The sequence below is a fragment of the Glossina fuscipes genome, unplaced genomic scaffold (genome assembly GCF_014805625.2).
Source record: "Glossina fuscipes isolate IAEA_lab_2018 unplaced genomic scaffold, Yale_Gfus_2 27, whole genome shotgun sequence".
Classification (NCBI taxonomy): Eukaryota; Metazoa; Arthropoda; class Insecta; order Diptera; family Glossinidae; genus Glossina; species Glossina fuscipes.
This window is the reverse complement of record NW_023998422.1, coordinates 2,846,319-3,075,908: the sequence shown is the minus strand read 5'-3', so window position 1 is coordinate 3,075,908 and position 229,590 is coordinate 2,846,319. Positions and strand designations below refer to the sequence as shown.

General features: G+C 34.6%; 3 protein-coding genes across 5 annotated transcripts; 1 reads left to right on the top strand and 2 right to left on the bottom strand.

Moving 5' to 3' along the window:
• The first annotated feature begins 22,426 nt into the window (after nucleotides 1-22,426).
• LOC119636060 (protein prickle) lies at nucleotides 22,427-200,952 on the top strand. 3 transcript variants are annotated; one of them, XM_038031149.1, is made up of 6 exons: nucleotides 22,427-22,799; nucleotides 181,799-182,570; nucleotides 190,645-190,758; nucleotides 195,119-195,247; nucleotides 197,373-197,576; nucleotides 197,917-200,952. In XM_038031149.1, the coding sequence occupies exons 1-6, from the start codon at nucleotides 22,744-22,746 to the stop codon at nucleotides 199,756-199,758; spliced, it is 3,117 nt and encodes a 1,038-aa protein (XP_037887077.1). In that variant the 5' UTR covers nucleotides 22,427-22,743; the 3' UTR covers nucleotides 199,759-200,952. The 3 variants fall into 3 exon arrangements, with proteins under 3 accessions (XP_037887077.1, XP_037887076.1, XP_037887075.1); XM_038031148.1 differs by lacking the exon at nucleotides 22,427-22,799 and adding an exon at nucleotides 90,052-90,631; XM_038031147.1 differs by lacking the exon at nucleotides 22,427-22,799 and adding an exon at nucleotides 137,463-138,931.
• Nucleotides 28,745-30,531, bottom strand: LOC119636062 (serine protease inhibitor 42Dd-like). The gene is made up of 4 exons (XM_038031151.1): nucleotides 30,372-30,531; nucleotides 29,391-30,295; nucleotides 29,134-29,278; nucleotides 28,745-29,059 (listed from the first exon to the last, which is right to left on the bottom strand). Exons 1-4 carry the CDS (start codon nucleotides 30,385-30,387, stop codon nucleotides 28,938-28,940), a joined length of 1,188 nt encoding a protein of 395 aa, XP_037887079.1. The 5' UTR covers nucleotides 30,388-30,531; the 3' UTR covers nucleotides 28,745-28,937.
• Nucleotides 35,827-37,466, bottom strand: LOC119636061 (serine protease inhibitor 42Dd-like). The gene is made up of 3 exons (XM_038031150.1): nucleotides 37,384-37,466; nucleotides 36,100-37,305; nucleotides 35,827-36,030 (listed from the first exon to the last, which is right to left on the bottom strand). The coding sequence occupies exons 1-3, from the start codon at nucleotides 37,397-37,399 to the stop codon at nucleotides 35,906-35,908; spliced, it is 1,347 nt and encodes a 448-aa protein (XP_037887078.1). The 5' UTR covers nucleotides 37,400-37,466; the 3' UTR covers nucleotides 35,827-35,905.
• Nucleotides 200,953-229,590: the final 28,638 nt, after the last annotated feature.

The following is a 229,590-nucleotide window of genomic DNA, read 5'->3' as shown; positions in this document are numbered from 1 at the left end:
GTTGAGTGAATTGACTCCATACTTGTACCCATACCATCTGTGATAGAAAAGTATGTTAAACTTTGGGCAGCATCTTAATGGACTGGAGAGCAGCCCAACTTTTATTTTGTCGATCATTTCTGAATTATTTTTTGATTTGAGTTAAGCATGTCCGTCTTGTTTCCTTCTGTTTAACATACAGTTGACAATTTTGAAGATATTTGAATGAAAGTTGGCGTGTACGACGGATTTGGGGCCAAGGACAAACGCTATTGCCGATACTTTCGATCGGACCACTTTTTCGACCACCTCGCGTATAACGTCTTAGTTTGAAAAGCCTTTACATGAATAACTGCAAAGTGGTGTAAGGTATCTTATAGTGAGCCGTGGCCCATTATAGAGTTTTTACTTGTTTCAAGTTGAAAATAAAAAGTTGCGTTGAACTATTCTTGATATATTTTCATTTGCGGATATGAACAAAAACATTAAAGCCGCCTACTTATACTTTTTTAATATCAAAGTTAAGACGATTTTGCAAAGTCCGCGAGGTTAAGTTCGACAGACAAATTGACACGTCTTCAGTGAATCACAAACAAAAAATCTCGTTAAATATGTTCTTAATTACCCAAAGTATCAGAGTCGATTTAATCACGTACTACATAGGATATGACCCTTTTTGTTTCATCATGTCCACGAAAGAGCCTCAGATGACTGGAAATACTGAAATAGGAGACTTAACACAGTTCTAGTTCTTAGCTGGATATCATAGAGAAACCTCACTTGATAGACGTCAAAGACACATTCAAAGACTTACATAACGTCCTTGTATTGTATTCGCCGACGTAGACAGTCTAGTATTAATTTAAAGAAATCAAAACCAGAATCGGGCACAACTTAAACACAGCAGTAATTGCAATAACATAAGCAGCTTGAAAAAATTTGAGAAAAAAATATAAAATAATAAAACGCTACCGTCAGTATGTAATGCGAAATTGCAAGACAATGAAGAATGTAATCATATGAGCTGACGGAACATTATTTTTTAATTGAAAAGTATTGATGTTTTATTGTTTTTGGAAGCTGTAAAGTTTGTGCGGCCGAGCGATTTCAGACAGGCCCACTTGTTATTATAACCATCAATTCAGGGAGTGAATCACGCTTCTTTGGATTTTAATGTGTACTGTAAACAGTACATGCTGGCAAGGAAAGCATTAAGAGAGCAGTATTAGATCATTTATAGACCTCTGATGATTAGGATAGCAAATATCTCTGCTGATTAAAGTCGAAACTAACACCATTTCGTTGGTCAACAAATGTAAGGTAGCAAAGTTAAACACTCCCCGTAGTATAATTTCAGTACATGAAATAAGACGCGAGCATAATTTGAAAAACAGATTAAAATACACAAAAAATTGTAGACTTACTTGATAAATAAAACATGATGAAATCGCTTTGTGTTGGAATGATTTTATTTGAAATTATGTAAATAAGCAAAATCACTTAAATCTGAGTCGATGTAAATGAACTTCAGCACCCTATTATGTCATTTATGATCATAAAAACATGTAAAAGCACAATGCATTATCGATCGATCAGTATAAATTTAAACAGTAACCATATAAACTGATGCGCAAGTATATATTACGTAGGTAACCAAATAGAGAGAAGCTTTTTGCAGCTGCAAATCTCCACAAATGTGTCGTCAACAATGCATTTCTTTTCTAATCACCGGATTGGGGTTTGTTTCTGTTTCTTCTTCCACTTCTCCTTCTTCTTCTTTTTTCTTATTTTGCCATACGATACAACATCACAAGTTGTAAGTAAATTTACCGACTAGACGTAACAGATAAATAGTACGTATACCAGCGTATATACATATACGCATGCATACTTCAATATGCTTGTATATATATATATATATATATATATATATGCACACGCACGCACAAAGGATACCGAACATAGTAGCTTACGATAAAAAGTAGAAACACGTTCAGCCTAGACCTTTAGCCATATAAGGACAACGAATGCCAAGAGTACTCGCCGAAGCATTTATTCTTCTTAACAAGCCAAAGAAATAAAGTAAAATAAGAAAAAAAAAAAAAAAAATCCATATATAATTTTAATTTTCTTTTTATTTCTCTTTATTTTTATTATAATTTTTTTTTTTTTTTTTTTTTTTTTATTTATATTATTTTATTTGATTTCTCAACTAATTAACTCGAAAATGATGTGCGTCTTGTGTTTATTGTACACATTACAGCTTCTATAACGTGAAAAATGAAAAGAGCATAAAAGAAAAGTGTGTGCGCATGTGGGCAGTCAAGTTTTAGCGTGCATTTATCATGCATCATTTAAGAATGCAAACACGTAATTACTTGCTCATGCACGCGGATCGACGTACGCATACGCAGGTTGCTTGACGAGAAATTCGCAAAAATTATTATTGACATTTAATTCTTTCTAGAATTTTCTTTTTCCCTTCAATAATAATTTCAAGAAGCGAGATTACAACCGTTCACAATGCTAATCTTTTTTTGTTTGTAACTCTGTCGACTAAGGATCATTGTTTCCACAAGCTCTTACATCTTATTTTTAAATATGTGCCAATACTGATCGTAGTCTTCTTGCAATGCATTGCTTTAAGATGCTGGTGAAGCCAATTATCCTAACGAATTCTTCTAATAAACCATAACTTGCTGACCAACTTTTCGCTCAGCTCTTTAAACTTATGCCAACATTAGCCAGTCTCTTGTTGAAATGTATTCATTTAAGATGCTGAAAAAGCCATCTATCCTTATGAATTCCTCCCAAAATTTCGTGACCAACATCTCCCTGAGGTGTTTCAACACATGCCAACATTGGCTACACTCTCTTGAAGGCTGTCCTTACGAATTCTTTCAATAGACAAGAATTCTCTCTCCAGCTTCTCCCGTCAGCTACATCTACGGATGTGTGAAAAGTTTCCTAAATTGGTTGACTACTTTCTCTTCGGGAGCTACCATATAAAGGCTTGGGAACTGTTCATACAAACGTTTTTTAATCCGTGAAATATCTACAGCTTTCTTCCTAATAAAAAGGGAATCGTTTCATAAATTACAGCATAATGTAGCATAAGAATGCTTAGCTTTTTCTGTGTTATGATCGAAAAGAAATGCTTATCCTATTTATCTCTAATAAGTCTTAGAAAGTCATCAAAGTGGTGAGGTCTAATAGCTTCCAGAGAGTTATAATCATACTTGAAGCGACAAATGCTGGGTAGTGATGGAATTCAACACCTCTTAGGGAGTAGTAATACAAACTGATTGTCTCGGAATATGAAACTAATATTCCTCCTCCTGCTATTGAGTTCTATTTCTCTTTCAGCATTTTCGGTCGTATTTACAAAATCGGTTTGGTCCGTTGCTTCCCTACTTATTACTCAATAGAGTCACTAAACTAGCTACCAGGCAATCAGAATTTCATTCATGGGTATATGTGTGTGGGTGTATATTTTTTCGGTTTACAGCTTTTTTCAAAAGGATGATTTTTCAAAAATATCTTTGCAACCCGGGTAATAGTTTTGAAGTTCGCAATCATTAATGCAACAACTTTCGGGTACTTTTTCTTCTGCATAATCTTTGTTGCTGTGCCAACCGCAGCATTTGAGCTAGAAAATCAAAAAATCAAAGAACAAAATTAGATAAATATTTTCTTAAGCTCTTAACAAACGTAACGAAGAAATGTTAATCTGAAACACATATTCATCTAAAACGTTGTCCCGAGTGTAATAGGATCCGTCAGTCTAAAGTTACGCATTTTAATAGTATTTAAATTTTCCACTCATGTATTCTGCGAACACTGTTTGAGAAAGCAAAATTATTGAAATTTATTGAAAAAAATGGCTACGAACAAAAAACCTCCTTATAATCTATAAACGTATACATGGGAGCATATTAGAACTCCAAACGAGAATCCATTTTCTCCAAACTTTTATTCCCTTGAGTAAGAAAGTTGAACGTAAGCACGAAGTTCTTATGAGAGATATCGGAGAAATTTCGATTCTATTATCGAACTGTAACAAATGCATGTATGCGAAGCATATTTAAGAAAAAAACACTTTGATGTATAAGCAAAATAAATACATAGTAGTATGTGTAATAATTGTTATACAAGTCGTAGGTCAAAGTTTATCTCTGAAGGAGAAGAGAGACAAAAATACGTGCCAGCAGCCGATTTAACGACGCGTCGCAGTTGCTATCGCCTACTGGTGGCTTTTCTTTTAAAATGAGGCTTCGTATGCGAAAAGGGTTTTAGTTTTAATGTTTTCTAGTGAAAATTTCTCCTTTTTAAATCAACCATAGGGAATTTGAAACACGTATATATATCTTTTAGATCGCACCACACTTAAGGGCTCTCATAAAAGCAAACCCACGTATGGCCCCCAATTTGTGGCTGGCTGCGATCAAAGCAACTGAATTTTTGACAAATAAATTAAGTTTACTAAATATGGACCACGTTAGTTGATCTTTTGAGTATGGCTGAAAATTGTTCTCTTATATAAAAAATAATGTATAATTTTTGTACAAGTTGTGTGTGATTAAGCAAAGTGGAAGGATATTTAATCGACGGCCTTGCCCAACTATAGCATTACTACTTGTTTTTGAGAGGAAAAAATAAATCTATTTTCATATGAAAAAATGGAATTCATATTGAAAGTTTGGATTTGACCATAATATCTAAACTTCTTATTCATACGTTTTATGACAACATGAACGAGTAAAATCTATTAAGTCCGTCAAATAAATTGTCAAGAATGCCATCATTGATGCAGCCTCGTTACTCACAAAGTCTCACCACACCCTCCGCCTATAGTGGTTTCGTTTTTCCCGAACTACATATATGAAGTCATATTTACAATTCAAAGCTAAAATCCATTTGGAGCAAAACTTTATTCTCGTATTTAATTTAATGATCGATATGTAATGTTTGTGCGTAATTTCATGGAGAAATAATGAGAATGTAATTTCCAATGCAAAGGAGTTGGGAAAAAATTGTGAGCAATTTTAAGATTGTGCGGAGGTATGTAATACCAAAAAGAACATTAGATAGACCCGCCTTTTACAATACCGATCGATTCATAACAACTTTCTGGGCCATTATAAGCTTGTCTGTCCGTCTGCCCGCCTTTTTTTCTTATGTTGAAGGCCGAATACTTCCCTTATAAGGACCAATTTTGAAACGTCGGCAACGGTGTAGAGCATTGAATGGTTGGCCACTTACCACTACATTGTTGTCACTCTTTTTTAAATAAAAACTTCCCAACAATGCTATTCATATCAATTTGTCGCAAAAATTAAAAGTATGTGGTTTTTTTCCAACACTTCAATTATTTTGCCCGAATCAAACTCATTCTGTGTTTGTTTTTTCTTTAACTCTGATTTTTATAATAACACGAACACTACTTGAGGTTTTTCGTTGTATTGTTCACTAAAATTAAGTCAGGTTTTTGTTGAACATTAATCGTTTCATTTACAATAATTTAGCTAAACAAAATCTGGTCGCTTACCTGCTTTTGCAGATAATCTATAATACCAATTGCTAATGGATTTTCCGCATTATTTACGGCGAGCCACAGTACATTCTTTAAACTATCTTTACACACACTGTCTTGGGGGCCCATATAACGGACAATGAACAGGAGAAAGAACTGTAAATAAACGACTTTGTTGAATATCTTTCTTTCTACAATGTATATAAGATTCATATAAGATTTACCAAAAATAATATGATTTTCCTGAGTCGAGCAGTAGCAAAAAGCAAAAGAATGAGAGTCGCAGCTACAATTATCTAAAATAAATATTTTGAAACATATTTACTGAGAGATAAATCGAATAACTAATGTATGGAAATTTCAAAAATCGACTTTACTTGCCACCAGCTTATTGCAATTTGCTCGTTATCGTGATCCATGCTAGAAACTATATTATAGAAGTGATATCACTTAAACTTTCAGGCTACTGTCCAGTTTTTACATGCAGCGCTTCAATATATAGGCACGAAACTGATAGTATTTTTCTAGATAGCATTTTTAGCTTTACACGCTTTGTGCTTGGGCATCTTTAGTTTGTCGCTATGCTTGCAACCGTATATCATCACACACAATAAAATTATTCATATGTAATAATACTCTCTCTCTGCTTCTCAGTGACGTACATATGTATGTAAACACATGACATATACATGTGTACGCATGGTATAATATAATTCCAGCCAAAATTACAGAATCTAATGCGAGAGCTTCTATATGAGTTTTAGGCAATCATAAATCAACTAAAGATATTATAAATATATATATATATATATATATATATGACATATATATATATATGATATCATATGTGTGCGAGTGTGCTTATGTCTCAGTGGCATGTAGTGACCCATAATGCACAAGACAGCAATAATTCCTTTCAAAATAAGCATATATTGGTTTTTTTGAGTTCAGAGAGGACTGAATGAAGAGATCGCCCAACATTTATTTCAAAATTCAAGCTACAAGATTATTGCGGTCTTTTCGCTTTTCTTCTATCAAACGTTTGTAAACTAGAAGCGTTTACAATTCTGTGTTCTTAAGTGAATATACGCTATGATTTCTATATAAGTGCTTACGTAATGAAAAAGCAACACCAACTAGGTATTCAGGTAGCGAGCATAGTTTGTTTTTGTTTTACCATTCATTCCACTCTGAATAATTCTAAACTTAATTTGAATGACAATTTTCAAACCAAGAATTATGGACAATCTTGCTATTATTAAAAAAAAAAGTTCTACGAATAATGTATCGTTACCCAAGTTACTTGTTATTCATATATAATTGTTTGATGAATTTCTTTTCTTCATAGAATGTTTTCATTAAAATTTATTAAAGTATTTGGCGAAAATAAAATTTACAATTCTTTACTACGAAACACTCTTACATGCCACACCATAGCGCATATTCACTTAAGAACACAGAACTATGGGTGCTCCTACGTTGCAGATGATTGGGGAAATGCGACTACATATCAAGAAACTACTTGCAAAAGTTTTTTTCGTACAAATAATGAGAATAGAAGAGTAAGCAGTCAAATGGCTGCTAATTACGAGCATTACCACTTATTATTGATAACGGAAACACATTTAATCCGTAATAATCTCCTAGTTTGGATTTAAATATTGCATCATCTTGTCAATTAGTTGTCTCTGGTTTTAAACAATTCGATTCAAATCGAAAGCAGAATATCGCTCTTTGTGCTCTCGCTGCCTCCTTAGTTTTCTACTCTCTATTGCTGTAGAGTAATCAGATGGAATTAAATTTTTCATAAGTAATCACCCCCTGACTTTTTCAAGTATGAAACCGTTCAGATCTTTAGGTCTTTCATATATGTATTCTTGAAATGCATCCAAGGTAATTTAGAAAAACCGCATAACCCTTGCTAATCAACTTGGAGGATATGATTGCTGCAAGGTTAGATTTTGCAATGCAACAAACGCATAAACGTTCATTTATATATCAATCGATTGGATGCTATCATATATTGAGATAGTCAATGAAATATATTTTATGAGGTCTTTGAATAGAATCTAATGTGTATAGACTTCCATCTCAATCGACTTTCAATCTTTTAAATGAAAGCAAAGAGCCCTTTGCTCAATGTTTGGTCGTCATCCAAAATATAAAATTGATATAAAAGCGATAAAATGACACCAGTTTTTAGAACGGCATATGAAAATAAAGCGTAACGGCGTAGAGAAGATTGGGTTTAATGTATGTGTGATCTAGAGAACAAACACAGAGAGTTCCTATTGTCTTTGAAGTCGTCTGCAAAGCTTCTACATAGCTGGGGAAGTACCAAAGCGTTCTGCATACGGCAGCAGTATTTCGTTTATGACTTGTATTCAAACACATTGTGTTTTTGTTTATAGAAGGAATTTATAACTAAAGAGTTGATGTTATAAAACGATTATGTGAGTGCTTTTTGTTGCAGATTCATATTTAGAAATCGAAAATTAATTCCTTCTAGAATTTTTTTCGCTTCGATTGTTTATCTTATGCCTTTATGCTATTTATTTACTTACTTATACATGAAAGTAAGCCGAAGGGACTTAAAAATAAATCGTAAGCCGTGTAATCCCAAGGTAGGTGTAAACCTCCGAACTGACGTAAACAGGCGAACACTTGGCAACCGATAATAGTGATAACAGTGAGCATATTTAGTAGAAGACCCTTGTGTCAAAGAAAATTAGAACGGACGGAGCTCGATATTTGCACTAAATTATTATTATTTCTCTTTCTTTTTTTGTCACTTATCTCTAAGCCTAGCGCGTGAGTCAATTTCCAAAATTTTTTGATGAATATTTTTTTTTGTAATGGAGTGAGGAACATGCTAATGTACATTTCAAAAAATTTTAAAAAAATTTGGGGATACATAGATTGGAATCCAAAATTCTATTATGTCCTACTCTTTGTGTGGTATAAAGGTATATCAAGTTTGTGCGGATGTACGCAACACCCATGGGAAGTTGAGAGACACCCACCTTTTATTATAACGATAGCGAGAATCGTTTTCTGAATCGATCTAAGCTAGTCTGTCCGTCTGTCCATTGTTGTTTTCTTGTGTTTAATGCACTTGGAATATTTTGATGAAATTGGATACACTACCGAACGCCGTTCGAAATGAATCGAGTCAGACCTTCCTTGATATGGTGACATATAGATAACTATAGGGTTGTGTAGGATGTTCAATGATGGACTGTACCCCGCTATAGAGTTTTTACTTGTTTTTAATATTAGATGTGCTAGTAAGCCTATTAAGGCTATTGTGCATCAAATTACCGGTTGTTCGAAAAAACCTTCCCGGGGTTGAAAGTTATAAATCATGGAGTGCCTGACAAATTGCGGCTTCCTACGCTCATTTTTGCTACTGTTGCAATGCCACAAAAATCATGGATCCCAACGACCTATTTTCGCGTAAATAAGTGCACGTTCCAGAAATACTTTAAATAAGTTTTCTTCTGTCAATACGGACTCAAAATTATTTCCTAAAATGTATTAAGTGTTGCTGTCAGTCATTTTTGTTCAGCACAGAGATCAAAGCATTTTGATGAAGTTCGGCGCATTGCTTTAATTTGACCGAAAGATGAACGTTATTGACCATCTCTTCGATTTAGAATTAATTTATAGTAGGAACTGCTAATAAGTATTCTTTATTGTTTACGGCGAGCAACAGTACAGTACTTTATCGTTGTATTCACATAGAATTTGCCAAAGTAACTAAAAATTCCTTTATTCGAGCAGCAATAAAACTCCACGCAGTCTCAGCCTGAGAAAACATGAATTGGTTGATGGTCCTCGCCATCCCGATTTCCCACACAATATCAACAATTGTGGCAGCGGCACTCTATAAATACAATAAAGTCACACAGTCTTTACTGCTATGACGTATTCATTTCAAATTTACCCAAAAAACTATGACGTTCCTTGTAGAAGGAGGAGTTAAATGTAAGGCAATCCCAACCGCACCTATCACGATCTAAAAAGCGTAGACACATTTACTTGCAAAAAGCAATCGAGCAACGAAAGTGTTGAAATATTAAAAAATTATTTCACTTTTAACAAACCCACCCAGCAGTCCATAATAAAAAGCTTGTACATATACCGAGAGCGATTTGTACTTTAAATTTTCATTAGAATACTAAGCGACTTGTGGTGTTGCTCTTCAATATATAGGCGCGTAACTCATCGCTTTTTCCAACATCTTCAAACTTGTATCCATTTTTATGCAGACATGCTTAGTTTATCGTAATATTTGCAACGATACGTTATCACGTCCACGAAAAATGTTTATCTGTAACACCGCATTGCCTCAATGGCATACAGCGACACATGATAGTGACAGTGTTCCTTTAAAAATAGGTAAACGCTGGGAGTAATCACGCAAGAAAAATTTTTACCAAACGGATGAATACAACAGCGAGAGCTAACTTTCAGCTTGGTGATGAACCTTCTGAGTTTTAAACAATATGCAAACGCCGCGTAGATGGACTGATCCACATGAAGCATATATATGTTGCAAGTTATGTTTATGCAACACAACAAACGCGCGGGAATTTATTTTTGTATTGGTCGATTGGATGGTATCATCCATTGACATAATCATTAATTGATCAGGAATATATTTTATGAGCTCTTCGAGGATAATGTAAGCTAAGCAGCGGACTTCAGACGATGACACGCAATAAGTCAACAAATTAATTTAAATAATGCAGGCTTCCAAAGAACATCGATTGTTAATCGTCTAGGCAAAAGCCCTTCCTTAAGGCAAGCAAAGAACGCTTTGCAAAGATGCAATGGATGGAAGGAAGGGCGATAAAAAGTCAGTAGCTTTTAGAACATTGTACGAATACGAAGAGCATATGGTTTTCGGTTTAACTTTATAGAGAACCTATAGGCAATACAGACGTCTTTAGGGTATGCAAGTGAAGCAATGTATGGGCGTTTTAGAAAACAATACATTGTTAGAAAGAGATCTTATTTCGTTTGGATGGCGAAGTACCAAAGTATTCTGCGTACGGTTGCAGTATCTCGTTTACGATTGGTATTCAAACATATCGTCTTTCTATTTCTAACAAAAACTTATAAATAAAGATTTGGTGAACGCTTCATGTCAGCATGTAATTCTATTATAAACCGTTATTACTGATATGATTATAATAATTAATTTGAGCAGAGAAATATATTCAAAGACAAAAGTATTCAAGCACCACTATCTAGAGCTATCGGCTTTATTGAAAACTCTACCGCAGTTGAGATTTGAACCCACGATAATGGAGTTGTTAGTCGAAACACTGCAACACTGCAATTCCGTGGCGCGGGGTTGAGGCTTGCATTTGGCATTTTTCATAATTTCGGCTTTAAACAAATGGTTATGCAGCGTGTAGAGTTTCAATATTTTTTGGCAATAGTTGATCTTTACAGGAATAACCTATACGTAGTTACTAACATATACTTTTAGCAAACCAATTAATGAAGAAGGCGTGCTTCGGATGGAATCATTTCTTTGAACTCTCTTCTATATTAACTTTCTTACCGCCTGAGTGGCCGATTAAGCAAGAGTCTCGACTACCAACTCAATGGTCGTGGGTTCAAATCTCAAGTGCGGTAGAGTTTTTAATAAAGCCGAAAGCCTTATATGCTAGTGCTTTAAGACTTTAGTCCTAGAATTTATTCTCTGGCTAAGTTTATAATAATAATAATAATAATAATAATAACTTTCTTACAAAAGAGAGGACTTTATTTGACAACCAGATTTGGCTTTTTCAGTATTTGATAGAGAAAATTGATCGCAAATAGCTGGTTGACATTGACAAATTTGCTTTAGTATATTCAGATCACATATACTTCGCTTTTATATCTCTTTGCTTACAAAAGCTTACATAAAAGTAAAGGTGTGTACGATAAGATAATTAAAGCAAGGAAGGAACGATATTTGGCCTACATCGCTTCACCTTCTCGGCTCCCATCATAAAAGGTTCTCATGCAAAGTAAATTTGTAGATGCGCTTACGTTTTAGCCGAAGACGAATAAATATTTTTTAGTCTTTGATCCTTGTCAACTTAATTGGGTGGGCCGAGCAGGTAGCAGTCGGCGTTCGAATCTCAGTATGCTAGAATGTAAAATCTCCAAATGTCGGTATGCTAGACTGCGGTCGTCCCTCATGTCTTTCGCTTTTAACCACTTCTTTCTGGCACTGTCATTCAAAGGAGTGATTGGTATTATACCAAAAAAAAGCAAAATGTCGAAAGTTCAAATGATGTCTTCGTATCTTTCCGTGGCGTACTTTAACCAACTAAAAATGCTCGATTATCCCAGAGGTATTTCAGATATCAGTGAAATTTTTTAAAGACGTCCCGGGGACGTTTGTTACAGCAAATTTAAATATTGAACTGACTGAACGTCCAATATGTACGTTTCCTTGGGCATGGTCCGATTATAGTAGCCTCTACAAAATATTATGTACACAAAGGAGGTTTTCTAAGAACTCTGAAAATGATTTTCGATAATCGAAAAAAGGAGTGGCAAGAGATAGTTAAGTTTACCAAAAGGCAATGGTATTCACTATGTTGTATGAAAAAAAAATACGGCAAGAGAAAGATCTTTTCCGAAGGCGAAAAAGACATCGCCACCGTGGTCCCCATGACTACTAACTGTTTGCGCATTTTAAAAGATTGCTCCATGAAAAGTTATTCGGATGAAACGAAGACATACCTTAAGGATCTTGAGAAATCGTACGAGAAAGATTGAAAACTTCGCGTCACTTATTATTATTTTGATGAATAAATTCAAATATAACACAAAAGTCTTACTTTTGCTCATTTAGTCCCGGCAATTATTGATCTAAGTATTATTTATTAGCAAGAAAGTTTAACGCGGGCCTAATATTTCCGAGTCATGGTCTATAACTAAAGCATGAATTTTACACTTACATGCCTAGGTACGTATGCATGTTTATATATAATTACGTGTACATATGTACATATGTATAGTTGATTATGTATTTGTGTACATATATGGAAATGCCAAGAAAAAAAGCAGAAGAAGAAGAAGAAGAGGAAAAGATATAAAGAACGTAAAAAGTTGAAAATGTTTAGCGTTGACATTGTACAACATGATATGAAGGTAGCTGCTGTGTTATGCTTTTCGTGGTTTTTAATATATATTTTATATCGATATAAAAAGATAAGCACGGAGAACCTTCATGTCCAGTGCAACAGCATCACTTAAACGTGCGTGTTTTATATCGATTTATCGCTGCCAGCAAAGCTTCGCCAAAAGTTTAAAGCATTCCCGTTTTGTCATTCCATTTGTTAAAGCTAGAAGTGAGGCGATAAGAGACTTATAAATATATATTCACGCAAAGGTTCAGGATATGTCCATATGTCCATTTGTCTTATGTCATTCGCGTTCATATGGATGCAAAAATTTTAGATCTGCTGTATAGGGCTTTACGGTAGTTTAGAGTTGTGAACGGATTTTGAAAATTTGTGCGTTAGAGCCTTAAGAAAGCCTGCGCAATAACAAATTGATTTAAAAAAAAATTTAAAGAAAAATGAAAACATTGCAAAGAGATGCCTATACATTGCCGATAAAGTATACCAGGACTTTGAAAGCGCAGTAGAGTGCTTTAATTGTATCAATGTTACGCCCACAATTAGCCTTTATTAGCATTGAAATTACTGAAGCGGTTGCTATCGAGGATTCGCTCCAAGGCGTTAACAGTTGTTTCAGCTAAGTTAACTTTTTGATCATTCAATATAGTTTTTATAGGCACAAACACTTACGCATCAAAATTCGCTTAAGTACATGCTTCATGTAGGCTTCATTCTCCTCATAGAAACTATTTTTAAATGCTATGTTCGTGCGTATATTGATGCACACATAAATACATATATTAATTTGATGTGGTTTTAGAAGAGCTTATTGCCTGTTTATATGTATGTGTGTACAACTAACTATACGTGTGTTTACGAACTAGTGAGGTTTTTGTGGTTGTGCACTTGGCATACTATGTCGCTTCATATCTGGTTTTCCATCATCTTGTTCAAGTTGATCGGCGAAATCATTCAATCCAAGAAGAGAAGAAAATTCACTTACCGAACGAACAGACAGTCTGATGCAATCTCGTCAACACATAGATGTGTGCGCATGTATTAAGATGCTTCCTTAGGTACATTACACACATAAGGAAGAATTTTATTATTTATTTATAGCGCTACAAACAAATGGCTATATTAAATGCATCAACTATTTCGCTTTCGCTTCATAGATAAAAGTTTTAATTGAAAGTTAAAAGTTTGACTGGAACGTTTAACTGTAACGAATTTTGCTTTTACTAAAAATGATCTTAGTTTTAACGCTAAATTTGAAAATAAAAACATAGACTGTCTTATGTGATGCATGCTCATATGTCGCCTTAAAGTTAAGTTTACTTTTCTCTGTCACTTCTCTCCATGCACACGTAATACGTATAATGTATGTAAAAACAAAATAGTTGTAGTTGTTGTTGCCTGTTATTGCCTTTAATAATAACTTCAAGTTCTTGATAAAACGTTCAAAGTTTATCGACATTAAACTGAAAGTTTTAACTGTTTTTACTTTTCATACAACAGAAAGTTAAATTCTGTGAAGACTTGAAGATGAAAGAAAAGAAAAGAAAAAAACAAAATAAATAACAAACGGAGAACAAATAACTCTTCCTATTTAAGGGAAAGTTGAATAGATGGAAAAGTCTTAGAACAAGCTTCCACGCAGAATTCAGTCACAATTAATTAAAACCATAAAAAGTCGGAGTTTTATAAACGTTTCTCTAAACGTAGTTTTGTACATCATTTCTGCTCACTTTGTAATGTTTTCCTTATATACCAACCTGTTTGAACTAAAAATAAGGTCAGTTTTTTAAAACTTATATAAAACAAGTAAAAACATTATAAGTGGGCCATAGACCACCATTAAATACCTTACACCACGTTACACCATAAGACGTTACGTGAGATGTCAAAAAAGTGGTCCAATCTCAACCATTTTCAACAGCATTCGTCCTTGGGACAAATCACGTCACTGTAGAGCACAATAAATAAGACGGACAGGGAAGGCGCAGAAAGCGATTCTGAATTAATCGGTATAATAAAAGGCGGTCCCATCTCAAGTTCTTCTAGGTGTTGCATACATATACCCCCGTATCACAAGTGGTGTAGAGAATTAAAAAGTCAAAATGCTAAAATGTATTTCTTCTCCTTTTAGGATCGAACGATTGTTTCCGGGTTATTTTTTAGTTTCCTCTCTTGCGATACTTTACGTTTGCCTGCACTGCTGACTGTATTAAAAAAATTAATTGGCACCCATTACAGGCCTCACTGCAGAGAAAGATAAAGAAACATTTTGCAATAGAGTTGAAGAGAAAGATGTGGATTTAATTTTCACGATTACGAGCATGACGTAAAAAGCGCCCTTGAGGGCCTTTCAATCGAGCAAAAAAGATCGAACAAAATTAACGAAAAATCCTAAATGAAATCGAAATTGTGTTGAAATCCGATTTGCCACAACAGAAAAGTACAAGTTAGAGAGAATTAAAGTCAGTTGTACAGCATAAGTGTACGTTCACTTGTCTCTCTTTGCTTACAAGAAATCTAACTAACCATCGAAAACGTTCTAAGCAATAGTTATAGGAATAGAAAGAAACATCAGTTGCTTGCTCTTTAAATATTCCTTATTAACGTTATTTGTATGTAAGTCAACATCGAAATTATTTACCTAATGATTTAAAAATACAGTATATAGGCTAGAAAGTGTTAACTCCAACACTTCTGATTGAAGTGATGGCAACTTTGCAACCCAGTCGCATCATCCTGTCCTATGGTTCATTCTAGTTTTCGTAATCTTTAACTTTTGTTGGAGTGTTGGAGTATGAGTAAAGCAATTTGTGAAGAAAGCATAGCCTGGTATACTAAAGTACAGATGTACACAAAATAGAACTTTATCATATCTAACTATATCTGACACCGACCATCGTTTGACGAAATCGCCGCATAAGTTGTGTACGATTTAACACTAAAACTGACGCTATTGGAAAAGCTAGAAATAGACAATGAAACCTTCAAGTGCTTCTTCGTCGATAGGCGATAGAAGAATTTGATAACACGGAATAGTTTTAAAAAATCCCAAAAAAAGCTACAAATTGACTGAGTGAATAGTATTCCTACGAAGTTCTTACCTCCATTTCCTGCCTTTCTCTTTGACTTACTTTGCATCTTCGCTGCCTATACGGCAATAATTCAATTAAATTACTTTTCGATAATCCAGCTCAAATTTTTCTGTTCGATAGGGATTTGTTCTCTAAATAAAATCCAAAATAGATTCCGGTATGTATTTCCGAATTAATTTCATATGAGCTTAGCTGTCAGTAAAATTATTGAAAAAATGAAAATAATACGTGCATGGATTACAACCATATATTGAGCCTAGCGAGAATCCTTCCCAGGGCATTCGTTTTGCTCATCTTTTCATAAAATGCGTGGAGAGAACGTTGGGATTTTAGAGGTTTAAGCTGCTAACTTTCAATACAAGCCTCGTTTAATATACGAAAAATAAAAAACGAAAATAAGTTCATCATACAAGACGCATTTCAGTGAAAATTTTTACCGTTTAACACATTTCTCCTTGGCACTCTCTTCATGTTCAGAGATGAACTTATGATTTCCATAAGACATGTTCGATCTGTATGCGACTCTAGCGCATAAACATTAGACGCATTCTTGGTACAATAATTCCTTCTTCACGATAAATATATTAGTACACGGCCCTTAAAATAATCCGATAAGCAGGCAACATTTCCGAAACCTAACAGCTATCCGCAGGTTTTTAAGCAACGCGCATACTAGTATTTTTTACTAGCCTGTGGCGAATGCTTGTGTTTGCCTCTACCTGAATTTTGAGCCCGATACTAAATGCATTGCTCGAAAAAAAAATGTTGGAAATCAAAAGGTAATGAAAATATGCATATAAATCCATGTATATATATTTTTGTTTTGCTAATGTTGAGTGGATGGAGGCAATGATTTTCATTGTTTTTTTTAAATTAATAGTTGTTGTGCTTCACTTGAGAATGTTATGATGAAGTATCTGTTCAAATTTGAAATGAAAGGGTAGAAAAGTTTAACATGCCTAACGATGCGGTAGGGCCAAGGAGATGCTAAGAAGAAGAAATATTCTTTTGTTGCGAAATCTGATACGCCAACGTTTTCTTTCCTAATAAATATTAGAAAATTATTTATAAGACTGTTTTTGGTATTTTGATTAGTTGATTCGAAAAAATTAGCTATAACTTCGTGCTCACAGAATTGCACTTCTTATTAAGCTAATAAGGAAGAAAAAAAAATGAAAGCATAAGTACTCCTTCTTCGTTAACTGTAGAGTAGCTCTAATCCTGATTTCAGCAGACAGGCACATTTTGATTAACAGGCATGACATAATGGAGTTGTCTTCTAAATCTGATTAAGAATATTGAGTTTTATAGGGTTTTCGATGCATACTTTTATGCGCTATAAACATTTAAGAATATGACACATTCTCTATAGTGATAAATGTAAGAATATTATGATAATCGTCTATTTGATAGAAAAAATAGTGTGACAGATTAAAATTTTTCAACGAAACCTCCTAACGCTATCTTATAGACGGGATACACTAAGTGGCCTATCATCTAGAAACCGAATTTCTTATTTATCGCATATTTTTCTAATCATTTGTAACTTACATCTGCACAGATGATTTCTCTAAACTGCTTGCAGCGGAGCAAATCTGATTGTTACTCCATTTACACATCTCTTAGTAAGTGTACGTACTAAAGCTGCCATTTACGGGATATAACGTAGTTGGCACTACAAGATTAGATGGATTATAACTGGTCAGCGAATGTCTTTATTACCGTTTGAGATAATCACTATTAGAAATAATATAAGGAACAAAAATTAATTAATTTCTCAGTTAGAATTACATTTTTAACATATGGAAAATCTAGATAGTTGTGAATAGTTCCGTTGCTAGCCAGCGAATGGGCGTTAACCAGTAACACGAAGAGATTTAGTTCGATATTTTTGAAGTGATTTCAATATTAGTGTTACTTTAATTATTAAATATAAGATACATATCTTTAATCGTATGTCTCTGTATTTACATATGTGCTAAGCAATCACATACGCAATTGCCGTACAACATGAATACTTTGTTATAATTATTACTCTAATGACGAAAGATATCGTTAAAGAATAGTAGAAGAACAAAAAGAACAATGAAAGCAAATGCACATCAAAGGTTTTAGTAAACGCTTGACGCTGGGTGTGCTTTCTGCATAAAGAACCAGTATTTTAATTATCGAATATGAATGAGAATAAGAAATGGAAAGAGAAAAAAACACTGCAACCATACTTAAAGAGCGCATTTGATCGTAAATATGAGAAATGAATATGCGTATGATTATTGGCAACAAAAGCTGACGAAACATGTTGCATAAACTTTGTTCTACTACATACACACGCTACAATTCTACCTTTGGCATATAAAAGACATGTTTGGCTTTCTGAGAGAATCAAGTATTGCTTTAGCCTTTAGTTTTACTCTCAGAAAAGTCAAAAATATCTTTCATAAGAGTGTGCGGCAAAGTAAATTTTATTCTCAGAAATAGAATTTTACTCTTAGCAAAGAATTTATACGAATGTGGAAAATGTTTAGATTTTATATTTATATACATGAAATGTTTAGATCTATGTTTCGTTTGGCGATTGTCGCTTATTGCTCTCTCTCTCTCTCTCTCTCTTTGTAAGGCAAAACTTTACAATAACAATGTTAGCAATAGCACCATGCTTCCAAGTAAATTTGAAAAAAAAAAAATTACAACTATTTTGTTGTTTCTCGGCCGTCCTGAAGATAAAAAGTTCGGAAAGTAAACGCACGATCGCACGATAAAAAAATTCCTCTGGAAAGAAAACGGATTTGCAGCATTGCTTGCGAATGTTTTTGAATGAAATGTAATTTGTTTTATTGTTATTGTTATAATTTGACGAAAAATATTTTTGCTGTCTGTGCATAAAATTTAAATTGAATAATTGTATTTGTTGTCTTTGGCAAAGCTCTTGCATGGTTCTTTAAAAATGTAAGAAGAAAAGCATGCAATTCTTATGTGTTGCAGGCGTACCTATAACCGTAACATAGTCTTTAGTTCTCTTGTAAATAATTTTACATACAGCATTTAATAAACAGCCGCCAAATTTATTATTACGCTTGCTAAAAAAAATTAAAACAAATTAAAAAAAAAATAAATAAAATATATATATAAAAACCATCAACTGCTACTGAGTACCTTGGCTTAATACATTAAAAAATAAAAATCTCTGAAGTTTGTTTAATTCGAGTGTTTAGTGATTAATTTTTAATTTACTTACATCTGTTTTATGCAAGCTCGTGTGGAAAGGTTAAAGAAAAAAGCATAAAAATATGTTTTGAAAGAAAATTTTGAAAACTTATACACTGATCCTATTCGCGACAGTAATCGGTTAAATTACAATGCTCTCACCTTGCAATCTACAACAGATTTTACGTTATTGTATACGATCGGGCGATAGTAAACATATTTTTGCGGATTCCGATTAATAAAAAGTTATAAACTCCATATTTGTTGCTGTCAACCGTAAAAATTAACTGCTAAAATTAACTACAAGATCATATAACATATGGCGGATAATGGATAATAATTACTACGAAATAATCGTGTCGACGCTTCAAACAGTTTCCATAATTCTTTGAACTAAACTCTTGAGCATTATCTTCTATGAAGCATAGGTCAGTGATGAGTCTTTCACTTTCGAAATTTATATTTTTGGCAAATGGTACGCATTTCCACTATGCAAATAGCGACTACATTGAGTGCTTATTAAGTATGGAACTGATCTTAACATAAATATTACACTTCGAATGTCGATGTCATGCTCACATGTACACTTTGTTCGGCATGGGACCGATCTTAACATAAATGTGTTACTGCGTTCAGAAAATAAGGGAGGAAACTTTTATTTAAAAAGTTTTCATTAATCGCATTTAATAAACTTTTGTTTCGTCAAGTTTGTCGAACTCGCATTAATAACTGACAAAAGTTTCTTGTCTTGCGGTGTGTTTGTTTGTATATTAGAGTCACTTGTAATTTTTGGAAATTTTTGATGACAAAGAATGGACGGCTGACGAGTGAGTGAATACTTTTCTTGAACGAATAAACGCTTGCTCAAGTGAACAAATGACTTGCATTCGTATCTTTTGCGTTCGCATCTTATTACGAAACATCTGCGTCTTTTTTTTTTTTTTTTTTACCAACATGCTTTCATGCTTTGTATATGTGCTAATAAGCTGTAACGTATAACTTTCGATGATTACACATAGGAACAACTTAACAATCAAGCGAATATCGTTGCTAAAGGGCAACCAAGATTAAGAAAACTACACCAAAGCAGATCAAAGATTACAATCATGCTTGTTTCGACTAAAGTGGTATTGGTCTTAGGTGACCTATTTCAAAGAGCAACACATTGAGTATGGAGCATGCTTCTTCATCAATTGCCTTGAATTTGAATTACTACAGCGCACCCTCGCTTATTACTAATAATCGCTTCTCAATTGTTCAACGACAGTCGAACCGATGTCCCTTTATTAGTACCCCATTCGCCTGGAATAGCTAAAAGTGATTGTTTGTTTTCTCAAAGTCAAGAAAACCACTCGGTGTCAATGGTTTTGAAATAATAGAAGGCATTGACAAGGGTTCATAGATCATTATTTTCAATAATTGCAAAAAAAAAAAAAAGCCTTGATAAACTAAAAGACTTGAAACTTTCACAGCAAAGATCGGAATTTTCCGTATATTTTTGACACACTGCTAGGTGTCAACTACCAATCTAGCGAAAAGTCAATGGTTTATGGTGCGTTTTTCTACAATAAAATTTTCCATTTTAAATCGCTGTCCAATACTTTCTATATGATATTTAAGCGAGCATGAGGAGTGGACAGGTAGACGAACATTATTAAATAAATTCAGTCTTATATGCTAATGCGCCTTATGTAAAGATTATTATGACATATCATTGTAATTACAGCGTCCGCTTAACGATGGAGGCGTAGTGCATAAATTTGTCCTTCTCTTTGCAATTTATAACAATATTTATGGGACATATATGTACATTAATCAGCTTAAAAATTCGAATCAAATATCTATGTCAGTCACTCCGCCCATATATACACGTTGCCTATTGAGCAACGTGCAGTGTTGAAAAAAGTAAGAGGAACATTTAAAACCTGTTGTTATATGTTCTTAGCTCATACTCACAGATCAGGTTTGAAAATAGATTCGCCAATGATTTTTTTAAACTTCATATGCCATTATAAAACCATAGGCCAATGCACAAGGCGACATGAGTGCTAAGAAACACACGGAGAAAAAACTGAAGGGCTATTCAATTCAAGTAATCACCTTATTCTGCATAATACAAGAGTAATCCACGTCCACGTCAGCCAATTTTTTTTTCTAACATCTTTTCAGGAGTCATCAAAGTACGTCAAAGGCGACCCAGAAAACTGTAATCGCTCCATTAAAAATTTCGGCGATTGCAATGAAAAGTTATTGTAGAGATCTTTCATACCAGATAAGGTTTTAAAATTTCTTAGTGACATTTTAACAGAGCAATTCCAAAGTTTTAGTGCAGAGAGAGGAATCTAATTTATATCTTAGTCGATGATGAGTATAAAAATTGCACAATATTTCTTTAGTTGTAAAGATATTGTTATTCTTCCCTTCATCATGAAAGAAGAAAGAAGGATGCGTCTTCAATCTATTTATCCCCCGTTATTGTAACTCTCGAAGAGGCAAAAATTCATTGGGAAGTTTAGTCTTTAAAGAGACAGGGAGCGTGTGCCCAATCGGTAAGAGTTATGACTGTGACGGCTGACCACTCACTATAGCCACGAATAAATTCTATGTCGTAGATGAGTTTTCGAATAATACGAATAAAATTTTCTGATATCTCATTGCACGGAAAGAGAAACTTTCCGTTCTGCTTATAGCACCAAGAATACCCTTTAATAAATAGTGTCTTGGTCAGCCGAAGATTCTGAAACATTTTAACCTTGTCCATCTCATTGTCGTCTATGCTTGAAACAACTTTCTTACTGATGGTTTGTTTATTGAAAGAAAAAAAAAAACAGGGTTTTATTATTTGCGAGTTTTTTTTATTGTTTCTTTTTTGTCTTTATTCTCTTTCAAAATGATCTGTAGTGATCTTTGTACCAAACGAAGATAAAGTTGCCACAAGTGGTACAAAGATAAGCAGAAAATTCATTAACAAAAAAACAAAAAATGCTTCACGCAAACATGATATGACAGAATAGAAGGACGGACGCATAGACAAATTCATACGAAACGCAATTTAAATAAAGTTGTTACAGTGTACAGAGCGTCTAACAGTGTTTTGAATGTTATTATTATCAACAGAGCAAAACATTCAGGTCAGTGTTAAATGAAAGCAGATACAAATTTATGTCCAACTGCCTTCGACTAAACTAAATTTTATAAATTTTCATAATCTCGTGGTCACAACATATCACTTCGCATAACTTGTGGATTAAAAAAGATATGAAAACAAATAAATAAATAAATACTGAACCGAAATATTGATATATGCCGAGAATGTGTGAAGTATGGGCCTATAAATAAAATCAAAGAAAAAAAGAAAAAGTTCAATCACATAAGCAACACACAAAGCATTACAAAAATATATTAATTTTTTTTTTTTAATTATGAAGTAAAGATTCCGGCAGCGCTTTTGTTCCTTTTTTTTTTTTTTTTTTTATACAAAAAAAAAAAAAAAAAAAAAATGTAAACAAATCGATACTAGTTTATGTGTACTTGCTTGTGTTTGTGTGTCTCTAATTTACATAAACCATAAAAAAATAAAAAAAAAAGATGAAATAAAAAATAAGAAAAGTAAAAATTAATGATAAAATTGTTGTGTTGGTGTTTTAAGTAGTTAAGCGCTATTAAAGATATTTAATTTCATTGAAAGAATATAAAAAATTATGCAAATTTCTGCAGTTAACAGATGTGAGTGTTATTAAATAAATTTATAATAATTATCGCATGATATACATTTGTATTGATGCGAAAAACTATGATGGATAACATGCAGAACACAATTAAAGCCGAACTTGAAAGGTAAGTTTTTTCTTTCTTTCTGTCTTCTTCTCTTCTCTATGAAGTGATCTCTTGCAAGGGCTTCGCCTGGAATGAAACGAAAAACCGAAGTTGATTTGAGTTGATTTTGTTTACACTAAAATGCATTTTTGTATCCTACGTCCGTGTGTGATAAGGAAGTATTAAGTGTATGGTAAGGTTTACGAGAAGATGACGTCCAAAGACTTGGGATTGATATACTTTCTACTACACCAATCGATCCGAGATATTTCTTGAATCTGCCCGGATATTAAGTTCCTGCTCTGATCATATCTGTCCGTCTGTTTGCTTCTCCATTTGCCTTCTTTTTTGTATCAACTGTGGTGCAGGAATATATTAAGGCTTTGGCATCCACAAAAAATTGAAATGCACTCGATGAAGAAAGTAACTCAGAAGCGGTCTAAGCTTGTTTGGCTGTACATCTGTCCGTCTAACATTCTTGTATTCAACCTGCACATCTAAATTTTCGAGATATTTCAATGAAATTCGGTGCACTGACTTGTTTTTGTCCAAGGACGCTACGAAAGTGGATTCAGATCGGACAATTATAATAAGCTAAGTGGTATAGGGAACTTAATTGTGGCCCGTGGTCTACTATAATGTTTTGCCTTACTGATTATGATTATTATTACTATCGTAACTATCAAGACATAGGCCAATGTATATAATTGCAAGATATGTAAAAGGTAAAGACGTACTAATGCTTGTTCAATCATTCAGCCAAGAGGTAGAACTACGTAGTATTAATACAAAAGGGTAATATAATGCCTCTAGTGAAACGCTAGGCGATTAAAAGCAAATAGTCCTGTGAAGACTTAAATTGGGATCAATTTAAACTTCAGGTCCTCGAGGAAGGAGAGTTATAAAAAAGCATGAGCGAAGGAGGAAATGCGATCCTTGAGTTTGACATTGTAAACAAAGTGATTGAGAATACATTAAAGCCTATAGAGTGAGTGAAATGTGCCTGGAGACTGCAAACATTTGAGATATTTTGATAAAATTTTGTAGACTGACGTGTTTTTGGCCAACGATGAAAGCTATTGAAAATGGTTTGGATCGGACTACTTTTCCGAACACTTCCCACACAAAAACCATTTTTTAGGTTGTTACGGTTGTCTTTCCCTTTAATGTGCAAAATACAAAATATCTTCAACGCAGAGATTCCCTCATACGAAATATCAAAATTTTGTTTTGTTTGTTTGTCCTATACATAAGGCGAATAAGCCTTGAGAAGTAACACTCCATCTTCATGTTGGCCACGGTCTCAGCCTCTACTTTGCTCCCTCCATTACCTTTTTCTTCCTTCTGTTTTTTTTTTTTTTTATAGAAAAAGAACAGAAATAATAAAAAGGCATCGGAAGTGAAGCGATAGACTACATTTAGCCCCTTTGCAGAGTCTTACCTATCATAAAATTTCGCCTAAGCAAAGAGTGCATACATCAAGAGTTTCTCCCTTTGTAGGGTCTCCTTAATTCGATTACAACTAAACTCCTTGTTCTAGTTATAATATTAGACAACTTGATGGTTAAATCGTACTGCGAGCTTCTAACGAATGAAATCAATTTCCAACCGTAGGTTAATATCTATACGCATTTCAACTGCACAAGCGTTTCGTTCGCTTCCATTTAATTTCTTGCCTACGGCAGAAACTTTAAAATAGGAGATTAAATATTAATTCAGTCAAACCTTTCATTTTCCGTGTACATAATTAATAATCTTCTTTTTTTTCAGAAACTATATAATGATCTCAGAAATATTCGATAAACTGTTGCAAAGCAAAGCAATGATTGCCTTTCTTCGAATATATTCTTTGCCTAATAATAGTCATCTAGAATTTTTTCCCCCTTTAAACACTTTTACAAACAATTAATTTTTTTTAATATAAATTAATGATTGACTGAAGCTAATAACCTTCGTACGTCATGCTGTTGACTAGAAAAAATCTTAAATTTAAAATTTAAAACACTTAAGCCTACGTTCGGCTGCTTTTGATTTGCATATTTTCTAATATGATTCGTTAAACTTGTAATACGAAAAATATTTCCTGCTGTATAAGTGCCGGTTTACAAAATCCGGCCTTAATTATTAAATTTTTTTTAATTTTTTTTTTTTGGAAAACCTTTTAGTTAAGCATATATTTTTATTCCCATATATCAAGGATGATGGAGTTATTCATTTTATGAACAGGGTTTGCAACACCCACGAGGAATATTCATAAATCCATAAAATATATTTATTCTTGGTCAGCATCAAATACTAAATCAAGTTAAGCATGTTCGTCTGTCTGTCTGTCTGTCTGTCTGTGACAATCATTCTGCTGATCGTTAAAAAAAAGCTATCTGCTTCAAACTTGGCAGAAACATTGGAATTTATTGTGCACTGATTGGTGTCGAAATTGAGCGAAATCGCTTAAGGGATACGCCCACATAGCCCACATATGACATAGCTTGGCACCATCTCCGTTTTCAAAAATAAGAAAAATTTCGCCTTTTTGATCGTTGCTTATGAAGCACAACAAATAGAAAGATAAATATTTGTATTTAGCCTTTTTTAGGATAACGATGATGAGTACACAAGATTCGGTCGCAGCCGAATATAATTTTCTCGCTTGTTTTATTCTAAACTAAATATTTTAAGTCATATATATATTCATATATTTATGCTTATGAGCGTTGGATGATGTAAATGCATATAGGTTAAGCGAAGCAATGAAATAAATATTTTATGTAAAAGGCCAGGATATTTGTGTTTATATATTTTTATTATCATCCAGGTTGTAATCGCCTCTGAGCGAGTTAGTTATTACGCATTCAGTTTAATTATTATTTCTCATTTCATATTACGTTTACGCTTGCCTTACAACTTTGAATGTATTCGCGGCAAGGTATAAGCAGTCTAGTCTGTCAGGTAAACCTATTTTAATGCCCTTCAGCCGCTATCTTACATTTAGTTTTTTCGTTATTAAAACTTAGCGTCAATGCGGCGTTCGTCGTATTTATTAGAACATCATACCGATAAGTAGGAGCAGACATGAAAAGAGGCAATTAGTTTGTAGTCGTTTGTATTTCTTTTTTTTTTTTCTTATTTATATATTCATTTTAGTAGAACGAAGCCGTGTAGACCAAAATATAAACACACATTACATAGTAATAAAAATCCAGAGTTCCTAAATCTAGTTGGTACGTATAAAAACTAAAAATTATTAACTTACAAATCGCAACAAGCAAGAAAATTACATTCGGTCGCGACCGAATCATTTATACCCATCACAACGATCCTAAAAAGAGGAAAGCAACTACACCTTCATACTCTGTAAAACTGAGTAGGCGTGGCCGACTTATTTCATTTTTGTAGAGATAGTACAGTATCGCTCACAGAGTATACATTCAAATTTTTGTACATTGGTCTGCTGTAGTATTTACGAGTAATGGACAAAAAAACTAATCTTGTATCCCATTTGAACGACAGAAGTGTTCTCACTTAATGTAGAACCGTAGGCGTGTCCTTCGACCGATTTGGTCCATATCAAATTCTAGCCTGCAAGAACTTTCAATGTTGCTGGCAAACTTGAAGTCGGTAAATCGAATCAGAATTTGATGCTAATCACGAATACATATATTTTTTAGGGTCTCTGCAGTTTCTTTTTGGGCGTTTCAACGCTTTTGGTCAACATACCCCTCATCCTTCGGTGTTAGGTATAAAAACGACTTGGTATAAAATAGGAAGTAGAATACAAAAGAAATTAACTCCCCAGCAGTAGTAGTTCTAACACACGCTTACGTGCACACATTCACAAAGTAATCGTATGAAATTAGCAAAATAGTTCAAGAGTTTGAAGAGACGAAGAACATTGTTTATAATCTCTAGTAGCGATCCTAGATCGTTGCAATGCATTGCCCCGTATTGGTTAAATATTTATAATACATCAGAGTGAATAACATACTCATTTGTCCTTCTGCTTGCTGCATCTTCATATGTTGAAATCAGGATTGCGATTTCAAAATTAAAAACCCTCTGCTTCTCGATCGAAAATGTGGTCATTTTCTTAAGGTTAAATTATGACCGTGTGTTTATCTTCAAGTTATTCCATATTAAACCCTAGTGTCAAAGTAGATATTTACTAAGAAAATCATGTACTATAAGGGCAGAGTAAGTAAATATCAAACAACTTTGGTTGTGCTGTCAAGTTGTCAAATTATTCAAACGTATACGATATACGATGTGATACATGAAGCGAAAGTATTTTTCGTTTCTTCTAGCAATCAAACACGCTAGATCGCTCTCTAACAAAGGGTCATATAACACGAGGGAGAATTGTGCCAGGATGAGTCATAGAGTAATATAGGCTTCTACAATACAATAAAAGATTCAAACAGAAAATATATATGTAGATACATTTTTGCATATATATACACATATACATTTTACTCTCTATCTATCTTTTCCTTTCTTTAAAAAAAACAACGCCTTTATTCCGCAATGGTCATAAAAATTGTTGTTACGTATTGCCTTAAGATTGATTATTAAAGAAAATTACATTAAATATAAGGAAGAAATTTACAGGTTGTGAACGGCTTCTTTAATACACTAGGGTAGCCAACACTTCCTTCGTTGTGAAGCATTACTAAATATAGCAGATCGGTATAATAGAAGATGGGTTTATCTCAAAGCCTTCCGGGTGTTGCGTACACTTAATATACCTTTGTAGTACAAGTAGCGTAGCGTATGAAAAGCATTTGCTTTAAATCACTGGGAGAGAAAAGCCCTTAAAAATTAAATCCATATTCTAGCTTGCACAAGGGAACACGAGGTCGAGCAGCCTGTATTTTGAAACGCTGTAATCCTAACTAGAAATAAGAAGAGGAGTTTTTAGCACAATTTTTAGCGCCGCAAGATTGGTACTATATTGCCATTGTCATCCAACTGATAGAGAAATCAAGTCTCCATTCCTTTCTTTAAGTAGTTGCCGCATACATGGATAGACCAGCTGACTATAACGTGTTGAGAGTTTCTGCGGTCGACTATAATCACAGTATTAGTAAATATACCAAACAGTGGCAACTGAACTAATGGTTTAAAAAGAAAACATTCACAATATCTAAAAAGCTGTAATGAACTGATCTCTCATACATGGAAATGCCCGTAAGCAGGCTTTTAAACTAATAAGTTGCGATCGTGAACTCAGTAATTGACTTTCTCATTACCAAACTTTTCGTGTGATCTAGAGGTGATCGGTTCCTCAAATTGATCCGAATTGTCTTAACTCTTCGAATGAAAAAAAAAACACTATATATATAAAAAAAGTGGAAGGTTACCTATGGAAACTACAAATACCCATGTTATGAATTAAGTCTTCTGGTAAAACAGAAAAGCGTCAAGATTTCAGAGAACTTTAAAAGAAACTAACGTACTTTTCTACTCTGAAGACAAGAAGAGTGCAGAGCATTGTTTGCATCGTACTCTACCTCGTCGATCAACAACATTTCCATTGACGTTCAAGGTTTATTGAGTTTCGTTCGGAAAAATTTTTTATGAGATTTTGAATGACTGTAAGAACAATGCTTGTAAAAAGAGCACTGCGGCCAAATCATTGCATAAAAAATTTTTCCGAGCAAAACTTAACGCAAACCTAGTCTGCATCGGGATTAGCTACACTTTCGTAACGCGCCTTGATTCAATAGCATTATTTTTCGCGTTAAGCGAGAAAAATCACATAAGTTCATTATTAGGCACGAATTCATTTATCTGCAATAGTGAATATGCATATAACGGTTCTGTGTCTATGCATTCCATGCATGCTTTTCAAGTCTGATAATAAATGCCACAAATATCATTGTTGACGAAAGCCAATATCATGTCCTTTCTTAGAATAATCGGTAAAGACTTATTTATATACAATGTAATCGCATTAAGAATTATTGAGTTTATCGAACAAAAAAATGTATTTTGTTATTTATACGAATTTTTTTATTATTATTTTCATATTTATTTTTATAAATTATTGCTTTTCACCTTTACTTGCTAATCTGTCTCTAAGCTGTCCTTCGAATTCCTTTTTTTCAAAGGCCTTAAAGAATGTATGATAAGATAGAAAGAAGTCATTCGTATGACCAGTGTTGATTATACATAAACATTATTCGCGATATGTCCCATAAGTATAATGGAATCTTTATGTTTAATGGCAAAGACAAACGGATGATTGGCATCGAATTTTTTAGTGCCTGAGAAAATGTTTTTAAGTCCTGCAAGTAATAAATTTAAATATTAAACAAAGTCATATATGTTACGTTTTATTTAAAAATATGTTTGTACGCACCACCTGATTGCAGTGATTGCTCGGTGCCGTCCTCAGTGACCTCAACATAGGCTTTATGATTGGCACTGTTAATGTAGTGGCTGACGAACATGCGATACATGTTACCAAAGTCACCGTCGCGTGTAAACATCGTAGTGATGCCCAGCTGTGAAAAAATAAATATTGTGCGCACAAAGCAAAAACAAAAAACAACAAAAATTTTAATTTATTTTCAATTCGTACACAACAGCAGCACACATTAACGATTATTTATTTACCTTTCGAAAAGGTTCCTGCAGATTTATACCAAACGATACACTAAATTTCGGCAAATATATTTCAACCTTTTGCATAGTCATTCCGGCCTCCAACAACGTTACCAAATTCTTGCCAGACAAGCTTTGTATCAAGTTGCGCAAACCGTTTGAGCGATTTGGTAAAATAACAACCATGGAATAGTCAGCATTCTGGTAGGGCAACTCAACAGCTGTTGCATCCAAGTTACTAAATTCACCATACTTGTAATTGTTAAGCGACCACATGGTGTCGACTTTGAAAGTTTGTCGATTATTTCCATCGCTGAAATCACGTTTTGCGGTTTTATCAGCGCGAAAAGCTTTCTGCCAGGGCGCACTAAAGCTAAGGGCATTAACAATGACGCCCTCAGTGAGATCATCGAGTTGTTGCGATTTTAAGATATCAGTGATTTTTCCATTGGTTTTCGTTTCCACAACCTTACTTATACGTTCCGCAGTGCGTTTATTATATGGCGGATGAAAATCGGCCTTCTCAATATTGGAATCGAAGTTCCGTTGAGCGATGTCTCTAAATTTACCCTTAAATTCGAGATTTTCATTGATATAGACATGATTCGATAAACGTATGTAATTGTCACGCGTAAAACTTTGCTGGAATTCGCCAAAGCGTTGAGCCACATCTTCGGCATTATTGGAACCTAAACGTAAACCAGTTTCTATTTCGGTTGCTGTCTTCCCTTTGGCACCATAATAAGCTAAAGCCATTGAAGTCTGCACTGCGGCCGGGGCGACAACAACATTCTCAGTCCATTTGTCGCTTGCAACAGCGTTATAAAAATCGGCAGCAAATATATTGCGCGCAATACTTTGCACCGTATTGCTCAGCACCTTGCCTTGTGAAAATTCACTAAACACCGCGAAAACAACTAAAATTAAAAAAAAAAATATATTAAATCGTGTTCAACTTTTTACAAAAACAAAACAAAAAAAACTGCAACGAACGTAATAATGATTTCATGTTCGATCGATCCTTTGGAATTAATTGGTTAAATTTTGACTGCAAGTTCTTTAAGATCGTCGCTGCTTTTATATTCTTTGAAATTCAACTCAATACTGAAAGCAGTTCAAGAGTTTGGTTTGTATATTTTACGTCTCAATTTTCATATTCTTTAGGAAAAAAGAAAAAAAGGAAAAGAAAAGAGCGCACTGTGAGAAAAAATTTGACTTTTTAACTGAATTATTTTATTGTATGCAAATTAATGTCACGCTCTTAATTAAACAAGAAAAGAAAAAACAAAAAAAAAAAAAACAAAAAATACACTAAGCTTAAATCACTGAAAGCGAAAGTCAAGAAAATATTTAAATAATTTTTTAAAGTAAAATGCAAACAAAAATAAAAATAAAAATAAATAAATTCAATCCATAATATGAGAAGCAAGCCAGAGCTTTTGCCTTACGCGTTCTATTCGTCGTCACATCGATCGTAGAAGTTGCAGCAGATAAAGTACTCTTTTTTTCGCAGTGTATTTATTATATATTTAAATGCATTGACATCTTCTTGACCTCACTTGTTCTACATGTGTTCGCCTAACTAGTAGTAGATAAGATTTAGTTGAACAAAACAGTAAACATTTTATTAATTAATTTATTTATAATTTATTAGGAAAATGTTTAAATGAAACCAAGTTTTTAGTTTCTACTGAGAACTTCCATTACTCGGGAAAATGCGAAACACACATATAATTTTTTTTCTTTAAGTTCGTGGGAGAAGTGGAATCTACAAATCTAGAACTAACATCTTTTGACCTGTGCTTTCTACATAAAATATCAACAATTTGAAGATTACTAAACTTCTGACATTTCATTCTCAAATATTAACAGTGGCAAGTCACTTCATTCATGCATTCCTCGATTGCTTTGGCGGGACGTTTTATTAGATAGATGATTATCAGGAAGAGGTCGCACTTTATTCGCTCTTAATAGTCTTAGTTTGTGGTTTTACTACGTAAGAAAGCAGCGAGAAAGACATTTTTCTCCTTAAGCGGGGTCTCTCTCTGCAAGTGTAAAATGTACTGTAATAGCTCCGAGTGATTCTTTAACAATTTATTTGGAATGAGTAGGAAGGTAACAAAATAATAAGATTCGATAGAGTTTCAAGGACATACTGTACTGAGTACTAAGAAAAAATTTGAATTTCTGAAAAATTTGCAAGAGTTTCCTGCCTTCAACTTGCATAGATAAGCTTGTCCTCTTAACAGTTGTCTAATATAAAATCCAACTTCATTAAGCTATTTGGAGATTCATTATTTATCCCGTTTCTTTCAAATGCTTACCTCCATCTGCCGTGCGAACAGCGGCACCATTTCCGTTGGTATTCTAAAGTCTTGATTTGGTATCGTCACGTCTTCAGTGATTAGTTTCTTTTTCAATTAGAAGCTCTTCCGTCGCCCTTAGGTCAGGAGATCGAGAGGCAAGCCAGATTACTACGTCACAGCTTTACATAAAAGCTGAATGCACTCAATAATTATAGCTACATCATGTTGGATTAGGGCGTAGGATCAATACGTAACTAGGATTACCATGGCCGAGCAAAGTGCGCTAAAAGCATTTTGCCACAACGATGATTGCATTCACGAAAGGAGCAAGTAGCATTCTTGTCTTTTACCGAAGCATAGAATATATAATGTTATCCTTCTACACCAGTTTGACTTACTTTTTTACCTCTTATTTAAGTTGTGTGTGACGCGCAGTTTAACCATGAATACATGGTGTCCTACAAAATCTGTCAAGCAAACGCCAAGACACTCTACAAACGAGAATAGATAATTTTTCATATAATGATACGAACAACTTGCTCTTTATATTCGACTAGCTTTGTTCCGAGACGATGATGTCTAATGGCTAATGTCCGAGGAACCAGTAATATTGACTGTAAAGCGAAACCTCTTCGCTATCCATATAAACGCGGGTAGATGCGTGCGTTCTTCTAATGTAAGTAGTGCGTGGTTTTACTTTACAGTTTGGATAACCACTTTGAAAACTTATTGAACTTTCTTTATAAAAATTTTCTACTTCAAGTGCACAAATCAATCAAGTCGATGTTACTGTTTGCCTATTGTAATTCTTTTTACACGATTTTATACAATTCAACATGAGCAAAAAAATGCATTGATTTAAATTTGAAGGATGTTCGCATATATTAAACCGCAATGCAGAAATCAAATTCAAAGAATCGACAAATCAATCCACATTATCATGCAATATCTTTTTTTGCACGCTTCTTCTTGAAATATACAAACTCTGTATCCACCAAAGTGTGCCACCTTATGTAGGCATATCTATTTGCATTGAACAAGTGATTGAATTTGTAAACTAATTCCTGTCAATCTAAATTTCTGATAACAGCCACGCAATGCTATAAAATTAGACGTTTGAATACCTTTCTTGTGAAAATTTCAATATTTATTTTAAAAAGGCCTAGCAGTTTAATGCGTTTTAAATTAATGTAGACCTGTTCTCTAAGTAAAGATTGTTAATGCAGGCTCACTACTTATAGACATGAAGTGCACTTGACTTTACAGTTGAGTTGTTGTTCTTGCTTATCCGCAATATCAACAGCGCGCCATGGGAAGTTTTTCCTGTAACTGTCTGCTACAATCACGGTAGTTGAATATTGCTACAGGCACCTTCTATCTATATATATGTAAATATATATATATATATATATATATATATAAGAATTTGCACTGAAAGTAATAACTTTGCTAACAAATATATGATTGCTTCGTTCTTTTTTCTTTCTTAAAAAAAGATTTATTGCGATTTTTATTTATGACAAAAATCCTACATGTTCAACGATATCGCTTATGTAATACATTTATCTCTTAACCGGTTCTCATTTTAAATACTAATCCATTTTTTTAAAACAGGATTTCGATAAAATTGGGTCACGTCGAATGGTAGACACGAATTCCAATGTGTTCAAAATTAAAACGATTTGTTTAAATACTTACATCAACTTTTCCTTTTCCTTTTACCTCTTCAAAGGCAATTTTCATATATCTAATAACTCTTATGTCAGCTGTAGTGTGTCAACAGAGTTTACGTCATTTTTCTTCTTTGTTAGAGTTAAACAAATCGAAAAACCCATAAAGTTAACCACTGCGAAGCTTATAAGTTGTTTTTCAATTTAAATACTCAAGCCATAAACAACTTGTCCGCTAATTACTGTTTGTTGCAGTTTGATTTACAAATTCTTTATCATAATTAACGCAAAGAGTTTTTGGTTATATCAGAACTCTCATATAAGGTTGTAAGACATTTGCAGCTACGCTTTTATTACACAACATGCAGAGAGAGTATTAAAACAGAAACAATTATTCCTACAAGTAAAATAAACTTGGTGAGTATTTTACTTAGCAAGTGAGAAGAAGCCTAAGACCGAGTTTCTGAATTTTCTTTAAAAGGTATTGAAATTATTTTTAGATGTTTTTTTGTGGTGATAGCCATTAAATATAAGTAGAACTGGACTACGCTGCTCCTTATAACAAGTAAATGCACTATAGTGGGGCACGGCCCGCCACTAAATACCACATCACGCTACAGCTACACATAAAGCAACTGTTCAAAATAAGGCCTTATATGGGACGCGGTTAAAAGTCGCTTCGATTCAAATCATTTTAAAAAGCATTCGTCCACGAGCCAAAACACGTTAGAGTGCCAAATTTCGTTCAAATATCTCAAACATTGCGGCCTATAGGTTGAACGTGAGTATATAAGACGGGCGGACGGGCGGACGGACAGACAAACAGTATAATAAAACATGGATCTATCTCAAGTCCTTCTAAACGTTGCATACATCCGCACAAACTTAATATACCTATGCACCACAAGTAATGTAAGACTTTACATTCGAATAGGGATGATCAGGCTTAATCTATACCTCTGAGCAACCGATCAATTACAACAATTGCCATCGAATTTTCTTTTAAAAGTCAATCAGATCGATCCAGAGTTGTTAGCGAAAATATGATCATTTGTGTTTTTGCCAAATTATACACTCAAAATTGTAGTACTTTAAGTTTAACTTTAATTATTTCCTAGATAAGATTGGCTTGTCTATTTTAAAAAGCGGTTCCACGAAATTCTGAGTGAAACGATACTAGCATGCGAAATTCGAAGAAATGTAAAGTGATTTGTATTTGTAAACAAAAAATTCTAGCAAACCGCAACAAGTCTCACGTAATACATAATACATGCCGTATAATGTATCGATCAATAATTCCCGAGACCGCCACGTAGATATCGGCAAAACTACGTAAATTGAATTTCAAAGTGCTACCGTAGCCAGCCTATTGTCCAAATTTGGCCGTCAGAGAGTCTTATCTGTTTACTAGCGATTTTCAAAACGAGAAAAAAGTAAAAAAAATTTACATCAAAAGATGAGCTCATAGCGGAAAGTTAAGGTTACTTCGAAGGCTTTGACGGTGTGTTCCGTCAGAGTGTTCCGTAAGAAATTTTGGAGAAATCTTGAATTTTATCGTATCACACTTAAAGGAAAGTGCGTTAATGAACAAAGACCAAGCCTGTGTGTTTACTTAGTACCGGGACTTATTGACCGACGAAGTGTATATCAAATGTAATTAGAAAATACAAAAAACCTGTTTCTGTTAAATCATACTCTTGTAATTACACAAATAAGGTGATAAAGCACAACGACAGGCAGGATCAAATATCATTCAATTTGATCTAAGTAAGCAAGACTAGTCACAACCAGTGGTGTATGAAGAGCACAAATTTAAAACAAATTTTTTATTTGTACGATTTTGTTCTTTTTGGACAACATTGCTTAGCGCCATTACAAAGAAAGTATTTTACTATACAGAATAACTCTCCTTTCCTTTTTTCCAAGCTTTTCTTCAACCTTCTTCAAGTTGAAAATTTTGCATCCTTTCCATGTCCCTAGCTTTGGAATTTTTTATACAGCGACATTTGTTTTTCAAGTAAATTTTAAAGGAGAAGCAAGTTTTGTGCGTTTCTTTCTTTTTGATTTTTTCTGTGTAGTTCTAACGGCGCTGTGCGCTATTTAAGTGTCAATGGCTGTATATATGAAAATGCGCGGTAATGTTAGCCATTCATTTTAAATATGTGAATAAATTAACTGGACCTCACTCAACTTTTTTTTGTTTTTGCTTTCAACTTTTAAAGGAGTCCAATAAATATTCTTACGTAACAAATTTACAAGAATATCTTCTTCGGATCGTAGGTGAGTTACGAGACTTTGAAAGTTGTTCTGGGTTTTTGGACTCATGCAAGGGAATTATTACTCTTCTTTTCAATATTTTACATCTTTAGCAATTGTAGCGAGAAGTTCTTTCCTTAAAAAAAAAAAAAAAAAAAAAACATTTTTCACCTAACGCTGGGCAAGTAAATAAACCAGTACATATTTTTGTGTTACTTTTGATGCTTGTCGTGAAACCGAAACGAATTTATTTAAAAAATTTCCTCTAAGAGAGTTAGTTCAATTTGAAATGATTTTAAGGTTCCACAACATGTCCCATGAAGAAGATGACATTGCTATTAATTATTACAAACACAAATGGGTGATCGGCTGCAAAGTGAACCATGCGTACAGGTAGCGATAGTGGTGTAATTTTCAGAACTAAAAAAAAAATATTAAATAAAATAAACTTTAATTATAAACGAGAGGAAGAACGAATAATGCACTTACAAGAAGATGCCGCCGCTTCGGTGCCTGCTTCATTGACCCGAATAAATGCTTTATGCTGAATTTGATCGACAAATAAGGGCGTATTTTGATCCTTGAAAATTTTCATTTCTGAGTCTTCATTGAATAGCGATACTAAGCCCATTTGTTGCAGGGGTTTGATCATATTATGCGAGTACTCAATATTAAACTTGGGTAGTCGTACAGTGACTTCTTCTCGTTTAAGTTGTTCAGTTAGATTATGTAAATTGACTTGATGAAGTTTTTGCTCTAAATCACGGAGACCATTCCTTTGATCTGGCAGTAATATTAACATCGTAATATCGGAACCTTTATAGGGTAATTCCAAGACCGAGGCCTTGAGTTCATCGAAATGACCATAACGGAAAATATCCTCAGCGCACATCATATCAACTAGAATCTCTTGTTGATTAAGTTTATAGAACTTCTCTTTTTTCGTGTCATCTTCCGAAAATTCGATTTCCCATTCGCCCTTAAAGTAAATCGCATTAATGAGAACCGCTTTAGTTTCCGCATTGAATGAGCTGCCGGCGACAATGTTTTGAATAAGCCCCTCCGTTTTCTTTGCCACCCAAGAGTTTATGACATTAGCAGCCTGATAGTTCATAGAAAAATCCAAACGGTTCAAATCAAGCCCAAATGAACTGCGAGCTAAATCCTCTATCTCATCTGCTATTGGGCCATACTGTTTACCATAATACAAATTGTTGGCCATAACTAAACGAATCGCTTGGTTGTTTTCGAATGAATTTAATAAGTTTTCAAAATTCCAAGCCACACGTGTTGTATTAAGCGGAACATTCAGTATGGAACGCAACTCATCAGCCAATTTACCTTTCGATACTGTATAAACGAAAGACAAGAGAGCTTTCAGAGATATCGGTGAGAAAACTAAATTCTCTTGCAATGCCCACTGTGAGAGTATCTGAAATAATTTCGTACTAAACGGTACCCTATTTAGCTGTTTCGTAAGCGACGATTGTGATGAAGCTGGTGATGACGCTGATGAGGGTAATGGTAGTACGGATGCACCATTTGCTATCTCAAATGGTATTGGATTGTCGTTATCGGGATATGTATAGGAACTTGGTTGGAAGTTCGTGCGGTGGGGATTACGACTATTAATTGGTCTATTGACATCACATTGCCCTATTGTGCAACAAATGCTGTAAAACGTAAAAAGCAACACTGAAAACGAAAATAATAACAATTTTGGTAAATAATTTGCAACTTTTCTTGAGGTTACTCACATACAGTCATACTTACAAATTTTCCGTTGCATTATTTAATGATTATAATAAAAAAGTTTTTTTCTACGCCGTCAAGCTCGTCTAGTAAACTGATCGCTGTATTATAAAATTGCCTTTTAAATGCTTTTGTAATGCATAAGTATTTACCTCTCTTTAAGAACCGAAGTGAAGCTTCTCAAACACTGCATTATTTAATCTCTCTTTTTCTGACTCTCTCGTTTCGCAATCCCGCTCTTCCTCTACGCGTTAACTATTGCAATTTTTTGCATCGTTGAAATGTTGTTTAGAATATCTTTGCAAACAATAAGTGGGAAGTTTTGTTCTACTCTTCATAATGCTTCTATTAAGGAGGTGTCACGCAGCTAATCTTTATCATATGGCGGTATTAAGATTGGGTTCATTGTTTGCTATAAACTGTAAGTTCCAATATTTCGCCCATTCATATCAAGAGCTCGCCTAAGATTTCACTGCAGTATTACATGAAATTCGTAAATACAGTGATCGTATTTACATTATATATTAGAATGAGATCTGCTATTATCTATACGTCATACCAAGGCTGTAGGCAGATAGTATGAGCTGGCGTGTGATTGAATCGCCTTTATATTCCGAATTTAACCCAAGACCGTCAGCTTAGTGTAAGTCCAGCTTCAACTTTTTGTACTTTTTATAAGAACGGACGGCCAGACGAATATGGCTGCATTGGCTGAGAATATATTTCTTGAGATCTCTTCTGCTTATGCCCTGTTTCTATAAAGTGGAAAACAAATCTATTGGATCCCACTATTTGTGGTTCAGGTCCAACAGAAACTCTCAAAGTGAATGAGTGAATGTGGGGCAACGATCGGCTTTTTCAGTAGCAAACTTCTCGTACTAGGTCTGCTTCTAAAATATGAGATTTATTCTAAAGTCCCTGGCATACTGACTGGGCAGTCATTTGAAATCGGTAAACAGCAGAGTTTTTTTATAACTTCCACGTTCGTTCAAGTTCAACGAGTGCACCCAGTGTAGTACTGGTTGTAGGAAAACAGAGACAATAACATTGATTATCTTACTTCATGTAAAGCTCAGAGCAAGCGAAGATAAATCAAAAAAAAAAAAAAAAAAAAAAATAGTTATTATAATTTTATTTATTTAGGCGTTGCGAAAAGAACTTGGGAAAATCCTAAAGCTTTAAGAGTCAATGAGGCGGGCTGGGCTCTCTTTTAGTTTGCTCAACAAAGTATTACTTTAAGGTCAAACGGCTTTTGCTTAAAAGTTTACATTTTACTTAGGCAATGATTTCAATCAAGATGATCTCTTATTAACCTTAGACGTTCTCAGAACTTTAGACCAGCATATTGTATGTATTTGTAAACAATTATTTTTAGTTTGACTCATATATATATACGTAGCAACATCTAAGCAACGTGTGATAAAAATTTGACGTCAAAAAGCTTTGCTTGAACAGGGGTTTCCCTAATGACATGCACTAACGTTGTCAACTAAATGATTCACATGTTTTTTATTATTTTTTGAAGGAAATTCATATGAAAATCTATCGCAAAAATTTGCTATTTTATATTCTATTAGAGTAGAATAGTCAAAGTCTTTACGAGACCTCGCGGAAATTATTTTGAAAACGTGAAGTCGGAACTTTGATAGGATAAAGTGAGATAAAACATCAACGTCGAAGGTTTGATGAGATCAACCGGGAAGTAAATGTTTTTTTTTTTTTATTTCGTTTATTGTTGTAGCGAAATACATTTCAATGACGCTGTTGCTTTTAATAAGTTTATCGATAGCAGTACGACTATGTTATGATTGTTTCACTTTTAGTTTACATCTAGAAGCAACCGGCGAAAACTTTGAGTAAACGATAACAATCTACGTAAGTTACTGTTTATATTTTAAGTCTTGGCAACACAAAGTTGCACAGAGCATAGAGAAACATAGACGGATCAGTTCTGAATGGCACATGACTACTTGAACAAGAAAAAACCAATGGCGTCGAATTATACTTCGCCTTGACAAGGCCACTTATCTTCTAACGAACGACTATTTAAACGTTCAAAAAAAGGATTTGGTTGAGCATCCACCGTACTGTGCCACCTAATGAATTCTTTTCGTAACCGAACGAGCGTGGATAGCGATTTTCACAGCCGAGAGAAAACGCTGATGTGTTTCGGAAGTGCTGCCAGCAAAATTGAAGGAAGTTCGAATTCTTCGAATGTATGTAAAAACGCATAAATTTTCAAGATAAACTTTCCGCAGGATGAATGCATATTGATTTTGTCCAAATGCTTGCAACACACAGAAGGAATCTACTGCGAGCCCGCAAAGTATACATAGTTTTAATACGAATCAAATTTTAACTTGATTGTCTGAGGTCTGTAGTAAACATACTCCTTGGCTTCAAATTTGGCATAAAGGTTGGAAGTTCAAGCGCCCGGTTCGGTATTGAAGTAAGAAGAAATCGATTGAAGGGGGCAATACCAATACAATCCGAGACCAAATTTGTTTCCAAAAATAAAAATAATTTCATTTTTTTCTTGTTACTGATATATCACTACACATCCAACGATACAAATTTGCATTTATATTCTATGGGTGATCTCGTAGTCCAAAAAAGGGGAAAAGCCGGTCAAGCTTGCACAAGGTTATAAATATTAAAATATGTATTTTACACGTTCCTCACATGGAGAATGGAGAAAAATATACCATCAGTCTCAAAATGTGTTAATTCTAAAATAATTATAGTGGAGCCCACACCGTGGAGGATTTGCCTTTTCTTAGCAGTAGTTAGGTATCAAATGAGAGGAAGAAAAACACGGCAAGTTAAGTGCATTAATTCTAAATTAAGTATTGTCACAACGTGCAATCAAATATCGCGGACATCACGACGGTATACGGCTGATAGGGATGGTGGGTACAAAATATTCGATTGCGGTCGAATATAATTTCCTTTATTATTCCTTTATTAGGCTCAAAACATAAACGTAAACATCAGATTATTTTTTTTCCACACTCTCCTCACTTTTCGTACTTCTTACCTAAAGCAAGCAGAGCAAAACTTGATAAACATATGGCAGTGTAAATGTGAAAGAACTATACATCGGCGGTGAATCACGTGAGCAGCGCGATAATGAAACTGATTGAGTCATCTCTGTATGTCGTAATTGCAACGTTGAAGGTGTAACAAAGAAGCTGAAGTGTTCAAAATGCGCATACCTAAGAAGCTTCAAACACAGCCCATGTCCATCATCGTAATTGGACTAAATATCATCCTCTCGGGTCACGAAGCACTGAATTCCATACGTCTGCGGCTACGAAAACAAAGCATTTACGAGACATATTGTAGGTATGACTTCATTATAAATGGCCAATGGCCATCGTAGGTAGGAGACAGTACCAATGTACATTGATGACATTCTCTAGCCAGGAAAGTGAACAACTTGGCATTATTTGTTCCCATAAGCAGATGCATGATGTACCTGCTGGTGGAAGATGTTCTGCTCAAGGAATTTTCAATAAATTTATGACCTTTCCATATGACGAATACAATAAGCTATTCGTAGCTGAAGATTTGGTTACGTAATCGTAACGTATAGATGGATAGACATCTTTATATTCACAATAATTTTACTAAGCCTAAACCGATACTTAATAAGCATGTCGATGCGTATCACCTTGCGCTAAAAGCATTCGACAAATGCAATTTACCCCCTGTGGTGGGTATGAAATGATTGCATTTGCTGCACGTGCATATATGCTTAGGTATGTAGATGAACTTGTCAGTGCATAAACTGTACAACCAATATTTACGCATAATTAGTGCAACACTACTTGAAATCAGCAAAATGCAAGAGAACGCAACAATTTAAATTGCATTCGGGAAATTACAGAAAAAGCAAAAAGAAAAAAAAAAAAAAACATTTTTACACCGGTTTTGGTTGGAGGGTCATAAACAAGCACGCCAGAGCCGACGACGCTTGTACACACGTTCACAATACTCGACTCGAAACACATATAAACACTCGCTGCTACACTTAAGTACATAGAAGTGAACATGTTTGTTTGCTACTTACTTTAAAAAAGGCGTTGTTGACAGCGAAAATGCATTAAATTATATGTTTTTGTCTTTGTTGGCGTTTCTCTGAGTTTTGTTTCTTTATTTTTCTTTCGTTTTTATTATATATGTTTTCCTTCTTTTTTTTTTCTTTTTTTTTTTTGTTTTTCTTTCTTATTTGCATTAAAGTGTTTTTATTTAATTTGTTATTATGTATGTGCATATAATTGCGATAATAAATCATAAAATTGCTATAATTGTATCACAATATTTACACTTGTATGTTAAACGTTGTGTTCTTACTCTTTAGTTAAATTGAAATTAAATAAATTATCAAAAAGGGAATCAGCATAGCACCGAAAGGGTTAAATGGAAACATATAACGCAAATAAGCACACGTAACCACAAAATAAACAACTAAGGCAGTTATATTCGACGAAGGCCGACTTTGGCATATTTACCACTGTGTTGTTCGCTTTCTACTCTCCAAGCTCTTTTTTTTGGTAGCGCTACCGCTGATTATCGGATCTTATTAGGAAAAAACTAATCGCGGCGTTTACCATCTTCATTTGATGAGTGTATATGTAAATCGTTTTAGACATTCGATCTTGTATGGGTTTTGATAAATAAGCATAAATCCTCAAAAAATTGAGAAAAATAAAATTTAATCACTTGTAACTTTGTGTGGGTATGACAGATGTTCTCCAATTTTGCACGCAAGGAGTAGAGTGCTTCGTAAAGCAAATATGCAAAATTTCAGTTCTCTAATTTTTATAATTTTCGAGTAACAAAAAAGAATCGAAAAATTTTTGCTTAAAAAAACGGAGCATTGCTGCACGCTTCCGCTCCAAGCGATTTCGACCATTTTCACTACCAACCTGCGTGGAGAAACCTGCAATGTTTCTACTAAATTCAAAGTCCACATCTTCATTTTTGCGGCAAGAAGAGTGCACAACACGGTTGGACAGACGGACAGACGTGGCTAAATCAACTCGGAATTTCACGCTGATCAAGAATGTATGTACTTTATAGGGTGTCTGAAGTTTCCCTTTGGAAACCCACGACATTCCACGATGGTGGGTATAAAAACACAATATATATAACCATGCGCAGCCTCAAAACAAAATAATACAAATTATTATTAGTTCACCTCTTGTTTTAATTTTGATAAAATTCCTGTTTTTATTCTAATTTCCTTTACGTTAGCAAATGATGCTTATGGGTTAGTATGATCATTTTTAGCGCACTTCCGTTCGTCCTAAAACCAAATTGATACTTTCCCTTTAGAGCCGCGGAAACCATGGAAATTGCAGGCTTTCAGATTTACTCATTGCGGCAAACAATTTTAAGCTAACAAATAGCGCCAAATTTCTTTATCGCACGTAGATCTTTCATAAGAAGCATTTCCTGAGAGTCCCTTAAAATTGCGTAAATTTCAATTTTTTTATTTCTTTTATTTCTATGATTAATGACTCAGGGAATATCCCCCCTACACGTAACAATGCGATGGCCAGAAAGAGATGGCAGGAGACAAATAGAGACTCACACACTAAGCGTTATAGTTTTTTTTATGGCACTAATTACGCAGGGAATGTCGCTTATTCGCATAACATGGTTATGATCAGGAACAAGTGAGGAAAGAAAGGAAAGCCATGGTAGGTGCGTGCTAGTGGGTGTGTGCCCAGTTGGAATGATTTTATGAGTTTACCGACTTAGCATTCACTGTAGCTACGACGAAAGTAAATTTTACCGTACTGCGATTTGAACCCTACGAACACCGACTTGGTAGTTGCGATTCTTACCTACTCGGCTACTCATGCGGACGAGTAAAAATTAATGTTAAAGTATGGGTTAAGTATGAGTTAAAATATAGGTAGCCCAAGCAAGTGAATTTCGAGTCTATCACCTATCGGTTAAAGTGTTAAGCAGCAGTGATTATATTTACATTTAAAGGTCTGCCCTATGCTTGGTATTATAATGCAAAATGTCACTGGGAACTACCATCGAATTTGAAAGTGGGTGCATATATGCTCACTTACGCTTAAGCGGCCCTATAAGAGCCGCTTGGTGGTCTGTTAGTTTCGCTTAGTAATCTGTTAAAATAGCTCACCCCTTGCTTAACCGCGCTTCTCGCTCTCAGTTTCAGGTACGTCTTACAATTACAAAATTTCCCTTCACCTCAGCACGAGTTTCTCGAATTGATTATATTTTTATCTTAGTCAACAAAGTAGGGCGTCTTATGTTTTTTTCTTTCGTTCATAATTTATAGTCAAAGATCTCATCAACTATGTTGAGCTTGAGATCCTGAATTGAATTCAAGACCTACGGGACGTACCGAGTTTAGATATTTCCTTATGGCTTCAAAAAGTCGATAAAGGGAAACTTTGGTCGAACAAATTACCCGTAATTAGCAAAATACTTTGGAATTTTTATGCGCGCATCTGACACGACGTATGTCATAAATCGAAAATTATATAATTTCTAACGTGTTGACATTAAGACTGATTTATGAAAATTGTTTTTAAGAAAATTTTTCTGTGAGTTATATGCAAGTTGCACAACCTTGCGAATTGTTAAAGTGAATTAGGCAATCAATATGCAAATTTAAAAGCGTGCCGCTTCAATCGGATGCCCAAGGAGAAACGAAAGATTAATTTTATTACTTCGTTTGTAATATAAATTGTGACAATATTGCATAGAGTGCAAACATTGGTGGCAGCGGTTGGTGTCAGAAAAATCGCTTGGATCATGTCGTCTTTTACGTACATCCATCCCGTAGGGGATGTTGTAGAGCTTAAAATAGCTTCTGTGGCGTATTTCGCTGCTATGTTTGCATTCCTTAAGTCAAAACTTAAAACCTGGAGCCATTTCGGCTCTAATATGTACTATGAAATCATTCCTTAAAATCTTAAGTCTTAAAATCAAAAGTTTGTCGGCAGCTCGTATCGGGTTATTAGAAAAGCATCGTAGCAACATCGTTGACTCATCGATTCTTAGGAAATAAAAAAATGCTGTAAAATTTTTCTACCGTAGGGCTATCTTAAATTCGTGCATTGGCAAATGTAACTGTCATAATTGGATTTTTTATTTATCATCAAATCTTGAATGCATTAATAGCGCATATAAAATATGATTTTCTTTTTATTGATTCTCTTATCTTTACTTACTTATGCAGTCTAATATTTTTAATGCATTTTAAAATTCTTGCTACTGTTTTAATGCAATCGCTAGACATGCTTTTAGTATGCATCACATGAAGCCAGTATGCGTTGACACCGTTGTTCAACTCGTAACGGATACGACTCTACAACTCTACAGATCTTCGATTCTCCCAAAGCAGACTGTTAAGACATATGCATAAAATTCTGATCCAGGCTTAATTCTTTACAGAGCCATCACAGCTTAGCATAGTGACGGGTTTTATAAAAAGAGTTTAACATTGGATTAACTCATTACTCGTTAATTGCCGTTTTAAACCTTACCTTGCACTAAAGGGCGGGTTTGAACCACATTTATTCCTTCTGCTTGCAACAACGAGGAATATCAAAGTTTCGATGAATACCTGATTTAGATTTAGCTCTGTGCATTCCCTTCCGTGGCTAGTCTATCGTAGAGACTGGCAGCTAAAGTGGGATTCTCTTCCTGGGCTACCCTGTTATAGAAACGTTCAGCTAGCTGAGGGCCACAGATTGTAAAATACGTATTATATTCCTAAAATTAGAGCCTTGCAATGTATAAAGCGTTATGACCTACAATTCATGGTAGTTAGATCTGAGCTTTTATTTAATTGAAGAACACTTTTGAGGACTTCGACAACTTGGTAAAAATCTGGCATAGGGGAAGTTAAAAGGCCGCTCTAAAGGTGAAGACGATCGGTAAACAGACACACACAGTCTTAGTAAAATATCTTGCTTGTTCTAATCCATCAGTTGAGATGAAGGATACTAAATGATTCCTCTGAGAGTAGATTAGAGCCGACATTTCTTACTTACTAAACATTAGACGGTGGGTATCCGAAATTCGGTATGTGATGCGTTTCAACAGTTTTTATCAGTTCGTGCTTCTTCCTTTTTTTCTTTTTTTAAGCAGCGCTGCAAATGCAGTCGACATCTACAATGTATTAATTAATAAATACACAAATCATTTAACGATCATTATGTTACAAATGGATATGTGTATGGTTTTCGAATACAGTGATGTAAAAAAAATGTTTCGAGAGTTTCCTTAATGAAATAATGGACTAGTGTTAGGTATGGGAAAAACTTCACTTTGTTGTTGGAAATATGTAAGTGAACACAATGCCTTTTGAAAACTAGAGAACTTCGTAAGGAAATATGCAGAAGCAAGAGTGGTTAAGAGTTCCTAGTAAAGAAAACCGTTGTGAAAAAAAAGCTAATTAAAATTTTTAAAACTCTTTTCTAGCAAGCAGGACGAGGCATCGTTGCAATAAACATTTTCAGCTTAACTTTGCAAGTCTCTTAGCAGAGACCAGTTCTCCGTAATTTAAAATTTAGGAACAAATTAAAAGCGGTGTTCCGAGAGATGATATATATAAAGTGATGCCTAAGTCTAAATTTCTTTTCTATCACAAGTACATTTTTTCCACAACACAGTGTGGTTGGCTTAATACTAAAGTGGTTTCCAATAATTTTATTGCCGTTGAAAAACCAGTTAAAAAATACATTGAATTTCGTTTTATTTTTGCTTTTTTTATATTTATTTGCTTATGTGTATATATATATATGTCTGCCAGTTAGGGTATACTAGGTTTGTTTTTCTCTTTGTGGCACCAAACGGCTAACCAAGTTTATAGGTTGTCGCCTCAATGTTCCATTCGTAGGTGTTTCATCGGAAGACTTCAGAGAGCAAATTGAAAATGGACTCATGTAAAAGTTAATAAAAATACGAAGATCTTTCAACAGATGGTATCATAGAGCCATTACTTAAATCAATCCCATAATAGAACCATCCGCAAAGTGATCGTCTTCTTAAAAATAAACATCATCCGTATCCAAAGCTTCAATTTCAGGTCGATGAAAGTCAGTGAAGACCGTTCGGTAAAGTACTCCATTGAAAAAGTCACTGTGAAACAGTCTGGATAAACCATTCAGACAACAACAACAACAATTATTTTATATTTTTTTGGTATTGGGATGATTTAACTGGCCATTACGATCCACCACAAGAAGAATTCATTTTTCGTTTCCCTTTAAAACCCACTCTACTTGTGGTACGAGGGAGTATATTAAATTTGTCCGGAGGTCTGTTACACCCACTTGAGATGGACGCCCATTTTATCAGGCTAATCGATTTAAAATTACTTGCTGAATATATCGGTCTGTCCGCCTGTCCGCCTGTTATTTTGTATTGAATCTGCAGGTCGCAGTTTTTGAGATATTGGGTTGAAATTTGACACATCGACACATTATGACCCAAGCACGACCCCTGTTGGAAACGGTTAGGGTTGCACCACTCTTTCGACCTCTTCCCGTACAACATCTTGTTTTGAAAAATTCGTTTTATAAATAACTTTACTAAACGAGGTAGTATAGGGTACTCAAGGGTGGGCCTACAATGTTATTACATGTATTTTATTTTGAATCATTTTCTTATGTAAATTCAAAGGCTTATAATTTGTGGATGGCGTATACGATAACTAATTGCATTGAAAGAAAGTATGCCTCCCATCGGGTTTGTCATCAATGATAAGGCACTTCTTGTTTTACATAGTAAGCAACGGTTTAACCTATCGTCTTGTGGAAAGCCAATGGAACGCTCACCGTTATTTATCTGCGATTGTCAAAGTCATTAAATGATTTTAGAAATATTGATACTCTGGCAAATCAGTAAGTCTTGCATCTACACACGTTTATACCCGTGTGTACAAATAGTATACGTCCGTTCAAATATATAGCTGCATATACATACGTATAAATGTATATACATTTAAATGTACACCTGCAAAGACTTTTCAGAAAATTCCTGCACTTTTTTTCAAGCCATATGCAGAAAAAAAAGTTTATTGATTAAAATTCATGGAAACATATTGATGGTAGAAGAGAAGATAGCGAAAGTGAAGGAGGAGCTAAGAAAAGAAGCTATATATAAAGAGCCAGAAAAATCTAAACACTGAAGATAACATAGAGAGAGAGAGAGAGAGAGAGAGAAAGAACGAGAGGTAGATCGAGAGAAGATTTAGAAAAGCTGTCTTTTCGGTGCTTACGATAAAATATGCCGCACTATTGTGTTTGTCTGACGACATAGAAATAAAGCTTGCAAGAACTTCTCGGACGAAAGGAAATTATTAAATTTTCTAGGAATGAAATTACAAAAATGAAGTCCCGAGAAGTAAAAAAATTCTGGATAATATTTCCGTTTCTATTCATCAACCAAAAAAAGGGGGCGCGCAAGACGTATCGAAAACTGAGTTGCTTCGAGTACAAAGTTTTTAAAGGACCGTCTTGACTTCGAATTTGCGTAGTGTCAGCAGGAGCCACAAAAAAAATCTCCTATAAGAGAGGTTTGATAGACTTGGTCCAACAAATGTCGTGAAGGGGTCTATCACATACTGAGCTGTCTTCGCTTAACTTAAACATTTATATTAGGTTGGCCCACGAATAAACTCCGTTTAAGGTACAATTCATTAATTGAGAACTTTCTGACTTTACTTCTCACTTAATTTCTTCAGGCGACTGCAAACAGTTGGTTATGATATACACAGGTCTTCTGCTACATCTCTTGTCGATGGGTATAGATTTTCCTCCAATATTTTTAAAGGTTGTCATCAACCGGAAATCAAATTTTAACTGCGCTGTCGCTTTCCATCATATACACTATATATTTTTTTAGTTACTGCTTTCCAAAGAATTATATAATGAATATGCTCTCTTTGATTCCAATTTTAGATGTTACGTTTCTCAGTTCTGAGTAATTGAACGCTTATCTCTTTTAGTGAAAGTTAAAACCCGATGGCGGTGGTTTGTAGTAAGTGGACACTGGCAAATGTACTGCATCGGAAGTTACTTAGGACTCGACCTAATGTTTCTATTACGATGTGCAAGTCTCTCTTTGATGTGAGGATATGCTAGAAAAAGACTAGTCGTCCTTGTGTGCTATGTGTAATACATGTGCCCGCGCTTTTTATGCGATACCAGCATCCAAAGATTTTTCTGATAATTTTAGCGATTTCGGTTCCATTGAAACGAAAACTTAACACGAGTCGTTTGTTCGAAAGAAGACCAGCGCAACCTAAGCAATTGCTCTAGAAACAGTAAATCAGAGCCAAGGTTGCTATAGCGTTACCCTTAATCGCTCTGAAAAGTAGACAATCTCGGTCCTATAGCAAGATAAGGGAAGTTCAGTGTAAATGAGAAGGCATTGAAAGCAAGATTGCCATAGCTAAAAAGAAATTATTATTTCAAGTCCTAAAATTCCTCTAAAACAATAGCTCTGTTTAAAATAATAATAAATCTTTTGCATATTCGGTTAATAATGAATGTCTTTATATGTAACCGCATACATGAACACATTCATCAATATATACACACATCGTTACATATATACATGCATACAGATATGCATACACATCTATACATATTTACGTAGGCAATTGGAGATCGAAGTCTTTGACCGCAAATGATTTCAGTGGGCACGCGTTTTCCATGTACACAGCAATTGCATATACTACAACACCGCACATTTACAGTAGAAGTAGTAATAGCGCGCAGTCTATAGTTAAAGGAATAAAAGTAACCGCAAGTGCGGCCAAGAGTAGTAAAGAAAATTACAATGCAATCGCATTCACCGCAACCAGAAATTTAGATCAAAAAGCATAACGCTAACGTTGTATGCATATTTGTATGAATATATATACACATACATATACATATATTTATTTAGAGGTAAAATTGTGCAGTTGATGTCGAATACCATCAGTTTAGATTGAATATATCGTTGATGCACGTACGAAACCTTTTTGCATTTTAGATGACCAACCATTCACTTTTTCATGAACTGAACACCGGAATGGCTGAAAAGAAGAAAGTTGTTATTTTGCAATTGTAGCAACTAAGGCAGAAAGAGATTCGTTGCTTTAAAGCAATTTCTTTTAAATCCCAGCGACGCTAACCACTACTAGCTAACTCGCTCATATATCCGATATACTTGTGTTTCAAATCCATAAAAATATCTAAAGATAATTTGCTAATGCTACAATTGAAGCTTTAACTAAAAAAAGAAAAAAGGAAAAAAATCTCACAAATTTGACCTCGAAGTGTTCATTCGGTCTTGGCATGCAGACTACTAAACTAGCTATGTTGTATGCATGCTTACACACTCATGCATATATACATGATGTACATTTGCAACTAAGAAAACTGCTGGCTCGCGCTGTCAAATATCGAGAAACGTTTAACTTTTAATGGCGCCCAAATATTCATGAAAAAGCATTTTTATATGCGCGCTTTCTTCATTCTTCTGACTTGTTTACGCTCATACGTGCGTTCGCATATTCCCTACACTTACATAAATTTAATGATAATATCAAGGTAAAGGAATTTCATTTAACTACGAATTGCATTTCAAGCACTAGTGCTTCTCCATTATTTGTTTATTCTTCTTATCCTACTCAGAGAAATGCGTAGCAAAGACCGAAAATGCAATAAATATTCTTCAAAATTATGAGGTCCTGCCTAGATTCTGTCATGTCAGTCTCCTTCACCATCTGTCTTTCAACTTCTATGGTGAAAATATTAAAAATTACAAAGACAAACATGAAAGCTTGAAGCTTAGCTCTAGTTCTGCGAACAGAAAAATGAAAAGTTGTTGCCATGCATTCTTATATGGTGTCCATAAATTCTCTGAAATTTATAGATAACGAGTTGATATCTGCACTTCCAATGTAAGTAAAAAAGAAAGAAATTAATGCCCGAATGGAAGCGACTTTCGATTGTTCGCTTCAAATATTCTTTTTCATGCGAATCATTGCTGGTTGTATAATATTCTTTTCATTCCACTAAAACTTGAAGAATCTAGACGGCCTTAAGTTTAACGTCATCTTGTTATTCATTCTACGTAAAAAATTTTTCCGAGAGTTCAAGCTTATGTCTCTACCTCGCAAATAAAGCTTATAGCATAAGCTTTGAGTACAACTCGGCGGATTGGATCTTCAGGGTCGTTACATTCCTCTATAAATCGTCCTCATGGTTTTTGGACCATCTTCCGCTCTTATTGGACCAATTGGATATTTCTGGCATCCCCTGTTTGGCAATAATTTCTGGATCATTAACTGACCTTTTGAATTTAAAATAAATCCTACGAGTGCAAATTTGAAGAGTTCAAAATTTCCGAATTTGTGGATCTTGCGCATGGAGTGATGATACGTTTCTCGTTGCTGCTAGCTTAACCTTAAAGTCTTACGTTATAATGAGAAAGAAGATCTTACACCCACGTACATGCATGTCCTTAAACGCCGTATGCATGCCGCACTCCTAGATTATATCAGAAAAAGCTTTCGATTCTTCTTAAAATAATTCTCTAATAGCTTCAAAAGACAGAACCGATTTTTGAAAATTATTATCGCCAATGATGTCCAAATAGTAAGTCAAGTCGCTTCAAATTATAGACAGCGCAGTTCTTGTTTACTTTTTTTGGCCAAATTATGATCACTCGTCAATTAGTCATTTTGCTCATGTTAGATGTTTTAAGATCGTATAATGTAAGTTCGGGGTCACACTTTAGCTTTAACTAAGGTCCTTTAAACGTTAAGATGCGTTAGATTATTCGAAACCAACGTAGTCTTATTCCCTGGTATAATATCCCTTAAGTGGAATGGATTATTTCAATTCGCTTAAGCCATCTCTTCAGTGATTTGCTTTAAAACATAGCTACCGTAACCTGTTCATTACGCTAGAAACCTAGTGTTTATTGAAAGTGAAAAAAATGAAAGAAGTCGGACCAGTTGAATGGGGTAGCAGGTCCAAAATTTTAAAAAGTATCTCTTTCGTACCAAAACAGCTTTTCGAGCCCACGTACTGACTGGATAAGAACTGATTCCCATTCGTCACAGGATGTGCGTATACCAGAAACGCTTCGCTTTGTAGCGTTGCTTCTCTTTGATTACTGTGAAGCGATGAAGACTATCGCGCTGCTTGAGAGTAGAAAGCTGAAGCTCGACAATATTTGCTTGGTTCATTATCATAATCAAGTTTACAGCTCTAACTTATATTTCGTGGCGTATACAAGCTATGTAATCATTAGGCGTTTTTCTAAGTAACAAAGCGAGATTCCGCGAGAATATAATTTTAAAAGTTATTTTTCATCGAATCGCACTTTGTTCATCCAACCCTTATAGCCATTGGAGCCTACAGACTTGCCACAAATTTTCCTGTCATCATTTTAGCATATTTTAGGCTACCGATTAAAAAATCCCTCTGACGTGTTGCAATATTGAAATCAGACTGGCTGTCCTTCGACTATTTTGACATAATTGACTACTTCAGAACTGAGGAAAACTACTTAGCGTACAATGCGTCGAGTGGCCGCATTATCGAGTCATAGTAGTAAAGATAACCGTGCCTACATATCAATGCTCAAAGTTCTTTGAAAATTTTGAAAGATGTCTAGAGAAAATTTCATGCTTATGCACTTTAATCCATAAAAACCCCTACAGCAACTGTTTGTTTCTTAAACGACTCGCCTTTAACTGGGGTCTGTACAAACGCTACACCAAAGTCTGCCCTTCTTTTCTGTACGGACAACGTCCTCTCCATTACCGTACCTACCCAAAGAAAACTTTGCCGCACGCCGTAACCCATCTTCTCGACAGAGATTTTCTAATTTGGTGTATTTTCAACATTAACTCTACTATTTTTGCTAGAGACTACGAAATTTCTCAATGCCTGCCCTCTTAAGTTTTACCTAACATAGATAGGCATGTAAGAATAAATGCATTTTTTTCAGGCTTCGAAAAGTAATGATTTCATAGGGTCACTGACAATGTTCCTCTTCTCGGTTGTTACATGGGGAATACATGTGGGATAAGAAAACTTGTATAAAAAAATTGAAGAATGAAGATTAATTCCACTATAAAATAAAGTGGGTAAGAGCAAACCAGTCTTGGCTATCTAAAGATAAATCCAAAGCCAAACTTGATCTCTTCTTTTATTTTATCTCTGATTTTTGCTTTTATTTTTTAAAAATTCATCTGTAATTTGAAGAAATAATTGATCCGATTAATTAGATCTCGAAATTTACGAAAAGCTTTGTTTAACATGAAGTAAATGCTATTCGCACAGTTAACTATGTCTGCTGTTATATCCATATTCGATTCCATAATTGCAGAGAATGATGTATTTATTATTATATTATCAAGTTGTTCATAAAACTGAACTGAACAACATGAGTCTACTTGGCATAAATGTACGTGCGCAACTTGGCAAAAAAAAAAAAAAAACCGGCATAAAAATGATGTACAACGAACATATCAACGTCTACGACTGTTGCATCGCACATTAAAGACATTATGAAATTGGCAAAAAAGAGAAAAAAGACAAAAACAAAAGAAGAGAAGAAAAAAACGCAATGTCTCGAATGCAAGTCAGGTTCAAAGTCAGGGTGATGGTGATGAGTTAACAATGGAAGCAACGTCTTCAGCAATAAGTACGCTCAGTGCACTGCACTGTTGTGAATTAAGCGCGCCTATCTACAAGAAAATCTATTAAGTTAAGCCAACCAGTACATGGAGGCCAAAGATGACGGTCACATTATACCTATAAACAAAATGCAAACATGTAGACACGTATCTATGGAGACCTTCGTTTCTTTATGCTTATGTTTAATAGCAGGGAAGATGTAACTACGAAATTAACTTTTTTTTTTTGTGTTTTCATATTTTACACATACATTGTGAATGTAATATATACACTTAAGCTAAATATTTGTGTTAATAGTGGATGAATCCAAATATTTATAAATTTAGTGATAAAAAGTAAACACACAATAGCGGGCCGCAGCGCATCATTAAATATTAAATACCTTACAATTATTCATATAACGACTTTTCAAATTAAGGCGTTATATGGGGAGTGGTCTAAAAAGTGGTCCGATCTAAACTATTTTCAATAGCACTTGTTATTGGTCCAAAAGATGTTGGTGCACCAAATTTTATCACAATATAGTAACAATTGCTTCCTGTAGGTTGAACACACGAAACAGGACGGACAGACCATCAGACAAAATCAATTCAGGAAGTGCTACTTAAAGTGATTCTGAATCCATCGGTATAATAACAGCCAGCTATATTTCAAGTGATTCTAGGCATTGCACACATCCGCGCAAACCCAATACAACCCTGTATCGCAAGTGTTGTAGGGTATGAGAATTGTAATTATTATGGAAAAATTGCTTGTTGAAAAGAAAGAAAAAGACACTTTCAAAACACAAACGATTGAAAATCTTACTCTTATGTAATATACTTAATGAAGGAGCAGCGCACCGTTTGGATTTAGAGGTTTTTTTAGAGTGTAAAGTTTGAAATAGTCGTTAGTATATATAGATATATATATATATATATATATATTGTGGCACACTGTGTAATTTACATAAATCATTATTGTAACGGCTGAGTTTGTACATCAATACGAGTTTGCACACATACAAATTAGCTGTAACCATGTATTTGCCTTATAATCATACGTTTTCACACGATTCTGCTCAATTTGCTGCTGATGTTCGTCTAATTTAATTAATAAAAAACGAAAAACAAAAAATAAAACATATACACATAAACAAAGATTACCTATCTAACATTGTAAGATAAGAATGATTTAATATTTCATCGCGCAAAAGAAATAATGCATTAATGCATTTGCATTATGTCGGAGTTCATTTTTTGTTGCTGATTGTCTTGTATTCTCTAAGTTATGGAAAATTCAATTTCATTTAATGCTCTTGAGTCTATAAAGAAAATTGGTTACAATAGTCCAACAGGTTTGCAGTTTCGTTGTACAAAGTTAGTTCAAAAGTATAGAGAACGTTCTGGAAAGAACCACATTCTGGTGGCGCTATTTACTGATGTCTGCTTAAGTTGGATACATACTGAGTGAAGTTCATTGTGGAGTGTGCAAAGCACTCGGACACGCACTATCCTACACTTTGCAAAGAGGAAAAGGGAGGCTATATGCGTTGGAGGCATCAAAATGGATAAGACTTCACATCTTTTCCCAACTATTGAAACTGGCGTATAGAGGAAACTCTTTATTTCAATTGCGCACTTAAACCGCGCTAGTTGCCGACCGTAAAGAATGCTATCGATCTAGCCAAATTGAAGAACCTCGGTATAGGCGTCCGCTTCCTAGATAAGCATTTAAGTAGATTTTGTAATCGCACGTCACTGCCCCAACTAACTCACTTTCCTTGGCCCTTTATAAATCTCTTTAAAAACAGTCGCGATTTAGTTTCATCCCAGCAGCGATTCGCAGATGAAAATTCCGTCTACTTGTGGCTCAAAAGTGTTAAGTGGCCAATGTTTGATTCTGTAGTGGTCCTCTTCAATTTTTTGAGGAATTTTGTGCGACTTTATCATCGTTTGGTCGATCACAACATTTCGCATTTCAGAGCAGAATACTCCAGTGCTTGAATGAAAATGACGGAAATCTTTGCACGATGCCAACTTTGATGAACCGTCATAAGCATCATCGTAAACATGATTTTTTATATTGTAGTGAATTTTTGCGAAATTTTAATTCGCAATGCGCTTTAGTATCGCTTGATAGAGTTCCTTTTTCTAAAATGGCAGGGTTCTAAGTAACTCTCTTGTGAGGAAAAGGGGACAAAGTTTTTGCATTCACCTTCATATGAATCTTCTTTCGCGTGGTTATCAACGCGCGTGCATAACATGTTTCCACAATTCACGGAACTTAAAATCTTAAATACAAAAACTCTAGTTTGACATTGGGGCTTTAAGGTGTTTTGCTAATAATCAAGCAAACTTTCATTATCGTTATTCAAAATCCTTTCCTTTCAAATTAAGTTTAGGGTCATTTGGGTGCTTGCTTTGTATGTATATCTGAGATACAATTTAATTAACAAAATCGTAAAGCGTTCCAAACTATCCTATTAGTTGCAGGTCATAAATAATGTGTACTAAGAGTTCTTTATCTCATTTCTGTCACTATGGTTACAAAAATTGTGTAAAACATTTAAAAAGAGAGAACCGAATAAACTAAAGAATCTCGAACCTTCCTACCGCTGGAATGAAAACTAGTTTCAAGTTTTTTTTTTTTTTGTCTGTTTGTGTTTTTGCTTATTTTGTGCAAATGACTGTTACATCTGAAGCAAACCATTAAAAATTAAAGTGTTTACTGTGAATACCATCCTGGAATAGAAAAAATCAGATATTCAAGCAACTCATAAATTCAATTTACGGACAACATCACTGTCACACAATTTACAATCAGTGACACCAACCAGCAATTACGTTTTAATGATAAAATTGACGATATTTAAGTAAAAATATAACAAACAGTTTACCTCAGTTTGGTAATAGAAATAAGAAGTAGACTTTGCCATATAAAAGGGAACCAACCTATTGAGACCAATTCGGTTAATTGAATTAGTTCCTTTCTTCTCTTATTTATGGTTAAAAACATTAGTTTGGATGTCGTATGAAAGGAAATGTCATTGAAGAAGCAGTCCAACTCGTGTCCATCCAGGCGTTGGTCCAGGCTCTTTTTACTTATTTGAAAACTCGAAGGAGGATTAGAGAAAGACAAAATCCGCATGTTGCTATATGCCCAGAAAGATCTTCTCCACAAATGATTAAAGCATTCCCTTGATCAAATCATTTTACTTTCGTATCGTTTTTGAATATTCTCGGCACGTTGCGTGCAAAATTTTATTTCTTCACAGCAGTCACTGCTCGTATGCTTCATCTCACATACTGCGCCCAGCTGATCTCACGGAAAAAAGAGCATAAATTCCAGACAGACCAAAGTCGGTATATTGATGTGAAAGAAAACTTAATCTCTCTGAGTACTCAACAGTGTCCAAAAGAGTAAGTATATGGTAAGAACAGCAGATGTGGAGAAAGCAGGGATTTCTATGACGATACTGCGTCTTAAATAAATGTCCGAAATAAAAGTTATTCATATCGGAGAGAAAAGTGGGACAGGTCGCGGCTTCTATGTGTATCTTACCCAACATACATAACAGTTTCCCTCATATGTGGAATATTTGCCGTAAAGTTTGAATTTTTGGAAGATGGAAAGATAAAGTGTTTCACTTTACTCGAACTTTTTTCCTAGCAGCTCATATATAGGCTTGGGATAGATTAGGTTCTCTTATGCTTACTATTTATCTCCAGTATTAAAATGATTCTTTTTTTTTAATTATTTCAAGTATTTCTTTTATGTATCGCCTCCGATGGATCTTCTTCTCTTTAAAAAACAAAATATGCTGCAATTTACTGGCAGATCCCTGCATCAGCAGATCTTTTATAATAGATAATTATTCTTTTGTACTCTCATTCACTTCAAGTTGAATTTTAGTCCGCTTGAGTAGCCGCGTAGGTAAGAATCGCGGCTACTAAGTTCGTGCTCGCTGCGGTAGACTTGCTTAGGCCAAAGCGTTAGTGAATTTTCAGTCGGCGAAGGTACCAACAACACTAACCGATTGAACGCATACGAACTAGAATGTGGCCATCCACCTCATTTTTGTTTCTTGTTTCTCTCTTCTTTTTGACAGTCACCGTGTTACACGAGAAGACATCCCAAGAGTGCTTGGTCCTATTAAAAAAAAGGAAAAAAACAAATTGTTACACGAAGAGCAAACATTCCGTGAGTGATTACTCCTATTAAGAAGAAGAAAAAAAAAAAAACAAATTGGCTTCAAATACCCACCTTTAAGACGCTATTCTCTATATCTTGCATGATGGATCGCAAAGTCTTCCTAAGATTCAAATTTTTAAGAACTACGCTACAGTTTTCGGAAATACAATCAAAAATGTGTCACTTTATGAGGAAACCTATGTTGACAGCTGTTTTGTAAAATATATTTACAATGTGTCCCCTCGTTCTATGTAGATTTTACCAAAAACGGAACGCATTAACGGTTCGTCAATTTTTTTTTCTTTTTTCTATTAAATAGAGACCAATAGGTATTTATGCCAGAGAAGGCATGCATTACGCTTCACATGTAGAACGTTGAAAAGAGTAGACTCTCTTGGTCGTAATTAAATAAAGACATTTTTTTTTTTTTGTTTTTATTCACGGTTGTCGCCCATTTTGAGTCTCTAAAAGTTACAAAGAGTTTTTGGATCTGCAATTTAAATGTATCAGTCTATAGGTGTGCATGTAATATTTCATCATCATGGGGGTAATTTAGAGAATTTATGGCAGGCGGTTAGAGAGTATAAAACCCACTTGTACTGTTGCTAACACTTACCGCAAACCAAGACTTAAATCTGTTAAACTATTGTTAAGTGGAATGTAGATACTTGTGTATGTGCTTGTCTAGATTTATATATATATATATATAGGTATATTTGTTTGTATGAACATGAAAATCTATTTCAGGTTACTGGTGACTGACACTTCTCAAGCCATTAAACCAGTTTTATTGTTATTATTATTATTATATTTTTTTTACTTCGTTACATTTGAACGTTACATGCAGGCAGCATACTGCTAAGCTTGATTACTGCTAAAGCTAAACGTCGTTGCTCAAATGATCACAACTTTATAAAATATATCGTTACATCTATCCCTCTCTCTCTCTCTCTCTCTCTCTCTCTCTCTCTCTCTCTTTTAGAACCCCTCTTCTGTTCAGGCCTTTCTACAAAAATTTTTTATTTTCTTGTTATACGCCTTTGTTTTTTTTTTCTTTTTTAATTTAACATGGATTTAAACCCCACTTTAACTATAATTGTATGTAAGTGGTAGCATTTTAAAGGATCTGAGAGGCGTTTAGCTTTTCTTTTTTTTTTTTTTGGTATCATATGCAATAATATGCTGTTTTCTGTTGTTTCCAATTTCAAATTAATCTCAACAATTGCGGTAACAAATAATCAATGTCACATGTAAACACACAAACATATACATACATACATATATATATATAAAAAGAAAAACAAACTTTGAGTAACCGATAGACGTTGTATAAGTGTGCGCGCTCGCGATTTCTGAACTGAACTATGAAATAATTTATGTTTTTGAAAATTCGTTTTTTTTTTGCGCGCGCAAACCCTGGCTGTCTGCCATCGTGCCGTCTTTTTCTTGCTCTTTCGATATTGCGGTGCAATAAAGCTTCAACTAAATTGTCAAAATCGCTATGCTTTCGAAATCGCATCGATGAGGAGAAAACATGTTCGCTAACTATAAAAAAAAAAGAAAAGAAGTCCATTTGTTTGTGTCTTGGCCCAAAGGCTAGTTTTTATGTTTGTATATATATATTATATGAACGTGTTATACGTTCGGAGATTGTTAAGTTTTTGTTTTCTTCGTTTTTGCTGTTGTTTTATTTGTTGTGCCTGCCAAACGGGGAATATTTTTCAATAGATTCATTTCTTAGTTCGCCAACTCGGTTACCCGTATAGTCAAACAAAGAAGTAAACAAACAATACTTATGATCTATGAGTGGAGACCTACAGCTAGTTCGGGCCTGGCTGGCCAGTTGAGTCGGACAACACACAAGGCAGCTTTAATACATGCCTACATATATATACAAACGCACATAGACGCACACACACACACACGCACACACAGTAAAACATATAACTAACTAACTAAACTTAGATAGAAAACAATAAGAGGTGCGGTGTTTATTATTGCAATAGTACACCAACACATAAACCTATATATATATATATATATATATGTGTATGCTTGGCTTTGTGTGTAGATCTAATGTATGTTCTGTTAGCCATATTCATCAGCAAATAGTCTATATACATACATATACACACATTATTCTTGTATTACGTACAACATAGCGTTTGTAGTTTGAAATACCGGCTACGGTTGTCGTGAAACTTTGTCTAAAGATCTTATAAGAGTTATAAGAGTTAATACAGTTATTCTTTAATCCCCTCAGCGTTTAAAATATGTTTGGTTCTCTCTTTTGCTCGTTGTGTTGCAACTTAACCCAAAACCAAAAATGAAAAATATTGATTATTAGTCGTACATATATATATATATATATATACACACGCGCACAAGTTTCAATCTATACAAGTGAGTGTCTATGTTGTGAACAAGAAAAAGGTACAAGCTTTACGTAAATGTCAAAAGTAATTGCCAGCCGTCGTTTATGCTGCTGCACTCTAATCTGCAACAGTTCTACTCCAAACCTCCACTTTTGGGTGGATCGCTCATCAAACGATATCAGAGAACAAAAGTTGCAGTTGTTTTGTAAAGTTTTTGCTTCAATACCTATAAACAAACATATGCATATGTTTTTACATATTTACATAAATATGCTTACGTATAAGGCGGCAATATCATCGCAACTTTGTTGTAGTTACAGTGATTGCGCGATATTAATGTTGTTGTAATTTTTTCACATTTGTAGTGGCTGTTGGATTAAATGCAACTGTCAGAATGTTCAGAGGCGTTGTATTTAGACTTAATTGCCATCAAAATCTCTACCTGGGCAGCGTAAGTTATTCCGACAAGTTTCGCTTTGTAATTGCTGGAGATTTTGACAAATTAAAACTCGTATATATATATATATGTATATATATATACATGCAATATATGCAAGCGTAACAGATTATAGTCCGAACGTATTTCAAAAAGTTTTGCCAATCATCTTTCAACATCATTTCGTATATAAAATTCTCTTAATGTAATTAAAGATCCTAGTGTTTTACTATAGTGTTTGTTAACCATTTCACCAGCTTCTTGTGCGAAGATGTATAAAATCGGCTTTGCCGGAAATGAAGAAGTTATTTAGAGTTGCGTTGAACGATTTTAAAAATGCGGCGACAAAGCGGAATTCGGTTTTGACAAGGTATCTCGATTCCTCCATGGTAACGTGTAATCTGTAGACCCAAGCTGAAAATCCCTGTGCTAATGTGCCGTTTCCTTTTTCCAACTTTGAACGCTCTGACGAAAGAATAGGTGGACAGACCAACGAGTGGGTGGATCCACAGGCAAGCAGGCGGATGAAGAGAAAAATCACACACAGGCTAAGGGACTCGCAAAAGGAAAGACGCTGCCCCAGCTTTACGAATAAAAACAAACAAATATAAATAACAGCGGAAGGATGATGACGATAGTTTAGTCAATGAAAAATTTTACGGTCCAGTCAGATATAGATATTGTTACGAAAATCCCCAATTCAGTTAAGTGTTAGCTAAGTAATTTTCGTAAGAATAAATTCCCTAAAGAAGGGAAAACCAAAAGAGCATTCGCAGGCGCCTCATGCAGCTGCAGGCCAATGAAAACGATTAGTGGAAAAGCAAACAGGTAAAAGCTAAGCGCATATTCGCAGGCTCGTCATGCAGGTGCAGGCCGATGGAAACGATTAGAGGAAAAACCAGGCTGGGATTAGACCATAACCATAAATTTAGGTATAGTAACATTCTTGTAAAATTGTATATAAATCGAATATTTGTGAAAAGTAGAGTTAGTCTGGCAAGAACGTAGAAGTTGAGAGTACGGCCAAAATAAATTGTAAATAAATATTTCTACTGTTGTGAAAGACAAAGTAGTAAAACAGAAGAACTTTGAAGTGCATTTCTCTTGATCAAAATATCCACGATCTAGTGATACGGACTGTATCTTGTAAAAAGCGAATTTCATAACAATATTTTGGATTTGAGAAAAGATTTCAATTGGTTGATTTTCCTAAATTTTCTTCCTAAACTTCTCACTACTCCCTGTTGAGCAGAGCAATTTTTTCATTTCACCTTTCAACTAATATTTCACTTCATTTCCAATTGTTCCTCATTTTGAAGAGTAGACGATAAACTTTGGCCTTAAATATATAATAATACTTTAATTTGCAAAAAATTTCTGTTCTAACTTCACGCGTTTCCTCTTAATCAGCAATAATTTCTTCCCCTTTCTATTTCTATTAACTTCTCATTAACTTTCACCTCCAAAACTAGACAGTAAGCTTAATTATTTTATACCGCAATTTTCTTTTGTCTGTGATTTTCAGAATGTTTCGTTTCCAGCTAGTAAAGAAAGCTTATGATAAACTTAGCGCTTTTTATTCAATATGTAAATCAAGCAATTTTGAAGTTAAGGAGAAAAACTACGTCGGGACAGCCATAAAACTTTAAAGACAAAGAAAGTTTTAAAGATACTTGAAGATATTGCGTAAAATGTTTAATAAGAATAACAGAGAGAAGGAATTCTTGCCAATTGAGACAATATTCAGAGAATGATTTAAAAATGTAGGTTTTTGAGGTTAAGACAAAGGGATCGCAATTGAAAACAGTAGAAGAAGTCTGAAGAATTGCGTCAAAATGAAGCTGTCTGAGCAATTCGATGAGTAGAAAACTTCCACTAGTGTAACACTGTTGCTACACTTAAAACGCAAGATAGGGAAGTTAGATGAGATACATATTGAAGATGAAAGATAACGTTGTGTGGAAGACTTCTCTAGAGACGTCAAGCAACAACGAACTGCCTTATAATGCCCACGACTTTCCCACTCTGCCCCCCTATGTCATCTTCTTCCCTTTGGTCTATCTATTATATGATCCGGAATAGCCAGGATCACCGAAGAATGCTTCTTTCTAAGGATTTAGACTTGTCAGTTAGAACATTATTTCATTCCAATTGCTCAGTTCTTTAATAAGAAGATTGTATTTAAAATAACGATTGATGTAGTAATTACTACAGTGGCCTTTTAGTTTAATCAATTTAGCCTGGAATCTCTTTTTACACGTTTCTTATAACTGCACTAACTACGTACCTTGACGTATGGCTTGATAGATGCAAGAAAATAAATCAGAAAAAAATATTTATTGTTATCGAGATTGACGAGATAATGTGAATTGCGTATTGAAACCGAGAGGCATCCCATTTCTATAGTCGATTTGTGAAATGCATCGACAGGAAAGCCAAGCAGAAAGCTCTTTTCTTAAAGAATCACTAGTTCTGAGGCAAAGATTTAGAGGAAAGAATAACATTCCTTCCTTGGTGTCAATACTCTTTATGATATCGTCCGAAATATATGTGAAGTTTCTGAAATAACTTACAAGGGATATGGAAAGCAATGTGCGTACTTGAGGAGGAAGGTTAAAAAAAACCTATATGCAACCAAGTGAATGAAGTTGTCAACGAGCATGACCTTCCTACACTAGAGGTTTCTAGACTGATAATAATAATAATAAAGACACCATAATGGACTAGAACCCATCAATTAATACCTTCCAGCGCCCTATCAGTCATGCACGTTATGATTTTTTAAAGTAAGGCATCGCACAATTATTACAAACGATGCGTGCTTCAGACAAAACATGTCAGTGTGTCAAACGTTAGCAAAATATCTGAACAGTTGCTGCCTGTAGAAATCGGGACAGACAGACAAACAAGCTTACATCGATTAAAAAAGTGATTCTAAATCGATCGATGTAAGGAAAGTTTGACCTGAATCGATCCTTGTGGGCATTGCATACATCCGCACATGTGATGCAGTGTATAATAATTATAATAATAAATATAAACGTGAACTACTCCTTCCCATACGCTGTTTTCAACAAATATTACCCCTATCGACTGCTAATTACTTCACACTTCACACACTGTTACCACCTGACAATCTGACTCTTCAACACTTCAGCGTTTTCGGGCATAACGTGTCATATGCCGATTTCTGTATGTGTATCATCGTTTTAGTAATGAGGAATACACACCTTTATACGTATTCTCATTATGATTAACCATGACGATAGAAGAACGGGCGATCCACCTTAATGCAAACGTATTATAAATTATGCCCAGCCTCTTTGGATTCTTGAACAGTTAACTGGGCCTATTATATGAATCTGTCAATTAGTGATACGTATTTTATATTCTAACTACATTTGTCTCTTTCACCTTAAAATGAGGAAACGCATTGCGCTCACTGTATTCGCACTTGCCGCGAAACTGTTGCTTATAAGTGTTTTTAACTTTAATTGGAGGCATAATTGAAAGCCGAAAACTCCTTTGGGAATGTGCACGTAAAGCATCAGACAGTCACTCAGTCAGTTGGTTTGTCAAACTTCAATTGCTTTCTTGACTTTTACATGAGTTTAAGAAATCGTTAGAAAATAATTAAGTGTATCTAGTGGAATTTTTTTCCAACATTTATTGCGATTTCTTTGTAGTAGAACAATTGTTGTTGTTATTATTGCGCGGACAATCTTTGTTTTTTTGAAAATTTGCTTGTTTTTACTATAGCGATGAAATAAATGCCTTAAGCATATTACCGGCAAACGTATGTACTTATGTAGAAGTAAAGTGTTGAAGCATCTATAGACAGTCACACTCTTCTTGTCTTCAAAGCAATCACTTTAAAAGAATGACTGACAGTTAACTAAACGTCGCTATGATATAATTTTATCTTCGTTTGTTTGTCTAACAAAACCTGTTAAATTCGCCAACATATATATAAATATGTGTATGTGCTTGCATATAAATGCACAAACATATGAATTGTAGCGATATTTTATCATTTACGTTCGGATTTTCAATTCAATTCAAAATTTTCAATATAAGTACACTATACGTGCGCGTGTGCGTAATAGTATATGTCTCTGCGTGTGTGTATAAACGTCCACTTATTGCTTCTGAATTGATTAAAGAACGATAAAAAAAAAATGCAATTAATAATATTTGATTCACTGAAAGCAAACATTTCAAGTTTTGCAATTCGAATCGCCATCCATTGGAGTAAATATTGAATTTGCAGTAAAATTTGCATAAATTGATGGCAGAGAGCTACTTACCATTATCATCAACGTCGTCATCGTCGTCATCGTCGTCGTCGTCTATTGTGCTTCCGCGTATAACGGTTTCTCTTCAAATAGGTCACTCTTGATTAAGAAATATTGCACATGTAGGCACAAAGATGTGGACTTTCACATCGGCTGTCGAATACACGCAAACGTTGCATTGTGTAGTTTGATATTTTATGCAACATCAAAGTCCTTCGTATGTGGCCGTACTAATAGTTCTATATCTAGACCTAACAGCGTAAGGTTCGGGTTCATACGTAATTGAGTTAGACGATCTCGCTTTTTTTCTTAAACCGGAATATTTGTTCTAAAATGTATCAAAATTTCTCGCAACCGTAGAAATGTAGTTAGGAGACATCCACTTTACCATTGTGTTCAAAGTGGAATAAAAGCCTCTCTATTTAAGTGGCGCGAGGTTAACCCAACTGCGAGTCATTTTTCAAGTGTGTTGGTAGGACCTTAACTGGCATCGTTTCACTTTTTAAATTAATATCGTAAGTAATTAAGGAGATATGATCACTGGCTGTTCTGGCTTGGATACCTAAAAGGACTTTTTAAAGGTGTTATCGGCTAAATCAGATTAATAGATGGATGTATGTTGTATTGCCCGCGAAAAGGTTTCGAAAAAGCGACGCAATCGACGGTCCTGTCTAGCCAAATAGATAAGCGACTCGACGGTCAGGTTAGCATTCGCGTCTTCAAATCCCAGAGTTGTTTAATCAAACTTGATCGTGAATTCTTCGTCGTTAAGGGCAACACTTACTGAGTGAGCTACGGCTCCTCCATATCTTTTTCTCTTTTCATAATTGTTTGTGATAATTAACACGCAATACTCACAAAGACATCCCTTCGGTGATTTAAAAACAAAAAAAAAGAAATATACGCCTACTCTAAATGACTCGGGCGAAAAACTGTGTGCGCATACCATTTAAATATTTCCCTAGGGGAGAATTCTTAGTACGCCACAGAAGGCCAATCGAGGAACGGAATTTTGGTGTGTTTTGAATATAGCATTCTTGATTAGCGCACGTGAGGACCATTTGGTTGTCACTCGGACGCGAATACAAAGGTTGCACTAACTTCTCCCGCGGGCCCTATACACCAGCCGCAGTTTTGCCACTTCCTGTCCCATTTTCGTTCTTCCATTCAAGGCTCGAAATCTTCACCTTCCCAATCCGACCTCAGAAAAGGAAATTAATTCATGAATGTCGGGTTGGGAGCCCTCTATTTATTTAATTTTATGCAGCCGTAGCAGTAATAACATCGAATTAATCATGCAATCTCTGGACACATTAAAACCACAGGCTTTTTATAAATCGTACATTTTAGAAAATCGTCGCCAATTCATTCGCATTGTGAGAAAAAAAAAATTGCTATTTCAAATGAAAATATCCGCAAGGCACCAAGCAAATCTTTTTGATATAGTTTTTGGCAAAGATTTGTTGTGTGCTTCTTATCTACAGTGTCGAAAGACTGAATCACTCAACAATTGAAGATTTTGGATTACATGCAGTACCGCATGTTTTTTGATTGGATGTGTGGAAATAGAATTTAAAAATTCTCCGCGAATTTCCACGATTAGTTCTAATGACGACATCCACTTAGTACATTATAGCCAAAAAAAAAAAATTTGATGTCGATATATCTTATGCTTATTAGCAGTGGGATGTTTCTTGACTTTCGGCACTTCTCACCTCACTCGAACGATTTTTGCAAGACGTGAACAAGCGCTGTCACAATGTCGTCAAAGCTCGATTGTATAAATGGCACTACAAGAATCTGCATCGTATCTAGTAGGACTAATGCAATGCATTAAGCAGTCCGAACACATAGCTTCCCTTTCATTGTTGCAGTGAAATCATTTGATAAAAATTGATCATATGGTTAGTTTTCTTGCCGGTACATCTGAAATGCAAAACTTGAACTCGGACACCTTTTATTCGCCCAGCGAGTTCGCTTTTTACGACACCGCGCGACCCGGCAATGTCCTCCTTCGAATTACACAGAAAAGGTAATGCTCTCTCTCTATTTCCTCTTTCTGAAATCTTACGACTATTGATGGGGCTTGTCGTACTCCTTCGTGGCGCCGGACATCGCTTCCACTTGACATCTTTTGTCATCGGGCGCCGTGGGCCACCAAAGTAAAACCACACTAGCAGCAGGATAGGTATAGGAAAGAAATTCATTTTGGCATTCGCCCATCTACAATTCAATAAAAAGAAATTTGATTTCCACTAAGCGAGGGCCACTTTATTTCATCGGGCAGTTGCAAGCCGTTTGGAATGTACAAACAAACTCGACGTGTACTCAGACGTAAAGCATAAAGCTAGTAGTTTTGGAAGTAATTTGCAAATGATAGTATTACGCTCTCTCTGTAAAGTTCTGAAAAAATTAATTCAGGCCTCCTCCTCCTATTAAGACCCAGGGTTGTAATTTATTGACGTAAACATTTCACGTAAGCTACTGCTATATGAAAATTTAATGTAATTGGTACAAAATTCCATACGTACGAAAAGTGATGACGTTCACTGTAATCTTCTTCATGTTATTTTCAAATAAGAGAAAATTTCGTTAACGAAATTGTCTTTTTTTTTTTTTTTTGTTATATAGAGATCGATGCATCGTCATTAACAAATTGTTCGTTAAATATTCTAACTATGGGTATGCATGTATTTTGAAAAGGAACTCAGGAGAGAAGATGGACTGATGTTTAAATTGCTGTCAGTTCAATCAACAAAAACTTGTTGTGTGTTTGTGTGTGCCTGTGTGTACGTAGAATAATTTTTATCACGAATAATGAATTTTAAAACTTTTTATTGTCTTAAGATGTGGCTTTTTTTTCTCCTTGTTGCGTGTGAGAAAACTTTCAGGCAGTAAAAGAAAAAGGCTTTTCGAGTGCGCACTAACCTTCATATATTCTTTATAAATATTTTTTTATTGCTTACGGTAAACTACTATAATTTCAGACGAATGTTGTTAACGAATGTAATTTCAGTATAAAGAACAAAAGAGAAAAAAAAAATTCTTTAGCTATTATGATCAAAGCGAATTTTTGATATCCTCTACTATCGCATAAATATTTTAATACGCTTTGCTCAAAATACATAAAAGTTATGCAAAGCAAACCAAAAGCAAAAAATTTGCGCATTTAACGGAATATTTTTTTCCAGCTTCTTAGACAAATTTATTGACGAATTTAATCTTATGAGCTGTAGACATATACGCATGAGTCATTATTTACTTATTGGCGAAACTGTAATAAAAAATTTTATTTTATTTCTTTTGACGATGAGAAAGAACACTTGTAGACAAACATTGTTGAAGACTTTTGAGCAAACTAGTTCTTAAGGAAGGTTTCGGCTCACCTGAAAGAATGAATGGCGTACCCACAGTCGCATGTTAAGACTTCTTCGGCACTTTTTATTTAAACCAAACTTGTTTTTATTAGTATGCGTGTACAAGTGAATAAATATATAATTTTTTTCCTTGTTTTTTGTTTGTTAAAAAGTTCTCTATAACGTCAAACGCGACGACTTAACAAAAAGTTGCAAGCAATTCCGTTGTATTCCTACACAGGTAGGGGAATGCAAAGTTTTTTACAGTACCTGTAACTGAAGAATATATGTTGGTAACTTTGTTTTCAGCTTAGCATTGTTTCAAAGAAAAGCTAAAGAAAATTCATTGGAAGCTTTTCAGACAAAAAGGCAGAATCATGTTAAGGATGAGATCTAGTTTCAATGATGAATCATTGGAAACTATAATCCAAAATATGTCAGCTTCTAGTATATTAGATTTTGTGTTCGAGAAGGCGCCCCGTAGCTAAAAATGATTGCTTCAAACAAATCAATTTTTAGAACTACCGCCAACAATATTAAGCGCTGTGCTTTCGGAAGATTTCACCTGTATATCCGCAAAGGAAAGTTGATCGCATTCTGGTTCAAATGCGTGGGGTGAATTGCTTGGCACCTTTTAATCTGGTTAATCTCAGCACATTAGTACATGTTGCAGTGATGTAATGACACAATACACAATGTAAATTATTTTTAACTGGACGAGTAATAGAGAAGATACCATGAGCAGATCTGTGGAAGACATCTTACTGACACGTAACTACTGCAATGGTTAACTTTATCTTCAACATGGCCTTCCTGGCCTTTCCTAGCACTGCTGCCTTACACTACAGATTAAAAACACAACATTGAATCTTACGAATAAAGAAAATGTCGTTCTTCTTCCCTAGAGATCACAAAATGCAGGAATGGTATTCTAAAACCATTTTTCTTTGGGGAGATAAACTTCGATAAAGAAATTCGTTTCAAATTTCTTGATCAATTCATAAGGAATTATTGCGGGGTTTCGTTCTTTTTTTTTTTTAATATTTGGTTATGTGGTTCAGTAAATATAAGTCTGAGATTCCCCCGGCCAGCAAAGAAAGATCGACCTAATGACATCTCTTTACGTTGAACTAGTAACGAATTGCCTTTTACAACCTACTCTCACTATAGCACTTTCCTTACTAGCATGCATTGTTAAATGGAGTTCATTGTATCCACGTTGTGCTCGCGACAGTACCTTAAACCACTCTAAGCCAAGCGATTTAAAATTTGAATAGCGAATATTCACAACTATAGGATTGTCTTGAACGGCGCTGGACAATAGCCGTAGCAGATACTCTAATGCTATACAGGCCGTAATTGACTCTATTAAAATTTTATTTCTTGTTGTTGCGTCATGGTATAGTATGTCAGTGTGCAGCCACACATAATTCGCTAAGTGGGCATCGTAACGATTTAAAACGTACGCCTCTGTTCGCATACATAGCGTACTTTATAGTCATATCCCTCAAAAACCAACAAAAATAGGAGGATCACAGCTTCCCAAAAGGGGAAATGCCTGTGCGACCCATTTCTTTTGTCGACAGATTTAGTTCCCTACTTTTTATGTACCGCGCATAAAAAATTCGCTATGAGTCGTGTACGAGTTTTTCACTTTTCTTTCGCGTGCTCTTGTTTACATATAATAATGCAATTATTAAGTTATGTCTATGTGTACCGCGATCATATGTACTTGTAAAAGAAAACCTACACGATGTGTATCTCCTTCTCTTCTTCTTCTTCATTTGAATTTTTTTTTTTTTGCTCTGTTGCTTGAAAAAAGTGAAAAATTTGACCTCAAATGTCTTGAAATTTTATGTAATCAAGCGTTCAAACGTTAAAATGTTCAAGTGTTTTGTTTAATACATGTTGAGAATGAATTTCAAGTTTATTTTGCACATAAATTATGACTTTTGTTGTCAAAACATGGATAACTTGCAATTGAAAACTTCTGATGGCAACAAATTTTTTAGATTAAAATCACGATTAAAATGCTGATCATAATAAACTGGAATCGCTTATATCGTATCTGCAAGCTTTAATATGTACCTTGTCAACGATACCGTTAACAGACGGCGGCTCACCAACTAACTGCGCGATTAATAATTATTTAATAAAAATTTTTTGCTCGTTTAAGCATCGAAACGCTTCAGGTGGCCTTCGATATCTATTAGATATGTGAATATATTTTTGCATAAAATTTTATGAATCAGTTTTTAAGTTAGGATCGAATATTTATTACTGTTTCCACAATAATCCTTGGCCTTCGACATATATAAGATGGGCGTTTAAACCTATTTGTCTAGATTACATTCTCATACCCTACACTACTTATGGTATAAGAATATATTAACCTTATGCGGATGTATACAACATCCAGGAAGGCTTGAGGTAGAGTCGGCTTTTATTCAGAATCCCTTTATGAATTAGTATCGAGGTGTTGTTAGCGTGGGCGTGTCTAACAACCTGCATGCGAGGACGGAGTTCCGATATTTCTCCCAATTGCAAAGTTGAAAGCTTCATTTTTGCGGGCATACTTAAAACACGTGTTACATAGACGGACATGCTTAAATCAATTCAAAATTTGATGCTCACTAGGAATATATATATACTGTATGAGATCTCTGACCCTTCCTTCGGGTATGAAAAATGACTCATCTTATTCAAAGCGGTGTTCGTCACAAAGCGCTGCGTTTGTAATGCTCTTGGTAGAAAATAAATCGAAATGTCGAAAAGGCATGAGTAGCATGATAGGGAAGAATCACGACTATCAAGTCAATGTTCAAGGGCTTAAATCGCAGCACGTTAGAGTTGACTTTAATCGTAGCTACAGTAAATGCTTAGTCGGCAAAGGCGTAACACTTATAGGTTCGGCATCGTTCGTTTATTTTTAGACCTGGGTTTTAGCTCGTTTCGCCGAGCGCTATGAATGCCATAGGTAAAGTTAATACCACTCGAAATCACCTATATGGTACCAGAAAAATCACCATTGCTCATTTTCTCTAATTCGAATCCTTTTCTAAAAAGTTTTGTAAAAAAATAAAGTAAAAAAGACTATGCCTGAAACTAAATCTAATTTAAACCTTTTGCTTAATGAATATTAACTCCTTCGCCGTCATGACTTGATAATCGATTGTTCGGTTCTAATAATAGCGTACTCATTGTACAGAGTAGATCTTTACCTGTTACATTATAAATCGCTCGAATAGATTAGTCTGCTGTGCATTAAAATTCTGAGTTTCACACAATTGCGGTTTGAACTCGGAGTTGTTATGAAGTTTTCAAAGAAACACCTAAGTCGTATATTCCTTATATCTGAAGAGCACAATGGCTTTCTTTAAGGCAAACGAGGAGGACATTTAAAGAATTATATGGTTTTTCAATTTCAGTTTATTTTTATTCGTTTTTATTTTGAACAATTTTTTTTATTCATATTTTTTTATTTTTTTTTTATTTTTAATTCTTTTTTAGTTTTTTTTTTTATTTTTTGCGTTTTTATTTATTTATTTTTTTATGCAAATTTTTATTGCTTGTTAAATTCGAACAACCTTTATTGCGCGCGAAAGGCCGGAGTATGTGAATATATAGCTCTCTATAATCTGTTATATAGCTCTCGATAATTAGTACATTGCCGACTTCTTTTTTCCTCACTTCACTTGAACATAAGTCTGTACAAGCCCAGCGGAGTCTAGTTTTAGTTTACTTGCGGATAAATTGCAATAAATAGGACTAATCGACAGACCTTGTTAAATTTAGATTTTACCCCAATCAAGTACATCTGAGAACCATTCTATTAAGTGGTCGGTCGTTCTTATGAACACATTGGCCTCTATTACATATACACAAATACTTATGTATATTTTTAATTTAAAGTGAAATGCCTAAGCATCTGTTAAGACCACAGCATGAAGAAGAAGATTTTGAGTATAAGTAAATCTGATTTCAAAGTTTTTGGAAAGAACTTTCATTTTGAATTATTTTTTGCCTATTTTTTGCTTTAACAACCATATCGTGACTGCAGTTTTACGTAAAAAAAGGCGAAAAAAAAGAAGAAAAATCACAGTTTCTTGTTGCCACAAACGAAAATAAGAAACTGACACAAAAAAAGTTGAAAAAGAAAAAATGAGAAAAAAGAACAACACAACGATGCACACTTGGTGTGTATAAGGCGCAACACAGCAATCGTAAGACAACCCAGTAAATTGGCCAATAAAACCAATATATCCAAGTGTTGTCCGTTGTAATTGACAAAAATTGCGGCCAATTTAGTGAACATAACAGCAGACTATACAAAGTGAATGTTGCATTATGGTGTTACAGCCGTTGCTTGTTCTCTTTCAATATATTTCACTAGGAATTGCGATTTTTTGTTTTTTCGTTTTTTTTTTCATTTTAAACCGCAAACCACTAATCAATTGTCGTTTTTATAGTTGTGTTTCTTTTTTCATTTTTTTTTTTTTTTTTTCATTGTATTTTCTTTTTGCATTTGATTCGACTGTTATGCGTGTTTGTGTGCATGTGCATCTGGCAATAACATTTCTTTTGTGGTAATTGATATCCTATGTAGTTGACAGTTGTTATTACATTTTTTTATTTTTTATTTTTTTTTTATTTCTCTTGGATGGATTTTTAATACTCGGAGATTATACAATAAATTTGCCGTAGCAATCGCAAGTGTGATAATAGTGTACATATGTATGGATTTTCTCTTTTTTTTTTTTAGTGTTCTTGTGTGTGCATATACGTCAGCCCGGATATGTGGCTTTGTGATGTAATAGTATTGAACATTCAATATCATATCAAATGTTAATTGGCTTTAATTGACGTCTGCGGTACAATTTTCACATGACAGTATCGATTAATTTATTTTCTCTCTGACACCTTCCATACAAGTGCGTTCGTTGAGGAAGTCTTTCAAATGTTATTTACATTCTTGATCAAGTGTCTCCTTAGGAATACAAACGACACAGAAAGTAAAGTGTATTAGGTCGTACGATGGCATTGTTGTTGTGTTTACATTGTAAAGAAATTTCTCTACCGTATTAACTGCTCATGTGTTGGATTAAAGGAAATTATTGTAATCGATATGGAAAGCAGATAATAAGACATCTTCCATACGCAGCCGACCTTGTGGTAAATCAAAAGAAAATCATTTGCAGCAAAAAAATTTAATAAAAACTGCACAGAAGCAGAAAGACGTAGTGTACTACAAGGATTTGAATATTCCCAAGGCATTGATTGGTACAGGGGATGGATTATCTATTGATTTGTCATATGTCATTTGAATGAATATGAGCCGCATATACATGTCAATAGCAAACATTAAAACCTTTTATAGTGCGGCACACCAATCGTGACTGCGTCTGCATGCGTGCTCTCTCTCCGTCTCCCTCCGATGGCTTATCAAGTATTTGATAAAAACGTGGGGGTGGGGGGGCTTTCTGGATATCATCATAAAATCTGGTATGGGGACGAAATTTGTCGAACGCATGGGATTGCTTTATGAAAGACCTAATTTAAAATAAATCGTTATATGGGAAAAGTCTTTCATCCTGAATATTAATGAACATATTGTTAGGTCGAACTGCCTACTTTTTGAGAATAAGTTCTTACGACTGAATGGTGATTTTAAGGACAGCATTGGTCTTATTTACAACTCTTACGAAGACCTATTTACAATTTATTTAGAGGAACTTGTGTTAATAATGCTTCTTCTTATCTTCTTCGTTTGAATATTACGTCCCGGGTCGTCTGGCTTTGCCTACCGCAAATATTCTGCTTAAATACCCAGTACCTCATCGCCTTTACCGCGAAATGTTCGGTGAATTGTTGTTAATCATCTCGGCAATCGCCATCTGCATGAGGCAGATGAACCGTCATGAGTATGTATTTCCTAAGAATATTCTCATTAAATTTTTTTATTGCTCTTTTTATTCTGCTTTTCAATGTGTCTTTCTCTCCTTGTACTCTAATTCTCTATATAGTATATTATGAATGTTGTTTTAATTATATAAATTAATTTAAATAGCAAATCCTGGTAGCCATCTCTCTTATTGTACGAGTATCTGAGTACAGTAAGTTGCTGCATTATACAAATACAATTACAAGGGTACGTTAAGGTTGTGCAAATGAGTGCAACGCTTATTAGAAATTGAAATGGACCCACCTTTCATTATGCCGATCATTTTCTGAATCGATCTAAAATTGTCTGTCCGTGTGTCTGTCTCATTTTCTTGTGCTCAATCTACGCAAAATAAATTTCCTAGATCTACATGTTCCGGTCCAAGAACGAATGCTTGAAAACGATTCGGATGAGACCACTTCTTCGACCACTGCCCATATTAAGCCTTATTTTGAAAAGTCGTTATATAAAAAACTGTGGGCCGTGTCCCACTATACTGTTTTTGCTTATGCTAAATAGCAAATATATGAACACTGCGGGCTACGAAAGAAAAGAAAAACCTAAACGAAAATTGTTGGAAAGCAGTTCATGGCAGCCTTTACTTACCTACCTCTACATGATATTCTCTTTATATAGTTAATATATTGGTATCATTTGCACTTAGCATATTTATGAATTAAACGACAAGAAGCGATATTGTTGTCTATCATTCCCGAAAAGGATGCACTTCAACATAACTTGCCAATGCATGCCCTAATTTAGGTCATCGCTGCAAAATCGTTTGGTACTTGTGTATGCATTTTGGCATTTTACTTATTCATGCATCTTTATACACATACACACACGTGCAGGCACATTTTAGGTTGTCAGACCATTATCTACGTTTGCGCATAAGAAGCACATGGAACTAATAAAAGTTGGAAGCAATTTAAAGGCAAACGCATATTCATGTCTGTGTTAGTTTTCGAGTATAATCTCGTCATTCTCGTTAAAGCGCCTAAGCATAATTTTTGAATAACAAAAAAAAAAAAACTTCTTACGCACTTGATTCGATTCGATTTGTCAGAATCAGTACGAGTGTGCTAAACAAATGCGAACAAAAATTTGGATGGGGAGGTATCCCATTTGCTGAATAATTTCCCAGCCAAGTGGAAATCCACCTATCATTCATTTTAATTATTAAGATTAATTTTACTAAATGATTAAAACTTTTCTTCTGCTTTGATTAATTATTAAAGCCCTACTAAAGACCTACTAAGTGTACGATATTAAGATTTGTAAAGCAATACAAACAGATTATCGGACTACGTCGCGTCAAAGTGTAAGGCTGAGCAAACGTTATGAAATTTGCCGGATGCGCTTTCTTACTATTATGAAGGAATTGAAAATGTTGATATACTCTGCCTGGTGGGTTTTTAAAGTGCTTCGCACACGCTTACACAATATTTAGAGCAAGCATAGATCTAACAAAAAATTTACTTATCAATAAGTATACCCACGTATGCATGTAACTAAACATGTATGTGTATGCGTGTGTGTGTGTGTATTACATGAGCGTATTTAGACAGTTCCGCTACAATTTTCCTTTTCTTTATTGCAAGGAAACTGTTGGCTGATTGCTTTCACGTTTAAATGTTTATATTAACGTTGGTAGGTATAAATGAACAACAAGAAAAAAAACAAAAAAAACAAAAAAAAAAAAAAGAAAGAAAAAGGAGAAGAAATATAAATAAATAAATAAAACGACTCCAACAAGCATCTGGCGGTGCAATCAAGTGCACATAGCGTTTACCACAACGCAAGAAAAGAAAAACGATTTATTTATTTTTAGCTACCGATGAAATTCATGAACCAAACCAGCAGCAACAGCAGCCACAACAGCATCGTTGTGTCATTATACAAAACGCCTCCCCATGAAACTGCTGTTGCTCGTACACTTGAAGAAACAGATAAGGGCCTCCTTTTTTTTTATTTTTTTGTTCTTTCTCCATAGCATGCATTGATACATGTTCTTTTCTGTTTTTTTTTTTTTTTTTTTTTTTTTTTAACCAGTTCCAGTTTTGCTCACATATATAAACAAACAAAAACAGAAAAAACTAAGAAAAACGGAGCAAAAATGAATTCTTTTTCAAATAGATCTTTGTTTGGCATAACGAAATAAATAAAAGTAAACAAGTAAGGTAATAATATTCGGTCTTGACCGAATCTTTTACACCCATCACCATTATTCACCTAAAAATGGCAAAAAAAGTAAAAGAACTTAGTTTCCATGCACTATAAGATGGAAAGGACGCGGCCGATCTGCTCTATTTTCAAAATAAAGGTTTTCGACGCATGGGCGTGTGGGCGTTGGACGCGCATCGTTTGAAAAGTTCGGCTTACTTCATGACCGCTAACAGGAGATTGCCCATCGCAAATACTACGCTGTTCGACAGATCGACATGTTTAGATTGATTCCAAATTTAAAGCCAAGAATTTCCATACTTTGTGGGGTTTTTGGAACTTATTCCTACGCGGGATGAAGGTATTGGAAAAAAAGTTCAAGTTCTGATACACTATTATATTGGGTAGACGTGGTCAAGTGTTTCCATTTCTCTACAAGTGCTACAGCATCGTCCATAGCATATGTGTTCAAATTTTTGTTCATATAATTAGCTATAGATTACGAGTAATGAGCAAAAAGCCAAAAGCCAGCGGTGTTCTCAGTTTACGTGGCACCTTCGACCGACTTAGTCCATTTCCAATACCAACCTGCTTGCAAGAACTTTCAACGTTTATGCCAAATGTGAAGTTGATAGCTATGTTTGTCGCACAGAAAGTAGAATGTGTGCAACAGACATTGCATAAATGGACAGACGGACAGACGCACGTGCTTAAATCGATTTAGAATTTGAGATCTCGGAAGCTTCCTTCTGGGCGCTGCAAACGTTTTGATGAAACGAATATACGCTTCATCCTTCGATAATGGGTATAAAAACTAAGTATATAAAGAGAAAAAATAAATTCAAGGCAAGGCGAAGAAGAGCATAAAAATATCAGCGGCAACCATACAAATACATAAACATAAACATTTCGAGGACTATGAACTGTTTCAAATCAACAATGAATCGCCTTAAACGGGAACAATAAAAGTCGCACATGATGCGGATGTACGTTCACTCAATGCATCCGTGAGGGCACCGACAACACCGCGGCATTAACCCGGTAATGCTAATATATATATATATATGTATATATATGCATACATATATGCATAGGTAATTGTATGAAATACATATGCATCCATGCATCATATCTTAATGTTGTTGTCGTTGTTGCTGCTGCTGTTATTCTTACTTACTTACTGTTGTTTAGTGCACCAGCTGCAAAACGGTGGCAGGCAGTAACTCTATGCATGATGTATGTATATACATGTGTAGGTATGTGCATTTAGGAATGCACGTATGTATTTATACATACATATGTCTTTATGGACATTCCACTTGCTTATAAAACTTGGAATATGAAGGGAGAATGAAATACATAAGAAAGCCATGGACCGTAAAAAGAAATATTGTTTGTATCATTCTAACTGCGGAAATAAGTTGTAATAGATGCAATTCTGCTCTATTCGTTTGATTATGGTATGCCCTCAGGCATTTTAAATCGTTTAAAGATAAATTTTCAAATTTGATTCGTTTAAGCCGACTACCACATTATCCAGAGAATTCTATTTCTTTATTATATTCATTTATTTTTAATTTTTATGCTTTTATTCGTTTTTATATTTTTTTGTTTTTTTTTTCTTTTTCTTCTTCAGTTGAAGGCTTTTTTTAATTATTTTTATTAAAAGTTTTGTTTAATGTCTTTATAATTGTCGTGTGTTGTTACACGTTTTATTAACTTTTTATTTTATTTTTTTTTTCTTTCGTTTTATTTAAATTTTTTTTGAACGTAAAATTTTTATATTCTCCATTTTTAGTTTTAAATTTTTCGTTTTTTCCCTTCGTGTTTTGCTTTTAATAATTTTTTGCTTTGTTTTTCTCTATTTTTTTTTTTTTTTTTTTTTGTTTTAACTTTTTCAAACTTGTATTTTATTTAGTTTTTAATTTCCCGCCTTCTTTTATTTTTATATGTTTTTTACATACATATTTTGTTCGTTAGCAGTACAGGGATGCTATTAATGTTTTATGTAATTTTTTTGTTTAGCTTTATATTCTTGGCTTGTTAATTTTTAAAAAGTTTAAAACATGTATGTCTGGCTGTGAAGAGACGATAACACGATTACATGAATGACGAATTCATGTACATCTTATTATTATTATTAATTTCGCCAGAGAAATAAATTCTAAGACTGAACTCTTAAAGCATTAGCATCATCTAAGGCTATCGGCTTTTATTAAAATCTTTACCGTACTTGAGATTCGAACCCACCACCATTCAATTGCTAGTCGAGATTTCTCGCTTTCCGTCAGTCGGGCCGATGCATGCACATAATCTCAGGAAAATATTTTGGAAATTCTTTTATTTAATTTAAAACTTAATTTAACTTTGTACATTTATCATATGACAGGTTCTTGCTATGAAGCCTCGATCCGACACAGGAAAGCCTAAAACATTTCTTGCAGTTCTTTTATTTGTTGCAAAGGGACGAGATGACATAGATTTCTCTAAATGAGTTCAAATAGTATATAAATTCATTCACGCTCTGGGAAATAAAAGAATAAGACAAGAAATTGAACTCTTTCAAGGAAACTCTAACCGTACGGAGCATGCAATGCTGACGCTAGCCCGACAAAGTTAAAGCTTTTTATGAATGCTGTAGACCTTTATCCCTATCTAATAAAGTATTTTAATTGTCTGTATTATCGTGAGTTTATGATTAACATAATTGAAAGCGAAGAGTAGCCCACTCTAGGAGAAAAAAGGAAAAAGTACTGTAACGTTTCAGCTGGAAAAAGTACATGCAAAATATGATAGAAATTATTTTTCAATTGCCTCAAGCAATAAATTGAAAACAATTAATGAATATTTGCACAGGCAAGCATGTTTATGCTAAATACCTTTAGAGGGAAGCATATCTTAAAAAACATATTTACGTACATCAATACACATATATACAAACATGTATATACGTACATATATATATATCTATACAAATGCACATACTGATGTACATGCACATATATATATATTTATATATATTTATACATGTAGACGCATGCACATTTACAAGTATGCCTATGGATATCACTTAGGTATAAATAGTTATGCGTAAATTCCGGCCAATAACTCCCGGGGCTGACGTGAAGACGTCGTCTTCAACGAAAAGTTCAAATTATTTGAAAAAAGCGCCGGCCTTAAATAACGCCTCGCCCGATTGAACTTCCTTTCGACGATATGTTTATGGCTGGTTTGAATGACACTACTTTTGTTACTCTTGCTTGTGTTGAGTAAAATGGGGAAAAAAAAACTTGTTAAGTATTAGGTTGGGAATAGTTAATATCAAATACATTTTGAAAGTTAATCTTCAATCACAATGGATCTAACTTGCATAGATTGAACTGTTCGATTTACCGTTCCACAGTACTCTTTAGATCAGGCTCTCAATGACTAATAGCTACTTTCAAGTCTTGATATGATGCTCCAGAGGAAAAGATTTCCATCCGCGTATATCCATAATCTATTTGCATATATCAAAAAGAGATTCTACCAAGTGATCGTTGCGGAATCTGAAGCGGTATCTGCAGAGTCTTAACCACTCATTAACGAAGTCTTGGGGGATTAAAGTCAAATTTCAAGAAAAAACGAATTATGATAATCTAATCCCGGGACTTCTTCATCGATGTCGCACGCATAAGAAATTCCAATATCGTCAAACTGATTTAATATTCATTTGTATTTGTTTTATGATTATTTAACAAAAGATTTTGTAAATAGTCATCACATCAGACATCATTTTATAAAAGGGTTAACTTTTATAAGGTTTGTTACTCGACATTCATATTAACACTTATTACCTCCCCCGCTTATAGAATGGTCTACTAACACTACTAGTACTATGACTCCCTAGAGAGAGCATTGTGTTGTTATTGTGTTTCCTTGAAAACAAAATTCAAAATTTTAACTTACTTTTAACTCATAAATATGCAATGGGTTAATAGAATATATGTTCATTTGAATGAACGTACAGTTAAGTCAACCCTTGTGCATATTGAGAGAAGCTTAACATATACGTTCGCTTCGTGTATTAGAGTAGATTAGTATGAATGTAAAAATGTATTTTGCATACCGACAATCTTACCCGTTTTGTAATATTAAATTATTTTAAACCCAATTTGCGAGAAACCGGTCTTTTTTTTCCCTTTACGCTCTTGGCTTTTAAGGGGAATAAATATTTAAATTTTATTTAATATTTCCTCTGTTAATGCACAGTTCATTTGCTTTGATTTGATTGGATTTGAAGTAAGTCACGGTATTTTACATATTTATGCCAAAAGCATTATTACTTTTGATATCAATATGAAGAGATTTGCAAAGATATACAACTCTGGAGTTTGCTAACACTAACTATTTATTGCTAAACATTTTCTATTTAAATTCATCATATAGGGGATAGCTTGGTTAAGAAGCCATCAGAATCCACGAGTGGCAAAGACATTCTTTGAAAAAATTCATATGCTAGTACTATTGTAGAGCATAAGCGATTCTCAAATTTTAAACTAACAAAGCGAGAAACTTTGTCTCTGACAACTTTGGTGAACATTTTCATATTATCAATGGCAAGGCATTAATATTTCTTCTACAAAATTAAGTCGTTCAAAAATATTAAATGTTGACTATTTTTTCCATCTTGAATAGAAGGTAAACGAATAATATTTTGCGAGACTAGTAGTTACGAGAGCTAGAATAACTCTATTAAAAGCGCTTTAGTCCATCCGCCTATTCGCCCATCTTTTTAAGCATGAAAGCGTTCCAGTAGGGCTCGTCAACCTTAAGCAGAATAATTAAAAAGCATGACTGCATGAAAATGACTGCAGTTACCTAACAGAGGTCGCTTCATATCTGCTCGAAAATGACGAATTGTTAGTGAAATGTTCCCTCACACTGATTGCTAAGACTTGAATAGATCGATATACTAGGGAACGAGTGTGGAAAGAACACCCCGGGAAGCTCGAATCGAAGCTTAATTATAAACTTATAGATTTTGAGCCCCAACTCTTAATGTCTCTCCCTAGTCAGAAAGGAAGCTTGTGACGCATTTATGTCATCAATTCTTCGCAGAAAATGACGTGCATGTGCCCAACAATTACAAGCAAGGTATAAGAGAACAAGAACACTATCTTAAGAAAGAGAAATTTGAAATGTTCACTCGGTCATCCCATCCCGAAATTTTAGAAAAAATCGTAAAAGACCTTTTCCTTCTGAGATATAAACTTATCTAATAACTCCGCAAGTATCAGATATCACCAACTCCGACAATATTGAAGAGTTACCAGTATTGTAAAAAAGTCTTGACGGCCTACTACAGACAATGCAATACGAATTAACTTACGCCTTTCTATTCCTTAAACATACTGTATACCTGTTACTAGATACGATAGACTACAAAAGACGAAGAAGCCGTCTGACAATTTTTTATCGTATCCACTTATACGGTTGCTAAATACAAGGAAGGGATTTATAAAAGACACATCAAGTCGTTAAAATCGTCGTAACAGTTAGCAGCCGGAACAATCGAAGCTATAAAATTTATAGAAGGGAGGGGGTGAGGAGAAATCTTGCCTTAGTAACGCTTTGCGTACGCCTCTTGTCGGAGTTCTTGATGAAAGCAACTTTCTGCAACTACTCAGAAAAAAGGGAAGTTTTCTGCTACACAGGTTACACTTGGTTCCTGGTTCGACTTAAATTTATGGCAAATTATATGGAGGTTTGTGTACTTCCATACCTTTTTTCTTGATATAACCACTCAATCACTGGATGCCCCTCATGAAGACGATGGTGCTCAGGAAGAAATGTGTGCCTTTAGTGAGTGAGCATTCTCTATAGCTACAACAGAGGACTAATCGTAATTGCATTATATTCTACAGTATGGAGATTTGAACTCTGATATGCCCGCTTGATAGTTGGGCTTCTTATCGGCTAGGTAGCCCTTAGATAGAATTTACCCATATTTATATCTATAATGATCACGGACTCTTTTTCGACTTCATATTATAAGAGAAGGACAGTAAGGAGCAAATTTCAAGAACCCCTTCTTACCCCAAAGGAAGTAAAAGGGAATATATTGAAGGATCAGGGTTCATGAAGAGATTACAGCTCAGAAACAGATTAACGGCACAAGTCGTTAAGCGTTTAGTCACCAACGCTTTACGGTTTTGTCACAAAGTCTCGTTAATCCATAACTATATTATCCCCATCTCTTATTCTGCTAAGCATTAAAACTTCGCCCAAATATGAATGATATCTTTTCTCTTGTTTCAAATTAACTTTAACATGTTGTGCATCAAGCCAAAAAAAAAAAAAAAACGTAAAGTAAACGTGTTTCGCTATTAACCAAACAAATTAAGTAGAGAAAAAAAAAGACCCCACTTTCTACGCTCTTTGCGTATCGGGCACTGCACCCTCGTAATGCGTTAAATTTTACCCTTAAAATAAATTCGAGAGTTTGGCTTGTAAATAAAAATGGAATTAGGAAATCGTATCGTACAAATATAACAAATTCAACTAAAGCGTACAATTCAGAGAAGAAGATCCGTCTCTCTGTCTCTCTTTTTAAATTTCAATTTCTTAAGGGCGTTTCTCTAAATTATTTGCTTGTTTGGAAAGTGTGCGGTTTTTTGCATTTTCCGAACATTTGACATTTCTTTAAATAAATACAAACTTATCGACGAGGGTTAATATGTTGTTGAGGATGACGATGATAATGACGATGATGATGATCATGATGACGATGATGCTTTAGATATTGAGAACGATACAACGCAATAACAAGTATAACGTGTTTGTTTAATTATTTCTATACCACTTGTGATTAGATATAAATGGTCTTACATACAGCTAAAGTGTCTGTCTATCTTTGAAGGGATATTTCTTATTACGGCTTATAAGTGTACAGTGTCTAATGTCTTAGAGTCTAAAAGCAAGAAATGCGATAAAATGAAGTCAAAAGACCCTTGAAAGAAATAAGGAAGAAGATTTTTTGCATTTTAAGTCATATATTACTCATTATAAGGGAGAAGATGTCTATACCCACTAAATGTACAGTTTATTCGTTTCGAGAAATACAAGTTACGTCGTAGAGCTATTGATGTAGCATAAAATTTATGCATATTTACGTTATCCTTATATTTGAGTGCCGCTTTTCTCACTATAAGAAAAAAATTGCCTTCAATTACCACATGGAGTATATTCCATTTGGCAACTGGATTTGAGCAGCGGAAATGCCACAAAATGTATACACTTTTATATGATTTATATTATTTTTGCCTTTGAACTCACTTCTCCTTGCTGTGAAAAAAAAACAATGCATTTAGATTCATCACACCGAGTATATTCGATTTGGCAACTAAGACTTATAAATAGACTTGAGCAGGAGACATGCCATAAAATGTATACACTGTCATCCAAAATGTCATAATTCATACATCAATTTTTTATATTTAGAATTCGGGTAATATATAAATTGCTTATTAGAGCGGCTAATAGAACCATATTAGATGAAGCGGGACCATTTGAGGGAAAATGAGATTATCATACTCGTTAAGTCTAATTAACCAAAACGAAGAAGTAACGGAGTTACAAGAAGTGTACGATGTCATATGTAAAAATCAAGCCATTTCATATTAAAAGAGGTAAGAGAGCAGACAGTTTCTTGAAATTGCGGCAACCGAATTACATCTAACTCTTCGTCTGCGATGTCTGCCCATTTTTTGTTAAATGTCTCGAATTAAGTATTTTTCTCGTAATCTGCTACACTCACATATTTTGGCCTAAAGAGAAATTCTATAAGAAGTGGTTTCAGTTGGACAATTTCGACGACACTTCCACACGTAAGGCCTTATGTTGAAACAGGTGTGACAATATGGTTTAACATATTTACGGTCGATCTTCTTCAACTATGACGTCCAAATTTAGTTTCTTGTAACTAATCGGGCCTTCAACACCATTTGCTATCTATCGAAATGCGCTCAATATTTAAAACCGCTTGTGAAGTTTAAAGTGTATGAAAATATTTTTTGTCTTTTCTTTTTAAAGGCCTAGAACGCAATGATCGCCATTAGTAAAGTCTCAAAAATTTTTATATAAAATGTATATAAACCCCTTCCCGATTTTTCGCAAGCTCTTCCACATATGCCACATAAAAAGTATATAAACATTAAAAGTACACTCAAACCTTGCCTGACGGCTGCGAGTGGCAGGGCTATAGACATTTAATGGTTTGCAACACTTATATTGGCTACAGCTTGTCGGATGTCCTGTTAAATATTGTTTGATTATTTGTTCGTTGCGTTATTGTTGCGGTATAACTCTTTACAATTTTTTTTGTTATTGTGTGTTAGTGTTTCAGGCAAATGCTGGTTGTAATGTTTGTGCTCTCTTGTTTACTCCTAAGAACAATTTCATTACAGTTTAAAAACAACGACAAAATTGCGCAATTTTGCAGACCCCTTTGCAACAAATATGCTAACAACGTGTGTTGGTAAACAGAGTAACCCACGTGGTTTCCCGTTAAAAACAAACGTGTTTTTTATTTCATCCTAGCAGGCGGTATCAGTTAAATAAATTGAATTGAATACAGGTTACCACCGTCATCACATGTGGCGCCATTTAACTGGCAAACAAATTTCACTTTTGTTACACTAGCTTGCGGACACATTGTCAATGCCGTTGTTAAGCATTGCATACATTTTGGGGCTTAAGGGTTGTTTGCTTTATGGATTTTGTATGGGGTGTTGTATTGTTGTGTCCACTCTCTCTTTCTCTTCTTTCCTTTGCAGTAGAGTGCAGCGAGGGTGGAAGCGCATCATTCCTTGGTTTTGGGGTCATTTTTGACATCTTTGACTTACTTGCCAAAATTGAGGAAAGTTGGTTTCAAGAAAAGCTTTTCTTGTTTAACATTATATAATGATCCCTTGATATGAGAACCGAAGTCAATATCGCCAATTTATCATATAAATGATAATCACCGATTCGCCAGTTGCTCTCGTATTATGGTCATTTCATCATATAAAACATATTTGTAATATTAGTCGCCCTGCTATTCGGGGACGTTCACGTTTCCGGCATTATCGCCAACTTATCACATAAAATATATATGTCACATTTGTCGAGTTACTCTTCGCCGATGACGATGATTATCGGTAGTTTGTCTTACGAACGTTATTCATGACATTTCTCGATTATCGCCCAATTATCGTACGAAAGACATGGGTGGTGTGTTTCGAGCTGCTCTTCAACGGAACGATCGTGATTATACCTATTTTGTTGAAATGTTTCCATCATCTTTCCTTCTCATGAGTTTTTTAAGAAGATCTTAAGCTGCATGCACTTTTCATATCCCGGCAAGATTAGGAGATGTGCTATTTATAATTTAATTACCATAAAACGCATAAATGTTAAGCAATTAATTAAAAAAATTTTAAATTAGTATATTCTTGTCCTCTTTCGTTTATGTGCTTGGAAATCTAAAAATTGTACATATTCATATATTGTTATTACAACAAATGCGAGCAATAAGGCTGTTAAAGGCATAAAATTTTATATGAATATTAACAGACAGCAGCAGGCTGTTCCTGTACTTACTTATATGACCAACACAAACCTATAGAAAACATTTTCATTTTTAATTACAATTTGGAAATGGTTTTCAAGTGCTGGTTTTTGCCTTGCGTTGCGTTGCGTATCTTTACTAAAACACTCAACTCATATGTTCTTTTCTAGCGACCAGACATGTTAAATACCAATAAATATTCAGAAAAGAAACCCATAAAAATTTACGATCACTCCTTTAACACCCACAACATATAATGTGGCCGTATACACCTTTACTTGCTTACGTACGAGTATGTGAAACATTCCTTGAATTTGTTATTTACATGTTAACTTATACATATAGATACACACACACACACACACATACAAATATACATATATCTATATAAGCACGCTATGGTCTGCAAGAGAAGTGTCTCATCACAAAAATCCTTGCGTTTATGTTAGCCATCGAAACGATGATTTTATGACCGCTACTGTTGCGAATAGAAATCATACAAATGTTTTCCGACGAAAACCAAAAAAGCAAAAAAAAACAAAAAATGAAAAAAGAAAACGCAATCCATTAAAAACGCTTAATATACTTATATACATAAATGGAAGAGAAGTGTGCTTTCATTCATTCAGCCACGTATTTCCACACGCGCACACATATACATATATATATATATATATACATATATGTATATACATATATATATATATATATATACATTTAAGGTAAAGCACGTGAGTAAATTAATATGAAAACGCTTAGGGGTAAATTTTACCACAGATGATGGTGTGTTTTTAATGCGTCAGTAAAAGTGAATTAAAATTCGCGCTATCTTACCAATACATGAATAACTTTACATAAGTTGGGTTTCATGCTTAGATAGCATATATAGGTAATCGTGCATATGTGTGTACGTACAATACTTACATGTAAAGTATCGCCCAATTGTTTAGGTTATAGCGGTACTTGAATACCGTGCACAGTGGGCAATGTTGGAGAAATTGATCTCAAATTAATGCTTGAATGTAAATGACATGACATACTAACAACTATTGTTTCCATCGATGGTCATATTGATTGCTAGTGACGATATATCCTGTGTCCAATAATTAAGACCAATTTAACTTTTTCTCTTTAAATCAATTTCGACCTTTTTTTTGCAAATATCTTCAAGCTAACGACGCATAATACTCAAATAATGTTCCGCGTCAACAGTTTGGCCCGGCGAAAAGGATTCATAGTCCACAACACCACGACAACCGAAGAAAGCCATTAACGTCTTGAGTGATTTCGGCGCAGTTTTTCTAGTCTTGGCTCTCTCTCCGTCTGCCCAATATTCACTCGATTGATCGGTTATTTCTGGATCGTAGACATAGATTCAAGTTTCATATCCCGTTATAACACGTCTTCTGACGTCTTGATTATTCAGAAACTATCATTTCACAGACACAGTAAAAATTGGAGAAAATACTTTTTGCGTCGTACAAAGTAAGCGCAACTGAAACACTAATGACATTTGTTATGAAAAATTTGAGACAGGCACCTGTCGCAGTGCTACCAATTTAGAAAAAAGATATTTGTGTAACTTAATCTGAATATTGGATCTTACTTTTTGGGCATAACATTACACTCTTTCGACGATAATAACTATGTGCTATGAAATTTGAGTTTTGAATACCTAGACGTTTATTTCGAAAATCAGGATTTTCCCAGATTGCGTTATAAAGTTCACCTTACTCTTTCGAGGATCATCTAAATCGGTTTGAATCACTTTTGAAATAAAACTTTTTGAATTTTCAATCCTGAAGCGCTACACAGTTGTTATTAAAAAATAAAAGAAACCTACTCGCGTTGGTTAACTCGGATTAGAGCGACGTAGTTTCATCTCTGTCTTAACTAATCCAGAAAAAAGAATTTAGCTAAAGGGGATTTCTCATGATAAAAGATAAAAGGGCGCTTGTGCTACCCCGGCAAAATAACTTTTCACGTTGCGGTTTTATTTGGACTTTCTTCCTAACCTAGTGTCCCTTGCAAGCTTTGTTAATTGATTTGTTTTAGCAGTAAGCAGTGAGCGGTAGTTAACCATTGTGAAGTCCTTCTTGCATGAAAGAGCGAACGGAAAGGCATAGTTTGCTAATGATTAGATAATTACGTTCAAAGAAAGTCGTGTCAGACCGCCCGGAGTAGAGCACAAACAACTTTCTCGTTAGCGTGTGCATCAGAACAGCGATAAAATTTATGTCCCTCTTTGTGACTTAAATCCTAGCGGCTTATTCATAGATCTCTACAGCAGATTGTGTTGAAAGAAACTTATCCTTACGGGAGAGTCTGTCATTTACAAAGAGGGTGAGAGCGGAGTTTACTTTTCTGCGGTGTTTTCCTTAATTTGTTAGCTTTATAGGTGTATTTTGGCCTGTAGCCCAACCAATGTACTGAAAAAAACAATATCGGTTTCGATCAGCCAAACTTGCATGTCTACTTTTTTTTTGGGTGGGGTAGTTCTACCCCACAAGTGCTTGGACCCCCAGCATGATATTGTAATACTTAGAATATGCTACATTGAATAAGCATGGGGTCTTTTCACGCGTAACTAATTACTGATCACCCGATCGTATACGCCTAGTATGGGTATGGCTTTCCCCCTGCTGTAATAGGGTAAATTGAGATCCTTGGTGGCGTAAGAAATGAGTTTTGAGTCACTTTACGCGCGAACTAAAAAGCCAAATGAAAAAGGATAGCACCACAAAGGGGGAGAGGGTGTTTCGCCCTAAATAAGAGCGAGGCTTATTTAGCACTTTTGCTTTCACACTGTGCAAGCCTCTAGCTTCAGTGTACTCCATATGCGAGCTTGTTAGTGGAATTGTAGTGAATTGAACATAACCTAAAGTTACTACGAGTGTGCTTTGGAGGCCGCTCGCAAAGTCGGAGCATATACATATTATCCACAGAGACATCCCCTTCAATCTTCAAACGTCAGTGCGTTAGATTATACTTGGATGCAGCTATAGTAAGTTACCGACTGGGTGAACGGCAACATCGTCTATCTCTTTCTCTTTTCCCACTTCTGTCGAACAATCGTTCTATTACACGTAGAGAGAACATGATCTGAGTGATTGATCGTATTTAATGGAAAGAAACAAAAAGGCCGTAGGTATATAGGAGAATGTTTTACTTTGTTATTGTTTTATCACTTAAGGGGTTTTCGCATAAATAGTTTTGCTGTTAATTATGAAAATGCTGGCACGTCATCAGTGATTATTGTTCCAAAAATCCGAACAAAGGAAGATTATCGTTTCAGTATTTTGCTACAAATCACAAACACAAGCATTCTAATTGTTTTGAGTCGTTTGTTACATACATATAAGCACCAAATATTAAGTGCAGAACCAGGTCCGCCCTTAAGTACAATACATAAGCAACCCTTTTTTCGTTCAATGCTTTATGTCTGTGAAAAAAATATCTCGCGTCTTAACAAAAGCCCTGCATTCAATGCAAATAAATACAATTTGTGTAACTGTAGCTCAATGTATTGTCTGTATGGTTTACCATTGAAAAGATAGCGAACAGTGCAGATATAAAGAAAATTCGTACAATATGCAAACGGTACAAAAGAAAATCAAACACAAAAACATTAAATTATAACAAAAATGAACCCTTATTTTTTGTGCTTAGTAAAGAAAAAAAATAAATAAATAAAATAGAAATAAAAACCGATCTACTCTACTCCACTTCACATCTATCCTAACCTCTTTATATATATATATATGTATGTATATATAATGTATCTTATAAACTACAAACAAAACAACAGTGATGCCGATGTGTAAGTTTGCGTATACGTGCATAAACACCGAACATATACTTGGCTTAGGCAAGCAGCCGTAGTAGTAGCAGCAGCAGCAGCAGCAGCAGAAGCAATAGCAGCAGAAGCAATGCAAACCAAACAAAGAAAACGGTAAAGTAAAAACAGTAACGAAAAGCTAGAAGTAAAACTACGCATAAGAAGGTTTTTTCTTTTTTTTTTTTTTGATTTTGTAACGCTACGACCAGGGACAACAAAAACGACAAAAAGGGATGCAAAAGCACACAAAATAATGAAACGTGTGTATAAAATTTTACCCCCGTGTGTATTATTATTATGTAGCACTCTATAAAGTGAAGCCCAACAGCAACAGCAACAGAGTACCATAGCGAGAAAGCATAACTAACAACATACCAAACACTATATATCACACATACATTTAAATAATACTTAGATATATTTCGCGTTTGTTTATGTGTGTGTGTGTGTTGTGTGTGTGTGTTGTGTGTGTGTGTATGTATTAGTGCGTTTGCAGTATGTTTGACTGCCAAACTTTGAGCCAAAACAAACGCTGGAAAATTTTGCCGATTAGAACAAATTCGATTGCAACGTGAGCGGGTACGTTTGGAAATTTAATTTAACTCGAACTAACTCCTATACATATATACAATTGATAAACAAACAACAGCAAGAAACAAAAAAAAAAAAAAAAAAAAAAAAAGAAGAAAAGCAAAGAAAATCTTATAAAAGTCGACAACAAAAAGAATTGTGTAAATTTTAATATAAAAGTTGAAGAAAAAGTGCATTAATACACTATTAAAGGAGATAAGTTTAATGAAAATTTGAAGAATAAAAATCAGGAAAAATGAAAGTTTTATTATATAAGAAAAACAACGTATTCGCAAGTAATGTCATTGTCCCGGCATTAACGGTTTCTTTGTTTGATTTCTTTACATTATTATTGTATTGTTTGTCTCCATCCTGCCTTTTGCCGCTACATGCGTGCGCAGCATTACAATTCTTATGAAAATCTTCAAGAAGAAGAAACTTAAGAAATGTTTTCCGCTTTTATCTCTCTACCAATTCTTTTTCTACTATTACGCGTTACCATCACACCATTTTGCTAACATAGCTACAGTTGCAGCTACAGCTTTAGTGTACAGCTTTCTTATGTATGCGTGAATGCATGAATGCGTGGTGTTGTGACGATGTATGAAAAAATCTATGGTTGTGATTACCTAATGTAATAATTACTAGAAATGAATTCAGAGGATAATTTAAGTTTAGCGGGCAACAATGACGAAGACTCCGATCAGGAAGTTATCGAGAGTATGGAATTGCTTGAGGGTAACTATCAAATGATACGTCAATGGGTACCACCAGCACCAAACTACTGGGATGCACCGCCCAAAGCTGTTATAAAATCGGCTGAAGTAAGGTAATTGCAATTAGGTTAAGAGCAAACTGCTTTTTTTGCTGTCTTTCTCTTAAAAACTCTCAAGAGCTTTTGAGATGAAATGATTTTGTTTGAAATGCATTAACAGAAGCGTTGCTATGCAACCGCATGGAATGAAGTTTGCACATGCTTTGGCGCACTTATATATGAAACCTATCCTTAGGGCTACTTTAGTGATAACAAAGCAAAGTCAACTCAAGTTCGCTACTTTGATGGCGTCCGAATACTTTGAAAGTGTGATACTTCAAAAATGATGAGCCCAACTGGTGAAGTACTTCCGCTCTATTTGCTGCAAACTTGTCGATCTTGTGTGCAAATCGTAAGTCTATCGGCAAGCGAATCGCAGCCATTTTCGAGCCTAATCAGTGCAACTTGGTAAATAAAAGTAAATCAAGTGTCACACAGTTTTTTACACCCCCTGCGATTTCTCTTATTGCAATTGTATAAGAACTTTGTGCCGAAAAGTTTAGATATATACCGTAGACGAGTCCTGGGCAAGCAAAGAACTTGTGATCGTTCACGGAAGCAAAAAATTTGTGTTGAACACAAAGGTATTTGAATTCCAATAAGAAAAAAAGTAAGAAAGGTTTTAAAACAAGAAGGGGCCAAATTCCATTTGCTCCAGTGCACTGTTGGAAGAAGCACCTGTTCATCCAAACAACCGCCAGCCTTCATATGTCAGCAGGAATTTTCAAGAGTGAGTTACACATTGCGCGCGATAACTGGCTTTCCTGCTTGTCATTGGGCTGGCACAAGATGACGGGAAAAGTCGCAGTTCCAATGAGATCGTGACAGCATACTCTAAATGACTCGCATTTGATTTTGTAGCAATTTTCCCAAAATCATGTCAGATAATGTTAGACATTCTTCGCTCTGATCGCAGCGCTTCTCTGATGTGGCACATTAGCTCAATGTGCACTAACGTCACGTGGAAACATGTTTTATTCAGCTATACTGGACGACCCTTTATTTTTTGTGGATTCACAGCACACTAGGATCCTTTTGACGTTAGGAAGGAAAGAGAACAAAAACATATCTCCTAAGCAGAAAAAATCATTTATTGCCTTCATCGCACTTACATCAAATGCGTCTTATTATTCGCCTCTGCTACTTGATCGTGTCTGCGGCCATGAGTAAGAATCCGAAGCAAGTAATGTAAAAAGTAAAAGGTTTTTTTATGCAACACAAATACATTTTATTTATTTTCTCACACATTTGCAAAATATTTCCTATCTTACAGCCATTGGATGATTGATGGTTAAGAGCCCCTTCTCCATAATTTCGAACAATTTTAATCGAATCTCTTCTAACCTCTATTTATTCTCCTCCAAACGATGGCGCTCGACAGTGGACAAGGTACCTTTACCCGTACCGCTAAATGCGTATACTTTACCCTCAATTATCAATGCTGAGTGATCACACCGGCCGCCATTCGTAGGAGATAGTGTTTGCTATACCTTGAACCGTGCGCCAAAACGTTCACACACGCGTTCAAAGGAGCACCCTCCTGACCGATACAGCGGCGGTCCATAAGAGGTTAATTCAAAGGAATCGCAAACTTAGGTGATGTTATAAAAACTATACCATTGTCCCTCTCGCGGATTAAAGCGATTATTTCGTCCACCTGTCTAAAAATGTAATTTTTAAATACCGCTGCACGATTTTCAATATAATTTCGACTTGGAATGTTGTTAACTCATGTGCATTATCGAAGAAGAGAGCGCCGCGGTCAGAGCGAAGAACGTGGTAGCTGTCTTCACGAAGGTTTGCAGAAAACCACTACAAAATTAATTAAGGCAGTCATTTAGAATTTTCGTTCATGATTTCATCGAAGGTACTCGAAAGTGCAGTAATACAGGGAAGCTGGTAATATTTGCTTGAGCTATTATACCTATGCTGTAAGATTGTTCCGTTTTTTTAATTCGTTTCGTGCCACCTGGATCGCGGCTTTTACATGAGAGGCCATTTTTAAAGCCAAGTTAAAAGAATTTATTTGGAGAATGTGGCTTTAAAGATAAGGGAACTTAATTGCAGAAATTCGAAAATTAACAAAATATCGCAAGTCATACGTATTTTAAAAAATTTTTTAATTGTTTACCTTGTAACTATATAATCGTTTCCATTTTACAATTCACGATGATCACTGTCGAGGTGCACGTTGCCAATTTCTAAAATTATTTCTGTACTTATTCCGTAACGTTCCGTAAAGCACATAACTAACGCGGATTGCCTCAGCCTGTGGCTTAGTAGTGTATTTCTATTGATCATTTTCTGCAAATGCCATAATCTCAGCTATCGTTACATACCCTACACCACTTCATTCAATACAATTACTCATATAACGACTTTTAAAAATAGTGCGCTATAAGAGCAACGGTCGAAAAAGTGAAACGAACAGAATCATTTTCGAGAGAACGCATCAGCGGAGCAGAATTCATCAAAATATCTCACGACTTGCACGATGGGACTTGCATGTTGGACAAAAGAATACAACACGTGCCGACATACAGACGGACAAATGGACAAACAAAGTTAGGTCGATTCAGAGAATGCTTGTGACTCCATAAGTATAATAAAAAATTGCGTCTTTCTCAGGTCATTCTGAATGTTGCGTGCATTAGCAAAAACTTAATATATTCTTGCACTGCACTACAAGTAGAGTAAGGTGCAAAAAGTGTTATGTAAAAAAAGAAAAAATGATTTCAAAGGAATGCCTTAACTAACTAGAGCGTTAAAGAATAAAAAAAGAGTAGAAAAAAAAAAAAAGTGATCGTATAACAATAAATATTCCAAGTTTCCTTTCACGCTTCCGAAATGATTTTTTCTATTGTAATCAAAGTTAGAACGGAAGTCAAACCATCAATAATTAAAAACAAAAGATGTGAACATCTCAGTAGACAATTGTCATCAGAGAAAATTAAAACTCAACATGAAATGAAAACAATAACAAAATCAACCAAGCAAGCAACCAAACCAACGTATCAACCAACCAACCAAACTATACAGTACAGTAAAATATCTTGATTACAATGTAAAAGTAGAATAGTAGTGATGGTCTGACAGATACAGTCATTCATACACCGATAAAGAGACAAAGGCAACAGACATATAAACGGAAAAACAAAAGAGTCAAAGATGAAATTGACGTTTGGTTGATACTTATGTATATTCTTATTATTGTTGCTATTGTTGTTGTTTGCTGTTGATGGTATACTGGGGGTTATGTGGTTTTAAACTTCAATAAAATGACAAAACCAATGAAAAAGATATTATCATTATAAGAAAGAAAGAAAAAAAAAAAACAAAAAAAAAAAAGAAAGAAAAGAAATTTTCAAAAAAAGAGTTGAGTTCACAAATACTCAGTATGAACTCACTCGTCCTACCTGTTCGATATGAAAGTATTTTGTACAAAAAGATGTTTTGATTAGTGGCAAAAAAAAAGCAAAAAAAAAGAGTAAAACACCTAAGCTGACGTGAAGATGGTTTTTGCCGCCAAAAACCATTTAAGTAATACATAACAATTTATCAGTGATTCCCCAACTTAAATACATTGTAGTCCGTCGTGTGAACTAGAGCTAAACACACATATTTTCATACTAAATTAACTGTCAGAACTCCTCTATCAACTATATGTCGTTGTTGTATGTCTTCATCCAACTCCTACAAAGACCTAGAGTTGACAATTAAAGAAAATAAACTGAGATCCGTTTGTCTATCTGTCCGTCTATTGTAGCTTTAAAACTGGTATCCACTTCCAATTCTAGTACCGGTTTTAGATAATGTACCCGTAATTAGATAGGATTTTGGAAAATTCCTCTACGTAGCTAAAGAGCCTTTGGAACGCTTTGCTGTTTACTGTCTTCATTTAAGAGGATGTTATGTCTTTGTTGCAACAAAAACCTGCAAGTCATTTTCCTATTATATTTAGAGCGATATTTTTTTAGGTGTAACTTAGCTAAAAATAACTTAACATTACAACGGAATCTTAATGCATTTATTTAATAATAAATAAACTACTTTTGTAGTGCCAATGTTATAAGCAAAACTCAATTCGAATCAGTACTTATTACTTTATTCAAGCTTTCACAATTATCTTTCAAATTTTGCGCACTGATGCTTACACTGACCTAAATTAAATAATTTTGGTAACCCAAAGCTGTTCTGAGACTTTTAGAATATAAAACCTAGATATAATTTAACAAAGGAAGCGTAGTTCCAAGTGTGCTTCATCCTTATTCTAAACTTTTCTCTTATCCAGAAACGCCACGAAGCTCGCGAATCCATAAAGTACAATCCCAAAAATGGTTCACATTCAATAGTTTTACAATCCGCCTATTTATCTTGAGATTAAAACTTTACCCATCACAGGAGGCCCCAGAAAGTATATATATTCTTAATAGATTCAAGTATAATAAAAATTTTGGACATTTTTTATTTTAAAATTGGTTACGATATCCGAAATCTGATCGAACACATTTTCTACGCGTAGTGAGAACCGTGTACCCGGGTAGTTAACCGTCATATACAATGAGTGCAGTAGCATTCACGACCATGCAGACAAAGTTTTCCAACTGAGGTGACGTGAATGATATATAGCATTCATTCCACGAGTGCCCGAGAAAAGGGGGAATCAATGTATGATAAAAGGTTCCGGTCTTTTTCTAGTATGCAGAAATATACAAAATACATATCCGATAGTTTTCACGTCAAGTATTCAATGTGTTTCATGTCATTTTGCATCACAATGAAAATGAGCGCCATAGCATTGACATCCGCGAACGTGTTAATCCATTTTTTTTGATTATTTGGACAATTGGCAATAATAAGCTCTCATAACTCCAAGTCATATCACAACACGAAAACACTTTATATAGCAACGAAGAGATCGTAGTTTTCATCAAATAAAGATAACATTTTTCGTTTGCCCGGACGATGTAAAAGAAGCAAGAAGAAGAAGCGCTTGATTTCTCAGAAAAATATAAGAAAATGGCTCGATGACCGGTTTGACTCAAACGAAAACCAATTGTCTTGTCGTGTCATCCGGAAAAAAACTGCCATCTAAACCATTTTTTAAGTTTAGGTTCTCTACAAACGGTCGGAAAGACGGAAAATGAGACAAAAATCTTACTTTGATTGAGAGCGTATGTAGTCTTCGGTGAACACGGTTAAGTAAAACAAACCTTTATATAGTCACGTCTCTCCACTGAGTAAAAAAATGGACGCGATCAATGCAGTTTGTATCGCTTATAGGGGCTTTCTTATGTTCGCCTGCATAGGGTACTAAGGCTCTGTCAAAAATCTTTACACCTTTCTTATGTGTTATAGGTGGACAACTGGCAAAATGTTGGGAATGTCTGATTCAAGTGTGGAGATTATATTAGACAAGCAGAAATTGTTCAACATAACTTTTCAACATGTAGGTTGTCATATATGACAAGTAGTACTGTCACTCTCTTCAATGCTGTCATAGTCAGTGTTTTCTTGCTGTGCGAGTATTACTCGTATACAGTTGCACGTACATTTTGCACATGCATTTATACAGATATATACATATTTACATATGCAAGTCCGCGTGCGTTTGTTGGAAATTCTGCAAATATTTATTTAGTTTTTTTTTTCTTTCTTTTTTGTATTTCTTTTGTACGACTGTCGTTTTTGCGCTGCTTTTAATGGTGGATGTAAGACAAGTTTTCATATTGAAAGCCTTCGATAACGTAAAGGTTTATTAAGTTAGTGAAGATGTTTATCACTTCCAAGAGCGCTTAAATCTGTTATGCCTGTTGGCGGATATGTAAGCAATTTTTCCACAAACTTGAGATGGTGAACGAATCCGAAATGAAGTTTTCGGATTTCTTTAAAGCCAGTAAAAGGCTCTAGATGCCCTTGGAGCCATTATTCCTAAATCTATTCTGACTAACTGGAAAAGTTACGCCAGTTTGCAATGACACCAAAACTTCTTTTAGTTGGCTTATCGCTATTTAGTTGTGTGTATAGCCCTTCGGCGCATGGCCATATTAAAATTCCTTGACCTTTAGCTCTTATCCATTACCGTGTAGCATCTCGCACAGTCGGACAGAAACCAAACAATACACAGCAAGACTTGACAGTTTCTTTCGTTTTTTAGGGCAAACAAGTGACTGACACTGGACCGACTTTCAATTCCTATTTAATCTGCAGGGATTTCTTTCTTTATTCATTTTATTACATTCGTTTCGTTTTTCGGTTTCATGCAAGCCAGAAATAGCTGCGTATGCAATATTCTTGCGCTTACCACTTAATACCATAAATGTTATTTAAAATTCATTGCAGAACATAAGCGTACTGTGCACATATACATGCATAAAAATGAATTTCATTACAAGCGCATAACAAGCAAGGGAAATATTCTGTTCGCCTTTGCCATCGTCGTCCTAAAGGAATCAACAAAAAGTTCATTTTGTATCATTATAGAAAAATATAAAGGAAAAATTCAAAATCGACAAGAAATTATTTCGTTTTTTTTTTTTTTTTTTTTTTTTTTAGAGAAAACTCATCTTTTTTGCTCTGTACAATATGTTCGCTGTCAAATGCATTTACAAAGAAAAAAAATTCATAAAATTCAATTTGAAGTTAACAAACAAATATCATTACGAGAGTGCACCTGATTCGAAAATGACATAAGTGCAGATGTAATTTATACACATGTTTATATAAAAACATACTTACCTTGTCTCACATAAAAAAAAGCATAAAAATCATAAAAAAATTTCTTATGCAAATTCCGACACTTTAACAAACTGTCATAAACAAATTTCCAGTTGTTTATAGCTTGGAGATATTGTTACTACCATTAAAGCTCATAAGAGAAGTTATGTTCATTCCATGCCACCACTTGTGACAGAAGATGAAAGGTTTGTGTCTGACTACGCTCCACTTCACACATTTTCAATACCCAGATTTTGTAGGCATGCGGAAGTTTGAAAAGTTCACCTTACTTAGTACTTAGGATCACATGTCAGAAACGAACAGGAACTTACTTACTTACTGTGACCGCTGCTGGACGCGTGGAACTGTCAAATCCAGTGCAAACCCCGAAACCGGTTTTTCTTTACCGAAGTTATGTCTCTTTGCGTTAATATAAGGACCTGCACACTGAACGGCATTCACATCTGGACGAAGCTAGTGCCGTGTAGCAAGTGTCTCGCTACGGGAAGGAAGTTGAAAATGTTTTTAAATTGCATTTATGTCAACACGTTTTGAAGTTGTCACATAGCTGCCAAGAATTTAGTGACACAAATAGTATTGGAATACAGTGACCATATCGTTCCCGCAAATAACGCTACAGCGATTAAAAAACCGGCGGCATGATTGTGCATCGACGGTATGGAAGATCTAAAAAGATTTTGAATACCGAGTAAATGAACACGGCTTCTGCCTGCACTCTTTGCAGAGTGAACACAACGATTGTACCCACCAAACTTTGTTGAAGACATAGGAAGGTAGTAGAGGGTGTCGCCATATCTGCTGCGTGCAAGCCATTTCACGGATTGGCGAATGCATGGCTTGAGCATTGTCAGATAAATGGATATGGATTTTATACTCTTTCAAAAGTAGGTACCAACTAAAGTAAATTTTAAGCCCTTGAACGTGGTTGGCTAATTACTAATAGATCGAAGAAAGAAATCCAGGAGGCTAAGCATGTAGTGTTAGCTTGGATATTGGTGTTAGAATGGATATTTTCTTTCCTATTTTTTTCTTTTCTTATTATATGAGCAATAAGTCAGGGGATGTTCGCCATTCGTGTAATATCGCGAAACTCGGAAGGAAGTGAGGAAAGAGTAAGAGGTAGCGAAGCGGCGGCGGCTTAGTGGATATGTTCCCAATCAAAAAGTGTTATGCGTTTACCTACAGACTTGGTAGCTGCTGAGCGACTTATGGGTATGAATAGATATTAATTTTACATAGGCCTCGTAAAAGATTAACCTTGTGGTTCCTAATGATGTCGGAATGAATATTCAACCACTAAACTCCCACTCCTATAAAAGTGTTCAGTCGCTACTTACTACTACTACACTACTACAAGGACTCAACTGCACTCCAATTCCATACGCGAGTTCGTTACGACTAATTCAATGATTTGGAGTTAGTAACGCCACGAATTTCTTCTACGAGTCGTCACCGCCAATCAGGGCAAATATCGCCTTTGTATTAGCATTTTTGGCACTAGACACACAAGCTTACGAGCCTTTCTAACTCTAATGAGTTCATATATTTCTCATAACAAATCCGCTATTTCTTCCCTATAGGTCTCGTATATGTAAGTCTCGGGGGAGTCATCGTAAACTCTGGCCTAAGTTTTAAATTTTAATTTAATTTGATGTTGACGAAACCTATTTTTTTATACCTTGTATGACAACCGTAGCAACCGTAGACATTAGCTTATCGGAAAGAATAAAAGAGATATATTGCGTTTGTCAATCGATTAGTTCACCGCTAGTAAACATACATTCATAAGTGTTAAGTTGCGCAGCCATGTTGTTGCAGAAAGAGATAATAACATGCATTTTTTAATTAAAGTATTAAAAACGGTTATAAACACCAAAAACTAATTACGACCTAATAGCCTACGCACAGTTGGTCTGTTTTGTTGCAAATCGCCTCAAAACATCGCAGTCATAAAAAGACTTACTATTTATCGCTTAATCAGCGTTGTATGTACATATAAACTTAATGACAATATTGATACCATAGCAAACCGTTTAACATAAAACTTATCTAGCGTAAAAGGACGAATGAAACTATTGAGTGCAACGAAATTTGATGTTTTATCATATGAAAATTTCCGGCATATGTCATTAAGAGAATTTGTTAGAAATGTGCCCGAAATTGTAATTAATTACAACATTTATAACAAACTAACAACAACTACAACACATTAATAATATTCGAAAAATATGTTCTTTAGTGTTTTTTTTTATACCCATCACCAAAGGATGAGGGGTACATTCAATTTGTGGCAAGCGATCCCACAGAGTGTATTCTTGATCAACATCACATTGTGAATCGATTTAAGCGTGTCTGTCTGTCCATCTGTCCCTGTGTAATGTACGTTGTAAGCTTTCTTCTGGCCGCGAAGGTGAAGCTATCAACTTCAACTTTGGCAGAAACATGGGAAGTTCGTGCAGGTGGGTTGGTATTGAAAATGGGCCTAATCGGTTGAAAAACGCGCCCAAAATGGTAAAAATTTACCAAGCCAATTTACCTACCCAATGTTATAGTGTGTCTTAATTTCACTTTCTCGCAATCCCTCTATAACCCACAGGAGCAAGTTTCAAAAACCCCATAAAGCAAATAAATTCTTGGCCATTACCAATCTCGGACTACACCTAGCTTTGCCTTCTGTTCAACTGTCCGTCTGTCCATATGTGTAGTATCTGTGTGTGTGTGTGTGTCGTAAACTCTCCCCCGCTCGCGGAAATAAAGATATTGCGTTACTTGTGAGGTATTTAGGCCCGTGGGCGCCAAATCGCAAAAAAGAAAAACCATCTGACGATTTACTTTCATAAGGAACCTAAATAAAAATGGATACAATAAATAAATTTCTACTGCTTTTGCTTTACAAATATGAAAAAAACGTATCGTTCAATAAATTCCCGTTTCTTTTTTTTTTTTTTTTAACTTTTAAATGGAAAAAAATTATAAATTATTGCCTTGCAAGTAATGATCATGACAATTATTTTGAATTCTTTGGTCTCACTAACAAAACGATGGCCATCATGCGCAGATGATTTGGCACTTTTTGGTGAATATTGGTTTTATTTTTTTTGCTTTGTAAAAAATTAAATATTAATAACATTTTAATTTCACTTTAGTTGCGTTGTCATACACTTATGCTTAAAGTATAAGATACGACTTAGTGAAAGCAGAGCACACTTTTTTCATCTAAATCTTGGGTTAACACTGGAACTATCGACGCTTTGCCTGCATGCACTTGCGAATATAAAGATAGGTAACGGAAACTTGGCACAAGCAGTCCTTAACCGATTAAAAAACAAAAGTGAAAAAATGCTTGTGATATATGCTCTCATAATAGATTGGAAATTGAGACCATCTTGAAGAAACGGCGACATTTTTAGGTATTTATGTCTACAACTTCCTAGCATCTAGTGAAGATATTTTCGAAGGTCCGCTATCCTCGCTCCAAAAATGATTCTGATCGATTCAGTAACACGATACAATTTCAATTCCAACTCAACAATCGGACGAAGAACATACATCCCGGTCACAAGTTCTCGAAACTCTTTTAAGGGAATCAAAAATTATGTGAGGAAAATATGAGGACTCTGTTTATCTTTCTCCGAGTTTGTGGCAGGTCCGCCCGTTTTTTAACCTGATATTCTTCTCATTGCAGTATTTTTTTATTGTAGAGATTTCATAAAAGTTAAGACTTAAAATGACTAACATCGGTGGAAATAGGTGTGTGTCAAGAGCATCTCGAGAACTAGATCCCGTAAAAAAAAATTGATTTTGGCTTTTTAAATGAATTTTCAAATACATGAAGAGCTCTATATGCTTAATTATCATTTCTTTTAAGCTCAACATATCAAGGAGGTCATATTGGCCCACGCGGCCGTTCTAGTGTCAAGTGAACTGAATCAAACCCCTTTTGGAAGAAACACTGTGTGTGGGAATTAACTATTAAGCACCAAACTGAAATAACGAGGTGTACTCAAAAAGAAGGGGACTGATCAAGCGTCAAACGTGAGTCACGTACGTTCGACACAAGAAAACAAAATTAAAAGTGGATACTATAATAAAACGTTGGGGAGGCGCGGTCAATTTTCTTTATTTTTCTAACACTAACACAGCATCGACCATAGAACACGCCTTCGGCCCCATCCTTCGGTGATAGGTATAAAAACGAAAGTTCAGCGTATTCGTCGTTATTGCAAATGTCAGAAATCGATCTCAGCTTCGTACTAAAAGACATCGGAAGAAAATGAAAATTTCATTCTTAACTGGAGAGAGACAGAGCGGGTAGTTCTAGCTATAAATTGGTTGTTGATCGTCAAGGCCCTTCGTTGCGTAGTAAGTTTGTTTAATTGCTCAAAGTTCTTCGTTTCCATTTGAAATTGTTTTCTTCTGGTACTCAGGATGTTTTTTATCATTCCCTCACCGTATCCAGTTTATGTCATTTTAGCTGTAACAAGAACCAAAATTTATTATAAAAATGAACGAACAATTTCTCGTTGTTTATTCTTTCCATAAGAAAATTTGTAGGAAACGAAAGAGAAAAGTGCAAGATTGGGATCGAATAGAAAGAATATTCGACATCTCCTTAAGATAGACAACGAAAATATAAAAATATTAAATTTTAGTTAAATTGTTTGAACTAAAAATAAAGTTTTATGGCTTTGTTTGAAGTAAATTAATGTTATTTTTTGTAGCATACTTTTTGTTTTATCAAAAAATATTTCACTAAAAGATTTTATTGCTCATTATATAGCACGCGAGAGTAAACGCATTATCTAACGGACCAAATTATCTAACGGACCAAATTATCTAACAAAAATTAGCAAAAGCCGTCGGCGAAATAAAACCTCAGCATTTACGTCTATTGAGGACGAAAAATGATTTACTCAAAATACTATTTTATATGCAAACATGGTTTAGGATATGGTTTTTTTATTCATTATATAAAGTTTATCTTCAACAAATGTTCATTGTAGTAACAAAGTACAAAAAAAAAAAATGTAGCGACGATTATATAAATGCGGATTTTCAAAAGGGAGGTGCCTGTTACAATAATCTAAACGGAAACGCGTCGGAGGCCACTTTCATCATTGCACACTCAGGTTGGAGCAAGCGACTAACTAACAAAACCAAAACGTTGCCGATTTACGCACTAATTATTTTGTAATTGAAAAATGATAATCTTATATCATCATCATCATATACATAAATGAATATAGTAAAATGACATGTTTATTTGTTTACAATAAATGTTGACTGACTAGCATAGAGTAACAGAAATGTAATTCCGCTATTTCGAAGTGGGTTACAATATCTAGGTCAAATATTTAAAATTATAGAACATTTATAAGCAATTTGTGTCAGTGATGCATCGGGCATTTTAATAGACGTTATAGTAATGGTTATTGGTTGCAATATATTGCACACTACCTTATACACATTGTTTCTGTCTATATGTTTTATATAGTATATAAATTGATTCAATTATTCATTTAGGTACTCCTGCCGTCATATAGACGAACCTAACGAAGTTTGCAAAACAATTATCCAGAGATATGCTGTTACTCCTTGTAGCTTTTGGTTAATGTAAAAAAAAAAAAGTTAATGTTCGCTGCAATTTAACCCCTTTGCTACCAAAGTCTTATGGGAAAGATATCCATCGCAGTTCAAAATTTCTTCAATTGACACAAATATGTAACATATATGTGATGCCGGGCTGTGGTATGAAACGGCCACGTCACATACAAGTAACAACTTTCCAGCACTTGTTATTAGTTTTTATTAAGAATAGTCTGCATAAAACTATAACAATTCGTATGTACTCTATAATCTCCGTACACATAGATTTTTCTGTGTGAAAACATTATAGCAGCACACAACCCGCCTTTAAATACTCTATAGCCCATCGCTTAATACAGTTATTCACATAACCACTTTTCGAACCAAGGAGTTGTATGAGAAGTGGGCGAAAAATTGGCCCTGTTCGAAGCATATTCAATAGCTTTCATACTTGGGGCAAAACACATCGATGCATCAAGTTTCATCAAAATTCGTCAAAAATTGTAAACTTAATCCACAAAAGCAGAATAGACAGACGGACAAACTAGCTTAGATAGAATTAGGCTATGATTCTAAATCGATCGGTATAACGAAAAGCCCGTTTATGTCAAGTCCTTCCGCCTAAGGCATACAACCGCATAAATTTAATATACCCTTGTACCACAAGTGGTGTAGAGTACAATTACCAGCGCTTAATAGAAAGTTTTATTAGCTGAAAGTAATTTTTGCATATTGAAGCGTATTTTATATACATATATATAGTTTTAACATGTTTTCTTTTTACAACCATAATCGTATGGAAATCCTCAAGTCGACAATGTGTAAAACTCGACCTGTTTATTTTAACATGACATAAATAGAAAATTACTTCCGTTCATAGGCATCGCTTCAACGAAATACAAAGGAAATTAAAATTATTGTTTACAAGTTGCAGTTCACAGCTCGTTCTTATCACAGTATATAGATATGTTAACATTTCAATGATTATACTTTAAATAAATAATTAATTGAATTATTAACTTTAATGTTTCTTTCTTTCTTTTCTTGCATTCTAGGTAAGTCTTTTCTTAAGACTCGTAAGTAGAATAAGGAAAGAGGTAAATATGTCATCTGAAAAGGAAAAACCCCGAACCCTATTGCAAAACATCTAATGCAAAAGCACTACGTCTTAGTGAAGAATAATGTAAGTAAGAAGTAATTCATGTCACTCAAGAGTGTTTCTGTGTAAGGTTTCATATAATATAAATATAAACTTGCGCAGTTACGACACCGATTTTCACTTCAATTATTTTTATTTCTCGTGATAACATGTAATTGATGAGAAGTGATAGAAAATGTACCTTTGGATTAAGATATTGCTAGCAATTCATAGCATTTATTCATACTGTTCTAAATGAGGAAATAGCTCATCGGTGCTATTTACGAGTAAAGAAGTGCGATTCGACCGATCTGCAATACTACAACCTGCATGCAAGGACTTGTAATGTTTCTGGCAAACTTTGGAGCCGATTGTTTAATTTTTGCGGCCAAGAGAATGCTCACCAAAGATATTATGCACATGTACCGATGAGCAAACGTACGTGCTTAGGTGGCTTCCGTTAAGAGTACCTGTTTCGTATATCGTGGAATCTCTGCACCTTGCGCGTGAATGCTACAAACATTTGGACTCCCATACAGACGCACGGACAGGCAAACCGGGACATATCGATTCGAGATTTGCGGCTAATCAAGACTACACACGCCATACAGGGTTTCTCAAGCTTCCTTTCGGCGTTTTCAAACTTTGATGGCGGATATACAAATAGGCAAATACGTGAGAAGAAAAATAACTGCAAACGAATGAAATCGGAACTTTCGTATAGGAAACCCACGCCTATTATTTGAGAACAATAAAATCTTATTACCAATATTGCCCATCGCTAGCTATACATTTTTCTCAACTTCTCGACAGTTTGGAGCCATTTTCATACACCTTCGGAAGAATTGGAAGGCTATTCAGCAAGTACATGTCCCGCTAATGTAAACAAATAGTAATCGGAAGAGCTTGCCTTTGATAAATAAGCCGCATCAGCCAGCATTGCACAATGGAATGCTTCCTACGTATCACGAGCATGTCTTGCTAAAAAGATGACTGGACGGATGTTATGTACCACACAGGTCGAGTGTTGTCTTTTTTGATATTTCACTCGTTTTTTTAACAGCAAACGGTTCGATGAATTGTTGTTAGTAGCACTTGGTATAGCAGCCTTCAGGAGCTAATAACAGACCAAGCTCGTGTAATCCCGCGAAACATAGAAAATTGTCTTCTCGCAGTCGATGTGGATGGTACTCCTGGATCTGCCCACGAATTCTTACGAATAGATAAATCCACCATTTCATCCACAGTCAATATACGATGTAAAAAAGATTTTCTTTTGTATCGTTGAGGCTAATAAAAATCCGCTTTCGCTGAATACTGTTACTTACTTAACTCGACATTTTCGTCATCTTTGTGTTGCAGTAGAACTGCTTACTGTTGCCAGATGCGTAAACTGCACAAAATAAAATCAACTTTAGACATTTGTGCTCTCTAGACGTAATGTTATGGTAACCTAAGGGCATATCGAAAAAACTGATTTAAGTCGTCCGTACGACTTCGAGTTCTTTATAGAACTTGATAAAAACACCATTGTTGTATGTACAATAAGCATATATATAACACGTATTTGCATCATGTATATATATGGATGTATATGTAGTGTGGGTTCTTAAATATATGTGCATCGTGTTTATATATTATAGATCATAAAGCATGTGATATAGGTATACATAATATTTTATCAAAGGTGTTCTACACTTAAACACCAGCTCTAATGACAGTTATTAACAGTACACGTAACCTCACTTTTGTGACAAGTTTTGTCCTGTGCACCATATACAACAACTTGCCCAATCAGGCGCATTTCAAGGTGCTTTTTTCTGTGCTGGATCAGAGGTGACATGGACGCCTTGTAGGAGACTTGCGAGATTTGTAAGATATGTTAATGAAATATACTCGCGATATTAGTAATAAAACTGGTTTCGATTTCCAATATATTTTCAAATTTTCCAGGCGGACAAGCACAGTTTCGTCATTAGCGAGAAATTTAAAAATATTTAAAACTATTCTTAGCTTCATGGTTAGGACGCATTTTCAAACTTGATTGCACTAAGCGAACGAGAAGATTCCTTCCTATGGCAATTATATAGACATAAAAATAATTAATAACACATTAACCTGATACACGTGTAATGGGTAAGGGATCTATCTATCTATTCTATTCTGATATACGGCATGCTAGCTTGTTATCCAATTATTTTTATTCATTGTATTCATGTATCCTTACGAGTGTAGATGCAAATGACTTGAAGATGATATCATAAAGTTTTATAGCAGCATTAAAATTATTCATGAATGTATGTGTATACAAATGATTACATGGTTAAGGTATGTTTTTCAGGCAGCTAAAGCCAAACTTTTAAGAGAAGGCATTGCTTAGTTGTTTTCATGCTTACCGCTCATGAATCGAAAAAAGATTAATTTCTTTTCTGTTAGTTATATCGATTAAGGAACTAATTAAGAGTTAAACGAATATGGCTGTAAATTGTTAGCAACTAATGAGTTATTGTTTAATACAATGAACAGTAACACGAAAACAAACAACAATGTACAACAACTGCTCTATTACGCGCAAACTGTTACATAAAAATTGCAAAAAATAAGCGAAATTATGTAAAACTCTTTTGGTGCTAACAATAAAGATCAATTTACTAATTTCTTATTATTTTTGTTATTGCTGTTGTTGTTGTTGTTGTTGTTGTTGTTGTCGTCGTTGCTGTTGTTAAGACCGCAACCAGAAACCGAGACAAAAAAAACAAAACATGCTTTTCATCTTAATTATCAAACAAATTACAATGAGAACATAAACAAAATGCCTCCAACTAAACCAAATAACTAACTAACTAACAACAACAACGACAACAATAGCAACGATAAGATAGCGAGTTTAATTCAGTTGTTAAAGGTTTTCTCATGCATGCGCCATGTTGTGAATGCAAACCAAAAAATCAACAAACGTAGGCTTAACTATCAAACCTTCAAACATGTTCGCTGGTAGCTAGTGGTTGCGCCTGATGGTGAACGATATGATAATGAAACGGAAATTGTAAAAACTAAACAAGAGTACAAAAAGTTTTTGCTTTTGTCATTGTTGTTGTTGCTGCGATGATTGGCTTTGAAAATATTATTGGTAACGAAACGATACGATCAGTTTGAGAATAAACGCGCACGCTATCGGTTGTAACAAACATGGTAAACGGTTAAATGAGTGAACAAGCAAAAAAAAAAAAGCCGCACTTCGCATGCGCATTCATATAAATTGTTTATGACGTGCTATCAAAAGGAAAATAACTCATGTTTTTAATTTGATCTGAAGGAAAAAATAAACAAAACAATTTTTTTCACTGTGCCACATAAAGAACCAAATAAAAAAAAAAAAAAAAAAAAAAAAAACGGAAAGGAATTGAAAATGAAATGAAAAAGAAAAAAAAAATTTTTATTGAAAAATTATCCGCACATCCATCAATCAAATGTGCTCGTTCCGTCAAGACGACAAACCTTCCGTAAAAATCGTAAAAATTTTATATTAAATTGCCATTGGATTACTTTTGCTTTATCCCTTTATAAGCATCTTAGCCAGGGATAAGTCAAGTCAGAACAACTGGTGCTGCAAAGCTCTGCAAACGGATTACATTAGTTTATACACTTATAAGACATTCAAAAAAAAAAAAAAAAAAAAAAAAAAAAAGGAGAAAAAGAAAAGCAAAAAAATCCCGTTGCTACTTATTCTTGCGCAAAAAAAAAAAAAAAAAATCATAATAATAATAATAAAAGCAACAACAATTGCAAAATAAAACGAAAAAGAGTTAAAGGTGCGTTTCACCAAAAGCAACAACAATAACAAAAACACAAAAAATTGCTTATACATATATATATATATATATGTGTAATAAACAATGCTTATACGTAGCAAACCATGCCAGTTTAAGTTTTATAGAAATTTCTTGTCACATTGTCACCCGAGCAGAGACGCTTGTTTGTTTAATGCATAAACGCAAACCTACAGTATTTTTGTTTTGTGTAAATTTTTTCCTTTAAGGCCAGAAATTCCTTAATTTGGTATTCTACGGGTTAGCCTATGCCGCGTTGCATTTGATAGGCATCGAAATGCAAGTAATATCGTTATTTAACGCTTTTATATATATTCACCGTGATCGTCCATAGACCATTGTTCTTTGTCTTACTGGTTATGCAAAGCTAAAGCGCATATCCACATACGCGCGACCGCACACATACACATGCGCATATATTAACATATATATTATATATATATATAGATATATATATATATATAAGTTTCTTTATAAAATTTACATACATACATACATACTCTAAACTAGGATGATCTCTTTATATAAAGGAGTGTCGCGTTTATGACAATTTCCTCTGCAATCTGTAATAACTTTTGCACATAATATTTAAGGATAGGTTGACAGAGAATGAGAAAATATTTTCATTCATTCACTCATGCATTCATTCATTCGTGTGGTGGGTGGAATGATGTCGCTTATGGGATAAATTCAAATAATTACCCAGATTATAGCTACGAATATGAACGCACACAAAAGTACTTTGCTTCATTCATTCGTCATCTCCTAAACGCTATTGTAATAGTATATCAATTAGCAATAAGTCTGCAAAGATGCAACCAGATATCAATGCTAAAGTGCAAGATCAAGTCTTGAGAACTATTTTCATTACTTGTGGTTGCTTTTTTTATACCACTTTCGGCGGTGCGGAAAAAACTTGAGAATATAAACGGCGGTAGTTATAAAGGCTCCGCTTGCTTTCATTAAAGGCGATGACATCATTTTGCCAAACATAAAAATTGCCTCGGGGTCTAACCGCTCGTGTACAAGAAAAACAATGAACTACAGACAGACCAAGGCAGTACCTACTTTCGTAAAGGATAAAACGCCGTCTAAGTGAAGATCAATACAATACGTATTCTTTTAAGCTAAGACGACTACTTGTATGAATACAAAAGCTTGTAAAAGGTGAACGACTATATAAAGAATAATACAAAAGTCTTCTGCTTTTTAAAGGATAAAGGACAACTTGGTCGAAAACATAAACACCTTCAGCTTGTACAAATGTTAAGTGATGGTTTATCCGCCTGGGTGGCCGAGTAGGCAAGAGTCTCGACTAGCAACTCAGTGGTCGTGGGTTCGAATCTCAAGTGCGGTAGAGTTTTTAATAAAGGCCGATAGCCTTAGATGCTAGTGCTTTTAAGAGTTTAGTCTTAGAATTTATTTCTCTGGCGAAATTAATAATAATAATAAGTGATCGTGTCTCCATAAAAGATAAGCGACTACCTACGAAATTGAAATAAAGTACTACCTGTCTCCATGTCCTTGTGTCCGTAAACGATCCAAAAGAAAATCCAAATATATATTTTAACTCTACCTGATCCTGTAAAAGAATGAAAAGAACAAGACCGAAGCGTGCACCCAAATGCTATATGTTTTTACATGTAGCATAAAAGACAAGCTAAACGAGCGAGCCTACGTGTTTACGTACAGAATGAAAGACAACTTAAGTACAGAGCATATTTCGACCTCAGTTTTTGTTGTTGCCTAGAAGATTACCACGTCTAAAGATAAACTTGCTTTAAGACCCTTTGCAACGCTTTTCATTTTCTGCTTATTAGTATAAACAAATACGCCGTTAATGGTGATCTCTATTCCACTTATTACTGCAGGTTGCATAATCAAAACACGATTATCACCATAGTCGAAAGGAAGTTTCATCCTTTTCTCATTTCAAATATGTAACTTGAATTTTTAATTCAAGAGCCCGGCATACTTGAGATTCGGTGCGAAGATCCCTAAATTAGATACGTTTTCTATTATCCTTATGAGTGCATATTTTCTAGTACCGTCGTCAACGGCAAGTACGGTAAGTCACTTTGTCGGGAATCTTCTTGAAAAGGGAAACATTCAAGACATTCTCAGAAGGTTTTTTTGCTGCAGCATAATATCAAAAAGAAGTCATGGCAATTGTTTGCTTTGGACCATCCTCGGAGAAGAACGACCCAGTGAGGTCGCGTCACACGTTGCTCCTGTGTTCAGGTGTAGATATTTTAGCTCTCAAAAAAATAAGTCGTGAGCTTGCTAGTATTATTACGAATTGCGAGTAGATTTCACTCGCTTGACCAAAGCAGCTAAAGTAATCGGAAACGTCAAAGAAGGTAACTATATCGATTTCTTTGCCTCAGCCGATAAAGCCGTAGCATTTATCGATTGGGCCCATCGTGTTACACGAACAGGACACATTACCTTAAAGAGTGGTCCTATTAAAAAGTAAAATATATAATAATAATAATGAATGTAAATAGAGACTATATCTCGAACTTCAAACTGTTATTATCTCTTTGGTAATTTATAGGTTGAGGAAGCCCTCGTCATGAAAATGTTTTCGTTTAATGAAAAATCTTAAACACGCAATTGTTGTATCCTTTAAGATCTTACGTTAAATAAGTTGTTAGAGCATAGCTGGAATAAATAGCATAATATTCTTGCAGTACGTTATGATGAATAAAGCGCTGAACAGATGGAGTGAACTTGCAGCGTGCATTAGCGTGCACCCTAACTACAAAATATGATGTATGATATGAATTCAAGTTTGACCAGCAAATTCATTTATCAATTCTCTACTAGGGCCTTTATAGATCTCCGTTAAATAGTTAGATTTAAGATTTAGTTGGATTTGAAAATTCACTCCGTGCAAATACAAAATGTAAAGCACATTTGGGTACACCCCATGAGTCTATACGAAAATACCTTTCAAACAAGCGAAATAAATTTAAATTCTGTCTTTAGAAACTATTTTAAAGAAATTATTGAAATTGACTCTGTTCGAATGAAACGGCTATGGAAAACCACTCAACTTTGAAACTCTAGCGCATCTAAACTGGGAAATGTCGCTTATATTCATCTGTAATACCTTCAAATTTGTTTTGCTCTCGGTCCAACTACCTCTTAATCGTATCTACTTAACGGAACTCTGTCAGGAGATATGGTACATGTCTTTGCTATATTACATTCGAATTCTTCTTCACACCCTTAACATATTTCCATCGCATCGTTGGTCACGACTTGCAGTTGAATTGCATTTCTTGAGCAAAAATCATAGAAATAAAGATATTTTGCATGATGCAAATGTAGTCGTTGTGTTCCAACCGATACGGTTGTGTAACTCTTTTATAACGTCTAACTCTAGTTTTTGAACAAAGGAAAAAAAAAAAAAAAAGTATTAGATTTCTCTACAAAACTGACCGTTCACTAATATTTGTAATAACTTTATAAAAGTTTTATTTTACACGTTCAAGTGGCCTTTCGCAACGATGCGCTTTCGGTCTTTGAAATATTTAGGAAAAAGTGTGCGTTCACTTAATTATTGCAATTACATGCAAGCATTTCATCTAAAGTCTATAATTACATCGGCTGAATATGCATTCGCTGCATAATATAAAATTTTGTAAAATTGCTGAGGGAGAAAGTTTACCGGTCGACTACTATAAGGTGTCAAATTGTGGCTGCATTCACCAATTTCAACATATTCACGAGAAATGTCTGTTTTGTCTCAGCATTTGTCTCAGCATTTTGCAAATATGTAAGGCGCAAGTAAATGCATGCAACGCTGCAGGCGTTGATGCCGCATAATTAACAGTAACAACTGCCTGGAATTGTTGCAGTAACTAATACAACATAGCAACAACATCGTAACCAACACCTGTGTGTGTGTACGCTTGTAGGTACATAAATGAAAGACAAAACTTGCACTTGCTATGAAAATCATCTCAAAAAAAAAAAAAAAAGACACACAAACAGAGAGATGCACTCTATTAAAAGCACATGCAAAAGATATAAAAATATATTTATTTCACTGGCTGCCGTGCAATCGATATGCATTGTACAACTTAAAACGAAACACTTGCTGTTGTTTGGTATATATGCGTGTGTGTGTGTGTGTGTGGCTGGATTTAAAAAAGAAAAAGAATTAAAAAAATATCATCATCATCATCATCATCATCATCAGTGCAGATATTTAGTTGCTGCCTCTTGTAATATAAAGTGCACATCAAGCCGTGCTATGCCAAGTCGCCCAGTCAGCATCTTGTCTATGCGTTACAGAAAAGTGAATACTGCCTCATAAATTATCCTTCACTAGCAATATGAATGTGTTTGTGTGTGTGTATGTGTATGCATTGTTGTTGCTGCCTTGCACTAATTGTGATCTGTAGACGGACAATCTCTTTTTTAACACATTTATTTCGCAAAAAAAAAAAATATATATATATATATCTGTACAAAAATACACGCATACCAATGCCGTGGCAACACACTTGAGTTGATATTAATTTTTACGTTATCAATAAATAGTAAAGCTGTCCTTGTTGTTGTTGTTGGTGTTGTTTGCTGATGCTGATGCTGATGCTGCTGCTGCTGCTGGTGATGCTAGTGCTGGTGCTACTTCTGTTGTTGCATACTTCAGTTCGTAATATTAATGCATCACATTTCTTTAACAACTATAACAACAGTTGCCGGTTGTCCATATCCACGGGTAGATATATCTTAATATACACAATAAGGCAAACAAGAAGAGAGGAGGCTAAGAGTGAATTCATGCATATAGCGTAGCATGACTAATAAATGTTTAATTTTAATTAAAATCAAGTTCAGTATTATTCAATATTGGCGAGATTTTAATTATTGTTGATGGACGACAGAATTATATGAGAAAAAGTTTCAAATAAATTGCATTTCATAGCCATCGTATGCACCACAGCAGCAACATGATCCACACGGACAGGCCTTCAGGTGAAAACCATTCAGTAGCTTTGCAAAGAAGTCGCTGTTTTATAAGCGATTTCGCACTCTCGCTATCTTTGCCATCGGCGGGTGATGTTGTTACGCGAGAAAAAAAACCAAAACCGATACAACAACCACTTGCGTAACTTTATGCTCGTGTTGAAGACACTATTTATTATTTGTTATTAAGAAATATTAGTAGGATAACCGGTAAAACATTTCAAATTCCTTAGAAATTATATTTTGAAAATAAAAATTGATTTTTCGTTGCGTTTCTTTCAACTCTAGCAGCAGTAAGTGTAGTAAGAAAATAAATTATTAAGTCTTCTCTCTGAGGTGAGGCAGTGACTGCCGACGTGTTAAGCGTGAAAAAGTAGGCATTTATCGGGTTTTTTTTTTTTTTTTTTTGAAAAATTAACTGTATATGAGGAAAGTACAAAATTTTGTGTTAAAACGACTATACATGTCACAATCCGTCCATCCGTCCTTGTCAGATTTTCTCATCAAATTTTAACATTATGAAAGTGCACTTGCCATAATAATCTATTTTAGAATGTGTGTGTGTGTGTGTCGTTTTGTCAAATTCTTTCGTTACAATCTAATTTCATAATTTCACACATACTCTGTGGATGACGAGTATACTCGTCAATGCTATATTTTGCGATATAATTTGAATGCACGTTTTCCAAAGGGATCGACACAGTTAATTGGTTAAGAGATGGCATTCATACAACCATATATCCGCTTATAACGGTTACATTGTCTAAGAGCATTTATCAAGCATGCATGATACTTATGGAAAAAAGTAGGAATCCGTTCGGCAATCGAAAAATGTTAAAGACTTGTGGGTAGGCAAAGACGAAATTTTTTATTAAATATTTTTTATCGAAAGAATTGACCACGCCTATCGAATATTATAGTGCATTAAAGCACTTGGCCAGTTTCAAACTTGGAATGTACCTAAACATGTGGGTCTGTCCCTCTGTCCGCCTGCCCAAACGTGTAGTACCGCAAATATGATAAATGTCGCCCACAAAATTGCAAAAAGAATTTGAACATGACCTGGCCCACAGGCCTATGTAACAGGAAATTTTGAACAACGTTGCCATCCGCGTTTTTTCTTGCTACTCATAAAGTGCAAGAAGTTCTTCATTCTGAAAATAGAAAAAATCAAAGTATCTGCATATTTAGTTGTTTGTCTTTTCTAGGCTAACAGTGATGGGCATAAAAGATTCGGCCGCGACGGTCTTTTTTTTCTCATGATCTCGTCTAGCTTTTTTTTAAAAAGGAAAATACAATATTTTCACAATAAGTTTTTGTTGCCTTCAATTTATTTACATCATTTTCTCTGACATATATCTATGTATGGAGAGATAAAACTTAAATGAAAAAAGTTTCTTTAAAGATAAAACAAAATAATAAATTCCATTAGCATAACTATTCTAAAGGTATATTTAATTTTTTTTTTTTTTTTTTATTTGATATTTTACTCATCTTAGAAACTCTCGGTGCGCTATGCGCGGCGGTGCTAACCAAAGAAGTGAATGTTTGTACCAAGCCGTTTTGTCTACCGGCCGCGTTATATCAAAACAAATAAATTACAATGAAATGAAAATAATTTCGTAAATATTTTTTGTTTAAATGTCGGTCGTCACGGCAAAAAAACAATTGCGTGATAATCGTGTATTTATATAGTTTTCTGTTCATCTTTTTTTTTTTTTTTTTAGATATATAATTCTTGTATATAAGGAAGAAGAGAGATATTCAAATGTACCGTGATGTTAAAAGATAAAAGTTTTTTTTTTTTTTCTTTTTAATAACTTTTTCATTTGGACAATATTTTTCGATGTTTTTATTATCTATGCAGCTTAGGTCAATAACATGTAATAATAATAAATAAATTGAAATATCATAAATAGGAAGAGAAAGAGAAAAAATTCATTTGTTGCATCAATGTAAGTCATTTATTTACGGACCGCCCAGCAAGCTATCGTTACAATCATTTGCTGTTCGCTATATTTACCATTCATTTCGTTTCTTAATCGATTTTATTGATCGTCAGTTGACTTTACTGGACGATAATTATATGTGTATGTCCTACTGAGAAGGTTAACTAAAGAATTGCGCTCTATTTGCTTGTTTGAGAATAGTTTCATTTCTAATAACTTAACATAATCGCTTTTACGAACAACATTCTAATGGCAGCTTCAACTCATGAAAAATGTATTGATTAACAATTTTTAAGAGATTTTATAACAACTTTATGGCAGTAGTGTTAATAAAATTAAAACTTTACTAATTTTTTTATTTTATTTTATAATGATTTTGAAACAAAAGCACAACGAAAACCCCAGCAGAAGGCACAACAAGATTTTATGATTAAAAAAACAAAAAAAAAACAATCGCTTTATTCTTTAGCTCAATGCATTATTTTACCGTTTTCGTAGTTTACTTTTCCCCCAAGTTTAATGTGTTATGTGTATTGGAAATCATCAAAATGTTTATTTATAGTTATTTACGGTTACTACATAGCTTTTCATTTCATGGCAAATACTTTCATGTAGAAGATTTTTTATGACTGGCCGCAGGTTAAAGTCAGACGAAGCCGAATTTCGTCGATACGTGAAACTCTGCAGGTATTTACGATGGAGTCTCTTGTGGCTGTCGCACCGACGAGTAGATTATACTCGCGACCACCAAGGCGATGTTCACGTGTTCAAATCTCAGCGTAGTTTGACTATATTTCGTCGTAGCTGTAGAGCTCGGTAAGTTGTAAAGCTAAACACTTACCAGTTGGGGACAAAGGCTACGGACGCTCCCTATCTCTTTCGCATTTGGCTAACTTCTTTCGAGACCATCAACGTATTATACATGTTTTAAAATGATATTGTGACATGCTACAAAAAGGCGTGGCCGATTTTTTCCAATTTTCTACAGAATCTCCCACAGAATAAGCGTTTTGTGCGTTGCGGGAGTGCCTTTTGAAAAGTTTAGGTCCAAATCCTCTTGGAAGTTTGTAGACGATATCTTCCTTTTTGCTAACGGGAGAATGTTTACTACAGATATTGCTGGTCGGACGATAGATGGACATAAGGGCATGCGTGGTAATAAACGTATTGAGAAAAAAATTAAATTTCGATACACTATAGTAATAGGTTAGGCGCGGTTAATATTTACGAATTTAGGAGAGGCACTGCAACATCACCCGTAGAACATAAGTTCAAATTTTTGGTAGGTATATCTCTTGCAGTATATAGGTAAACAGCAAGTAACCAATATTTTATTCCTTTCGAAAAACAGAGATGTCGTTACTCTACGCAATACTCTAGGCGTGTCTTTGATACGATTTAGCCCATTTTTAATACTAACCTGCGTGCAAGATCTTTCATTGCGTCTTCCAAATTTTAAGTCGACAGCTCCATTTTGCGGCCAGGAGAATATTTACAACAGATATGACACAGACGGACAGACGGACATACCTCAATTAAAATTTGGGTTTGACCTATCGGTGATGGATACAAAAAAGGAATTTGCAAAAATAAGATGAAAAATGAATTTTTTTAGTCGTTGAAGCGCGGCTTTGCATAAAAAATATTCTTTGGAACCCCCTCTCAGCGAACTAAACTTTTTTTTAGATTTTAAATCTATTTTTTTACTCACTTAAAAAGCAAATTATATTAATATGGTTCAGTCGATGATTCCATTTGTTATGCAGCCTTTTGAAATCATATTTGTCTCCGAAAATATAGATAACCGGCTCGCTTAACGTATCCATGAAAGTCAATGTTCGCTTATTCGGCATTTTTTTAACAGAAAAATAGCAATTAATTCTAGACAGTGGCAAAAAAAGTATTTCATTTAACGTACTTTCTGTAGTTAGCCACACAATTTCTTCAAAACAAGTTAGTCTATGACCATAAAGCTTTATGAATGTGGGAAGCAAGCGTACCACTAGATCAACACAAACAAGGATAGTTCGGCACAAATTTGTTTTGAGAATGAAATCATTCGCCACGTAACTCTCTCGATTTTACTCTTTGGTCCCGATATCGAAATTGAATGATAATTATTTTCAAGACTACCGTAAAAAAGGCGTAAGCAGTTCGTAATTCAATCTTTATTACTATATATTTGTAAATTTGGAGCCAGTTATGATATCAAAATTACTACGTTGTTAAAAAAGACACAGCAAATAGCAACCCAATGGCACTTTTTTCATTCCACATTCGTCGTTCCATTCATATGGCATAACCGGTACGCAGCTGTGAACAGTTAAGTACCAACCCATACAGTTTACTCGCAAGACTCATGCCCTTGCGAGATTACCACTCGTTTACATCGGTGGATCAAACACATGTTGAGCAAGGTTTTGGTTCGTACGAAGGATGGAAAGATTTTTGTAGACTTGACATCCATAAATTACCATCGAGAGAAAGGGAAAAGGTATAGCCAGCTACCAGGTCAACACTTCCACACAATTCAATATTTTCTTTATCTTTTCATGCAATAAACATTTACTTTTTATATAAGAATTCCTTTCTCATATTTACATACCTAAGTAGTCACACCGTAGGTGCATTGTAAAGAAAGTGTACGATAAGAACGTCGCTATTATCATCTTGATCATTTTCGTTTTTTTTTTGGACAATGAGAGCTAAAAGGAAAGAAGCTGCGAACGAAAGATCGAATAGAAAATTTTATGGTAACAACGCGCAAGTTGTTATGTCTTTATTAATAATACCTATAACAATAATAATAAAGAAAAGCAAAAATAGTAATTAATTATTCATAAATTCGTAATTAATTCTTTTGACACAAGCATCCATCTAATGTGTATTTAAGTTTTATTGTTTTATCTTGTTATGTAAATGAGACAATCACGAAAATACAAATACACAAATAACTCTTTCACAGCTGGGTTAACTATGCGTTTTCTTACTTTACCTTGCATACCAAGAGAACGTTATTTTTATTTATTTTTTTTTTTAGGAAATATTCCGTTTGACTTCAAAGTGAATAGTATGCGTGAACGTGCGTTTTTATCTTTCGAATTATCAAGCGATGGTATTCGTAATAATAAAACAAAAGAATTTCTTGGCTGTTAGCTAAGAGGAATTGGTAATCAAACAAGAAAAGAAGGCTTAGACGTTGATTGAAAACCATTTTTATCGATTAGTTTAATGAAAATAAAATTTTGAAAGCTTTTTTACAATTTCCACTCTTTAGCCTCTCGGTATGCAGACTAATGCATCTTCTCAACATTGAAACAATGGAGAACAAGAATAAAAAATTTCTTTACAGAAACGAAAATTTAAGCCTGCTCCGCATTCACTATCTTGTCCGTTAGGAAAGTTAGTTCGATGTCCGGAGTACTTTACCATAAAAAGAATCTGAAAATAAATTGCATTCGAGTTGCAATGTCTAGCTCTCTTCGTAGGAGATCACTTCTTTTGTATGACGAAAAAACAGATTATGCTTGCTACCCTAATTAATGAACAATATTGCACAATTAAACCGATATAGGGAGCAGCAGGCGAAACTGTGTTTACTAATAAATTTATAACACAAAGATAGCGTGAAATTGCCTTAAAAATAGGCCTGCACCTGGATTAAGTTTAGGCAGATCTATATAGAACAGCAAGAATGAATTGACTTTTATTCTACGAATCGACTTAGAATCATTTGCTAAATCAGCCTTAACCTATTTATCTATCTGTCTGTCCGTTTGAATTCTACTCAAGTTGCTACCTAGAGGACTTTCTTTTTTTTTATGAATATGGTCAGTCACCCAGACTGAAATCTAATTGGTGTACGTCCAACCGGCTAAGCACTCACTATAATTACGACCACAGAACACCGTTGAGATTGGAACCGGCGGTTACACTGACTTGGTCGTCGCGGTTTTTATCTACTATCTGTTACTCAAGCGAATTGAACGCCATTGATAATGAATATTGAACGCAATCTCCGAAATATGGGATGCGGACATGTTTTGGCTCAAGGACGAAAAGTATTGAAAATGGACTCGATCGGATAATTTGCAACTTCCTCGCTTTGTTTTTACATCAAAAAAATCTGTGATCTTTAATATATCTCGACAAATGTCAGTGAAAAATTGTATTACGGCGTAGTAAGCGAATATAAAAGATTTGTTTGAACCATTGATTTGTTGGAGCCATATTTTGAACCCCCTCGTGTATAATCACTTTTATGGCAGATGGCGTGGCCTTTCTTCTTTTATTTTTCCTAGGACCAATCACTCAGGGGCTGTTGCCTGTGCGTGCGGGCACAGTGGTCCTTAGCAAGAGTTTTAACGTGATTGCGGTGAATAAAGGGCGTAGTGTTTAAGATCATTCGATTTCACAATGGAGACCTCAAACAGCCCTAATAAGATTTATTGCTTTGTGATGAAGATTAGTAGATATGAATTTCAAATTTATCGCACGATTTATGGGATAAAGCAGTTTTAGCATTTCATGGCATAATTGCTGTCATTAAAGTTGAATAAGTATTTAATTTGGTGAAAAGGGTAAGGTAGTTAATAGTTAATTGCCCAACTGGGCCGTCTCAACGTATTCCAGCTTTACTTTTATTTTGTTACAAATTATACAACAAACAAAGTGTAATAAAAATGAAATTATAAAACTATATAATGGTGTATAGCACACCAAGCTTATTAATTATAAAATTTCATCCTACGTTACTATGAACTAACAATAAACATTATGCGTATAATAGACTTCAATTTTAATGTTCTAAGATATTTACATTCAATCAATAACTGACTCATGATCGAATGCCAAGCACAACGTTATACAAAATCAAAATGTATTTAAGACGACAAACGAATACTTCATAATAAACTCGACATTTAGAAGTCTGTGTTCGTGTGTGTAGTGACGCCAAAGTAATTATATTAATTTTACGATATTGCTCTTCTATCTACTCGTCAATAATCTTAGCTAACGGAATTGGGCAATTACGGACTTTACGTTTCTGTTTTTTCTTGATAACTCGTCCTACTCACTTTAATCTTTAAACTCATTTTTATTTATAGATTTGTCTGCCGTAAGTTATGAGTAAGTTTTGTCCGCAATAAGCTTTTCTATTTCTTTTGGAAAAGAAAGGTGTCTTTCGACAGATTTGGTCCATTTTCAATATCAACCTGCATGCTAGAACTTCCAATGTTTCTACCAAAATTCAAGTCGATAGCTTTAATTTTGCGAGCACGAGACAGGCTCGCTCGTTACAAAAAGGGACAGATGGACATGCCGAAATCGATCTAGAATTTAATGCTGATAAAGAATGTATATGCTTTGTAAGGTCTCTGAAGCTTCCTTCTGAGCATTGCAAAACTTTACATTAAACGAACGTACATCCACCCATCATTCACCGATGATAGGTATAAAAATGGATTTGACTTACCTAAAAAGGTGGTGACCACAGTGAACGAGAATTCGTCAGCGTTATAGAGTGTCCTACTGATGTAGAAGTTGAGATAGGCAGCTGAAATTAGCCAAGTACTTGTATACTTAATTGAGTTTTTATCTACCCACAACTACACCCTGGATAGGTCAAAAATCATACGTTGCACGATATTGATTCCAACCTTAGTAATTGTGTTTGCAAGGACTATTTTAAAGATTATCGGAGAGTAAGGCAGGAGCTGTGTTTGTACACATTCTTAATTTATCGGAACTTATTGATGCGCGATCTACGTCGCCCGGGCGAAAAAGTTCTCGATTTATCGGGCACGGGCATCGTAAGACGAACGCAAAATTGCTCTCTTTTCGTTACCTTTTGTTACACCCTTCACCACTTATGGTACAAATAGGTATTAAGGTTGTGCGGACATATGCAACCGTTAGAAGGACTTGAAATAGACTCACTTTTTATTATGCCAATTGACTCCGCATCACTTCCTGAATCGATGCAAACATTTCCGCCTGCCTGTCTTTCTGTCCGCTTCTTGTTTTCTTAGGTTAAGGCCAGCAAATTCCTGAGGTATTTTGATCAAATGTGGTACACTGGCAGGGTTTGCCTCAAGAAGCAACGTGGTTGAAAACGGTTTTTCAGCACTTGCCATACAAAGTCTTATTTTAAAATAAGTTATAGTATGAATAAATTTAAGATGATGCAGGGCGTTTAACGGCAGACCGCGAACTGCTATAGTGGTTTTACTTGTTTTTTAAATAAAGTTCTCATTTGCTCATTGGTGACCTCATTCTATTTCCTTTTCAATGTTATTCTTATGGCTTTTTATAATTTTTGATTGATAATTTTTCATTTGACAATAGCACCGTTCAGCGTCGCGAAGCCTATCAAATCAAACAATTAAATAAATTGTAACGACAAGTTGTACTGAAATTGATTTTCCACCTCCATGTGAAATCGAGTTTGTATCATTCAAAATAAAAAATGACATCTAACAGTGTGCAGTACATCTCGTTTAGGAGAGCTTTACACCTTAAATGAAGAAGCGTTAATAAAAAAAAGCGATTTAAATGACAATAAACTTTCATTCCATTCACTTAGTTGATGATCTCATGTCTTTATGCGCAGATCGCTCAAACCTCAAGCATTAGTTGCTTTCGTGTTTAACTTGCTTAGGGGCAATTACTTGTAAGAGCAAAAGAAAAGTGGCATTTAAGTGAAAAGCACTGTCTAAAGAATTACGTCCAAGCGTCTAAGTGTACAACGTGCGTTTTCATGTTCGCACACTAACGAACGTGTACATTGATTCATATGAACTATAAAATTTAAACAAAGTGTAAAATAATGTAATGTGGGCTGTTCGTTGGTGTGCCGTTGTTAGTATTCGGAATCGTTTTAACCGCGCGTACCGACATAAAAATCTCTTATAAATATATATTTATTGCATTAGTTGTTTAGCTTCGGTTCTTTCTTTTCGATTTTGTGTTATTTCTTTCTATTTATTTATTTTTTTTTTGCTCACCCTCTCAGAAATTTCATGTTATTGCAGATAAACATCATTCGTTTCGGATTTATTCTATTTGCCACATGAATCATGAGATTTACATATACATGTATATTCCGGCAACAGATTTCAAATTTTTAATTTTATTTCTCTGTCTTTCTTCCTTTCTTATTTATTGTTGTTGTTTAAATATGAAGAGGCAACAGTAACATCGTCACTGCAACAGTTAGTTATGCATGCTTAGTATAAACTTTAAAGGCTTATAACTCATTCTTCTGTACTTTTATGTTAAATTATAATTGATATGAAAATAAATTTTTGTTCTCCATATAAATAACTTTAGCTGACAGTTAAACAGTTAAACAGAAATTATTTACACTTAAAGTATTGCTAAAGTTAAAAAGAAAAAAAAACAAAAATTACATAAGATTTTAATATCTACAACGAGTTGAAAGTCGTACAAGCATAATTCACAAAGATTTAATTTGTACTGGCGCTGGTGATGAAGAGGAAGAACGAAAGAAGAGCAACAATTTGATAATCATCGAGAAAAAAAGTCTAGTAGTAGAGCAGCTAAAGCATTGCCTGCTTTATCAGTTTAGTGAAAAAATTGCGTTTGTATCAGAGGTTTTCGTTGCTTTCGCCTATAGTTGGTTTTGCGTGCGAAGTACGAGAGCAGTTAAGAATTTTTTTTTTAGCCTTTATATAGCACATCACTAAATAAGTATCCACTGTGGACTGTTGTTGTAGTCTTTCGTATAACGCGAGCAACCTTCCAACGACACGTGTCCCAACTTTTAATGACATTCCGAGCAGTAGTATTTTAATCAAAAATTTCGGACGACCGCTCAAGCGTAACACTTAGTAATTGGACCCGTACCAAGTAGGTTGCGGACATCATCGCACTATGTTCTTTTTCTTTCCTCCGTTCTTTCTGACAGTTGCAAATAGAGGACCAAGTAACTGATCAGATTGAAAAAAAAAAGATTTCCTTTCTCCAAAACCTGCCTGTAGCATGCTTGAGTACTGACACTCAGTGTTGTAAAGCGATCGTTAGACATTCTTTCACAGAGAATCTCACCAACATATATTATTAGCGATTTCGCTTAGTTTGGAATCATCAAAGCAGCATTTGTGAGAAACACTGCTTCATAAGTGGAAACTATTCCCGATCCCCCAGTGTTAGACAACCCATATCAGGCATAGGCTTCATTCGTGCCAATGTATTTAGGAGAATTTAAGGATTTTAAGGTTGGGAAGAAAACACTCTCCAAACGTTTAAAGTAAATCTAAGGTAAGGATTCAAATATGATGAAAATGCTTTACAAGCATAGAGGGAAGAGAAGCACTAAGGTCAAAACACAATAAATACCCTGTACTTAGCAAGATTCAGGATTGAGTTATCAGTTTCTAGAAACCATTAATAGCGAGTAATGTTGGCAAAGCAATTAAATCTGGTGTTGGAGACAAAATCTTCGTCACATGCAAAAAGTGACTCCTGGTACGTGAAGGCTAGATCGCAAAGAATACATAGATGGTTTTCTTATCAGCCCTGAGTAATCTCTTAGTACTGCAACGATGTAGTCGTCGGGTAGATTATTCAATGCTTCAAACCTTTTGGAAATATCAAGAAACGCCTCATTTCTAGGATTGTTGTTTTTTTTCTGCAAGTTTCCTATACTTTATGACCGAAATATGGGAAAAAGTTGTGGCTACAACAAAAACGCTACTCTTTTTGTTAATGCATACTTTCACATTGACCTAAAATTAATTCTTCTTTAAGAAAAAAAAAAAAAAGAAAATGGAAATAGAGATGAAAATGGAAATGGATATTAAATTAATGATCCAAAGTTAGCCACACGCTAAAGAAGTGTAAAGGCTTTAGGCTGCATTTTGGATAATCACTTTCTACAAAAAGCAAAACATAATTGCTTTACCTTTATGACTTTTGAAGCCATAAGCCATTTGAAGATTTCTGTTCGATATGCTTAACCTGTTCGTTATTCTTTATTATGTCTGTACGACATGTCGTCATCTATTCACTTTGCTAAGCGAAAGCTTGACTTTGCCTGCTCCAATGCTTAACCCGTACGCTTCCATTTATTACTTTTATTCACATGATCTACAGACAACTCGTTAATAAACCGTGGTCAACTTTTACATATTTCAACTCTCTATCCTGTTATTTATTACTATTATGAGAACTAGGTAGACACATGGACGTAGCGGTTGCAAAATAAAAAAAACAAATCTAAAAACTAAATTGCTTCCAAGCGATTCCTTCAGCGTTCGGACTGTTAGTGTTCTGGAACATAACATCGTACGTGACGATTATCATTACTATCATTGCACTTTACAGGTGTTAGGCATCATTCACTTCTTACGTCGTTTAAAAACCATTGAGCTGAGCTTCAACGATAACTAAAGCGATCGCGTGCCGAATTAAAAATAAATTTCTCACAAGTTCTAACAAAAGAAAAATAATAATAATTCCTTCTTCTATTTTGTGTATTCATTAGTAGTAGTCAGTCTGTCTGCGGCCTAATGCAAAGCAAGGAAATGTTTTGGGAAAATTTTGAAGCATTTTATAGCTCCAACCTCTGGGTTGTAATCTCTTGTAGATAATAGGGAACACGAAGCATGTTAAGACGTTATGTCTTTTATGGCGCGAGCTGAAAGACTCAAATTTGTATCTTCTTACTCCTTGACCTCCGCTATCCCTCAGGATGAAAGGTAAAACACTTGTTCTTGTTTTTGTAGCCTTGATAAAGCATCCGGTCATTGTATGATCAGAAGACCTCCTTAGACCCATTTAAAGCAGAATATTAAGTTTTCCTCGCGATAGTGATTTGAATCGTTGACCACAATGATCAATGAAAAGCTTATCGAAAATGATTTATTTAAAGTTATGTCCGCAGCCAATTGTGAATGTGTGTCATGTTATATCGCTTAAGCTTTAGTTTATAGGAAAAACTGTTAAAAGGAAAATTTTCTTTTTCAATTCTCCCCTCCTTTTGCGCTCAGAGAGTGAGCGAGCGCCATCGATCTAAAAATATTGTAAATTTTTCTTTTTATAACATTTTTTCTTTTTTTTTCACTAACAACGACAACAAAATTCGTGTTTAAGCACACTTTTGTTTACGATTTGCTTATTCGCTTATTCGCTTATCTACTCTTACATCGCTGATACAGCCATGGACATATAAATAGCAATCATATCGGAGTGTAAACAGAAAGATTTATTATAGGGAAGGAGTGAAAACCTGGCCAACGCTAGAGAGAATTCGTTGTGGAATGAGAAATTTAGAACCAGTATTACGTCATTATTATTATTATAATCAATTTAGCCAGAGAAATAAGCTTGAAGCAGCAGTACCCATGAGCTTGAAGCAGCAGTACCCAAGGCTATCGGCTTTACCCCACTTAAGACTTGAACCCGTGATCATTGAGTTGTTAGTTGAGATCCACTGTAAACTGTTTCCAAATAACTCTTATTTTCAGAAGGTGATTCTGCGCTAGTCGGTCCGTCGGTCCGTCTGTCCATTTTGCTTTTTATGTTGAACCTTTTGAAGTATTTTAATGAAATTTGGTACACTTACGTGTTATGGCCCAAGAACGAACACTACTGAGACCTTACCGGACTAGACCATTTGCTCCACCACTTCCCATATAATGCTCTATTTTGAAAAGACGTTATATGCATAACTGTAGGGCAGAGTATGATATTTTATAATGGCCCACGATCCACTACAGTCATTTTACTTCCTTTTTTTTTAATACGAACAAGGTATTGTCAATGACTTTCGAGAATGGATTTAAAAAAAAAAATAAAAATACAATCAATATCCAGACGCCTCTTTTTCTCACTCTTCATCTTCATTAAAACATGCAATACAAAGTTAAAAAGAAAGTAACAAGAAGAAGACAAGTAAACGGATTAGCCTGTTGTTCCTATCTATACTTCGGTCAAAGAGTATTTGGCCAAAATTAAAAAACTATTTAATTTTTATTTTATTTACTCGTCTTGAATAATGCTGATGAATGCCAAAGATTAATTACACAAACACCTTAAAGTTATTAAGGATTTAATGAGAAAAAAAAAAATATTTCTGTTCGGAATGGTAAGGAGAGTATTGTTAGAAAAATATAAAATATGTATTGGATTGCTGCTTGAAAAACGATTTTGGTTATTTGTTCAAAATGCAAGACGATCTTCATGAACATTCGAATGCGATAAATTTATTCTCTCTGCATTAGTTTGCATCAATGAATACTTTTACCTTAGCGTTATCAGCTTGAACAGGCCTTCCATATCATCAACATCAAATTTAATGAAAAGAAACCACTTTTGACCTTGGCGTTCTGTTTATACATCCTCTCCATTCGCATTCACCAGTTTGCATCTTGCAGGACTTTTCTTGTGACTCTAGAAAAGTAAAATACGACGAAAATTCTGGTTTCGGTGCTCTAAGATTAGCTATAGGTTACCAACAAAAAATTTATTGGGCAAATGCAAGCAAACGTTTTCACAAACAAGCTGTCAAATCATCCGTCACAATATTATTTTCGTATGTGTATGTTAATATATAAAGACAGTGGAGCTTAAGCGTGAGGTTATCTAAGAAAAAGTGCCATTAAAACCGAATTACGGGGCAAACTCATCTATAGGTATACAGATTCCAATTTAGTTGGCCATAGGTTAGTTTGGTTTGATTCACTTTTTCTTATGCCATAAAAATACTACTGGCGTTAACACGCCGGTCTGCTTTAGCCAGCAATAAACAAGTCTTCCCTTTCAAAATGTTACTAAGTTAAACTTATTTTAATGAATAATAACAATTCAGTGATGTCGTTATGAATAACTTAAAGCCCGAACTTCATTAAGAAGGCTCTGTTGTAATTAACACCTGGATTTCAATAACAATTATAATAAATTCAAACAACTTATACCTTGTGCTGTCTCTCATCACGGTTCTAACATTACCAAGTTAAGTTTTAGTCCAAGGGGTACTTTTTTTGTGATGGCATGATTAACGCCGGCACGGATTTTTGCGAATTATTTGTTTTATCGGGTTTCACGCGAGTGTCAGCGAACCCTGCCAAAGTCAGGCACCTTCTTTCTTAATCTTAATCGCATATGAAGTCAGCTGATTTTTTTTAAAAAAAATCTCACTAATAAATTAGGGTGTGCCCCCTATATTTAAGTAAGGCGGCGAAAGGCACAAAAAAGAAGTGTGGAAAGATAAAGAAAGAAATAAGGGGTGTGTCGATAAGTGTTATGCTCTTACTGCCTGACCCGAAGCAAGAGTAAGATTTGAAATAGCGAACACTAACTTGGCACTTGGGATTGTTTGGACTTCGAAAACGACACCGTATCTCACTAAATGTTAATTGTTAAGACAAAGTAGCCTCACCTAACTGGACAAGTACTTCCAAGTCAAAATTTATGACCAGAGCATAGTATTGGCTTGTAAAGGCCAAACTTCTTTGACTGAGTGATGATCGTTAATCATAGATTTCACCTTTTCAGATCGTTGTCAAGTCATTGTTTACTCCCAACACCTATTAAGCAAGTAAATATGATTATCTTAGAGTGAATAGCAGACGTATTTAGAGCATACGGTGCTTTTTATATCTTCGTGGCTGTATGTTGATGATGATGACATCTCTAGCACATAAACTAGCACATGACGAATCGCAATGCTTACTATCTTGAAATGCAAGGGCAAAGCAAATGAGATTAAAACATGAAATGAGACGAAATGTGAAACCAAAGCAATCAATGCTTTGGTCCCGATAAATGAAAGCTATTTTTATGTCATTTTATTTTTTAGGTGGTATAGAAAAGAAAAAAAAAGAGCAATAGGACGAGGGAGAGGTGGTGGTGGCGGCAGACATGGAAAATTTACAATATAACCTATATTAAGCATGTGAGATGCATATATCTTATATACCTTCGAATCGAATCCGTAACAAAAAAAGTTGCACGCCGCTCTTAATGGTTTTAGTCACGCTTTTAACTTTTTATTTAAATATTTATTTCGATGCTAAGGTTCTTTTCTTTTCACACGAAATACTATCCATAGGAGGAAATACATTGTGGGGCGATTTGTTTTTGTAACTTTTCACCGCCACTGATAAAGCAATAAAATTTAATAATTGAATTATCAGAAGTCTTCTTATTACTTACGCAGCTATATATAAAGTTTCTAATTTATTGTACTGATATGCATTATACACACACATGCATGCCCTCTCAACGCATGAAATTCCGCTCATAAACACTTCGAACAACTTAACTTTAGCTTTAGCAGTTCAAAATATTTAAAATACGCATATATGTGTACGTATGGCGTAACGTAAACGTATCATGAATATGTCAACCAAATACACAAGACGATTACATATTTTTATTACTACGATTATTAACTGTAGACTTTATCACCGGTAATGTGTGCACATAGAAGAGTTTCGAAGGAAAGGAGACAAGTCAACGGTGTTACTAGCATATAAAAGCATATTTGAATAGTGTTTGAGTTGAAAGCATTTCTATTCCAATTCAAGTTTTATTACTTGTTGGTAAATTATTTTAAAAAGATAAGTAAAAAAGGAATTGTAAAGCTAGCTAGCACTTTACATACCAGTCCGTATTTGTTGGGTGCCTTCTCTAAAGCAACAAACTGCTAAACTTTATGACAATCTTTCCGCAAACGCTAACGTAAATCGTAAAAAAGAAAAAAAAAAAATTTAAAATCTTAAGGAAATTATCCGCTTGTAATAAATTCAATTTGTTATTACTTCGATCATTAAATGAATATTTTCTTTTCTTTGAAGGCTGCCTTGACAAAGATAAGTAGCGGAGTAGTTTCTCTACAAAATAAATGCGATTCGTTTTGCTTTTTACTCTCGAACTCGCTATCTTTAATTAAAAAGTGGCAAACGGCATTTACTTGAATTTTTATTTTATTTTAACTGAAAGCAAGAAATGTGCCCTAAATTTGTAGTACAACAATAGGATTAAAGTTAATAAAGTATTTGAATAATTTAAATGATAATCGTTTCTCTTGATCCATTTTTGTTTAAAAGAAAAACATAATAAATAATAATGAAAAGGTAAAAAATAAATTACGGTACAATTACTTGTGTAAGTAATATATTTTCTTCTCCCTCATTAAATATTGGTAAGAACTGCCCCGCGTAAAATTGCTCTCACTCTCTCACTCTGTCTCTCTGCGAAACATGTTTCACTGATTAATTTTCCAACTTAAGGCAAAGCGTAGATTTTTCAATAACAAAGAAATACTTTCAAATTGATTGCAAGCACTCATGCAATTGTCTTTCATTCTGGCTGATAGCATGAATAAATGATTGAAAGAAATCAAGAAGAGAAAAAAAAGACAACCGACCGACTGTTCATCTGTGATTTCATGGTAAATTTCCAATTTTTTCTTAAGTTATTAGAAAATTAACAGTAGTTTTATACTTTCCAACCCTAAGGCAACGATTTGCAAGTGGTTTTATTCTCTTTAATTTAATATTTTTTTATTTTTTATTTTTCATTTTTTTTTTTTTTTTTTTAAACAATTTCTTTATAAGGTTAAATTAAGAAAAGATAAGAGAAAAAATAAACTCCAGGTGTATTTCAAAAATTATAAACTTACCTACCTATTGCCTATGATCACTTCGCGATGCCTGAAATGTGCCCTAATTCATATCTAAAGAGAAGCCAAGGTCAAGAAAAGTCATCTTTGTTTTAAAAAATACCGCCCGACTTTTTTTTAGGAAATATTAATAAACCTTTTTATCTTGGACGTAAATGTTTCTACCCCGAGGCGTATATTACTTTTTGAGAATGCTTGCAACGCCTAAAAATATGCATTAAAGATTGCATAAAGACTGCAATAGTGGAGTCGGTTTGGACATGTTTGCCATGATGATACCTTTTCGAAGAAGAAGGCTGGTCTAATATATTTTTCTTATTAGCGTTATTAGGTGAAGCTCGAAAATCGGCGCAGCCTTTACCAACGGACGTAAATTATACCAAAAAATTGACACCTTTGCTTTTTGTTCATTGTGTCGACGAATTGGCATAATTTTCGGTTTCGAATCATGCATTACGTTCGCGATTTGTTCTCAAGTTTTAAAATCAATTCAATTGGACAATATATATATGTATATAATTTATATACATATATAAATATAATGAATCAGTATATATAGATTCAGATACTTATATATAACTGTATATAAATGTGTAGATAGTAGCAAAAAGAATCCCAAAGAAATACTTACAGGTTCACAACTCCAAAACCTAGGCTTACTTGTCGGCTTAGGAAAATTTCAATTTTATGAAGAATACAAATATATCATCAGTCCAGAGATAATTTTAGAGGTACCCTCTTTTCGATATTATATACATCCACAGTAGCGAAAACTTGAAATGTAAGTAAAAAAAATGGACGCCCGTCCAAATTGAATATAAATTGTTTTCTGTTCTAACGTAAGGAGTAGAAAAGAAAAATCAATTCGAAGAATGTTTCAAACTTTTTACGAAAGTTTTGTGTCGAATATAGAACATCTGCTGCCACAAGTGTGTATAGAGTACAAAAGAAATTCAAAAAATTACTTAAGAATCTTCGTTTTTTCTAGAGCTTTTTCGAATGCGAACCGATACCAAGTCGGCGAAATCCTTTCTTCTTACCTGAAGGTATTAAAATGTTCGTCTTAAATCAAGATTTTCGAATTTTCGCATTTCTCATCTTAAAGTCAAGGATTTTTATGTTTATGTCATGGCTTGTACATGCAGAAACATCTGCTAAAAAAGAGAATACGAACAGACTTAGATGCAGATGAACATATACGGTATTGCAAACGATATAATAAAGCAATTAAATGGTGATATAGGTTTGTGTTTGCTGCGATTTTGCGATTCAAGAAAGTCTCTTATGGTATGGGTTACGTTCGAAGCAACGTGTTTCATTCTTCTTCTTTTCACAATTGGAAGTTGTCACGCATGTGCGCAATTCTAATACAAAGAATATTTTATACGCTTGTGCTTTGCCGCTCTTTTCATTCTAACGATGTTTGTTATTCTAGTTTAAGTTTAATTTTTTTTTTTTCTTTTTACTGTTCGAATTACATAATTTTGTTTCTTACTCTTACTCATGGTAGAGACGTTCATCATAATCCAATGGCTTCAGTTTTAGTTGATATCATCATGAAACATTAAACAATTTCTAATTGAATCTAGAGAACATTTATTTGAATGCAGTTAGAGATTCTATTCAAAATTTAATCTATGCATCCAAACTGAAAATTTATGCGCCAAACTTCGTTTGTTATTATACTCTACACAACTTCTCCAGCAAGGTTATGTTAAGTTTGTGCGGATATATGCAACATCCAAAAAGACTTGCGACAGACCAACCTCATGTATTTGGTACTATTGCTTCAGAATCACTTTCTACATCGATTTAAGCTTGTCTGTCCGTCTATCCGTCTTGCTTGTAGTCAGCCTGTCGACGTGTTCAGATTAGATCACTTTTTCAACCACATGGTACTATTGCTTCAGAATCACTTTCTATATCGATTTAAGCTCGTCTGTCCGTCTATCCGTCTGGCTTGTGGTCAGCCTGTCGACGTGTTCGGATCGGAACCACATCCTTTATACAACTTTATTTTAAAACGTAGTTATATGGATAACTGTAGGAAGGTGTAGGTTATTTAACGGTGAGCCTTGGTCCTCCATGCGCATTTTTATTTATTTGATTATTATATCTCCGAAAATACCTGATAATACCTTTTCTGACTCGGAGTAATAACTGAGCCTTAAGCCTGAAGTGCCCTTTTGGCAATTGAACAGTTCTGCCCAAATGTACTTAACACTAAGTGCGCACCATTGCATTGCTTATCAATCGTGTCTTCAATAGGTCCATAGGCACGATGTTTTCTTTATTCCAAAACGGAGCATCCAATAGATATGATTTTTTTGAATGTAGTAGACATAAGCCTTATTATCTGTTAGCAGAATGCCAAAGAAATCATTCAGTTCGGCACCATATTCGTCCGAAAGTCGTCGTGAGTTATGAGTTAACGCAGAAATTAATATTAAGGTAACAATCCATATTCAAATAAATTTATCGGCTTGATGCAATCGTTTAGTTACAAGCACTTGCTTGCATCCTCTCGTAGTAACATTTTCCGCTGAGGTCGTTGCGCAAGCAATTTCCTTTCAACTGATACACATATTACAAGTACAGCAGGTTCTCTTATGGCACGCATGCGTATGAAACGGATTCGTATAACACGGCGGAAAAATTATGATCGTCTGCAGGTGATATGCTAAAAGAGGCTCGTGCAACACAGTAAAATTATGAGACGGGTGTTTGCGATTTTACGAGGTTGTAGTTCCAATCATTAATATAATTTATGTCTCGATAAATTTTTATATATATTTTCTTGCGGCACCTTAAGCCTGGGAAACAAAGTTATTTTAAATTTAACAAAGGACCGTAATCACTCTGGGATGAAGATGATTTGTACACCGCGGGTTCGTGTAACATTGAAGCCGTGTTGTAGGGAAGTTTACCCTATATGGACACGTAAAGGTCTCATGTGTTCCAGCTGGAAAGCAAATCCAACGATTTATTCAAACATTTACAAAAAAAAAAAAAAAGATTTCATATTAAAATATTTCATGTTCGTCACTGGACATAATGCACACACGCATAGGTATGTAATAACGAATACTACTAAGAGTAAAACAGTAAAATTCTCTTTTATTGTCGATTAAGCGCTTTAATCAATTTCTAGTAAATTGGAAAAAAAAGCAAAAGAAGCAAAAACATGTTCATCTTTTCACCGGAAATATTTATCAATAAGTATTTCAAATAAAATTGGAATGAATTTTTCATATATGTACATATGTGTGATACGTGTGCACTCGCATGCCAAGAAATATAATGAAAGTTGTATATTAAGAAACGACAAATGGAGCAAAAGAAATGCATGACTTAAGTAGTGGTTATTAACATTTCGCGTATCTCGTAACATTTCAAGAATTGTGTGAATTTCTAATTAGTGCTGCAATGTGATAAAGTTTATGTATGGCCTATGCTTAATTATCGTCATCAAAACTAATGAAAGAAAAAAAAGGAAAATTCATTAAAGTTGAAATTTTGCAATTCGATGTCGAAGACGGGAAACAAGTTCTAATAAAGTGTAAAAGCACAGTTATTATGTTACAACATTACTTATCACTCTTTATGAGATTCTAAAATGAAATAAATTTATAACACTTTCTGCATTTGTGAAGCTTAGTGCTGCGTACTTAAGTCACCTTACAGTTACTTGCAGCACCTATGCATTTGTTCAATAATCAATTTTCGGAAAAAGCAAATTGTAGCTCTACGATTGAGCTCACGATGTTTTAAGAGATGGAGGTAGTCGGCCTTTCGTTATATGCATATGGGTACGACCAGCACTATCTAAGCCTTCCTTGAAAAAATGTACGTAAACTGTCAGGCGAAAATGCTAGGAATAGAGAAAAAATTGTTACTTGCTGTCTGCAATCTTCTTGAATACATAAAGAAAAGAGGAGATACTCCTGGTTGCTAGCGCTAGAATTTATGTCTTTGCTATAAGCATATCCTAGTAATGGAAAACTAAAGTTTTGGTAACCCCATTTCACGTGCGGCATAATCCTAGCAGGCATACGTAACCGACAATGCCTTTGTCCAAACACGCTACCTTCCTTTAACTTTTCCCAGAACGTAGAATACGTAGATTTATGACCTGTTTATCGTATAAATGATCAGAATATGTATAAGTGTAACACCATGACGATCAGAAAGAAGTGAGAAAAGAGAAAGAGTTACGCGATGGCGGCAGCTTAGTGAGTGCCTGGCTTAAGCAAAAATATTTGTTAGACAAGTTCTTTCCTAGTTACCCTGACCAAGCCTATAAAGAGTCCCAAGACTTGTGCGGCAAACGTTAATCGTAATTTCAATAAGAGAACCGATAGGCAGTCAGCGCTCTGCGATGCCTCCAAGTTCTCTTTCTAAACGTGTTAATCACTATTTCAAATGGGTAATCAACTAAAGACGATATTTCGGTTGCTTGTTTTGAGAGCCGTACCTCAACAAATCAACAAGCGGAAAATCAAACAGATGTGATAAAATATAGGCCGATTTTGCTATATGTGCTTTATAAGCAGTTTATGCTCTTGTCTATGCGCCCTTGTCATGATAGGCGGACAGAGAGAGATGCGTAATTACAGCGTCCTCACTATTTCTGCCGATCAAAGCTAAAAATAGTTAATGAGATTTTAGGGTCTTTGCATCGACTTTATTACCTGTCTACGCTTCGCCCTACAATAAATATCGAAGCATCCTTTACTTATTTCAGTTTCAACGAAAGTCACAGCCAAAAATAAACTTGAGATCTCTTTACTACTCTAAGCGACTCTAAACAACTTTAAGTAATAGATAATTAATTTAAATACACTGTGAAAATTGAGAAAACAGCTGTAGGCTACATTTGAACTAAGCGACCTAATAAATTTACATTCCCAGCTAGGGAGTCAAAGACACTGTCACAGTTACTGTGTGCAATAATTATTAATTGAAATTCGATTTTAACTCAAATTTCTAAAATTGCAAAATTTAATGCTGTGCACATTTTAACCGCACGCCTGTAGTCGTAAGTTTATCATCGAATCTGACGACGTGCCAATACCACAAAAATGCTTCCATCTGCAAAAGTTAAGTGTTTGTATACAGCAATATAACAAAAGCAACAGCAACAGCAACAACACTAACGACAAGAACAAGGGCAGCTTACTGTTGCACCATGAGAAATATAACTTGGCCAGAGCACGATTCAATATCGATTACTTCCGTATTTAATGCCTTTAGCTGTTTTCACTGCGATTTGTTCGGGTATAACACATACACACACACACACACACACACACACACAGACACACACATTTGTATGATTTAAGACTTTAACAACAACTACGACTGGCCCTAATGTTTTGTATTGCGTCTGATAATGATGATCATTACGATGACGATGATGTATTCTGTATAATGCTTAGTAAAGAAGAAGAAATGGAAAGAAAAAAAAACCCAAACTTAACAATTTTGAGTTAGTGCGATCCATGCGACCTGTACCTGCCAATCTGACAGAGTGGTTTATGTAAGTGTTATGTGTGTGTGTGTGTGTGTGTGTATGCGTGTGCGCGCGCGTGGATTCTATATTGCATTGCATTGTTATTTCTGACTGTTACTTTATAAACGTCTACATTTCGTTTTGTTATTATTATTATTGTACACATCGAGAATGCTTGTCGATAGCGCAATCAAAATCAAAATAATGTACTTACGCTCTCTTGCCATGCGATACAATCATTAATGGTGATCTTTATTATGTATTTTGTGATACATCGCTATCCTCATCATCATCGCCATCATCCTCAGTAATATAATCATTATGATCATCATCATCATCATCATCATCATCGTGATTATCATGATCGTCATTATAGTCCTCATGGCTTCCATCTATTTATTGTAACTAACCAAACCGACCAATTCAATCTATACAGTCAATGCTGACTAGAATGTAATTTCATTGTGGCTACGCTAAACAATGCTTTTTCTTTTTCCTTCTACTTTTTTTTTTTTTTCATTAGCCTCTTATAAATATATCGTCTTTATTGAAATAATGGTACTATTGTGTGTGCCCAAACACACAACCATTCTTTCATTACTTTTCTTTCTTTACGTGTAGCGAAACGTGATTTCTATCAAGCGTAAAATACGCATCAAAATCATTCGATTTACTAAATATTTTCTTTCATTGTGTATGTTTGTGTATGTGTACTTGTCTATGTGCATGATATGTAAGGAGAATCGATCTTGTCTATCAAGTATTGAAAATGAGTTTCACTCTGATTCTTTTTACACATTTGAGATTTGATTTATATGCACACATACGTATATTCATATATATGTATATGCACGTATAAATGTATAGATAGATGCAAGTAAGCCTAATAAAAATAAAAATAAACGATTCTTTGATATTGAAGAATACATCCATATACGCATTCACTTGCATGTGCAACAAGTATATGTGAAAATATAATTCATTGATCCCGATTACAAACTGGTCTGTCTGCCCAATACTATCTGCCCAATATACGTAATATCGTTATCCCAAAAATTTCTTGAAGAACTGTCGAATTAACTTAACCTTTCTTTTCCTAAGAGCAAGGTAAGTATTAAATGCTTTTCATATCCAACGCAACAATACATGACATGTAAATGTTCTTGATAAGCATGTGATTCGGAGCCGTTGAAGATTTCGAATCAATGCAAAAAAATTGTGTCAGTTCAACTGACACAATGTCCTTCCTGCCCAATTGTAAAGTTTTAACTTGACGTTTACAATAGGTCAGATTTCTTTAGAGAGATCCTCTTGCCTTCTTTAAATTGAAGGAAAGTGTCAAACCGTGATGAGTGATAGAAAATAAATATACGATGAAATTGCGAAGCGGGAAAGACATGGTGTGAGATTGGGGCTTAATATTAAATATCGACTCCAAGATCATACTCCATTTAGTAAACCCAGCAGCAGTGTACTGTGGGCTGGTAAATGCCACAACGCATTTGCTGAGGTACGCTGCCGTAGGTTTTATTTGATTGAGATATGTCACCAGTAAGACAAGACAATCGTTCTCCTTCCTTTCAAGAGTTCAAAAATTGATGTGGAAATTATTGCGCTACCAGGTCTGATTTTCAAATTGTTTCTAATGACTTTTCCTTTTTAACGCGACTTTTTCTACTTATGGGAGGTGTCCCGTAAGTCTGTTTTTAATTTATGAAAGTTATTTTATGCACCCTGGGTCTTCGTATTGAATCGAGATCAAGTGTAAGGCAACCTTTACACATATTACGTAGAGTTTGCAAAGCGCTGTTCAAAATGCTATAACTGGTTGGTAGCTTGTTTTGAACGGTTTTTTTTTCCCGGCACGATATGAGGAAGATTTTAAAAATTACATCTTATGCCGTAGCCCGTCTTAGTTGCCAATGGAAAGCAATCTTTATGTTAAGATCAATAATTTCCAAGCCGCAAATAATTTTAATTTGAAAATTAATAAAAACAAAGGGCTGGCATTGATTGAACACACTATGGGAAATCTATATTGAGTTTTGTATTGCAAGCGTCTCTGTGTTATAAAGAAGTAACTGAAAAGACCTAAAATTGATTTAAATTCTTTTAAATAACCCCAAAGCAATAGCCACAAACAATTTGCATCGACATTAAATGTTAAGAGGAAAAGAGGGAAAGAAGAAAACAGAAGGCAAAGTAAATTATGGAGTGCAAATGTAAGTTTACCTCTTTCTCTCTCTCTCTCTCTCTCTCTCTTCAAAGGTAGACAAAAAACCTGAAGATATCATGTCATGGAATCATAAAACTTATTAGTTTGTCCTATTAAGAAAAAGAAAAAAAGAGGGGCGAAAAAATAAATAGAAATAAAATAAGAATTGCAACGCAAAGCCAAGAGCGAAGAGAAAACAAATTGAAAATAATTACCACAGAAATTTAAACAAACAGCACAACCAGCACAGTAACAACAGCACAATTTTTATAACAAAATAAAATCGAACAAGAAACTTAGCAACGCTAATAACAACTGCTGTTGATTTCTGATTTCGTTTGGAGCGAAAAGGGTATATTACAGTAGGTATAATAAAACAATAACGCCACATAAAGCAAAAACAACACTAACTAAAATAATAAAAAAAAAAAAAAGAAGCGAATAACAATAAGAAAAAAAGAAAACATATTAAAGACACAAGAAATAACTACAACAATATGGAGAGCATGTCATCATCAATTGAGCCCGTGGTACTACCACCACGTACCGCCAATTTGCTGGCATGCAAACAATGGTGGCGTGTTTGCTTTTTGTATGGCGATCAGCAGAAATATTATCGACAAGTTTATAGTAAAGCAGCAGCCCAAAGATTGGCATTATCAGCGGCGGCAAAGCAAGAAATTGCAGCAGCAGCAGCAGCAGCAGCGGCAGCGGCAGCAGCATCAGCAAAAACAACAAAAACAACAACAACAACAGCAATAGCATCATCATTAGCAACAAGTGCTTTAAATAATGAAAATGACAGTAACAACATCGAGGCTATCGAGTCCGAATATGATGCGGTTGCTGTCGATTTTATCGAAACACAATTAGACGATGAAACCCAAGATTCAGCCGGCGATAAGATGGCGACACTACATGAAAATATTAATGCTGTAAGCACCAAAGAACAACAACAAAAACAACAACAGCAACCACCAACTTCAGTTAGTTTATTCCCTTTGAAATGTGAGACCTTAAGTGAACCGACAAAACTTGAAGTGGGTAATGCTTTGCGAAGAAGCAAAAGACTTTTACGATCATTGCGAGGACATCGCAAGGACGCTGAAACCGAAAAGCAAAAGAAAACTACGAAACAATTGCACCAAATGTTAAAAAATTTCAACATCAACCATCAACAGTATCAGCAACAACAACACAAACAACAACAACAACAGCTACAGCACACAAACGATTGTGAACCAGAAGCGGTTAAGCAGAACGCCAAACATACCCTACTCGATGATCCTTTTCTGTTCGGCATTGATGAAGATCACTTAGACGACTTAGTGCGCGGTTCCCAAACAAATCATCCAAATCCTAGTCTCGCTGATCATGTAACTAAATATTTTAATCTTCATTATAATGAAGCTGAGGTAAATTCCGAACTACAATCAACCATTTCCACTGATCAGGACCAGGAAGAGAAACCTGCATTGCCACCAAAACGATTCCAAACGAACTCTGGCAGAAAAACGTGCCCAACGCAAAATTTAAAATTGAATGACAATGACTTGGAATTTTTAAACTTAAGTTTACGTAACCGCAGTTTACCGCGTAACGTTAAACCATTTAAAGATCCACATGATATTAATTTCCGATTCAAAGAAGAAAATAAAAATAATATCGCTAACGACGACAATGGATTACACGAAAATTGCCATAAAAATCAAACGTAAGTATATTTACGTGAATGTTTTCCAATATTTTAATGCTCAATTAGATGTTCGTATAAACGAAGCTGAAATTATACCGATCACCTGATTTGCATCTTACGATGCGATCATTTGAAAATTGCTTACCCGAGAAATCGCTGATTAAGTTATACGTAGGCACCACAGAAAGTAAAAAAGCGACACTAGTTCGACTAAAGTGTGATCGATGCACGACGAGTATATGTTTATTATATAAACGTTGATGATAAAAAGGTCTAATATTTAATATTTCCTAGTAAAAGTTTCTTCATAATAATAATTTGACATAGGAGTTAACCCTACCGAATTTGGACTGCATAGCTCTATTCTACGTATATAACGGATGACAAAGTCTTATTTTTAGTTTCTACGGCTAAAGCAGGTATATAGTGATAAAGATTATTGTTGTTGAATTTGGACCATCAGTGTTCTGAGCCCTCTTTCAAGGACTCCGATTAAAAATATTCGTTTGCATGGACACAACGTGAAGTCTTTGTTGCGTTATCATGAAAACATATGAAAGGTTGAATTGTCAGAAGTGGTGTAGAGCCTTCCCCAACTATAATGTTTTTAATTGCTTAATCAATACTTTAAAATATTGACGGTATTTCTCCGATCTTAAATTAAAGAACAGGCTATAAGTTGACTGTTTTCTTTTTAAATCTAATGTAAAAAGCCATAAGCATGTATTAACCATTGTAAAATCTGTGCAGTGACTATAAAAGTAGCAGAAAGGAACATTCACGCATGCATTTTAAACATATTTATTACCATAAATTATTATCTGTATACTACAAGGTCTTACGACTGTTGTTTGATTGGTGCTGTTAAGTTTGAATTGCTTGTTTATGACTACACTTGTAATCAAAATGTTAATTTTTCGCAAAACTTTACATTATCCTCCTCAGAGAACAGGCCAATAAAAGAATTCAAACGTTAGAATCGGACAAGGCCGACTATCAATTATCATACACCACAATATAAGTCTTCTTTCATTTTCTTCACAAAATATAAAAAATTATTTCAAAACTTGTTTGTTATCAAAGTGTTTTTATGGAAAAGGAGTCCAATACATGAGCCGAAGTCACTTAAATTCAATAAAATTAAGCTCCTAGTTGAAGAAATTTTCATTTTGCACCCATTGCCTTCATGAAACATCAAATATTAGACCTTGTTAACATGTTAAGGGCTTATATGTCACGGGAACTTTTCTGTGGGATGGGATCCACAAAGTAAACCTAGGTTGTCCAAATTTGCCAAACGATATTTATTTGTCAAATCACTCGTATGGGTATCAACCTTTTTCCGTAAAACACTAACGGTTAAGTTTTATGACCTAATAAAGTTTAGTTATTTGTAAGAACGCTTCTACGGGAGGACGGGCAAAAAATGGCCCCATTAGATCTATATTTTCTGCAGCCGTTTAGTATGCCAAGAGATTGCTCTTCATTGATCTTCATTGCCGAGAAATGCTAAAAATTACAAACTTTTTTCATGCAACACTTTATTAAGTCTGCCATTAAGGGGGATAAGGGCTTAGTGGTAAATATGGTCGAAACCAGTTCATTTTTAACAATATTTCGTTCTTAGGTCAAAATATGTTAAATTTCATCTAAATACCTTAGAAACTCGTAGGATGAAATATAAAAATGCATGAATGGACATCGTACGGATAGTCGGACAGACATGCTTAAGATTGTTATAATAAAAGGTAAATCTACGGCAATTCCATCCGAGTGCTGTACGTAAACGCACGAACTTAATTTGCCTTTGCCACTAGTTTTTTCTAAACTTATATAACTCGTTTATTCTGGCCAATAAGAGAAAATTTGTGAGCATTTTTGGAGTTAGCAATATATTGAATTCAAGCCTAAAAGCAAAAAAAAAAAAAAAAAATACAAAGTTATTTATTTAATTTAAATGGAAAAGGCTTATTACTTTTCTTTTCTTTTTTTTTTTTTTTTTAACGGTTATATGCAAAATGAGGGATGGGTGTATGTTAAACGTGTTTGGTTTTTTGTATTTTTTTTTAATTTGGAATATAATTTGCATTCAAAACATATAATTTCACCAAATAATTTCTGTTGAACTCATATTGTAAAGGTGGAAAACGAGCGTTCATCATCGTATTATCATACGTGCCCGTAGTTTCTATACATTTATGTTTAGTATACGAGTCCATATAACAACTAATATAATTAGCTCTCCCTCTCTCTCCACCTGAACAAATAACAAATAGTTGGAAAACTTTTGTAAACGAAAACTATGAAAATAAAGTGGGACTCTAAAAAACTTCAGGCTATATGAGAGAATCTTAATTATGCATGCTTTCTTACCATCTTTGCTATGACAAAACATTAATTGTGCCTTTCGAAGTATAATCTTCATAGTATGAATGGGTAGCACGTCACTTGTAAAGAAATCATGCGTAAAATATTAATTACATCATTATCTCTGGCTTCTTAAAGATGTTTTATAGGAATTAATAAAAAGTTCTAAGACTAGGGGTAGGCTGTTTGGTTCGCAACATACAAGTAGAGGTTTGAACCTAAAGATGAACGTAGCTATCCTCGCCTAACGGATGTTCGCAGTCAATTTGGTGAGGGATTGTAACAACTATGTACAATTTTAATACTTCTTGTATCTCTGAAGTGTTCTTGAAGATTTGAAATAATTTTCTATGCCTTGAGCATTAGATTATTCCAGATACATGCTCTTCTGACCTTTATTATATCCTGGACCCCTTGTAGAACAAGTGCATACCAAATTTGTGGGGATGTATACGATACCTACAAGCATTAGTTGTAGACCCATCTTTTATTAATTAATTCAGGATCGCTTGTCTGTCCGTCTGTCCACTTAACATCTTTGCAATCAAGCTACAGGCCTCAATTTTTGAAATGTTTTGACCAAATATGTTGCATGAAAATGCTTCGGCCCAAGGACAAAAGCTATTAAAAATGAAATCGAGCGGACCACTTCCCATGTAACGCTCTCTTCCGAAAAGTCGTTCTGTGTATTGTACAATATAACTGTATTTCATGAAGCGGTGTAGGGCATTAAGTGGTGGTCCGTTATAGACATGTTTTTTCTATCTCGTTCTGAAACTAGAAACCGGTACAAGAAAATTTCGGAGATCTTATAAAATACAAGTGTTCGTAATGTATTCTCGCCAAGTCCGTCACACAATAAGACATAACAAAGAAGCTGCAAGTGAATATAGCGAACCTTAGGTTAGACTTTAAACCTCTTGGCCTCGTATATAGACATTTACAGTTTTTTTTTTAATTTTAATTGCTATCGTTAATGCAAAGAACAAAAACTGTTTAATAAATTATTCAATGCAACATCTGTCAATAGAAAAACTGCAAATCTTACCAAATTTGATGCATTTGCGAACGTATTTACGTGTATAATTAGCGGTATGAAAATATTGTCAAAAAAACATCGTCCCTGAAGAGATTAACTATGACATTATAGCTTTAGACTCCACAAAATTTAAAAAAAAAACACACATACACATATAGAGAATCTATCTTGAGAGACAGAGATAGTGACTGATCATGAAAAGAAAGATTTGTCTAACTAACTCGTTTAAAAGGTTTTTTTTTAATACAGATTCGGTGATACTATGTGACATATTCAATCTTGACTGTCTCCCCATAAGCGCTTTGTGTTAAGATAGTAAGTTTTGAAAATTATTTTAAATAGCAAAAGAAAACGTTTGCACTTGCTTAACTTGTCTGAAAGATATTTTCATATAGATTCGTCTGATATATGCGAAGATGGGCACTTTCCAGTTCGCCTATTTTCGATTTTCAAGCATTTACCAAAGGGCTTTCTCAAAAGAACTATGTTAGTTCATTTACATCATTTCACAACTATTTTCATATGTGCTCTTGTGGGGTTTTTTAGTCGCCGTGGAACTATGTGAACTATTTAATTGAGCTAATGTGTTAGGAACTTTACAGAGCAGAGCTTAAGACAATATACTGGTAATAAGCTTATAATTACATGCAGAGTACAGTTATATTTATTTATTTATTTATTTACTTTTAGTCCAAAAGTAATTTTACTTATGCTAAATATGATATAGATTGGGGGACTAGATACCAAGCTAAAGAGGAATGTAAAGAAATCCGACCAATTATGATTATAAGACGCCATATATACGTATAAAGTACACATGGGAAAGGCTATCAAATACATTGCTATTATAAAGGGGTGGTGCAAAGAGCTTGATGATCCCTACATTACGAAAAGACTTTACATGTGTTTGGTTAGACCCATACTCGAGTATGCCTCAGTTGTGTGGTCTCCTTCATATAGGTGCTACGTAGATTCAATTGAATCTGTTCAAAAGCAATTCTTGCTGTTTGCCCTTAGAAATTTGGGTTGGGATCCGATTGCCTCTCTTCCTCCGTATGAAAATAGGTTGCTTCTGCTGTCCCTACCATCTCTTGAGAAATGTAGGTTTGTTCTTGGCGTTTCCTTTCTAATTAAATTAATAAATGGTGCCATTGACTCGCCTTCATTACTTGGTGAAATAAGCTTTAATGTCGCTTCTCTAGGAACTTTATCTTGGTTAAGCTTAGTCAGTGTAAATTTAATTATGAGCTCTTTAATCCGCTCAGAGTCGTTTGCAAGAACCTAAATGACGTCTACCACTTATTCTCGTTATCGGACTCTTTAAAGTCCATTAAAGCAACATTGCTTAATACGCGCGATTTACCTATGTCGTACTTAAACTAGCTTTTATCCTTAAAAAGTCGTTACGTTTGGAAAATGAGTTATTGTTAATTATTATCGGTTGCCAGGCTTATGCATGTTTGCGATGGTTTAGGGGTTCATTTGCAATTTGGTCCTGTACCGGTTGTAAATGTGGCTCTATGCTGATAGTGTACATGCTTTTTTTCTTTTTTCATTTTCTTTGTTTCATTATAATTATACTAAATTTTATTATTAATTAATATAAGTTTTGCATTAAGAGCCAATTGAACTCGATTGTTATTTGTTTAGTTGAGTTTCTAGTATAAGTAGAATAAATAAATAAATAAATCACCAAGATATTCATCTATAAGAAAAAAAGATTTACCCGCCCTTTATATGAAAGTTAAATATGTCGGGACAAGCCTTCTTTGACTGTGTTCTTAGAAGCAAATATAAAAATGAAGGGATAAATGTTATTACAATTGTCACAGAGAGCCCGAAAAGGATTAAAAAACTCATAATTGAATCTACAGTGATTAAATTTAATTAAATGATATTGTCGGGTTACGGGGCGGGATACATTGTTGATTTCACATAATAGCATATTCAGCATATCACACGTAAAGTTAATCCTTGACACGCACCCAGGCCTTCCTAGCAAGGTTACCCTAAATTATCTTGCGTCTAGATTCATAAGATGCTAGAGAGTTCAGACCACAAGATATAGGTTAAGAGGACGTTAAAGAACCCCTTAACCCTTAAATTAAAATAACAGCTGCACACTTGATATAAAGATATTGAAAGATCTTGTACGAAGATTGGCCTTGGACATAGGCCAAAGAACAAGAGAATAACTCGGTTTTTTTATCGCTATAACAAATACAAAAATTATAAAATTTTCACGCGTATTCTATAGGCGCGTATTCGTTAAGTGCTATATTTACCCACTTTAGATGTAAGAGAAGTTGCTTTTCATTTCCTGTAAACTCGGATTCATTTTTTCCCAAATTCTTAGAAAGAGGCTAACCAAGGCCAACCAATGACCCATTTGAGTGCACAACTATGATTATATGTTTTTGTTAACACTTACAATACTGTACTGTGATGGTGCAAAAAAACTGTCCTCTGTTCGTCGCATTTTTCTTAACATCAGAATGTAACTTTTGCTTAGAAATATATGTAAATATATACAGATAAACATTTTGCTTATGCCAATGCTTCGACGACAGGAGCCAAATGTAACCATTACAGTAAATTTTGTTAACCACAAGTAGTCAACCATCAAGTATACATAAAACACACATAAATACGTTAAGCATTCAAAAAGTTTTTTTTTCTTTCAACTTTTTTTCGGTCAGAGTTTAGTAAAAAATGCCTTATCGATCCCGTATATATAGCGAAGTTGGTGCTGAGTGTTGCTTTATTTTTTTCTTTTTATGAAACTGAAATTGAAACTGGGTTTTTGCCTTGCACCCGCATTGTGTTGTTTAGTTTACATAAAAGAAAAACGTAACAACGCGGCTTATGTGAAAAAAAGTACAAAGCTATATAAAAAAGTCAACAACGATAATAACAAGAAAAAAAAAAAATTGTTTATTGAAAGTTACGCATGCCCAGTGAAATACTATGAGTTACGAGCCCACATCCTGTAAGTTTTTTATGTGCGCTTTAATATCATGACAGTGTGTCCCCGTATGCATGTACGTGCAACATTGCTGCAGCTATCAAGTTACCATACATTGTTTTTGCACTTTATGACACCTTTTTTCCTTTCTTTTTTTTTTTTCTCCTTTTCATTTTTCTTCGTTGCTGTTTACATACAATAAGTGTTTATTTATTTTTTGTTAATATTTACCCAAAAGAAAAAAAATTGCATTGAAACTTATGTATAAAGGCAAACTTATGAGAGGCAAATAGAAAGACATATATGTATATATGTATATTTCTCGTTAATATATATATTTCGTTAAACTCTAAAAACAATGGCTTGAAAAAGTCTGCTTACGACCGAACAACGCACGTAATTAATTTATTTTAGTTTATTGCTCTTCAATAGTAATATTTGATGTGAATTTCAATCATTTCTTTGGACGATTGATTGACTTGCTTGCTACATTCGTTATGCTCTTGCGGTTACGGGTAGATTCTTAATGCACTTTATGTTATGCTTATAAGTGAAAACACATTACCATTACTAAGCCCGCTTCTATGACAGTTAGTAGACTAACTTTATACTTATAAGTGGGTACGTATTACTCTCACTAAGCCTGTTCCTCCAATCAGCAACGAAACTCAAAAACTTTCTTTACAGGCGGTGCCTTGACTACCCTCTTCGTACATCTGTTCTTAGTGGATTTTCTAACATGCAAGATAATAATACTCATTTAATGATCCTAGCTATGCAACTTCCTCTTTCACTTGCAGCATTTTCGTAGCCACAACTATGCAGTTTATCAGATCAAGAATCGGAAGAATCTTCCATTGTAACCGGCCATTGATATTTATTATCTAAAGTATTGAAACGTTTCAAGTAGGATAAAATGTTCTCACTTTTTTGAACAGTTCGTCGCCATTGTTAAGCCCAGTAAGATGTTTAGACCTGGTTAAGAATATCTCACCTAATGCATCATTGCACCTCTTTCATTATTTTTTCGAGGAGACTCAACACACTCACTCGTTGTGCAACCGCCCTGTTCGCCTGACTTAATTCCCTTTCATTTTTGGCTATTCTTAAAACTCAAAAAACTGCTCCAAAGATATCGCTTTAAATGAATTGGAAAGATGAGGCCCCAAATGGTCAGAGTTTACCAACCTAATCCTCACTGTAGCTACCACCAAGCATGGTCAAATCACATTGAGATTTGAACCCTCGAACCTCAACTTTGCAGTCGCACCTGCCTTGCGACAGCAGACCAATTTAAGATTTATTGCGAACTACTAACTGACATGATCATGTTTAAAATAATTATTTACACTTCTAATGTATTTCCTTGAAGTGGTGCGTATCGTAGAAACGATACGTTATTCAAGACAATCAACCAAATGCCGGAATCCTCACAAAGGACCTTACCTCACTTCTTCAGAGAATACAAAAATTAAACCATCCGATGATGAAAGAAGAGAGGAAATTATCCCGAGGATTCAATATCTAACGAACACGACCTATATGATAAAATATTCCTTTCGAATGATCGAAAGATTTATCGATTGAAGCTTTTATTCATTTCCAAGCAGGATGACAAGCTTCATCCAACTGAAGATTTTCCTTTATTGTCCTTTTTTATATCTTTTTGCATTCAATAGACGTTTTGTCACTGTGTGATGGGGCATACGCTTTCAGTTTTATTATTTCTAGCTCCGGCATTGCTAATTTTGTCATATATAAGACTGTAATTGAAAGGCATTAATACTGAGGTTAGGTGTTTATTAGGTAGCACGTAGGCATGTTGGTAGCATTTTGTTTATGAGAAGTAGAGGAAAACAGTGTAGAAGGACACGGCTCACCATTAAATATACTGCACCACTTCGCTTTGTATGGTTATGCATACAACAACTTTTCAAAGTAAGGTACTATATCAGAGGTGTTCGGAAAAGTAGTCCGATTAGAACATCTTTCGATTGCTTTCGTTCTTAGGTCACAAGTTGTCTGTGGATCAAATTTCATCAGCGTTTCTTAACGATTGTGACCTGTACGTTGAAAAAAAAGAAAAGAAAGAAATACCGACAGCCACGCTTAGATCGACGAACAAAGTGATTCTGGATCGATCGATTTAATAAAAGATGGGTATATTTTAAGTTTGTGCATATATTTGCACAAACTCCGCATACCCTTGCACCCTGTGTAGGATATAACTATTGTAAAAGACCCACTTTGCATAACGTAATCACAGCAAGATATTCATCCTTTCGCAGGTGAGAATTTTTATTTATCTTCTCGAATGTAATGTACATTCTTTCTATCCTATCCGTCTATCTATTTATATTCTTTCTGTCAGTTAACATATATATTAAGTTTAATAGTTTTTTTATATCTTTAAAGCTTTGATGTGATTTTCTTCACCTTTTGGAGCCTTCTGGATCCTTTGCGTTAATCTTAATATCATCCATTCTGAATATCTGGAATAATTTGCTATAAGCGCCTTTAGTAAGAGAGAATTTCCCATAGGTTTCCTTCGTTGCTCTCAAAGAAAAATATTATTTTTATAAGTTGACATCGTATGCTAAACGTCAAACGTTAATGCCCTACAATTGATCATAGCAGCGACTCGTAAGAATTCTGTAACAAGGGTAGGCGAGACAACTTACTGGGTATGTTAACAACCAATTGAAGGCGATGAGGTTTTAAATTCTTCGTCAACACCTATCGATTTAATATATGCATATACGACAAGCATTTTGGCTCGTTTAATAGACACGATGAGTTTGCCATGCGATAGATAGTTGAAAAGGGTCGAGCTTTTAATCTTCAGCCATAAGTATGTAACAAGTTTTTCCATGTGAACCGACGAAATAAATCGCGAAATTTGTAGAGCAACGAATCTTATTGCAAAATCTAATAGGAATAATAATTATCTACGCTTAAGATTCGTTATTTACAACGTGCCACCCATCACCTTGGCAACACCCATCAGTTTATTTGATTATCTAGACATACAACAAAACATAGGCTTACGTTTTTGTTACAAAAGTTCTATAAAGCATCGTGGGTGTGGTCTAACACACCGTTCTCTTCCCAATATTATTTGTAGATCGTTGCATGGATCAAAGAATTAAATCGCTTATGGCCATTAATCTGCCCGACATTTGTAATTCAATACCCAACTGTAACGAATCGTCGCATTTGTATTAATAGACGAATACTTCAACATTGAGCAGACAGTATATTAGTATGTCATGTACCGGTACATGGTAGAAAAATATATTCGTAAGAATACTATTTGATATAAAAGTAATTGTTCGTGGCCTGCTTTACTCTAATGCTCATGTGAGTGAAGAATGTCTTTTAAGTAAGACGTTGTTGTTGCTCTGAAAGGCTCTATTCACAGCAGTGATAGAATTAAGATTTTTCTTTACATATAAATATGATTAAAACATTAACATCAACAGGCTACTCAGGATAGATGCAGTGAGTTGTTTTTTTTTTTTTTATAATGCATGCAAGAGTAGACAAAGTAACAAAAATGTTCGAATTGTTTGTAAACGTACAGACACGTACATGTGTTTTTAACTCTATGTGGGCATAGCGAGGATATTTATGGTAACTTTTTTTCTCCTTTCTTTTTCAATAAACGCAGACCAAAAAACTAAAACCAGAATACAATCAAATTCGGTATGAAATTTTATACTCCGCATGAATGATAGGCTCGTAGGAGGTATAATGTCTACATAAAGTAAAACATATATTGGGCCACTTGGAAAGTTTTCACCGGCTTTCGATGCAAATTTCGCTTACGAAATTGCTTTCATCATCTGATCATCTAAGCGCTTTAGTTAATTATATTGAATCTAAAAATACTGATTGAGTAATTTTTTTTTTCTTGTTGGCGATTAACATAAGCAGAGAACACGTGAAAAGGACATTAACGACATGTGTACTGCTGCGAAGATATGAATATCATTTGCACAGTTGGAAAGAATTCAAGCATATCTGTGTGGACAAAGCGGGTAATGAATCAACAAACCACTGGTTTTGGATTGATGTTAGTATCAATAGGGAACAAAGAAGAAACCATTATTGCGGGATTTTTCATATTTCTTTATTCTTGCAGAGGCATTAATGCCGTTCATAGCGCGAAAAAAGAATGGCAATACTTCGGTAGAGAACACATTGAAAAAACAAAGAGATATGTCTACCGAATGAACTTGCTTGATTGGTGTCAATATGACCACAGAGCAGGGAGAAAAAATAATTTTTTTTATTTTTAATGATTTTTATGATTATGTTTTAAATTCTCCTTTAGCAAATCTGGTGAGCAAACACATTACTTGAACGGACAACGTTAAAGAGGTAGAGACAGTTCATTAGATTGGGTTTAATTGGGGTCAGTGCGACCGTACACCAGGGAGCAAGGACGGTACGTGCTTGGAATCTTTTTCCGCTATCCCGCTAGGGACAACAGTAACGTTCAGGTCGCGGAAAACCGTGCAAAAGCTATTCAATAGTTCTTTAATTGCTACGGCGCTGTTTGTGCAACTTAGCTGCGGCGGTCGTTCGCTCCACTCCGAATGTTTCCACTTTCAAGTCGAACTTATACAAACTTATGCCTTTTTCCTTCTCCGTTCACCCGAAATCCTTCTTAAACGCCAAGGTATACACAAGGACATCGCCTAAAAGAGTGCTCAGATATCTTACCTAAGTAAGATAAAGCTTCTGAAGGGAATACGAAAATGGATTTGGGAAATCTTGATCTAAAGAATTCTTTATTTTTTCCTTTCTTAATATATATGACGAATCACTTAGCGGAGGTCCCGTATAAGTAACCATTCAAAGGATATCTCCTACATAGGCAGAAAAAAGTGAGGAATTGAGGAAGTGAGATAGGGAGTGGTCCCAGCCTAGTGAGCCCAAATTTCGACAAAACCGCGCTGAGGACAAAGACGCGACTCCTATTTACTTGGCCCGCTAACCCACTAACTGTTGGCCTACTTATTAGCGTTTAAATGCAGATGTTTATCATAAACATTGAATTTATTAAGATTTTTAAAATAATTAAAACTAAACCATATATAAATGCATGTATACTTCTCAAGACGAAACCATTTCCACGCTACTGTTTAGCGCCAACAATTTTCTTATCGAACGCAGCATGCTTTAGGTGTAAGAGAGATAATTCAAACAAAACAAATCTAATGAGCAAAAACCTAACATTCAGGTTAAATTCTTTAACAATTAATGAAACTGTTAGAACAATGTTATGGACTTACATTGCGTTATACACACGTAACATAGGCAGAGAAATGTATGTTCTACTTCTCCATACTTTTACATTGAATAAAATTCAAGTTTTACATGCAAAAGAAAACTTACTCATACATGGGTGAATATGTATATATACAAATATACATGTCTTTACATAAGTTTAGAAATAATAATTTAAAAAAAGAGAAAAAAAACAAAAACAAGAAAAGCTACAATCAGACATCGGCAATTAGAACAAAGCTATGCAATAATCACTAGTAACTACTATATATTCTTGCTGCTTGATGACTATTAACTATAAGACAACGACATTGCTTTTGTGTGGATTTGTTTTGCTGCTAAAGAAAGGAACAAATTTTTATTACAAAAAAAAATCTTTCCTTTTAGCTTGTGAAAAAACTGCAATTTAACAGCAACAATATTAACAACAACATGTTTAATTAGTCATCGCCATGTAGTGGCCGCCGTTAAAGCGGCAAACATTTTTATGTCTCCAGATTAAAACATATTAAAATAAACAGAGCTGCAACACAACACATGCACTTCTACATTTTTGCAAACTGACTAATGGAATTAATGAATATGTAGTGGACAACAAAGATGCCGACGAAAACTAAAAATAATATCCTACAACAGTCTAATATTGTTACTACCATTAATACTATTGTACAATGCTCAGAAATCGGACGCGTATCGATATTTTATTCTCTTCATTGAAAATTTACGTGAGGTGACATAAGTCTTACCAAAAATATATTGGTACCACGAATTTCAGACGGCTAAAGATGCTTTATCCTCCAGCCTCCCAATTGTCCTTTCTCTCTCGATATAATTGAAGCCATCTAAGGCAAAGAATTTCTACTGTTTGCTTTGCATGGATTGGTATGGGATGCTAACAGATCGCTGCTTCCATAACATCTGTTATTTCTGATCAATTTACAAAACTCCTTAAGTAAGTGTTCATTTAAAATTCAAGCTTGCTTAAATATTATATATATATACATATAGACAAGATAAAAGATCTCTAGCTAGGATACGATGCAAAAAATCGCTTGGGCGAAGAACAACTGCAATCGGTTTATGGTTGCCGATATACAGTAAACGCGATCGGGTGAACTCGGTAGCTACGGATTATGGACTGCCTGCTATGAGTAGAGAGTTCACCACCGTCGATAAACTATGCGTTTCTTTGAATGAAAAATCTGTCGAGTAACAAACTCGTATTATAATACAGTTTACTCGATGCCGAGAATCATTAACCGATCCTTGTTGACAATAAATGCTTTTTCTATTACACAAAAACAGACATTTTCGTCCTTACAGAAAGTATTTTTGATTTGCGATATCCAACGTACAAAAAAACACAACTTCTGGAAGGTATGTGCACCACATACATTCATATTTGTCTCGCGCATCACATATCATGAAAACATAATCAAAATTTCGAGTTCTACGTCGAACACAAGAAGTGAAGATGGACAGAAGGACAGACAAAGTTAAATCGATTCCGAATCAATTTCTGGCATAGTCACAGTTGAATGTATCTGATGTTCTTCCGTTTCTTCTGATGTTGCACACTCCCGCACAAACTTAACGCAATTGTTGTACGGTATAAAAATCAAAAAAAAAAAAAAAAACCTCTAAGTCAAAATAATGAGTTTAGTTTTATCTATAATTTTCCCTTTAGAAATTTAATATGAGCTTTATGTGTCCATTTCCCGTTGCTACCAAATGACATTCAACTCGGAAAAAGTATTTTATTATTCACGGGATACGAGCCGCTGTTGCTTAAATTTCGCAACACATGCAAAACCATTATTACTTTTACACATTCATGCATATATGTACGTATTATGTATGTATATATTAGTTTGCACATATTTAATTTGATTTCAAAAAAGATAATTGCGAACTGGATTTAATTATGAAAATATATGCAAATTTCATTTTATTATAGAAATCATCGAACTGATGATAAAAGAAATCATTAAAATTGATATAAAATTACTACTGTGCATAAATTCGCATATATGATTGTGTTATGCTTTCGTTTTGCAATTTCGTCTCTGTAAAATCAGCGAAGTATTAATTTCGTTCAATGAAATGTCAGCTATGGAAATAATGAATATAAGAGACTGGAGGAGACTGTAGGAAATGGCTGAAGTAATTTTCTCTTCTTCGAAAATAGTGTATAAAATATATTTTATATAAAATATAATGAAAATCATATTCGGTAGGCTTATTCGATTAGCTCGATTAGAGTTGTTGATCTCTTAAATAATAAGAATACCCTTAAATCGAATTAGGTAAAGAGGGCCAGACGTCACCGCAATCGTATTCAATACACACTCCACACGAGAAGCACAAAAGCATACCACTGCCATTTCATTAGTCACTAATGCTTGTAAACTTATTATCGTGCAAGTACTAAACTCTGATGAGATTTACATATAAATAGACTTACATGACTTTTAAAATAAATCACTCATAGGTTCCACTTAAGTATTTTAAAAAGAAAGTTGAACGTCTTCTAAGGAATTTTTATACTTTGCCTAAAGCTTATCGTAGTTAACACACCTATTGCTTTACCCCTTTCCAGTCATCGTCTAGACGACCATCATTGATAGATGCAAGTGATGAAAGTGTGAAAGGGTTAAAAAGCTTCGATTTGAACCGCAACTGACGATAATTTTTTTTATTTCGTTTCCATTTTGCTTTGGGTTTCCATGTGATTTCCTTTTTAAGCAATAATTTGCCTTCAATTACATAGCCTTCCTTGTACACGTAAACACTCTAATTACTAATTGTCTTTTTATTCATAAAATTGGCATATTAGAATATTATATATCTGGGTGCGTGTACATTTATGCCTTCGGAAAAAAGGGTAAATTATCCAATAATAATATATTTGGGTTGATTGCTTCTGCTTCGTATCGTTATAAATATCATAAAAACATTTTCAAAAATTCTCATGTTATTCTTTAGAATCATTATTAATATCAAATGTTCGTAAATAATTAACATGCACAACAACATCATTTTGATAACGAATTTCAGATGTACGTAAGCAAAAAATTTGCTCTCGTTTCTAACAACTAAACCCCCCTTCCACTAAGCAATGGAATTTCAACCAGAAATAAATTTCTCTATATGTACAACGATTATTGGGTAGTCAATTATATTTGCGATCACACAAAGACGGACACACGTACACATATATATATCCATATAAACATAGACACACGCGAACCCATTCATATGCACACATAAAAATTTGTGTATGAGCTCATGTGTGTATGTTGCATTGAATCAAGTTTTTTTTTTCTTTTTTTTTACATTGTATTTTCAATATAATTGACGTTCAATGCGATTCATTATATGGCTACTGTTGCGTGCGTAGCCTTCTGTTTTTTTTTTTTTTTTTTTTTTTTGGTTTTTCTTTGTTTTGCTTCGATTGCGTGAGTTATTTTTTCACTGCTCAGTATTCAATGCAAGTCAATTTTTACTGGTGGTCCAGTTATCATAATAAATCTCTCGTCTGTGTGTACATATAAATACATAAACTATTTATTACAAATACATGCAAACATGCATAGATATAACTGATTTTCGTTTTATTAAACAACGTTAACGAATTCATTGCGACTTAAAAAAAAACAATAAATGACTGAAAATCTCTTACAACAATCGATAAAATATTTCGCTTTAATTAAGTGCTTTTAAAAATGTCAGCATGTATGTGAAGCCTATTAAAGTGCTGCTATATTTTTGGGAATTCTATCGCCTAACGATATTTAAGGAGCTCTTTCCAAAAAGCACATTAAATAAATTTAAGATTATAGCCTGCTGGGCTGCGCTGTTGGCTTTGGCTTTAATAAAATCATTATAAACTGAATATAAAGTTTAATCTTTAATTAGGTTATGAGAAATGATGGCGCCACGTTCCACATAGTCTAATTTGTTCTAACGTCAAACTCTGCAATTGTCAGCAGACAAGGGCATACAAGACGTTCAAGCGTTGCAGTTTCAGTAAAGATTCTTGTTTGAAGGCGTCAACCTGTTTTAAAGTTATGATGCGATAATGAAAAATACAATTCCCTTTCGTGTTCTTTAATCAATCAATCACGAAATAAACAAGAAGAAATACGGAAGTGCCTTACTCTTCTTCTATTCAACTTTTAGTATGCATTATTAGGAAGCTTTCCGGGCTATAACTAGAAATTATTAGAGACTTCCTCTTATTCACCACCGTAAAGAGGAGAAGGAAAAGCAATATTACTACGAAATAGTGCAGCATTATTAGCATACCTTGGGATTTGAGCTAATCCCTCCTCTGAAAGTGTCCAATGAATTTACTTGTTTTATCATAGGCATTATAGCGTTGGGGTATTTACTAAGTAAGTGCAGATTGCTTGGTGATGTCAACAACATTCGGCAATGCGCGATATTCGGAGGACAACTTAGAGCGCTTCGACATCCCAATGAACATCTTTATTCTTCCACCTTAACAAACAACTCTGTCCATCAGCTATCTACACACTTAACTGTATTGTTAACATCAGTATTGGATTAACCAATAAAGAGTAAAGCCGAGCTATTTCAATAAATAACTCTTTCTATTTGCAAGTCGTCCCTGATCACCATCTTGTCTGGCCAAGAGGCTGGTCATATTCAAAAAAAACGGAATATAGTTGCCGCCGTGTGTGCACTTGCCCCTAACATTACGGTACTCGGTTTTTATTATCTTTGCCTGAGAAACAGATAGCCAGCTTCCGATATCTGTGGCTACTCACACCTACAGCTATTTTCTTCTCGACTGTAAAGCCATCTTTGGGAAATTTGTAAATAAAATTTAGGAATCTGATTTCTTCAGGCTTCTGACGTTAGAAAAGCTAAAGAGTCTTACAAGAATTTTTTCACGAGTTGTGAATCACCTGAAAACTAAATCCACATCATCAATTTCAGGGCAAAAACAAGTCAGTCTACATAGTTTCATTCCCGGCAACGAACGAGCAGCGAAGAAACAATAATGGGATCCAATAAAATCGCAAGAAATTTTAAATCGCTCTGATTGCATCTTTAAACCGCAGATAAAAGATATGAGAATGAACAACGTCTTTAAGTGATTTTTTTCAAATAAAACGTGGTTTGATAAAATGGCACTTCTACTTGAAATGGGATACTAAAGCGATCAATAGATATTTTACGTGAGTTGCAACAAAACTGTTCATGATGACCTGGGTTTTACATTTACAACGCCTTTCTTCAAAGTATCTTCTCAAAGGAATCCCTTGGGAATATCTCGTCTAAATGAATCCAATAAGACAAGTAGATTGAAAAGGCATTATATTATGGATCTTCCATTCAAAAATTAATTAATTTTCGTTCCTTAAGTTATTTTATCGAATCCCTTATCCTAATCTCTTTTTACTTAGTTGAACACCACAGCTGTATCGTTACGTTGTTCCCATTGGGGAAAAATAACATATGCGATTTTCAGAACAGAGCGTTGTATGGGAGGCGGTTGAAAAGGTTGTTCGATTCGAACCATTTTCAACAGCGATCGGCCTTGAACCAGCACATTTCAGTGAGCCAAATTTCATCAAAATTTCCTCCTTAAATTGAACACAAGAAACCGAGAAAGAGAGACGGACAGACAAGCTTAAACCAAATCAGAAAGTGATTGCGGATCGATCGGTCTAATAAAAGGCGGGTACATGTCAAGTCCATCTAGGCCTTGCGTACAGCCGCACGAACTTAATATACCCTTATCTCACAAGTGATGTGTAATATTGAAAAAAGAGTTATACACATTTTCATATATAAATATTTATAATAATACACTTCTCCTGATCTGGGCTACTTAATTCGATAAAGAGAGCAGGATTGTTTTTATAGATATTAGCCTCTATCTCTGTATATAAAAAAAGAAAAAAACAAAAGCGTGTCCACTTTTAGACAGGAACACAAATTGTACTCTCACTGAATTCAAGCAAATGTGCCAAAGCTTGGCAATTTGTAAACTACAACTAGTTTCTTGCAGTACAGTGCTGCGAAATGTTATTTGAATTCTTTAGTTTAAGCTATGGCCAAAGCATTAACGACAGTTCATTTTATGGTATGTACATGTGTAGCATTTGATGGCGATACAGAGATTCACTTACTTTTATAAAAAGAACACTGTTCAAGTTAAAATTCTTACAGCCTTTAGTCTGATTGCAACGGTCTTAACAACATATTTTCCTATAAGGAGTCTCCCTTTTTGTAGAAATGACTGTACAATGGGAGTATCTATAGATTCCTCCTCCTTTTATCATTTTACCCTTTTTGTAGGCATCTGTACGCGTTCAGTCAGGCCAGTTGGAATCAGCCAGATTTTCCGTACAGATGAAAAAGTGCTATGTAGAAAATTCTGATATAACACCCGCAGATACTGATTACCAGTAGCTGCGGATTTTTCTACACAACATTACTTAGGAAAAGATCACGAACAGGACATAAATTTCTTCTATTTTCATTAACATTCGTGTTCAGTAACTTCTTCAGCAAATATTGCTGAAACAAGTTTGTTTTTTTCTCAATCTCTTATTTGCTCAAGCTCGTGAAAATTGCCAAAATGGGTCGTTTATAATCGACCAAAAAGCTTTATTAACTTTATGTTCCAGTCCTTACGCTTTCGAAACGTAAGATATGAAAACACTTTGATTGGCAACCTTAACGCATAAAATGTAATAAATTTCTTAAAATATTGTGCTCTCCTTAGTTGAAGAATGTTTACAGGAAAGAGGAAGAAAACAATATTGTGTAATTAACACAATTAAGATAAATGAATGAATTCAAATCTAAGTTGATTTATTACATACACAAAATATACATAACTTACTCTTAACATCATCTTCATCTCATCTCATCTCATCTCATCCGATCTCATCTTAAGCAAGAAAGGTGTAAACTAAATTCATTTAACTGCAACATTTGATGAGAAAAACCAGAAATTGCAAAACATAAAAATGCTATCAATTCTGATCTGGCCGTATCATTGCCCATGACGATAATAAATCAAGACCCTCTCGCATAGCTAAGATCAATTTTGTGATAAAAATCTTTGAAAGTCATTCGCACTGTACTTGAAGCAAGGAAAAAAAAAAACCAACTTCGAACAACTATGCAAAAAAGGTAGATTGAAAGTGACAGAGGAACGAGAGGAAATTTTAAATCCTCTTTAAAATTGACACATAACAAATCGAAGTAACTTTAAGTTTAACTTTTGTTTATTTTTAGTTTATTCAAAGTCATCTCGATCATCCCAACGTCTATCGAGGCAAATGATTGCCGTATACTAAGCAGATACATAATTGCTTACATATGCATAAATGAACGTACATGTATAATTATATGTGTGTATGTATATTATATATATATATAATTAATTGCAGGGTGTGTTATAGGATGAAAACAAAAAGAAAAAATAACAAATTTTAGAGCAGAAGGGCTTGCAAAATAAATTATATGCGTGTTTTATATACGCATCATGTATAAAAGGGAATGAAGACAGAGTCGTCTTTTAAGTCAATATCCTCTTATATGTACATGTTTATATTACTGGTTATGAAAGTTAATTAAAATGACAAGAATTTAAGTTTTAAATAATTCATTTTTCATAACTAAGAACAGAGTGATCTACGTATGAGTATATAAAACGAAAAGATATTTTCCCAACTTTTTTGAATAATAAAAGCAAAAAAAAAATTAATTTTTTAAACAGTTGTCGAAAAAAAAACAAAAAAACCAAAAACTGGTTACATATCAAAAATTGAAAAAAAAAAAACGAACAACATTAATGACACCTACACTTTCAAAGCGAATTACAAAACAATTTAGTCCTATAGCTAGCTATAGGAGCAAATGTAATTCAAAGTTTAGTGTTCAACAAAGTTAACAATAACAACGAAAGCAAGAACACATGATATGCCTACAAATGTCACGAGTTTTTATTTTGTGAATACGTCGCATACAAGTACGTACGTACGTACGTATGTTTTGTGACTGCATAGCATACATGGACATGTACGAAAACATGGCTGTCAGCGTTCATACAATTCATACAATTGAAATATTTGTCTAAAGCTCGACGAAACTGACGGTTGAGTGACGGGCACTAGACAGGGCCGCACGGAAATGTTAAAACCGAACAAACAAAGCTTCAATTTTTAAGTCTAAAAAAAAAAAAAAAAAAAAAAAAATGGGCGTGTTAAGGGGCGTTGTTGTTTATACACTAACTTTTTATTGATATTTTTTTCTTTTTTTTTTTTTTTGCCATCTACCATAGTTCTTATGTATTGAGCTTGTGCTTTAAAAAGTTTGTTGCTTAAGTCTTTTGTTCTTCTCCTAAATCAAACACAACAAACATGGAAATTTATCAGGCCTTCGGCTTTAGATAAAAACTATTTGATGTATGTATGTGCACATCCTCGTGTTTGTATTGCTTTTCTTTTATTTTTCTTCCTTTTTCATGGGCTAGTTTTTTACTTAAGTCTTTTGTTTTACTAAGTCGGTGAAATTTCAATTAAAAATGACAAAGTGTTTTCAATTAATTAGTACTGTTTTTGCAATAAGCAAAACTATTATAAGAAATGTTCAGTTCCTTGATTTATGAACACTTTCTGCTGTAAAAGCCGGTAAATTAACTGGTTTTATTCATGATTAACTAAAATGTTTGTGACAGTTTTCCCAAAGAAGATTTACTTCATAGTCTGCATAAATGTTTTATACGATCAAACCAAACAGCATAAAAAGGCAAAGAAAGAAATAAAAACGTCTTTAATGGTCGCGCAGTAGCGCAGGCTAAAGAAAACTATGTCTGCAACTTATTGTGGAATTACGGAAAACATGTGAAAATCTTGTTCACTTATCACCTCACCTGTACTCACATTGCTGTGCATTTGCGCATATTCACTTAGTTACTTATATGCTGCGTCGTCAGTCCATTAAAAATAACACTTTTCTTACGTTTTTGTTTTCTTATGATGTTAAGTCAGAAAAAAAAAAAAAAAAAGGAAAAGCAAAGAAAAGAAAAACTCAAGTCATGCGGTATTTTTACGACCACATTATCGTAGTAATCACAGACTTTGTGCAGCATAATAATGAGGCGGCAACTAAACTGTCACTATGATTGCAAACATTCGCTTAACCTTCGCTTCAGTTAATATCTTGTTTTACTTTTTGCATCTAATGGATGGATTTCTACGAATATATGATTTTAAAGCATGATAAGACCGCATTCGCTGTACCTAGTAGTACTAGTAGTAATATGCAGTGCGTTGTAACATTGGGTCATAATTATTCTTTATAATCGAATTTGCTTAATGAATACACGTAGGCTTATCTACGATTCATTACCAAAAGAAAAGGACAGATTTTGAGAAAATAACTGAGATTTGAGAATCCATTGTTGTTTTTCTTTTTTTTCTTTTTTATTTGAATTGCATTTTGATCTTTTTAATATTCATCTTTGATTGCAATTAAGAGATATGAGCGAATCTTTTGTGGCCATCAGGGAGGAACAAACTGAATTCGCATACAGACGGATGGACTTGGCTAATTTTTTTCTCTTCTTTAGACTAAATATAAAAATTTACGTTGTGTATCTATGTAGTTTATAACACATAAGCAGAGCAAACGTATTCTCAATTTTCATTGCGTAGACATATGAGCCTTGCGTTTTCTTTAATCGGCTTAGGTCAATCTCAAATTCTTCTGCAAATTCATGGGCGGGAAACGGGGAATATTTATCACAGATACTATATAGTTTGGCAAACAGAAAATCAGACAGACACACGGACGAATTCGGAATTCGACACTGTTCGAAAATGTGTACGCTTTAAGATCTTCGATATTCTAAAGGCTTTGACACAAAAATTAAAAGACAAGATGTTAGGGTGTACCTTTCCGGCAAGGATTCAAGGTACGTTTGGGAAAAATCTTGAGGTGTCCGGGAATTTGTTTTTCATATCCGAAAAAGTTTAAAGCATCTACTACGACAATAAACAAAATTTCTTTCTGACAAATGTACAACGACTTTTCCGCTCTGATTGAAATGAAAAAATTCGTTTTTATAGTAAAACTATATTTTATTTAATTGATATTAATACAATTAATATTAAGGCGTACATCAACTGAGGGCTCGGTGGATAAGAGCAGCTCCTCCAAAACAGTTTTTAATTTTAATCGAATCATCTATCGTCCATTTATCCAGCTGGATATCATAATGTTCGACAGACGTCACGCGCCCCTTATTCCAACCGCCAAATGCATACAATTCATAACCAATAATCATTGCGTAGGGACAATCTCTGCCATAGTTCATAGAGGATAATGTTTGCCATTTATTAGAGCGTGCATCGAAACGTTTGCATGTACTTTTAGGGCTGTATCCTCCTATGCAATACAATGAATGATCATAAGAAGTGACTTCAACACCGTTTTTCCCAATGTTATCGCTTCTATCGACAGTGTCCCACTCTCCTTCCCGCGGATCAAAACGAAACAATATTCCGCTCCGCGTCTTTCCCAAACTGTAAATACTATTTCCTATTACTGCTGCGCGATTGCCATAATCAAATTGCGAAGGAGTGTCTGGACATTTGTACCATTTGTTCGTTAACGGGTTGTAGTTTTCAACGGTTGAATTTCCCTGTCCACCGACCACATAAACAAAGTCATTGTATGCACATGCCCCGAAAGAGCAACGACCGGTATGCATAGGAGTAATCTTGGCCCATTCGTCGAAAACAGGGTCATAGCGTTCTACGGTTTGAAGATAATCCATATCAAACCAATTGACCAATCCGCCTATTGCGTACACAAATCCGTGTAATGAAACTGTCGATAAATCCGTTCTACGCTTTCTCAATGGAGATACGGCAAACACTTTCCTATTGGATATATCATATACCTTGCAGGATTTGCTTATTTTGCACCCTTCTTTTTGCCCACCTGCGAAAATTACATTGGGCAGGTAGCGATTTTGAGATTTTCTTCTTTGAAGTGGAGGAGTGTCCGAAGAGAACTTTCTTTTATTAGTTGGCAATATACCCGAGAACACTTCACAGAACAAGGGCTCAGAACGATACAGATTTCTTAGAAATTCAGGTTTCAGAAGCGACCACTTAATGTAACTCATTAGTTCCCGGAGATAAGTTGTGCGTTCTTCTCGTTTGTGCTTAACCCAGTTCAAAATACTTTGAAAAGCAATTTCTTCAGCTTGTACGTAAAGATCATCGCTTGCAATTATTGTCTTTACCTGTGAACAAATAATTGAAAAATGACTTTATTTAGAAATGTGCGGATTTTACAATTAACAAAATAAAAGAAGATATTCTTTTCTAATTTAAATACCTCTTCGAAGGGCAGGCTTAAGAATTCTTCGTGATCAATTAACTGGGGAAAGTGATTTAAAATATATCCCTTGCAATAAGCAAAGAGTCCTTTACACGAATGCAAGTCTGCAAAATTTATGATATGAGCTCGGAATACATAAAAGATATCTTTGAACTTACCAGCCATCCTCCAAACACCAAAGCAATTCGTTGGGTCTATCTTCGTCATAAGGAATTGTTCACATCGCTCTTTTACCCAATCGATCTGAAGCAAATCCGACGTAGAAAGAATCGATTGCACTGTGTCTTCGGCAATGTTAATCTCACCGCTGTAGATATAATCGACAATCGTTTTCAAAGCAATTGCCTCGACATCTGTAAACTTTACTTTTGCTTCTGCGTTTTCCTTTAAATTATCTGAAAGAGATTTGAAAATTGATTATTGGGCTACTGATTGATAATCTCAGAGGCACACTTACGTTCAAGCATTGCTTCGAAATAAGGAGAAACAGCTACGAGCACTACTTTGTGAACGTAAATAGATTCATGTCCTACTTCCAAAGTGAAGTCACAGCGCTGTGAAATTAAATATTCACACATTAGAGTCCACACCCAATGGTTGTATAATTTTCGTGCTTACCTTTCGATCAAGACGTTGTTTATTTAAAGCCTCAAGCACGACATGACTGTAATTTGGGTTCGAATATGCCTTCGCAGTAGATGGTTCACACATATTTCCATTGTTGAAGGTCCTAGAAAAAATAAATTATTAAAAATACCCCAAGGCGTTTCATATTCAAGTTTTATTGGACCCTGGCTTAGCTTCTACAAGCCATGCTGACGGGCTCACCATTTCTTTCATCCGTGCTTGTGTAAGGCGTGGTAAGGAACCTAAGGTGACTTTACGCAACTAGCGAATAGGTGAATAAAATTAAATACTTTCTCTCGCGGTCAAGCTAAATTAGGGTCTCACGGCCTTCTTATACTTATATCAAGAGTATTAAATGGCTTTGTTTACTTACTTGCTCGACATTTTGCGATGTAATATTCTACAATTTTTTGCTGACAATTCAGATTAATTCTCGTCCGTTAAAATACACTTGGAATAGATTGTCGATCTGAAATTTTGGATATTATTCGTTAGCGCTGAGTTGACTATACCCGAACAAGTAAGATTTTATACTCAACTGGTTATCAAAATATTCTCCTTTTTATACACTCAGTTCATATTTCATGCCTGTTACTATTATTTTGCGTTGCTTCATTCGGATTAAAAGATAATCCCTTTTCCTTTGCAATAAATTCTAGAAATTTCTTTTCAAACAGATAAAGTTATGGAAAAAAGTATCGAAAAGCTGAGATTTCCCCTTTTACTATTCACATTGCCTTGGAAATCTTGTGAAAAAGTTTTTTACCTGCCCGACTAGATGCAGGAATGGAAGCGCATTTAATTACGCCTTGTAATAATAGGTCAAACAAAATTTGCTTTTACGACAAATTAGATGACTTTCTTCTTCTTTGGAAAGTTGTACAGATTCTTAACAGGTAACGTTTATCGCCAAATTCATATTCCTCCTTTGTAATAGGTTTCGTGGTATATTTTCACAAAAATATTATTTTTCTTTCTATTTTTCTATACCGTTCGGCAGTTATGGTTCAAGGCTATGTTAAGTTCATCACGATTTATGTGGAAAATCCGGAAAGACTTGAGATAGACATACTGCACGTTTTGTTACATCGTCTGGTTCGGACTCATGTTTTGAGTCCATTTATATTTGTTTGTCTGCCTGTCCGTCTTGCTTTTTTATGCACAATCTGAGATATTCTGATGAAATTTAGTACAGTACTACTACTAGTAGTAGTGTTTTGGTCCAAGCACAAGCTATTGAAAAGTAATCGCATCGAACCATTTTTCCGACCGCTTCGGAAAACGTTCTATACCGGCGACCATATAACGCCTTATTTTAACAATTAATTATATTAATACTATAAATATTGTTTGTGGTACTTAATGTTGCTCTGTGATCATTATGGACCGCGTTATTACTTTTTTAAGCTACCCGTTTACAGAAGGAGTGCTGACTGTTAATTGCAAGCTGAAGAGATTATGCGTTTGGTGTAATATTTCCCCCGACAACTTCGAAATATTTTGATGGAATTTGACACAGTGATTGATTTTGGCAAGAAATAAGGCCTAAAGTCATTGTATTAAAAAAATTTGTATCTTTAGTATTTCTTCACTAAAATTGTCGACAAATATTGCAGTCTTTAACCAAATAATTTCTCACAATTAATTAATTAAGTTTCTTTAATGACTGAAAAGTAATGTTGGTTGATTAAATAATTATTATATCAATTAACTAATTAATTGAATTTAATTAAATAAAATAAATTAAATAATTAATAACTTATAAAGTTTATATATAGTAATTGATAAATTCATTTTTTGATTAATTATTAATTAATATAATTGATTAATTGATTAATTAAATTTTTAATTCAACCAAAATGATCAATTAATTTCGTTTAATTAGTTAAATTGTATTTAATTAAAGTCATTTAATTAAACATATATTGCCATTTAATTAATTTAATATTATATTTTATTAATTTCTTAATTAGCTATGTTAATTAATTAATTAATTGGTTCATTATATTTAATTAATGAATTATTTGTTTTACGTGAAAACTTTTCTACGATAAGACTGCCTATTATTATATATACTATAAAATTTATTTTCTTTTTATTACAGGTAAGTCTTACTCAGGATTATGGATTAAATGCAACAATTTATTACCGTGCGTAAGTGCGTAAGTCCGTACAAATGTTTTTACGACTAAGAGATAAACAAAACAGGCATAAACATGTCCGAACAGTCTTAAAACGAAATTGAATTCACATTTTCTAGCAAATAAAATAGGAGACCAACAACACCAACAAAGTATACCAGAAAAGTTATGTTGGACAAGATTATTTGCAAATAGTTCACCCAATCATTATTGTGTGTGAATAAATAATTCCAGAAACCACACAAAGCCCGTAGTCAGTCGGTCGGCTGGTAATTGAAACCCTTTTTTTTTGGACTTTTTCGTTTCTTATCACTCACATACATACAAATGCATATATAAGAGCTGTTTCGTATTTGTCGTTAAGTCTAATCAGTCGTCCAGGCATAAATTACATTTTATGTAATTTTAGACTCTTATCCTGTTGCATGTGCTGCTGTCGCTGCTTGTTTACAGTATAAAAAACAACATCTTCGACACAGTCATAAATTTTACTTTTAGTCGCTCCAACGGCAAAAGATATGCAAAATTTTGCATTGCATATGTTACTTGGTAAAGACACGAAACATGCTATTAGTACACAGATGATGTCTATAACTCAATACGTGTGGTTTCTTAGAAGAGCGTTTGTACTAAATTTTCTCTTATTTCTCTTACCAATAGCACAAAACTTTCGGCAAAAACCAAAGGATTCACAAAAAACTAAACACATATGCGTGTCTTATATAACACAAAAAAAAAAAAAAAAAAAAAAAAATGATGTTATTCTCCCTCCAGCAAAAGCAAATAATATTTCATCATAAAGTTATTTATACCCTGTAGAAAATTGGTTTATAATTGCTTTACTAAGTTACTTACTACTCGTGTAGCGTTAAAAGATAGATTTACAAAAAATCATTTGTCAGATAAACTTAGTAAGGTAAAAATATATTTTCATATAGTAAATGAAGTAAATAAGAAATTAGTGAAATACTTTAACTCCTTTTAAATGCACCCCTCTAGTAACTTAATCTAAAACTCAACAAAGTTTACATCCTCTCCCTTATATCGACCTTGGTAAGTTACCTTTAAATGAACGAAAGCGTAATCCCAAAAGTGCCCGTCCTGATAAGGAAAACTAAGGACAACAGCATAGAGGGACACGGGCTACCCCAATTCGTCCGACATTTGTTCATACATTTTTATAAATAAAGTACAACACAAAACAAGACAGACGGATGGACGAAGCAGCTTAAGAAAGTGATTCTGTTTAATAAAAGGTGTGTATATCTCACGTTCTTTTGTGTTTTGCATACATTCGCGCAGGTTTAATATATCGTTGTAACATAGGTGGTGTAGGGTGTTAAAAACATCTTTTGTTCTCAACATAGTCTCAAGTTAGCTCGATATAGCTTTCCTAGCGGTGCTCAATATTGGAGTTATTTTAAAAATCAGCGAGCCATAAATTGCAGACCTTACCGCTTTATTTTGCGTAGTCCTTTTACAAAGGAACCGTTCTTTACAAGTTTTAAAAGAGGATATAATGCGAGAGTGCCACCTCAGGCAAATTGAAGACGAAAGTTGACCTTTAACCCGTTAATTTGGGTAACGGAATGAGAGTTATTTAGGATGATATAAAGTTTTACCAGCACACAACTCTTTTTTCGCCAAACGCGGTTGTTGTTGTCTTGATTACCCTAACGCTGAAATAATCTCGTCTTACGCTCACAAAAAGGGTTCTTGCAATTGTAATGTAATGTTGCATTTTGGATTACGAGTTCCGCCTGAGTGGCCGAGTAGGCAAGAGTCTCGACTAGCAACTCAATAGTCGTGGGTTCAAACCTCAAGTGCGGTAGAGTTTTTTAATAAAAGCCGATAGCCCTAGATGCTAGCGCTTTAAGACTTTAGTCTTAGAATTTATTCTCTGGCTAAATTTATAATAATAATAATAATGGATTACGAGTTAACGCAAAATCTCGTCTTTATTAATGAGAAGGCTCGCAAAACATTAGACTTGAAAAATTCTCGCAGGGCTGTTTTTGTAGTCAACAACGTTGCTCCCATCTTACGTACAGTTTTTTTATGCCCATATACTCAGCTAATGTAGTGCAACATTTTTACAAATAGATAGGTATCATGCCCGCTAAGTCGCACACCTTCATTTTATGGTCACCCGAACAATTTTCCTTGGTCACCTTATTTGCTTACTCTCCCCTATATTCGTAATAGATACTTGCACTCCCTCGTTCAAATTCTATTACCCCATATTTCACTCTTGTAAACGAAGCAGAAAACAACCCCAAACAAATTCGAATTTGATATTGATTGGGCTGAGACCTTTTAAATAGAAGTAATGTACCACGTAACGATTACCAATATTTTCTATATTCACACATTTTTTTTTTCCAATCTTCATGTCTTCGTTGCATTGTTCGATGTCTTCTATGATGGATTTCAGCGTGTCCGAATTATCAAAGGGACTGTTCTCGTAACAATTACGTAAGGTTCACTTGTTTTCTAAAATGGAATAAAACGTCGGTCGGTCGGTTAAAGTTACAACACCACCAACGATTTAAAAAGTCTCCAATATGATATTGGATCAGCGATGCGAAAAAGACTTTTGTAAAGTGTATAACGCGTTTGTCCACAATGGAACAGATAGTACATTCGTCTCCCTACATTAAGAAAGAGTCTGGAAATTTTTAGGCCAAATTTATCTGAGCTTTTTGGTGATTACTTAACTAAGGATGAAAAGTTGATTCGCAAAGGTACAAAAGAATGGGCTTTGGCGGCTTACAATGAGACTAGAATGGAAAATAATTCGGCAGCGGGAAAGTTCACGGGCAACAGTTTGCCGGTCTCCATCCCGTCCCCATTTACAATCTTGGACACAATTGAGCAGTAAAAGGCGCATATTTTTCAGATTTATTGGACCAAATGAATTATAGAATTGTTACGGAAATCCCAATTCTCGTTTCAAACCATATAAGTGATTTTTCCAGAAAATAAATTTCGTAGAGAGGGAAAAACCTGGAGCAAATTCGTGCCGCGTCAGGCAGCTGCCGACCGACGAAAAAGATTAGGGGATTAACGGATTAAAGCGAAGCCATGAACTTAGGTAATAGTGATAAGCTCGTAAAATTGTGTATTAACAGAATATTTGCGGAAGGCAGAGTCAGAAGGAAAAGAAAATGTGAGTCGAAAAGAAAGTTTAAGTTAAGAATGCTGTCAAACTAAGTAAACTGTAAATTACTGTGAAAACTGTAAAAAAATTGATTGTGAACAAAACCACGATCTTACGATTCGAAGCGTATCCAGAGAAGAATTTCGTAATAAAACGAAAAGATTGCGTATGCAAAAGCCTATGTATTCTAAATGTGAATCGCTATATGGTTAGTGTAGTCGTTTTAACAAAGTGAAATATTTCATGGGTTCCATTGCTCTCCAAGTACTCTTAAGATGTCGATATGGTTAGACCTTTCGAATATGTGTTTTCGAGTATTAGAAAGATTTTCGCAAAGACAGAGTAGATGCTTAATTACAAGACTTTGTCTACAATCGCAACTAGAGAAGTACATTTCTTAACACGCCCGCGTTAATTTGTTCTTATTTTCGTGTACAACTTTCGATCGTGCGAAGATATTTCAAAAACCCTGCTGCTTAAATGCTCGTGAAATCCATCTGCATGCTTAATCCAAAAATGGATTGGCCATGAAGGCGATCCATACGAATATTTGGATCATAGATTTTCAAGTACATGTTGGGTCGAAAAGTATGGATAAAGCTAAGAAAGAAGTCAGGCTTTTTCTTGAAGTTGCTTAAGTTTCTTCAATATTGCGGGCGTGCATAAATAGATCACGTTCAGTTTTTATCTTAATGTTCGTGATCGATTAGGCAATGTCTGTAGTAAATTTGAGGATTTTATATATTTTTTTAATAACAAAAATAGGAGATCAAAATGATGCTTCTTGCTAGTGCTAGGTATATGTCATTGGCATCTCAAGATCTGTACTATGTAAGAAAACAGTGTTAGCGGAATTTGAAATAAAGTCACCAAAAAAATCCATACTTTATACTCGTTTTTTTAAGCTTGAAAATTAAAAAAGATCAAAATGACTTACTCGGTAGTTTAAGGTTAAGATCCATGTCCGAGTAGTTTCTAGCATTGTCGCTTATTTTCGTCAATTTTCTCCATAATTTTTTTTCCGATACATAAAATATATAACACTTTTTTCTTATATATTTTTCAAGGTCAATCTACTTCATTGTTTCGTCCATAACTAATAGTGCCAAAGCCTCGAATTTGGTTGCTTACCGCTTTCCCAAAAGATCAACATAACTCGGTAGGAAACAAATTTTAGTTTTGTCTACAAAATTGACAATGGTGGTCCACTGCTTTACTTCAGGCTGGAATTAGATAGAGAGCTTTCGGATTGCTCTCCTGATCAACAAACTGTCTGTGTTGATAATCGTTTCGAGTTTGGCTTTCGGAGCAAAGTTTGGTTCTTGTAGAATGGCTGGGACTTCGGTGAAGCATTTTCTCTTAGGATAGGTTACATTTTACGACAATAATGCCAACATAAGTAGCAAGAATGATCGCTTCGCCGTCGATCTAAGATATTTTACAAAAATTTTATATTACGCGCTTTCGTAAAGTTTGCTAAAAACTAGGAGCAGATGCACTTAAATTTAGATGGCTCCTCATGCGTAAGCCAAACTAGCCGTGGTTTACTTAAAATATCTCAATTTATTTTATTTAAGAAGACATATGTGTGTGTCTGACTCATTTTGATGAGAACAGAGCAGAAACATATAACCTTTTTACTCTTTTTTTCAACTCCTCTTCTTTCTGTGTAAAGATATGCACACATGTGCTCGCTGAAATGCAAAGTAAATCTACCTGCAGACGAAAATCATATATTAACCGGCACTACCAAGTACTTAAAGGATGATAAGTAATTTTTATATGATTATTAAGACGAAAGGTGGGTAAGAAAGCATCGACAAACATACTTAAAATTTTCAAGCTATGCCGGGCTATTTGTATACACCTGCGCGCGCGCGTGTGTGTCTGTGTGAGTGCTTTGGAAGACCTTGTTGTGCTCGTTGGTTGGCGGCTTTTTAAAGTTTTTAATGCAACGCTATTCGCCATTGCATGGTGGTGGCCACTAAAATGTCCAGCCAAGAAGTCAATCAACTAACAAACAACGAATAATAATTACAAAAAGAACAGCAACAACAACAACAACAACAACAACAAAATAATTCTTATGCTAATGACTACTTATGACGGCAGACGACAAATTAAAGTTGAAAAAAAATTATAAATAAATAAATAACTCATAGCAACAAGTGACCGTAGCTAGCGTTGCATGCGAAACCAAGCAAACAGGCAAACAGGCAATGAATGCATCGTTGCAAGCACACACGATGTGTTCATACCCGTGTACATGAGCGAAGGAATGTTTGCATTTTATCAAACCATCCACTCCTCTGAACATTAGCTTTTACAAAAGCTGTGTAACATGTGTTCTTTGTTTCGTTGTTGCTGTTGTTTATTTATTTATTTTTATTTATTTATTTATTTTTTTTTTTTTTTGTGTGTTTTCCCCGAAGAAAATTTGCGTAATTGTTGGCATATTCACGTGCAAACATACATAGACTTGATGCAGTTTTACGGGCACATTCTCAATGTCACGAGCACAAGTACTTTAGCTACGGCCTTAGTAAGCTTGCTATTGCAATTTTTATTAAACATTCGCGTGAGATTTTTCAAGTCTTGTGAAGATTTTCCACTACGTAACTAAGTAACACACCAGCTATTTCAATTTGATCGAATCCTTCCACGCCATGTAAATGCTAATGTTTCTGCATAAACGTATGCACCCGAAGAAAAATATGTTAATAGAGTGAAAACTTATTATAAATGTGCCACTGAAATGAAAATAAAATAAAAAAAAAAGGAAATTTTCTTTTTATTTGAAAAATAGATTAAAAAAAAAATTGTTGCCGCTTTTTTCATCTCGGTGCTTTCAATGCTCTAATAGGCGCTGAGGAACAAGCATTAAGCCTCCAAAATCTATTAATGAGTTTTGTGCGAACGTGCAAACACTTGATTTCGTTGATTTTTCAAGTTGAAGTGCGTTGGAAACACTACATGCCGCTGCACCAGCTTTTATGTAAATTCATTGAGTTAATACGATTTCAGATGCGTGTAAAAATGCATGCTTTGTGTATACAGATATATGGTATGTATGTATGCATACATGGTTTGCTAGCTATTACATCTTAGACATTCGTATTTAGTTACCTCAATCAGTACGTATACGAATTGGTGGAGAAATCATTTAATTGTCGATTTCATCACAAACACTCTGACATGAATCGGTTTTGTTGTTGCGTGTTTTCTTATTGATTACATTTCCTTTAATATGTGCCGCCAACACTCGAAGCATTTGTTATAAAACTTAAAAGTGCCAAGTGATGCGTATTATAAAATGTTGAAATAGTTGCATCACTGGTTAGATAAGGTTTCTGTGCTTGTAAAGGAAATTGATTTACTTAAAGAAAAAGCAATAAAAATACTCTTAAAGCCGTAAGTGGCTACAGAGTAGACTTGGCCAATGTCTGCTTCAAAGCAATCCATATTTTTTTGTTACGAGGTCACGTCATGATTTCAATCGCTATTTCAATATTCTTCTATTGACTGCCGCTTCTAGGAGGAATTGTCTTTGCAAGCAAATCGGAAAGTTCGATTATTCTCAAAGGAAACCATAAAATAAATTTAGTTTCTCTTCACATCTTCAACACTTCACTTCAGTAGCACCTTCTGCTTTGCGTATTACATTTTTAAATAATCAAAAATATGTGGTAGGGAATGCAGGAAAATTCTTTGACTCTCTTAACTTTGCCCTTTCTCTATTCCATGCGCCTTGTTCCTCTTCTTGCGTCTAGTTTTACTGTCAAAAAAACAACTTGAAATTGTACTCGGCTTAAGCCGAATCTTATTAGCTTGCACGCAGATTTCATTGAGAATAGGACATCGATATAGAGCATACTCATCCTCTTTCGAGAACTCATAAAAGCATTGGAAATATGTGTTTAACAAGCAAAACCACCATAGTCGGCCACGGCACACTTTAAAAATATGTTACAACCTACAGTTGTTCATATAACAGCTTGTCAAAATAAGGCTTTATATGAGAAGCAGTCGAAAAGGTGGTCCGATGCAGATCAGATTCCAAATGCTTTCGTTCTCGGGCCAAAACACATTTCTGTATCAAATTTCATGAAAATATCTCAAAAATTTAATACAAGAAAACAAGGCGACTAGATGGGCAAACGGAGAGAGAGGCTGAGAATCGCATTCTGTATTGGTCGGTATAACAAAAGCGGGGTACACCTTCTAACTATGCAATACGCCTGGAAAGCATTTTCTAGGTCGCACACGAAGACCTGCTTTGCATGAGGGCCTCATGTATAAACTGATGTGATCCAAATTTGCCAGGTTACTATTATAAACCCCTTCTCATCGTGATGTATGAAAATTGAACATTTTTGCTATGCAACAGCATACCTTCTATAGGGGCCTTCATACGGAAGAGGTTCAAAATATTTTCTTATCCAATCCATTTTTTTCACGTTAAATTCGAAATCCCACATACTGTCACTTACCGATTTTTGTCTCCGATAACTGGAAGGTACCACTTGACATACTTTTTTGTGGGGCGGATGAATTTTACACCCAGGAACACCTACAATGGACTCACCTCTTATTATACCGTTTGGGTCTAAGGGTAATAGATAAGTAAAGAACTTGGAAGTAAGGGAAAAAAAATTATTATTTTCCCACAAAGGCGTAAAACCTTTCGTTTTTGAAATTTCCCTGTCACAAGGCAAAGCGAATTTCCTCCCTAGGACATCAAAGATAGTTCTCTTTCCATATGTATTGTTTTGCCAGTGTCCTTGCAAACTGCAAATATTTTATCACGAACCCTTTTAGTTTACCTTCACGAATACATTTAAGTACCTTAGACCTGATAATAGTTTCCTCACAAAGCTGTAAATAAATATTAAACGTTTTTCTTTTATATATACATATATGTCCAGTAAATTTAGAGAGTCGACTTTGTAGGACAAAATTCTTTGATTTTAAAAGGTCTTTGGAAAAACGATACATACATCCAACCGTTACAATGGCCATAAAAAATACATTTTGTTATATTATATTATATGCCGTGAAGAATGACTAAACGCCTAAGAAACGATGTGCAGATGTAATGGCACTTGTTTCTTATAACAGGAGATGGCAACAATGCCATGCACTTCTTGAGACCAAGCTTAACGACAAAAACATAATTGTATTCGGGCTATTGTTGTCATTGTTATTTTTGTATCTTTTGTGTTTTGTGTGTAGGCACGTTAGCTATGCGTGTGTACATGCTGCATAAGTGTTTTGGACTTTGCTTTATTTATGTTCTAACACCGCAGTGTGAATATTTAATTTTTAAGCAAATTGTGTAAATATTTTCTTTTCTTTCTCTGTTCAGCTATTGTTGTTTAACAAAATATCTTTCATTCTTGTCGCTTGTAAGTTATAGTGCGTGTAAATAACAAAAGAAGAAGAACACTTGCATTCAAGGTGTGAAATTATTATTAAGAAGTCTTTTCATTCAAAAGGTTTTGCATATAACGGTTTCGATGCAAAAAAAACAAAAAATGTTTAATAAAAATATAATTACTTTTAGTTTTCTTACTAAATTATACGTGAAAATTGCTTTGAAAAACTAACTAACAATACCCCCCTCCCTTTCGGTTAGTGTTCAAACACTATTGGAAACACCCATATTCGCCATTTGTGGTAGAGTAAAGGAAAAAATTAAAAGCGTAACAAATTGCTTTGCGTTGTTGTTGTCGCAAACGTTATCCATTAGTCGGTGCATTGATTATGTTAGTATTTGTAAGCATTAGTTTACATTGCATTTAACAAAGTGTTATTTTAAAGCGTTGTTGTTGTTAACCAAATAGCAACAACATTAACAGCAAATACAGCAATTTTTCAGTCAAGTGTTACAAATTTACTTCATTTTATTTTATAATCTTGCTTGTGGATGTTTTACATTTTGTACATTTTATGTCACCAAATATTAAATAATCAAGCGGTCTTGCAACGAACGTACGAACATACGCTGTAGTACGCTGAAACAACCAAACCGTTAGTGCGGTTATTAAACTAAACCGATAACGATTATTATTAATTATTCGAAAGGAGCTTAAAAAAGCAGACAAGAGAAAAAAGTTTCACACGACGAAGCTCTTTACGTTGTTCAGCTTACGACTGCATGAACATGAATTCTACGACGTTTTAAGCGAACTCTTACGCTGATGATAATTTTTTTTTTTTTTTAGTGACAAAGTTGATAAGCCTTTCTTTTTGTTCGATATGATCTGTCTATCAACGTCCAAGTTCTCTTTTCGTGTAACTCTTTAACGGTCGGAAGAAGTTAATGAGGGAAGAAAGAGATAGAGAGGCGGTGGCGGTGTGCACGATCGGTAAGTGTTATGTCTTCATCGACTAAGCAGTGACTACGTCCATAGTAAACTCTATCGAATTTGAGATCTGAACTTGCAAGCACCGACCTGGTAGTCAGGTTTCTTACCTATTCAGGCTACTCTAATAGAATCGTCAGATTTATTTAATAATTCTCTTGCAATGTTCTCTGTACTCCACTAAGCGGTGAAAATTTTGAGCAGTAGCAATATGCTCAGAATTAGAGCAAAGCAAAATAATGTTTTTACGTGCAGTCAATAATAACGGTTCGTCAAGCTGGCCCCAGAAGAACCTCGCATTACGGTATCGTGTTCGTTTTGCAACACTTAGACAGTTAGAAGTTAGTGAAAAGCCTAACCGTATGGAACTTTGAAAGCTTTAGGCCACATTTACCAAGTTATCAAGTTGCTGTTAGTAGTATTTTGACCGCACTCGTTGTAGCTGTAGTGAGTGTTCAGCTCGAAAAGGTTTGAGCGGACACTTATCGACTGGACACATAATTGTCAAGTTACCATACGCAGGGTACCCGTCATGGCTACAGTGAGTACTTAGTCAGTGAAAGCATAACACCTATCAACCGACCACATAGTTGCGAAGCTACCGTTCAAAAGGTATTGACCGCACTCGTCGCAGTGGATGCTTAGTTAATAAAAGCATAACATTTAACGACTGGGCACACATCCTATTCCCCAACTGCTTTTCTTCTCCCCACTCGGTTGTGACCATCACGGTGTTATATATACAGAAGACGTCTCCTGTGCGAATTAAAATTCAAAAAAAAGAGAAGGGAATATTTAGGGAACTCGCATAACTCCTTCCATAGAAATATGATGAGATTTTTGTAAAATCTGCAAAAATGGCTGTAGATTCGTTCAGTAGTGGAGAAAATACTATATACTTTCTCTCTATTTTTCGATGCCTCTCCAATTTAGTGATGCCATCTCCGCAAGTGTAGTCGGATAGAAGCAAGCACACTTCACTTTTACAACACGTTTTTCAGCTTCTTTTTGTTTAGCAATGATGTGAAAGACAAATTTTTCAACAGCGGTCAGGTATGGGAATTATGATGAACACGTTAAAATTTCATAGCGTAATTTCAAAACACAATATTTATTACAGCAACCATTGCCTATGCTTTGCCACGATCTGTTTTTTTTTTTCACTACACTAAACCAAGTACTTCCCCATGCATGTTCGCATTCTATTGATTTTAAATATTCAAATAATATCTTCCACTCATTATCTTGCAGTCTGAAAGTATAAAATAGGTTGGTCCTCTTGCTTTTAATTAGTAAAACGTTTACGAGCATTTAAAATAATCGTGTCGTGGAATTTTCGTTCTTCCTGTACGCATGTGAAGACATATAACCTCTCTAAAAATACAACTGTGTGTATCATAAAACACAATACTCAATGATAAATACATTTTGCAATCGGTTGTTAATTCACATTCCACGTGTAATTGCCAAATTTAATATGAAATAAAAGCTAAGCTATTTTTAGAAGTCCCAAGCAAATATCTAACTTTGCACTTTCGGCATCCAATCTCAAGATTAAAAGTTATACGTGATCACAATACAATAGCATTCATATATCTCTTATAGATATCGCAAGCCTTTTGTTTTTTTTTTTTTGTTTTTTTTTTCAGACGCTAGTAAAACTCTCATTAAAGATAAAAAGAAAAAATTATATTCCACTTAATAATACTTCATTAAATTTTATTCTTTGAAATTATCGGTGCGAGTGCTTGAAGTACTCATCGACAAATAACAGAATAATATTTACCTTGTTTAAGTATCGATAAATTAGTTTTTATATTGCATAGCAATCTTTTAACATTAGATGCTGGTTTACATCTACAAAGCTTGGTGTTTGAGTTTTAATTGAAACGCTTTAAATACATATCTACAAGTGCACAGCACAATCCAATCCAATCATTATATTTTAGGATTATTTCCTTTATAATCGAGATTCTTACACATGAACTGTTTCAGATTAAGCGCAGCCATTGTCATTGCAACACAGAAATCAGTTGCGCGTGCAAAACGGAAAAAAGAAAAACAAAAAAGCCGAACCCATAATTGCACATCATACTTGAATTATAAGATGAGATAACCATTAGGTATCGTGAAGCAACGAACCAACAATTATATGAAATGGACTCACTGATCCACAACCAAAGATAGTTAAATGCATGATAGATATCGAGGAGAGATAAGACGATATGCTGGTTGTTCGCGATTTATCACTGATTCGATCAAAAGAATTAACCGCTATTTGAACGAATTATTACATTCAGATCATTTTGGTATTTCCAACCTAGGAACACCTTCCCTCATCAGATCAATGCTACAGTGATGTATAGAATGATTTTCTTCTTTTTTTTTTTACATCTTACTTGTCATGAATTTTATCATTTTGTTGAAGTGTAGAGATTTTCTTTTGCTTTTATTGATATATTGAAAACTATATTTACAATCTCTTAATTATCTGACCCGATTGTGCAAGAAAAAAATAGATAAATAATTAAATAAATTAAACATGTTTGCTTCGGGGAAAAACCAAACTGAACTCGTTAAGGAATTCGTCTATAAAACAATGAAAGTTTTATTCCACACAATGACGCTTGTATGGTTACTATAGTATGCATTCGTATACATACATATATAATATAAATAAGCGGAATAACTCTATTCACTCAAATGATAGGCGATGTGAAGGCTTAAATTTTTAATCTATATAAAATTTACCCCTTTTCCCCGCGAACATTTTATACCCATCACTGTGAGGAGACGAACAAACGCACGGCGTCTTTTTCCAATTTTCGGAATAAAGATGAAAATTTATGTGGCGCAGAGGAGCGAATATGGTAGGCGTGTTCTTTGAAAAGATTGAGTCATTTTCAAATTCTTTTACAAGTTTTGGGGCCTTATCTTCGGGAGAATATTTGCCACAGATATTACACAATTGCGCAGAGGGACCGATGAAAGGACGGACATGCTTAGGTGCCCATTCGCCCATTGCCCATTTCGCCCATTTTCTATACTGAACCTACGTGCAAGAACTTTAAGCCTCATTACGCATTTAATTTTATAAAATGTTAATTACTAAAGCACTGGTAACCCTTGTTACTGTAAATTTTTTGAAGCCTTCTTATGTTCTTAATTTAAATTTATGGTGTTACAGAAATTCGGAAAGTACTTCTAAATCCATCAGTGAATTTCATTGCGCTTATTTATCAATTTTATTAAAATTTTTTCTCGTGTACGTAATACAATGAAAAAGAAAGGAGGAAAAATACAAGTACAATGTAAAGTACAATGTATTGTCTTCTAACTAGCGCTTCCGAAGATTCAAGTAGAGAAGGGTCATCTCCTTACCCTTACTTCTAGTATTTAAAATGAAATGTAAGAGAGAGCCAAACGCGGGACATAAGGAAATCCAAAGAAGAAGCAGCTGGACTGAAATTTCAGAACATAATTTATAAGCCACCTGCCACCTAAAATGTTTAGTTGATGAACATAATGCAAACGAGTTATGAACAATAACGTTAGTGCTGTCGACCGGTTTGACCGTTATTTCTTAAATTTTATGTGTCGTTTAAACGTTAAGCTGCAATTTAATGCCTAATTACTTTATACACGATGGAAACAATTTTTCAGTACCCACCCAGTTTATCATAAAATTGTTGGAGAAATAATAGTCTTCCAATTTATTAGCTTAAAATAATTTATAACATACTATATTAGGCGTGGAAATCTGAAACCGGCATTTTCCCAAAAGTGGCTCTAGTTGCCAATGTATTGACCGTCGAACTGCATCAGTTTCTTCTTGATATCTGGAAAAACATACGTCGATATCACTTTTTCTTTGCTCGAACTAGACGAAAGAAAGACGCTTTTTCATCGTACCGTCACGAGGAATAAAAAGTGGATTTATTTTGAGAATTCTAATCGCAACTGCTCATAGGCAGGTTCATGTGTACCATCCACATCTATTGCAAGACCGAATCGCTGCCTGGTAAGACAGAAAGGATGCGGTCTGTTCAACTCTCATGGAACGTCTTCTACCGAGAATAGCAATGGATTTAAACCGTGTGCTGTTTATAAAAACTGACAAAGAATGTGTAATTTTTGACTATCATCCGGAGGCTAAACTATTCTCTTTTTCTTCTGCAAACCACAAATCAGCAACGGATCAACAGATAGATACGATATTCCTTCTCTCTTTCACCAAGGTTCGCTTTGAGATTTTGAATCAACAGAGTTTAGAATAAATTTTTTATAAAATATCAACCAATCAATCCATCAATCAATCTATAAAAATTTTGCAACTTGAGTTACCCAAGTTATGATATAAACCTTCAAATCGTAATCACTTTATTTATCTAACCTGAGCTCCGTCCGATAAAACATGTTAACTTAAATAAGCAACTTTCATAAAAACATTCAATAAATCAATTTTGAAAATTTCATTTGCATCTGAGGCGTCACTAAGCCGTTTTTAAATACAAATATTTTCCATAGCTTAATACATATGTACATTTTACTATTAAAATGAAATGAACGTTCAACGAATGCACGCTTATTTATTATAATCCATTATGGATATAATGGGTGTATAAATAAGTCCATTACTTTTTTTGATAAAATTCAACTTACTTGTTACGGAGCTTTCTAGTCCAAGTAGACATCGTTATAGCCCAGGGTCTTTTATCATTTATCGGGTAGTTTATAGATGCCTCAGTGTTGGAAACTTGTCGATTTAGGGGCGAAATAGGCTTCGACGCATTTTTGCACCTCTTCCGTTTTTGTGACCGGCGACCTGCTAAATATCACTGCATCCGTTTAGATAAGGGGCCATGGTAAGATTCCAGGTAGGAAGAATATGTGGGTTGGGATAATACTTCTCAACCCAAGTTCAAAATTATTTTCTTGGCTGCTTTTCCTGGAGACAGACGGACATGTGTGAATTTCATCATTTTCAAGATAAAATTTTTTCGCCCGAAATGCAAACCATATCCTAACGGTTTCGTAGCTCAATGCGTTTTCACTCCAAGCTAACTTAATCATTTCCATCAGTTTGACGTTTAAATGACATCCATCTAAACTTTGATATACACGGAAAGACATCTCGTAAACATCTGGAACTCACGTCATTCGAAAACCAATGTCTAAATTATATACCTAAAAATTTTCGGCAAAATTGAAGGCGTCAGGTACGTTTTATGCAACAACCAATTTTAGCGGAAGGAATTTACTTGTCCACCTAATATGTTTATGTGATGCATTTATTCATACAAGATTTGGGAAAGCAGCATATTTTTCAAAGAGATATGCAACACGAAAAAAGATGTTTATATGATGATTTAAATCTCGCTGTCTATGTACGAATTGTTATGTGTACTTAAACGATTACCTAAAAAATATACTCAGAACATTTCATGCAGAGAAAATTTGCCCGAGGAAAGAAAGTGTTGTTCAGCACACCTGGTCAATTTGTTTCCGGACACGCAATCTTTCATATAATTGTTACATGCCTGCACATTTGCCGTTATACACATGCTCCACTTGCTCCAAAAATGCTCAACTGAAGACATCAATAAGCGCCATAAAAGTTCCATTTAAAAGCAAACGATAACACCGACTAGTTACCCGTATGGAAAAACTATAGGAAATGTTCATTTTATTCCTTTGCTTTAAAAAGCTGGCATTTATTGTAAACTCATCTTTTAAAAGGTAAAACATTACACAGAAAATATCTTAAAATCCTACTCCTATAGAAGTACGATTCTTAGTGCTTTCTGTTATGACCGTTCATATGCGAAACTCATTTTATGATTATGTTTTAATTGTAGCTCTCTACTCTCTACTCGCATCTAAAAGAATTTGCTCGCATTAAGTGGAAATTGTAATTTTTAACCGAGTCATAGTGGCTGACACATTTCGATTGAAAAGCTATATGACCAACCGCTGTGGACAATAACACCTACTACAATAACGCTTTTTCATAAGTAATTTGTTAGGCAGCCTGATAGGGTGCAATAGAGAAAAAAAAACGAGAGAGGGAGACAGAGCGCAATGATGCTAATAAAAATATAAACAAGCTTGATTTTACACACTTTTCAACTACTCTTTTCGCATTCCCCACCCAAGGATGGAGATGCATTCATTTCGTTAAGAGGTTTGCAATACTCAAAAGGAAGCTTCTTAAAATATATAAAAACTGTCTTAGCATGGTTGTCTGCCAGTGCACATGTCGGTCCCTCTGCGTAATATCTGCGGTACACAAACCCGAGATTGCAAAGGTAAATCTACCGGCTTCAGATCTAACAGACACACTAAAAGATCTCGCAGGGATGAAAATGAAAGTCTTGTCAAAACGATTGTTCTGCGGACCGAATCGCAGAGGGAACTGAAAATCGACGAACTTAAGCACGCGCACAGTGCAATATGAACTAGTAACAGGTTTGTTTTTACTTACAACAATTAAAAATTTGCCTTATTCTACGAGCGATCTTGTAGTAGTTTTATAAAAAGGGGAAAAAAGCAGCCATGCCCGTCCAACAGTAGAGTATATGGAAATTTGGTTATTTTTCTTTTCACGGTGTGTTTTTTTTAGAACAAAGTGATGGATATAGAAGATTCGGCCGCAGCCGAATATAATTTTCTTAATTGTTTTCTTTCTTGCTGTTAAAGTTGATTGAGAAGCAAATCGAATACACATTGTTCGGTGAGAATCACGTAAACTGTTCACTACTTGTGCGGTTCACTTAAGAGAATTGCTTTACTGATCATTGTTGCTGGCCGGGATCATGAAATGCTGCGCTGCGACACCAAGCATAGCAAAAGCATGGTCATGCGATTACTGGTGCTTGCTTTTACATTTTCCCTGATTCCACCATCGTTCAGTTACCCGCTGTGAATGTTTTGAAAGAATTCTATGAAAACTGATTTCATATTCGCATGAGCATGCGCATGCGCATATGCTTTGTGTTTTGTGCACGTGCTTTCTGCTGCTGTTGCTGCTGCTGCTGTTGTTGTTGTTGTTGTTGTTATTGTTGATACTCTTTGAGTGTAAGGAGTTTCCAGTGAAAATATTTATGCGTTCACATATATTAGTACATTTAATTGCCACGAAATTCATAAAAAGAACTATAAAAAATAAAAATAGATGCAATTTATTAAAAAAGAAAAAAATGCATGCAATTGTTATAAACATTAAACTCCACATAAATATATCATACATTTCATATTATATGTAATTTAAATAAATAAATTTCATTTGAAAAAGAAAAAACTTCCGATATACGATTTCTATATTCATAACGTTTCTTTTTTAAATAAATAGCACAGCTCAGATAATTGTAAGATAAAATCTCCCATCTCTGATCCAAAGTTATGAAGCAATGTCTATAAATTAGCAAGAAAAAAAATCTTAAAAGCATTGCCGCTTTAGGATGAGCAATGCACAAGTTAACAATAGATCGCTGATTAAACTAAACACTATTTTTTATATTTTGCAGACCCATCAGCCGAACCCCGCTCACACAAATTTCATACCTGCAAAAAATTCCAACGCTACCCAGGCATTTCTCACCGAGCTGTACAGCTACAGCTAACGTTTCCCAAGCGGGCTCCAGTACACCACCACCGCCATTGCCACCTCTTAATAGTTTAAGACAAGGCACTGGCAGCAATAATGCCTCGCCATCGAAAGGGCCATTGCCCAGCAGTTCTTCGGCTGGCACTTTGTATTGCGGAACGAATACCGCCGGCTTGCCTACATCCCCATTACCATTGCAACGTCAATACCAACCACAGCTAACTCACCTGCCACCGGTCTCATCCCACCAGCATCCATATTTACCACCTCACTTACAACAGCCCAATAATCAGCAGCAGCAGCAACAACAACAACAACAACAACATCTTCAACATATTGTAACGACACCGTTAGCTGCAACATCTTTGCAGCATCACGCTCCATTACAGTATTCACCAGCAGCATCTGCATCATCATCGATGTCCAAGTATTCGACGTCCTCATTAAAGCCACATCATTTGCAACACCAACAGTCCCATCATCATCAACAGTCACAACAACATCAATTGTCGCCCGCAATTTCATCACCATCACCTCCCTCTCTGCTTCATCATCCATCAGCGGTACATGGTCACGGTCCCTTTTTGGTGGGACAACATTTAGACCTACAACGGCAGTCACATTCAGACGACGACAGCGGATGTGCCATTGAGGAGTATACTTGGGTGCCGCCAGGACTCAGACCAGATCAGGTAATTAATATTGATTATCATAGCGTTTCTGATCTAAACATGCAATAGAGAAAATATTATATATTCCCCTTCTGAAAATGATCCTTCGATGACAGGCAATATGCATTTCGAACAATTGCTTGTAAATAATAAAACAACGACAATCAGGTGTAGGTTACACGCAAACGGAAAGGGAATTATGAAGAATACTTATATCCCGCGATATTTAATAAGTTTTCTAATTTCTGCAAATAATTTCTTTTAATTTTGCTTTTTACATAATATCCACAACCCAGTGATGCGAACCCAATTAGGAATTAACTCTGAGATAAATGATTTATTTTAGACCAACACACTCAGAATAAACGTGTAGTGAAAACGCGCCAAATCAGTCAAATGACGCCAGATTCACTATAATTGTAGCACTCCTGCTGAATAATAGCAAACCGTACGTTGTGTTCGAGTGAGCAGGTAATCTTATACCCGTGAACTCCATAGTTTCATTTTACAATACTTTAGGATTACCGGCACTAGGCTTGCTATAGTTACGCACATACTCTTGCTCTTGGTACTTCCTGGACGCCATTCAGCGAATACTCCGTTGAAAGCAATAGCAAGAAGGCATTTGATGGTTGGTCTTGCCCAACTACAATGATTTCACTTGTTTTTCATTCCGTGTTCACTGATGCCCCTTGCATTTACAGAAGAAAAATGTAACATCATTTTCTTTTCTATCGCATGCTACAATTTTTATTTATAATTTCAAATTAAACGTTCAAAAAACCTTTTATCGACCTCGAGAATCAAATTTTCCCCACTATTATCAAAAATACAATGCATATAAATTAAAGTACTAAGAAAATACTACCGAAACACAATGCGCTTTACCCACAACTTGATCGATCTATAGAGCGAATACACCGTCTATCGCTCTTAAAATTAAATATCGTAGACCAGCCTGCTGAAAAACTGATGAGTACCCGAAGACTATATTCATACCGACTATAACTTCCTCTTTGCTTTACGTTGCAACGCTTCAAACACAAGATACTTGTTAACGTCCAGCGCAAAGCCCAGCAGCCAGGAAGTGCGTATATCAAATCGCCATATCCATATTCAATTCCCATGACGGTAAATTGTACTTTAACTACGATTGCCACATGATTTCGGGTACAGTAAACGCTTGATCGCGCACACATCTCTTAGGCTACTCCTCCCGTCTTTTTTCCTAACTAACAGGGAATATCACCTCAATGACAACAACAAGAGGAAAGAAGAAGATTTGAAAATGAAATTCCACATTTAAGAATCAAATCGAATCACTGCCATCCCCACGCATTAAGATGACTGGCTCAATTGCTTAAAGCATTTTTATGAAATACTTATTTTTACACATGTATTAAAGCGTTTAAGCCTAATTACAATAACACTTTGCAATGGAAATAGAAAATCTGGCGATTAAAGATCAAACCGGTTATTGTAGTGAAATATTTAAACAAATAAAATGGAAATAATTAAAGTCAACTCATGGAAATGGAAAAGTATGAATGTATGTATGCTATCTTATAACAGATTTATCACGAAAGTAATAAAAAGAAAATTGGAGCAAAATCGTACGAAAACAAGCTTTACTCAATCAAAACATAATCAATTAAATTATAAAGCAATTATTTCGCTTAACATACATTTGTGTTTGCTGTTAGTTTTTATTGCACATCAAACCAACTGTTATGCGTAAACGTATGCCAATGAAACGGGAAAATAGTAGTTTTCTTAAATTGGTTTTTGGGTTAATTAAAACGATTTCCATTAACGTTTTCAACCAAAGCCATTACACATTTTCCAATTTACAGATACATACTTGAAGTCAGACCATCTGCGTTCCAAACTGTTTCATATTCATTTTGATTTTGCTTTAATGAAACTGTAACTATGCGTATTAGTTCGCGTAAACCTTTTTTTTTTTTAAGCTGCTTAAACATCACATGTCCCAGCCAAATGTGTTATAATTTATTAGTGCGCCTCGTATCCATTTATGCAAATAAATCTTCTTGCTCTCGCAATACATTATTCGTTTTCCTTTTTGTTATGCTCAAATCGATAAAGTATTTTCATTCGTTGCACGCCATTCAACGCAATTTTGGATCTTAGATACTTTTCTCTCGCATTAACCCATTCGAGACAAAGTTTTTGCCTTGAAGATCATCGCCAGGTTGGGAGTTTTTTTTGTTCGTTTTGTATTAATAGTTATTGTTTGAAAAAACAAGTAAAAAGGTTATAGTGGGCTACAATCAACCTGCACCTCCCTATCAATATTCCCATAATGACCTTTCAAAATGATGTTATATAAGACCCATTGTCAACAGCATTCATCTTTGAGTCAGAACACGTCAGAGTACCACATTTCATCAAAATATCTCGAAAATTGCCACACCTCTTGCCACTAAAAATAAGGTGGACCGATAAACGTAAATCGATTCAAAAAGTGATTCTAAATAGATGCACATAAAAAGCAGAACGGAGTCTCAAGTCATTCTGGGTGTTGCATGCATCTACACAAACTCAATATATTATTGCGCGACAGGCAGTATAATGCATAGAAAGTATGTTTGCAATAAAAATTAATCACTTCGTTGCCCAATTCATACAAACAAGATAACGTTGAACGCAAATCCTTCCGCAATGCGAAATAAAATAAAAATACATCATTAAAATCGAATGGCATTCGTCTCAAAAAAACTCAAGTAAGAAAAAATCGTCATTTAGGTTCAGTACTAAAAGAAAAAGGACATAATCTACAAATAAATTCGCAGGGAACAGTGTAAAGGAGAGGAAGGAGTTTGAAATTTTGATGAAAAGACAAGCCTTCGTTTTCTTTTCCATAACGATAGCGCTTGAAAAATTCTCCCAAACATAATCCAGGCTTACCGACATAACTACGGCAAGATTAGTTAGTATGTCCCTATTTCCCGCCTTTGTGGCACTACTCGCAAATTGGTTTTTTCTATTGCCACTTCTGTGGACTACTTTAGGTAGATGATCGCTTGATAGCAGAGAGTTTAGTGGATCGTTTGACGTATTTTCATTTAATATAATTTATTTTAAACTATAGACGATATTCGTGAAAGTTAACTTTTTTGTTGAATATGTTTTATACGAGATTTCTATTAAATTAGTCCATAAAATAATATCACTATCTAGAGTTAGAAAACTGTGATACTTTTTACTATATTTTGCTATTTTGCCTCGCATGGAAGGTGTGCAATTCGTCTCTTATGAGTTAAGAAAACGAAAAAAAAATCAGATATATAATAAGCCATGACCCTGAAAATCAACAACACTCAATCATGGTGATTACTTTAGCAGCCCTTCAGTCGATTTGTACTTATACCTATATTGTAACTTTTCTTGCACATGTAATTATGCACATTTGGCAATGGCTTTATAATTATGAATAATAAAAGAATTAAAAAAAAAAGAAACCAACCTTCATAGGTATTTAACTTTCATTTACTTTGGTCAAAAGTGTTTTAATGAAGCTTTATTAATGATCTTTATTACGCGAAATTTGCATTAGTGTACGCCTTGACTTCTGAAATAAATGATTTATTCATAATTCAGTGGCCGAAGCAGTGTCGTTTAGTGTTGTTAACACTAATTATTAGAGAAATTTGTTTTGATTATACAGAGTTAAGGGTCAGTCAAGTGCTTTGATATTAAAATTTTAAAAAAGTTGAGAAAGCGAATTTGATCGATTTGGCAAATGAAGTATTTAATTAGTGACATTCCATCGTAAGCTTTGTTCGAGTTGAAGTTGAAGAATGGGGTGACACCTGAGAGGCTCTATTTATAAACCGTTTGTAGCAGTTTAGAAGAAGATACCGGAATATTATAGTAAATGCAAAATTAAAAAAATTAAAAGATTGATTCTAGGAAGTTTTCCTTCTGCAACCACATCATTACATGCCATCGATGATAGGAATTGGTAAAGTTGTTTCTTTTATTGAATCAGCGTTGTCTGCTGTTTATTCGTCTGGGCATTTGTATGGGGCTTAAGAACGACTACAGATTCTACGAATAGGAATCGGATTCGTACTTAATTTGACACTGACGTAACGTAACGGGCCCATAACATGTTGCAGCATATGGACAAGCCATACATGGACGAAAGCTCACACAGAAAATAACAGCATCTCTTAGAAAAGTCGCTAACGGCGTATTTATAAATATGGTATGATATGAACAATAACATTTGTGCCACGAATGAAGAGATACTTTGAACGTGAAGTGCAGACCCCTACGCTTAAACGCACAACAATTCTTAACTTTGCTACAGAAGTAAAAACACTATAGCGGACCGCGATTGAGCATTACTCGTCGTACGCAATCCTCAAGTTATTCATAGATAGGGCATTACATGAAAAGTTGTCCGAACTAAATCATTTCGAACAGCGTTTGCCCTTGAGCCAAAAGCACGTCAGCGTGCCAAATTTCATTGAAGTATGTGAAAAATTTTTGGCTGTAGATCGAATACAAGGGAAAGAGATAGGGACAAACGGACGTAATCGATATAGCAAAAAAGACGGATAGCAGATAAAACGAAAAGTGTGGACATAATAAAATCTTTGTGCATTTCAAGTTCTCTGAGTGTTGCATACATCCGCACAAATTTAATATACCCTACGACAACTAACGATGTAGGGTGCAACTTTGAAAATTCTGAAAGAATAATTCCGCTAATATATAATCGCCGAGGTAATTATTAAATGCTTTTAAAAAATATTAAATATCTTCGAACAGCGTAAACTTTGTATTTAAAATTCTACAAAGCTCTTATCGGTTACAACGTAACACTTTTAATACATCCTGCTTATCTTCGCTTAGAGAGATGAACTTCCTTCGAAGACCTGTACGATTAATATACAAAATCATTTTTATTTTACTTTCCGGAAACTCATATTAAGTGACAATTTTTCTCTTTATTTACCAAACTACATTATGCTCCTGAATGTGCTGCAAAAAGTACGCACACCCACATGCACAGAAACATAAAAGGCCCACAACATGAAAGAATTTTTCATTGCTATGTAAGGATTGAAAAATTTATATGAACTATGTATGTATAAGTGTATGCCTGTTAATTGAATAGCATTGAGTGAAATAATTAAAAAGACCAAAAGTTATAAATAGACATCAATGATATGCAAACATACAGTTTACGGAACCCAACTGGGTAGCGAAAAAGAGATTTCCAATTATTTCAATTTTTTTTCCATTATTGCATCTTTGAAACTTAGTACGAGACTTTTTCGCTTCATTCGATTTCAATTAATTTTCAAATTAAATTATGTTTATTTAACTGCTTTACAGTCTTATGCAAGACAGCAATAATCCTCTTAATGTCAATAAAAGAAATCGATCCCTACGCACATATTTTTTGTTTTGGCAACGAAATGAAAAAGTACGTAAACAGTGTACTGATGTTCATAGTGTAATGAATAATGTACTTATTCAGGTTAGGCCAAATCATAAAATATTTAAGGCATACATACTTACAATTATGTAAATATGTTTATATATAAATATGTGCGCATGTATATATATATATATATATATATGTACAACCTTATAAATGTATATTTTCAAATATATTCATGGTTACGCAAAATCTTCAACTATGCAAAGCATACATACAATTATATGGGTGTGTGTAATATATATATATATATATATATCTATATATATATACATATATATATTCTCCTTCTTTTTCAATCACTAATGCTGTCAACATTTGTAAAAGATATCAACAGCACAGCAGGGCATTTTTGTCTTCTTCCAATTTTTACCCTTTCCGAACTAAAGGAGCACTGTATACATGTATCATATGATGAATTATTTGCATTTAATTTTTATGAATAGTTGATAGCCTTAATTGTCAGGAGATTAAAGTGCATCCAATGAAATGAATTTATGTCTAAAACCAATAAATTGCTATAAATTAAAATGCAGGATGAAGTTTGAAAAAAAATTTTTTAAAAATATATCGCCTGACTACCTAAGAACTTTTGTCCAGAGACGTATCGCTGAGTTGTATTATTCTCTTTTTAAAGATAAAGCTTTTTTCCAATTATAAAGGAAAAAATTCTTGTAAATCTTACAAAGAGGCTTGAAAGTTAGCCTCTTGTCCGTTTCTGCAATATATTCATCCAAGTAAAATAAAAATGTTCAAATTTTTATATACATGACAATGGTAACAGCGACAATCAAAAACTTCTTTCCAAAGCAGTTGCTTAGTCTTATGTTTTTCTTCGTTAATCAATGGTTTTCCAACAAGAAGTTTTAAATCTGGTGCTATTTTTAAAGAGTGTCGAAGATACACTTTTGATTAGCAAAGGCATTTACCAACACTAATGAGGCCGAATCGGAAGATTCCATCGATATTCGCCTACATAACGCGATTTTATTATGAAAATACCTTTCAAACAATCACTAGAGTCGGCTTACGTACTAAGTTTCAAAAATTTGGTAAAAATAGTTCCGAAATGCAGAAATTGAATTTGTTTAGCCTTTCCGAGAGGTATTTTCATACAGACTCATGAGGCGTCCATAGAAGTATCTTACGTTTCTCAATTTGGACGGGGTATGCATTCATATCCAACCAGGTTTTGACCTGAACTATTTAACAGAGCTCTGTGAGATAGCCATTATCGGATTCGATCACTCATAGCAATATATTTGTTCACTATAAATAATTCGACCTTCATTTCGACCAAGAAAGGAAAACGAAACACACCGTTTCATTTTTAAACCGCCAGTGCAATTACATTTAACAAATAAAAAGTAGAAATTTTTCGATGCGGATTGAACAGTTCCACAATGTATTGTAGGAGTAAAAATTTACTACAAAATGAAGAAAAAAAATATTTCTTAAAGAGAGGGTAGGTATGAAGGTAGGTAAACAACCAAACTGCCCTGAAAGTCAGAAATTGTAATTTATACTGTTGTCGAAAGCGCCTTTTCACTTAACACCCTGCCTATACTCATGCTATTATACAATGAGTTATTATTTCTTATGTTCTTTATCTATGTATAATAATGACACCGTGTGATATTGATAGGGAAATAAGAGTGGAAATAAAATAAAGAATGAAGTTATAAGATATACATTTTTACTCCGAAGTCAGCACACAACAGCACTTATAACACTTTCTCATAAAAAACACTGAAACCTTATTCAAAGTAGCAGACACAAATTTCCCATTTATTCTTGTTGATCATACAATGTTTGGTGCTGTAATCACCTTTATCTACTACCGCTTAATCCTTCACGTTGCATATGCCTACTTTGGTAGAGAATATCAAACCTACTTAATAGCCTCTGGAAGTTTATCGTCATACCTTAAAGAATTTTTGCCCACATTTTATTTGAATGAGATCCCATAAATTTTCCAAAACAGGACAACCAGGACATTATGCTGATCGCTTTAGAACAATCGTAGCAAAAAAATCAAATTTATTCTCTCTGAAAGGATATTCGAAAGCAATCTTCTAAATGTTCTAAATAAACTTAATATGAGAACGCATGCTATACCCAGTGAAGCCTTCCGGACCCTAGTTGACATGATCAGCTTAATTTCTTCAACCTAATCTTTCAGTTTTTGTATTATCGCTCGATAAGACATTCGTTTTTAAGAAGGCTGCGTGAAAAGATGCGCGAATTCCTCGTTCATTTTGGTAGGCAGCAATTTTGCAGAGCTTCAAGCGGCCTCTCGCTTTTGCGAACAATGTCTTCCATATTGTACGAAAAGTGTATGCTTTAATGTTACATAACAATTAGGTCGCGTTTCGATTTAGTTCAGAGAAATTTTCAATTAAATTTTACAAAAATTTTATATTAACCTATGCCACGCTTCACTTAGCTTCACACACACCAACTTTATATTGTAAAATGTAAGATGCTTTCAGTGAAATTCGATATTAACTTTTTTGCATAAACATCTTTTTTATATAAAAACTAAGTTTGTATTAGCAGGAGCAAGTTAAGCATTTCTTGAGTAAATTTTCCCCTTTTTCCGTTTGTTCTCGATTACAGGTGCGATTATATTTCTCACAAATACCTGATGACAAAGTGCCATACGTTAATAGCCCCGGCGAACAGTATCGCGTACGACAGTTACTACATCAACTTCCGCCACATGATAACGAGGTAAGTATTGAATCAACTAAAAAAAAAATAAAAAAAAACAAAAAGAAAGAAGAAAGAAGAAAAAATGGAACAAACCCAGAACGAGGAAAAGAATTCTTAATATAATCGCTAATGCTTATATAATATGTATATATAAGTACGTAAGAAATGCATTTAAATATTTTTCATATGTTTATAAGTTGTGTTTAGAGATGCTTGTTAGACATCAGTACAAACATATGTTATACAAACATCGTATTATTGTTATTATTCTAATAATTGTAGATTTTCCTTCTATCGTTTATTGGATAAATTGTGAACTATTTCCCATAAGCATAACTAAAGGATGTAAAGTAAAAACTCCAGCAGACTATATAGAGCAGTCAGTGCATAGGGTATGAAAAATGTAAAAAAAAAAATTCTCATTACACACATAACTATATTGTCTGAAATGAATAAAAATGTTGTTAACAAACCAAATCCAGAACAAACGAACACAACAACAGCAAGACAAACGTATCTCTAGGACGTACGTCGTATACCCTTAACATCAACGATGACTAGCATTTTCTTATTTATTCGCTTATAAGCAAAGACTAACGCATATTTTGCTTAGGGACTATTATGCAATGCTTTCCGATTTGAAAACTTCAATATGAGATACAAAAATTTATGCTTTAAAAATATAAATTGTCTAAACATAAACTAAGGATTTATACTGTAAACGGCAGAACCAACGAACGAACCAAAAACCCCATAACTATCAAGTGCAAAATGTCCCAAAGTTATTTTCGAGTGCCTCTACGTACGATACTGGCAAACAACAAATCACAGATTTTAACTTAAAAATTCGTAAACTCTTTTTATTTTTTGTGCTGCATAAACTGTTCTCTTTATAAACCTACGATATACGAGGATACACGTAAAGATGCCATATTAAAGCTTTGCCAAACAACACAATTATATCAGTGTTCAGACATAGCAACTAACTATGTACTAATGTGTGTTGTGTAAAGAGTACATTTGCAAGTTATGGTAAATTTGCATAGAATTCAAATGGTTTTGTGAGAATTGAACGGACCTGGGGACAAAGTTAGACCATGTAGTGCATGGCTACCGTTTATTTGATTGTTTTCAAAACTATGTAATTGCAGCAGATACTTACATGAATGCACTGCGAGAAAAGTGTTGCTATAAGAAAAATAAATTAACACTCACTGTTAGATTGTGTAGAATATCTACAGATTGAAGACAATTTTGTTCGATATATTTCGCAATAATGTATCTTATACACCATATCGTATTATTGTCTATATTGTACATCCTTTAGTGTATGTAAATGATACCACATATCGCATATGCCATATTCTGTAGAATACACGTCATCTACCCTATAGTACATCTGTCGGGTGAATAACCTATCGTATATGTTGACAACATGCCACAGGGGCTTGCAAACACTACAAATTGTAGTCCACTTAACGCTGGACAAGTTTTCGCATCAGCTGATATTTACCATACTATTATAATACTTATCGCGTTAAATTGATTAAAAACAGTTATTAGATTGCAATGTATATACCGACCGTGGATTCTTTTCCTTAACGTTTCATATATACTACAGCGTATAAAGCATACCATCCATCTCACATACAGAGCATATGAAATATCGTATATCGTATATACGACAAATCGTGCCATATGCATCACACATTGTAGATATTGTGTATGTGGTCGTATACATTGCGTATCGTATCGCTATAAAATCATACGATAATTTGCTGAAACTCTGTGGTCTCGTTCTTCAGCAAAATAGTGATGTGACAAACACTTACCTTAATAAAAATAATCCGAAACAAAGATGTAACCGATCGCAACATTTATGAGGTACGCGAACTTTCTGAAAGTCTTCCTACTCTTTACAATGCAAACATAAGATATATTATATACATGAGTCAATCTTAAAACTACTATTAACCTCACAACTGCTTAAGATCATATTACATTTGCAAGCAAGTATTTTATGTACTTTAATCTTAAATATAACAAACATCAAAACTGATTTCGTGCCACATCAACTTGTTTCTCTATTTAAAAATTCTATATCATTTTTCGGGCCCAATGGATTCGTTGTACTCATTTCTTCAAACGCTTCTTACATTCACACATACATCGAAACTTTCAAAAATGGATATATACACATTCCTGATCAGTGGAACTCTTTTAATCTGCCTGTTTTTCTGATTTTTGTTCGGAACATTAGATCTTTGTCGATAAGAACACATTTCATTCAAAATTGTTTGAATTATTTTCGTTAATTTTTTTCCCCGATTTTATAAATCTCCTAAACAGAAAAAACGGTTCAATCTTTGGATTACCGAAAAACTTAAGCAAGACAGAGGAAAATACATAATTGTAGTCCCTACCTCAGTAATGGGATAATGCCATATAGCATAAAAATATTACTTGAAACATATACGATATATAACTGAGCCCACCATCTCTTTGTTTTCACTTGCATAATAGCCTCTAAGAGAGAAGCAGAAAAAACGCACTTTTTAAATAAGAGCATAAACCTACATCTGAACCCTCTCTTCAAATTACCAGGTAGCGCTTTGAAGAAAAAATTCCAAATTAACATTATCGTAGGCGTGTGTGTACAGCCACATCTCGCAATCAAACACAGACCATTTCGTTCTAAATATTAAAAAATTCAACATAAAAATATCTTCCTCCTTTTCTTCTGAAAATTCAGCGAATGAATGACAGATGATACGGGGCGCCACATGGCCAAGGTTCAGTATGAACACGAAGCGCTCTTTCTGAAGTCTACTGAAGTTAAAAATTAGTTTTGCTTCCAGCTTTTTTGGTTTTTCTTTATCATGATCAATTTTATTTTGATCCAGGTTCTGTTATACCTCGCCTCTTATAAGACGTTCTCCCACGTTTTTATACACTACACCATCTGTGGTACAAGTTGGTGCGGGTGCATACAACACCCAAAAGAGTTTAAGATAGATACTCCTTCCATTATATTACCAGAGTTGCTTTTAAATCAATCTAAGCCTGTCTGTCCGTCTTATTTTGTTGTGTTCAACCTAGTGGACATAATTTTTGAGATATTCTTATAAAACTTCGTACACCAACATGTTTTAGTGCACTTCGCCATTCAACATGGTGCGGATCAGGCCTTCCTATACAACGCGTTATTTTGAAACATCGACAGGAAAATCACTGTAGGGTAGGGTTGTGTATAGTATTTAACGGCAGACCGTGTCACGCTATATTGTTAGTACTTTTCTTTTTTCTCGCAATTTTTATCATGTTTGAAAAGAGTAATAAGTTTGAGAATTCGTGAGCGTAAGGTCTCATTCAGTTCGTTTGTTTCCTCAAGAAAATCTAGCCAAATAAATTTAGTCATAATTTCAAGTCAATGAATTTTTGTCGCATTATATTTTCCAAAAGTGTTTGTGCCACGATATCATTGAGTGATTTGTAGACTTAATTACGCTTTCAGTTCCCTAAAATAGTTCTGAAAAGAACTATTCCCAGTATTCGAAGTCATTTTTTCTTTCTGGCCGTTAGGGAGAAATCAACTTTACGAAAATATTGAAAGAGTAGTTTCTTTTCTTCAGAAGGTATCGTTAAATTATTAAGTATTTGGTTTGAACAGATTGCCGCTGTTCAGATTCACTATATACTTGTCAATCAGTTTTATGCTGTCTCACAAAGTTATTCTTCACATTACACCCGTAAAAGTGAAACGAAGAAAGCGTTTCCAAGGCTAAGGAAATTTCAAAACTTTATCTTAGTGTAGTGAAAATAATAACAAACACATGTATACGGTTATGTTTAACGTCATCAAAAGGCAAACTAACGCCTTACTAAACAATATTTGCATATCTACTTACTTGCTGATGCTGATGTGTGTTAGTACTCACATCCTCGCACATAAAAACAGCCGCAGAGCTGTTGTCCGCAATATCATGCTTGATGCGCATGTGTGTGCATGTATGTTCACTTTAATGTAGTTGTGGTTGGCTTTATGCTTATTGATGATGGCTTTACAACCGTTCCGCTTTCATTCTATTCTATTAGTAGTCTGTTGTAGTTTTTTAAGTTTTATTTGCTTCTCTGACTATACTTCTCTTGCATACCATACATACACTTACATATAATAGAGTATCCACGGATGTCAGATATATGAGTCGCTCTTTTAAATGCACATTCATATGAACGCTTAGAAAATTTGAAAGCTGGCCATACCTTCCTTAAGTGTAGCTTTTCAGTAAAGTATTTCTTTAAAGTGGGCATATTATTTAACAGTTGATCGCTTTACAACGTTGAATGTTTTGTGCCGTTGTTTTTGCTGTCATTTCAGGTTCGTTACTGTCACTCATTGACGGATGAGGAACGTAAGGAACTTCGTTTATTTTCAACACAACGTAAACGTGATGCTCTTGGACGTGGTAATGTAAGACAGTTGATGAGTGCACGTCCATGTGATGGTGTAAGTATTATTATATATGTACGTATGTATATATATATATATGCATGCGGTGTGTGTGTGTGTGTGTGTGTGTGTGTGTGTGTGTTCCACCTTCTTCTTTTAAACATTAAAATAACTTTTGAAAGAAACTTTTTGCTACTGATGTGCGCAAAATGATTCATGTCATTCGAAGGCAATGTTATAAAGATCGACTAGAAATGATTTAGAGCTGAGTGCTTCATAGAGGTCACTATAAATATACGTTTAGGCGTTAAAAATTTCTGGTTTAAGTTTATTTTAAAAATTTATTTAGATAATTCCTTTTATAACTTGTCACACTGTAAGTATGTAGATGAAAAAGCTGTCAAATAGTCTTGAACACCTTGATTATGTAATTTATGCCCCATACCATGTCCGTGCCTGGGTTCGTTTCTTCGAAAAATAGCTATAGCTTGTAAAACTTGCTTTGAAATATAAAGTTTTATTTTGAATTTTTCATCCTTGTCTGCTCGCATCTTTTAACAGTCAAAAAACAACTAAAATCAATCTCTAGGATTACCCGGAACGAAGAGAAATTTAAGAATAATAAATTTTCTTCTTTACACACCAGAATTATTTCGGGAATTTTCACTTCAATGGAACCGAAGTTAAGCGGGTTTATATATCAAAATTATTTTTTTTTACACAATTCTCTTCGCTTTGACACGATTAATTGTTGTTGTTCACTTTTACGTCATTACACCAAAATGTAATTAAAAAGCCAAAATTCTAAAACTTTATTACTCCGGCGCTTGCTCCTGGATTAGGGCACGCGCCATTCAGTGAATTGGCATAAGAGAGTTAGTTTTTTCTACACGTTTTTACTCACTTTTGCACTATGAAACAAATATCTAATTTAGAAAAAGGAATATTCTAGCGATTTTCCGCAACGGCGCTTCTGCTGAAATAAAGCAACGCGCAACTAAGTGAATTGGTATAAAAAATTTAGCTTTTTTACCCATTTTTTATTCGCTTTTATGCGATCAATTCAGCAAAACAGCTAACCTCAAAAAAAATATCCTAAAGATTTCCCACAATGGCGCCTTCTTATAAATTGAGTAACTCTCGCTTTTACACGATCAAATCAAAATCTAATCCAAAAAAATAAGAAAATATTTATGCAAAGGCGCTCTTTTCTTGTCCTCCTCCTTAATAGCGGCACTTCTCCTTGCGAGCAGCGGTTAATTTTAGACCTAAGTATACATAATGCTTACGCTAGCATAGCACAATACTTCTCTAATCCATTATACATTCTCTCTTTGTCTATATCAAAAAAAAAAAAATTTCCTTTCGTGCCACCAATAATACTTTCCGTGCGTCTATATGTAAATACCAAAAATTCTACTTCACTTCACTACTACACTTAAAATTCAGAGCTTTATGATATGCAAACAAAAAAAAAAAAAAAGAACACTTTGCCAACTTAATTTAACGCCTTCAAGATTTAATTTTATTAAAATACTTTCAAAAATATTTTTTTCATCTAATCGTTCTTTTCCAATAAATTATCCAAACACAAACACAGAACACTACCAACAACTGGTATCGTGAACAACTGTAACCGAATTAGTTATTTCTAATTACATGGCTTGATCCGTAAGTGCATGTGTTTGCCACGTACATACGTACATGTGTATTGATATGTCTGCAAAATCGCTTAAGTCGACAGTCAGTGTCTAGTGTAAGTGTTCAGTAACATGTGTTTCCAAGAACATGACCTCCCACAAAAGATGTAGACAAGTAGACAAATGTAAGACAAAGGCATACGATTGTTTGCTTACTTACGTCTTGTACAAGAAATACACAATAAAGAAACCTATTAATATCGAGAACCAATAGTCAGTCAGTCGTATCGATAAATTCGGCATTTGTTAAGCTAAACACCTGAAGACAAGAAAACACGCAAACGACCGAACAAAACAATCAACCAAACTTTGATAATTGAAAGTAATGAAAAGAAGGATAGAAAGTTTTCTTTGTCTGATGTGGTCACAAGACAATGACACGCGCACGCACGTATATACATACACACACGCATTCCCATGTGTACACATTTTTGCATGCCAAAGAATATCAAACAATGATTACTGACTTATCCAATTTGCAGTGCGATGAATTAATCTCTACCGGTGACATTGCGGTGTTTGCTTCACGTTTAGGTCCAAATGCTTCATGGCATCCCGCATGCTTTTCATGCTGCGTATGCCGTGAATTACTTGTAGATCTAATATACTTCCATCGAGATGGACGATTATATTGTGGACGGCATCATGCTGAAACGTTGAAACCTCGTTGCTCAGCTTGCGATGAAGTAAGTATATATTAGCTATCGAAGGTATCCCAGAACATTTCAAAATTTTTAATCAAATATTTTTCTTTTGCACGTACTTTTTATCTTTCTTTTGCACATTATTTTGCTGTAAAACTTTCCAAGACCTTTCCAATCATTTTCTTGTCACAAAGCCAAAATGTTATAAAAGTTTCTCATTTCAATGCAACTACACATGCTTACCGTATCTTAAGAAAGTTTGTTTAGATCACAACTATTCATTGTACTCGATTATGACCGATAACACCTTAAGCAACAAACTTTATCGTAAAAACTTTTACTAAAGTATAAAACTTTACTGCTTGTTGTGTTCGCCTTTTAGATTATCCTTGCCGATGAGTGCACTGAAGCTGAGGGACGTGCTTGGCATATGAACCATTTTGCTTGCCACGAGTGCGAAAAGCAGCTGGGTGGCCAAAGGTATATTATGCGTGAGGGTAAACCGTATTGTTTACTTTGCTTTGATGCCATGTTCGCTGAATACTGTGACTATTGCGGCGAAGCGATTGGTGTCGATCAAGGGCAAATGAGTCATGACGGCCAACACTGGCATGCCACTGATGAGTGTTTCTCATGCAACACCTGCCGTTGTTCGTTGCTGGGACGTGCTTTTTTACCACGACGTGGTGCCATATATTGTTCGATAGCTTGCAGTAAAGGTGAACCACCTACACCATCCGACAGTTCGGGTACGGGAATGTATACGACACCCACACCACCCACACAACGCGTACGACCTCAAACTCGTATACCAAGCAGTCATGCCTCTAGCTCACCTCCGATGTCTCCACTGCAGCAGCAGCAACACCAGCAAAACTTTAGCAATGCCATGTACCAACTGCAAAGTCAACAAATAGCGGCAGGTATTGGGACGAGTCCGGCGTTAACTACTGGCGGCAGTTTGGTAGTAAGTCATTCAGGATCGAGTAGTGATGCAGTGAAACAAAGTTATCCTACTTCCGATTCGGATGCCGGTGTCGTCAAAGACTTGGAACCGACGGCGGGCGATTTTACAGATTTTTCCGGTGGAGCCGCTTCTTCATGCTCGCCCCTTATCTCGCCAGGAGAATTTAATCATATAATGCCAAAACCTATGGAACTAAAACGTGAAGGTGTTTATAATTTCAATGAAATGTCGTTAAATCTAGACACCACGACTTGGCCACAAAAACTACCTCCGTCAGGTGATGGTCACAATTACAATTTACAAGAACGCAGCTTACAGCAATGCAGTGAATTGGAAAATGCCAAAACTACTAGTATGCCAGAGTTAACGGATCATCAGAACCGCATTAAACACCAAGATCAAGATTATATGCAAACGCAGCTACAGCCGACGTCACATCTACAACAGCAACCGAATTTCACATCACCGCCTCCATCCGAAATAGCAGAACTGCCAACGCCTAATTTGTCAGTAGCTTCAACGGCGCTGCCCCCCGAACTGATGGGTTCACCTACAGCTTCAGCCGGCGACCGATCGATAACATCACCGCCGTCCTCACAATCAGCTGGAAATCAACCAGTGCTTCCTGTGTCTATACTAAGCGGAGCGTCATCGTCGTCGCCTATGAGTGGAGTAAACAGTGGTAGCGGTAATGGGGGCAATGAAAGCAAAAAGAAAGGCGTTCGCTTTGAAGGTATACCAGCCGAAACATTGCCACGCTCCCGCAGTTATTCGGGCAACGCGGCAGGTACAAATCGCCCTAGTGAACCATCGGATACACGTAGTCATAGCAGTGGAGGTCATTCGTCGAGACGGCGTCGACGACGTAAATCATCGAATCATCATCGATCTGGTAGTGGGCATCGTTCGAACTCCACTACTCGAGCCGACACGTATGCCCCTACTCAGCCTTTATCTTCGTCATATCAAGGACCTCCATCTGCGTTACAAACTTCTGCGTTAGATCCTACGCGAACTCATGGTAATAGTCAAACTGCCTCAGCACACGATGACGATTCCGATGATGCTTCAAGCGTATGTTCAACATGCTCGTCAAGCTCATCCAGCTCTGAGGATTATATGATGTATCAGCTTCCGCAACGACGTCATTACGGTGGTGTGCGTGTTAGTTATGTACCCAATGATGCGTTAGCGTACGATCGTAAACGCAAACCAGCCGACCCCAATGATAAAGATAAAAACTGTATCATATCTTGATTGAGTTCCTATCGTTCCTCTCTCCCACCTTTGCATTAATTTTGCATATAATTGATGGCAGTTTTGCAAGCACAACGTAATAATTATCATCTTAATTATGATTGCATAGCAAAGATCTCTCTTGTAGCACTTAATGGCGAACCCATAAATTTGTTATACAATATTTTTTGCCAAAATTGCCGTTGGGCGTAAAAAGTTGTTTGGCTATCTGATCAGATTTACATGTAAAATCAAGGGTTGCGGCAAAATGACTACAAGCAAATTTATATTTTTATACCCTACATCACTTATAGAAGGCAAATTTCGTGTAATTTCAAAAAAAGGAAAACAAAAAAACAAAAAAAGGTTGTTAACGATCCGACCTTTATTATAGCAATTAATTTTATAAAAGCAAAAAAAAAAAAAAACAAAATAAAAAAAAAATGTTTTATAATGACTTTAACATGTCCCGTTCAATCGTACGAAAGTTTCTGAAAACACAAAAAATCTAGTTTATCATAAATAGAAACAATTTTTACACTATTCGCTATAGAGAGTAACAAGCCTGACTATTGAGGCTTTCTTTGCATTGATTTTCACAAAATACCAAATTATTTGTTAAGTAAAATTAGAAATTTAAATAATTTAAATATATGTATATCTTTTTTTATAAGTTTCCTTTAAAGATGGTTTCGTCCCATTATTACATTGAATACGAAAGAAAGAAAGTCTTGATATTTGATTTTTATTACAATACAAAGAGAAAGTACAATGAATTAATTATTTCGCATACAAACAGTATCACTGCAGAATTGCATAACGTTCTTCTTTAAACTGCATGTGAGAATGTATTTATGTCAGTATTTTTTTAAATATTTACAAGAAAAAGATAGAAGACTAAGAATTCATTACATAACATTAGCATAAAATGGAAGACGAATTGAAAATGCCTGCAAACGAAACTCACTCGTCTCCCCAAAAGTATACTCAACGTAATGTAAAGGAAAGCAATAGATTATAATAATAATAATAGTAATAATAATATATTTAAGATGCGCGTGGTCATGTGTTGATAATCTATGAATAATATATATATGAATAATGATTCATATTTCGTCTGACTTTATATATATACTAAAGATAACTTCTTTTTGTAGAAAATAACTATTTAAAGTACATTTAGTTTTATGGGGAAAAAAAACAAAGTACGCACTAAAATAAAGATTATCGCAAAGAGCTCTAAGAATTATTGGTAACTACGTCTGTTATTCTAGAAGTAAGAAAAGAAGCATAAAACCAATTAAATAAAGAAAACCTGGATTTTATTATAGAAAAATGTTTTTTTTAAATTTATTGACAATCACGACTTTAATGTTATACGAGTAAAGAGTAAAGGGGTTTATAATCATTCTTTCATTCCATTTATTCATATATTACGCAGTTATAAAGCCTTAGATACGTTTCATGTGCGAATAGAAATTATGACATGAGTGAGTATACAAGCCAACTAGATGGCTACTAATGTAATCATCTTGCTCCACGAACTCCGTCATCATCAATTCCTGCCATCAACAAATTATCCATGAGTGCGGTCAGTTTTCTTCTAAATGTTCTCAATAAATCATCGAAATATTTCAGATATAGTGGTAGGACATTCCAATACCTGGCAACACGGCCAGTAAAAAATCGTTCGCCTGATGAGTTAGAAGAACGCGGTATTAATATGAAAGGCTTTCTATTCCATCTGAAGAACTGGAGTCGTTCAATTAAAAGAAGGCTTGGAGATTGAATTTGAGTGAATTTGTATAGTTAGATAACCAACCTGAATTTTGAATAGATAATCAGGTAGCGCAAGTACCACTAGTATATATATATCTTTTACTAAATGTACTATAAGTTGCGAACTAAATTATTTAGACTTGATCAAATTGAGCAATTTCCACTGCTAACACTTAACTCAACAAGTCTCCAGTCTGACACATATCCACATACCCACAACCCATATGATTTCGGAATAGTACTAAGATTCAAACTATTCAAAATTTCATGATACTCTGGCAAATAGTTTAACAGCTATAGGTGTTTTATTGACGCTACTCACTATCCGCATTATTTCAAAAGATTTTTAGGTCGATTGTCGAAAATATAAGTTTGTGGGTGGTTTCCTAAACCCTTAAGGACACCGATGACGAACGAACTCGGCAGTTCTTCCAGAAAATTTAAAAACGTACACAAATTCGTTTTAAAAGACCGACAAGTGAACTTGCGTGAGATAACTGCCCTTCTGGTGACCCAGAACGCTGTTTAACGCTAATTAGGCGAAGTAAAAAGGATTTCTTCACGCGGTATATGATAATGGATGAAACGTGGGCTCATCACTATACTCCAGAGTAAAATCTGCAGTCAGCCGAGAAGACAGCAATTGGAAAAAACCGTCTAATGTGACTAAGAACGAAGCGTCACTGAAACAACTGTAATTTGGAAGCTTGTAACGGTCGGAATGTCGGAATGAAACCTTGACGCATTTGTTTGAAAGTTGGTGCCTTCGAAAAATTATATGAGCCAAACCGGTGCCTTATTGAGTAGTGTGATGCAAATGTACTTTACGCTATTAACATAAGTTCCCTACGCCTTGTTATTCAACGAGTGATCTCTTCAGGTTCAATTTTACTTTACTACACTCGCACCTTTATTAATCGTCAATTCCCAGCAAGGCACGCAGACGTAGAAAACTACTTTGGTTTACACTCATTCACCTTTCAATACAACAAATCGATTCCATTTATTAAATAAAATTCACATAAACATAACGGCTGCGTCTTTAGTTTATTTAACTTGGCAGTATTGTCTCCTACATCCACCAGCTATATGTTGTAAGTTGACTACTAGCGGTTTAAAATATCAATTTGATTTCTGGTCATCCTTACATATATGAACTGTTGATCCATTCAATAAAAGCACCAATCCTCTTTCCCGCATCTTCTTATTCGCTTACTTGTACATAGAAAATTTTCCTTTCAATTAAATTGGTTTACCCTTACATTTACATAAAACAAATGGAATTCACTCGTCTTCCCAGCGACTACACATCCACTTTCCTCACTTGTCTATTAGCAGTCGATTCCCAGTAGGCTAAACATCAGATACTTAAGACATTAATTTTATATATTATTTATTTACATGTGGAACGAAAATCTGTCTGTCCAGCACTTTCGTCGCAGCAATGCTTTTGCCTACATTTTACTACCTATCTCTTGAGTTGAACTTCGCTAAGCTATTAATTCGTCTTCTGGTCATCTTCCAATAAAGTACAGTACTGCCGCTGTAATCTGCAAAATTATTTTTGCTATTGTTACTGGTGCCAGGGTTCGCGGTTGCTTTTCATTTATTGCAGAAACTTTACTGAAAGGTCGAACTTGCACCAAAGAGATGGTTAAAAGTTTGTTAGATAACAATCTCAGTTGAAACTTTTGACGATCTTCGAAGTGCCAAAAAGGTGCGTATACTCTTCATGCGCTTCTATATTGATGTAACAAGCCCTGGCGAGCTTAAGGTGAAATTTAAACTTAATGGCCTGAATCAACCGTGCACGAACATGTTGACAATTAAAAATGCTATGATACTATTAAATACCATACACCACCCTACACCTATTTATATAACAACTTTTCAAAATAAAACGTTATATGGCAAAAAAAATAAAATAAGAAGAACGGGCGGACAGAAGCTTCAATCAACTCAGAAAGTGATTGTGAATCGATTGATGGATATTTCTCAAGTCCTTCTGGGTGCTGTATACAATCGCTCAACCTTAACGTAGCCCTGTACGACAACTGGAGTAAAATCCAAATAGTTTATATTTCGAGAAAGCCGATGATTGATTGATTGATTATTGTTGAATATCAGCGCAAAGCAAAGTATGTAAAAATATTGAAGAAATGTAAGCGTTTACGTGTTTTTGTTTAAAATCTTCTAAATTTTGATTCGATTTAAAGATTCTTTGATGTGGCAAACGAGGCCTTGTGATATTTGGTATTTAATCGAGCCCATGGAAGCTTAACTTGAGCGTCATAAATTCATAATGAATTATGTCTTCAACCGTTAAAGAGTCGTTAAGGCCGTATTGAAGCCACTTGCATGCATAGTATATAGAGCAATAAATAAACTCACACCACATGTATGCGACGAGAGTAACAAAACAATGCAAAATGAATTTTGGCTACTTTACGAATGTTACGAGTATAAAAGGAAGGAAGACAAAACCTCGACGCGGAGATATATATGACACTTTTATGGTCAGCCACCTCTATACGTACCATAGATAATAAATACAAAGATCGCTTACGAAGCGAAAACTCTTGCTATTGCGAAGCATTAATGTTATAAGCTTGTATTTGTGTATAGGCAGACACACAAACACTTAAACATAGTTTCACTTAGTTTGACCAAAAATGAAATAACTTTTTATGATTATATGAGGTTTAACAGGCTTTTATTATTGCTGGCAATTGCTGGTTAGTTTCATTATCAAACTCATCATTGGCTTCGCTCGGTATTCACATAACATAATAGCATATCTTCACTATATATATACATATATAGATATGTTATATGATAGCAATGTGTGTTGTTTAGTTAGTTTTACTTACTTACTGTTTGTAAATTTATCACTGGATTCAATTCTCTTATGCCATTCTCGCTCCGGTACGTTCGTTCGTTCTTTGTACGTAAAAGTAAGTAAAAGTAATTCTATAATAACACTGAACAACAACTTTAATTAGATTTCTTTCATTTATTCTATGGTTATGTTTCATAACCATAAGTAAGTGTTTAAGGATACTTTATATGCTGACCATGTTGAGCTGAATGTTCACGGCCATGATAAAGTGAAATTTATGTTCTCTCGTACTTAAGACTAATATACAGTGAAACCGCCAGCAAACAGAAAAAATTCTTTCCCAAAACAAAACGAAAGCAATTTCTGGTTGTCTTATGAGAAATCATTTAGAATAAATCGTTTACTGGGACATTTCACGGTATACATAAACGCAGTTATTTTTTCTTTCCTTCTTCTGGTGGTTGACAAGAAGAAAAATTCAATAATTTTCAGCATTTAATTTCATTAGCTAACTACTGTGATGTACGAAGATAGGTTTATTGTCCGCAAATGCATACTTCTGGCGTTTAAAGGCCTCCCTATTAAAATATTACTAATGACTTCATGCTCAATGCAAAATGAATATATTAATTAAGAAGTTATGGGAAAACCAAACATAATGACGAACGGTAATAATAAGAAACGATGTTGTTGGACGTAGTTGTATTGATTTTTCCTTTTTGTTTGCAATAAATTTCCAATTTTATCAGCAGCCTTTACGCCAGTGGTTTCCAAACTTTATGATATTACTACAAGCTCCGAAAAATCAAAAAAATATATTTGAGCTTTTAGATTATTTTTCTTAACATTATGTAATAACAGCAAAATGGACAAAATTTTCTTTCAGTTAGGTAGACTTCCACATGGAATATAAGCGGAAAACATATGACTGCAAACCAATTTGAAACATTTGTTGGAAGAAAAACTGTGTAGTCTTCCACTTTCTCACTATTCAGTCACTCTTAACCACCCTACACTCTACACTACTCCATATAGGTTCAAATAACTGCTTTCAAAAAAATGGTCTAATACGAACCATTTTCAATAGGGTTCGTCCTTGGGCCAAAACATGTCTGTGTACTAAATTTTATCAAGTGACAGACGAATAGAGCAGCTTAATATCTGAATCGATCGGTGTAATAAAAGGATTGATGCTATGGATGGGGGTGGTGTTTAGTTTTAGCAGAAGAAGTGGACCTATTGTATAATTTAAAATAATATAAACAATTGCAATTGAAATATTTTTATACCCATCAGCGGTAGGTGAGAGATACATTCATTCAGTGTCTCCTTCTTGATCACCATCAAATTCTAAACCGATTTAAGCATGTCCGTCCGTCTGTCTGTTGCAGTAATTTCTGTTGTAAACATTCTCCCGGTCGCAAAAAGTAAGCTGTCTGCTTCAGGTACATGATCTAAATTTTCACTTTTACTTTATGGAAAAAATCACCCACGCCCATCCAACATTATAAGGTAAGAAACTTCAGTTTTTTGCTTCTTTTAAATCTTTTGTTAGAAAAATAAAAAATTCGCTCGCGGCCGAATACAATAATCCTACATGTCATTATTAATTTTATCCTGCAACTAAAAAGGGAAGAAAAAAATAGTGTTGAGAACTAATAAAATCTCCATTTTTGATGCAGAAAAACTACCAGTTTTGATTCAGGATGCCTCCAGGAAAAGTCGATCCGTAATTCTTGGAATCGAGGAAAGGTCTCAGCATCGCTATCTGACATACAACGCCTCATGACGCAGTGGTGTTAATGCGCGAAGAATTTAGGAAGAGAACCACTTTTTAGAAGATCCTGCATATGGTAGTCCCTCCCCTTCTAGATCAATTAAAACACATATCTTTGTATTTATCGGATGCAAATTTAGAACAACAACTCTTCAAATAAAAAGCCATCGATCTATTATGTATATTATGTACTATTTTGCAAATACTAAATTTTGTAAAATTTTTTACAATTTTTTCTTAATCAAACTAATTTGTCTGTAAAGAAAACAAAGGGAAGAAAATAAACGAGCATAAACGTCGTTACGTACGTTGACTCTTAATTACATTACATTTCCATGTAAATATTTGTAATAAATGGCCAAAGTAGTAAAAGAAAAAAGATATCAGTTAAGTAAAAAATTCTATAAAATGCAAATGAATTTAACGGTTATTTAATAATAAAATTGCAATCAAACCAAAAATCGAATGATTGCTCATGAAAAATGAAAATAACTTTTGCAAATGCAAATGTATTACGCCAACCATTTACAAGCACAAAGGATATGCATACAAAATGTATCCCATTGCATTTAAGCGCTAAGGTGGTCGATGGTGGTATTACACAGTACTCTATGCATAATTGTTACTCATTAAAGTAACCATCATATGTTTTGAAGCGAACACTTCCCTTGCTTGAGAGATATTGTGGTGCTACAGCAAGGTGGAGTAGGAGCTCAGTATTTTAGGTACATGTTTACATTTTGATGTTTTAAAACTATATATAGCTAGCATATCGCTGTGCTAAAATGTTACGAGATTATTAAGGCCACCTAAACAGGGCAACACTTATAAGCGGCGTGACCCCATTTTTCCAATAGCCACTGCTTCTGTCTGTAGGTACGTACTAATTACATCATAACGCTAGCAGATCGCTCGCCTAATAGTATTTGCAAGCAAATTATGGAGTCTGTGCTTTAGCCGCCGCTACACTTTTTTTTAGGTTTCTTCTCCGCTTTAAAATAATTTGATTCTATTGAAGAAGTCGACCATTTCCATATAGTATAACGTAACGTTCCTAGGGAGTCAATGCTTTAGTTGTCAGAATATTTTTTAGCTTTCTGCCGTCTGCTGCGACAACGTATATCGTATCCTCCGCATTTCATAGGGAGTCAATACGTTAATTATCTCATTATAATCTTTTCGAGGTTTCTCTCCCCCCGCATGGAAGAAGAGGCCCTCTTTTGTATCGTATATCGTATCACACTGCATATGCTCTCCAGATTCACACATTCGTTTCTCGTTAATACCAAATGTTATGTTAAGAGACAGCAACGGCGTAAATTCCTTAGAATATCAATTTTGTTTTTATTGGCTCAATGGCTCTTCAAAGAGAGTAGAAATGTGCAAAAAGATGATGGGCGTGGTAAAATTTTGTACGAACCAAAAGTTTAATTGTCGGAACGCAGTTGTATTACGGCGCAATGGGCAGTTGGAACTTTTAAATGAAATTTTCTCGAAAAAAGATTTTTCTAAATTCCATAAGCGTAACTACTTAAATTCTTTTAATGCGAATTTTTACAAGTTATTTAAAGTCTTATCCTTTAGTAAAACACGGGTGCGTGATTTTTTCCAAGTTAATTCGAACATTACTTATTAACAAAAGGAAGCAAACTGACGCAAAAAGTTTTGTTGCTAAGAAAGCTAATAGAAGGAAGGTACTATCATCATTCCTACGAAGTTGGACTGACTTCAATGTTCCGGTAGGGGCCTCAGGATAGGAGCGGATTGAATTATGTCAATTTCGCGAAAATTATAACCTCATTTCGCCTTTGCGAGTCATATGTAACAACTTTAACGAGTCGTGCTACGAATTCTCCTTAGCAGAAGGCGGTAACGTTGTCTCGGGAACTAACCTGATGCAGTGGTCGCCTGACTATAGTACATAATACCTTAAATTCTACATTACTATAAGACATTTAACTTTTATATCCGTTTTTATTTCTTCTTCTAATTCGTCTGAGAGATAATTGTTGTAGCTACGTTTTAAAATAAAACAAAAAAAAAATTTCCTATGCCATTCAAATTCTCGCCAACCACGTGGAAATCAATACTTTTTAGAACCCGCCAATAAGAAAAATTGAAGACCAAATTTCCATAGTCAGGCAATGTTTAAAGGTAGCAATATCCGCCTGAGTAGACGAAGGGGAGGAATCTTGACTAGCAAGTCAATGGTCGTGGGTTCGAATCTCAAGTGCGGTAGAGTTTTTAATAAAAGCCGATAGCCTTAGATGCTAGTGCTTTTAGAAGTTTAATCTTGGAATTTATTTCTCTGGCAAAGTTAATAATAATAATAATAATAATAATAAAGTTAGCAATAACGACAACAACAGATAACAGCGGATCAAGAGATATGACTCGGGCTTCTTAATATAATATACATTTTAATAGGTCTACAAGAAGCACTTCTGCGCTTTGCAGGTATATGGCAAACCTCTAACACTCTCTATGATGAGAGTAAACATTGAAAATTGATAGTAAGTAAGATATGAAGGACTGCAGGACAAAGATGCACCCGAGCACGGCAACACATATTGAAAAAACAAAAAATGGTATTAATTTTACCCATGACAACCAAGGAAATGAGTTAGATAACCTAAATTATCACATTTATTAAGCAAACACTGAATTCTTTAATTGAAACTGACCAAGCCCGCATAAGCAGCCGAGTAGGAACGAATCGCGACCACCAAGTCAGTGTTAATGGGTTCAAATGCCAATGCGGTGAGTGCAAAATCGATAACACTAACCTACCAGGCAGACACCCACTGACCTGCTCCCACTTTCCTATCTCTTTCTCTTTCCTCACTTCTTCCCGACCATCACCGTATCACGTGAATAAGAGACATCTGCCGAGTAATTGCTCACATACAGCTAAAAAAAAAGAAAAAAGTAAACATATTTCTTAACTTTGGCATATCACTCAGATTTGTGTCAATCTGGTTATATTGCTCACGTGTCAATAATGAAGTTTTGGTTAGCGCAGACAGCGCAGAAAGTTTAAAAGTCGAATATGTCCAACCGCAATCGAATGATAAAAAACTTCTAATGATTGCTAGAGGGGCAAACAAACCTAAGGCCTTATAATGTAAGACAGAGTATGAATCTCTGGTTTTTCCTTTTTATTTTCATTGTTGGTTTGATTGCGTTTGGAGTGAAGGTATTAAAGGTTTTACTTTTCATTTATATGTAAAGCACTTTATATAGTCATTCTGCTTTACTGCTGCTGGTGGCTTTGGTAATGGTGGACTCTCTCCGATAAAAACGTACACACAGGAAATGCGAAAATAAATTTTATTTTATCTGATATTTTGTGTACTTTTATGTTATAAGTATATATATATATATCTGTTTAACTTTAAAGTAAGAGAAAACGTGGGTGTATATGTTCGACATTAATGCCGGATAAGGTTTTCTTGCTTTGGCACATTTCAATGCAATTATTATGCGGGTGCACGAAAGCTAAGCATACGCAATGGTAACCAAACTTCAAATTCATTTTAAAGGAAACGGAAATCGCTTACAATAAAATCCATACAAAATGGGACAGAAAGGGAGCAAACGACCAAAACTATAACAATTTGGTTTTTTTATCTTTTTTGAATCGAATGAATTTAAGCAATCTAAAGAATTCTTTTATTCCTTGTATGTTTTGCAAAACGCTACATACATAAATATTCATAGAACTAATTCCGATGATTCTTGTAATTCCTTTAGTGTCTTTACAGACACAAAAAAGGCTTCTTATCAATGCTAGACACATAGACAAGTCTTATCGTCCAGTGCATCTGTCATGTTGTATGGTATACAATAAACAACACCAACAACGACAGCGAGGACAACGACACAACAGCAACAATGATAACAACATTGCATTTGATCACTTTGTAACATGCAAAATATTGCATACACTGCATACGCTTACGCCCGTGGGTACTGTGTATAAGGTACGCTCTGCTTTGCTTTCGTTCCCTTTCTCTTTTTCTATTCACCCGCAAAATTTTTCAACAATCCTACAAGGCCACTCACTGTACACAGAAATTTATGGTTTTTTTTTTTTATTTTTTTTTTGTTTTTTGGAATACAATCGTTTCGAGTTTTTTGTTCACGCAGGCTGGCAAGCAAGCAAGCAGGCAGGCAGGCAGGCAGGCAAGCCGGCCTTTGAACAAATCCTTCATTCTATTTTTATGAGCATTCTACGTTTTGCATGTTTTTCGGTTGGTATCGCTGTTCTTCATTGTACATATGTATCAACAGCAACGGAATGGCCATGTGCCTGGTCGATACCATGATTTAATGCTTCAACAACAACAACAACAACAACAACAACAATAACGGCCCATCTAACAAGGGTATAATTACGAAACCATTAGATGTGAAAACCTGTGCTTTAAGTGTATGGGACGAATATATGCAGATTGCATGTAGCTTTAAAAACTAGTTAACAGAAATACTAAAATACATGAGCAAATATATGAACACTTACACAAACACACACACACACGTAACGAAGCCTATCGGACCCTGAAGTATGGGCAAAGCAGCTTTGATTGCTGAAAGTCTGGTACTTTGTCATTGGTAAACGAAACCATAGGAGGGGTATCAATAAATTGTTACATTCTGCCGCCGGTTATGACGTCCTGCACATTGTAATTATATGATCAGTAAGCAATGGTTTGTCTGTTCTACACATACCGAGAACACTACACATACCAGAACTTGAAATATAATTAATTTCATAGATTCCTATCATAACATCAATGAGTTCTTACAAAAGAGAGAATGTCTGCATGTTATTCGTGTGTGCGTGTATTGTGATATCTGTAATTGACAGTAATTTATATTGTTTTAGAGAGCTTTACAATGAATTGTCATTTGAATTTGTTTCTTGTTGTTTATTCCGCTTATCATCATCGTAAGTAAGCAGCTAATGCCCAAATATTTAAGCACTTATGTAAGCCTCTTTAAGAGTGTAGTCTGTCTTTGGAAAATGTAACAACATTTCTTGTACACATAAACAAAGCAGAGAATATATTGATTTTTTCATTCCTTTTGACACACAGTCTACATGTTCTTGCCGTCCATATAATCACGGCTGTATTCACTTAAGATGAAGAATGTATGTAAAGTCGCTGTGCACATGGCTTTATCTCATCAAGATCGTGCACTCCTAATTCCCCCTGTTCTTTGACACAAACTCAGGTGAGAAGTGTTTCGGTGCTCTTTGGTGGACTGTTACTCCACTAAGTGTTATGGTTTTAAGAATGATATTCTGGGTCGTTCTCGTTGTCCATCTGAACATAGGTTTTTCTAGGTCGTGTTGGTTCACAGGCCTGCAAAGCTGCATGGAGCTTTTACTGAAAACACCGTTCTTATGTTCTTTACCGTTTAATGAGTGTATCTGCTACAGTGGCTTTCCGTTCTCGCAAGAACCTCCAAAGAAAGCGGGATTTAGAGTCTTTACGTCTTGATCGCCCCTCCCAGTACCTCTTCCTATTTCTTCCGTCTAACTTTTTTCTGCAAATATCAATTTCCTAGAAGTCTTTTACACAATTCCTCTTTCGTTTATCATTTAAAAATCATCGCCTCTATCAATGTCAGTCAAACAACAATTCGCACTCGTACCGCTTCAGAGCATGCATGATGATTTAGGCTCTTTATGATAATCTGCAACATCAATCTTTCGTTCTTTACTTTTTGAGAATGATTACCTTCAGCAGTCTTCCTATCGGATCAATTGTTGTCCCTTTCACAAAACGCGAGACTACCAAGAACCTTTTGCTATTCTTGGCTCTTTGGGAACTTGAACTTCCTCTTGCAATAAATCAATTTGAGAGAACTCCTTTGCGTTATTTCTTCTTAGAAAAGGAAGACTTTTTCCGCACTATCTAGAACCTTATGAATTCACTCTTTTGCTCTTTGGTGTTTAATTATTATTATTATTATTATAAATTTAGCCAGAGAATTAATTCTAAGACTAAAGTCTTAAAGCATTAGCATCTAGGGCTATCGGCTTTTTATTAAAAAACTCTACCGCACTTGAGGTTTGAACCCACGACTATTGAGTTGCTAGTCGAGACTCTTGCCTACTCGGCCACTCAGGCGGATCTTGGTTTTTAAGAAAGGCAGTGTGTGACGATTTCTCCGTCGGGTTGACTGTGATTTTTCAGAAATCTTGTTTGATTTTTTTGCACAGGACGAAGCCGTTCAGAACTTATGGAGGGAAGCGTAATCCGTTCTTTTGAATGATTATTTATGTCTATGCCCTGTCCCACCAAGTCTCTTCTTCTTCTTCTTCATCTGCTTATTAAGTTTTGTAACTCATATTTTTTCTTTATCTGACTGCTCCAATTACTCTTTGTTCTTCCACATAAATAATCTTACCCTTTTTCATCTATTTCTCTATCCATTTGATCTATTGATTCCTTTCGGCATCCTTTCGCATCTTTGCTTGATGATTTCTGCACCCAAAACTCTCTGTACTCGTATCGTTGTTCGTTCAAATCTTTATAACATTTATCCTGCATCCGTCCCATCTACTCTCTGTATTAGGATTTTTATTACCATAGAAAACGTGTAAAAAGCGCGAAAATATGGCGTAACCTTACCAGTCAGTGAAAGCGGAAACCCTATTAAATTTTTCTAGACTCTAATGAAAACACTCGCAATTTCAATCTTTTTTTGTTTCTTTGCTGCTGAATAATTTCGACGAGAGTTTGGCATCAATCAACTGCATTTACCGCCAACGTTATCAATTTAATTAATTTCTTTTCATTAATATTAAATCGCTATTAACGTCCTAGACAGTAGACAGTTGAGCAGAAACAGATCCGGATATGTATTGACAGGGAATTTGATGAGAGTCATTAACACCACGCCAACAGGTTTCGACATGATCACATGTTACAAATTACTCAGAACTCAAGACATGCAGAAAAATGTAATCAAATCATAATTTGTATTTCGTATGATAGACCATTAAGCACGCCTTGCATTCTTGAAGAGAAAGAATGAAAAGCAGAAGAAAAACAAGATATATGTAAATCACTTACAAAAAAAAATAATTTAGTTTTTTCTTAGAAACTCTGCAGCTATATATAATCAAACCGCTCTAGTAGGAGATTTAAATGCAACTATAGCTCTATCTCGTCAAACAACTACCGGGAGTCATGACAACAAAAATTTATTTATAGAATGAAAACTGCAACATATCCAACGTAAGCATTTTTTAAAAAATGCATTAATTTCAGTGCATGTCCTAGACATGGAAGCGCTGTTCAAAGGCAGCCGCCGAACCAAGCTTTCGTTACTTTTCAAATTTACTTCTGTGATATTAATCGATTTATTTGAAGACTGGAAAAGAAAGAAGCATTAATTAAAACGACTAGAGTAACCATTTAGTCTTTATACGGGTTAAAATCGTTCCTATGCGGATTAAAATGTTCCCTATACGGAAAGAGTTTTAACGTCGCGATACCCTTGATATAAATCCACGGATGTTCCCGAAATTTGGTTCCTACGTTGTTGAATCTTAGCTTAGGCCCCAATTCTTTGAAATTTTAGCTTAGGTGCTATGATACACTGTATTCGAACTGATAAGAGGTATTATGGTGTATTCCCATATAGATTGTAAATTCACTTTGTAATTCACTATATTATATCGACTACTATAACCTACATTTACTTCATATAGCGCCTATAAATCAAATTAGAATCTAAACTAAAAAATGTAATAAAAAGTCTATAGTGCAGCACGGCCTACCGCCAACCGTTTTTAAAATATGGCATTATACGGGAAGTGGCCGAAACAGTAGTCCGATCCGAAACATTCTTAATAGCGTTCGCGGGCCAAAACACTTCTACACACCACAATAGCATAAAAACGTGAGGATGATGTATCTCTAGTCTTTCTGAATGTTGCATACATTCGCATAAACTTTAAGCTAGTCTTGTACTACAAGTTGTTTAGAGTAAAACAAGATTTCCAGATGTATTAGACTTCATCAAAATATCTTAAAAATTGAGGACTGTAGGTTGAATAAAAGAAAACAAGACGGTCAGAACGGTAAATAAACCAGAGTCATACATCATGGGGTATAATGTAAAGTGCATCTAAATCAAAGCCTTCTGGGTACTACATAAATTCCCATAAATTTAATATACCGTTTACATCTTTTTGCCACAATTGGTTTAGGGTATAAAAGTTTAGCGTTTAATTAAGTTTAAGTCCTATAGGATCCACCAGAAAATGAGCTCCCATCTTTTTTTTATCTGTCGCTTCTTTTTCCTAGGAATTAAAACAGGAATCTTCTTACGGTAACCTTTAGTAGAACGCCAACCGACTTCTCTCCTTGGGCATCTTCTGTCAGACATTTACCTGTCTAGGTAACCTCTTCCTGTGGCTTTGAGGGATAATTTTTGTTAATCATCGATATTGTGCGGACGACGGTTCGATCCGGACGGAAAAGGAACTATCATATCCTCTTTTCGTTTAAGCCTGTTCGGATATGATTCGATTAAAAGTCACATTCGAAGTACTTCAGCTAAATAATTTCGAAAGGGGCAAGCTATAGCCCATTTTGGTCTCTGTTACAATTATAAAAGAGACAACTGTGTGCACACTATACCGAGCTAGTGATAGATATGGAACAAGTTAAACTACGCTAAACCCGTATGATGCGCTTGCGACCAGAATTGGATGCAACCGAAACGATTCTTAACACTTTAGTCCTCACAACTTTCTTAAAAATGAATCCGGTGGTCTTAATCGCTGGTGCTCACCTTATCTTAAATAAATTGTAAAAAATAGTAATCATAATAGTACTATATATAATAAAGAGAAGCACAGAGCAAATGACAAAGGATAGGACTATCATTCGAAAGTGCTTAGGCTGTTAAAGGCCAATTTTTCTACATACAGAAATGTACTGTCAACGGAAAGAGGAAGTCCTCGGCTTTAATTAGATGTGTGTACTGAAATCATTTAATAGATAAACTTACAATTAACGTTATGCAAGAAAGGTGCAGTTAGTTAGTAACATCGTATCTGGCTACCAAGCTTCTGATTCTTAAAGACCATCTATGACTTGCAATTATAGATCGACTTGACATCGCATGCTAAAGAAAAACGCATAGCCTCGTTTTCATATTATATTTAGTATATACAAAATAAACTCGAGGGATATCTGCTCGAAGGTGGCTGACGGAAATAAAAATAATTAAAATCGTACGCCATTAATTTGATAAGACTATTAAAGTTGTAACGTTATCTGCGAAGCCGAATAGGGCCGAATGACAAATATGAGGACGACCAAAAGTTGTGTCGCAAGAATCTACCGTTAACCAGTATATATAGGTTGCAATGAAATGATTTGACAAAATGACATTTACACTTTCCATTATACATAGTTACGGCGAATACACATTCATGATGACAAAATTTTGTAAGGAAATCCGACAAGAACGGATGGACGTATCATGGGGTATATCTTCGCCTTGAAACTAAATTTTTTACTTTTTTCATGCCGTATGTTTTCATCACACACAATTAACCCGATACAGTGAAGTGGGGTAGGGTAGTTAATAATTGGCGGTAGCCAACTATAATGTTTTTTATTTCTTCTTCTTCTTCTTCTGTTCATTTATGATAATTATTGTTTTTACATTTTTTTTACCTTACGATGACGAAGTATAAAAAACGTTAATCAGTTTTAAGTAAAGACATAAACCTGTAGAAGTGTGTCGTGCCTGCTTTCGTAAATTTTGTCTTGCCTTACGTTAAATTTCGCATAATTTCGCATATCTTTCTTTTACATAAGAAAAACAAAGAATTTAAGTAAGGAAAATGTTTCTTTTAATTAAAATTTTCAATATGGTGAACGTTACAAAAAGGCTTAGTAACGAGCTGAAAAAACACCAGCATTCAAAAAAAAAAGGAGGAAGAATAACCAGCTCTCTTAAACCCTGCCGCTATAAAGTATAAGTAGCTTATATCTCGAACATCGTCTAAATAATTAAAATATGCAAATTTCGTCTAATCCTTACACAATGAATTCAAATTCATCCACAACTCAATGACTAGGTTTGTCGTCCCTCTGCCAATATTGCAAACACATTGTAAGATTAAAACAATTTCATCCGCTTTACTTAAATTATTCATAACAATGAAATTATATCCGTTTGATTGTATTCAAAACAAAGGTAAGCAAAACTAAACTAAATATCATGAGAACGCCTTGTTACATAAAATTTCGTTTCCTGTGTCTAGCAATAGAAATCAGGTTATATTAATTTTGTCATTCGGTTTGAAACACACATGCAAATGAATAAAAGTGCGCATAAGACTCGAACATGCTTGCCCGGAAAGTGAAAAACACTAAATCGGTTTGAACATATCTGTATGTAAGGAAGTACAGAAGGTTGGCAAATACAACTCACGTAGACGAAGGAAGGGTCAACAAATTAGAAGGATTTCAAAAAACTTAAGCTGAAGCCTTCAAATCGTAGAATGCAGAACGCGTACAGATATCCATTTCCATATTCACCACCGAACTATGGGATTGCATTCATTTTATCAAAATGTTTGCCATACCGTGAAGGCAGCTTCAGAGTTATATATATATGTATATATATATATATATGTAACGCATCACTAAATAAGTTGAGAGGATGACGTGTAGATGTTGTCGCTATTGACGAACCCACATGGTTTTCAGATAGTACCACTTTTCGAATAGAAAGTGTTAAACTTTCATGACATCCCAACCATTAATTCACAAACTGAAGATGTTTTACTGACGCTAGTTTTCTGATTACTTTGGACGGCTTTTGCTGGTTGCTGTCCACTCGACTGACTGCCATATTTTCAGCTTTTTCCATTATTTTGAACATTACGCAAGTAGCGTCACTAAGACAACTGTAGACTATTTATCGGAATGTCATAAGACTTTGACATGTATCGTCTGAAAGTTGGTATTACTCCGAAATCATATGGGTTCTGCGTTTGTATCAGACCGCAGACTTATTGATTGATGTGTCATATATACTTTTGATCAGCCTCATGTTCTTTATAAACATAAGCATCAAGATATCGCCTCCTAATTCGGCAAAACCATTTGAAGCCATTGCAGGCGAGTAGATAGATGAGAAAGAAGGCGAAATTGGCCAAAGAACGTCCCCACTGTACAAAATGAATTGAGAACACGTCGGCTTCCTAACACAACAAGATTGAGTTTTTACTCTCATTTCTTTAAAAAAATATGGAGGGTATAACAGATTCGGCCACCACCAAGTGTGATTCTCTTGCTTGTTATCTTAAAGAGTAACAGGGTGTTTTTTCCATTTTTTTTTATTAGCTTAAAAGCTGCCTGAAATGTCGCGTTTTAAATAATGTATTATGTACGTGTGTACATCTACGCATATAACAAAAAATTCTCAAAAATGTAACTTGGGAGTTTCTCTCAAATGCAAGTCCTTCGAATCGCTTTGTACCGCTTGCTCCTTCAATTTATTATTATTATTATAAATTTAGCCAGAGAATAAACTCTAAGACTAAAGTCTTAAAGCACTAGCATCTAGGGCTATCGGCTTTTTTATTAAAAAACTCTACCGCACTTGAGGTTTGAACCCACGACTACTGAGTTGCTAGTCGAGACTCTTGCCTACTCGGCCACTCAGGCGGATTGCTCCTTCAAATTTCATCCAATTGCTTTAATTTTCATAACAGCATCTTTAAGATGAGATTGCGTAATGAATTTCGAATCTTTTTCCGGTAAACTAAATCTCACCTATCCCATGACTCTATAAGAAAATTAAATCGAGGCCACTTCTTTTCAAATCAATTTTTTCGAAAAGAAAAAAAGGAATATTAATGGACTTCAAGTAATAGCAAGAAAGTTATATTCACATACCACAACCTATGCTTGTACATATTGTCACTAAAGAGTGAGCGGGATAAAAATTATCTTTCACCTTTTATTTCACTAAAGTGATGGAAAATATAAAAAATGATTAAATTCGATGATTTTCACATTTCTCTACTTGAAGTAACAGTTTTCTATGTAGTATTATAGCAGATACTCGGTGTATATAGACGGTGATCATGGAACGCTTTTAGAAGCGCCATTGTCGATTTTGGTTTCAGTGCTTTAAGATTGATGATTTTGATGTCAATGCAAAAGAACTGGAGGACCAAAAAAGCTCGAAGACCGTGCATTGCAAGACCTGCTGGATGTAAACCCAGTTCAAACTCTCGAAGAACTTTCGAAAGGTCCAAAAAGTGGAAAAGTGGCCAACATACGAATTGAATGAAAGTGCAATTTACAAGCGTTTCAACACCGCGGTTTCATTGCTTGCCACGCAAAAAAAGAAGAGTTTCCTAATCTAAAGTGGAAAAGATCATCCGGTAGTTCCGGAAAATCATCCATTTCGATACCGTAGCCATACAGTTTTGCTGTGCATATGGAAGGATCAGCAAGGTGCAGCGTATTGCGAGCTGCTCCAACCGAATGAAGCCGTTGCTGCAGTTGTCTGAATAAATTGAACGACGGATTATTGCAAACAAGGCCAGCAACAGCGGTTAACAGTCGCGAAGTCATCCTCTTGCATGACAATGTTCGGTCACCGTTGTCAAGGATACACTTTTGCTGCTCTGCCGCACCCAGTTTACTCGTCAGATGAGGCGCCTTCCGATTACCACTGCTTCAGGTGGCAAGAAATTGCTGTAAATGCAAAAATGTGTCGTTGACTGGATCGATGCCAAACCAATATCGTTGCTTCGACAAAGTATTGTCACGTTACCAGAAGGAGAGCAAAAAGTCGTAGAAGATGATAAAAACTACTTTGATTAATACACGTTGTGCCAATTTTTCTCAATAAAGGCGTCTCTTTCAAGTGAAAAGTTATCAAAATTCATGCAAGCACCTAATAATATGTAGCGGCTTTCTTCATCGTTTATTATGCGATGTAAAAGACTTTATTTAAATTTTTAACACGTTTTTATGCAAAGAATGTTAATATGAATAAAAAAAATTTGCTTTCGTGATCAACCATAAAATATATTTATGTAAATCAATTCCAGGTTAAAAGAAAATCATAATTTATTCAGAATATCGACTGCTTCGCTCCCATTCGAATCGTTACCGATGTGGTGAAGATTCTTTACAGATTTCATTTTATATTGGCTTTCCATTATTTTTAATAGTAATTAAGTGCAAGGAGGAAAATCCCCTAGCAACCATCAACAGGTTTCCTTTAACTCATAAATATTGTTCGCTATTTTTTTTTTTTGTTTTTTACATTGCAAGTAACTTGAAAATTACTATGATTCGACCATGGAAGGTAACATTATTTACTTGCACACCCACCGGGTGTGTAATGAAAAAATCTTTGGTTCACATAAATATGAAATGCCAACCGAGTCATGAAGTACCTGTAAAAGTCAATAGTATTGTTTTTGTTGTCGTTGTTGCTTGCATTGTGCTCTTAAGTGTTGTACACTTTATATTCTATTATGAGGTGTCAAGTAGAGAGTCGGATACTTTTACGTAGAGCTAGGGTTTATAAATTTATTTATGTTTTTTTTTGTTTTTAGTCTCTTGTGTTTCTGTTAACTTAATATTTTTGCGAGTGTAAAACCCATGGCGTCGTGAATAAAGGCAATACCGTGTCGGCTAAAAGAAAAAAAAAAAAAAAAAATTTAGAGAAAATTAAAAGACCTGCTGGGTAAAGCATTTTAAGTAAATAGACAGGAAGGAGGGGTACCAGAGTGTGGGGCATATATTGCTAAAAATTGCTACTTCAACTATGGCACAACGGAAATGCAAATCTTTTTTTTCTTTCTTTGTTTTGGTTATTGCCGTACTGTTGAGGTCATAAATAACCCGCTACGACTAGCTGTGTTTAAATTGTTTTCGGTTTAGTTAAAGCGAAGAGAGAAAAATGCACACGCACACACACACACAACGATTGTGGTATTGCGCGACATTATAATAAATATAATGGGAATGGGTTTATATTCATTTCCGGTAGGCTTTTGGTTTTTATGGTTTTTAAAATCGCCATTTCTTTGATAAAGCATTTAAATGCAACTTTCAACTCAGCAAAGAACTAAAGCTCATAGTTAAAACGAGTGAAGAAGTCGCTAAGGTTTGTAACCCTTTCTATTTGGCATAGAAACATAGTGAAAGATTTGGTTAATTGTAAGTGTTTCAGTTGGCCGATCAGAACCACTATTGTGCTGAACTTGTACACATGTCTGTCCATCCACCAGTCATTCGCTCTTATTACATAGGCTTTTTTCCAATTTTTAGATCAGCAACCGCTAGGGCTAGTAAGATGAAATAAGAAAGACAGATAAAGTCTATATATACTCAACCTGTGGTCACCAATTAAGAGTGCTATTGTGTAAAATATTATAAAGAATGATCTGAGATGGTATTAATATGAAATTTAGTTTGTAAAGCAAACAAATAAAAGTGCTTTAGTGAGTCACAGCTCACTACTGAGTACTCTACATCACCCTACAGTAGTTCATGCAGTGAGCAAGATTTAGACGGGAAGTGCTCGATCCATTTTCAACAGCCAAAGCACTTACATGTACAGAACTCTACCAAAAACTCCTCAAAAATTGCGGCCTGTAGACTGAACAAAAGAAGAACAGACAGACAGAGGGACAGACAAGCTTAAATCAATTCAAACTTTGACTCTAAACTGATCGATACCATAATAGGTGGGTATATCTCAAGTTGTTCTGGGTGGCACATACATACGTTCAAATTTAACATACCCTTGTACCGCAAGTGATGCAAGGTATAAACAGGGTAACGATGAAAATTAATTATATTGCGGTAATAACAAAAATTGTAATACAAAGTTTTCTTCGATTATCGTGTTTCGATTCTTTCTATCCAAGAACAATAAGATATATTAAGTGGCAAGTGGCAAACCCGCACAATTTAAATGAAAAAGTCTTCTTAGTCTATTATATCTGCAAACTAAGCACAAAAATTTTTGTTTTTAAAGCCACTAGTTTTGACTTGAGCAGTAGAATAAGAGAACCACTTGCATTTATTTCTCATACCAGTCGGAGGCTTCGTATCGGATACACCAAATGTCTACATAGGCGTCGCCATAAAGTGTATAAGTTCTCCATTAATGTAAATAACCTACTTGCCTGTCCGGAATATAAACGAAAGATTTTGGTAACTGTGCAACAAACGAGTTCGTCTCCTTTTAGGCTTAACATTGATATTTGCATTAAAAAGCACGAAACTAATTACGTTTATTTCTCTCTCTCTCTCTCTCTCTCTCTCTCTCTCTCTCACACACACAAGACTAAATCGGTTCAGAAAACTATTCTATATCAATCTGTATACTAAAATAGTGGATCTACGTTAAACCGTTTTGCATATTGCTACACCACAACTGGTAGTGAATGTAAAATGATGAGAAGTTAAAGGAGAATACGGTGACTTGCAACCTTCGATCACCTTGGCTTAGGCAAAGTCTACTTATTGTGGGTTTTTCAAATAGATAATGTTAGGTAGTAAGGGCTGTTGTCGTTCGCTATCTATTGTCTACGGACAGTAGCTACATAGGTATAAGATCACGAGATCTCTGCTTTGGCCTTAAATTTAGGAATGAAAGCAAACCTTCACTTTAAGCATCACTTCCTTCCTTATACTGTATAAGAATATCATCAACACTTCTATTATCTTTTGAAGCAACTGACAGAAATACCTGGATCGCTTCGGGTCGATTCTCTAATGCATTCTTCAAACGAGACAAATTGATTTACAAACTGAATATGCATCTATATCTTAGTGATAGCCATTACAAAATATTGTAAAGAAAATACTTTTATTCTTTTTTTTAAATTCTTTATAGTCTAACGTTAAGTTTTCTGTAAAATTCATGTTCATTACATGGGAAAAGCAAAATGCCCATCAGGCACCCACCTAACTAACTAACTAACTAACTAACTACCTTATCAGGCTTAATAAGTAGAATGGTAGCATTTTTTCTTTTGCAGTTTGTTTTTCATTTCATTTCATTAAATTGATAGCGCATAGCACTTCGGTTGCTAGCCAAAGGCGGTAAACGTTAAAAGAAAAATATGCAAATTAGTTGGTTTGCTGGCGAATAGCAGAGACAGGGTTAAACAAAACAGTGTAAGGTAAACAACTGTAAAAACAAAATAAAACTATTGACTAAAGAGTGAACGACGTCAAAAGCTGTAGAGTGTGAAGCGGAAACAAAATAAACTGAAACCATCATAAAAATATTGCATAAAATTAACGAAAGTTTAAAGGATTCCTTACTTTATCTCTACGGTTATGGGTTTTTGAACGAAGTGAACTTTTTTCATAGGATTCGCGAATTTTAGCGTCCTTATCGCACGATACGGATATATACCGTGTTTTTGTTTTGCCAGGGAAGGTGATGCTAAAATAATTGAATTCATATGCATCAATTGGGATCCCATGCACGCATACATGTACTCTTACATATATAACATATATATATATACATATATATAAAGGTGCAGTTGTATGTATAACATTTTAATGTTTATCTGTATTTGTGCCTTCATAGCTGGCATTTTGTTTTGCTATACAAATATTGCTTATACATATATGTATATTTTTCTCTGCCTCTATACGTCCGTTTGTCCCTTGTTTGTGGAACATGTGGCAATTATTTTAAATAGATTTTCAATTGTGGTTTTAAGCGTTTTACATAAATTATTTTAATGAGTTTAACGTCAACTGAGTTAAGCACTTATTTATGTGGATACATGGATACCCATATAAGTATATGGGTGTGTGTGTATGTGACAGCGTGTATCTTGTGTTCTGGTTGAACGACGAATATTTAACCAATATCCTGTAGTTATTATTTTTTAATTAGTCGCTTTTATTTAATAAAGAGAAATTTAATTTCCATTTCAACTCTTCTACGGTTTACCTTTTTAAGCTTCACATACGAACGCTACGGTATGTATACAACTTTCAGAATATGTTTATGTTGCCGCGTATACAAGTGTAAAAACAAATATCTTTATTCTGTTTCCTTTTTTTTAAAAAGATAAATTATCTTTTATTTTGCAGAGGATACACGACGTATGAGTTTTATATTTTTATATATGATTTAAATGCTTATACGTTTTCTACAACATTACTCTATAATGAGCAGAATTTTGTTTAAAAATTTTATAATATTTAGCCATTTGTACTTCAGGTATTAAAGGGATGTTTTAAATAAAGGAGGAAAGAATGAAGTGCATGCCTGATGAATAAGACTTGAAAATGATTACGCTGTTTGTTTAAAATTATGCCTTTAACATGTTAATGTGAATAATTTTCATCTTTATTCCAGAACGATTTTCAGAACGCAACAGTGCAATATTTCTCTACGCCAGACTTCTGGCGGCCGTTGTCCAGGAAATTGTCATTCAGAAACCAAGTTTCAAATCTGTGGTGCGTGGTTTTCAGGTTTGCTTTTTTTTTTAATTTGACCAATCACTCAGAAAAGATCCTCTATTCGTATAACACGATAACGAGCCGAGAGTAGTGAGTGAAAAATGGGAAAATTGTAAGGCGGTGGCGCCCACACTAATCAGTAAGTTCTATGGCTTTGCCGACTCTGCAGTCACCGTAGCTGTGGCGAAAGTAAACTTTGCTGTACTTATGTTTTGAACCCGCGAACACTGACTTGTTAAGCGCGGTTCTTACCTATTCATGCAGACACTTAAAGGTTGCAATTGGTACATTGCCGATTAAATCATATCTACGGTGGACGGCATATTTGCCCAAAATCCATTGAAACACGTCAACTCTTCCCCTTATTATTTCTCATAAAACAGCAATTGCGGCTCCCACTTCGGCAAGGTTGTCCATTTAGAGCCCTAATACAGATGCTTACAGCTCTTGCTATTGCAAACACAAAAGAACTAACCAAAGCAGTTTGCCATAGACGCTGCTCTAGCACATCTCATTGAATCTATGTATACTGCAAAACAATACTGTACTAATGCTGCCTTCCTTTGTGTGGCTTCACATATGTGAACTCAAGTGCTATATGCGTGTGTGATAATAAAATAGAACTATTTTATTTATTTATTTAGCAATAACGATAAAAAATATTATAAAACAAAATAAAACGCACGCCACCAGGGGCGTGCTTAGTAAATCCAGTATAAAATTGTTTGTGTAATTTCTCATATACCAAAAATGAAAAATTTTTATTAATATTCAAGGTTGCACCTATGAAAGCGCAGGTCTTAAGGTACTTGAAAAAAAATAATTTTTTTGCAATTTTTTGAGTAATAAAATAGAGTCGCGACAACTTCTTTGTTCTCTCATATCGTTGGCCAATGTTGCGCCAACAACACTAGACAAATATTCAGAAAATATGGTCCCTTCAATTTATTTGCTTGTATTAATTAAATATCGTATTAGTTTATTTTATTTTTTCTGCTTTGTTAACTTCAATGTCATTAATTCAAGGTAATACTGTTTCGTTTCATTATAAGCATGCGCTGTACATTTGTCGCAATAGTTTAAGTTAATAGATAAAACCCAATTGACTATAATCTTAGCTACAGCCTAGCTTAACTAATAACCTAGTTTATTTAGTCAGTAATCTAATTTAAGGAAGAACCTAGTTTAGCATGTAATCTCGTGTAACTAATAACCTTGTTTAACCAATCAAATAGTTTAACTAATAAACTAGTGTAACTAATTAAGTAACTTAAATAACAACCTAGTTAAGCCAATAATCCAGCTTAACTAATAACCTAGTTAAGCTAATAATCTACTTCAACTAATAACCTAATTTTAAGCGGCTTTAGAAATAACTTAGTTTTAAAAATTCAATCAAATCAATCGTTAATAACAATAAGCGGAAGCCAATACTCGGTTACTTTATTATTACTAAGAGAGAACTACTACCTTAAGAACTTCGTTGCTTAGACAATCGATGAATCTCTATGCCGAGTGATTTAATTAAATGTGTCATTTTTGTAACAGTATTACTTACTCCATAAGTTTTTTACTTGCTTATTTTTGAAGACCGTAGTTAAAAAGAGAGAAAACAACCTCAACACATTTAAACTGGACTTCACATGTATTTATTTTTCAAAAGTTGAATTCATTATCCTGTCATATGTATACCATTTTGCATGTCAGGGATTAGAGATAGGAAGAAAGTTGGGTAACTATTTTTAATAAAATAATCCGAATGTAGTTTGAATGAGTTAAAATTAAGATAAACAAGCATTTAACTCAATACGAAGAGGTACACTTATATACGCGCAAAAGTAAATCACGATTGCCTTTCGCAGTTTTTCTTCCTAAGTTTCAACGAATAGTATTCAGATTCAGTTAAAATTTTTTTACTATAATTATAAATTCTTTCAGATATTTATTAGATGTTTTTGTTTTAATTGTAATTCATTTAGTTATTACATTTTATTTATTTTATATATTTTATTTTATTTTTATCCAGTTTATTATATGATTACGATGATTTCCTCTGTCCTCTCATTACTAACTTGTGCTTTTTTATTGTTATTTTTATGTAACTTTTATATCGCGTTCATTTGCGTTGTTTTAATTCAATTAGAATTTTTTGCTTGCATGTTCCCCCACTACATTTTCATTTCGTTATCGTTGTCGTGTTTTAATTTTTATTTCACTATTCTCATCGTTAAATAGATTTTATATAAAGTTATTTTTATAATTTTTTCTTTTGTGCTTGTGCTTATTGGAGTTAAGGACTGATTTTCATCAAACAGCTGTTCACTCCAAAGCATCTATTGCCTAAGAGCCCTGACGAAAGATAAAAAAAAGTCAAGTCTATGAGCAATGCATTCACTGCTCTAATAAAAATACTTTTTATAAAGTTTTTGAACTTTCATCTATCAGTTTGGCCTTTTGTGTCTGTCGATCCGTTCATCACCCTTCTCCATATTTAAAGACACATTTCTCTCGTGTTCATATTTTCAATCTATGTTTATTTCATATGTCACAAAACTATTCATGTATTGCATAATGCAAGCATAATTTTAGTTGCTACGCATTTGCGTATGTATTTGTATACAAAAATGTAATAATGCAAAGCAGTTATGCGATATACGTAGATGTTCGGTTGTGATTTATGTTAATACAAAAGTCAGGTGAGAATTAATGTGCCAGACAGTATAATGATGCATGCTTTACACTTCATGTATATATTGTCGTGATACTGATTACGTTTACATATGCTCGCGTATATGTTATACATAAATATAATATCAACATAAAATTTCTTCTTTTATGATTTAATGCCTATTATCGTAAATGCGAATGAACAAAGTTTATGCATTAAAATGATTGTTTCATTAAAGCATTCATTTAAACCGCAAGACCATTTAAAAAGACAAATAATGGGGTGGAGAGAGAGAGAGAGAGAGAGAGAGAGAGAGAGAGAGAGAGAGAGAGGAAAAGAGACTCTTAATTAGAAAGCAAAACGAATATCTTATCATCGTTAAAATGTTCATTAGGAAAACAGAAATTATTTCCGTTCCTCTGATGCGAATGTAAATTTTTCACGATAGCAATGGAAATTTGTTTGCTGTTTAGATGCTTTTTTGCTTTTATGCTTTTATACTTTTACGCTTTAACCATTCGTTCATCTATGTTTGTGGTTGTGTGTCGCATTTAAACATATTTAGTAACATAAGCTGCTTTTCTATACGACAACGACAACGACAACAATATTGCGTTACATGAAAAAACAATTCCAACTGATTCAATGAGAATGAAGGCTTACGTAAAAGACGAAGTAAACTAACCGACATAAACACCAACAACAAACAAATAAACAAACAACTGATGTCCTTTGAATGGAACCACAAAGAATAAAAAAGAAAGAAAACGTTATAAGCAGATAATTACACAAAATACAACACTTACCGCAGACTGCATTGTGACAGTGTTTGTGACAAAGTGAAAGGCACTAAAAAAAAGAGAAAATTCGAAAATAAAGAAAATATAATGAAAAATAAAAAATCACAAGCGGAAAATTAACAAATATTACCACCGCAAGTAAACAGTAAAAATGAAGGAAATTTCAAATAAACGCAAATGTTTCAATTACTCAGACACATCAGAAAGGAGAGAGGACAGCGTGATACAAAAGAGAGGGGAGAGAGATGCTTAGAAAATATAATATTTCTTAAGGCCTCCCGGAGCGTAACTGTGGGCAACCTTTCACTGAGTGCAACGTCCTTAAGCCTTAAGAAATACTATGATGTTCATGGGATATATGCGGCCCTTTTTCATCTGTGCGCTAAAGAAAAGATTGCTGAAAAGTACACTTACAAGACAAAACAAATTCATTGGTATCCATTTCATGTACCGTATACACCATATATTTGGCAGCGCGTCGTAGGTGAATCAAAGTTATACTTGGATATTCTTACGCAGTTTATTGATACAGTCAGACATTTGGTAATTGCAAGCGAAACCTTAATTTACTTTATTGTTTTTAGTAAATCGTCTTCATCGTCAGCTTTCCATTTTTTTCTTCTTCCAGAAAAGAATATTTATGCAAACTAAGGTCGCAGTCACGAAACATTTCTGTTTTTTCTTCCGCTGTGTGATAGTCCTGCTTGAGTTTAAATATATTCCTCTCGATACACATTTATGATCGTGAATGTGATCTTGATCGTGACCTTGATGTGGATGAAAGGACCACAATATCTTACTGAAGAGCAAACGTTGTGACACCAAATTTTATATTAGCATGAAAAGATATCGTGCGACTACAGGCACCGAGCCACGTGTGAATTGACTCTTTTGCCGACATTAGCTCTAATATAAAAATAGCAAAAGCAGCATAAACTTTCTCGTTGTTATTATTTAGCTCATATTTTGGTTTGTATCTAATTTCGCCAACATTTTATTTTATTTTTTAATAGAATTGATAGTCTTAGCTGTTAGCGCTCATTAATTCAGAGAATTTACTTCTCTGGTAATATCGGATCAATTATGTTGGTTTGATTGTAAACAAGGCTCTTACAGTTGCAACAGATAAGTTACAAGATGCAAAGATAAGGGGATCTGTTTACATTTACATGTCTTTGGTTCAATAAAGTACCAAAAAGTTTGACCGACAGTTATTACAATTTAGGAAAATTGGTTCTTTAAACTAAGGCTTTGCGTTCGGAGTTGATAAGAAAATAAAGTTTATGTTCCTAGATCAAATTTGAGATCAGATACTTGTAAATCACTTCTGCTATCCACGCTTGTGCACAATACATACTGTAGGAAGTTATAGGTAGAATATAAATCCCTTTTCAGGAACTATATACTATGAGTAATGTGTAGGCCTTTGATTTTACAAATTATGACTATTTTTCGTTACAGATACTCAAACCTTTCCGATAGTTAAATAAACCAGGAAAAAACATTTTATTGCATTGAATACGTTTTTCAATAAACCAATATTGTTATTGAATATGGTTTTCAATGTACCGAAAAAGGACCACAAATACCTATTGCAATGCGTCGCAAAAACAGCGCAGATCTTATATAGTCTCTGCGGTGGGTACCAAGACATCATCTAAATCAAAGGAAAATTTTCCCTGCAGCATTGAAAATAAAATTCAATTTTTACTTATTTTAGCCAAAGGTAATGTGCACACTCAACTATTAAACGTTAATTTCTGGTTTTAATTGTCAGCTTTAATGTGTTAATTTCAGGTGATACCGATTATGAAAGGCGTCCTGCAAAGTAACCAAGACTTTTTAAAACAACACATGCCAGTGGCGTCACGTATCAACTACTGTTTGGGAAATTACGTCCTGCACTGGTGTTTGGCAACAACGTGCTCGACAATAGCACGCGTAGGAAACGAGCAAGTAACATCGAGTTTGTAGCTTTCGTGCAGCCCGTTTCAGCATCGGTGTAATGTTTTCTTTTCAGCGACCATCACGCTGAGTTGAAAGGTTAAGGGTAAGTGTAGGTTAAAAAAGTCGTGGGTTAATTCCACCAATGAAAATATTAAAGAAACACAATTATGGAAGGCCATCGTTGGGTGGCAGAAAACCAGCATTACGTGCCAGCCCATAATTTGCACTAAAGACCTTTTTAAACACACAAACTCAATAAAGAACATAAATAAATTGTTTAATTTAATTGAAATATTATTATTGTGACTATAGTTTTTGAAAAGACCAAACAAATAAATTTTAAGACTAAAAAGTAGGGTGAGTACTAGCGAGCAAGAATGTCAGATTTTCGTTCTTTGCTTAAAAGGTGGAATGGATGGTTTGTTTATGAGTTATTTCATTGATACTGAATTCTTTAGATACTTTCAACCATAATAATGAAAATTAATATAAAAGTTCCTAAAGTTAGAAAAAATGAAAACAAGTGA

What these genes read in the sequence shown, in the direction of transcription:
- LOC119636062 (XM_038031151.1), bottom strand. An exon ending in TGCAGGAACCTTTTCGAAAG is followed by an intron (nt 29,279 to 29,390) that starts GTAAATAAATAA and finishes ATTTTTTCACAG; the next exon opens with CTGGGCATCACTACGATGTT. An exon ending in GCAATCACTGCAATCAGGTG is followed by an intron (nt 29,060 to 29,133) that starts GTGCGTACAAAC and finishes TATTACTTGCAG; the next exon opens with GACTTAAAAACATTTTCTCA.
- LOC119636061 (XM_038031150.1), bottom strand. An exon ending in CGAAGCGGCGGCATCTTCTT is followed by an intron (nt 36,031 to 36,099) that starts GTAAGTGCATTA and finishes TTTTTTTTTTAG; the next exon opens with TTCTGAAAATTACACCACTA.
- LOC119636060 (XM_038031147.1), top strand. Translation starts at nt 137,715, where the DNA reads ATGGAGAGCATGTCATCATCAATTGAGCCCGTGGTACTACCACCACGT. An exon ending in CAGGACTCAGACCAGATCAG is followed by an intron (nt 182,571 to 190,644) that starts GTAATTAATATT and finishes TCTCGATTACAG; the next exon opens with GTGCGATTATATTTCTCACA. An exon ending in TTCCGCCACATGATAACGAG is followed by an intron (nt 190,759 to 195,118) that starts GTAAGTATTGAA and finishes CTGTCATTTCAG; the next exon opens with GTTCGTTACTGTCACTCATT.